A 288358-nucleotide genomic window follows, 5' to 3' on the forward strand; every position below is an offset into this window, starting at 1 on the left:
GTCCTAGGTATTGAACCTGCTTTTCTTGATAGATGAACTTCGTCCTGGCTGGATATTTTGTTGATCTTCTGGGGGAGGGGCCTGTTGTAGTGACTCTCAAGTGTCTTTGCCCGAGGCGGAATTGCACCGCCCTTACTGGGGCTGGACTAATTAATCTGCTCCGGTTCGCTTTTGGGAGCTTTTGTTCCCTGAACGCTTTCCGTAGAGTTCCGGAGGACGGGAATGAAAATGGCGGCCTCCTAGTCTCTGGCCCGGAGGAGCTGAGAGCCCGGGGCCCCACTCCTCAGTGCGCCCCCAGAGGACAGCACCCAATCACTCCCGTATCCCCAGCCTCTAGCTGCGCTCCAAGCTCACCCAGCCCGCGACCAGTTCAAGGTAACCCCGAGCTGAGAGTTCAGTCCTCGGCTCTGTCTCTGCAGCCGGCTTCTCCGTTCTAATACCTGCGAGCTCTCCGACACTCTGACACCCCCGATCCTTCTGTGACCCTGCGGGACCTGGGGCCACGCTGACCCCGCGTGGGCTTCACCCTGGTTTAGCCTCTGGAGCAATGTCCCTCAGTGGAACGGACTTTTAAAAGTCCTGATTTTGTGCTCCGTTGCTCCGCTGCTTGCCGGGAGCCAGCCCCTCCCCCCGCAGTCTGTCTTCCCGTCGCTTTGGATTCACTTCTCTGCCAGTCCTACCTTTCAGAAAGTGGTTGATTTTCTGTTTCTAGAATTGCTGTTCTTCTTCTCTTCGCTCTCCCGTTGGATTTGTAGGTGTTTTCAATGTTTAGATAAGCTAACAAGCTGATCTCCGGCTACCAGATGTAGTCTCAGCCTGCTACTTCTCCGCCATCTTGACTCCTCATGTAGCATTTTTTTAATGTGTTTACTGGCATTTGTATATTTTCTTTGGAGAAGTATCTATTTAAATTCTTTGTCCATTTTTAAGAGATTTTTATTTATTATTTATTTTGAGAAAGAGAGACAGTGTGAGAGGGGAAGGGGCAGAAGGAGAGAATCTTAAGCAGACTTCATGCTGAGCACGGAGCCCTACCTGGGGTGTATGACCCATGAGATCATGACCTGAGCCAAAACCAAGAGTCAGAGGCTTAGCCAACTGAGCCACCCTGGAGCCCCAAGTTCTTCATTCATTTTTAAATTAGGTTGTTTGTATTTTGTTGTTGAGTTGTAGGAGTGCTACATATATATTCTTGATATTAACCCCTTATGTAATATATGATTTACAAATATTTTCTCCAATTCTGTGTGTTGCCTTTTCATTCTGTTGATTGTGTCCTTTGGTGCACCAAACCTTGTACTTAAAAAAAATTTTTTTTTTAAATATTTTGTTTGTTTATTCAAGACAGAGAGAGAGGGAGAGCACAAGTGGGGAGGAGAGTCACAGGGAGAGGGAGAAGCAGACTCTGCTGAGCAGGGAGCCTGATGTGGCACTCAGTCCTAGGACCCCGAGATCATGAGCTAAGGTGAAGGCAGATGCTTAACCAACTGAGCCACCCAGGAGACCTAAAGGTTGGGCTTTTGATGGAGTCTAATTTATCCATTTTTGCTTTCGATGCCTCTCCTTTTGGTGTCATATATAAGAAAACAATGCTAAAGCCAATGCCAAGGAGATTTCCTCCTATGTTTTCCTCTAAGTTTTATATTTCAGCTCTAATGTTTAGATCATGGTTCCATTTTGAATTAATTTTTTTCATGTGATGTAAGGTAAGAGTGCACTTCCTTTTTTTCATGTGGATGCCCAGTTTTCCTAATGCAATTTGTTGAAGCAGTGTGACTTTCATTAGGTCACAGAGCTAGAGAGTAGCAGAGATGGGCCAGAACTTCAGTTCTCTCATTTCCTTAGCTTTTAGGATTTTGCCTGATATTCTTTGTCCGTGCCCCCTTTCTCACCATCTTTGATAACAAGCGCATTGCATTGTTTTAACAGCACAGAGGTGTTACGGAGCGTACATGCTAAAATTATACTTGGGGGCACCTGGGTGGCTCAGTGGGTTAAACCTCTGCCTTTGCCTCAGGTCATGGTCCTGGGGTCCTGGGATCGAGCCCTGCATTGGGCTCTCTGCTTGGTGGGGAGCCTTCTTACCGCCCCCCCACCCCCGCCTGCCTCTCTGCCTACTTGTGATCTCTGCCTGTCAAATAAATAAATAATCTTTTTTAAAAAGTATACTTGCATTTTAAAGGAAGAATTTGTTGTCTCCAATTTCTTTTTTTAGTAAGGAAGCCATACAGTTCTTCCCACCCAACTCGTCATCTAGCTACTCTTCTTTTACAGTCCCACCGAGTCTGGAAAGGTGACCAAATGACAAAGATGTGGCCTCATGGACACCTGTCATTCACACTTTACTTCACATACTTGTCCTTATTAATCATGGTGCTCCTTAAGAACCAGACCTCTTCTCCCAGGGAAAGAAAGAGGGCTTGTTTCATAAAGTGTAAATATTTGAAAATATTATGAAATGATTAGTGTAAGAAGTCCAGACTTAGTTACCTTAATTTCTGAACTACATTCTATCTACTCAGACTCTCTTTGATCATGATTCTAGTTTGATTCACATCTAAACTGCCTTCTATCTCATTTTCTTTGCAAGAGCTGGGATTTAATGTATTCCAGAGGGAAAGATTTAATACATTAAGGAGTAACAATATTTGAAAATCACTTTCGGTCTGTGTTAAACAGGACACATTTCATTCAGTGGAAGCCTGTGCAGCCCCATATATATTGGGTCCCACATGGTCTAGTCTTTTTTTTTTTTTTAAAGATTTTATATATTTATTTGACAGGCAGAGATCACAAGTAGGCAGAGAGGCAGGCAGAGAGAAAGAGGAGGAAGCAGGCTCCCTGTGGAGCAGAGAGCCCAATGCAGGGCTCGATCCCAGGACCCTGAGATCATGACCTGAGCCGAAGGCAGCGGCTTAATCCACTGAGCCACCCAGGCACCCCATGGTCTAGTCTTAACAAGGTGTTACATTTGAAGAAACTGAAACTAATTAAAATCAATTCCAATATTATCAATCATATGGTTATTGATTAATATTAAAGTGGATTCTTGGAGCACCTGGGTGGCTCAGTCTGTTAAACATCCAACTCTTGGTTTGGGCTCAGGTTGAGACTCATGGACAGAGAGATCCAGCCCTGTTTTGGGTTTAGTGCTCAGTGGGAAGTCTGCTTGAGGATTCCTTCCCTCTGTCCCTCCTCCAGCTCCTGCATGCTTGTGTGCTCTCTCTCTCTCTCAAATAAATAAGTAAATAAAACTTAACAAACCCATTAAAACGGATTCAATTCATTTCTATCACATTTCTATCAATCTCTGCCTCTTTCACATACTTGCCCCACGGTGCCCATCTATATCAAATATCTTCCCTAACCTATCCCGTGACCTCTTCTAATTTATTCTCTTCTCTCTCCCCTTCTAGAGTTCTTTTTCCCTCCTCAGATGTTTGCCTCCTCAAAGATTTTACTGGCGTGTCAAAGGGATGGAAATGAGCCCCTCTCATCACTCTTGTCTAGGCCACTGTCATTTCCAGCCCAAATTACTGCATTAACATCTAAACTGGTGTCTATCCTTCTTACACTCTGTCCCTAACACAGAAGCCAGATGATCCTTTAAAATATGTCAGTCTTAACTTCCCCCCATCCTGAATATTTATTTGTTTACTATCTGTTTCCCTTACTAGATCCTAAGCTCCTCCATAGTGGGGAATTTTGTCTGTGTGTTTCCCTGTGGTATCCTCAGTGACCACAACAGTGGGTGGTACACGAGGGGTACACCCCAAATTTGTGTAATGAGAAATGGAGTTGATTAATGAATTTTTTTTGCTTCTTTTGTTTGTGCTGTTTCTTCTGTATAGAATGCTTTCTGCAAGAGTTGGCATGATTTCAGCTTCAGATTACAGAAAAGACAGCATACTTTAGCTTACAGAAGCAAATAGAAACAAATTTTGAATGTGGACAATACAGTATCATTAAGACTTCACAACCAACGGGGAAAACAAATCTTCTGTCTGAAGGAAAACAAATTCCATATTTCTGGCTGCCTTCCTGCCACTACTTGCTATGCCAAAATTCACAAATATATCTATATCTATCTATCCTCCCCCCCCCCAGGAGTTTCTTTTTAATAAAGGGGGATTAAAAGGAGGGAAGTGGCTTAAACAATAAGGAAGTTAATGTGTTAACAGTTATGTTAAGCTCACATAACTGGAGCTACAGAGGTAGCCAAATTCCAGCAGCTGGGTAATGACCTTGAGCTTGCGATGGCTTTGATTTCCCTCTCTGACATCTGGTACTGCTGTGTGGACACCTCGTATCTCATTCTATCTTTCTTCCAGCCATTGGTGCAAGAAAAAGCTCTGCACAGTGCTTTTTGCACCTGGGTTCAGCTGCATAGTGTGCTTTTCATTCTCTGCTCCAGGGATTTTCTGATTTCCCCAATTTTGGGACTCTTGTGGGAACCAACTGGAGGGCCGGCTGGACACTTGTCCTAATCAAACCTGTGAGTGTGAAGAAGTTCATTCCATAGGCAACATTTGACCAATGGTAGGTGAAAAGTGGCAGAAAAATGATTTGCTCTTCCAAATGTCCAATGGTGACATTTCTGAGTTATAGCTTGTAGAATTCCTTGGAGTTTCCCAGCAGAATGAGTATTTGGTTGTCAGCAGTAGTGACCAATTTGCTAATGTGCCCTTGTATTTTCTTTCATTTTCTCCTTGTTTTGTTCTTCAGAGTCTCCCCAATCTTGTTCCCTGGGGTCATTTTAAGTAAACTACCTGTATGCAAATCCCTGCCTCACACTCTACTTTCAGGAGAAAATTAAGCTAAGACACCTCCTACCAGAAAGGACGCAGGAAACGAGCCACTCGGGATGGATTCTGTGACTGGATCCCTCACTGGCCTGATGGTGGTAAGAACCTCATTGTTGGTGGGAAGTAAGAACAGGTAAAACCCTGGTTTAGGAGTGGTTAACTTGAGTTAAGACCTAGCCATTAGGTTAATGTTCATCTTCTTCATGGTTATAAAATGGCTGCCAGTAGGAAGTAGGGCGATTTGTTTCCTCTTTTGATCCAGGAAAGGGATAGAGTAGATTTCTCTTTATGTGATCTCGTGGCCCAGCTTGAAACAATTTTTGTTGCAAAGAAATGCTATCAGTCTTGAGTTTCTGAGTGAATCATGGACCACGGCGCTAGAATCACTTACTGGAATTACTGAAGTGGTGAACTTAGGTCAGTCATGGGCCCCTCATGGGGTTCACATAGTCTCCAAACTTTTCTAAACTTCACAGTTGCTTAGGGAGCCTGGATTGGATGTTAGGGAACAAACTACAACATCCACTACCCCCTTCTCCTAGTCCCCATGATGAACTTGTCCTTCTTCAAGACACTTAGACATCTCCTCTTTTGTGAAGTCTTCTGTGGGGCAGGCTTGTCTTCTCTGCTCTCTATCTGGACATAAATGTGGTAGTGGTCTTGAAAGCATGGGTCTGAAGCCAACTTCCCAGTTGTGTGACCTTGGGAAACTTTGTTGGAACTCTCTGGGTATCAGTATTCTCACAAGTAAAAAGGTACTTACCTCACAGAGTTTTTATGAAGATTAAATAAGTTAGAACATGTAAGTGGCCTGGAATGGTGCCTCGTAAATTGTAAGTACTCAGTAATGTCAGCTATTACTAATATGATTGTACATATAGATATACATATTAATATATTTTATTTTATTTTAAAAAACCTATTTATTTATTTATAGTCTGAGTGAACTGGGGGAGAGGCAGAGGGAGAGAGAAGAGAAATTCCAAGCAGAGTCCCTGATGAGCAGAGAGCTCAAAACAGGGCTCGATCCCAGGACCCATGAGATCATGATCTGAGCCAAAAATCAAGAGTCAGACACTTTAATCAACTGAGCTACCCAGGCATCACTAATATACTTTAAAACATATTTCATCTTTATGTATCTGTTATAGGATTTCACTTCTTATCATCTCTGTGTCTCCATTGTTTGAAGCAAATACATTTCTATTGAATGAAAGATAGTACTGAAGACATGCTACAGAAATATCTGGAAGGGAGAGAGTGCTGTGCAGAGCTGGGAGAGTTAATAGGTGGTTTGGTCAGGTTTATTGGAGAAGGTAGAATCTCAGCAGGAACTTGAAAGATAAGTTGGTGTTTTACAAGGTTGAGGACTGGAAATAGTATGAGGAATTACATGTGTAAAGAAGTAGAAGAGAAAAGAAGTACAAAATATTTGAGGGAATGGACACATTTGGGTAGAATGGAAGTGGTAGGGAGGGAAGTGAGGAGGGATAAAACAGGACAGCTAGGATGGAACCAAAGTGAGGAGAAGCCAAGACTCTCAGTGGAAGAAGAGTGATTTTGTGCAAAGAACCCAAGCTTTGGAACTATGTCATGATTTCACCCTTAACCTCGCCGCATACTGTTTGTGTGGCTTTAGACAAATCACCTGACCATTCTTTTTTTTTTTTTTTTTTAAGATTTTATTTATTTATTTGACAGACAGAGATCATAGGTAGGCAGAGAGGCAGCCAGAGAGAGAGGAGGGGAAGCAGGCTCACTGCTGAGCAGAGAGCCCGATGCGGGGCTCGATCCCAGGACCCTGGAACCATGACCTGGGCCGAAGGCAGAGGCTTTAACCCACTGAGCCACCCAGGTGCCCCTCACCTGACCATTCTAACTTTGTTTTTTGTCTACAAAATAAAAAAAATGTGCATAACTTGCAGTATTCTTAGGAAGATTAGCAAAAATATACATAGAATGTCTTTCAAGTGGTAGGCACCTGGTAAAGGTAGCTGTAAAGTTGATGGTTATCGTGGCAGATAGGGCTAAGGGCTTTTTTTTTTTTTTAAATACAGGGAGAGTGACATTTTAACATCCTTTGATGGTAGCATAATTGAACCATTAAATTTTATAGAGTGATAAAATCCAGGAAATAAACCAACACATCTACCAGACATCTCCAATGAATGGAAATCATGGCCTTCTTTGGCTGACTGGCAGGCAGCAAAAGGTAATGGGACTATTTAAAGTCCTATCATGAGATTATATGGATTTCTTTCTTTCCTCTTTCAGACTTGGATTTATAATTCTTCTTTCAAGCAGACCTTTGCTTTCTGTATAGAATTTTTTTTTTCGCACTATCACGTGACATCTTCCTCTCTAAAAACCAACAACCTGAATCAATTTTTCTTGGTAAGTTCATGTCCTGACTTTTCCTATAGTCAAATCCAAAGTCTCTCCTTGCCAGTACAGGGAGTGGAAAAGAGTCTGATTCTTTGCATCTTAAACCTTTCTCTGGCTAAAACTGTAGCTAAAAGGATTTTATCACTATCACATTATTCTTAGGCAAAGGCCCACAAAGAGCGAGCACTGGGGCTTTCAGAATTTGCTGGTTTCCATGTTGTAACATATGTTATGACTTATCCTTTGTATCCATGAACCAAGAGTTGCCTGCTGGCCTCTACACTGTCATCTGGTATTCTTTGGTTCCTTTCAAAATACAAATTGGTTGTGGACTTTCAAATTTTTGCTCTAATTATCTTAGACTTTGCTGTTCTGATTAAGCGGCGTAGGAGGTCACTGTACACACAATCCAGAAATGAAAACCATAAAATGAAGGTGTTCTCTATGATGCATTTGTATTATTGAAGGGAATTGTCATAATTCAGCATAGTATTCTGTGGGAGGAGGACATGGAAACTTTGAGAGTTGTCCCTTATATTTCCTGAAGAAAATGAGCAAAAAGACTCTAGATTAGGTGAAATTTATCTCTTTGGGTTTGAGAAATAGGAAAAGGTAGATTAGTTTCTATAGAAAATTTTTGGTAAGAGATGTGTCTTGAATTTAAAGTAATTTGTTTACATAGCTGACTCAAAACAAAACTAAAAAGAAGGTTTTTTTTTAATTTTTAAAAAAGATTTTATTTATTTATGTATTTATTATTATTTTTTTATTTGTTTATTTACGGCATAACAGTGTTCATGGTTTTGGCATCACACCCAGTGCTCCATGCAGTACGTGCCCTCCCTCTTACCTACCACCTGATTCCTCAACCCCCACCCCCCGCCCCTTCAAAACCTTCTGGTTGTTTTTCAGAGTCCATAGTCTCTTATGGTTCATCTCCCCTTCCAGTTTCCCTCAACTCCCTCTCCTCTCCATCTCCCCATGTCCTCCATGTTATTTGTTATGCTCCACAAATAAGTGAGACCATATGATACTTGACTCTCTCTGCTTGACTTATTTCGCTCAGCATAATCTCTTCCAGTCCCATCCATGTTGCTACAAAAGTTGGGTATTCATCCTTTTTGATGGAGGCATAATACTCCATTGTGTATATGGACCACATCTTCCTTATCCATTCATCCGTTGAAGGGCATCTTGGTTCTTTCCACAGTTTGGTGACTGTGGCCATTGCTGCAATAAACATTGGGGTACAGATGACCCTTCTTTTCATTACATCTGTATCTTTGGGGTAAATACCCAGCAGGGCAATTGCAGGGTCCTAGGGAAGCTCTATTCTTAATTTCTTCAGGAATCTCCACACTGTTCTCCAAAGTGGCTGCACCAACTTGCATTCCCACCAACAGTGTAAGAGGGTTCCCCTTTCTCCACATCCTCTCCAACACACGTTGTTTCCTGTCTTGCTAATTTTGGCCATTCTAACTGGTGTCAGGTGGTATCTCAATGTGGTTTTAATTTGAATCTCCCTGATGGCTAGTGATGATGAACATTTTTTCATGTGTCTGATAGCCATTTGTATGTCTTCATTGGAGAAGTGTCTGTTCATATCTTCTGCCCATTTTTTGATATGATTATCTGTTTTGTGTGTGTTGAGTTTGAGAAGTTCTTTACAGATCCTGGATATCAACCTTTTGTCTGTACTGTCATTTGCAAATATCTTCTCCTATTCCGTGGGTTGCCTTTTGGTTTTGTTGACTGTTTCCTTTGCTGTGCAGAAGCTTTTGATCTTGATGAAGTCCCAAAAGTTCATTTTCGCTTTTGTTTCCTTTGCCTTTGGAGACATATCTTGAAAGAAATTGCTGTGGCTGATATCGAAGAGGTTACTGCCTATGTTCTCCTCTAGGATTCTGATAGATTCTTATCTCACGTTGAGGTCTTTTATCCATTTCGAGTTTATCTTTGTGTACGGTGTAAGAGAATGGTCGAGTTTCATTCTTCTACATATCGCTGTCCAGTCTTCCCATCACCGTTTATTGAAGAGACTGTCTTTTTCCATTGTATATTTTTTCCTGTTTTGTCAAAGATTATTTCACCATAGAGTTGAGGGGAAAGGTATGTTCTCTTCAGATTTTCAGTTAGAAATCAGAATTAGCATTTCTTTACCCATTAGGAAGGATAATCCCACTCATTGGAGGCAATGTATCATCATGTTGAGTATCAACCATAGTTTTGGAATGAGATAGCTTAAGTTCATCTCCTGGTTTCATTATTTGCAATGATGTGATCTTTGGCAAGTTACCCAAGGTGTCTGAAAATGGCAGAGGGTTAAAGAGTTAGCAAATCAATTTCTACTTTCTATAAGATTTAAAAATATATTCATTTATTTGAGAGAGAGAGAAAGAGCAAGCACAAGGGGGCAGAGAGAGGGCCAGTGGGAGAGGGAGAAGTGGACTCCCTACTGAGAAGGAGCTGGAGGTGGGGCTTGATACCAGGACACTGACACCAAGATCATGACCTGAGCAGAAGGCAGATACTTAATTGACTGAGCAACCCAGTAAGATTTAAAAAGTAATGGTAAGATTTAAAAAGTAATGGTAAACCATTAATCTTGTGCATCAACTAGAAAAAATTTAGAAACCATGTTTTAAAAGATATCTGAGGGGAATAGAAACAAAAAGGATCAAGTGAACTTCCAAAGCTAGAAGTGCTCTTTGTAGGGGAGCTGAGTTTACTTTTTCTTTCCTTATGCAGATTTGCTGACTCTGATCATGGGTTGAGGAACAGGAAGAAGGACTATACTAGGGGTGGAGGAACCAACAGAGATTTAGACTTTTGTATGGTTTGATATGCTGGTTGGAAATTTAGAGAAACCCAAATGTCAGACAGTTTGCCTGATAAGATATTTGTTGAATGCTGAGTTGGGGGATTTATGAAGCTATATGCTAGACTAGAGAGGCAGATGAAATGCTTTTGCAATCTCACAATGCTTATGAGGAAAATTTCCCCTGGATTCAATGTCCTAAAACAAACATGACAGATCTCATCTTTGAGACATATAAAGGCAGAGTGAAACTAATCTAAGTAAAGCTACTACCTAATTCCTTGGAAACTTAATTGCCGAATGGATCAAGGTGATCAACACCTCATGCTATCTAACAGGGAGCAAGATGAACCATTTCTGGAAGAAAAGAAAAAGTTCAGTTTTCAATGATTCCTTTACATACAATAAAAAGTCAGGATACATGCAAAGAGGCAAGAGAATTTTTACTAGTAATCAATAGGAAAGAAAGGAGAAATAGAGCAAATTATCTAAATGTTGAAGTTAGTTGATTTTACTATAAATATCTTAAAGAAAAAAGAGGAAGAAATGAACAAAATGGACAAAAAGAAAACTTTAAAAATGCCTATGCAAAATAATCAAGTTTACTTTTTAAAAATGTAATGTGTAGACTTAAGGACTCATTGGATGGGTTTCACAGCAAATTGGGCACAGCAGAACACAAGTTCAGTGAACTCAGGAATAGTTAATGGAAAATATTCAAGCTAAAGCACAAAGAGGGTTAAAAAAGGAATAGAAATAAATGAAACAAGATGGGATTGGGAGGGAGACAAACCATAAATGACTCTTAATCTCACAAAACAAACTGGGGGTTGCTGGGGGGGAGGTGGGGTTGGGAGAGGGGGAGGGGGTTATGGACATTGGGGAGGGTATGTGTTATCATGAGTGCTGTGAAGTGTGTAAACCTGGCGATTCACAGACCTGTACCCCTGGGGATAAAAATACATTATATGTTTATAAAAAAAAAATTGGAAGGGGAGGCGAACCATAAGAGACTATGGACTCTGAAAAACAACCTGAGGTTTTTGAAGGGTCGGGGGTGGGAGGTTGGGGGAACAGGTGGTGGGTAATAGGGAGGGCATGTATTGCATGGAGCACTGGGTGTTGTGCAAAAACAATGAATACTGTTACGCTGAAAAAAATAAATAAATTTAAATACTGAAAAAAAAGGAATAGAAAAATTTAACATAATAGAAATATAGGACAATAGCTAAATGTTTCATGACGTGTAACATATATGTTCTTTTTCTTTCTTTTAAAATAATTTTTAGAAGGATTTACTTATTTATGTATTTGAGAGAGAGAGAGAGAGAGCGAGCAGGGGGAGGGACAGAAGGAGAGGGAGAGAGAGAGAATCTCAAGCAGACTCTGAGCTGAATGCAAAGCCCGAACTGGGGCTTGATCCCATGGCCCTGAGTTCATGACCTGAGCCGAAGCCAAGAGTCAGACACTCAACTGACTGAGCCATCCAGGTGCTTCTATAATTTTTTTAAATTATCTGTTTATTTGGAGAGAGCACGAGTGGGGGGAGGGGTAGAGGAAGAGGTAGAGAGAGATCCCAAGCAGACTCCATGCTGTGTGTGGCCCCTGAGGCTGGCCCTGACCCAGCAATCATGACCTGAGCCTAAATCAAGAGGCAGCCACCCAACTGACCGAGTCACCTAGGTGCACCCATATGTTCTCTCTCTTGATATAAGAGCATAGGAGAAAGAGAATAGGTCAGAAACAACATTTGAAAAGATAGAAGCTGAGAATTTTCTAAAACCAATAAAAGACATTAACCTACAAATTCAGATGCTCAGAGAACAACAATCAGGATAAATATAAAGAAAAAAAATACATGGGAACATCATAATTAAACTTCTTCTTTTTTTTTAAAGATTTTATTTATTTATTTGACAGAGAGAGATCACAAGTAGGCAGAGAGGCAGGCACAGAGAGTGAGAGGGAAGCAGGCTCCCTGCCGAGCAGAGAGCCCGATGCGGGACTCGATCCCAGGACCCTGAGATCATGACCTGAGCCGAAGGCAGCGGCTTAAACCACTGAGCCACCCAGGCGCCCCCATAATTAAACTTCTGGGAGAAACTATAAAGAGAAAATATTAAAGGTAGTGAAAAGAAAGATTACTTTTGAAGAAGTGATACCAAGACTAACAGAATTTTCAGCTGAAAGTACGGCAGCAGGAAGACAATGAATGACATCCTTAAAATCTTTAAAGAAAAACAGACTTTCATCTTCAAATTCAATACATCGTGAAAAATAACCTTTAAAAATAAAGGTGAAATAAAGACATTTTATGTTATGAAAAGCTGAGAGGATTGTTGGTCTAACAGAACTCCACTAAAAGAAATACTAAAATGTGTGGCTCAGACTGACACAAAAGGGATCTCTAATAGAAGCACAGAACTCCAGGAAGGAATGAAAACAACTGGAATAAGAAAATATGTGGTTATAGACACATAAGAATATCAATGTTTTAAAAGAACAATAATAACAATATCTTGTGAGTTTTCAGATACGGTTGATTTTAAACAGCACAGGTTTGAACTGTATGGATCCCCCTGTAAGCAGTTTTTTGATAAATACAATAGTATTGTAAATGTATTTTCTCTTCCTTATGATTTTCTTAGTTACATTTCCCCCCCAGCTTATGATACTGTAGGAATACAGTATATAATATGTAGAATATAGAATGTATGCATCAATCAACTGTTTATGTTATTGGTAAGGCTTCCTGTCAATGTTAGGTTATTGCTAGTTAGGTTTTGGGGGAGTCAAAAGTGATACATGGATTTTCAACTGTGTAAGGGCCCACGGCCTTAAACCCCGCTGAATATACTACATATACAGTATAATCTATAAAAATATAGTAGTTTGTTACATAGAAATTTGTCCTTTCAAAACTCTACAGCCTGACCAATGCTTGGGACAGCTTTTTTTGGTAAGAACTCTCTTTAGTCCACATTTGTCACCCCACGATAAGAATGTTATGCTAAGGTGGCTCAGTTAGTTAAGCATCTGCCTTTGGATCATTTCATGATCCCAGGATTCTGGGACTGAGCCCCGGCTTCAGGCTCCCTGCTCAGCAAGGAGTTTGCTTCTCCCTCTCCCTCTCCCCTTCCCCTCTGCTTGTGCTCTGTCTCTCACTTTCTCTATCTCAAATGAATAAATAAAATCTTTTTATTTAAAAAAGGCTAGTCAACCACTTTTTATAGCAAATTTTAAAATGTGGTGTCATGCTGATATCTAAGGGTCAAGTGATAAAATGAAATTCAGTAATTGAAAGGATTTATTTGAAATGTATAAGGAGAGAGAGACTGTTGGATCAATTTTCTGTTTCTGCAAGGGAGATGCATAGGTCAGAAAATTTGTTTGGAAAAAGCAGCTGGTCTAACTACTTAAGAGGAAATAAGTCTGTTACTAATCCTAACACTTAAAATTCAGTCACTGTAAAAAAAAAAAAATGAAAACAGGGGTACCTGGGCGGTTCAAACAGTTGAGTGTCTGACTCTTGATTTCAGTTCAGGTCATGATCTCAGGGTTGTGGGATTGAGTTCTGTGTCAGGCTCTTTGCTGACCATGGAGCCTGCTTGAAATTCTTTCTCCCTCTGGAGAGGACTTGTGTGCTCTCACTAAAAAAAATAAAAAATATAGGAAAACAACACAAAGATCAGGGAGAATGAAATAGAATTAAATTTTTGTAAGATTTTTGCATTATTTGGGAAGTGATAAGTTAAAAGGTAAAATGCAATTAGTTAGAGTTGCTCTATAAAACTTCTAGAGTAACTAAGTAAAGTAAAAATACCATAAAGGAAAACAGAAAAGCAAATTGAGTGTGTATATTGATTTACTTAAAAACCTTGATCATTGAGAAAGAAGGTAGAAAAAAGATAAAGAAACAATGAAGGATGGGACAAATAGAAAACACAAACTCCCAAATGCTTGGAAATTATGCCACCTAGCTCTAATAATTCCATGGTCAAAGGAATCACAATAATCATTAGATAATAGTTTGAACAAAAATATATACGAAACATCAAAACTTAACCAAAGCAGTGTTTAGAGGGAGATTTATAGCTTTAAAGGCTATTGAAATTAATTACCCACGTTTCTATTTGAAGAAGGAAAAGTCAGAAAATGAAATCAAATCAAAGGATGAAGGAAATGAAAAGAAATCAGGATTTACTAAAATAAAATGCAATGGAATAAAGTTTACAAAATTTGTTTTTTTTTTTTAAATTTATTTACTTGACAGAGAGAGACCACAAGTAGATAGAGAGGCAGGCAGAGAGAGAGAGAGAGAGAGAGGGAAGCAGGCTCGCCGCCAAGCAGAGAGCCCGATGTGGGACTCGATCCCAGGACCCTGAGATCATGACCTGAGCTGAAGGCAGCGGCTTAACCCACTGAGCCACCCAGGGGCCCACAAAATTTGTTTTTTATTGGTAAGATAATAAAATTGATAAATCCCAGGTAAGGAAAAATGATAATTAAAATTACCAAAATGAGAAATGAAAAATGGGTCATCACCACAGCAAATAAATTTGAAAACTTAAATGAAATGGATAAAGTCCTTGAAAAGTAATAGTTTGGCAAAGCTGATATAAAAAGAGATAGAAAATATGAATAGTTCAATAGCTAATAAAATAATTGAACTTGTAATAAAAATCTTCCCATAATGAACTTCAGGCTCTAATGATTTCACTGGCAAACTTTTTCACACTTTTAAGAAAGAAAGAATACCAATTCATACAAATAATTCCAGAAAATCAAAGTAAGGAAAATTTTCAGCTCATTTTATGAGGCAGCACAACTTTGATATGAAAGGTTGATAGAGACATTATAAGAAAGCAAAATTATAAGTTAACATCTCTAATGAACACAGAAGTTATTTTTAAGAAGATTTATTTATTTGAGAGAGAAAGAGAGAACATGTGTGTGTGAGGGCCAGAGGGAGAGGGAGAGAGAATCTCAAACAGACTCCATACCTAGCGTTTAGCATGGGGCTTGATCTCATGACCAAGAGATCACGGCCCGAACCAAACCCAAAAGTTGGACTCTCAACCAACTGTCTTACACAGAATACTTTTTAATATAAAAATAGTAAACAAAATATCAAATCAAATAAATAAGATTAAAAAATATATATCTTTGCCAATTGAGGTTTGTTTGGGGAATATGTTATTGATTTAGGCTGCAAAAGTCAAACAATGTAGGGGCACCTGCCTGGCTCAGTGGATAGAGCATGTGACATGATCTCAAGGTTGAGTTTGAGCCTCATGTTGGGTATAAAGATTACTTATAAAACAACTGAAGTAATCAATGTAATTATCCATATTAATTGAATAAAAGAGTAAAACTATATGGTCATCTCAATAGATGGAAAAATTTGACCGATTTTTCATTATAAACTATTCAGCAAACTCAAAGAGGAAAGGAGGCTCTTTAATCTGATAAAGATTAAAAAAATAAGCACCCATGGCTAATATCATACTTAATGGTAAGAATGCTTTCCTTATGAAATTAGGAGGAGGATATTGTTGTTCATTATCACCACTTTTATAATTAACACGGTGTTAATTATAATGGTGTTATAATTAACACCATATACAGCAATATGAAGACTTTTCCCCTGAACTTACAAATAAGACAAGGATATCCAGTATTACCACTTTACTTCAACGTTTATTAGAGGTTTTCATAGGAGCAATAAGGCAAGAAAAAGTTTAAATAAGAAATAGAAACGTTGGAAACAAAAGGAAAATTTCTCTTATTCATATATATATCATATGGCTTCACAATCTGAAATAACATACAAACTGTTAAAATTAATAAATGAATTTAGCCAGGATACAAAGATACAGGATATGGAGACAATATATTAAATATTTAATAAATATATTAAAATCAATGTACTTTGATCCTGGATATAAAGTCAACATAAAAATTTTTATTTTGGTATATTAGCAACAAATAATTCGAAAACAAAGTTAAAGTACCAGTTAAATAGAATCAAGAGTGTGAAATACTGAAACATAACACTAACAAAACACGTGCTAGATCTCCTCACTGTAATCTGTAAAGTAACACTGAGACAAAAGAAGGTCTAAACAAATGGCAAGACATATAATGTAAGAGGAGTAGAAGACAACATTGTTAAGGTGTCAATTTTTACCAAATTCATCTATAGATTTAAGGTAATTCTAAAGTCAAAATCCCATTAGGGTATGTGTGTGTGTGTGTGTGTGTGTGTGTGTGTGTACGCGCGCACGCGCGCATGTGCATGCATAGGCATATATGGGTAAATTAGTAAGTTGGTTCTGGGGAGGAGCAAGACGGCAGAGGAGAAGGAGATGAAAATATTATTAGGTTCCAGGAGTTCAGCCTAGATAGTTACCAGACCATTCTGATCACCTACAAACCCAACAGGAGTTTGAAGAGAAGAAGAGCAGTAATTCTAGGAACAGAAAAGTGACCACTTTCTGGAAGGTAGGACATGTGGAGAAGCGAATCCCCGGTGCCGGGAAGATAGACCGCAGGGGGAGGGGCCGGCTCCCGGCAAGTGGTGGAGCCCCCGGAGCACAAAAGTGAGCTTTTAGAAGTCTGCTCCCCTGAAGGACGTGCTCCAGAGGCTAAGCGGGGGTGGAGCCCTCACAGGGACAGTGTGGTCTCAGGACCCATGGGGTCAGAGAAAGACCTGGGGGTGTCCGAGTGTGGTGAAGCTGCCAGGTATCAGAGCAGGGAATCCGGATTTATAGATGGGCTGAGGAGGGGGCTCTCAGGTCGGGGTTACCTTGACCCAGGATCCAAGGCACAGTTGGGTCACTGATCTATGAGCAGGGACCCCACAAGTGTCAGATCCAGGGAAAACCGCTCCTTCCTCCTCCGGGAGCAGTGGCATGGGATCGCGGGGCAGGAATCTGCTGGGTGTGGAGACTCCAATCAGGGCTGTGCGCCAGAGATAGAAATGCTCAGTCACAGGCCGGGTGAGCTCAGAGCGTGACTGGAGACCAGGGAGACAGGAGGGATTGAGCGCTTTTCTCCAAGGCTGCACTGAAGAGGAGGGCCCTGAGCTCTCAGCTCTGCTGGGCGGAGACTGGGTGGCGCCATCTTCATTCCCGGTCTCCAAGCTCTACAGAAAGTGTTCAGGGAACAAAAGCTCCCGAGAGCAAACCCGAGCAGATGACTTAGTCCTGCCACTGGCAAGGGTGGCGCAATTCACCTCAGGCAAGGACACTTGAGAATCACAGCAACAGGGCCCTCCCACAGAAGATCAGCAAGGTCATGATCTCAGGGTCCTGGGATCGAGTCCCACATCGGGCTCTCTGCTCAGCAGGGAGTCGGCTTCCCTCTCTCTCTCTCTGCCTGCCTGTCTGCTACTTGTGATTTCTCTCTGTCAAATAAATAAATAAAATCTTTAAAAAAAAAAAAGATTTATTTAAAAAAAAAAAAAAAAAAAAGAACATCCAGACCAAGTGCACCATTAATGAGAACTACAGAACTTCAGAGGTTGGGGAAAGCAACACATAGAATTCATGTTTTTTTTTTTCCCCCATGACCCTTTAGTCTTTCAAAGCTAAATTTTTAAAATTTTGCTTTTTTCTTATTCTATTTTTAAAAATTTTCCCTCTTTCCTATTTTAATCTTTAAAAAAAGTTTTCTTATCAATACCTTTTTAAAAGTCTTTTAAAATATTCATTGTTATAGTCATATTCTATCCCTTCATTGTATTTAACCTAATTTTTTTTACATATACAGCTTTTTCTCTCTTTAAAATTTTGGGATACAGTTTCTTCTAATAGATAAAAATATACCCTAAATCTAATGCATGGCTTTGTTCTAGTCTCCAGTCTGATGACATTCTTTCCCCTTTTTTTCCTTTTTCAACCAGCTTCTTATCTTATCAATTCTTCTTTCAGAAGCTTTTAAAACTTATATTAGTCTAATTGGTCTAATATATATATTAGACTGGTGAATAGAACAGAGCCACACACTTGATTTTGGTGTATACAAATACATATACATACAGATATGTGTATATGTATATACATATATGTATACGTATTTTATACATACAAAATACATATACCTATAAATAAAATAATATACATAAATAAAATAAATACATAAATAAAAAATAAAATACATACACATATATGTATAAAATACATATACATATGTGTATTTTTTTCTTCTTTATCTTTCCTCCATTTTTCCTCCTTTCTTCTCCCCCCCAGTTTTGGGTCTCTTCTGATTTGGTTAGTGTATATTTTTCTGAGGTCATTGCTACAACTTTAGTATTTTGTTCTCTCATTCATCTATTCTTATATGGATAAAATGACAAGGCAGAAAAACTCACCTCAAAAAACAAGAACAAGATGCAATACTGATAGTTAGGGACCTAATCAATACAGACATTAGTAATATGTCAGAACTAGAGTTCAGAATGATGATTATCAAGATACTAGCTGCACTAGTACTAGCTGGGCTTGAAAAAAGCATGGAAGATACTAAAAAATCACTTTCTGGAGAAATAAAATCCCTTTCTGGAGAAACAAAAGAACTAAAATCTAAAATCTAACCAAGTTGAAATTAAAAAAGCTATTAATGAGGTGCAATAAAAAATGGAGCCTCTAACTGCAGGATAAATGAGGCAGAAGAGAGAATTAGTGACATAGAAAACCAAATGATGGAGAATAAAGAAGCTGAGAAAAAGAGAGACAAATAACTACTGGACCACGAGGGGAGAATTTGAGAGATAAGAGATACTGTAAGATGAAACAATATTAGAATAATTGGGATCCCAGAAGAAGAAAGAAAGAGGGGCAGAAGGTTTATTGGAGCAAATTACAGCAGAGAATTTAATTAATTTGGGGAAAGGAACAAGCATCAAAATCCAGGAGGTAGAGAAAACACCCCCTCAAAATCAATAAAAATAAGTCCACACCTTATCATCTAATAGTAAAACTTAAAAGTGTCAGTGACAGAGAGAAAATCCTGAGCGTAGCTTGGGACAAGTAGTCTGTAACACACAATGGTAGAAATATTATATTGGCAGTAGACCTATCCAAAGAGACCTGGAAGGCCAGAAAGGACTGGCATGATATATTCTGAGCACTAAATGAGAAAAATATGCAGCCAAGAATACTATATCCAGCTAGGCTGTCACTGAAAACAGAAGAGATAAAAAGCTTTTAGGACAACAAAAACTAAAAGAATTTGCAAACACCAAACCAGCCCTACAGGAAATATTGAAAGGAGAGCTCTAAACAAAGAGAGAGCCTAAAAGTAACAGACCAGAAAGGAACAGAGACAATATACAGTAAGAGTCACCTTACAGACAATACAATGGCACTAAATTCATATCTTTCAATAGTTACCCTAAATGTAAATGAGCTAAAGGCACCAATCAAAAGACACAGGGTATCAGAATGGATAAAAAAACAAGACCCATTAATATGCTTTCTACAAGAAACTCATTTTAGACCCAAAGACACCTCCAGATTTAAAGTGAGGGGGTAGAAAACAATTTACCTTGCTAATGGACATCGAAAGAAAGCTAGGGTGGCAATCCTTATATCAGATAAATTAGATTTTAAGCCAAAGACTATAATAAGAGATGAGGAAGGACACTATATCATCCTCAAAGGGTCTGTCCAACAAGAAGATCTAATAATTTTAAATATCTATGCCCTTAACGTGGGAGCAGTCAATTATATAAACCAATTAATAAAAAATGAAAGAAACACATCAATGATAATACAATAACAGTGGGGACTTTAATACCTCCCTCACTGAAATGGACAGATCATCTAAGCAAAAGACCAACTAGGAAATAAAGGTTTTAAATGACACATGGAGGCACCTGGGTGGCTCAGTGGGTTAAGCCTCTGCCTTTGGCTCAGGTCATGATCTCAGGGTCCTGGGATCGAGCTCTGTATTGGGCTCTCTGCTTGGTGGGGAGCCTGCTTTCCCCCACCCCCACCTGCCTCTCTGTCTACTTGTGATCTCTCTCTGTCAAATAAATAAAATCTTAAAAAAAAATAAGTGAATGACACACTGGACCAGGTGGTCATCACACATATAGTCAGAACTTTCCATTCCCAAAGCAATGGAATACATATTCTTCTCTAGTGCACATGGAACATTCTCTAGAATAGATCACATCCCAAGTCACAAATCAGGTCTCAACCAGTACTAAAATATTGGGTCATTCTCTGCATATTTTCAGACCATAGTGCTTTGAAACTAGAACTCAACCACAAGAGGGAAGTTGCAAAGAACTCAAATACATGGAGGCTAAAGAGCATCCTAGTAAAGAATGAATGGGTCAACCAGGAAATTAAAGAAGAGTTAAAAAATCATGGAAACAAATGATAATGAAAACACAATTGTTCAAAATCTGTGGGATGTACCAAAAGCATTCCTGAGAGGAAAGTAGATAGCAATACAAGCCTTTCTCAAGAAACAAGAAAGGTCTCAAATACACAACCTAACCCTACACCTAAAGTTGCTGGAGAAAGAACAGCAAATAAAACCTAAACCAAGCAGCAGAAGAGAAATAATAAAGATTAGAGCAGGAATCAATGAAATAGAAACCAAAAGAACAGTAAAACAGATCAATGAAACTAGGAACTGGTTTTTTGAAAGAATTAATAAAATTGATACACCCCTGGCCAGATTTATCAAAAAGAAAAGAGAAAGGACCCAAATTAATAAAATCATGAATGAAAGAGGAGAGATCACAACCAACACCAAAGAAATACAAACAATTATAAGAACATACTATGAGCAACTATACATCAGCAAATTTGACAACCTGGAAGAAATGGATGCATTCCTAGAGACATAAAAACTACCAAAACTGAACCAGGAAGAAATAGAAAACCTGAACAGCCCCATAACCAGTAAGGAGACTGAAACAGTCATCAAAAATCTCCAAACAAACAAGAGCCCAGGGCCAGATGGCTTCCCAGGGGAATTCTACCAAACATTTAAAGAAGAATTAATACCTATTCTCCTGAGACTGTTCCAAAAAAATAGAAATGGAAGGAAAACTTCCAAACTCATTTTATGAGGCCAGCATCACCTTGATCCCAAAACCAGACAAGGATCCCACCAAAAAAGAGAACTACAGACCAATATCCTTGATGAACACATGCAAAAATTCGCACCAAAATGCTAGCCAATAGGATCTCACAGTACACTAAAAGGATTATTCCCCACGACCAAATGTATTTATTCCTGGGCTACAGGGTTGGTTCAACATCTGCAAATCAACCAATGTGATACAGTACATCAATAAAAGAAAAAACCAGAACCATATGATACTCTCAATAAATGCTGAAAAAGAATTTGACAAAGTACAGCATCCTTTCTTGATCAAAACTTTTCACAGTGTAGGCATAGAGGGTACATACCTCAATATTATCAAATCCATCTATGAAAAACCCACAACAAATATCATTCTCAATGGAGAAAAACTGAGAGCTTTTCCCCTAAGGTCAGGAACATAGCAGAGCTGTCCATTATCACCATTGCTATTCAACATAGTACTAAAAGTACTAGTACATTGAAGTCCTAGCTTCAGCAATCAGACAACAAAAAGAAATAAAAGCCATCTGAGTCAGCAAAGAAGAAGTCAAACCCTCACTCTTTACAGATGATATGATACTTTATGTGGAAAACCCAAAAAACTCCACTCCAAAATTTCTAGAACTCATACAGGAATTCAGTAATGTGTCAGGATATAAAAATCAATGCACAGGGGCCCCTGGGTGGCTCAGTGGGTTAAGCCGCTGCCTTCGGCTCAGGTCATGATCTCAGGGTCCTGGGATCGAGTCCCACATCGGGCTCTCTGCTCAGCAGCGAGCCTGCTTCCCCCTCTCTCTCTCTGCCTGCCTCTCTGTCTACTTGTGATCTCTGTCAAATAAATAAATAAAATCTTTAAAAAAAATCAATGCACAGAAATCAGTTGAATTTCTATACACCAACAGCATGACAGAAGAAAGAGAAATTAAGGAGTCAATCCCATTTACAATTGCACCCAAAACCATAAGATACCTAGGAATAAATGTAGCCAAAGAGGCAAAGAAACTGTAACCAGAAAATTATAAAGTACTCATCAAAGAAATTGAGGAAGACACAAAAAAAATGGAATAACATTCCATCCTCATGGATTGGAAGAACAAATATTGTGAAAATGTCTATGCTGCCTAAAGCAATCTACACATTTAATGCAATTCCTATCAAAATACCATCATTTTTTCAAAGAAATGGAACAAATAATCCTAAAATTTATATGGAACTGGAAAAGTCCCTGAATAGCCAGAGGAATGTTGAAAAAGAAAACCAGGGTCACCTGGATGGCTCAGTGGGTTAAAGCCTCTGACTTTGGCTCGGGTCATGATCCCAGGGTCCTGGGATCGAGCCCCGCATTGGGCTTTCTGCTCGGCAGAGAGCCTGCTTCCCTTCCTCTCTCTCTGCCTCTCTCTCTGCCTGTCTCTGTGCCTACTTGTGATCTCTGTCTGTCAAATAAATAAATAAAATCTTAAAAAAAAAAAAGAAAAAGAAAACCAAAACTAGAGGCATCACAATTCCAGACTTCGAGCTCCATTACAAAGCTGTCATCATTAAGACAGTATGGTAGTGGCACAAAAACAGACACATTGATCAATGGAACAGAATAGATAGTCCAGAAATGGACCCTCAACTATATGGTGAACTAATCTTTGACAAAGCAGGAAAGAAGGTCCAATGGAAAAAAGTCAGTCTCTTCAACAAACGATGTTGGGAAAATCGGACAGCCACATGCAGAAGAATGAAACTGGACAATTTCCTTACACCACACATAAAAATAGACTTAAAATGGAGGAAAGTCCTCAATGTGAGACAGGAGGAGAACAGAGGTAGCAACCTCTGCGACCTCAGCTGCAGCAACTTATTCCTAGAAACATCACCAAAGGCAAGAGAAGCAAGGGTAAAAACGAACTCTTTGGACTTCATCAAGATCAAATACTTTTGCACAGCAAAGGAAACCTTCAACAAAACCAAAAGACAACCGACAGAATGGAGATGATATTTGCAAATGACATATCAGATAAAGGGCTAGTATCCAAAATCTAAAAAGAACTTCTCAAACTCAACAGCCAAGGAACAAATAATCTAATCAAGAAATGGGCAGAAGACATTAAACAGACATTTCTACAACAAAGACATCCAAATGGCCAACAGACACATGACAACGTGCTCAACATCACTCAGCATCAGGGAAATACAAATCAAAACCACAGTGAGATATCACCTCACACCCATCAGAATGGCTAAGATTAACAAGTCAGGAAATGACAGATGTTGGTGAGGATGTGGAGAAAGGGGGACCCTCCTACATTGTTGGTGGGAATGCAAGCTGGTGCAACCACTCTGGAAAACAGCATGGAGGTTCCTCAAAAAGTTGAAAATAGAGCTACCCTCTGATCCAGGAATTGCACTACTGAGTATTTACCCTAAAGATACAAATGTAAGTGATCTGAAGGGACATGTGCACCTGAATGTTTGTAGCAGCAATGTCCACAACAGCCAAATTATGGAAAGAATCCAGTTGTCCTTCAACAGATGAATAGATAAAGAAGAGGTGGTGTGTGTGTGTGTGTGTGTGTGTGTGTGTGTGTGTGTGTGTATATATATATATATATATATATATACATATATATATATACACAATGGAATACTATGCAGCCATCAAAACTCCCGAAATCTTGCTATTTGCAATGATATAGATGGACCTAGAGGGTATTATGCTAAGCGAAATAAGTCAATCAGAGAAAGACAACTGTCACATGATTTCCCTGATATGAGGAATTTGAGAGGCAGAATGGGGGGTTGTGAGGTATAGGGAGGGAAAAAAATGAAACAAGATGGGACCAGGGAGGGAGATGGACCAGAAGAGACTCTTAATCTCAGGAAACAAACTGAGGGCTGCTTGGGGGAGCAAAGGGAGGGATAGGGTGGCTGGGTTATGGACATCGGGGAGGGTGTGTGCTATGGTGAGTGCTGTGAATTGTATAAGACTGATGATTCACAGACTTGTACCCCAGAAGCAAATAATACATTATATGTTTTTTTTTTAAAAGATTTTATTTATTTATTTCACAGACAGAGATCACAAGTAGGCAGAGAGGCAGGCAGAGAGAGGAGGAAGCAGGCTCCCTGCGGAGCAGAGAGCCCAATGCGAGGCTCGATCCCAGGAACCTGGGATCATGACCTGAGCCGAAGGCAGAGGCTTTAACTCACTGAGCCACCCAGGTGCCCCAATACATTATATGTTAATAAATCAATAAGTTGATTCTAAAATGAATGTGGAAAAGCTGGAGACCTAAAGGGGCCAGGACAATCTGGATGAAGAAGAACAAAGTGGGTGAGCAAACATTACCAGATTTCCAGACTTATAATAAAGGTAATCTAATTAAGACAGTCTAGTTGGAGCACATAGAACAATGGAATAGAATGGGGAGTCTAGAAATAGATCCACTCTAGGTGATCATTTGATTTACAACACAGGTGCTTTGTGAGCCAATGGGTAAAAGTGGTCTTTCCCGTAATGTTTCTGGAACATCTGTATATCTATGGAGAAAAAATAAACTTGGACTACTACATCCCACACATGAATAGAAGAGAGACCAAAATATGAAAGGTAAAATGGAAAGGCATTCCAGAAGGAAACATGAGGATAATAAGTGCCTGCGTTGAGTTAGATTGAATTACTTAAACAGGACCCCCCAAATTACATGATTGATATTTTAATCATAAAAGAAAAAATCTGATAAATTGTAGTCTATCAAAATTATGAGAATAAAACCCAAGCCCCAAACTGGGAGAAGATATTCAAACTACATATATCCAATCATGGACTCATATTAAACAAATAGAATGCCTTACAGGTCAGTAAGGAAAAGACAAGGAAACCCATAAATTGGCCAAAAGACTTGAAATGGCATGTCACAAAAGGATATTCAAATGGCCAATAAGTCATTTGAAAAGGTCAACATCATTAGTCAACAAGGAAATGCAAATTAAAACTACAGTGAAATATCACTCCACACCCATGAAAATGGTTAAAATTAAAAATACAATGCCAAATTGTGGCAAAGAAATAGAATATCTGGAATTCTTATACTGCAGGAGGGTCTGTACTGGTATAAGCATTTTGGAAAACTATGAGGTAATATCTACTAACGCAAGGCATATCTACTAAAGCTGTGACCTAGGAGTTCTACTCCTGGTTACATACCCAAGAGAAAAGTGCTTATGTCTATCATACACTTTACTTGACACCAACTTTATTCATAATAGTCCCAAACTGGAAGCAACCCAAATGCTCACCCTCAGGAGAAGGAATAGATAACTTGCCTTATTGTCACATAGAGCAGTACTGTACAGTAAGAAAAAGATTGTCCTACGAATGTATCTAACAGTATGGATGAATCTCAGACGTAATTTTGAGTAAAAGAAGCCAAACCCCAAAATAGCCACAGAATGACTCTATTCATTCGTAGTTCAAGAACAGGCAATACTAAGTGCTGTTGAGAGAGGTGCGATTACCAGTTACACCTGGGAGTGAGCGCTTATTGCTTGGGAAGGCACACAAAGAAACCCCTGGATGTCAGAACTCTTCTATGACTTCATCTGGTTAGAGACAGCACTAATCTATATCGAGCAGATGCCTTATGCCTGTGCCCTTTGCAACAGCAGCCAGTAAGAGACCATGCTTTCCTACAGCGTGCATCCTAGTGAGGACGACAGATGTTAGGCACCTAACTTTAGTAATGTGTCAGGTGCTGTGGCAGAGGATTTGGTGGTGGCTCTAGGCACACAGAACCTAGAGAACTCAGTTATTCTAGGGACTAGGGGAGAATTCCTCAAGGAACAGATGGCTCAGCAGAGAACCTTTAGGCATTAGGGAAAGGAGAGTGGAAGGAAGAGAACATTCCAGGCAAGCGAGAACCCGAATGCAAAGTCCTGGCGGGGAGATGGGGCACGTGCAAGCAACTGACAATTTGGTATTGTCCTACTACAGGGAAGAGGAAGGGGTGGGGGCTCGTGGGAGGGCAGGGCAGTTGGGCAGTGAGCGGCCTGCTCTTTGGTGGCTAAATGAGATGTGTTACAAGAGTTTCAGCTTTTCCAAGGCCACTGGGAAGCCACTGCAGGTAGTAAAGAGTCAAGATGACGTTTGCATCTTTTTTTTTAAAGATTTTATTTATTTATTTGATAGACAGAGATCACAAGTAGGCAGAGAGGCAGGCAGAGAGAGAAGGCGGGGGCGGGGGGGGGGGGGAGCAGGCTCCCAGCTGAGCAAAGAGTCCAATGCAGGGCTCCATCCCAGGACCCTCAGATCATGACCTGAGCTAAAGGCAGAGGCTTAACCTGCTGAGCCACCCACCCCAAGATGACATTTACATCTTAAGAAAGAAGTCCAGGAGGCTGAGCCATGGGAGCTCCTGGGGTAGTCCTGGTGAGAGAGGATGGGGGTCCTGGAGTGGGGCGAGGACCTAGGAGCTAGCCAGCCACGCACTTACTGTAGAGACAGTGACGGGGGAGCTGAAGACCTCCGGGCGGTGGCTTGTGCTGGGTGGGGAAGAGGAAGTCTTTCAGGACTTGCAAGCATTGCAGCACTACTAAGGAAGGAAAGCAGTTCCAGACTCTACATGGGGCCAGGCCCCCTGGGTGATCATTGATTTCACCTCTGAATTTCCAGTGCCATTAGGTTCCTTCTAGAAGGAACTTGCTCCTGAAAAGAGCCTTTCACTTCAGGGTGAACTCTTCTCTGGGTGGATGGGGCATGGCGGTGGGATGGGGGGCGGGTATTGGAAGGAGGGAGACAGGTGGAGGGGTTTGTTGAATGCAGCAAGCCCCGTCGTGTCTAACTCCTTCTTTCCACTCGCCAGACAGGTTTTCTCACTCAGCTCCCTGAGGAGGTATCAAGGACCTAGCGATTTAACCGCACCCGTTATCTGGGATACTTCGGCGATGCAATTAGCAGAGGAGTCCCCTTGCCAGGAGTTTGAGTCCTGTCCTCTGATGCGTTCTAGTGCGGAGCTGGTGAGAGGGGATGTGCAGTCCACAGCGCCCCCTCGCCCCGGGCGGGGTGGAGAGACGAAAGCTAGGTGAAGACCAGAATCAGCCGGGTACCAAACTCGAAACTCCAGGAATAAGTTTAACATCTATCTGTCTACAAAGCCAGACAGCCTGGGGCCCCGCCGGCCTCCTTCCCAGCGAGCTTTCGCATGTACTGCGCCTCGAATCAGGAGGGATTTAGAAGCCCAGAGCTGCCGGCCGCGGATACTGCTAATGCCTAGGCCGGGGGAGAAAGCGGGTTAGGATCAGATCCCGCTGCACACAGGACCCAGGAGCCAACCCGCCCGCGGTGTTCGGAGCGGCGGGGGCGCGCTGCGTGCTGCGCCCGGGCCGCCCGCGGCGGCGGCGTGGGCGCCGTGATGCAGGTGTGACAGCCGCGGACTCCTGCCTCCGCCGGGATCGCCCCAGCGCCGCGGTGGCCGGAGCTGCGGGCCGGGCCGCCAGCGCCGACGCTACTCCGCCGGCACCCGCACCCGCACCCGCACCTACCCCCGCCCCCGCCCGCGGATTTCCCACCCAGGTAGGCGACGCCGTGGCTCGCTCCCGAGCGTGCAGAGCCGGCCGGGCGCGGACCCCGCGCGCTCCAGGGGCCTCCCCAGCTCGCCTGCGGGGCCGAAACGGACAGCTGCTCCCCTTGAACGTTGTTTATAGTAAACGGCCCCAAAGACAGGGGAGAGTCTTGCCAAGCCGGCGCAGAGAAGCAAGGACTTGCCGGCCGCCCGCGGCTGCGCGCTTCTTTGAAGGTGGCATCCCCAAGGGCTGTTTTTTAACCGGGTTGGAACTGTTAGCGCCGTACAGTTCCGCAACTTCGGCTACTGACATTTCTTAAGTCCGTTTCCCTAAGCTTCCTAGCCTAGCTTTTAGTTTCAGTTCCGTCCCTAGGAGATGGGTTTTGCTGGTGGCGGTTTGTTGCCGAAGAGCCGGTGAAAACAGGCTTTACACCTGGTGGCTCTGGACTGGGGCTCGTGTGCATTTCTGCATGTGGAGGGCGCCCTCCGTGGGCGTGGGAGCCGGTTTTTAGGGACCCAGAGAGGATTTGTTTAGAGATGGATTTTAGCGCAAGGAAAAGAACGTGATTTGTTCTGCGGGGATGGGTGAGCAAACGCGTTTGGCCAGGGAGGAGCGAGGCACAGCCGTTTCTTCCGCAGACGGGTGTTAGATATCTCTGCCGTCCCGGGTTTGGCAGCGCTGGGGAAACGCGACCCTTGAACAGCGATCGCAAATGCAAACTAGGTCCTTTTCAAGGTAACTTAATGTCCTTGTCTTGGGCTCTGCTAAGAGCAGCTGGGTGGGGTGGGGTGGGGTGCGGGAGGCGGGTGGGTGGGGGGAGTCCCTGCTTGTTTTCTTAAAGCCTGTTTGGGAGGTAAATGTGGGTGGCTTTGAGGTTCCAGCAGGCAGGTGAGGGGCCAGAGGTGTGGGTAGAGGGGAGAGGTGAGCGTCGCCGCCCGCTCAACCACGGATCTGGACACTGGACCGCTTCTATGTTTCTGCTTCCTGCCCTTTCAAGAAGAGGTGGCTTGTCCTGCTTGCTCTAGGCAACGCAGCAGATTTAGTACAGGCGCATTCTGCATCTTTCCTGAGTCAGCAAATACTCACCCAGCACCTAGTATGTATCAGAGGCTGGATTAGTCCTTGGAGATGCAGAGATGAGGAAAACAAAGTCTAGGTTCACCAGAAGCTCACACCTGGTGGGGGAGAAACACCTGTAATAATCAAGTGTGATGAGTTCAGTCACGCAGGTGTGAGGAGAGGAGGGTTGGGAGTCCTGAGGAGGAAGGAATTAATTGTGCCAGGAGATTATTTTTCAAACGAAGCCCTCACAGATGAGGTATGACATTGATTTCTGTAGGGACTGGGTCACTCTCTTGGTTTTTTGGTCTGTGACTGACCCACATTGCTGTCCAGCCCCATCAGCATCCCAGCCACGGGATGGGCAGAGGTCTCCAAGTCACGACTGGGCTGGCTTTTGCAGTGCATGGCCAGACCCCAGTAGACACACACACAGGAATGTGTCCAATGCAGGTCAGGCTTTTTTTTTTTCTTTTTAGAAAAATTGATTGTTTTCCTAAATTCTAGGACCAAGAATGTTTTGAAGCAGTACTTCACAAAGACAAGGATTCTGGAAAATTCTCAGAGATTTTTCAGAGGAGATGAACTTCTGCCCTCTTGCCCCTTGGGTCCCTGACTTGTCTGTACTTGTCCTGGCCCAGTTCAAAGGGAAAGCTCTGACCTTGATTCCGTCTCAGTGGGTGGGAAGGATAAGGGAAGCCGTTACTACCAATCTGCTGTCTGGGAGATGAAAATCCAACCTAATGGATGTTTCTTCCTGCACAAAAACCACGGTGGGGAATGAAATATGATCGAGCCCTTGCCTGATGCATGTTGGCCAGAGCTGCGTATCACATGCGTTTGGTAACCTAAACCATCATTAAGGTGTTTGAAAAGAAGGCTGGCACCCTGTGAGAAGCCCAGGCTTTGATGGGCAAACAAACCTAGGTGAGTGTTTTGGGCAAGTTAGAGCTTCTCTTTGAGCTTTGCTTTCCTGATCTGTAACATGGAGATAACAATAGCGTTGTTATAAGAATTATGTGGCAGGTGCTTACAAAACATTTGTTCATTGGTGAACGATTTTGGGGCATAAATTGCATGGCACAAAGCCTGTGCTCAAGAAATTGCAGTTCATCTATTGAGTACTTACTGTGTGTCAGTGACTGTTTTATGTGTGGGGAATGCAGAATTGAACGAAAGGAAACCCCTATCCTCAAGGAGCTTAATATGTGCATGTGTTTGTTTGTGTGTGTGTATGTAAACCAACAAATAACTAAGTAATTAGATAGTGAATCAGCCAATGATACATTATAATGGAGAGAAATAAAGCAGGGTAAGAGGAATGAGGAGTGCTGCCAAAGAATGCGGTGAGGATTGTTATTTTTTTATGCAGCCTGGTCAGGGAAGGCTTTGTTGATAAGTGACATTTGATCAGAGCCCTTGTGGAAGTGAGGGAGTGAGCCAGCCAGATGCTGAGAATGAGCATTCTGGGCAGAGTCACAGCACCTGCAAAATCCCTGGAAGAGGAGAGAGGAAAATCAGAAAGGAGGCTAAGGAGGCCGTGGATTAGAGAGGGAGGGGGACAGCAGTAGGACTTGAGGGAGGACGGGTGATGTGACAAGGTCACTGGGGTATTGCCTCTTATGATTTATATGTGTCACTAAGATTTATGTCCTGAATTGGCTGAAATCCTACACTCTATGCTTAGAAAAAGGTTGGTCAGTAGAAGTAGGTTCCTGTGGTCACTCGGAGCATAAGTCAGTGCAGCAAGCTGAAGCATGAATCTTTGCAAGGCGCTGAGAGGCACAGGAATTAGGGAAGCAGTGCAAGACAGTGTGCAGAAATCTTTCATGCAGATCAAGTATTTGTGTTCCTTTTGAACCTGAACATTATGTTTGTTTCCTTTCCCCCACCGTGAAAGAAAGCACCACCTTTAGTGAATATTCCTACAGACATTGTTCTTGTTAGTTATTCTTTGTTTTCTCTGCAAATGGTAAGAGTTTCTATGGTTATGGAAAGGTATTGGAGTTCATTGGAAATATCCTGACCTCCGGCGTCTCATGGAATGCATTTACCTGGTGTCATATGATGAATCTGTTTGAGGGTTCCATCTTGCATGGTTAGGAGGAAGACCACAGGGTGCTCCTCTGCCGTTTTCAGACTTTGTTCCCCTACAGATTTGAGATCTCCATCCCACAGCCATTTGAGGAGCATAGAACTCCTGCAATGTGTTCTATGGACAGAAATGGGGCTGGGGTGTCTGAGAACCTTGTCAAAGTTTCTGTGAGATAAGATGTCATGTGGCTGGGTTGCCACCAGGGTGGCTGGCAGGATTTCCCTCAAAACGCCTCAGAAGTGACACTTACCCTGGTGAATTTCTCTCATCCAAGATCTGGCTTTTAGTTTGGCTGCCTTGCAAACCTGATCTGTCTCTCTGCCACGTCTCTGTGACCTTGCTCACCTGCATGCCACTCTATTGATTTGTAATGGCTGAGACACCATGTGACAGGGTGAATATGTCTTCCTGCAGACTCCCCTTCATGAAGTCTAAGTCATACGGAGGAAGTTTTCCAATGAGCTTGTGCTCAGAACTGAGCAGCTTAGATGATTATCCTAGGGTCTGACCACACACATTAGGGTTGACATTGGCAATGGGACTCCAGGAGAAACCTCCCAGAAAGCAACCATTTATTGTTTTCTCACATGTCTATGGGTTGGCCTGGAAGTCTGCCGATCTGGGTTATGCTTGGTTGATTTCAGCTGGACTTACTCATGTGATTTTGGTCTGGTGATGGAATGGCCAAGGACTGGCTGCTTTAGGATTGCCTCAGCTGCGATGACTGGGCTCTGCTCCGTGGGGTCTCTCATCCCCCAACAGGTGAGCCTAGCATGCTCACATGGTAGTGGCAGGAGTCCGGGTGAGAGTGGAAACCTGCATGACCTCATGTGGCCTAAACTTATAGCAGGTACACTATCATTTCATCCTTGTATGTTGATAGGATGTCATAAGGCCAGAGCAGAGTGAGGGAGCAGGGAATAGACTCCACTTCTTGATGAGAGGAGCTACATAGGCACGTTGCAAAGAGTGTGGATATAGGGAAGGGAAGAATTAGGGATATTTTTGCAATCAATCTACTTTAAATACCTTAATATTTAAAGTACCCTGGCTAAGCCTCCTTTTCTCCTGGACTCTGTTTGAATGGTCAATGCCTGCTACTGGCCCCTTTCCTCTTTCTTTTCTTCCATGTTTCCATGGCTGAACTTTGGGCATATATACCTTTAAGATAATCATTAATTCAGCAGATGTTTTTGGAGTATTTCCATGTGTCAGGTATGTTATAGGCAGGGGACACAGCAATAAAATACAATGTCTATCTTCATGAAACATGAATTCTAGTTGGGGGAGATAAATAATATGGAAATAAATAAATGTGTAATGACAGAACATCAAATGGGGAAGGGGGGTTGGAGGTGCCTGGTTGAGTGGGAGTGGGAGACAGGGTTGAGTGGGTGGTGGCATTTTATGGAAAGTGGTCAGGGTGATATGAAGAAAGTAAAAAGAGTGAGCCAGATGGATATCTGGGTAAGATTGTTTTAGGCAGGGGAAACAAAAATCACAAAGGCCCTGAGGTGACAGAGTACTGGTATGTTTTGAGAACAGCAAGGAGACTCATGGAGAAGGAACTGAGAAGGGTTAACATGGTAGAAGTTGAGATCAGGGAACTAACAGGCAGTTAGGCAATTCATAGTCTTATAGAGCTTTGTATGGATTTTGGCTTTTACTCTAAGCAAGATGAGAAGTTACTGGAGAATTTTGAACACTAGTTGCCAGGATCTGATATATGTATTACAAAGATCAGTTGAGATTTAGACTTTGTAATCAACTTAGAGGGTCAAGAATGAAAACAGGGAGAACAACCGGGAGGCTACTGTGGTTCTTCAGGCAAGAGGTGATGGTGGTTTAGACCAAGGTGGCTAGTGATGATGGTGAGAAGTCAAATTTTGGATATATTTGATGATGGAGAAGACAGGACTTGCTGATTGGTAGATTAAGGTATGAGAGAGAGAAAGGAGTCAAGGATGATTCTACATATTTTGATTTGAGCAACTGGAAGAAGAAGCCCTCTACTGAGATAGAGAAGGAAAAGTCATAGGGTTCAACTAGATGTCCAATGAGAGATGTTGAGTAGATAGTTATATATGTGAATCTAGAGTTGAAGGAAGGGTTCTTAGGGGACACAAATTTGAGGGTCATTAGCATGTTACTTATTTGTCCCTTCAGTAAGCCAATTCACTGCTCTCTCACCAGTGTCCAGAATGTTGCCTGGCACATAGTACGTGCTCAATGAATATTTATTGAATGAATGAATGAATGAATGTATGAAACTGTTTATTCATTGGCGGTGACTATACGTCGTTGCTTCAGTGGATCTTGAAGTGTAACTCCCTGCAGTTATTCCCTTTCTTTCCAAGGTCTTGTGGGAGCCTTATTGTGGATTTCATGGACTAAAAACAGACTTTAAATACAAAGTCTCCAATTGCTTATTTCTTACAGAAAGCAATGTGTGGTGACAAGTAAGAAAGAGAAAGGAGTGGAAGCCAAAAAATAGCTCATACTTTCAAAAAAAGGGAGACAAGATCTTCCAGAGAGAGGTGGCTGAAATTCAGGGGTGTGATGTTCTTTGGTTATTATTATACTGCTCTTAATTTAAGATTAAGCAGGAGCAGGGAAGAGTCTTGAAAAAGGGAGAGATTTATTTAAATCAATTTTGTGCCAAGTGAAAGAGTGTTACCAGCTTGCTTGAAAAATCCCACATCTACAGCATCTTGCATAATGTGTTCCTGTTTATAAAAGGAGTAGTTTTATTGGAAGGGGGGAGGGTTAGAATGACTTCAGTCTCAAATTCTAGGTGCTATCCATTTCCTCCCCATGGTGTGGCTGGATATGTGTAAGGGTGAGTTTTGTTGGCAATGATTCTGAGAGGGAGGGAATGAGAAAAGTAGGTACTTCAGCTGAAAGTGGTTTCCTCTGTGTGTGTGTTTGAGTGTGTATGGGAAAGAGGGAGAGAAAGAGTCTGTCAATAGTTGGGGGGGGGGGGAGAATTGAAGCCCAGAAGGAAGTAAGAGAAAGATAGTAAGTTGGCCTCCATTTTTATGTGTGGGTGGTAAGCCTGACCACATGGGGCATGGGATGGAGCAGTGACATTTGGAATCAGACAGAACTTGGTTTGAACTCAAGACTCATGACTTTCTCTCTGTGTAAACTTGAGCAAGTTATTTAATTTCTCTGAGCCTTGTTTTCCTTAGGTGTAAGATGATGATGATAACGATAATGGTGATGTTGATAATGGTGATGGTGGTGATGATGGTGATGGTGGTGATGATGGTGATGGTGGTGATGGTGGTGATGATGGTGATGGTGGTGATGGTGGAGATGGTGGAGATGATGGTGATGGTGGAGATGATGGTGATGGTGGTGATGGTGGTGATGGTGGTGATGGTGGTGATGGTGGTGATGGTGGAGATGGTGGTGTTGTTGATATTGATGGTGGTGGTGGTGATGATGGTGGTGATGGTGGTGATGATGGTGTTGGTGGTGTGGTGGTGATGGTGGTGATGATGGTGATGGTGGAGATGATGGTGATGGTGGTGTTGTTGATTGTGATGATGGTGGTGGTGATGATGGTGGTGATGGTGGAGATGATGGTGGTGGTGGTGATGATGATGGTGATGGCCGTGTCAGTGATGATAGTGATGACAATGATAGTAATGACATCCAAATGCTCTGCTGTTCCTTTCATGCTTCTGGACTTGGAAATATGTTGGTCAAATGTTGATTAAGTGATCACTGTACCTTTGTGTTCCTAAAGGACTTAAAGATTCTGTGTGAAGAGAGAATTGAGAACCTGTCATTTAATGTTGCTAGTGCTATTGAGAAGATGATTTGCATGGGGCTCATGATATTCAAAGTAAGACAACTGGATAATAATCAGCCTTATGGGCTAGAGATTTTCAAGTACCTCAGTGGGAAGCCAACTGTCTATTCTCTGCAGTAAGCCGACCCCACTGGTTCAGCTCAGTAATATCCCATTGTTTGTTGGAATTCCATGATAAAAATTTCTGAGTCCCTTGGATTATATAAATGTTGAAACTGTCCTCTCAGATGTCTCTGGGCATCGGTTCCACAAAATCTGTCCCGTGGTGTCTTCCACTGGAAAAATCTGTTGTTATCTCTGTTCCAGGCACATAGTAGGCATGCACTAGATATTTATTAGATATGAGAGTGAGTAAATACTATTGAGGTTGTTCCACTGGCTAAGTTCTTCCTCGTAATTCTTCACTGGTCTGGGCAAGAAATGAGAGCATAACTGACAGTGATGAGCTAAGTCTTCAGCACCTAGTAGGTACTCAGATGCTAATGGTGTCTTTTCCCCCAACTTCTCTGCCTTTGCTGCCATTCTGGCCTCTTCTAGATCAAAGATCATACACTCAACTTTCCCTTTGAGGAGTTGGGTGCTATAGGCTGCATCCTTTCTCCCACTTCCATTTTACAGCTGAGAAACCTGAGGCCCAGCAAAAATAAATCACAGAGAAAGGTACCCTTGGAGACATAGAGGAACAACCTCATTTCCTTCTTGTCCATCTCTGCATTGATGCAAGAGAAGGTAATTTTGCCAGACCTCTGGAGCCTTCTCCAATCACAGATGTTGGAGTCTAGAAGCTGGCTGTTTCAGGTGGGGGCGCAGTGCCCTGTCCTGGTTCCGTGCCTACTGCAAATGCCACATAAATTGGCAGGAGCTCTGGGTCCCTCAAACTTACCTAAGCAGGGATAGGTATGAGTTTTCAAGGTCTTCCCATGACCTCGAACCTGCACATGAATCCCTGTCCTTGGATAAATGTGCCATCATTATTCCCAAGTGTGTAAGTTTTGTTTTCATGACTATTTCACAGGCATTTTCCTTTTTAGGTCCAGAGCAAGTCCAAGTCAGTGAAAGGACTTCCTTGAACTACAGGGTCTTAGTGCTACCAAGCTGAAGGGATCTCAGAACGCAGGAATCTCAACTCCTTGGGATACATTCTTTGCTCATCATAGGGGTAGGAGTGGATGTCCTCCTCCTGTGACAAGGGGTGTGCTTAGTCTAGAGAAGAAAATGACTTACTTGTCTATGGTCCTGCAGTAAGTTAATGATGGCAAGAGGGTCAGAGCCCAGTCAGGTTTGCAGTAACAGAAGTTCATCTGAGGGTAGAGACCTGGAGAGAACAGAACAATGGGGCCTGGGTTCCCTTCATGATTATGCTTCAAAGTCCTCTGAAACATCACAACTAGTTTGCCCAGGCAGGTGTGAGCCTGGTTAGATCCCTCCATGTTGCCTCTGAAAAATCCCCTGGGATTTCCCTTGCCAGCCTCCAAAGCCCAGACCCAGTGAGGGCTGCTCTTACTCTGTGTGTAGCCCCTGCTCTCTTGCCATGCCCAGAATCTGACTGTGGCCTCGGATCTGATCTGGGGTGCAGCAGATGGCACAGAGAGAGAGGAGTGGAGCTCAGCTGGCTTGAGGGAGGTTCTGAGGGAGAGTAAATGGCCTTGTGGAGCAGCCTCCTTCGAGCAGAGTGCTGGACCCAGGGATGGGGCTGGAGCGCTCATGGCAAGGGGAGGCACTCCTGATCTTGGCCCTGGAGAACTCAGGGGACTTAGTCCCACTCCTACTCCTATGATGAGGAATGAACACGTTCTAACCATGCTTACTTGAATGTCCATGGGTTAAATGCAGCCACTTGATTTTTTTTTAAGCAAAGCATAAAAATGAATCTTATTAATTTAATTTTATTTCTTTTCAGGGTTCCAGAATTCATTGTTTATGCACCACACCCAGTGTTCCATGCAATACATGCCCTCCATAATACCCACCACCAGGCTCACCCAACACCCACCTCCTTCCCTCCAAAACCCTCAGTTTGTTTCTTAGAGTCCACAGTCTCTCATGGTTCGTCTCCCCCTCCAATTTCCCCCAACTCACTTCTCCTCTCCATCTCCCCATAAGGAAAGGAAAGCTGTTGGAAAGTAATGTAAAGGTGTAGCTTTAAAAAAAATATTATTTTATTAACATATAATATATTATTTGCCCCAGGGGTACGGTTCTGTGAATCATCAGGCTTACACAATTCACAGCACTCACCATAGCCCATACCCTCCCCAATGTCTGTAACCCAGCCACCCTATCCCTACTCCCCTACCCCACAGCAACCCTCAGTTTGTTGTGGGAGATTAAGAGTCTCTTATGGTTTATCTCCCTTCCAATCCCATCTTGTTTCATTTTTTCCTTCCCTATGCCCCACAACCCCCCATTCTGCCTCACATCTTCCTCATATCAGGTAGATCATATGATAATTGTCTTTCTCTGATTGACTTATTTTGCTCAGCATGCTACCCTCTAGTTCCACCCACGTTGTTGCAAATGGCAAGATTTCATTTCTTTTGATGGCTGCACAGTGTTCCATTGTCTATTTATACCACATCTTCTTTATCCATTCATCTGTTGATGGACATCTAGGTTCTTTCCATAGTTTGGCTGTTGTGAACATTGCTGCTGTAAATATTGGGGTACACGTGCCCCTTCAGATCACTTCATTTGTATCTTTAGGGTAAATACCCAGTAGTTCGATTGCTGAGTTGTAGGGTAGCTCTATTTTCAGCTTTTTGAGGAACCTCCATGCTGTTTTCCAGAGTGGCTGCACCAGCTTGCATTCTCACCAACAGTGTAGGAGGGTTCCCGTAAAGGGGTAGCTTAAAAGTCAAAGTGATAGAAGATGAACTCCAGGGGAATTGTCAAAAGCAATATGGAAGCAGGGTGTGTGCTGAGCCAAGTCCTCTCACTCCCCACAATGAGTGACATTTGTTTTCCTCCTTTGGGTGATGCTGGCCAATCTCTGGTGCAGAAGCTGCCCTCACATCACAAGATTGGTGGCCTCCTGTTTCCACAATGACCCAGTGTGTGGGCTTTCAGGGCACCATGCAGGGGCTGTCAGAAGCTGGGTTAGTCCTATGGGGTTTCACAGTCTCCTCTGTGTCATTCCCAGGTCACTGTCCTGTTACTTTCAGCCCATTTCCTGTAGACAATGGAGGCCCCTTCTGGCTGACTCAATCTTCTGGTCGGCTCCTGGATTCTTGAGCTTCTTGGAGATGGTGAAAGGCAAAGAGCCCCAGAGCTGGTCATCTTGGATCCACAGCCTGGCTCTGCTTCTTATGAATGTGAGACCTTGGGCAGGTCATTTAACTGCTCTGTGCCTCAATTTCCTAATCAGTAAAATGGGAATAATGACCTCTTCTGTAGAGTTATGGGGAAGAAGACATAAGTTAACTTGCACAAAGGGCTTAGAATAACACTAGCCTCCTAGGGACACATTCACCCGGGGCAGATAGTATAAATGCCACATCCTGAATCCAAGGTCTGAATCCTAGCTGAAGTCTGTTAATGGCAGCTACCAATCTAGTCTGTCACCCCAGATTCCTTGGAGCATGCTCAGGGCTATGCCCCTCTGCCCTCACCTTGGAGAGATAAAGGACTACTTTGGGCTTGCTGATAAATCTATTCTATTCTCACTTTACAAAGAAATGGAGACAACAGAAAAGGGTAATTTTACAGCAAACAATTTTGTACTAGGTGCTAGGAACACACATGTGCTATTTCTCTAGGAGCTCCCTCTAGCCATCTGATCATGTGACAATAAGGATTACCATTACGCATACACGATTTCATTGCATTTTCAGTCTCTGTGAAGTGGGGCTTATTGTCTCCATTTTATGGTGGAGTAAACTGAGGTTCAGAGAAGTTCAGAGTTTAGCAGCCACTAAAGGGCCAAGTGGATTCAAATGCCAAGTTGCCTTCATGCTCTAGAACATGTTCTTTGCTCTGTGCTGTGGTCCCTCCTCACCCAGTCCATGAAGGCTTGTTAGGTGTGGCCCTGGGCCTCAGCCCACCACCCTGACCTAGCCTCTACTACTTTTGATGCCACACCCACTGTCTTGTAAAGGGAATTTGCAAATATCTTGCTAGCGCCCCATTGGCTTAAACCAGGCACTGGATCCAACCTGCTTCCCAGCCTCCAGATTTGGTTTCCTTCACTCACATGTCTGCCTTACCTGTAGGCTTGTTTGCAAGGTCAGCACTTACCTGGAGGTGGAGATGTTTAACTTCAAAAAGGGTCAAAGTTCAGGTGTCTTTGAGAGTTAATGGGCCCTAACTCAGTGCTCCAGAGGCTCATAACTGAGTTTCTTCTATTTTTTTAAGACCAATGTCCTATCTTCTCTGAGGATGAGTTGAAAGAAGTCTGCTTGTGTTCCTCTGCATAACCTGACTTCATTCATTCTGGACGCTCAGGTTGGGTTGGGACCCGCACCCAAACCATGCTCTTCTGCAGATGTCTTTTTCGTGACTGCGATGTTCTAGGCTTTGTCTCATACTCTTTTCTCTTATTGGAAGGGTAATCTGTTTTCTCCCTCTAGAGCCTTTCCTCCTCTGGAAGCAGGGCCTTTGAGGTTTGTCCCAGGTGCAACATGAGCTTATGCAAACAATCTCCAGGGCCTTTGCCACAGGAAGTGTGGGCCCTGAACCAGTAGCATCGATATCACTTGGGAGCTTCTTAGAAATGTAGAATTTCAGGCCCCACCCCAGACCTGCTGAATCAGAACCTGCACTTTACTGAGATTCCCCCAGGTGATCAGTGTGCACAGGTCACAACATCTCCATGTCACATTTTCCCTGCTTCCGAGCTCACATGGTCACATCTCTGGGCCCCACACCTCTGGCTCATCAGGGAAGCAGGAACATGATTCAGATAGGACCCGAGTTTCCTCTGTTGGCCTCATCCTATAAGGGCTGCAGTGCTTGGGCTCTGCCACTGGGGAGCTCATTAATTAATAACTAGAGCACGAGGTGAGAAGGTGATATCAGAGAGGAATATATCAAGTGAATGTTTTTGGGAGCACAAACTCTAAGCAGTTGCTGTGGCTATATGAGGAAAGCAGACTGGGGACCAGGAAAGGAGTAGATGAAGGGGTACGGCCTCGTTGGGTCCTGAAGGATGGGATGGTTGTCCAGGTGGGTGGTGGGGAGGAGAAAGGGATTCCTGATAACAAAGATCGTTTGCAGAGTCTCAAACAGATGTGCAAGTACTTGGTTGGTTTGGGAACAACAGGAAGCAAGAGGCAGGTGCGGCCAGAGCTTGGAGTGTGAACTGGTTTGGGTCAGGGGTTAGAAGACAGGGAGAGGGGGATGGGGAGGAGAAATTTGTTGGGAAGTAGTGTGGACACCCACTAGAATCTCTTGGGGGGGTGTGTAAATGTTCTCAGGTGTGCCAAGGTGGAAAAAGCCCAGGAACCAGTGAGATATACAGAGGAGCTAATAGTCTTGGCTCCTTGAAATGGTCCTCTGAGCAATGAGATAACTGCTCACTGTTCTGTGCTGCGACCACAAGGCTTGGCTGTGTGTGAACTGAGTGGATCAGAAGTCAGATACGGCCTCGATCACAGACATCCATCCAATTAGAGAAATAGCAGCTTTGGAAACTGTGACTGATATCTTGGAGATGCTTTAAGGTACAGAAAGACCCAGGAGAGTATGGACAGCATTTAAGAAATACAAAAAAGCCTTAGATCACCGTTGTCCAGGACAAATGGAGCAGAAAGTTCTGTGTCTTGTATTTGAAAAATCTGAGCCACTCTCTCTCAGACAGTTGCTTGGATTACAACCCTGATTGCAACTGCCTGATTCCAACCCATAACTGCTCCAAGATTTAATTAGGAGTCCCCCCACTTCCCCTCCTTGCCACCATTTTGAGTGTATTACAACCACATTAGGGATAATCCAGAAAATTGGGAAAAGAAAGGGGAAACCCACCTATAATCCCATCATCTAAGCATTTTGAGTTATTTTCTTTATTTAAAAATAACTATGTTAAATATGCAGTTTTTGAACCCTTCCCCTTCAGCCCCCATGGCAGAGACTGGCGAGCTCTTCATGAAACAAACCTGGTTCCTTGTCGTCTGGTTCGCACAAACTACATCCTCCAGCCTCCTTTGCAAGTGGTTGTGGCCATGTGACACGTCCCTGCCCCATGCACCTCCATATGCTCTTCCAGACCCTTTTCCCAGCCTGCTTGGGGCTGTCTCATGTGCAAGACATAAATCCTGCCTGTATTAAGACAGCGACTGACATCACAGAGCCCATTTGTTACAGTGGTTAGTCTACCTTCACCAATACGGAGCCTGAAACTTCAGTTTGCCATTTCACCCCCAGAGGTTTATGGGACCACATTGTGAGAGATCAAGAGGAGTGTTTCTTGACAACGTGAAGATTGAGACGTTGCCCCCCACCCGCTCACCCAGGGTTAGCCATTGGGTTGCCTGTTTTCTAGGCACCTTTAGTACAGAGAAGGGTATGGGGTTAAATGCAAGTCTTTCCTCTGGTGACTATTCCAGGAGCGTATACACTCTGAAAAGTCTAAAGGTCAATATTCTCCCTTGCCTTCTCTCGTTGTTTCTGACTTGTGCAAGATGATGGGGCTACCTTGTAGAATCCATTTTTTAAAGATATTTTAGGGGGCGCCTGGGTGGCTCCATGGGTTATGCCTCTGCCTTTGGCTCAGGTCATGATCTCAGGGTCCCGTATCGGGCTCTCTGCTGAGTGGGGAGTCTGCTTCCCCCTCTCTCTCTGCCTGTCTCTCTGCCTACTTGTAATCTCTCTCTCTCTGTGTCAAATAAATAAATAAAATCTTAAAAAAAATTTTATTTTGATAGAGCGGTTTTAGGTTCATGGCAGAGGGGAGTGGAAGTTGCAGAGTTTCCATAGGCGTCTGCCCCTCCCCCTGCAGGGTCCCCTCTGGAGTGCAGCAGCCTCCCCCACCAGAGTGGTGTCTGCGTCATCACAACTGATGAACCTACATTCACACGCCATAATCCCTGGCCGTCCATAGTGTACCTTAAGATTCAGTCTTGGTGTGGTACATTCTATGTCCCCCATAATGTTTTTAAAAAGATTTTATTTATTTGAGAGAGGAAGAGAGGAAGCACCAGCAAGGGGAGGGGCAGAGGGACAAGCTGACTACCGCTGAGCAGGGAGCCCAACGCTGGTGGATCTTGGGACTCTGAGATCATGATCTGAGCCAAGTCAGAGCTGAACTAACTGAGCCATCCAGGGGCTCCCTATGTCCCATATAATTTTTAAGCCAAATGGTTTGCTCTGATACTTAAAAAGCTGTATAACTTTGGGCAACGTGTTTAACTTCAGACCTTTGGTTTCTTTATTTGGGAAATGGTCATAGTACAATCTAGTTTCTGGGGTTATCGAGGAGGGTTTATCAAGGAGATAATGATTGTTCCGTGGTGCTTAGCAGAATACACTAGTGCTTAGTACTTAGTTGTGCTTCCCCACTAGACTGGAAACACCCTGAGAACTGGGACCATGTCATCTTGCCTACCACCACAGCTCTGGTGTTTCCCACGGTCCCTGGCACACAGGAGGGGCTCCAACTCACTTGCCAAACTCAGAGCACCTTTAAAAAAGCCTGTATATTTCAAAGCAGAAGTGCTGGGACCCTGGATTACAGAACGAGAAGGGTGTAAGAGGAATGTGGGGAAGCTGTTAACACCTTGACCTTGGGGGGCTGGAGGGTTAATCTATCAGTTTACCAAAGGGGTTAGAGAACAAGAATTTGCAAGAGAAGGTGGGGGTGCTTGCCATTCTGGTGCGTGTGTTTGGGATTGCTCTATATTTGGATGATGATTCTCTCCTCGGAGGGTTAATCCTCTTTGTCTGAGTCATCCAGCCTGGGGATTAACTGCTTTAAACTCCACGCCTCACTGGCCCCGACAATGTGAGCTTTATGTTGCCAAGAGCCAGGGCTTCCTGGGGTCAATTTCTGTTGACCCAGCCCATAAGGCTCCTTTGTGGTTATTTAATTCCAGCCCCTTAATGCTGTGGAGGGAGAGATTGAGGTCCTGACAGGAGAAGTAACTTACTATTTCCTATAGCGGATCCGTGATCCAAACCCCCGTTTCCAGCTTGGCGATCTCTCCTCCACTCTGTCTCCAAGGAAGGGTTCAGGAACAGGAGCTTAACTGAAAGAGTCAGACAGTGGATCAGTGAGAGAGTCCCAGTGCTGATGGAAACTCCGTATTGTTCGAGAGAAGTCTCTGGTCTGTCTGTGCAAAGTCCAGCCTACTTCTTATTTCACAGGTGGGCTGCTTAGAAATCTCCATGGGGCTGAGTCCCTCAACTGTTTTCTGGTTTTGTGTGCTCGGCTCAGGATTCCTATTCTGCGATGAAGGACATCTGCCTGCCCTGCATCCGAGGGGACCTCGCTCTAAGTCGTACATGGAACGTGAGGGAAGGGAGTTTCTCAGAGGAAAACTGAGGACTGTTATAAGAGGAGCCATGGTTGTTGGACAGGCACTCCCCCGACCCTCACACACCCTAGGCTGGCTTCTCTTGCTGACATAAGGATTCCTAAGTATTAGTTTTGTTGGTTAGTGTTATAGACTTGGAAAGCCTGGCTATATTTCCATCTTTCCCTCCTTTTCAAAGGGTTTCCAGCTTCTATAACCATGTCCTAATTGTGCATTTTAAGAATTAAAATATGTACAATTCAAAGTTGGATTCCCCTTCCCCATTAATAATAATAATAATTAATAATAATTTTGAAAATTATTACATAACTGCCAGCTGCTGGGATTATACAAATAACCTGATAATAGCAAAGTGATACGCTGTCCGGTGTTCAAACACCACCACCCAGCAACAAAGCAGCCCCGGGGTGCCGCTTCTCATTCACCCTGCAAACAGAAGCAGCACAAACACGGGCCACCCACTCTCTCCCAGCCTCAGGCGGCAGGCAGTTTGGTCCCCAAATGGATTTTTTACACATCACCTTCCAAGACTCCCTAGGCACAGAAAGAAGGCAGAGTCACATTCTTTGCCAGACCAATTCGTCATCAATATGACTCAACAATGCACTTTCTTTAACCAAACTTTGTACCCCTGGCTGGCAGCAAGGGTGCCTCGGGTCTTCCAACTATAGACAAGCTAGCAATTCAGAGGGCGAGGCTCAGGTCTTCCTCGCCTATCACTAACCCCTGCGCCTGGCTCAGCAGACAGTCATCGATTTATTCAGTTGCCTTTCTTTCTTTCGTTTTTTCTTGCATTCTTTCCTTCTTTCTTTTTTTTTCCAAGATTTTGTTTATTTGGGAGAGAGAGTGTGAGAGGGGAGGAGGTCAGAGGGAGACGTAGACTTCCCACGTCACTGGGAGCCCAATGTGGGACTGGATCCTGGGACTTCATGATCATGACCTGAGCTGAAGGCAGTCGCCTAACCAACTGAGCCACCCAGGCGCCCTTAGCATACATTTCTTGACTGTCCACTGAGCCAGGCGCAGGGGTTAGTGATAGGCGAGGAAGACCTGAGCCTCGCCCTCTGAATTGCTAGCTTGTCTATAGTTGGAAGACCGGAGGCACCCTGGCTGCCAGCCAGGGGTACAAAGTTTGGTTAAAGAAAGTGCATTGCAATGGAATACTATGCAGCCATCAAAAGAAATGAAATCTTGCCATTTGCAACGACGTGGATGGAACTAGAGCGTATCATGCTTAGTGAAATAAGTCAATCGGAGAAAGACAACTATCATATGATCTCCCTGATATGAGGACATGGAGAAGCAACATGGGGGGTTAGGGGGATAGGAGAAGAATAAATGAAACAAGATGGGATTGGGAGGGAGACAAACCATAAATGACTCTTAATCTCACAAAACAAACTGGGGGTTGCTGGGGGGAGGTGGGATTGGGAGAGGGGGAGGGGGCTATGGACATTGGGGAGGGTATATGCTATCTTGAGTGCTGTGAAGTGTGTAAACCTGGCGATTCACAGACCTGTACCCCTGGGGATAAAAATACATTATATGTTTATTAAAAAAAAAATTTGGAAGGGGAGGCGAACCATAAGAGACTATGGACTCTGAAAAACAACCTGAGGGTTTTGAAGGGTCAGGGGTGGGAGGTTGGGGGAACAGGTGGTGGGTAATGGGGAGGGCACATTTTGCATGGAGCACTGGGTGTTGTGCAAAAAGAATGAATACTGTTACGCTGAAAAAATAAATAAAATGGGAAAAAAAAAGAAAGTGCATTGTTGAGTCATATTGATGACGAATTGTTCTGGCAAAGAATGTGACTCTGCCTTTCTGTGCCTAGGGAGTCTTGGAAGGTGATGTGTAAAAAATCCATTTGGGGACCAAACTGCCTGCCGCCTGAGGCTGGGAGAGAGTGGGTGGCCCGTGTTTGTGCTGCTTCTGTTTGCAGGGTGAATGAGAAGCAGCACCCCGGGGCTGCTTTGTTGCTGGGTGGTGGTGTTTGAACACTGGACAGCGTATCACTTTGCTATTATCAGGTTATTTGTATAATCCCAGCAGCTGGCAGTTGTGTAATAATTTTCAAAAGCAAAAGCCTGGAGATATTTTCTTAGAGAGAGAACAAAAATAGGCAGAGAAAGAGGTGTGTTCCACAGTCCCGTGCAGAACGTGGGATTGCTGAGCCTCACAAAGACAGGATTGTTCCTTGGTTAGAATTCCCCATGGGACTTCCCCTCCTCAAAGTTCAGGAAAAGGTCATGCATTCTGGAAGGGAAGTCTGTCTCGTTCTCTTTGCACGCACTGACAGAGCTAGAAAAACTGCCGTGGCCCTGGGGATCTGGTCAGACCAGTGCTGATAGCTGATAGGGAGCTCACAACCAGCCATTGTGTCTTTGAGCCCAAGGTCAGCTGCCAGAATACAGAATCGGAAGCACACAGAGCTACACTCTTCTCTCTTTCTGTTTTATGTCCCATGGTGGTTAGGCTCTGGAGTCAGATTACCATGTTTGCAGCTCATCTGCTTTGCTTGCGAATTGTGTTTCACTGCTCTAGGCCTCCCTTTCCTTCCCTGTAAAATAAAAGCAATATTAATAGTGCTCTATCTCATACAGTTGTTAAAGGAAATAAGTTAAATGAGATAATACAGTATTCAGCATAATGCTGGGCATAGAGCAAGTGTATTAGTCAGCTGTTACTGCATAAGGATAATGCCACGTAACAGACAGCCCCAGGTAGCTCAGTGACTCCCATGGCAAACATTATTTATCTTACTCACGAGTTGGCTTGTCAGCTGGAGTGGCTTACCTTCATGCTGCAGGTCAGGTTTAATCCAGCTATCAGGATGCTACGAGCATCTACCAAGGACATGTTCTTCTTATCGTAAATGATAAAAGAGTATGAGGGATGCCAAACTGTACAAGCACGTTTAAAGCCTCTGTGCATGTTATGTTTGCTAACATTTCATCGGTCCAAGTAAACCATATGGCCAAAAGCCCAACATCAGTGAGGTGGGAAATATACTGCTCCTTCCACAGTGGAAAACACTGCAGTGTTTCATGGTTGAGAATGTAGGTTATGATTAAATGGGGGAGAAGAATTGGGAATAATGATCTGATGTGCCAGCTTTGCAGCTTTGTAACGGGAAGTTGAGTGGGACTTTTCTACCATTCTCGAATGGTCACTCAGAGTGGGAGTCTGAAAATAAGAAGGCTTAAGCACTCTTTTTTTTTTTTTAAACTGAGCCGTGGGAGTGCCTGGCTGACTCAGTCAATGGAATGTGAGACTCTTGATCTTAGGATTGTGAGTTTGAGTTCCACATTCGGTGTAGAGATTAAATAAATAAATAAGTAAATCTTAAAAAAAATACAGTTGGCCACAGATGACTGGAGTCTCTCATGATATTCTGGGAGATATCAAAATTGGCCTTGGAGTCCTCAACCCTAAGCCCAGGGTCTATGTAAGTACAGAGATGGAAGAGGAAGGTAGACTCTTTGGAATGTTGGCCTATAGGAAGTTCTTGGTTGAAAGTGAAAGACTTTTAGGGGTCCCTGGGTGATGAAGTCAGGTAAGTGTCTGACTCTTGGCTTTGACTCAGGTCATGATCTCAGGGTCATGGGATTGAGCCCTGCGTCAGGGTCATGGGATTGAGCCCTGCGTCAGGGTCATGGGATTGAGCCCTACGTCAGGCTCTTTCTCAGTGTGGAGTCTGCTTGGGGTTCTCTCCCTCTCCCTTTCCCTCTGCCCCTCCCACTTATGTTTTCTCTTTCTCCTATGATAAATAAATAAGTCTCAAGAAGAAAAAAAGTGAAAGACTTTTCACTCTCCACAAAATCAGGTGAGGGGAGTTTGAAAGACTCTTGTGGAGATAAGATTTTGCCAGGAGGGTAGACAGGTATTGTGCAACCTGGCTGAGCATGTGCTGACCTGTGAGCCAGCTGCATTCCAATGCCCAGGACTGTTAACAGACTGGAGCAGACTGTGTAGAAGACTTCCTTTGAGGGCTTGATGTGTCAGCTGGTGCCTACTTCTAGTCTGGAAATTTTGGCCAGCAGGAGGCTTTATGGAGTAGCCCATGCTAGAAGGGGAAGATGGATGGTAGCATAGTGCCAAGGGAAGAAAGAACAATTTTCCAGTACGTTCATTAAGGGCTCAGGAAGGTGTAGAAGGTTCCATGGGAGGGAGCAGAAAGCTCAGGGGAGGAGCCGAATCTCCAGAGCTGTCCAAGTAGTAACTGAATCATGAAGCCGAATCCTGCACCAGTGGTATATCGTCCTGAAGAAGTGGCCAGATGCAAGGACGATGGGTGGCTGTGAAGTGGGAACTGGCTGCCCCTCTCTGAGCGGCTTCTCAGTGCTGGCATGGACTGAGGTGAGGCTGAACACTTTTCCCCAAGAAGACTGCATACACAGGAGCCACTGGGGTTAGAGGGGCCAGTGCAAAGCAGAGTAATACCAGGGAGGGACATCTCTCTATCATCATCATCATCATCATCATCATCATCATCATCATTGCTGCTGCTTTTATGATTCGCTCCTATTCTAGTTTGAGCAAACAAAATTAGTTTACTGCCTTTCTCTACTTCTATCCCCTGCTTATAGCTCCTTCAGCTTGGTTTGGAGCCTTACAAATTTTATGTCCTGGCTAATGAGCTCTCTCTGCATGGAGGCAGGGTCTGGGGGTGGGGCACTCTGGCTGATCCGCTTGGGGTTCTTGGCTTTTACTCCTAATCTCCAGCTTTTGTCTGGCCGACAGCAGATGGAATTCTCTGCAGGAGGCTCTGCCAAGTTGCTCCACTTTTGAGAATAAGGGAGGGTCCAAAATACATAAACAAAATTCTGGTGGGGAGCCTATCTTTGCAAGGAGCAAAGGGCTGGCATTTCTGGGGGAACACGCTTTTCCCAACGGTAAGAGCTATCTTTTAAAAGATAAATCTTTCCTCCATTTGATCATCTTTTAGCGTTCAGGGAGAGATTAGTGGCTAAGGGGGATGAGGAAAGGTAAGCTGTGTTGAAGGTTCTCTGTCATTTGAGGTGCAAGTACAAAGTTCTGGCTAGCAATTCATTTGTTCCCATGCTTAGGTTTGGGCTGTTTGATGACCTGCCTAATCTGAGCAAGTACAAATCCCACCTCTGGTTCTGGCTGTTGTAAACTAATGTCATATAAGAAGTCTGACTTGTTTCAAGCCTTGTGTTTGCAAGGAAATTTGAGTTTACCCTTTTCCATCCAGGTAGTCCTTATTTCCTTATACTTACTATATATATCTATATATTTTTCTCTGATCAGAGAAGTGGTACTTGCTATTGGATAAGATTTGGAAAATCATAAGGCTTATACACTGTAAAGCTCTTTATTTGTGCTTCCAGTTCGCAGCTGGCTGCAAAGTTTGTTCTAATTTACCCTACAAGGGCAATGTATGAATATGCCCCCCCCCCCCACCATGCATCCTTTCTTGAAGTATTATCTTTAAAGAGAAAATTCAAACATTGTCGGTTTGTTAATTGAGAAAATATCTTATTTTACTCTCCATTCATTTGATTGCTAATGTGATTCATCACTTTTACTAACTAATTATATTTTCTCTTCTAAGCATTGTCTTCCCATGCCCTATGCCATTTCAGATTGAGTGTTGGTGTTTTCTGTATTTGTCAGTAAGAGCTCTGTGTGTATTACATCAGTGACTTATAATTACTCTAAATGTTTCCCCAGTCTACTTGCCTTTAACTTTGTATTTATGTTGTCTTCTTGCCATGTAGAAATCTAGTTTTATGTACTCATATTTTTAGCTAAGGTCTTTTCCATTTCATGCTTAGGAAGTCCTTTTTTACCCTAAAATCAGAAAAGTATTCATCTAAAAATTTTAACTATTTTTATTATTTTGATTTTATATGTGATGTAGTATTAGTAGTTTGGACTTTATTATGACTTATGGTGTGAGGTAGGGATCTTCTTTATTTTCGTCCACTTACCCATTGTTCATAAGTTCTTTCATACATACTTAATGAATACTTCTCCTTTCCCCAGTGAACGGAAAAGCCACCTTATATTTTGTTCCTTGATCTCTCTGTCTCTGATGCCCAAACTAATGTAATTATTTTAGCTTTATGCTACGTTTTAATATCTAGCAGTACAATTCCCTCCTCATTCTTTTAAAAATGTTTCTTGGCTATTTTCACCCACTTATTCTTCCAGATGAATTGATGAATCATGTTGCCAAGTTAAACAACAATCCTGTTGGAATTTGGATGGAAATTCAATTTAATTTCATTACAAATTACATTTATATTTATGTAGTTACATTACAAATTAATTTGGAAAGAAGTGGCAGTCCAGACATGGTAAGAATATTCACTCAATGTTAATTTCAGTCCCCTTATAAAGCTTTGCATTTTAAAATAATGATAATAAATAATAGAAACTAACCCTTTGGAGAATCTAATATATGTGTGGCTTTGGGTTCTTTAAATTCAGTATCTCATTTAATCCTCCCAATTTACCCAAGATGATTCGGATGGCAAACAACAGAGCTATGGAACCCACTCAGAGCTTTCTGATCCTGAAGCCATAGTTTTAAACCTCTACAATAGAATCCTTTCCTTAAGATTCTGCAAGTTGAAGTGGCAGAGAACTAGTCTATGAACTTACTAATTTTTGCTTTGTCACCTTAGGCAAGTTTTCATCTATTGCTATGGTTTTCAGTCTTGACTATACATCAGAATCAGCTGAAGAGGTTATTTTAAAAAAATCAAGTTCCTAACTGTGAGATAGTTAAGAAAGCCCCAAACTGTAGGGATGGGGGTGGGAAATTGATTTTTTAAAATAAAGTGACCCTGATGTGCAGCCAAAGGTTGTTACCCAGCGATAAAGTACATCTTCACTTATTTTGGTTTCTACCATTTTTATTTTTCTGCTGGTGTCACCCATAATTCTTAGGTACAGTTTTGTTTCTTTGTCTTTCATGCCTATTACATTCTCTCACAATTTGTACCTTTTTATATTTTTTCTTTTACTTTTGAAGACTGACTCCACAGCCCTGCAAACCAAACAGGACACTCCTTGGCTGGAAGGGAAGAGGGAGGAGTTGGTGTAGAAATAGTAGCAAATGAGATCAGAACCTCCCCTCTCTTGAACTAGGTGGATCCTCATCCTAATCAGGGAATTAGATCCTCTTTACCACTCCCTTGCCTTCCATACCCACCTCAAGAAAGTGTCTATTTATGTCAATAATATGTTTTCAAAAAGATTTATTTATTTATTTTAGAGAGAGAGGAGAAGCATGAGCAGGAGGGGAAGAGGGAGAGAGAATCTCAAGCAAGCTCCACACTGAATGCAGAGCCCAATGTAGAGCTCCACCTCACCACCCTGAGATCATGACTTGAGCCAAAACCAAGAGTCAGATGCTTAATTGTGCTACCCAGGTACCCTAATATCAAGAATATTTTTAATGCTATCTTGCCTGTTGACTCCAAAGTCTTACTACAAAGACTGTATTTCCAATATGTACTAAACAGTCCCCGTTTGGTAAACTTCCACTGCATCAAGCCCTATGAACACATGATCTCATTGACATGTGTCCCATTAGGCCAGGGATGCTGTGGATGCAGGTTAAGACGCACATAGATCCTGATTCAGAGTGGGTGTTTATCATCAGTGCCCTCCCTCCTCTCCATTAAGACTTAGGTAGTGATGCTCACAAATGGAGTCCCCAGATATCTGCTCTGGGGACTCCGTCAGGAAAGCAGGAGTGCCTGGGGTTGGTTTTTCTGTCTAAATCATCTTGAATCACTAAGCTTTCTCCAGCTGGTTTAACTCTGCCTCACCCTTATGCATTGTGAGCCATTTGGACCCCGGTCTCCTGTTTGTTCTCTGCCAGCACGCTCGCTGCAGAGTTGGCACTCCCCAGTTCTGGCTCCTTCTCCAGTCTTTCTGCTGCTTCTAGCTGCTTGTTTCCTCTCTCCATGATTTCACAAAACTCGATGTCCCAGTTAAGATATTTTACATCGGGGGCTCGTCTTCCCCAACCTTTCATCTGTTTTCAGTCCTATACTTTCCAAGACATTTATTTAAATAAGAACTTGAGGATGAGACTGTGTGGGTGTGCCATAAAACCATAGAGCCTGCATTGCTTCTTGAGGAATAACCTCAAAAGTCAACATCCATGCAGTAAACACTCATGGGCCCCTGTGTCCACTGTGCTAGTTGTGGAACACAAATGGTGCTGGGAGGGATTTGCTTTTGTTGCATGCCAGTTACTTGCCTACCATTTTCTGAAGAGTAGACCTCCTTACTCTATGCAGCAAATTCCTGCAAAGTAGGAAATCTTTTTTTCTACTGTAATTCACACACCCCAAGTCCCATGGTTGGTGCACGATGGGGTTGTGATCTAGGCTTTTGGACTCCTTGTGCAGTGCTCTTTTCTCTCTACTGGGTCTGTCTTCATGAAGGTCTCCAGACATGAGTGGGGAGAGATGATCTGGGAACAGGTTGGATGTGTAGATAAGCCATCAGCAGGGGGACAAGCCTGACCTCCTCCCCTGCATGTCTCCAAGTTCCCCCCTTACCTGGAAATCACCTGGTACCACGTGGAGAACTGTGGCCCCGAGACATGCTCTGAGGAGGTGCATAGGGAAAGTGGGGGTGCATTGGGTCGCCCTGAAGGTCTCTCCATTGTGAGGTGTTTAGCTCTGGCAGTTTCAGAGAAAATGCTTGATGTCCTTTAGGAAACGATTTGCCCATGGAATCTTGTGCCCCTCATTCTGGGCAGATCATCTTGGGGGGACACTAGGGTGGGCAGACTGTTTTAGATCGTTGGCACTGGTTTGCTTTTCTTTTCTAACCACATTCATTAAATTATCAAAATGTTATTAAGATTTAAATGAAATCTCCCTGCCTCATCTCTCCATCTGTTCTCCCTATTTATTCCCTCAGGGACGTCACGAATCTGTCATTTGGGATTTTACAGCTTCTCATATCTCCAGTGCCCATGCTGTATCTTCCACAGGCTACGAGGCCTGACTCTCTAAGCAGGACTCGGTGTGTGTGTGTGTGTGTGTGTGTGTGTGTGTGTAGGGGTGCTGGGAAGCTAATGGCCCCTCCTTCCTCAGGGATGGAGAACCCTCCTGTGGGTGCCAAGTCCGGCAGCCAGGTGCGGGTGAGAGCACATGGACCCTTCCTGTACAAAACAGAGATTTCCAGGCCCGCAGAGAGATCAGGGGCTTCTGCTGAGTCATCCGCCAATTTCCTGCTGTCCAGAGATGTGGAAATATTTGTTCTTGAGAGGGGAGCTGGTCAGTGGGCTAAGGACTGCCGTGACCAAACTCCGCAGACCAGGCTGCTTGAGCAACAGATCTTTCCTTTCTCACACGGCCCTGGAGGCTGGAGGTCTGACCCCCAGGTGCCAGCAGGTTGGTGTCCTCTGAAACTTCTCTCCTTGCCTTTTTAGATGCCACCCAAGGGCACATGGCTGGGGGGCTCTGCGAGTGTCCTCATCTTTTCTTATGAGAACACCAGTCAGACTGGGTCAGAGGCCACACTTGGGGCCTCCTGGTAACTCAACACCTCTTTAAAGACTCTATCCTTTTTTTTTTTTTAAAGATTTTATTTATTTATTTGACAGAGAGAGAGAAAGAGAGAGAGAGAGCACAAATAGGCAGAGGGGCAGGCAGAGGGAGAGGGAGAAGCAGGCTCTCCACTGAGGAGGGAGCCCAATGTGGAGCTCAGTCCCACGACCTGAGCCACAGGCAGATGCTTACCTGACTTTGAGCCATCCAGGCTCCCCAAGGCCTTTATCTTGACACAGGTCACATTCTGAGTTGCTGGGAGTTGGGACTTCGGCATATGCATTTGGAGGGGACAGTTGAGCCCCACATGGAGAGTGAATGAGTATGGACGTAAACACCTGAGCTTCTGCCTTATGCCAGGCACTGGACTCACAGCTTCCTTTCCTTTTGCTCATTTATTATTGAAAAGTGTCCTGCGGCTCACCCGACAGTGATCCCAGCTGTCCTTGTATAATGATCACAGTGCTGGATTGAATATAGTAATAATGTAATAATTGTAATAATGAATAATAGTAATAATGATAATGACAGATATTTGTTGAGTGCTTCTGATGTTCTAAGTGCTTTAAACATATTACCTATTTAATTGTCATGATACTAAAGGAAACATGTCTGGCACTTTGAAGAGGTGTTGGTCAGCCAAGTTTGCAGAGGAAGAGAAGCTTCCCAGATGGTGGTGTTGACAGGTCCCTTCCAAATACTGCCCAAGATAGAGGCACGTAGCTGAGAGACTCCGGTGGGAGGGTTCCCTTGGCAAGGCTGCTCTCTGCTGTGGGCAGGAGGGCAGCAGGCTCTGAGCTGGAGACCGGAGCGGGGTGACCTATCTGCCTCTGCTTGCCCTGATTCTGTTCTTCAGCGTCCTCCTAGATAGCCTTCCCGTGCGGGTCTGCTGCTGGTCATGCCACGCGGAGGAGCCCGACTTACAGGTAGATCTCTCCTTGGAGATAAGTAACGTGGCATTCTGGTTGAGGCATCCTCGGTCTGGGATGTTTGGGTAATTCAGAGGGACTCATGTTGTAGGTTTGAAGCAACCTGATTTAAGGTGGGAGCCTGATCTCAGGTTAGGATTTTTTGTTTTCCATAGCTGATGTAGCAAACGACCACACGCTTAGTGGCTAAAAACGACACACGTTTAGGGTCTCCCTGTTCTGGAGATCGGGTCTCCAGAAATGGGTCTCACCGGGCTAACATGATGGCATCGGTGGGGCTGCATTCTTTTGGAGGCTCTAGGGGGAAGTCTGTTCCCTTGCCTTTTCCAGTTGTTCAAGGCCAAGTGCATTTCTTGGCTCGTGGCCCCTTTCTCCATCTTCAAAACCAGCAGCTTAGCATTTTCAAAGTTCTCCCTGACTCTGACACCTCTGCCTTCCTCTGTTAGTTACGAGGATCCTTGGGATCCTATAGGGAGTTTACTCAGATAACCCAGGATGGTCTTTCCACCTCAAGATCCTTAACTGAATCCCACCTCCAAGCCCCTTTTGCCACATAAAATAACATCTGCATGGCTCCCAGGGATTAGGCTGTGGAGAGCTTTGGAGTTGGCATTCCTCTGCCTACCACCAGTATCCTTACGGAGGTAACACATACTCCTTTGGGAAAACTCTGGAATGATGGTCTGCTGCTCACCTTAGTTCCCCTGCATACTCTTATTTTTGAAGTTGTCATCCCTTCCTGGTGAGGCATAGAGGAGGGCATCGGTACCCCACATGAACAAGAAGAAAGCTGAGGCTCATGAAAGCTGTGTAGTTTTGTGGGATCGGAACGTATTCTGGTGAGTGGCACTATCCTTTTCCTACACCATGCTTCCTTTCCAATCCACGTTTAACAGACAGGGATGCTGAGATTTATTTCTGTGGAGACAAATAGGTGGAGAAACACAAGAAGGAATGCAGTTTCCCAGCCAGGTGGTGGGAATGTAGAAATAAGGCAGGCAGGGGGAGAGCTGCCGGCAGTGTGCCAGAGATTGCTTTCTGGGTTTCGAAAGCCAACATTCCTCAGGCGCTCATGCCGCTATGCATTTGGCTTTCTCATAAAACTGAATCAACGTATCAGGTTATAATTCACCTCGAAAAGGAAGCAGGGAAATCTCCTATTTCATTAAATTCATCCATCTGTCTGTCCATCCACTCATAAATTCATTCATTTATCCATCCATTCATAAATTCATTCATTCATTCATTCATTCTTTTATCACCCATAGATATCACCCATATCATGCCTTTCCTGTGGTGAGTGCTTTGGGGAATACAGAGACATCTAAGACAGGGTTTTCGTTCTCAAGGAGTTTACAGTTGAACAGTTCAGCCCGGTCATCTGTCTTGTAGGCCACCCAGCGTGGGTGTTGGAATTGCAAGACTTGGACCCAAATCCTAGCTCCATCCCTCCCTAGTGTGTGATGCTGGGCCAGTTGCTTAACCTCTGTGAGCTTGCTTCATTCTTTCCTTCTCTATGATGGGATAATGACTGTAGCTACCTTGGTGGTGGGGTCCTTGTGAGGACTGAATGAATGTCAAGTCTTGGGCTCTGAGCTGGGCTCATGGCAGATGCTTGTGAGACGTTCTCTACCCTTCCTTCCCCTCCGTGCTTAGCTTTACCTTTAGAGAAAAGAGCAAAGTGTGGATGAGCATGGTGGGGAGTGTGGGAGGTAGATTTAAGCATTCTGGGATATAATAAACTAATTTATGGGCAGAGGCCAACCTGGAAACAGATCCTTTGTGTGGCCATTCTAGAATGAGCTCATTACACCATACCCCCCATTTGAGGCTGCTGGGAAGGCATTCTGTTCTCCAAACCCATCCTCAAAGCACTGTCGAGCCAGCTTTTCTTGCATCCTCTGGCAGAAAGGCTCAGTAGGGGCTTAGAAAGCGGATTGTCCACACCTGTCCTGATTTTGGGAAAGGAAAGGTTTTTCTATGGAACAAATAGCCTTTTGGATGAAAAAGAAAGTAAATACTCCAGAGGCATAATAGACATGGAATGGGCCCGAGGCAGCCCAGAGGGGATTCAGGTGCATAGGGAGCTGAGATGCTGGTGAGAAGGTGGGGTGGGTGGCGGGGAAGCAGGAGCTGAATGTTCTGCTGGTCTTGGCATGATGCCTTTATAGGTGGAGTTCAAGCTTTGACTGCAGCATACTGAGGGTGTAGAAACAGTCCTAGGGGTTCACCAGGATTTCCGTGCTAGCTCTGCGGAGCTAAGAAGATTCAGGAAGAGTTCTTTGAGTTTTTCCTTTTTCTCATCATAAGCCTTACTGTGGCATGTATTTTGTGGACCCTAAGGAGACTTAGGAAGAGGTTATGAGTAATGACATTTGGGGCTCTGCACAGAAAAACGTCCCCCAGGCGTGTGTGCAGAGAAAGGGAAAGGCGTACACCTGTGAACACTCCTCTTTCTCAGGTTCATTCCAAGGGCCCAAACCAAACTTGAGATGGTGCAGGAACCACAGCTGCATCCTCCAGGGGCACATTCCACGTCCCGCATGGTGTCTCGCTGAGGTTGTCAGTCCCCTCCCGGGAGCTGTGTCACCCCTCCCACGGCCAGCCAGGCTCAGAGGCTGTTCTCTGAGCAAGTGGGATGGGAGAGCAGGAGGAGGTGTCAGAACGCAAAAGCTGTTCTGTTCTTTCCTTGAAAATGCAATCTGCAGCTTGTAAGCAATGGTTTTTCTGCATGTATCAGAACAAGTGAGTGGACCAGAGAGCAACCCGGGGTCCAGAATCCCCCAGCGCCCTCACCGCCTTGTTGAATATGAGATCCCTGTGTTGTCATGTGCAAGTCTCTGGGCAGGGGTAAAAATCGTCACAGTGGCAGCGGGCTGTGTCACAAATGTTCGACATGTCCTGGGTTAGATACACAGCATGTACAGAAATGAGTCTGTTGCGGGGAGCGGCCCTCAAAATAATTGGAGTCTCACTGGCGAAGTCAATATGCAAGTAGAATAAAATGATGCCTGTGACAAAAGCATAAACAATGCACTGGGTGTGCTAAAGTGGAAGTCAGTTGCCCAGGGTTGAATCAGGGGAGACACGGGGCATCGTGGCTGAGCCAAGCAAGAAGGCAAAACCAGCAAAGTGTTGTATGTTTGGGAAATGCTCAGAGCTGCAACGAGGTCTGGGTGCCCGGATGTGGCTGGAAAGTGGAAAGTAACATGGGGCATCCAGCACAATGAACCTTGTGTGGGTAACAGCTGCCTGGGAGGGCCTTAAAGACTGTCTGGGGAATTTGGTAGGCAGTAGGGAGCCCCGGCTTCTTTGGAGGGAATCTTTTTTTTTTTTTCTCCTGCAGTCTGATCTGGTCTGTGGTTGGAGGAAGTATGATTTTGTGGGTTTTGATCTCTTCCCTGATTAGACTGTGAGCCCTGCTGCTTGCTAATTGCGTGCCCGTGAGTGTGTTTTTCTTCAGCCTTTGCTACATCTTCTGCAGAATGGAGGCAGGAATAGCACCCACAGAGGGGGTTTGAGAGAGTTCATTGTGCCTAACAGTTAGAGCGCGTTGCTCAGTGACCGGGTACTTGGCATAGCTCAGCAGGGAGAGTGCACGTTAATAGAATGACTCTCCACTGTGGGGAGTCCACAGCTCAGGGAAGATGGGGGGCTGCTGTCCTGGGACCATGTGGGCAGTTGTTGTGTGTGCAGGTTGGGGATGCCCCTGCCTACACCCGGAAGGACGACAGGGAGGGGAAAGGAGATGCTGAGGATGAGTCATGACCTTGAGATTGGATGGCTGGGAATCGGCAGGTGTGGGAAGTGGGAGGGCGGACAGAAGGGTGAGGGGTGTTTGATTCTCCGTGGGCACTTCAGGTGCTGGGGGACATCTGGGTGAGCAGGTGTGTGAGCTAATCGCAAATCCAGGGCGAGGCCAAGGTTGAGTTATGTGGTGACGTTGTAGAAGTAGCTGCAGTCTTCCAGGGAGACAGGTAGAGGCAGAAGAGAGGTGTGTGGTGCACAGAACCACAGAAAAAAATTCTGTTTAAGCTGGAGGTGGAGGGTGAGGAACAGAGATCGAGAGAGAGAAGCATTCAGGAACGAAAGAGAAGAGCCAGGAGAGAGCAAAGTGCATGGATCCCAGTGCGAGAGAGGGCTGGCCAGCGAGGGGGCGCAGGAGGAGGGGGGCTTGGAGTAGGTGCCTAGTTGGGCATCAGGGCACGTGGGTGAACCCTGAGGACGTGCTGCCGGTGCATATGTGAGAACAAGACCAGGAGTGAAGACAGGAGGGTGGGGTGCAGGACACAGGCCAGGGAATCCAGACATCGCTCAAGGTATTTGGTGGTGAAAGTGATGCAGGCTGGCTGCGTCTGAGAACCCGGGCGGTCCCACAGGATCAGCCAAGAGGGTCCTTGTCTTCACGCAGGACAGCAATCAAGTGTGAGCTGGGGAAAGTGCAAACCGAATTTATCGAATAGCGTAAGTGACAGAGAACAGCAGATAATGTGTCTGGGAGACTCGGAAAGGAGAGAAGAAGGACCCTCATTGTTGCTTGGGGTAGGGGTTTATGTTAGCCAAGGGTCTAGGGCACGCTCTGCTCCAGGAACCCAGGGTAGGGTTAATCAAGCTCAAGTGTCAGGTGAACAAGAGGGGTTATTCCGTAAGTTACTCAAAGTATCCGTGTGGATGCCCGTGTCAGCTGAGGCTTATTGGAAGCTAATGTTCTAGAACACGTCTGGGATCTGGCTCTTCTCAGATGTTATTAGGGGTTTGGGGCCTAGGACAAAACTCAGAAAATGATTAATTTTCTCACTTCCCCCTTGAGATGGGAACTTCAAGCTTCTTTGGCTTATTCCAAAATGGGGCCTTTGCAGAAACACAGCAGACATGGAACCTTTCTAAAATGGAGCCCCTTCCGCTTCCCTGCCTCAAAAGGAAAGCCAGGATGCAGACCGAGGTGGTGGAAAGGGAGCTGAGAGGAATGTTTTCAGATGGTGTGATATTTGAGCGTCTTTACAGGGGGCGTGTGAGGAGATGGAGCTTAGAGATGCAGGAGGAGGAGGTGGGGGATGGAGCCAAGTCCAGGAACAAATTGGGGGGAGGCAGGGCTGAGCCCGCCATGGGGGAGGTGGGCTTTAGAAGTGGGCAGTCGGGCTGAGGAGGAGGCATGGTGAGGGGGAGAATGGGATGGACGGAGGCAGGGGGCAGTGTGATTGAAGGCAACAGTGTTCACCAACCTGGGGGTGGTTCAGATTTAGGGAGTGGGTTGGGAATCTTGAGGAAGGTTTGGAATGGCCCCCAAGGGACTTACTAGGGGCTCTCCAGCCACTGACAAGGAGGACAGGAGCTCGGGTGATCCAAGCACCTGCCTTGGAGGTTGAGCAGATGAGTCTGTGTGTGTGTGTGTGTGCGTGCACGCGCGCGTGTGTGTGTACGTGTGCATATAGGCACATTATGTGTGTGCACATGTATATGTGTATTTTGTTTGTTTTTTTTTTGCTGTTGCTGGTCTTCTACACCGAGTGTTTGGCAGCATAAGCCATGGGAAAAAGTAAGAATGGATTTCTGCTGGAAACGGTGCCTGTCTGTGGTGCCTCCTGGAACCAGCAGCAGTTCACAGAGTGTCAGTGCACAATGAGGACCGGGAGACTGAAGACTCCTGGGATCTGTCACGTGCCACAGCCTGGGAGACCGCTCCCATCACCCTCATTGGCTCAGTTAATACTTAAAAACCCTGGGAGGAGGGCACCTGGGTGGCTAAGTTGGTTGAGCATCTGACTCTTGGTTTCGGCTCAGGTCATGATCTCAGGGTGGTCGGATCGAGCCCCGTGTCGGGCTCCACATTCAGCACAGAGTCTGGTTGAGATTTTCTCTCTGCCCCTTCTCTTGTTCATGCACACACACATACACACACACACACACTCTCTCTCTCTCAGCTCTCAAACAAATAGATATAAAAAGATCTTCAAAAAATGCCAAACCCTCCGAAGAAGGCTGCATTTTTGTTCACATTTTGCAGGTGGAGACACTGAGGGCCAGAAAAGTTAAGGGACTTGAACACGGTCATATACAGAGTACGCGGTGGACGTAGGAATGCACATCTGTGACCACGGAAGAAGCAGGCATTTTCTCTGACGTCCTGGGCACGCTGTGCAGACTTGGTTTTAGAGCAAATTAGACGTGAAGGGACAGCCTTTGCTGTTGAGTCAGGTATATCCGTAAGCACAGGGCTTTGAGTGTAGAAGAAAAACCAACCCTGTTGCACAGCCGCCCTCCCCTTACACGGCTCCCAGGCAGTATTTATGGGAACTTCTCCTACCCTCTTCTCTCTCTCTCTCTTTTTTCCTTTTTTTGGAGACTGTCTCCTCAAATGCATAGGAATTGACAAATTCTAATGACAGTCTATTTTGGGGGGTGAGTGTTAAATTATTCAGATGCAGGCACAAATAGAATGTCTCCAGCAGCCTCGACTTCCTGCTTGAACTTGCAGATGTCAGTTATTGGAGCCGGGCGTGGGTCCGCAGACGACACCGCGGGCGGCCAGGCGGCAGGGCTTGCGTCTGCGGTCCAGGAGCCTACAACTCCAACAGACCCTCCTTGTTTCTGGTCTCAGGCTGCAGGGTCCTTGGGCAGGATGGCCACTGTGGTGACCAGACCCTGGCTGGAGTCTTTTGGGTGCACGTGGCTGTGACTCCCAGGTATGCCATCCACCAGGTGCTGGAACGGCTGCAGCATGCTTGTGTCGTGACCACAGAATGCAGTTTTGCTTTCCTCTGAGCTCCCGAAGGTCCACATCCGTGCGATCAGGGCTTTGAGCAGGATCTTTGCAAAAGCGAGGCAGGCTGTGATTTAGGACCATGGGAGTCTTCTGTCTCTCCATGTTTCTTGACACCGCTCAGCCTCCTCTCCTCCAGGAGCTTCTGTGCTCCCCCTGATGAGGGTGTTGCTGTACGAGGCTGTTCAGGGCAGCGCTGACCCCAGCCCTCCTTATGGAAATACCTGGAGGGATGGACAGTCCAACAATGGAGACGCGATGTAGGATGATGACTTATTATCCGAAGGAGGACACTTACCAGAGTGAAAAGGGGCAGGGCGCTCTTTCATAAGGCTCCAGAACACCAGGCACAATCAGGCACATGTCCGGAGCCATTGGGCATGATGGCCACTCCGGAAGAATACAGGCTTCGAATGAACTGTCTGCTTAACTTCAAGGGACCTCAGTTTTCTCTTCTGTTAAACTGAAGCCATTTTTCATGATCAGGTGGGACTAATACAGCTCATACACCAGGCACAATTCCTAGCCCACAAGTGTTTAATATATAATAGTTCTTTCTTCTTTTTAGTTTAAAAAAACACAAAGACTCCAGGCGCCTGGGTGGCTCCATCCTTCAAGCATCCGATTTTTGGTTTCGACTCAGGTTATGATCCCAGGGTCATGGAATGAAGCCCCGGGAAAGGGAATCACACTCAGAACAGAGTTTGCTTGAGATTCTCTCCTCTTCTTTCGCCTCTCTCCCTCCTTACATGCATGTGCTCGCTCTCACTCAAACAAATAGATCAAATCTATATTAAAAAAGAACACAGACTCAATTAAAAAACAAAACAAAAAAACCGAAAAGATAAGCAGTGACGAGAAAAACCATCCACACCAAGATCATGCGTAGGTTTCCATCAGATGGGATTGGACTTCACCTGCTTTCAGCCCCTCCCCCACAGCCGGCACTCCTGCTGACCCAGACGGGGTGTTGCTCTTTCCATTAGCCCTTTCCTCTTCTCCCCAGATGTCTCTGGTCTCTATATAGTGGTGTTTCTCAACTTTTTTTTTTTTTCATTGTTAGCTCCCAGGAGGCTTTTTAGACATAACCCCCCACCAATTGCCAACCTTTCTCTCTCGACCATGAAATTTCAATACCACAGTTGTACCATGCGTCTCTATATGTATCGTGACCCTTTGAGGAGCCACTCACCATTGTGATTCCTAAGGTCCCCCTCACCTCACAGAACCAATTTTTGCTCCCTCCAAGAAGGAATGGTCACACCCTTGGGGCCGAGAGCACCCCGTTTGAGAATTTGTGGCATAGAGTATGGTTAACGTCTATCTTCCCACTCCATGTTAGATCCTCCCAATGGCTGTGGTGCCTCTGGGTCGGAGCCCACACAGTGGGGAAGGGAGAGAGCCATGAAAACCAGGAGAGCTAGCTTCTGTTGAGCAAATGCCTCAAGGCACTTTATCACTAACCTTCACAGCAACCCTGCAAGACAATTTTTTTCCCCATGGGTGAGAAAGTTCAAGCCCAGAAAGGGAAAGTCACCCACAGCTGAAGTGACAAATGACAGAAAGAGAATTTAAGGCTGTGTCTGTCAGATAGGAAAATTGAAACCACCAGGCCACACCACCTCTTCCTAAAGGCCAGGGGGAAGGTGATGGCAGAAGGAAATGAGCCTTAGCTGAACTCCTACCATGTGCCTTGGGCTCTCTTAGTGCTTATCTTTGTGAAGTGAGTGTCTCAGTTTTAGAGATGAAAAATGGGTTCACAGTGATTAGTTTGTTAGAGCTCACGTGACCACCACTCATGAAGGCTGGGTTATAACCCACGTCTGCTTGCTCCTAGAACCCCTCTCTCAGATCATCATGGGAGAAGAAGTTCTCTGAACCTCTAGCTTGCAGGGGGGGGGTGACAGAACCCCCATAGTTGTAGCTTCCTCCGATGGCCAGTATTTCATGTGTTCAACTCCTCTTCCCCAACATGCACACTCAATTTTAGGGGGCACGGATAGGAAGACAAACATACAGTATACTGTTTTGAAAACTTTGTAAATATCATGACTATCCACAAGCTATGAGAATCTGGGAATCCCAGATTAAATCACTGGTCCCTGATATGGCAGAGTGACATGTGCTCTTGGGAGATAATATAGCAGGATGGCATTTGGGCAGTCATAAGTGGATGGTGTGGCTTAGGTACAAATGTCAGATCTGGAGGAAGAGAGTGGCCCTATCTAAACCAGTTGCTGGGAGGTTTGATGCATGGTGAATGCATCTGACAATTCTAGGACTCAGTTTCTGGGAGGTGGTCCTCTCTAAGGTCTTTTGGGATGTCTTTGGGGGAGAGAACCTTAATTTACATGTGCTGTTCTCAGCGGGTGGAGCAGCCATGGGAGGGCCCAGTCCCTTTGGGTGCTTTGCCCCAGGTGGAGAACAATGCCGTGGAATAAGGGATTGTGGGGGCAGCATCCCCAAGCCCCTTATGTCTTTCATTTCACCATTGACCTGACAGCCAGGCAGGACTCACCCAGGCTTCCACACCCTGGAGCAAAAGCTCAGGCTCCGTTAGGCAGGCTGCTTTTTTAGTCATCATGTCTGTCTCTCCAGGAGCGGGAAGGCTGCCTCCTTCCCCAGGGAAGGCGGGGGGCGGTGACAGCCAGGGTTGGCTGGCTTTCCTGCTGTGCTGAGAGGCATCTGGAGGCTGGCTCCCTGGGATCCAGAGCTGGCGGTGATGAAACACAGGGAGGGAGCTTTGGCTGGAGAAACAAGGTGGATTTGAGGGGCTGCTCATTCCTGCCCTCCTGGACGCAGGCTGCTTCACCTGACTAGGGTTACAGCAGATTAGTAAAGAAATATCTGGTTCTAAATGAAAAATTAGATCCTGCGCAGAAGACGGTCTGCAGGCAAATCAAAGTGCCTGTGTCTGATTTGTGGGGAATGGAAGTCCCAACTCATAAAGCAGCTGTTGGAATAACTTGGGAAATCAGGCCATTGGCAAACCTCCATTCTCTAGCTTAAAATGAGAGGGATGGGTCAGATAACCTCCACACACCACTTATTTTTTTTTCCTGGTTCTATACATTTTTAAAAAAGATTTTATTTAATTATTTTTTTTAAGAATTTTGTTTATTTGATAGACAGAGATCACAAGTAGGCAGAGAGGCAGGCAGAGAGAGAGAGAGGAGGAAACAGGCTCACTGCCAAGCAGAGAGCCCCATGTGGGACTCGATCCCAGGACCCTGAGATCATGACCTGAGCCGAAGGCAGAGGCTTAACCCACTGAGCCACCCAGGCACCCCTTATTTAATTATTTGACAAAGAGAGAGAAAAAGAGAGAGAGCACAAGCAAGGGGAGCGGCAGAGGGAGAAGCGGACTCCCCGCAGAGCAAGGAGCCTGATGCAGAACTGGATCCCAGGACTCTGGGATCATGACCTGAGCAGAAGGCAGGCACTTAACTGACTGAGCCACCTAGGTGTCCCAGTTCTGTAGATTTTTAAAATGACTTTCTTAAAAACCTGAATATGCCATCGGGATATCCCTCCGGACTCTATTAGTCATCCCAACTAATGAGTGTTTAAGCCATGTTCATATCAGGATCTAGCAACTGAAAATGAGAATGGTATCACAGCCTTTACTTAAAGCCATTACTTGTTTTCTGACTGATTATTAGGTTTACTATGGATCAAGAAGCAGCAAATAACTAGCACGTAGCTAGATGCCAGGCATGAGACGGTGAACACATTACATGTGCATTTACCTTGAGACTCAGAAATCTTACTTGGAAGACACAATTACAAAAGTACAGCAGTGGAAATATGAAGAATATTGACCCAATGTTATTAATTGTAGCTAAGAACATCAGTTGATCTAAACACACCAATTAAGTTTTATTCTGAATACCATGGGTTCATAATGGTACTCTGAATAAAACATCTCGTTGGTCACTTGGGAGGACGCTAGGGAGCCAACTTATTATTTTGAAAACTGGTAGATAAGGGGAAAGAATCAGATGCCTACTTTGCCTTTCCTTTACAAACTGTATCTCAGGACAAGCAAAGAGTAGATATGGGGGAAGTTTCTCTTTATATAAGCATTACAGCTAATAATTGAAGAAATAACTTTATAATTAAGATTTTGGAATCCTGAGTTGTGGGGTCTAGGCAATGATCACCAAGGGAAGAAAGACAGCAAGATTTTATGTGCCTTTAATAGAAGTACCACAACACTGCCTTTGAAATAGCCTTTATACCCTCCCACTCCCCGCAAAGCAAACCTGAAAATAAATAAGTACAGCTGTCCAATAGAAGTTTCTGCGATGATAGAAAAACTGTCTGCACAGCCCAGCGTAGTAGCTACTAGCCATATGTAGGTATTGAGAACTTGAAATAAGACTAGTGTGACTGACGTACTGAATTATTAAAATGTATTGAATTTTAATTAATTTAAATTTAAATAGCTATGTGTGGCTAAGTGTTGCTGCATTGGTCAGCCTGGCTCTAGACTTACCTATAAACTATGGGAGACATAAGGGACAGAAGAACATGTCACATGACACCATAGGAATGCAAACAGCAGAACACGCTCTATAGGAAACTTTATAGGACAAACTATCTGGTCTCATCAACAGATAAGAGATAGTTGGGGGAAAGAAAAGAGATAGTTGGGCGAATGTATAAATTACCAAAGACAAGTGCTATCAACCAGTTATAAGGTATGGGGTTTATCTGAATCATTATTTGAACAAATACTTTAGAAAGATTATGAGATAATTACAAAATTATTTTTGTTTTAGGTGTTATAATCCTAGACTGATTATTTTTAAAAGGAGTCCTATTTTTTTTTTACAGGAGTCCTATTTTTTTTTCAAAGGAGTTCTGTTTTTAAAGAGACACTACTGATATATTTATGGATGATATCGTGTGATATTTGGGACTTAATTTTAAATAGTCTAGTGTGTGTGAAAGGGAAAACTGTGTGGGGTGTAGATGAAAAGATTAGAATGAGCTGGTGATTGTTGAAGTTGGTTGGTGGGTATATAGGAGTTCATCTTACCACTTTCTTTTTTTTTTTAATATTTTTTATTTATTTATTTGACAGAGAGAGAGAGTTAACAAGTAGGCAGAGAAGCAGGCAGAGAGAGGGGGAAGCAGGCTCCCTGCTAAGCAGAGAGTCTGATGTGGGGCTCGATCCCAGGACCCTGAGATATTGACCTGAGCTGAAGGCAGAGGCTTAACCCACTGAGCCACTCAGGTGCCCCCATCTTACCGCTTTCTTTAGGTTGAAAGGTATTTGAAAATTTTCACAATAAAATGTAAAAAACAGAAAGAAGCAAGGGAAACTTCCAAGGATCCTCTCTCCAATGTCAAGTAACATCAGCTAACAGCAATGAGAACCTCACCCTTGAGCTGAAATCAGAACTGGAAGCCAGGGGCAGAGGATGTATGAAGGGTACCCCAAGAGGAAGGCAGGGTCCCCTGAGAGCAAACACCACTATCAATACTGCAATAAGGAGAGTAAGTCTAGGACCAGGGCCAGCCTTGTGGGACAGGAACCAAGACTTCTCCAGCAAGTTGCAACCCCAGCTAAAGTGATCCCAGATCTATAGCATCCTTGGGTCTCAGAGAAAGCAATAGCAAATTCTCTTTGTAGGATGGCATCCTCCATTTTGCCATGTGGGATTCCCATGGATTAAGATCAAGCAAATATGAACAAAGATTAGAATGCATAGCAACCGTCATCTAACCTGGGGCACTTTTGAAGATGAGAGAGTGTGCCAAAATAACTAACACATATAATTTACTGCAAAAGACATAAACCCAGATTGATCTGGAGAAACCAAGGCATATGGCCCCCTGGAAAACAGGAGGGAGGAGGGCAAAATCTCTTCTGTTTCTGGAGTTTGGTGGTAGTGAGAACTTGCATCTCATCCCAGATCATTTGGAAGTTGAGCTCGTGCTCTAGATCAGTGGTTCACACTCAGTGTGGTCCTGGTGGCATCATAGCATCAGCGTCACCTGGAAATCTGTTAGAAATGCAAATTCTTGAGACCTACCCTAGACCTAACAGATCAGGTGGTGGGGCCGAGTTTGGAGCAACTCCTCCATGTGATTTGATGCACCAAGTTTGAAAACCACTGGTGTAGGTGAACATTTTTTTTTTTTTTTAAGATTTCACTCATTCATTTGACAGAGAGAGATCACAAGTAGGCAGAGAGGCAGGCAGAGAGAGAGAGAGGAAGGGAAGCAGACTCCCTGCTGAGCAGAGAGCCCGATGCAGGGCTCGATCCCAGGACCCTGGGATCATGACCTGAGCCGAAAGCAGAGGCTTTAACCACTGGGCCACCCAGGCGCCCCAGGTGTAGGTGAACATTTTAAAACTGATGTTCATCAACTATTAGGAAACATTCCATCAATGTCACCATGCCAATGATATTTTTCTCAAAAGTAATAGCAGATAGGAAAAAACTTAACATTTTCCAAACAGTAAACATTTTAATGGCAACTAGGTATTTCTATAAATAATGTGTAGTAAAAGTCACTTGGCAATTATCCATTAAGAAGGATTTAAAAATAATAAAACTGCCTTTTAGCATTTTATGCAAATATTTTCTTTTTAAAAATTTTTTTATTTATTTAATTTTTTAATAAACATATAATGTATTTTTATCCCCAGGGGTACAGATCTGTGAATCGCCAGGTTTACACACTTCACAGCACTCACCATAGCACATATCCTCCCCAATGTCCATAACCCCCCTCCCCTTCTCCCAACCCCCCCTCCCCACAGCAACCCTCAGTTTGTTTTGTGAGATTAAGAGTCACTTGTGGTTTGTCTCCCTCCCAATCCCATCTTGTTTCATTTATTCTTCTCCTATCCCCCTAACCCCCATGTTGCATCTCCACGTCCTCATATCAGGGAGATCATATGATAGTTGTCTTTCTCTGATTGACTTATTTCACTAAGCATGATACCCTCTAGTTCCATCCACGTCATCGCAAATGGCAAGATTTCATTTCTTTTGATGGCTGCATAGTATTCCATTGTGTATATATACCACATCTTCTTTATCCATTCATCTGTTGATGGACATCTAGGTTCTTTCCATAGTTTGGCTATTGTGGACATTGCTGCTATAAACATTCGGGTGCACGTGCCCTTTCGGATCACTACGTTTGTATCTTTAGGGTAAATACCCAGTAGTGCAATTGCTGGGTCATAGGGTAGTTCTATTTTCAACATTTTGAGGAACCTCCATGCTGTTTTCCAGAGTGGTTGCACCAGCTTGCATTCCCACCAACAGTGTAGGAGGGTTCCCCTTTCTTCGCATCCTCGCCAGCGTCTGTCATTTCCTGACTTGTTAATTTTAGCCATTCTGACTGGTGTGAAGTGATAGCTCATTGTGGTTTTGATTTGTATTTCCCTGATGCCGAGTGATGTGGAGCACTTTTTCATGTGTCTGTTGGTCATCTGGATGTCTTCTTTGCAGAAATGTCTGTTCATGTCCTCTGCCCATTTCTTGATTTTATGCAAATATTTTCTATCCCAAAGGCATGATGACTGTCCCAGTGAAGGACAAAATATCCCCTTCTCAAAGGAAGCTTTAGTTAGATATATGCCTCTCCTGTGTGCCATTTCATGGCTCCTTCCTCCAGGGAGATAGGTTCTCAAACGCTGCTGGCTGGAACTATCTTTAAGTAGCACTAGCTCATTTACATTTGGTTTCACTTAACCTGGGATCTGGGCAGCAACCATTCCTGTCCCTTCTCTTTGATCTGCTCCAGCAAAAGTTGGAGAACATGGCTGATGTTCAGCTTCTCTTTCCCCACTGGCCTTCTGGAACTAACCAGACTGGGCTTGGGGCATGTACCAGATATTTTTGCAGCTTAAACCACCCTCTTCTGCTAAGGGCATCCTTGTGCTTGTCCTGAACAAGGTTTTGGCATGCCTCAGTGACTGTTTATCACCTCTGTATTAAGCATAATAGGATGGACCCCTCATTAATTACAGTCTTGCTGGATGTTAATAAACAGATGGAGAGATAGAAGTCTCCCTGCTTTCTTATGGCCACAGGCACCAAACAGAAACCCGTAGAGCCTCAAATGAACATATGTTAATACTACAGTTCTCCACACTTCCCCCAACTTCTCTTAAAAATAGAGCAATTATTGTGATGGAAGCACTACCAGCACTAGTGGGGGTAAGGATTATACCTAGAACCACACTGTTTCTTAAACCCCACTTCTGGAACTGACCACATTATTTGGGGGATATTTAAAAATGTATAGTCTCTTTTGTACCCTATCTTGAAAGAATTTCCATTAGCAGTTCTGCTAATTTGAGACCTGAGAAACTCCACTTTTGGAAGGTTTCTTAGGGACTTCTGATGCACAGTTTGAGTTTGGAACTGTTGATGTGGATTGGAGCTGTTCTGGCGAGGACTGGAAGTTTTCCCATGTCCTTTGCTGGTGTCATCTATGGTCTTCCACAGAGCGGGACACACTCTTTTCTGGGAAGGCTTGACGTTTTTAGGAGCATCTCTACACTTGGCTTCTCCAGCCTAGTTCCAGTCCAGTGAAGGGTTGAGTCCCTCAGGGTGGCTTGGTCAGGAGCACAAAGAGGTCCCAGCACAGACAAACTAACCCTGGTTCTGCTTCTCACCACTCGGAGAGAATTAGCACATTCTTGTGAGCCTCGCTTTATTTATCTGAACAACAGTAAGAATAATATTTACTTAGAGGGCTCTTACAGGGATTACTTGAGAGAATATAAGTGAAATATTTAGCCAGCAGCCTGGCACATTGTAGGTACTCAATAAATAGGTTTATTTCCCGGGTCCTTGAAGGCTTAGGCCTATAGAGTTGCCTCATAGTGTTTTGTTTGTTTTTCTGGACAGAGCTCACATTTTGGTAACACTTTTCTGCTAAGGGAGATGATAGAAGGTTTCATTCTGAGAGTCAATGCTGTACCTGGAAGACAATGAGTTTAAAAGACTGACACGTTTTGAAGGAAATTGACAGTAAAGAACATAGGGTACCACCCAACAGTGGTTCAGGCTCCTGCAGGCTCCCGAGCAGCCAGTGGAGTAGTACCAAAGGAGTAGAGATAGAAGAGAGCCGGTGGTTTTTGCAGGAATCTTAACGCAGCCCAGATGTTAGCACCAAGCACTCTGACTCTTCAGAGCCAAGTGTGGTTGGCTTACACTGTGGAAAACCCCCAAATTTCCTGCAGGTCTTGGGGGCTCTCATGCCAAGGTCAACTTTGACTTCTTTCCTTTGCTGATTTCTGTCCTTTCCTCTGGCTTGTGTGTCAACTTTCCTTGGTTGCCACAAAATCTCTTCATGTGTAACACGTTTTCCTTAACTTTGGAAAAGTGGGCATGAGCTTATATCATAGAAGGGCAACAACTTAAACTCAAATAGTAAGCATCCATGTTATAAGAACCTTCTTCTTTGTTGCCCCCCCAATCTCATTGTTCTGCCAACGCCCCCTTCTCTTCTATTTTGTGTTCAGCTCGTCCAGTTCATTTCAAATGCAGAATAATTTCACTACCTCCTTTGCTATGATTTCTCTTGGGAACCCATGCTCCTAGGGTTTCTGCTGTCCCAGCAGGCACTGGAAGATATTTTCCTGAGGAAAGAGAATAACTCCCTGGAAGGAATTGTGAAGCTGGCTCTGAAAATGATAATTTCTTTCTTCTCCCCCATCCAACCTAAATATTTAAGCAACAAGATGCTGAGTAAATATAGGCATGATCATGTGGGTGGTGGAGGTGGTGTGAGTAATGGAAAGAGGACTGGATCCAAGATACTTGGAAATAAGACCCCACAACAAAACAAAAAACAAAACTTCTTATGTTTTGCATAAGAGCATAAGAAGAAAAACAAAAGGAAAGGGAAGGAAGGAACCAGCATTTACCGAATGCCAGTCTCTATCTCATGTAATCCCCAAACACCCCTAATTTGATTACACACCTAGGTTTGGGGACTGTTGGAAGAGATTGCCCCAAAAGTATCCTATATCTTCAGATTCTATGACTCCTGTCCTCTGTTAAGAGAGAGAGAGTCAAGGTCTTTCCTATTTTGGATTCTTTAAAGTAGAGTCTTCTGTTCATGTGGGCAGTGACAACTCATCAAACATTATTTCTGTTTCTTTCGTGGGGAAGATATGATACTGAGGGGCCTTTAAAATATCTGGGCTGCACATTCTCTTTGTAATGGAAATGATTATTTGCTCTGGCGGTACTTGCCAATGATGCCAGCAGACCACACACACACACACACACACACACACACACACACACACACTCTTTACTTTGAAGAAGCTGGATCCTGTTAATACACCTGCAGGAATTAGCTAGAGAGATCAAGATGAGATTCGTAGTTGCTATCACGTTTATTTTTAAACACAGAAGGGTAGATACAGGACTGAGGTGTTTTGAGCAATGTAGCATGCTTACATACAGTTTTTCTTGGCATGCTTGAAGCAGAAAAAGAAAAGGTCTCAGGAGAGTCAGTGGTAAATGTCTATTTTCTGGGTCTTGGAGAAGACACTGCTCAATATCTCTCCAGTTCTTGAGTTGAAACTTTCATGGATTTTTAAAAAGCATTGGCTCATTCTTCACCAAATAGATGGATGTTAGTAATAAATAATGAAAAAATATTGAATGATAGGAAAATGACATGCAATTTTCCCTTCCTCTTTGATATAAGCCCTTCTGAATAATTGATACACACATCTTTTCTGGTGGCAAAGGGCCTTTCTTTAAAGGGAGGTATTACGTGGATAAAGTTGAGAGAGACTTTCTGAGTCTGTAGCCAGCTCCAAGGTCTTGGAGGCGTTGGCCACTAAACCTTTCCCTTCTCAACAGAGGGTAATCTCTCAGGTGAAGACAGTGTGGGGTTGTGATGCCATCCTCCTCTTTCCTCACTTTATTCTGTGATGCTGAGTCTTCTTTGGCAGCTGGCCTATTCCTCATTTTTTATTTTTTTTAAACTAGGAAGGCTCTATAATTAACTGGAGCCGATTTCTGCTGTGTTAATTAATGTGTGTATACAGGAGGTTGCTGTTTTCCCTTAAGGTGTGATGGATAGAACTGGTTTTCACGGAAGTCACCGAGAGCTTTAGCAAATGTAGCAATTGCCTTTGGGAAATATTCATATTGGACAGCAAGACACAACCAGTTCTGCTTGATAAAATCTGCCAGGGTCTAGGATATGGAGGGTGGTCCTCAGACTCCTCTAGGGTCTCTGTAGGCATTGGAAGATCATGAGCAGGGTGGAAGAAATCTGTCCACTGAAATCAGTCAGATCCGAATCTAAGTCTTAGTGCCACGCCACAGTGACTGGTCTTCGGTAAGTTGCTTAACCACTTGGGGTCCTGTTTGCTCATTCCATAGGTGGGGCACTGAACATCACTTTTTGTTAGAATTATCTCAGGCAATATTTGGAAAGCTTCTAAGACATGTAACTCAACTCATGAATCTACAAGTTGGTCATGACTGCTTATCCTATCATATTGCCGGCAGTTTGTGAACACACTCTTGTTTCCTTTGGATTTTTGTCTCCACTGCTTACCAAGGATAGGGACTCATTAAAAAAAAACTTTTTAGTTTTATTAACATATGATGTATTATTAGCCCCAGGGGTACAGGTCTGTGAATCGTCAGGCTTACACACTTCACAGCACTCACCATAGCACATACGCTCCCCAATGTCCATAACCCAACCACCCTCTTCCTACCCCCTCTCCCCAGCAACCCTCAGTTTGTTTTGTGAGATTAAGAGTCTCTTATGGTTTGTCTCTCTTCTGATCAGGAATTCATTTTTGAAAGCATGAAAGAAGAATTGGCCTCATTTGGCTAGTAATGTTCACAAGAGTACAGTGGTTGGTGCTGGTGTGGACAAACTTTTGAGCCCTAAACTCTTAACATGTTTCTGTCCATAAAGGAGTTTGCATCCATCACTCAACCTCAGATTATTGGGCTTACTAGTCCACAAAGCTTGCACTGAGCATTGACTTGGCCTTCCTGCAGAGCCCTTCTGGTCTAGGAGTCTTCTGTAGCTACCTGAAACTTCACAGAGACACCAGTGGTCCAGCCCAGGGAGCCCAGATGCACCTGTAACTATATAGAAAGCTAGAAAAACAACGGCTGGGTTTCCAGCCCCAATGGGAGGGAGAACGCAAGGGGAATGGGTCAGGAATGCTGTTGGGTTAGTCTGTCTTAGTCTGAATTCCCTCAGAAGCAGATTCTGACACAAAGATTTGAGTGGTAGTAGTTTGGTTGGTTGGTGGAATCACCCTGACTAGGGAAGTGGGGAAGTGAGTCAAAGAAGAGAAGCCTCATGTATTAGTAAGATCTCGCCAGAGAAACAGAGCCAATAAGTTATATATATAACTTACTGACTGTTTTTTTAATATATATATAATATATATAATTCACACACACAAATATATATTAATATAGGTAAATATTAATATATGTTAATATATAAATATATAACATATAATAAAATACCAATATATTAATTAACATAATATAATAATATATTAATTAATAAAATATATTAATATACATTAATATTTATCTATATTAATATATATATTTGTGTGTGTGTGAATGATTCATTAGTTGTGTGTTTCATATAACGCCCAGTGCTCATCACATCATGTGCCCTCCTTAGTGCCTATCACTCAGTTACCCCATCCCCGCACACTCACCTCCCTTTCTACAAATCTCAGTTTGTTTCCTGGAGTCAAGAGTCTTTCATGTTTCGTCTCCCTCTCTGATTTCTTCCCATTCAGTTTTCCCTCCTTTCCTCTATGATTCTCTGTGCTATTCCTTATATTCCACATATGAATGAAACCATATGATAATTGTCTTTCTCTGATTGACTTACTTCACTTAGCATAATCCCATCTAGTTCCTTCCAGGTCATTGCAAATAGTAGGTATTCATCCTTTCTAATGGCTGAGTAATATTCCATTGTATATATGAACCACATCTTCTTTATCCATTCATCTGTTGAAGGGCATCTCAGCTCCTCCCATAGTTTGGCTTTTGTGGACATTGGTGCTATGAACATGGGGTACAGGTGCCCTTCTTTTCACTACATCTGTATCTTTAGGGTAAATACCCAGTAGTGTAATTGCTAGGTTGCATAGGTAACCCTATTTCTAACTTCTTGAAGAACCTACATACTCTTCCAGAGTAGCTGCACCGGCTTGCATTCCCACCAGCAGTGGAAGAGGGTTCCCTTTTCTCCACATCCTCTGCCAACATCTGTTTTTTCCTGTCTTGTTAATTTTAGCCATTCTGACTGGTGTTGGGTGGTATCTCATTGTGGCTTCAATACGTAATTTCCCTGATGTCAACTGATATTGAGCATTTTTTCATGTGTCTATTGGCATTTGTATGTCTTCTTTGGAGAAGTGTCTGTTCATGTTTTCTGCCCATTTCTTGACTGGATTCTTTGTTTTTTGGGTGTCAAGTTTGAGAAGTTCTTTATAGATCTTGAATACCAGCCATTTATCTGTTATGTCATTTGCAAATATCTTTTCCCATTCTATCAGTTGCCCTTTAGTTTTGCTGAGTTTTATATATATATTTATATATTTATGTTTGTATTTATATATATTTATATATATAAATATATTCCTCCTTCTTCTCCTCCTCCTCCTCCTCCTTTTTTAAAAATTTAAATTCAGTTAGCCCATATATAGATTTAGCCCCAATTTATATTTATATATATATATTTATACATGTGTATATATTATATATAATATATATTTACACATCTATAATATATATGTATATATACATATATAATATATGTTTTTATACATATATAAATATATAAATAAGTATAAATATATATGAAATATATATGTTTATACATATACATCATCTATGTATAAATACATACATATATAATTATACACACGTACATACTACACACACACACACACACACACACACACACATTTATTGAAAGGAATTGGCTCGCATGGAGTCTAGAGACTGAGAAGTCCAAGATTGGCAGTTCAGCTAGCTGGAATCCCAGGAGAGCTGATGGCATAAATTCCAGTCAGTCTGAAGGCAGAGGAAGAAAAATGTCCCAACTCCGAGACAGTCAAGCAGAGAGGAAGAATTCGAGTCAGACTTTTCTCTTCAGGTCTTCAGTGCATTGGACGAGGCCCACCCCATGGAGGAGAGCCGTCGTCTTTATGCAGTCTACTAATTCCAGTGCACTAATTCCAGTCTACTAATTCTGTCTAGAAATACCCTCATAGACACATCCAGAATAATGTTTGACCAAGTGTCTGGGCATCCTGTGGCCCAGCCAAGGTGATACATCAACTTAACCATCACTCTGAAAAGAGGGCATTGTCAAGCTGACTCTTACTGAGGTTCCAGTCCATTGGAGTGACTTTGAGAACAAGAGTAAAATATGCCCTTGGGAGTCATCAGACTTTTACTAGCCCCTGTTTGAGGGCTGCTGGGGGGTCTTAGTCCCTGATGCACTCTTCTCCTTTTCCTCATCCTCTTCTCCTCCTCCTCCTCCTTTTTAAAAAATTTAAATTCAGTTAGCCCATATATAGATTCATCCCACATCAGTAGTTTTTGGTGTAGCGTTCAATGATTCATTAGTTGCATATAATACCCCGTGTTCGTCACTTCAAGTGCCCTCCTTAAGATGGGTGGGGGGATGGGGTAACTGGGTGATGGGCATTAAGGCATTAAGGAGTCCCTGACATTTCTGTCCTGCCCATGAGCTGGCAAACAGGCTTTGGCCAGAGAATGCCTCCAGGCATTGCGGTGCAGGTGCTGACTGTTGGAAGCCTGGATGGTGCTGTAAAGTAGTAAGATGGGGGGATGCGTGCGGGCACCAAGTGTCAGCTCCGTCAACCAACAGTCTGTAGGGTTGGTGAAGCACATGGAAATTCAACAAGCACTGTTTTTTATCTCTAAAAAATTTTAGATTTTTATTTTTTATTGTTTTTTAAAGATTGTATTTATTTATTTGAGAGTGAGAGAGAGAGAGAGTAAGGGAGAGCACAAGAAGTGGGGGAGGGGAGAGGGAGACGGAGTCGCAGACTTCCTGCTGAGCAGGGAGCCAGACTTGGGGCTCAGTCCCAAGACTGTGGGATCATGACCTGAGCCGAAGGCAGACATTTAACGGACTGAGCCACCCAGGCGTCCCTAAAATTTTTTAGATTTTTAGATTGATTCTAAGTCTCCGATGCTTTGACCTCTAGGACTTTATTTCAAAAAAGACACCTGTGCTCCTAAGACATGTTCTCTGGGTACAAACCACTGAAAAGAGAATGAGGATCTTGTAAACAGAAGCTTAAGGGATGGATCTGTTGATGATGTTGGTCACAACCTAAACCCCTGGGAGCTGAGGGCTTTGTCATTCCATCTTGGATTTGGTTTGGAGGCCAAAGGGAGGGTGAATCACAAGACCTTATGCAACCTTCAAATTCAACCTCCAGCAAGATGGTGCTATCTATTGTCCCCAGGAGAGAACACTGAGGTCAGGGAAGGGAGAGGGATTTGCCCAAGTCACACAGCAGGAAAAGTCACACGGTGGCGTCCGCAGCCACCTGAAAATAAAACCGTGCCCTTTCCGTGATACTCAGCTGTTCCCTCAGGAAAATGACCTTTTGAAGTCTCAGCATGAATTAATAATACTATAATTATATGCTTCTACACTTCTTCTGGAGCTGACTCACATGCAGGCCAGTGGCAGAAAGTTGTTTTTCTAAGGGGGGGATAAGTTGCAGTGACCATCTGACCTCCTGTCTCTTCTCCTCTCTCCTTTCTCCTCTTCCCCCCTCCCCTCCCTTCTCTTCCCATCCCCTTCTCTCTCCACTCTCTTTCTGCTTTTAATCAGGTGCACACAGTAGTTCATAGCATATGGTGTCATGTTCCTGAGCTTATCAAAGTAGCACAGGCTGGGCTAACCATACCCTTGACCTATTGATACTTCCTCCTGAGGTATCAGTAGTCAGTGAGTTGCATGATCTCAGACAAATGTAAGTTGCAAAAGAAATTTGGCTTTCTTCCATCCTTCTGTTATTAAGGTTAATGCAGAACGGATGTATGAAGCCCCCTCCTGCTCTGGAACCCCTCCTGCTACACAGCCCCCTGCACAAGGGAGGATCAGGTGCCCATGGTTGTGTCTGCTTTCATGAGCAGAGGGCAGACCCATGCCAGAGAGGGGGACCAATCAGATCATATTTTCTTTCCCGAGGCTGAGAGAGACCAAAATAGTCACATGGTGGTGAACCATCCTGCAAAATGCAGTGCGAGCCCCGGCAATGGGGCAGCAGAGGAGCTCGGAGGGAGCAGAGAGCAGGCAGATGCTTGCCAGGAAGCAGTGATGAGGGAACAGATGGCTCTGTGTGGAAGGAGTTTGGACCGTGCACCCCATCCTTCCCTGGGCTAGACTTTCCTCCCCTGTCTAAAAGAGCCACATGATTGTGCCTGAAGAACTCCACACGTAGCTGGGAGGCGGTGTGGGCTTCTTTTCATCCAGATGATCCCCAGTCAACATGATTTGTGTAAGAGCCTGTGGGCTTTGGCCACAGATGCTGCCTCCTGATGGGCATGGAGCTCTGCCTGTGCAGACGGGAAGCATGGACAGCTAAGCCGGCTTGTGCGAGTTCAAGCCTGTGTGTTTACTCGCAACATTGATCAAGGCCAGAACTCCTGACTGAGACAAAGCAAAACCACAACCATCCAAAAAAAAAAAAAAAAGAACCATGACATTAATGGGTTCCCTAGAGAGGTTGAGTCACATTATTAGGTGGTTTCTATAAAAGAGTTAAATGGCAGTTTTATAATTTTGCTCTGTTATCCCTATGGGTCAAATTGTGATTGATTTGTTTGGTTATCTAAAAAGGTAGACAGAACAAAAATATATGGGAATATACAAGACCGTCATCTGTGGTATTGGCTTATTGCAATGTGTGTGTGTGTGTGTGGGGGGGTCTTCACCGTGGAAGAACCATGCGGCATCTCCCCCAACACAGGAAAGGTAGAACAGTTACAGGATTTTAAGGAAACGGAAAGTTTAGGTGAAATGGAAATAAAGGTTCAAAACAAAGCAGAGATGGTATCAGGATGTCAACATCAGTTCTGGACTGTAAATTGGTCCAGGCTCCTGTTTCCTTGGAAACAACATAGTTAAGATAAATGTGAATGTCTTCCAAAACCCCTTCTCTGAAGCCCTGCTCATGGGCTGGAAATCAGGGCTACGTCTTTGTGTCGGAGTGACTTAGATCCTCCACCAGGCGAAAGTGAAATATTTCATTTTTACCGGTTTAATTTCCAAAGCCAAGTTTCTGGTCGTCTCTGATTTTAGACATCAAGGATTTTCAGGATGTGAGAAAGCCATGGTTAACTCAAAGAAGGTTAAAATGGGCACCGTGTCCTTGGGAGAAATATTGTTTTCTGTTCCTTTACTGCTGGCTTCATTCGTGTGTGTTATCCCAGCCTGAGGAATGGCTGGGCAGATTTTTATTTCTTCAGTCTGAGCTAATCTTTACTTCCTCAAAACTCTGGGACTTTTTGGAGGAGAATGTGGTGGGTAATGGGTCAGCGCTCTTTAATGTTTCCAATACTTGTGAAAACGTGTAGGTATTCTAAATGACAACAAACCGTAGGTGTTTGAAGAGCAGTGAGGTGGGAGTGGCCAGCTGGGCTGGTACAGCAGCTGGGATCCCCCATCCCCCAGTCCCTGCAGGTGGCTACACACAGGGCATTCACCATTCCTCTCTTGTGCCCACCTTCCGGGTGGTCCATATTGGGTGCATCACATACACTGTTAATTAATTTTTAAGAAGCGGAGTCACATGCTCTTAGACAAATGCATGATGAAATGAAGTCTTTCACTGCTACCATGGAAAGAAAAATGGTATCACTTGCATGAATTCAAAGTAACCACAGAAAAGAAATAAGATAATGATCACCATCATTTTTCCCCCTCGATGGGTTGCCTATCAAACTGCCTGAGCTGGAGGCTTGCCTTGCCTTTTTTTAAAAAAACAGAGAAGCTGGTGGTGGTTGGGGTGCGATGCTGGGAAGGATAATAGCAAATATCAGTAAAGTGTTAAATGACATGTTACTCAGAACCAAACCAAGACTTTCTCCATAATATGACCAGAGAGATGGGAGAGGGTTAAAAGGGGAATCTCATACCAGGAGTCAATATGAGGACGTCCCCAAATCATGGTGGTGCCAACAGGGCTGTGTGTCCCACCCTCGGGGAAACAGGCATCGTGCTCTGGGACCACTGGCTGCATAGTTAGAGGCCCAGAGAGGAATCAAGTACCACTACTTCCTAGGTGTGTGACCTTGGAGGCTGGTATCCAGCCTTTCCAAGGCCCAGTTTCCTTATCTGAACAATGGGGTTAGGACCTGCTCTTCCCTCTTGGGATTACTCTGAGGCTCTAATGAGCCAATCCATGGAAAACCATTAGCACCATGTATGGCATAGACTAAATTTTCCATACACGTGAGAGGATGCTGGGACCAGCTTGTGTTGTGTATTTGCCAAACAACCCGTTCTGGGGTAGGTCCTTTCTGGTCAGACCTGGGTCATGTGGGATGTCCATCCAAACTGACATGGGGGAGGTGAAGGGCAAGCTAAGTGCTGAGGGTCCATTCCTATTGTATCAAGGTCATGAGAGTAGGGGTCGGGACAAGGGTCAAATCTGAATAGGTAAGAACCCCATGGAAGGGGGCAATCATCGATCACCTGTTAAGATCATGATAGATGCGAGAGAGGACTCCCAGAACCCAGGCAGGAGGTGCTGAGGGGTGCCTAAAGTTTTGCTGGCCTTCAGATCACCCCCTGTGTGGGCAGGAGGTCCTGATTAAGGGAGATATTGTTTCTTCATCTTCAGTTCCCCTGAGACATTTATTCTAGGGCCCTTGGTCTTGTCCCCAGAACAAGAGCTGTTGGATGTCATGCATTCATCATCTTTTGTATGCCTGCTACATGCTGGGTCCAGTGCTAGGCACCAGGCAGAGTGGTGCAGAAGCATGGTTGGCTAGGAAGGATCCTGGACAGAAGCTGAGTGTTAGAGAGGGACACTGTGCTGGAAGGAGCAGGTGGGATGCAGGACAGAGGCCCAGCCCCACTTGGCTTGTTGAGTCAGGTGAATGGTCTCAGTGTCGGTCCTCACTCTCCTGTTACGGGTTGTATTTTATCCTGAAAAGATATGTTTGCATCCTAAGCCCCAATACCCGGAAAAGAGAACTTATTTGGAAACAGGGTTTTGTAATCAAGTTTCAGAAGAGGTCATATGGATCAGAGTAGACACTAGTCCAGTGACTGGTGACCCCATAAGTAGAGGAAGTTTGAACAGAGACACACACACAAGGCGGATGGCCACGTGAGGGCAGAGGCACAGACTGGAGCATTGCAGGTACAGGTCACCGACCACCAAGAGATGCCAGCAGCCACCCAGAAGCCAGAAGAAGCAAGGAGGACTCCCTTGAAGGCTTTGGAGGGAGTATGACCTTGTAGACAGCCTTGAGTTTGGACTTCTAGTCTCCGGTACCATGACAGAATACATTTCTGTGGTGTTAAGCCACCAGGTTTTGTTGTTGTGATGGCAACCCTGGGAAGCCGCTCCCTCCACTGCTCGCCCAGAGCCAGGGAGTCCTTCCCCCTCACAATGGTATTTACGAAATGAAAGAAAGACTTGTCAGTTGAATTGCACTTCATTGAAATAAGAGGCTTAAAATAATCTGTGCCATTTGACAAAACTAGAAGGATTGGATAACAGGTTTGTTTTCTGTTTTGTTTTTGTTATTTTTGTTTGTTTTGATTTTTTGCTCTCATGTGGTGGTCATTGTTGTAGACAGCTAAAATCCTTGTCTGGGCTTAGTGGAACCTTGCGCATTTTAAGCAGTCCCCTAAACCCATGTGGCCACTCCAGGTTCACGTTACCTCAACTCTGAATGCTCTCTTCCCTCTTTCTAAGAACCAGTAGGGTCCAGATACTGTTCTTTTGCTGATCTCAGATAGACATGAACTTTAAACATGCGAGTTCGGTTGGAGAGGAGCAGGAAGATCAGGTGGAAGGCAAGAATGGAGAAATGCTTAGTGTTCATGTCTTGGGGTCCTTTAGGTCACTTCAGGCTGGAGCTTGAAGGAAAGTGTCTCGGGGGAGCCTGGGAACAATGTCCAAGAGTCTTAGGAAAGGAGAGATCCCACCCAATAAGCTTGCATTCTCTCTGCCAGATTTCAGGGTAAGAGTACAGATGTCTGTCCTTCCTTCCTGGAGTGTAATAGGAGTCCCAGTGTGAACACTTGGGACTACTTGGAGATGGGTTCTCTGGTGTGAAGCCACTTCATGAATGTGTGCAACTAGGGAAGCATTGAGAGACTCGTGACTTCCAGCGTCAGAGACCTGTACCGCCGTTGGCCACCAGGTCCGCAGGCATAGCCTTCCTTTTCCTGATGATCCTCCTTAAGAGCCAATGGGGGGGCCTCCTGGGCTTTTAATTCCCTGGGATGCAACTATGGCAGGAGAGACTACACAAGACACCAATAGCTAAAGGAACCCTGAAGTAGGAGATGGGTGGGAGTATCCGAGCATCAGACAAAGGAAAGCTCAGAAAAATCAAGACTTAGCCCTAAACAACGTGGCTGGTTTGGAGTGGGAACCAGTAGCTGAAGCCAAAGGCAAGGCGTTGGGAGAAATCACAGCAGAATGGGAGCAGGTTAGCGACAGGAAGATAGAAGGGGGGACTGGTGGTAATGGTTCTGGACTGTCTACCCTTGATGGCCATTGGCTTGGCTTGAACATACAGGGGCAGGTACTCATTTCTTGGGAATCTCTAGCTGGGAATCTCTAGTTGAAGGCAAAGTCAGATAGCTGGAGAGTGAAAACCGAAATCCCCCAAGGAGCACCATATAACCTGACTCTCAGATTGCCTGGAAAACCTCCAGGTGTTCCTCCTTTAGCCCATTGTTCTTGGGCATGAGCAGCCCGCTGGTGTATGAGCCACAAGGATGCAGAACTCCCTGCCTCCTTTATGTGGGCTGCTAATTGCCATTTTGTGTTTACATAAAGCACTGGGACAGATGCTTTATTTGGAAACTAAAACCCCACGTAAATAGGTGTGGGCACGAGCCCATCGTTTACTGCCCAGGCTCTCTGACGCTGTGCTCGGCCCCAGCTGCAGAGTCCGTCAACCTGCAGTGTCCGTCAACCTGCAGAGTCCGTCAACCTGCAGTGTCCGTCAACCTGCAGAGTCCGTCAAACTGCAGTGTCCGTCAACCTGCAGTGTCCGTCAACCTGCAGAGTCCGTCAACCTGCAGTGTCCGTCAACCTGCAGAGTCCGTCAACCTGCAGTAAGGGTGCGGTTAATACCCTCTGTGTGTTAAACACTGAAGTCAGGAAGGCAGGTTGGGGATGGGGGAGCTCGGAGAAGTTAGGGACAGGAGGGCAAGATTCAGGCGGGATTTTCTCCTTTTCCTCGATTCCATCCCCATCCTGAAGGAACTGGGTGTGAAATCACTGGATACACAGAGAGTCGATGGTTTCTGTGTGAGTTCATCTCCCTGAAGCAACAAGAAAGAGGCATTAAATCAGAAGAGTGTTCTGGATTGACCATGGGAGACACAGCCATCCTGTTTCCTTTTTCCTTCCCTCCCTTCCCATCCCACACAGGAGGTGATATCAACACTTCTCTCATCTCTCCCTGGCTCCAGGATAATTTTGGCCAAAGTAACCATCTGAAAACACGGTTTTCTTCATGACTCTCTGGATCAAAAATAGAAATAAAGCAGACAGTTTTTGAGGCTCACAATATGCCGGGGGGAGTTCTGTGCCCGTTGCACATTACAGCTCATTTATTTCTCACAACAACACCGTGATGTCGATGCTCTCATCATCTCCCATTTTCAAGAGGAGAGGACTGAGATGTGCAGAGCTTAATGGACTTGGGATAAGTCAGAGCTGACAAGGGGCAGAGGCAGGATTTGACCGGCGATCTGGATGGAGAGTCCGTGATGTTATTGGCTCTGCCTGTAGGATGAATTACAAGTTCACTGGCCTGGCTTTCAGTGTCCTCCACCACCCGGGCCCCATCTGCTGTGTGCCCTGGGTAAGCCCGAGTGCTCTGTGTGCTTTTCTATCTCCACCTGGAGTGTCCTCTCTGATCTGTAGGTGTGCCCAGTTCTGGGAGGGCAGGTGGAGGATTTGTTGGCTTTGGATTCTGAGGATTTGGTCAAAGGTCATTCTGTGACTGACCTCTGCGTGCCCTGGGGTGAGCCAGCGGCCCTCTTCGACCTCCTGTTTTTTCGCTATGAAAGGTGGAGGTTAGACTTCATATTTCTCTGCTCTCTGCAGCTGAGACGTGGTCGCATCACAGTGTGGTCTAGAGGGATGTGGATGAGTGGCTCCTTTATTTGGAACACAGTTTGGGCCTTGTATCCTGCTCCAGTTTCTGTGCATGCATCCCTCTTGGTGTTTCCCAAGAGAGGCTCTGATTTGGTGCGTTTGTCTTCCTCCCATATGGAATCGCCATGGCACAGAGTTTTACACTCAACCTCTTCAGAGGCAGGTGACCCCGTTGACCCTGTGACAGTTGACCCTGTGCTGGCCTGTGTGGCACAGATGCGGTTGATCCCTGGTCCAGATGGCTGTGGTCATCGGAACAGGTCGGCTTCTCCTAACCCATGGGACGGGAGCCTTATGAGTGGGGCGGCGCGTGGTCAGAGTCCCTCTCTGGAGAGATCCCATGTGGGGAAGCAGAAAAGAAGGGTGAGAGGGGTAAAAGCCCAGAAGGGGGCAGTCCAAGTCGTATGCAGTTGTAGATAGGATGCCTACTGTGGGTGTGTTTGTGACTTCCACAGGGCGCCTGGCCATGTGGGTTACTTGGGGAGCTAGCCAATTAAGACCTGGAGAAAGGCGAATTGTTTTCTCTACTTTTAAAAAATTGTATTTCACCTCTTCCTTCCTTCCTTCTTCTCGCTCTCCTTTCCTCCCCTTGCCCCCTCCCTTCCTTCTCCCCTTCCTTCTTCCTTCCTTTTTCTTTTGCAAAGTCACCTCCAGTCTCTAAGCCATGACGGGCTGAGTCAGCCTAGAGGGACACCTTTTCCAACTAGTTGGCCCTTCTGCAAATTTCATCCAAGGTACCCTATAGCCTCTAGGCAGCCCTGGTTGTGACGATGCAGGAGGGAAAGAAAGCGAGGCCCTATGTAGGCGGAGGCCAGCTAGATTCAGGGGTGTGAAAAGGTTTGATTATTACAGATAGAGCCGACAGCCTCAGTGGCTGGTGCGCTGTGGGGAGTGCGGAAGCAGGAGGAGAACTGCAGACACAGTTTGGGGGGGCGGGGTGGCCAAGCATGAGGAGGCTGAGTTAGGGGGCTTGAGCTCTCCCAGTCAGGAGCGCCAGAGTCAGTCGTCAGGAGCTCTGTGAAACCGTAGTCAGCTCGCTTCTTGGCTGCTGCAGGCAGCCCAGCTGCTTTGTCACTTTGGCTCTCTGCTGCTTGGTCAGCCCCCGCACTGCCTCCGCTTCCACCCCCTGCCTCCCAGCTTCCCTGGGTCTGGACTTGGCAGCAGGACTGAGCTCAGCTCTTGGATGTAACGTTCAACTTTTCCCTTCATGATCTGGACAGAGGATCTTGTGTCTGGGAGACTCTCAGCCTTTATCCTGGCTGGCAGACTCAGTTCATGGGAGAATTGTTTTTTGGTGCTTATGCATGATGAACAGTTAGCAATGAAAAACCTACAGTTCTTAAAAAAATTAATTTTTCACATTATAGATAGAAAAGATGGAAAATTCACAATGAATTTCTTGGAATTACATGAATTAACTTCTTTTTAAATCTTTTTTTTTTAAATTTTATTTATTTATTTGACAGAGAGAGATCACATGTAGATAGAGAGGCAGGCAGAGAGAGAGAGGGAAGCAGGCTCCCCGCTGAGCGGAGAGCCCGATGCGGGACTCGATCCCAGGACCCTGGGATCATGACCTGAGCTGAAGGCAGCGGCCTAACCCACTGAGCCACCCAGGTGCCCTTTTTAGATAGATTATAAAAACGTTATTGATTCCGTAGATGTTTTTTTGAGTGCTTACATAGCATCCCGGGAGCTACAATGATGAGTAAAACAGATGAGATGAAAACCCGTCCTGAGCTTGTGGTCTTGTGGGAAGTTCTAAGTTAAAGGGCAATCACGCAAACATGTAATTACACCCTTTGCAAAGCGTTCTCTGCAAATTTGTTGTTGACTTTGTTTGAGAAGGAAGGCAAACAACAAATTTGAGTTTATTTGAGAGATTTATACTGTTTTATCCTACCAACCTGTTAATAATTTCTCAGAAGAGAAGCATAGCTTCCATTTATCGGGACCAAATTTAAAGAGGCAGAAAACGCAATTGGTGACATTATCTTTGGAACAAAATTATTTCCTTCAAGTGCACCTCTAGTTATAAATGGGGAAGATCTAGCTGCACAAAGAAATCCAGATGATTCACTGGATAGTCAGAGGTAGGGCTGAAAATAAAATTTCTAGATATTCAGATGAGTTGTCTACACAATGAAGTTCTGCTCTACTGAAAAGGGAGTTGTTTTAAGCCTGTCACAGTGATTTAACATTGGAAAATCACCTAGCCAAATAATTGCATTAACAAATTCGAGGGAGAAAATAAGGCCAAGTCAATAAATAACAGAAGAACATTTGCTAATATTCTGCAACCATTTCTGACATAATATTGGGAAGTTAGAGTAGAAGAAAACTTCATAAATGGGATAAAGAAACTTATTAAAAACAACAGCAAGCATTGTAGCAAATAACATAAAACATTCCCATTCAAATGTTATATAAATTGGGGATACTTAGCACTGCTACCATTCAATGAAAAATTTAAGCTTCTAATTGATGGAAAGCAACAATAAAGATACGTGACTTAAATTCTGAAAGAGAATGATTTAATTTTTACTACATGTATTTGATATCACTTTGTATCTACAAAAGCTATGAGTCCAAATGATAAACTATTATAACTAATGAGGGAATTTAACTAGAAATAAGGTGTATATGCAAAAATAAATTTTCAATTTACTCCTGTCAAAAATGATTTAGAAAATAAAATGGAAAAAAATGAGTAGCAGAAACTATCAAATATCTAAGGATACATTAAATAAAGAATATAATGGCAGTGTGAAGAAAATTTTAAAGTTTTACAAAAGAACATAAATTTTACCAAAGGAATGATGAAAGGATGTGCCATGTTCTTGGATAGAAGATTGAAATCCTAAAGATAAAAAATCATTCTAAAGCCAGCATAAATATTTAATGCGATATTGATAAGAATCCTTTTGGATTCTTAATATCCTTTTGGAGAGATGGGAAACTGAAAAATGTTTTCTAAGTTTCATATCGAATACTAAATGTGTGGAAATGGATAAGAAATCTTTGAAAAAGAAAAATAACTACCCTCCTAGATATTAAAATATAGCATAATGCTACTGTGTAGAAAACATAAGCAGTAGAATGAAAGAAGAAGTCTAGAAATAGATCCAAGGATAAATGGGAAGTTAGCATGTGATACATGTAGTAATTCAAATCAGTGAGGTTAATACTATTCATTAAATAGTGGTGGAGGGACTGTTACACATTTAGAAAAAATAGATCCCTATAATAAACATTATAATAAAAATAAATTTCATATGGAATAATATGTAAGAGTAGCTCCAAAATGGAAACAATCCACATGGTACCAAGTGTGATTGGATAAACAAAATGCAACTTATTGGTACAGTGGAATACTAGCTACTCAGTCACAAATAGGGTTGAACTCCTGATATATGTAACAACCTGAATTAAGCTCAAAAACATCATGCTAAATAAAAGAAGCTAAACACAAAATACTACATCTTGCGTGATTCTATTGTATGCAATTTCTAGAAAAGGCAAAATCTATGACATCAGCGATTTCCTGGTGGTTGGAAGGGGAGCAAGGATTGAAGACAAACACAAGGGATGTTTTAGGGTGTTTGGTGTGTTCTCACACTGGATTGTGGGGATGGTAGCACAACTACATATATTTACTGCATGTTATCAAGCTGCAGAATTGATATGGGTGATTTTCTGGGATGGAGAAACTGTCCTCAGTAAAGCTATTAAAATGTTATGGGTAAAAAAGGAAAAGTATAAAATACTGGAGGAGCATATTGGAAAATATGGTTTACAACCTTATGGTGGGGAAGGCTTTCTTAAGCAAGTCGTGAAAAACAGAAGCCATGGAGAAAAATGTACAGAATAACAAAAAATTTACAAAAATTATGGTGAAAGGCTTTAAAATGTAAAATGCAAATAATAGATTTAGAGAAAGTATTTACCCTCATTTGTAAAAAACAAAGAGTGACTGCTTCTATTACACAAAACCTCGTAAAAATTAAAAGAGGCAAACAATGTAATCTCAAATTAGCAAGAGATATTCACAGATGGCAATACAAATGGACAATAAAATGAGTAAATTTGTTCAGGTAGCCATGGACATGAAAACTTAAAAGTTACTCACTGGCAAAATTTATAAAATTTAATAATACTTGGTATTATCTACAATGGTGTAAGGAAATGCACAGTCTGTTTTTGGGAATATAAATTAATTCAACAATTTTGGAGATTAACTGGACAATAGCTATTAAAATAAAAAATGTGCATGCCTTTGGTAAAATAATTGCTCTTTTTGTAATTTGTCTTCCAGAAAAAAATATGACAGATATTTCAAGACAGATGCATTAGAATGTTTGTTGGTAGGTTATTTAAACATTACAAGAAAGAGAAACAGGTGCATTTCTATATATAGGGTATATTTGAATGTTTTGCCATATCAACATAATATCAAAACAATGTATTATACAGCCTTTAAAATAAGTAGAAACATTTATCTATATTGACTTGGAATGCTATATGTTGTTATTAGTTTTTTATTGGTATATCACAAATTACCACAAATTTAGGAGCTTTAAATAACACCTACTCAGAAGCCTGGTATGCCTGGGCTCTGTGCTCAAAGTATCTCAAGACTGAAACTGAAGTATCAGCTGAAATGAGTTCTCAATTGGAAATTCTGGGAAAAGTCATCTTCTAGCTTGATTCTTCTTGTTGGCTGAATTTGGTTCCTGTGGTTGTAGGACTGAGGTTCCCATTTCCTTGTTGGTTGTCAACGAGGGACTGCTCTCAGCTCCTGGAGACCCCTTGTGGTTCTTGTCATGCATCACTTTCCATCTTTAAGCCAGAGTAGCATATCAAATCCTCAAGATTTCAATTTCTAACCTCCTCTCTGACCTCTTCACACTGATTTAGAGTGTTCATGTGATGACATCAGGTGCACCTGGATAATCTCCCTATCTTAAGGTGAATTAATTTGGGTCCTTAATTACATCTGCAAAATCAATTTACAGGAATGCTTAGATCCATGTTTGAGTGAATAGTGGGAGAAGGTATGTGTCACTGGGGTCCAGGAATAGTGGGTGCCATCTTAGAATTCTGCCAACACAATGAAAAAGCTACTCTTAGATCAAAAGACTGAGCATGAAGCCATTAAAAATGTTTGTGTTTATATATGGCTAGACATATAGATGGATATGTTTACGTATGTGCAGATTCAGTTTTATATGGAGCTGGAGAGTGGAGAGCCCTTCAAGAACATTCAAGGACACACAGTTCACAGTGATCATTTCTTTCTTTTTTTTTTTTTTAAGATTTTATTTCTTTATTTGACAGACAGAGATCATAAGTAGGCAGAGAGGCAGGCAGAGAGAGAGAGGAGAAAGCAGGCTCCCTGCAGAGCAGAGAGCCCTATGTGGGGCTCGATCCCAAGACCCTGGGATCATGACCTGAGCTGAAGGCAGAGGCTTTAACCCACTGAGCCACCCAGGCACCCTCACAGTGATCATTTCTGAGAGTGGGATTGGATGGCACAGAGGGGACTTTAACTTTTCCTTTGTGTTTTTGCATGTTTTAAATTATGAAATTATGGATGTTTATATAAGGGGTTGTAGTATTTTTTTAAAGAGTGCACAACCTAAGAACTCATTTGAACATGTAAGTTCCCAGACCTCACCTTAGTAGACACATATGAGGGAGGAAAATGGTCCATCTACAGGTCACACTGTCTCTAACTTTTTCCGCTCATAGCCCACAGCATGGTGCTGCTCCCTCCAAAGGTAAAATTAGACAAATCTGGGGAATGAGAAAGCCTCCTAAGGGAAAGTATTCTGTCCCACAGCTCTGGACAGAATGTGCACATTTAGTGAGCACACAACGAACACTGGACTTAAATTATGCAAATGATGGAATGATGAAGCTGAAGAGAGTCATACAAACAGAAGGTTGTGAAAGAGGCAACACCCAGAATGGACCCAGTGGCAAAGCTTTTCCCTATAGAGGAAGTGTGTAGAAAGATAGTGACAGATCATGTTGCCTATTCATGGTTAATTAGGGATGCTTTAAAGTAGCACCCATGGTATAGGTTCTGTTTTGAACAAAGATTCTTTGATGAAGAGAATTGTTAAGAAAGGGACGAGAACACATGGACACCTTGACAAATGGTTCAAGATAAGATCTGGATCAGACGATAAGTGGCCTTGAAAAAATAAGACACTTAAATTGGTAGAGGTTGGAGCTGACAGTGAAGAACCACACAAGAACATTTGAAGACAGGATGAACATGCAAGAGTGTCTCAAAATTTCTAGTCATCCAAGTGTTCCTTTGTCATGTAGCACTGACCACTCCACAAGCAAAACAGTATGGTTATGTGTTCATTATTGAAGACAGTACATAGTTGAGTCTTATTTATTTATTTATTTTAATTAAATTTTTAAATTTTTTTATAAACATATAATGTATTTTTAGCCCCAGGAGTTGAGTCTTTTTTTAAACCCAATTTACAATGTCTTTTCATTGATTGACTTACACCGTGAATGTAATTGTTGATATAGTTGAATTCAGATCTGTTATTTTACTATCATTGTTTTCTGTTTGTTCTCTGGTTTTCTTTGATCCGTCTCTCCTTTCCTGTCTTCTTTTTGGATTTGAATTATTTTAAAATATTTTATTTTATTTATTAATTTTAAAAGATTATTTATTTGTCAGAGAGAGCGCGAGCCCAAGCAGGGGGAGTGGCAGGTGGAGGGAGAGGAAGAAGCAAACTCTCTGCTGAGCAGGGAGCCTGACATGGGGCTCGATCCCAGGACCCTGGGATCATGACCAGAAGGCAGACTATTTAACCAACTGAGCCACCCCGGCACCACTTAAATATTTTATTTTTTTTATTTATTGGCTTTAAAAATTATATCTCTTTGAAGAGTCTCTCTCTCTTTTTTTAAGATTTTATTTATTTATTTATTTGACAGAGATCTCAAGTAGGCAGAGAGGCAGGCAGAGAGAGAGGAGGAAGCAGGTTCCCTGCTGAGCAGAGAGCCCGATGTGGTGGTGCTCGATCCCAGGACCCTGGGATTGTGACCTGAGCCGAAGGCAGAGGCTTTAATCCACTGAGCCATCCAGGTGCCCCAAGAGTCTCTTTTTTTAAATACACATAATTACAGTTTAAATATATTGTAATGAATTACAATGTATGTAATACTTCAGAGATATTGTGGTTTTTGTTTCAGATTGCAAGAAAGTGACTATCACAGGTAAAGTAAGTCAAAATATTTTTTGGTTTCCTAGCACATATAAAAGTTATGTCTATATTACACCATAATCTATTAAATATGCAATAACATTGTGTCTAATAAAACCAATGCATGTACCTTAATTAAAAAATACTTCATTGCTAAAACATGCTAATCACCACTTGAGCTTTTGGCAAGCAGTGAACTGATCACAGATCACCATAGCAAATATAATAATAATGAAAAGGTTATAATATAATAATAATGAAAAGGTTTGAAATATTGTGAGAATTACCAAAACATGACACAGAGACACCAAGCCAACAAATGCTGTTGGAAAAATTGTTCTCTTAGACCTACGCAATGCAGGGCTGTCACATACCTTCAATTTATAAAAAAATGCAGTATCTGTGAAGTGTGATAAAGCAGAGAAAAATGAGATATGCCTGTATTTAACTTCTTAAATAATTTTTTTACCAATTGAAGAGAAATTTAGAACATTTACTTACAAGCATATGGGTTGTAGTTTTCTTGATTATTACATCTTCATACGTTGAAAGTCCCATCAGACAATGTTATAGCTTTTGTTTCCCACAGTCATACATATGTTAAAGAATTGAAGAGGAGAAAAATCGTCTATTATATTTATCTGGATATTTACCAATTTCCGATTTCTTTCTAGTATTATTTCCTGTCCACCTGATAAGTTTCCTGTGGAGTTTCTTTCACATAGAATCTGCTAGCAACAATTCTTTTTTCCTTCTTCTGAAAATGTCTTTATTGTGCCGTCGTCCTTGAAGGATTTTTCGCTGGATATAGAATTTTAGGTGGACACTCTTTTGGCACTTTAACAATATTGTTTCATTGTTTTGTGACCATTGTGCTTTCTGATGAGAAATCTCTAGTAATTTGAATTGTTCTCTTATTTCAGGGTTCTGGATTTCAACACTTTTGACATTTTGGGCTGAGTGATTTTTATGGTGGGGCTGACCTGTGACCTACAGGATTATTAGCATCATCTTCCCTACTAGATAAGAGTAACATCTGACTTCCAGCCTACTAGATGATTGCCACAAACAAAAATGTCTCCAGACATTGCCAAATGTGTCTTCGGAGGCAAAGCCATCTCAGTTGAGAACCACTGTCATGCCTTAGATGTAATGTGAAAGAAAATTCCTTTCTTCCTGCCTCCCCCTCCCTTCCTTTCTTCCTTCCTTCTTCCCTTCCTCTCTCTCCATCCATCCATCCATCCATCCATATTCCTATCTATGTACCTGTCTGTCTGTCAGTCCATCCATCCATCTATCCATCTGGCTTTGGTTATTAGCAGTTTGATTATAATGTTTCTGATCATGGTTTTCTTTGAGCTGATCTTAATTGAGTTTCACTGAATGTCTTAAATCTGCAAATTTATGTCTTACATATTTGGGAAATATTCAGCCATTATTTGTTCAAATATTTTTTTTCCTGCATTAGTCTCTCTCTCCTCTCTTTATGAGACTTCAGTGACATGGATTTTAGACCTTTGGATATTGTTTCCCAGGTCTCTGAAACCCTGTTAATTTTTTTTCAATGTTTGTTCTGCTTTTGTTCACATTGGAAAATTTCTGTTGATCAATCTTCAAGTTCATTGATCTTTCTTGAGTCATCATTCTTCTATTAAACTCGTCTAGGGAATTTTTAATTTCAGTTATTGTATTTTCCAGTTCTAAAATTTCTACTGTTTGTTGTAGTTTCCACATCTTTGCTGAAAATCTCTCTCTTTCCATTTATTTGAGGAGGGGTTGCTGCCACTTCACAGAACATGGTTACAGTAGCTAATTTAGTCTTTGCCTGCTAATGCCAACATCTGGGTCACCTTCAGGCTGGTGTCTATTGACTTTTCCTTGACAGTGGAGAAGATTTTCCAAGTGTTTTGTGGAGTAATATTATTTTATCTTTCCCCCTCCTTTCCCCCTGTGTTGAGTAATTTTAAATTGTATATTAGTTTCTGGTCATTGATATAATAAATTGCCATACAGTTAATGGTTTAAAACCCCACAAATTTATTCTCTTATAGTCCTGGAGATCAGAAGTCTAAAATTAAGGATTTGGCAGGGCTGCATTCCTTCTAGAGGCTTCAAAGAAGGTATTTCTTACCTCTCCGATCTTGAAGAGGCCTCTGTAAACCTTGGCTTATGACTCCTTTGTCTATCTTGAAAATATATCACTCTGACTTCTGGTTTTATCATCATATCTCCAATTTGTTTGGCCCTAATCTTCCTGCTCCTCTGAGATAAGGACCCTTGTGACTACACTGAACCCAACCAGATGGTCTGGGATAATCACCTTCATTTTAAAATCCATAACTTCCTCACGTTTGTGAAATCCCTTTTAACTTATTCATGGGTTCTAGGGATTAGAACATGGAAATCTTTCGGGGAGACATTATTCAGTCTATTACAGATGGCATTGTGTGCATAGTAAATATCATGTTTATGAGACCCTGGGTTCTATTAAAATCTTCTGGAGAATGTGGGATTTTTGTTGTTATTGTTGTTATTATTATTATTATTATTATTATTTTGCCTAAATCACCAACCTTTACTTCTGCAACCATTCAAGCATGTTACAATTTTAAATTATACATGTTTATTTCAGTTCAGATTTTCACAGATTAAAAGATTGCATTTTATTAGAATCAATTTACAGGCAGTCTGTAGCAGGTAACCAATTTGGTAAGGCTCATATTGCATGTCCTGTGTTCTGTAGGCTCTCGTTCCAATGCCAATTTTATTTTTAAAGTGTTTGTATTGCTATTTGGGTGCTGCCCACTCAGGGCTCTGTGGTGTGGGATGATGCATGCTGTCATAGTTCAGTGCTCAGGTTTTGCCTTCCTGCTTTGGGAAATTCTACACAGGGGTGGCTTGAGAGTGAGCCTAGGGATTTCGTCCTTAAATTTAGAGGATAGCATTTGCCAGCCTGTTCCAATTGGCGATTGCTTCCATACTCTTTTGATTGTCCGGCTAAGTGTGGGGCTTCAATCTTTCTGCCTAGTTCCACACTTAATGTGAACTGGTTCACTTAGGGTGAAACAGGAGGACAAAAGAGAGAGAGAAGGAGAAAACAATAGGGTGTCTCCCACACTCTTTGCATCAGAGAGGTTCTTTCCTCTAGTCAGAGAATAGGAATTTTTTCCTCGGAGTTTTTGGTGCCTCTGTGGCTGATGCCGTTCTAACTACTGTAGAAATACAAGTTCATGACTGGGACTTGCTTGGGGCAGAGCCAAGAGAAGTAAACAGAAGGAAAAAGAGGAAAATCCTCTGTCTCATTGGGGGTCCCTTTTCTGGTTTTCTGGCCAAAAAAGAAAAGTTTCTCTCTCTCTCTCTCTCTCTTTTTTCCTGTCTGTGCCTTCCTTGTGTGTAGTTCTGGAGTCCAAGCTGGAGAACTGACTTAAAAAATTAAAACAGGAACTCACTGCTGTATTGGTTGTTCTTTAACTTTAGATTTTCCTCCCCAGCTTGCTTGTTGTTAATTTGCTTTTTACAATTCTCCCAGAGTTGTTTTATCTAGAGTGTCCAGAGAGTTTAGTTGCAACCAGTGGGAGAGAGAGCAGAGTGTACTCATTCCATCTTCCCCGGAACTGGAAGTCCCAGCTAGATTATTAATCATATAAATGACGACATGCCTGTGGCTTTAGATAAGAGAGTAAAATACATCATCAGTCTTGGTCGTGGTGATTCATCTTATCTGCAGGAAGCACTTACACGGAATTCTCCTTGTCATTCCAGGGGCAGAGTGTTGATACTTTTGAAACAACCTCGATAAAGATTTGTTGCTCATTTGATGTCTGTAGGAGGCTACTTTTTCTTTCCGCATATAAACTACTCATCATCAACATCCTCCTCCTCCTAAATATTCTCTTCTTCTTTCTTATCGGTTCCTGAGGGCTCACTGTGTTCCAGGGCTCACGTGAAGGGCTTCGCGTATATCATGTATTATACATCTTTGAAGTAGCCTCATCAGTATATGTTTTCCAGATGTCCTAGGCTTGGGTTTAGGCAATAGTGGCTTCTTTAGGAACCTGGGCTACATCTATTTTATTGTCCTGCACATACTCAGAACTTAGCCCAGTATCTGGCCCACCATAGATGCTCAGTAGATACCTCCCAGTGAATGGATGGATTCAGGACCACCCTTGACCCAAACGCTGCTTTAGAGGCTATTTAAGGAGAATTTAGGAATTTGTACATGCCTCTTTTTCCTTGCTGCAGCTGAGGGGAAAGACCCTTACAGAGAAATATATCTGTTTTACTCTTCATCTTTTTACTCAGTGAATGTGTGCACCAGGCAGCAAGCATTCTGGCTGCTGTGGATACAGTAGGGAAAGGCAGGTGGGACCCCAATGCCATGGACCTTACATTTTAGTACGTGAGATGGACAAGAAACAAGTAGCTGATACGCAAATGAGATAATTTCAGGTGCTGGTAAGTGACATGAAGAAATATGATAGGGTAAGATAGACCCTAGGGTTGTGGGGCAACTTTAGTTAGCGCCCTTGGGATGGGGGTGGGGGTATTCTCTGAGAGATCACGTATGAGCTGAGTTGTGAGAAAGGAAAGGTCAGACATTCATTCATCTGCAGGTCACACACCAGCCTGGAGTTTTGCTTAAAATGCCATTGTTTTCACTGGGAAAATTAGTAGTATACATAAGACTGAAGGAGAAATAGTTAAATTCAGTGGAAGAGAATCGATTATTGTCATATTGTTGAAGGTGTCTTAGAGACCATCTGATGACTTGTGTTCGTTCATTGTTTTTTTTTTTTCCTGATCATCAAAGATTAATTTAAAAAATCACTGATTTAGGGGCGCCTGGGTGGCTCAGTGGGTTAAAAAATCACTGATTTAATTTCTCTCCCTAAGTCTATATTTCTAGTTTCACTCCCCAAAACCAAAACAAACAACAATGACAAAAAAAAACCCAAACCTTAATTAGTTAAGTAGATTTCTCATGGGATTGCAGTTCCAATCAAAGTTTATATATTTATTTATTTTAAGTCACCTCTACATCCAACATGGGGCACAAACTCATCACCCCGAGATCAAGTCTCATGCAGTTCTAGTCAAAAGATGGAAACTTGACTTATGATTATTTTTTTACATTACTTGTGTTGCCTTCTTATAGGTAAATGTGTTGGTTTGTTATAGCTTTATTTATTTATTTTTAATGAAAAAACAAACAAACAAAAAACCAAAAAACCAAACTTTTTTTTTTTTTAAATCATGACCCTGAGATCAAGACCTGAGCTGAGGACCCTTAACTGAGTGAGCCACCCAGGCATCCAGTATGTCAGAGGTTTTTAAAATTAAAAAGAACCTTATAGTAACTTGATTAAAAATACATTAAAAAGAAATCCAACTGTCCTGGCCCATAAGGTCCAAGATTTTCCTCTTATGTTTGCTATTATATTTTCTGAAACCAGAATAGTGCTTGGTACAGAGTAAGTACTTGATACTTGTCAAGGGAATACATGGTTTCCAGCCTAACAGAATAATAAAGCTCTTATTAAAACCAACAAAAGGGGGTGCGTGAGTGGCTCAGTCCATTAAGCCTCTGACTCCTGACTCTTGGTTTTGGCTCAGGTTGTGATCTCAGGGTCATGAGATAGAGTTCCGAGTCAGGATCTGTGTTCAGCAGGGAGTCTGCTTGAAGATTTTCTCCCTCTCTCCCCTTCTCCCTGCTCACACACACACACACACACACACACTCTCTCTCTCTCTCTCAAAATAAATAAATAAATAAATAAATCTTTTAAAAATGTTTAAAAAAATGAAACCAACAAAAGTATATTAGCACTCAGGTTTTTGGGTGGATACTCGACAGTGAAGTTTGAATACTACACACCTTGTAATTAAGAGGTTTGTGAGCTTCCAAATAAATACTGTTCCATCCCCTGTTCATTGTGGACTCACTCTGTGCCAGAAAGTTTTGCACATTTAAATCCTCACAACACTGCCATTTTGCAGATGAGAAAACTGTGGCTGAGAGAGGTCAAGTTCAAGGTCATGCAACTGGTTGGTGTCAGAAAAAGAATCTGGGTCTTAGTAAGTCTGTGCCCTGTGCTCTGAACTGTTGTTCTGTGCAAAAGCAAGAAAACGTGGGGAGCACGGTCTTGAGTTCTCCAGGTCTCTGGAGCTGGGGTGCCTGGGGTTTGAATCAGGGCTCTGCTGTGTGACCTTGGAGAAGGGGCTAGACCTCTCTGTGCCTCAGTTTCATCCTGTCTAAAATGGAGACAAGACTCGTACTCGCATAATAGGTTTGTTAAAATAATTAAATAAGTTTTCATGTAAAACAAATAATGAGTTCATAAAAGTCACTTCCTATTATTATTCTGAGCACAGAGAGTTTGGGTATTTGGTCTTTTGAGCTGGTGCAGAGTGCCAGGCTGGTGGGCTATATGGTCTTGATCATCTGGGCTAGGCTGCCTTTCTGCCGCTGCTCCTGCAGTCTGGCAACAGCCCAGCCCTTGGCAATCCTGCAGTTGGTGTCAGACACTTTACACTTGCCTGGTCTGCTGGTTTGGGTCGTGTGTCAAGCTGGCAGCTCATTTTCCCAGAGCAGTTGGCTGGAATGGGACTCAGAGACTGTGCCTATAGTCATAAAACACACACACCCTGCTAAAATGGTCATCATCTTTCCTCGTGATGCGTATGGATTGCTGTGGCTTTATTGATCAGGCAGCAATCTCTTGTTCTCACGAAAAGCCCTGTGCTTACCCCGCAGAGACCAGTTCCGCTGTTTTGTGCTTTCTTCTCTTTTGGCATTTTGACAAAGTCTGTGAATTAACAATGTTCCAGGGAGTGTTTTGAAGTGGTTGGCTGCTTATGAATCTATTTCACTCTGTGGATCAAAAACCGAGACGACTGGAGATTATTATTGCCTCCTTGATCCACTCCCTCCCCATGCCAGCTGCAGAATCATCTTTCTGGAACACCAATCTGATTGTGTCACTCTTTTGTTTAAAAATCTTTGGTGGTGAGGGAGATTTGGGGGATGATAGAAATATTGGTAGTCATGATTGTGGTGGTGATTACATATCAAAATTCAACAAACTAAATTAACATCACATGGTTAAAATTGGTGCCGTGTACCATATGTAAAGTATACCTCAGTAAAATAAAAGTAACCAGGAGCAGAGAAAAGCTCACATTCCTTTGGTGCTCATTCAGGGCACTCTCCTTCCTGGCCGCAGTGTCTTTCCTGACTCTTCTTGCCACTCTGCTTGCGTGTCCCAACACAGTAGCCACGTACCTTTCCTTGCCTGTCATACCCATACACAAGCCCAAACATTGCATGTGTTATTTCTTCTTCTAGGAAAACTCTTCTCTCTCTTCCCCTCCCTTCCTTTCAAGATCTCCGATGTGCCAGACTCTCTGGATCCCACTGAACAAGTCTATTACTTCCCCTATAGGGCATTTCTGTCCCCACTAAGCCTTCTTTTTCTTTTTTTCTGGCACGTGAGATCTTTAAAACAGAGGGAAAGATGGGAGGCAGCAGCAGATAGGAGGGCCTAGGTATAGACAGGCTCATGTAAATAAGATCCTCAAAGTTTCTCTATTGTGGCTGTTTCCAAGAAGTCTCCTGGCCTCCCTCCAATAAACAGAAGGAGGAGAGCAGAGTGATTAAGAGTTTGGAATCCAAAGACAATCTGTGGAGTTTCCCAGCTCTTCTCTTTACTAACTGTGTGACTTTGTGCAAGCTACTTAACCTCTCTCTACCTTGGTATTGTATCTATAAGATACGGAGGACAATAATGGATTTTTATCCTAGGGGATTAAGTGGATTAATACATGTCCATTTCTAACCACAATATCTGACTTGTAATATAGGCTATATAAGTATTGATATTATTATTCTTGCCCACCAAATATACCAAGATGAGTAAGAGCCCACCTTGAAGGCACAATTTTTTTCCTGGGGACATTCAGACAACCAAATGAACAAGTCAACGCCAAGGTGACACCATATTGTAATAGTTGCTATGAAAGGAACAAAGAGGGTAAGGTGCCAGGGAGTAATTATTTTTGGAGGCAAGAACTTTTTGGCTGGCGTGTTGGGGCCTCTCTGAAGGGAGGATACTCAGCCTTAGTGGTGAGAAGGAGCCCAGCATGCAAAGAACACAGAAAGGAGGGGTATTCCAGGAAGACAGAATGGCGGGTGAAAAAGCCTCATGGTACATGAGCTTGGTGTGTTTGAAGAACAGAAAGGAGCTACTGTGGCTGGAGGCTGGGAGATGGGGTCAAGGACTGGCAGAGGCTTCATTACGCAGGCATGTGCCAGCTCTGGCAAAAGTCTGAATTTGATTTTAACTACGTTGGAAGCTACTGGAGAGTCTTAAGCAGGTCTGATCCTACCAGAACATTGAACACCTTCTGCTGCCAGTGGAAATCAGATCAGGAACATTTGTCTTCTGGGTTATTCCCTGCAAAGGTTCTTCCATGGTGGTATTATGATGCTGTTTCCCCCAGTGGACTGGCCACCCCAGCCTGCCTTGTTCTCAACACTCTCTCAGTCCCCCTCCTCATCCCCCAACCCATCTAAACTGACCCAGACTGTGTCCACACCCTCATGACCTTCCTAAGGGAATGTCCAGCTCAAGTCTGTGGGAAATGTTCCCAATCTCTTCCAAATGACTGAAAGTTCTTTATTTTATTTTAATATTTTATTTTATTTTATCTTATTTAATTTCATTTTATTTTCAGTGTAACAGAATTCATTGTTTATGCACCACACCCAGAGCTCCATGCAATATGTGCCCTCCATTATACCTACCACCAGGCTCACCCAATTTCCCATCCCCCCTCCCCTCCAAAACCCTCAGTTTGTTTCTCAGAGTCCACAGTCTCTCATGGTTTGGCTCCCCCTCCGATTTCCCCCAACTCACTTCTTCTTACTGGAAGTTCTTCAACAGGAAGCCCCATAGAGGAAGTACAGGTAGGCACAGGGGAGTATTTCCAGTAACAATGAAATTAGTCATCATGCAAGCCAGCTGGGGGAAATGTTGAGCAAAAGGACTGTTCTTTGTGGTTCTCTCAGATCTGGCCATGCCTCTGATGTGAGAGCCTCTTTCTCTGGACACCTTCTCAGTATTTTGATGTGGGTTTGCCTTGATCTTACCTGTCTGAGGATTTCCATCTCACCCTTGGGCTCTTGGTTTCGGTGTATGTTGAGAATCACTGCAAAAAGCTCCTCAAACCAAGCTAGCTACTGCCTATGTGAGAAAATACACCCGGTTGTCACCTTCCCTGATCCTTTAGCCATTAGACCCATCTTGATGGCATGGGTCTTCTGATCACTCGTTCGATGGCGCTGGCACGAAACAGATTTTGGAAGAGCCGGTGGATCAATGCAGAGACACAGCCTTCAGCAACTCCAATTCTGATTTGAGCAAATTGCAAATGCAGTTCCCTAGAGCCTGAACGATGGACAGGTCTGTGGTTAAGAAATTGGCTTAAGAGACAGAGAAACCTGGCTTTGAATCTCAGCTTCACTGTTTTTGTGGCTTTAGGCAAGTTACTTACATTTTTTTGTGCTTCAATGAGGTTGATAATTAAGCTTTGTAATTACCAACATAATAGCTCTGCATGTGATAATTATATAAACTGTCTGATAGTGCATAGTAGGTACGCTGTACTTGCGCTCCGTTCCTGGCTGGAAATTGCATATTGAAGGTTGTGTTATCATTTAGTTTAGTGGGCTTTGACTTAAAGCCAAAGATCACATTCTCCCAATAGTTGAAGCCTCCTGCACCATCCCATCCTACCTTCCTTTCCCTTCCCATTCAATAATATTCTCTTAAAAAAGATTTTATTTTTAGGTAATCTCCACACCCAACATGGGGCTTGAATTTACAAGTCTGAGAACAAGAGTCATTTATTCCAATAACTGAGCCAGCCAGTCGCTCCAACAATAGTTTTCATTAATGGGATCCAGCATGTATAAGGCTGCTACTTAGCTCTGGTGGTTTATGCTGCAGGGAATAGCCCATGGCAGGAATTGTAATTTGGGAGCAAATGGAATTTTACTGTAGTGATTATGGAGGAAAAGCTTTTTCTAAAATAGCTCTCCAACTTTGTGACATTTCTATGTAGCTCATTAAATAGGTGGTTCCGGCCTCTCCTGGATGGGCCAGTCTTTCTGCATTGAACCTTCTGAGCCTACTGGCACCCCCAGCATAGGATTCAGCTTGAGTTGTAGACACTGAGTGGAGTGAAGGTAAGGTTCCCTCCAGCTGTCTTGATCTGCAGCAGAGGGAAACACTGCCCATCCTGTAGTTCATAGAAGAAAGAAAAGGTGGATCGCCATGAAGATCTTTGTGTTCATTGCATCAGAGCAGGTGAGCATGGTGATGGGGTAATGTCTCTAAGAGCATGGATGTGGGAAGTCTTCTCTATCAGCCCCTTAGAAGAACACATTTCAGACACATGAGAATGTAGTGAGCTGTCCTGGCATGAATGAATGAAGCAAGTCAGTTGAAGAGTAACTTTCCAACAAACTATTTGCCATATTGAATGTAACACGATCTCCTCCTCTATCTCTCCCACTGGTGAAAGAAAAGTAAAAGTTCTATATCGCTGACGTGTCCTAAGCTGATCTACTGGGTGTTTTAAGGAAAGGAATGAGAACAAACTTTTCCTTATTTCCGAGTAAGAGCTGACATTTTATGAGCATGATCTGGTTTGCTTCTCATTTTATCCCTGTGACAGAGGCGCTACTTACCTCCACTTGATAGATAAGGAATCGATGGTGTAGAAAGGTTAAACCGTTTGCTCAGGGTCGTGTGGCTAAGAAACAAGTCAGGATTCAAAATCTTGTGTTTCTGACTCCTGAGACCACCAATTCCCCCTTTCCTATTGCCAATGGGCACTCTGGCAAGTTGTTTTCATACTCAAAGATTTTGGGGGGCTCTATTTAATGGGACTTTGGGACAGGTCTGCACTAGGTACCTTGCCACAGAGATAAGTGAGATTTATTCTTCAAGGCCCTCTCATGATTTATGAGTTCACAATGTTGTGAGCGTTAAGTATTCCAAATGTTTCATAAACAATGAAGGTGGATACAATTTCTTCTTAACAACACCAGAAATGAAGTTGTCTTTCTTTCTTTCTTTTTTTTTTTGAACCCAGACAATTATTTGGGGGTGTTAAACTACTTGTGAAAATAAGACATGTAGAAATGATGAGCAGATGAAAATGTCAGCATTTTCAAAGGCCAGGAGGAAAATTCAATTTGCGTTCATTCTGTTCTTGGCAAATAGTTTCCTCCCCCTCTGTTTTCTTAACTAATCACAAGTGAATGTGGATCTGGCTTATTTACTTCTTTGATCTGTTTTGCTCATTGACATTCTACGCAGCTTTGGGACTGGGGTTTTCATTTCCTTTGTCATCTTGATGAATGTGTGGGCAGTCACACAGCAAGATGACTGTGTAGGCCAAGACAACAGATTCAACAGTAGAATGTAGTGTATGGGGAGGGACTGATGACTCCTTGCAAACAAGGAAGTAACCTGGGATGGAATCTACCACCATAGGTGTGAAAAGTTCATGGGAGATGTGCCTCAGAGCTTTGACTTGGTTCAAGTCCTAAATCTTAAACTTGATACAAGTGTCCCAAGTGAGGTGGAGAACCCAAGTAGCTGTCTGTATAGTTCCTAGCTAACCAATTTTCATGAAGGGTCAACATGATTATGACAAACATATTTTCTGGTCCATTGCGTGGACTTTCTGCTTGATGTTTCAGTAGTTCACAACAGAAAATCATATTACGGGATCTGGGTCATTCAAGTGAAGGTCAACTTTCCCTATATTTACGTGCGTAATTTAATCCTAATTTGTATGTAGTCAGGATCACATAGTGAGCTTGGCTACCTTTTTTTTTTCTTTTTAAATTTATTTATTTTTTTCAGCGTAACAGTATTCATTGTTTTTACACAACACCCAGTGCTCCATGAATACGTGCCCTCCCTATTACCCACCACCTGTTCCCCCAGCCTCCCACCCCTGACCCTTCAAAACCCTCAGGTTATTTTTCAGAGTCCATAGTCTCTTATGGTTCGCCTCCCCTTCCAATTTTTTTTTATATTTATAGACATATAATGTATTTATTTATTTATTTATTTATTTTTTAATTTATTTTTCAGCATAACAGTATTCATTGTTTTTGCACAACACCCAGTGCTCCATGCAGTACGTGCCCTCCCTATCACCCACCACCTGTTCCCCCAACTTCCCACCCCTGCCCCTTCAAAACCCTCAGGTTGTTTTTCAGAGTCCATAGTCTCTTATGGTTCGCCTCCCCTTCCAATTTTTTTTTTTATAAACATATAATGTATTTTTATCCCCAGGGGTACAGGTCTGTGAATCGCCATGTTTACACACTTCACAGGATGGAACTAGAGGGTATCATGCTTAGTGAAATAAGTCAACCTTTTTTTTTTAAGATTTTATTTATTTATTTGTCAGAGAGAGCACAGCAGGGGAAGTGGAAGGCTGAGGAAGAGGCAGGCTCCCCACTGAGCAGGGAGCCCGATGTGGGATGCAATCCCAGGACTCTGGGATCACGACCTGAGCCAAAGGCAGATACTTCACCCACTGAGCCACCCAGGCATCCCATGACCTTGGCTATTTTTTTAGTTGATTTTAGTCCTCAGACCACCTTCCTTCTTGATCCTAGACTCAGTAAAGTCCTGGTGTTACTTACTGTAAATGGTGCCTTCTCCTTTGATTTTATAGAATTATATATTTGTAATGTCTGTCTCTTCCCTAGAACATGCACTCCATGAGGGCAGGTTCCTTGTTGTAGGAGGAGTCTGGCGCATAGTAGGTGCTCAATAGAGCTGTCAAATGGATAGGGATGAGCAGGTAAAGCAAACTGTAGAGTCCCTAGGATATATAGATAAACGACAATGCTCTGTAACAGTTTCCAAACTTGAAAGTTTTATGTACTTTTGAAGCTGGTTTGTGGTTAACTAATGTCCCATGGAATTGTGGAATTTTCCCATTCACAAGTGGTATTTTTAAAGCTGGATAAGAAAATTAAGAGGGAGTCCTTAAAATGTAAGACCCACAGAGGTGCCCCTCACCTCTGCCATGAGAACAGGCACTTGGAATCGTTCCACTCAGCTGTGACTCAGTGCTGACTCATCTGAGATGCCCCTGGGGTCAGCGGTGTGCGTTTGAGAGATGGCCCATGGGGCCCCTGATTTGGGATCACCAAAGCTGGCTAGCTTCCTAGGGAATCAAGTTCACAAACATGGCCTGAGGAATGTCATCAATCCTGTCATCATCATTGGAACTATATTCAGGTTCATACCATTTCAGACTCCTGAAATGGGAACTTCTAGGTTTTGAGCTTTTTGAGATAGCTTTTATTGCATTATTAATATGTAGGCATGCAGCCAACAAATATTAATTGAGCACTAACTACGTGTCAGCTAGGATGCAAGACACTAGACCACATGCAGGTCTTCAAGCAAAGGAGGTACTCAATCACAGTGACAGTTGGATGGCTGGTCACACATTCACCTCGAGAGATTTCTAAAAAGGAAAGCACTCCCTGCTTGAACGGATCCTTGCTTTAAATTAATTATAGGAAAAACATTCCTCTCCTGTTTCAGACAAGCCATGTTTCTCCTACTTAAATTTATTTTGATGTGTTACCATGTTTTTTTTTTAATTTTTTTATTTTATTATTTTTTTTCTAAAGATTTAATTTATTTATCTGACAGAGAGAGATCACAAGTAGACAGAGAGGCAGGCAGAGAGAGAGAGAGGGAAGCAGGCTCGCCGCCGAGCAGAGAGCCCGATGCGGGACTCGATCCCAGGACCCCGAGATCATGACCCGAGCCGAAGGCAGCGGCCCAACCCACTGAGCCACCCAGGCGCCCCTTTTTTTTTATCGGAAGGCCAGCAATAATGTGGGTCTAGACAGTCTTGAGATATGTATTTCAAAATGAAAGAAGAAAGTACAAAATCCCAAAGGTCTATTCTCATGCCGAGTCTTTTAGACTCACACTCTTTAAAAAAATGCCTGTAACGTAAATATACATATACACATCTTCTGTATGTCTATCATCTATCTGTCTCTAGATATCAACCACAGAGACATATAATCCAATTTGAACTAAAATCTTTCTTATTCCAAGAGACCACATGCCATGAAGTTTCTTCCTTTTTTTTTTTTTTAAAGATTTTTTAAAGATTTTTTAAAGATTTGAAAGAGAAAGAGCATGCTGTGGGGAGGGGCAGAGGGAGAAAGGAATCTTAAGCAGACTCCCCACTGAGCCCGATGTGGAGTTTGGAGCCTTAGGGGGGCTGGATCTCCTGACCCTGAGATCATGACCTAAGCTGAAACTGAGAGTCAGATGCTTAACCGACTGAGCCACCCAGGCACCCCATTTCTTATATTATTTCACAGATAACCCAATTCAGTTTCAAGCATGACTCCCACATGGAAGAAGTGACATGTGACAGCCCCTTTACTCAGAGAAGTGACAGCCTCATTCTGACTGCCAAACCGATAATACCAGTTGTTTATCTAATTTGTTAATTGCGTGAGTCATTATTTGAAGACAATGAACTGAAATAATATTTTTTAAAGAAGCTTTAGAGCAGTGAGGTTTTTTGCATGCATAAAAAAGGAAAGGGAGAAAATAACTACCTAGCTAAAGAAAGTCTCTGATGCTATGGCATTGTTACCCCATGGGTCTGGGACTCTCAGGTTTAACTAGGGTTTGGGTGGGTGTGAGAATATGAAGATATCTAATGAGATTTTACTACTGAAGGAAGAGAGGCTGCATAGACTTCTCCCTTCTTCATATCATTGGGTTGAGCTCTCTATTTTTTTTTAACTTTCAAGCCACTTATTACATTATGTATATAAAAGTGCAATTATATAATTAAGAGCATGGACTCTGTGTTGCATTTCCTGGTTCATAACTGGGCACCACCATGGATTTGCTATACTCTTGGCTAAGTCATTAAATTTCTCTGAGCTTTAGTTTTTCCTCTGAAAAAGGGGGATGATATGGCTCCAAGCAGGAAAGGTTAGAGAATGCTTGTAAAATGCTTAGAAAGATGCCTGGCGTACAGTAAGTTTTCAGTAAGTGCTGCCTATTAATATCTTAATTGGACATCATGAGCTGATGGTAGATATTGTGAGATTTGATGCTGAGGGGCCTGTTATTTCTTGAGGGAACATTGTGGCCTTGGTAATGCTGTCTAAAATGTCCCTTGGAATCTTTCTAAGTTCCCACTATTAAGACCTATACTGCCTTCTGGTTCATCGCCCCTGAACTTTCTCTTCCCCCCATTTCTTTTTTCTTTAGCTTGTTTTTTTCCATTGCTAGTCAGCTGCTTCTTTGTGAGCTTAAAAGTGCTTACTCAAGACTTATCTGCTACTTCAAAGCCATATGTTTCATTTTATCATTGGCATCCAACTTATCTATCTGACCTTCATCACTTTATTCAGAATTCAAGCAGTCAGAAGCAATTGCCCTTCATCTCCTCAAATGTTTGCTTGGAAACGCTAAGTCAAAATGTCACCGCTGCGTCTTAAGATTTCTCAGACTGTTTTGCATACATGTAGTTAAAATATGCATATATATTTGGTGTACTAATGTTAGTAGAATAAAATTATTATGCATTTACTCCAATTAAGATAAATATTTATAAAAATGTATTTCATTTTTAAGGAGGTATGATATTAGAAATGATTCCTTCTTGTCATGGAAACTTTTTTTTTTTTTTTAATTTTAGAGAGGGGTAGGGGGAGGGCCAGAGGGAGAGGGAGAGAGAGACTCTCAAGCAGGTTCCATGCCCAGTGTGGAGTCTGATGCAGGGCTCAATCTCATGACCCAGAGATCATGACCTGAACTAAAATCAAGAGCTGGATGCTTACAGACTTAAGCCCCCCTCAGGTACCCCTGTCATGGAAACTTATTTCTGAACCAGGTGTTCTCCCCATCCAGTTGAATATCAATTTAAAAGCACTTAAGAAAAATACCTCTAAGAACCAAATTTATTTTTCTTTTAAATTCACAAAGATCTGCCATACATTTCTGTTTCATTTTGTTGTTTTCTCTCTTCGCATCTATCTGGCCTTTTGCATGTCATTCCTTTGACATGATACAAGTGGCAATTTCCTTCCTTCCATTTAAATAGTCAGTGGGCACTGCTTGACCTGTAAGATATGCAGCTGTCTGTCTCCCACACACTGATTAATGTCTCGGTCTTATGAATCCAGAGCTCACAGCTCTATCTGAAGATATTTTGTTTTTCCCCAGCAAAGTATGAGAATGAATGAAATGGAATGGAGATGATTCTGTCTTTTATACCCAAGGTCAGTGTCCTTTGAGGCTTCCTGGGAAAAATAGGATGTTTACAAAGGTCAAATTGCTGAACTGGAAAAGTAGTATAAATTGTGATTAGGGTGATGATCATGCCTGGCATTTGTTCAACTTTTACCTTGCACTCATTAAATCATTGAACTCCTTAAATACCCTGTCGGATAGATCTCATTATCTCCTTTCCCCAGCTGAAGGGAGTTAAAACTCAATGGAGTAAAGTAACTTGCCCAAGGTCACGTTGTGGCCTGACTCCAGAATCCACACCCATCATCCCTTTATGAGGCTGACCAGTGTTTTGTCATCAGTGTGCCCTGATAACCCAGTGGGGTCTGGCCAGACCCCTCTGAAGATAGGCTCCTGCCTATCTGAGGCTTTCTCTGGATACCAGATCCTTTTCTCTCTTATCTTAATCATTTATAAATAAGGGATTATTACATTATGATATTTTTCTTCTTTGAACAAGTGTGGGTGTTGGCCCTAAATTTCCTACTTCTTTTCTCCTAACACAATATGGCCTGGCCAATCTGGATATTTATCAATGAGATGTGAAATGAAAAGCTGGGACTGGTTTCCTTTACATCCAGAGCTGGTATCTACAAATCTTTAGGAGACCATTTGACAACACACTGTCATAAACATGTTTTCCTTTAGGTACATAGAACTAATGAGACAATTTAAATTTCTTTATGCTTTGCTGGAAGTGAGATAAAGCACTGAGCAAAAATGATCTGTAAAACACATTAAAGTAGAGCACCGTCATGATAAATATAAAAATCGTTATGCATGGAGTTGGCCAAAGGATTCAAAGCTCAGCTCCACTGCTTGCTCTGTGTATTTTAGCAAGCCACCTGACCTCTCTGAGGCTTGGTTTTCCAATTTTTAAGAGGACATAATGTCATCTACCAGCAGAGTTATTGAACAAGCTATAGAAACGTGAAAAGATTTATGTGTTTAATGAACTATAAAAAATAAGACTCACCTTTCTTAGGCACTTAACTTGGAAGCATGCACAAAAGAAATTTATCTGGAGAACTTGTTTACCTTTTGAAAGCACACATTGTTTTTGCACTAGAAAGAGATGATTGTTTGAGCAAGCTGTATTTTTATAATGAGTGCAGGAGAAGTCCTGAGTCACACACAAAGCATACTGTTAAGAAAAACTGACAGGCATTAACATTTCACAGGCATCCATCTCTGAATATTGCATAAAAAAATCTACTGGCGCTACACTTTGTGACGTATTGTTGGAGGTGAATAATTTATCTAGTGCGACTGCTTGCGGAAATATTTCTCCATATCTGCAAGTGCATTCTTCTAACTTCTCAATAGATATATTGCATAGGCAAAAAAGAATTCTATAATGCTCTTAAGTGTTTCTCAGTAAGAGATGAATTTCAGAATCTCACATTTAATCAATAATTTTCTACTTGACAGCTGAGTGGGAGAACATTCCAACCAGCCTGCTCACCAGCGTCAGAAAACCAGTAGGTAAAGGTCACTGTCCAATGTGCTGAAAACTACTACTGCTTTTGAAATAAGTGGCCTTGCTTTATTTTCTAACATAAAATCCAAATTTAAAAATATTTTTCAGTAATTAAAGTAATTTTTGTGGTTTGTAGGATAACATCTGTCGAATACTGGTTTGGTACCTAGAAGAATAGTGATAACCCTGAAATTATTTGATTCTATGTTCTTTATTACGGCAATAAATTTCTCATGCTGCAAAGATAAGTGGATTTGTGTAATTTTATTGAGTGTAAATTATAACTAATTTAATAATTTTATATTCATTTATTAGGAAGCAGCACTTGGGATTTGTGGGTTTTCATCTGCACAAAACCCTGACTATATTTCTTTTAAGGCTAGTATTTTGAGGCTTAGAGCTTTTGAAGGAAAAATGAACCACATAATTGAAGGTTAAACTAGCTCTGATTCACTATAGTTGGATTTGATTTAAAACTACAATGCCCAAAACGACAAAACCGTAATAATGAAGTTAACTTATATTCATAAGATATCCAAATATCTATGACTAATTACTAAATTACTAAGAAATTTGAGGTTGAAAGTTTAATATGTTGTACTAAGATTACAGATTAGCTTTTATTCAGTTATTTTATTTTATCAATAAATTTTCCTATGCTCACCTGTTTTATTTATTTATTTATTTATTTATTTATTTTTTTAAAGATTTTATCTATTCATTTGACAGACAGAGATCACAAGTAGGCAGAGAGGCAGGCAGAGAGAGAGAGAGGAGGAAGCAGGCTCTCTGCCGAGCAGAGAGCCCAATGTGGGGCTCGATCCCAGGACCCTGAGATCATGACCGGAGCCGAAGGCAGAGGCTTTAACCCACTGAGCCACCCAGGCGCCCCTGCTCACCTGTTTTAAAAGGAATAATTACAGAATCATAAATACAGAGAGCAAACTGACGGTTGCCAGAGAGGAGGATGGTGGGGAGGGGATGAGCGAAGCAGGTGAAGGGGATTAAGAGGTATAGATTCTAGTTATAGAATAAATAAATCATTAAAGTACAGTATAGGGAATACAGTCAATAATATCGTAATAATTTTTCTATGGTGATGAATGGTAGCTATCCTTGCCATGGTAAGCACAGAGTAATGTATAGAACTGCTAATACTATGTTGTACACCTGAAACTAATATAACCTTTTATGTCAAGTATCCTTCAATTTTGAAAAAAGGAGTAAGTAAGTAAGTAAGAATCTTACTTAATTCTATCCCACTTGATAGGCAGTGAGATAGGCAAAGCTCCACCACCTGCCTTCTACAGAGGCCAGTCCAGGTCCCAGGAAGATGTCTGTTGGTCGAGTACGTGCTTTAACGTCTTGAGTCTGGTGAATTTGGAAGCCAAAAGAATGCCTTTTACTTTGAACATGAGTGTGTGCGTTTTAATGGTGAAAGTTATCCAGAGGGTTTTTTTTTTTTTTGAGAAAAAAATTATTTGGAAGCTCTTATTGTTATAACCCACAACTATTATTATAGGTTGCTTTTCTTACTGTCCTCATGACCTAGCTTTTAATATGAAGCCTTTGCTTATCTACATTTTCCTTCTTACCTTAGTTTCTTTCCCCCCCCAATTTTGCCCCCTCCTCTATCCCTTTTGTGGGTCTCATTTAGTTCCTGGCACACTGTCATAACTGGTCTTTGGAAGGATGTCCTGTGTTTTGGAATCTAGGTACTGTCATTCTTTCTTCACCTCCATCCCATTTATCTCCACTCAGAGGCATCCATTCCCAACATGTTTGAGGAGCGCACCTACATATATTCTTACAATATAGTCATAATTTTTAAAAAAAGATTTAATTTATTTGTTTATTTAGAGAACACTAGTGGGAGGGGCAGAGGAAAGGAGAGAATCTCAAGCAGACTCCCTCTTGTGTATGGAACCGGACACAGGGCTCCATCTCTCGACCCTGAGATCATGACCTGAGCTGAAACCAAGAGTCAGCCACTTAACCAACTGAGCCACCCAGGTGCCCCACATTATTTTATTTTTATGTATTTTATATATGTAGATGGCACTGCACCATAGTTTTGTTGTTTCTTCCTTTTTTGCTTGATGCTATTTTTAAAGATCTACCCTTGCTAATAATATATATGTGCTAATGTGTATACATACACATATTTTTTATGTATTTCAATGCTTCTGACTTTATGAAGAAGTCAATTTTCTCCAAATTAACTTCCCAATACAATCTAATTATAAGAAAATCTTCCCTTTATATATAATTTTGCAATCTCATACATGAATATAGTAAATCTCCCCATGCAAAATATAATATATAGTGTTATTTGTTATTTGTTATAGTGTTATTTGGCAGAGTTTTAGATTTTCTCCATAATTGTCTTATACACTTATTTTTTTTTAAAGATTTTATTTATTTATTTGAGAGAGAGAGAGAGAGAATGAGAGGAGAGAGTTCAGTGGGAGAAGCAGACTCCCTGCCGAGCAGGGAGCCTGATGTGGGACTCGATCCGGGGACTCCAGGATCATAACCTGAGCCAAAGGCAGTTGCTTCACCAACTGAGCCACCCAGGCACCCCATCTTATACACTTATTTTTAGAATAACTCCTTAATACTTGTTAGATTTTATGGCTATTGTGTATATTATCTTATTTCATATTATGTTTTATTGTTACTGCTGATAAAGAGACATGTTACTTATTTGAGTATGTTGGTCTTTTATTATCATCAACCTTGGATTATTACATCTACATGAATAATCTACATGAGAGGTCACATCATCAGTAATGCTCATTATGACTTGTTACTCTCAATGTTATCTGTTTTTCTCTTGCTTCATTCTCTTGCCTAATTCCACTGGTGAGGACCTAATAGTATGTTGCACAGTTGTGGTAAATGAGTGTATTATTTTCTTGATCTTAAAGAGACTGCATATAAAGTTTTTATTAAGCATGTTGTTTCCTATAAGTTTTTGGTAATGTATTTATCTATAGTCATAAATACTTAGTGTTTTCTTTTGCACTAAGTTCTGAGAATCTTCAATTTTCCATTTTTGTTTTTTTTTAAGATTTTATTTATTTGAGAGAGAGAGAGAGAGAAGAGGAGGAGGAGTAGGAGCAGAGAGAAGGGGACAAGCAGACTCCACACTGAGCGTGGAACTTGATGTGGGGCTTGATCCTACTACCCTGAGATCATGACCTGAGCTGAAATCAAGAATCAGATGCTTAACTGACTGAGCTACCCAGGTGCCCCCCCCATTTTTATTTTATGTTTCTCCTAGACACAGAATATTTCTTATTTTTCAGACATATGATGTTGATTTCTAATTTTATTGCTTTGAGGTCAGAGACTAATATGTACCAAGCTTCTGTTGTGGTCTGATATGTTGTAAATTTTGCAATATTTCATATGTATCAACAGACCTCTATATCAGAACTTTGTTAGTTTTTCTGTGAAATGACTTTGTGTTGGCCTATATTTTTCTGAGAAGGAAGTATTAAAATCTCTAGCTTCTCTCTGTAGTTTTATCAATGTTACTTCACGTATTTTTTTTATTACTTTTCAGTGTAACAATATTCATTGTTTTTGCACCACACCCAGTGCTCCATGCAATACGTGCCCTCCCTTTCACCCACCACCTGGTTCCCCAACCTTCCACCCCCCACCCCTTCAAAACCCTCAGGTTGTTTTCCAGAGTCCATAGTCTCTCATGGTTCATCTCCCCTTCCAATTTCCCTCAACTCCCTTCTTCTCTCCATGTCCCCATGTCCTCCATGTTCTTTGTTATGCTCCACAAATAAGTGAGACCATATGATACTTGACTCTCTCTGCTTGACTTATTTCGCTCAGCATAATCTCTTCCAGTCCTGTCCATGTTGCTACAAAAGTAGGGTATTCATCCTTTCTGATGGAGGCATAATACTCCATCGTGTATATGGACCACATCTTCCTTATCCACTCATCCGTTGAAGGGCATCTTGGTTCTTTCCACAGTTTGGGGACCGTGGCCATTACTGCTATAAACATTGGGGTACAGATGGCTCTTCTTTTCACTACATCTGTATCTTTGGGGTAAATACCCAGCAGTGCAATTGCAGGGTCATAGGGAAGCTCTATTTTTAATTTCTTGAGGAACCTCCACACTGTTCTCCAAAGTGGCTGCACCAACTTGCATTCCCACCAACAATGTAAGAGGGTTCCCCTTTCTCCACATCCTCTCCAACACACATTGTTTCCTGTCTGCTAATTTTGGCCATTCTAACTGGTGTAAGGTGGTATCTCAATGTGGTTTTTTTTTTTAAAGATTTTATTGATTTATTTGACAGACAAAGATCACAGGCAGGCAGAGAGGCAGCCAGAGAGAGAGGAAGGGAGGCAGGTTCCCTGCTGAGCAGAGAGCCCGATGCGGGGCTTGATCCCAGGACCCTGGGATCATGACCTGAGCAGAAGGCAGAGGCTTTAACCCACTGAGCCACCCAGGCACCCCTCAATGTGGTTTTAATTTTGAATCTCCCTGATGGCTAGTGATGATGAACATTTTTTCATGTGTCTGATAGCCATATGTATATCTTCATTGGAGAAGTGTCTGTTCATATCTTCTGCCCATTTTTTGATATGATTATCTGTTTTCACACATTACTTTTGTGCCCTCCCCCTTTTCTTCTTTTCTGAAGTGAAAAAAAAATGCAAATCTTGTCACTGATTTGTTTTCTGTTAACACATAGTGCTCACTTTGACTCATTTTAACACTTTCTTGGACAACTGTGCTGGTTCGATAGCATGTCCTATTCAGCTCCTGGAGGTGAGTGAGCAGGGGAGAAGGTAGCAGGCTAGAATGGTGTCCTGCAAGACACCTACAGGGAATTTTGGTCATGCCAGCCTGATGCCCTGTTGTAGAGCAGTACCTCAACAAACGTTTGTTGAATCCTGTTGACTTGATGTATATGGTTAACCTCTCATTTTCAATGAAGTAGGGTGAAGTTTGCTCTCCCCTGACACTTTCCAAATTGAATGTTAAAAAGAACAAGAACAAAAGCAACACCAGAGCCAGGGAACCCCCTCAGAAAGACCCAGACTGCCTGTGGTTCCTCCTTTCCCTTTGGAGCAAAGCAGATGGTGGCTCCACTTGCCAGGTCTAAGCTAGAAGAGTCAGATTTGAGCGTGGACCCACACTGTGCATTTTTTAAAATGTTAAGGTCTTTGAAGAATTCCGTATATATGAGAAAAGCTCAAAGACACTTTGCCGGCACAGAATGAAAGTAGTGATCATCTCAAGTTGCTTCACATCCTACTTCTGGAAAGCACTCAGCTTTTGTAGCTGTCCATTTATACTAACATGAGGACTAATTCTCAAGTGAAATCCTTGTACAGTGACCCCAAAAGAGTTCACTGGGATAGATTTAAGTGGAATGAATATGCTTATGCACTCAGAGACAGCAAGCCAGAAAAATATTTTGGTTTCCTCCCCATTATAGCACGTTTAAGTATATCAGACCTAGATTACAACCTTGAGGACTCACCAAGTTTCCCCCTCCTTTTATAGTGGAAATGTGGGAATTGCAAGCCTGTGTTTGGGTTAGCTAACTAATCATTAGGGTATAGATGAGTCAGAGAGCTTTCTTTCTCATAGGAACCTGTCCAGGGCACTGGGTACTTGAATGGATGGCTGGTTCTGGACAGGCTTGTATTTGCACTGAGTCAGCTGAGATCAGTTGAAGTCATTTTCTCTTTTCTTTCTTTCTTTCTTTCTTTCTTTCTTTCTTTCTTTTTTTCTTTCTTTCTTTCTTTTTATTTGTCAGGGAGCAAGAGAGAGCACACAAGCAGTGACTACAGAGGGAAAATCAGGTTCCCTGATTTGGGACTCCATCCTAGGGTTATGACTTCAGCCAAAGGCAGATGCTTAACTGTCTGAGCCACCCAGCCATCCTGAGGGCAGTTTCAATTAGTGTCCTGTACTAGGGGAGCTAGTATAGAGAGAAGTCCTGGAAAGAGAATACCATGTTCCTGTTAAGCAGAAATGGTATAGAGAAGCAGGGAGCTCTGACTCCATCACCTGAGGGACAATGAACAGAGCAATCTGCATGGCACAAGAAGGCTTGATTTCCCCCCTTCTGTTCTGCCTTATAAAAGTGTGGCCCTCGGCCAGTGTACACATGTCTCTGGGCCTCATGAGCTTCAGTTCCTCTTTTGATAAAGTTGGGATAATGCTTTCAGGCAGCTGAGTTGCTGCCAGTTTGGGGTGATTGAGAGTAATGTCATTAGGAAACACCTCAAGGACACACCCAGAAATAACATTTAATCTGGGCACCCCATAACCTGCTCCAGTTGACACAGAAAATGAACTTTCACTCCCTTCTAGGGTGCTGGGCAGGTTAAATGCAACAGTACAGATAAAGCATAGCACAATGTCTGATTCCTGATGGTCACCTGCTGTAGCTGCCTTCACTGGGTTATGGATGTGGATATTGTTACCTAGGTACCTTTTCTGTCAGCATTGGGATCTGATGGCCCAGGGGAGGGTTGGTGTTCTGCAGTTCTATTCTATTAGAGCTAGAACAAAATATGTCTCTCTCTTTAAAAAAAAATCTGCAGGCACAGAAAACATCCATACAAGGGAAACTGTTTAAGTGCTTTCGACTTCGTGCTCATAATAATTTATTAAAGATCTGCTACTAAAGTGTCTTCTTTCAAAAATAAATCAATAGTTCACACGTAGGCCAAGATACTAAATCTCTTCTTCTTGCTAGAAATTAGTCGTGGAAAGAAAAATCCCATTCAATGTATTTGTGAAACATTTATTCACTCTCCTATGTCCCGGGTGTGGCATGAACATAAAATGATGCAGAAAGCATCAGTCTAGAGGATGTATATAATTCTATATAAAGAATTAAAGCATGCAAATAAGATGCTGTAAGTGCTTTTGCCTCACAGAGTTACATGGAAATGCTGGGAGGGACATGTTCTATCTAGGTGGGTTTTGGCCAAAGCTTTGGAGAGGAAGAGATATTTGAATGGGGTTTAATAGGCTAATTGGACACCTCTTGGATATGTGGGACCCTGTGGAGTAGAGGGAGGCATGGACTAGGAGACGGGTTGTGGAATGTGGCTACAGATGAGGCAAGTAGCTGAGGTTAGTTTTAAGACCCTTCATGCCAAATTAGGGAATTTAGTTTTGATTCTGCAGCCAAAGGAGGATGTTGTAAAGTCATATACACTTGGCACATACAACTTGGAGAAACACCAGAGACAGAGAGGAAGGAAAATTGGCAAAGTTATGAACTATCCTCTATTTATATATCAAGCAAAACTTTTTTTCCCCCTGCTGAACAAGATGTTACCTATTGAAGTTTGTCCAGATGACATTGCACTAGAATAAGGGCTATGCCATTTGGGACTATTAATGAGTAAAAGTGTCTTCATGGGGTAAGTCTAAAGAAAAGGCACAGGAGGGGAGCCCTGGGATTCTAGCCAAGTACAGGGTCAGGCAGGTAATACGACAATGATTATTTTTTACATAGCACCAGTGACATGCCCAGCTCTAACACTCAGCCCTACTGCACCAGACCATTGAGATCTAATCCCAGGGTTATGGGATCTTGCCCTTCTTCTGCTCAGCCTGTCGGCCCATAGATACTGGTCTTAGATGGTAGCAAATGAGAAAGGCCTATATGCCCTGTTCCTGAACGATACAGAAGTGAGGCTGGCCTTATCATACTTCTTCCCAGAGAGTTAATATCAGTTAACATGAAAGAATGTTCTCATCATAGTTTTTAATAGCAAAAAACAAAACAAAACAAAAGCTTGCCTTAGAGGAGAACAGCTCATTAAAGAGAAGTGTACAGGGGAATATGATATGGCAGTTAAAATAAATTAATTAGGGGCACCTGGATGGCTCAGTTTGTTGAGCGACTGCTTTCAGCTCAGGTCATGATCCTGGAGTCCTGGGATCGGGTCCCACGTCGGGCTCCCAGCTCCATGGGGAGTCTGCTTCTCCCTCTGACCTTCTCCCATCTCATGCTCTCTCTCATTCTCTCTCTCAAATAAATAAAGAAAATCTTCAAAAAAATAAATTAATTAGAACAACATATATGCTAAATAAATGTAATAAAAATCTCTAAAATATAACGGGCTGAAAAGCAAGGATACTTACAAATAGGATATGATTTAGAGAAAGCTTAAAACACATCTAAAACATATTGGACACAGACATTAATATGTAGGAAGATATAAAAACTGCTGAATCTCTGGAAGGAGGTGAGAGGGACAAGATGGGAGGGGTCTACACAGGGGGCTTCAGCTTTATCTGTAGTGCTTCTTCTGTTTTGAAAATAAAGCCAATGAGGTAAATGTTAAGTGATATAAAGCTGGGCAGTGGGTTCGTTATATTACATTCTCTTCCTGTTTCTGAAGGGAAAGAGAAATTTCATAATACAAGTAAATTTTAGAAGGACAAGGTTTAATCAGGGCGCCAAGGCCAATTTAAACAAAGACATTACTTTTGGCATTGAAAGAATATTTGAATTGCTTTTTCTTCCCAGTGGCAGGTTTTGGTTTTTATCCGTGATGCATGAGTGTGAGTGTTTAAGGGTCTGTTAATTGGAAGTGGCACATTTGTCCAACTGGAGTATTATGTTCATACCAGAAACCTGAAAGCATATTTTCTTTAAAAGAAAGGCAGGGTATGTTACCTTAATGAGAGAAGGACTCGTGCTTCTACACTCTAGAGCTAGAGTGGGAAAGCAAGAATCTGGCTGTGGTGATCTTGCCCTAGGGGAGTGGCTGGAGATCTTAATTCTAATTTTCAAAGCTGGAGTCTGACCCAGGTTAGTGTGCACATGGCCTGAGCTGGTAGAGGGAGCAAAAGGAGAAAGGATTCTATGTGGAGATTTCTCTCTAGGGCTGTCACCTTCTTCATGTGTATTTAAAGTGGGAAACAGCACATTATAACATATAATTTCTATTTTGAATATAAGTACTTTTTCTGTTATGTAAACTACAGAAAATTAAACTCAACAAATCTTAGGGAAAGAACTTTCAGGAAATAATATGACTCTTTTTTTTAAGATTTTATTTATTTATTTATTTGGCAGAGATCACAGGTAGGCAGAGAGGCAGGCAGAGAGAGAGGAGGAAGCAGGCTCCCTGCTGAGCAGAGAGCCTGATGCGGGGCTTGATCCCAGGACCCTGAGGTCATGACCTGAGCCGAAGGCAGAGGCTTAACCCACTGAGCCACCCAGGTGCCCAGTAGTCTGACTCTTAACTGCAGCCATCTGTCCTTGGGGGGAAGAATGAGGATTTGGGAATGAATGGCCATGAAATTTGTTGGAAGAGGGTGGAGCATGTTCAGAGGACAAGAATCTTGGTGGTGATGATGGTGGGGGGGAAGTGGTGGAGTGGTTTGACAAGCAAAGTGTGCTCTTCTTCACTGAGATTCCCCCACTTGGAATTGGGGTGAGTGGGTTGTAGTTCTGTTTGTTAAATGCTGCTGTCATAAACCAGGATGCCTCCGGGGAGATGTTAAGCCCTCAAGTGTTTCAGGGCAAAGTAAATTCTTCAAGAGTCCCTGTTGTAGGCAGTGGTGTTCCTTGTCTGTTTCTAAGCCTGCTCTTGTTGAATCTGGACCACAGGCAGTATGGGCTGAGAGGAATCCACTGAGGGATGCAGATTTCAGTGCCAAGGTAGGGTGTCAGCTAAGCCAGGTAATGGAGCAGAGGTCCAGTGTAAGTTTCTGGACATGCGCAATGGGGATGAGGGCTTGGGGGGTTATTCTGGGTAAAGGCTATTAATTTCAGGCCCACTTGCTGATGAGGAAGTAGCTTTGAGTTATTGAGGAGGAAAAATATTCTTTTCCTCTGTCCATCTTAGGTTCGTTGGCCAGGGCCCTGTCAAACTGACCAAAGATGGATGAACAAGAGAAACAAACTGAGGCTCTGGAACAAGTGTAGTGTTCATACCCAGAGGCATGCTTAGCAATGAGGAACTCAAAGGGGTGGGTCGAACTCCGGCCTATATAGCATCATAAGCAAGAGATCAATACATTTTGAGAAAAGCAACAGGACAAAAGAGAAAGACTTTGAGTTTCTAGGGTGGCATATTGAGGGAAGGAATATATAGGGGAAGCTAATGGAAGGAAAGGACTTATTAGTAAGATTTGTGATGTAGACTCCTTCCATGCTGCCTTAGGCTGATAAGTGTCTAGAATTGTCTGGTGATGAAATTCTGTCCTTACTGGTAGAGAGGAAAGAGGGGACACCTTTACAAGTTTAAGGTCCGCTTTCAGGCAAATAGGAGAGAGCAGAGACCTTTTCTTATATCTGCTTCTTCTCAATCGTCTTCAACTAATTATTCAGTAATGAATATGCTAAAGTAGTATATTTGGGGATATCACATTCTGCTGCCCTTCAGAATGTATTGTGGCAGCTGGGTGATTAGGTGTGCTTCTCACTGACTGGGGACAAGATGGGGCTGGGCCTGAGTGCTGAGGGGCTTCAGATGTGTGGGCCAGCTAGGGAGGCAAGTCTGATAGCTTACAGACTGGCTTTCTTCTGAACTGTTGCCACTGGTTAGGACTTTCCATATTTCTGTAGCTGAGGTGCATTCAAAAGTCCAGGAACTGCCTTGCTCCTACACAGGTTCAGGCCTTTCCTATTGCTTATGTTCTGATATTTGATAATGTGCAGAGAGGTAAGGTTTCTGCTGAGGGAATCAGATGCTTTATTTTTGTGTCTGGTCTTTGTGGCCCATTTCACTGAGATCCAGGCCGAATTGCTCTGTCAGAGTCAAGCTTTTGACCTTTAAAATGCTATTTCTAGAGTTGATAAGAATGGTGAGATACAAAGAGTGTAGGGATAATTATTGAGCTGTTTGGTCTTAAAACCTGTTCAAATATACAGGTTCTCCCCATTACTTGAAAGTAGAGCATTCCCATGAAATCCTTCATGGGCCAAAATGATGTAAAACAAAGAAGCAATTACCATTAATTTATACAGAAAAGTTTTTGAGCATTCCCTGGCCCCGAAAATAAACTCTTTTAGGCTTTTCAGATGCCTTAGGACACATATTCCTAACAGATGCACAAAATAAATTGAGATAAAACCCAGCTGCTCACAGACAGTTCAAAGCTCTGGCGTTCGGTGCTTAGGTGCTGAGTGTAGTTCTGGGGAAAGATGTAGGCGGGGGTTGGGCACTCTTGCTGCTTGGGGTACATGCTGCCTGTAGAGTGGCTTGCTGCAAAACAATCCCAGAATGCTATTTTCACAAAAGCAAGGATCTTCTCTGGGTTTCTTTCAGTTAGCAAAAACAGGTAGACCTTTCTTAAAAGCAAAGTGGCACAAGGTGATCTTTCTAAAAGAGGGGATACCTGCAGTTAGAATAGAGGCAAATGTCAGCTACTGTTGATGACTTTTTGAATAGAGATGCCTGGGTGATAAGGGAAGAAACTTCAGAGGTGCTGGTGGGGGCCATTAGTGGCTGCTGGAAACTCCAAGGTGTCAATGGTGGCTTTCACATGGTCATTGGTGGCAAACCTGGCCAACTCATTAAAGCAAGATGCACGAGAAGGTCCAATGGACTGGACTAGAGTTGATTTATTTTCCATAAATAGATTGAAAGCCATTCTCATTTTCTTTAGATGTATCACCAATTCTGAGCATCATGGAGAAGGATTAATACAAGTATCATAAAATAAATATTTTATATTAGCTATAGTTTTGGGGAAATGGACATGCTGGCCTCTCTGTTTCGAATGCTCCTTCACAACCCCACCCTGTGTCCATCTGACCACCCCCTATTCATCTTTCAAAGTCAAGCTCGGTTTTCATTTCTGGGAAGCAAGTCTTCACACACAGTGAATCTGCCTTCCTGGGCACCATCTTGTATTGGATTGGGCTCAGGGCATGCTACCCTCCCAAAATGGCACGTTGGCATGTAGAATATTTTAAGCTGAAGGAGTTTGGGAAAATGACAAAAACAGGAAGGAGTTTGAGAAAATGACAAAAATTGGCCTGCCTTTCTTTGCCCTTCTTCCCTGAAATGTCATAAAACCTGCATTTGAGAAGTATCCTCCCTATACCCAAAGGAAAGGAGCATCTTTATCTTTGAAAACAAAGGAAGTCCAAGAAGAATCACAACAAATAAGCCTTACTAAGTTCCCACCAGTTTATTACTAGCATAAATATATCCAGTTATAAGTATTTGTTTCCTTACAAATGATCTTGTGTCACGTGAAATGTGTATTAAATAAATGTGTAGGCTTTTCTCCTGTTAATATGCCACTTGAATTTTCAGAGGGTCCCCAGCCAGGGACCCTAAGAGGGTTGAGGAAAGCTCTTTCTTCCCATACATACTGCATACGAGTCTTCAAATTTGACATCAGTTGAGAAGACAGTTTTATTTTTTTTATTTTTATTTTTTTTTTATATTTTATTTATTTGACAGAGAGAAATCACAAGTAGGCAGAGAGGCAGGCAGAGAGAGAGGAGGAAGCAGGCTCCCCACAGAGCAGAGAGCCCAATGTGGGGCTCGATCCCAGGACCCTGGGACCATGACCTGAGCCGAAGGCAGAGGCTCTAACCCACTGAGCCACCCAGGTGCCCCGATAGTTTTATTTTTAAACACTAGTATTGTGCTTATTGCTTGAGAACTGTTGTTCTAAGCACTTCTATGTATATTTATTCCTTTAAGTCTCATAGTGACCACGTGAGGTAAGTATAAATATTCTCCCTGTTTTACAGATGAGAGTAATGAAGCCCAGAGAGGTATAATATCTTGCCCAAGGTCACATAGCTCATAGTGGTAGAGTTGAGATTCAACTCTGGGTAGTCTTCCTATGGAATCTGTGTTCATAACCAGCATTCCACACCACCTCTCCCTAAATACTACAGCCCAATAACAGCTACCTTGCATCCATCTGGATTTCCTGATCCTGCCTCATCTTCAGCCAAAGCTGGTCTTCCCACCTTTTTTTTTTTTTCCTCATCTCTGTTCATGGCTGCTCTATCCTCGGAATTGCTCACACCCACAAACCCTCGACTCCTTGATGCTTCTCTTGCTGTCACAACTGCATCTGATTCATCTGCAAATCTGGATGGCTTTACCTTCAGCATCAAGCCAGATCGGGCAGTTCCTAACACTTCCATTGTGGCTGTGCTAGGCGAAAGCCACTGCCATTGCTGGTCTGGATGATGACAGGACACTCTTCCTGTTAGCGTCCCTGCTTCCTTCCTCGTTTCCCCCACCCCTGGCCTATTCCCAACACAGCAGCAGCCAGGGCGATCCTTTTGAAATCTGTCAGATCGTGTCACAACTCTGTTCAATATCTTTCATTGTTCGTGACTTTACATTTGCACCCTTTCCTTGAAATACTCTTTAAATATCTACACGGCTCACTCCCCTCCTTACTTCCCGTTTCTACTCAAATGTCAACTCACCAGAGAGGACTTCCCTCACCTTCCTACATAAAATAGCTTCATGGTTACTGCTCTAGGTTCCGTCCCCCTTAGCCTGATTTCTTTTTATGCACATCACTCATATTACATTTACGTTTACTTGTTTATTTGCGTACTTCTTGCTGCTCTCGCTAGAATGTCAGCTCTAAGGAGGCAGAGACTTTGACACTCGTGCTGCATGCTGTATCTGCAGAGCCGAGAAGAGCACTTAACACATAGTAGATGCTCAATAAATGTTTATAGGGACAACAAAGAGCATTAATGAATGAGGTAACTACTTATTCTGTGCTAGTCACTATAAGGGTGTTTATAGACATCACCACTTTTAATCTTTCACAAGCCCTCTGAGTCCCCCCTAGGTGACTCTGGAAAAATTATTTACCGCCATTTAGCTCAGTTTCTTTGTCTTGGAAATGAGCATAATAATATTACTTGCTTCTAAGAGTTAAGCACATATAAGTCCCGAGAATAGTGGTTGGCATACAGTTCCTGCCCCAGGTGGGTTCCCTGAGAAACAGAGAGGGCGGGGTTAGCATGCAGCATTTGTGTTTTGGGGAGCAGCACTGAAAGGAGTGGAGAAAAACACAGGAGTAGCCAGAGGGAGGAGGTCTTCACAGTCTCATTACGCCTGGGAGTGCAGGAGCTGGAAGGACCCAGTAGAACTGGCTTGCATTGGGGCAAGTGTGCCTGGCCTTTGTTTCTCACATCACTAAGTCATTGGCTTCAGGCTTCTCTGGAAGGGGGCATGGCCTTGCACAAGGCCATTCTGTAGAGTAGACTGAGAGCCACCCACACTCCCAACGGCTGGGGCATGAGTGCTGCCATCTTAGATGTGTGTGAAGATCTGGGTGCAGCATGCCAGTACCCCCTCCAGTCAGCTTCAGTAAATGCTCGAGATCACACCTTCTTACTGCATTGCCTTAACCTGGCAACCACTTCCCTGCTAAGGACCTCTGTTATTCTAAGGCTTATGAAGCGCGGGGCACATGCCACCCTTTGAGGGTCTCAGCTTGCCTGCAAAGATTTAGGATTCGATCTACAAGCCTTTCTGCCTATAGACTTCCCCAAGTGGGGACCTTGCCCAGATGCCCCATTACTTAGGACAAGGCTGAGATGTCAGCGGGTTCTACCTCATCCCCTGAGCTCAGGTGATTTAGAGCAAAACAGGGTGAGTCTTTTGAGTCGTCTAGGTTCTGCAGGCTTGTGTGTGGTACCACTTAAAGGAAATCCCCCACCATCTGGAATTCTACCATTAGAGTTCCCTGATGTATTGAAACATTTAATAAAACATCAAGAGTGTCCTGTTGAAATGCAAATAACTCTGTGAAAGTTAAAGACTTCAGCCTTCATGATGAAATACCTTTATATCTCTATTCAAAAACACTGTTAAATATTCCATTTTAAAGTATTCCAAATACAGTAGTCTTGTTCTCCTTTAGCTTGAACCAGAACAAGATTATGCTTTTAGTGAAAACAGTCTTAATTTCTTCATTTGAGCATTTTCTTTGAGGGGAGTAGGGGTCTGGTAGAACCAGGGCTTTAGGCTAGAGAAGTGGAGTCTAGTGTGAGATGTGTTTTGGAAGGTGATGAACTTCTGCTAAGTTCCTTACTCTCTGTGAAACTTCTTGCCCCCTTGGTGGAAGGGGTTCTATCTAGATATGCAGCCCAACACTAGCCCTGTGAGGTTATTTAATTCAGTGCCTCAGACCTACTAACAATATTTCAAGTTCCCAGTGGCCCATGGGGGTTAGTGGCTGCTGAGATGGGTGATGTAGAAAAGTTGGGGTTTTGAGCTAACAGCCAAGAGGGAATTCTTAAGACATCTTTGGTGCAAAAGGTAGTTTTTTTAAAGTATGGGGACAGGACCCATGGGCGGAAAGAGCTGCACTGGGGTTGTGACAGTTGAATATACTTTCAAATTGGGAGAGGGATGGGGAAGGGACAAGCCTCCAAGAAATTTTGGAAAGAAGGTTTCCAGGATCCTGAGGGGGCTAGCTAGCTATGGTTAGGAAAAGGTAATTTATTACTCTTTAGCAAAAACTCAGTCATGAGACCATTTAGATGTATATCAGTGGACCATATGCTTGGAAGATGATTGTTAACATGTATCTTGAGGGGTAGAGATAAAGGAAGTTCCCAAAGGAAGTTTTATATGTTAAAGTAGACTTACAGGATACTTGGGGGAGGGGTGGGATAAAGTTAAGCTAAGATTGCCTTTTGTCCTTAGCAAAGTGTCCACATGGAGGGACCTGAGCTCCCAGAGGAAGGCCATTCTCTATCTGTTTCAAGGACTTGTCAACAGACTATAGGCAGTAAGGAACTTTAATTTTTTCTTTTGCCCATTTCCTACATCAGTGGGCAGCACAGAAAGTTCTGCTGGACAAATGCATGAAGATAATTCCTTCATTTCTTGTGAATTTCTAACATTTTTTAGTGTTAAGTAAGGGTGTTTATTTACATGGAAAATTAACCCCCATTTGTGATGTAGGTTGAGAGCTGGCAATTATGGATGATACTTACTGGGATTTATACACATGTACTGATACTTGTTTATCTATCTATTTACTTTATTCTAACCTTCACCACTACCCTAGGAGCCTGTTTTTTGTTTTTTTTTTTTTTAATTTGGAATATTAAGTAAACCACATGTCATATGTGGGGCTTGAACTCATGACAGTATGATCAAGAGTTGCATGCTCTACCAACTGAGCCAGCTAGGGGCCCTCTTATGAACCTGTTTTATTCATCCATCCATCCATCCAACCATCCATCCATCCATTCATATTTATGAAAGAGTGCTTGAGGAGGGGTTGGGGAGGGGCCGAGGGAGGGGGAAACTCTCAAGCAGGCTCCCACTGAGCCTGATGCAGGGCTCTATCCCAGGACCTGAGCTGAAATCGAGAGTCAGACGCTCAACCGACTGAACCACCCAGGTGCCCCAAATCTGTTTTTAACAGAGGGGCAAACTGACATTAAGGGGGTCAAGTAACTTGCAGAGCTGAACTTGGATTCAAACCCTGTTGATCGAATGCTGAAATAGGAGCCCCAGTTTTTGTAAGTATTTGCTGGAGTTTCCCAATTCAGAGTGCTTTAGAAAGAAGTTCTATGATTCTTTATTGTTACATTTTCTCTTCTCCCTCTTTTGTATCCTCTCCTTCTACCTCTTCTTTTAGAAGGCTTTATTTATTGTTACAATGCACATGATTCTCCTTTCTAGAGGTAACTACTGCGAATATGTTGCCCTGAAAGTTCACCATTCCCGCAGGTTCTCTGAGCCTGTAGCCATATGTATGCTGTTTCTGCATACGGAGGCTGCACTGATCCACAGGGTCTGCTCTTCAGAGGCCTGGTGATGGCTCCTGTTTTGAATTTCAATTCGTAAAAGTCAGAAACCCCTTCAGGAATTTCTTTGTGTTATAATCTGATTGAAAGCTTTCAGGAGGACTTCAGGAAGGCTGTCCATCTGGGGACATCGTGCACGACTCGTGCTGCGAAGCTAATAGTTGCACAATTGCTTTGAGTGCATGGGAGTGAGGTGGAGGGGACCATGACTTCTCAGGATGATAATGGGGTTGTCTTCCGATTTGTGAACTGATATGTTCATGAAGTTATAAATGTTAGACCTGCTTAGTAGCTGTTATCTTTCCTGTGGATTTGATTGTACTGTAAAGAGAGCAAGTTTAAAGTCAGGATTGTCCAGAGGAGGGAAAATGGGTCCTCGGGTCAATCGAGAAGTTTGAAAGGCTGATGCTCTGATGTTAGGATCCCTTATTTTGCTGCATCACCCCAAATAGGAAAGAAGATTATGACCCAGCTCTGGGGATGTGTGTCTTCTGGAGAGGCCCAGGAGAGCGCGAAGGGGGAAATTTGTTTGAGCAGTTCTCTTGAAAACATTTGTCTGCTGCAAATTCTAGATCGTGGGGCTGAGGAATACATTTGGGGAGAACATCCTGTGTCAAGAGCCAATAGTTGCCTCCATGGGGCATCTTTCTAGTCTCTGTATCTGAAAGTGGCCTGTGTGCTGCCCACCAGGGAAGTGATTTTTTTCCAGTTCATGAAAACAAAGGACCAATTTTTTAGGAGCATGTTTATCAAGTCTGTGTGGTCAGCTTGACATCAATAGACAAGCTGAGGTCTCCAAGCCCAGAGGAAGCAGCTGTCACTTTTCTGGATGAAGTAGAAACTGACCAGCTGCTGGTTTCCAATTCTCCCAGCAGAGACCACTCCGATTCTGCAAAAAGTCCTGTGCCTGTCCTTCTATTTATATGCACCACAGCTTGCAAATTACCTCCCTTTCCTTAGATCTCTAGGGGCAATCATTACTGTGTGGTTTATGATGAAGAAGAAAGTGTTCTTTTCCCCTTTGAAAGGAAAACAACACCGAGTAAGCTGACTTCAGGGGTGAAAGTTTCCAAAGATCATTTTGCTAATGACAGGCACATATTCACAGAACATAGAAAGACATCCTGTATTTGGTTTCAAGGCTCCTGATGATAACAGCGGGCTGCTCTGGAGGTGAACCTGGGATGAGGCCTGAGGAGGAGCCATCCTTCATGGGATATGTTGTAGTTGCAGTGATGAGCCATCTGTTTCTGGGATGATTCTTTTTTTTTTTTTTTTTTTTTTAATGGGTAGGATGATTCCAGTAGGTCTGTAGGAGCCCATGAAAATATCCCTGCCGGTCTTCTCAAAATTCATCTTCTTCCCTCCTTGTGTATGACAGCCCTCTCTGTAATAAGGCAATTTAGGCATAGGAGGACAGTGAAGACACATCTTTCAAAAAAATGCTTACCCTGTCAACCCAGATTGTCTCCTACCTGGCCCTCCCTTTGATCCTCAGGATGCCAGGGCATATCTTTCTTAGAGTTCATTTTCTTCTCAAGGGCATTTAAAAGGATGCTGTGATGGGTTACTTGGGTTGCCATGGCCCTGGGCTTCAGTTGGGCAGGTGTCCAATCTGCTCTGTGTTTTTCTTTTGTAATATTATACTCACTGAGGGCCTATCGATGCAAAGCCCTGCCACCTGCTACCTAGGAGACAAAGATGGCCCCTGACTTCAAGGTGCTTACAGTCTAGGCCGTTAGCTGCAAGAGTTCGTGATGGGGACAGTACCACTTTTGGTGACTTAAGCAGAGTTCTTAAAAATGTTGACATTATTGGAAAACTGTCCCTGCCAAATTTGTAGGAGTAATTTCAACAGTAAAGCCGAACAGTGGAAAAGGGTGTGTTGAAGAATTGTATCCCCCAATTAGCTAGTCAGACAAGTAATATGTGATATTCTGTGATAACGTGGGGGAGCCTGCGAACCTCTGCAGAGGCCATGAGGTACAGCGCTGCCTCTCTCCAGGTTTGTGACCTTGAGCAGTGCTCTTGGCTTCTCTGAGCTCCTATTTCCCAAACCCCCCTCCCAGGTCTCTGTGAGGATTATATGAGATTAAGTGAGAAAACTCCCGACATACACTACAAGCTCATTAAAGGGTTTCTTCCTTTCCCCTGTCCTTTCCCTGTTACTCTAGGATTTGGAGCAGAGCCCAGAACTGTACAAAACGCTAGGCTCTAGCACTAAATATGTTTGCAATCCTGGCAACATTTTAGCCCTTTCTAATTACAAAGTTTATACTTTGCCAAAGCTGAATTAGGGGTGAGGATGGAGAGAAGGGGGGGCTAATTATAGAGACTAAATACACTGGAGTGGGGGCAGGGGAGGGAAGGAGAACCAGAGGGCCAATCACACCCAGAAGCTGAGTAATTCCGGGATAATGAGGAGATGCAGACAGGAATTCGGACCTACCGAGGTAATTTAAAAAAATACTTCAGGGAAATACACGAGACTGATAAGCGCCTGATGAGCTAGCTATGAGCCTCTACTTACGGTTTCCCCAAAGTGAGAAGTATGGGGAGGTTTCTGGAGCTGAGAGAGCTGCAGGCTGATGGGGACCAGGGTGGAACCATAACTAGGCAGCAGGGACCAGGAGACCCTGGCCAAGCAGTGTGGGGTAAGACCAGGGCGGGGGTGGGGGGCAGCCACTGAGGGTGAGAACTGTAGGCAGTCCTAGAGGAGAGAGCTTTTCCAGAGCTGGGTAATTGCAAGGCTAGAAAGTAGCAAAACCCTCGTTAGTTTAAAAAAAAAAAAAGCATGCAGAAGGACTAAGAGGAAAGCACGGGTGAATCAGGATACCAGGACACCAGGAAGTGTTCCCTCAACCATGGCCCTCTGACTTGCCTTTGGGGCAAGTTGGGAAGGTCTTGGATCCTCCTTGATATCACCTACATCAGTTTGTTTATCTGTTGGTCTTTATGTTCCTCCCAGATCTAGACCTACTAAGTTTTTTAAAGATCCAGAATTTCAACCACTGTCTCCTCCTGGGCCAACACGTTTGTTTCATGCCAGTTCTGTATTTTACTTTTGGGGGTATACTTCCAAAGTTTCTAACAAACTGCAAGATGGGGACTATCTTATGGGTGAAGAAAGGACTCTATCCTTACAGAAAGCCTGTTGTTTTTAGATCTAGTAACAGTTTCTATCAACTAGGATGTGAGGACCATGAGGACAGGAGCTGGTTATATTCTCCTTGGAGTTCAGAGCACCTCCCATGTAATAGGAGCCCTGCCCCCCGCCCCCCAATTTTCATGAAATAGTGAACAACTGTCATGATGACAAATCAGTAAGGTTAGTCCCTTAGCGAGGAGCTGCCGGAAAGGGTGAAAATGCAGCTGGAGAGGCGGAGTAGGTGTTTCATGAGGGTCCTTCAAGGCCAAATAAAGGACAGGATTTTGAAGGTTTTGAGAAGCCCCTTAGGAGATTATAGTCAGGCTGTGTGGAGGTGGGCTGACGGCATTGAGGAAATCCATTTGAGTGATGAGCTAAGGCAGTGCCAGTGGGATGGAGCACAGGGCATGTCTCTGGACCTTGTTTGTTCAGCATAGGGTCAAAAGTTAAAAGCGAGTTGGGTCAGCTGGCAAAATCTGCAGGCCACACAAGAAGGGGATCTCGGGCTTTCTTTGAAGATGGCCATGGTAGTCTTCAAAGATATATTCAATTCTTTTCCTGGCGGAGTCCTCTAAACTATTTGTTCCTTCTCTTCAAGCCAGTCTTTCAACCAGGAGAATTGTTTTTGAGTCGCATCTATTTGGGGAAGGACAAAAATGTGTCTGAAAAGCCCAGCAGGTTCTCATATCTCTTCTTGCTCTGGGAGATTGAAGTCCAGCAGCAACGTGACCTACCTAGAAATGATCCCTTAGGTAACCCCGTGCTGCGTTCTGAGTCTCCCAGTGGATCTGTGTAGCACAGGGGTTCCATTTTGATGGCTCTTTTCTTTCCAAAGGAAGTATTACTTCGCAGAAAACCCCAAACCAACAAAACAACCCCCCCCCCCAAAACTCACCTCCTTTCCTATCCCTTCCTCTGGCCTAGGCTAAAATGTGTCGGTTCCAGGTTTGCTCCTAGAACACTGAGGCATCAATTAGTTGAGCACCATCTGTTATCACTCAAGGACCTTCCCAGTCTGGCCCTAACTTCATTTCCGCCTTTACCCCCCACCATCCTCCCCAGGGCCCCCTGAGTTCCCTCTTGACTCATTAGCTTCCCTGGAAGCACATCATTAGATAATTTGGCATCACTGAAGGAGAACAGAATATGCTGCTCCAAAAGATGTCACCTTGGCCCACTGATTATTTTGAATTGAGCTTACTTAACAAATTGTTGGTGTGAGAAGGATCCTCAGATCATCTTTTGTTCCTCTTAAAGCAGGAAATAAATCCTCCTCGTGAAAAGTATCCTCCTTGTACCAGGAGGGTTGAAGACATCGTTATCACCAGACTTAGGAATTTAGGGCCAAGAGGGCTGCATGAAGAATACTTGTCATTTCTTAACTAGTTTATTACCCCAAGTCCAAAAGCCCTTCATCTGGTCAATTCTTCTTTTTTTTTAATATTTTATTTATTTATTTAAGAGAGAGAGATCACAAGTAGTCAGAGAGAAAGGCAGAGAGAAAAGGGGAAGCAAGCTCCTCGCTGAGCAGAGAGCCCGATGCGGGGCTCGATCCCAGGACCCTGAGATCATGACCAGAGCCAAAGGCAGAGGCTTAACCCACTGAGCCACCCAGGTGCCCCCATCTGGTCAATTCTTTAGAAATGTATTGTTTCTTTGTCTAAAAGGTATAAAAGCTGTCTGCCTTGGTCACTTGAATATTTTTTTTTTTTTGCTCCTGTCCATCCAAAATAGAATTGTTTTTCCTATTAATCTGACTTATGTTGATTGTTAGGCAAGCCAAAGAATCTGGAAGGCAAGAATGGAAAGATTTTCCACCCTTGCATTATCCAAATTTTCAAGATTCACTGTATAAATTTGTCAGTCTGAGCATGTACCTGGGCAGCTACCTTCCTAAGTGAACACACAGGGATATGTTCAGTTGTTGGTGTACAGTGCATACTCTTTGTTGAGTGTACTTGATTGTAAGGTAAAGTGGAATTGTAGAGAAATGTTCTGGTAGAGAATAGGGCAGGCCAGATCCTAAGGACCTGGGCTGGGAATTCTGAGTTTTCTGGCAGGCAGGTCCTCCCAGTGGTAGTCAATATATTCCTGTGCACATTTCAGGTTTCTTTGCTAGCACTGTTTCCAGGAGAGGAAGGGATCAGGAGAGGAATTAAGGGTATGGGGGAGGAAGCTTAGTATAGGTTGAGAGTTTGAATCTGGACTCTTGAACTTACTGGCTATGTGAGCTTGGCAAGTGCCTGGACCTCTCTGAGGCTCAGTTTTCTCTTCTATGGAGTAGAGAAATAAGGATATCTATCTTGCTGTGTTGTGAAGTTCAATGAGATGATACATTTTTAATACTCAAGTGAGAAAGTGTTGCTTTCTTTCTACTTGGAAGGCAGCGTTTTCTGTCTGGGTGGTATTTGCCAGCTTTCCATCAATCATGCACGATTCTCCTCGAGACTTTTTACCATATCATTGGCAAAGATCAAACATCACTATACTTCCATTTAATTTTAAAAAGTAAACTCATTCTTACTAACAGAATACATTTGTTTAGGAAGGGGACTGTATCACTCCTGTAACCATAGGATAACTATAAAAACAAACACAATGAAAACAACACAGTGCTATGTTACTGATGTTCAGCCAGATACTGTTTACTTTGTTGCAAAAGGGGGATTTCATGAGTTAGCAGGTAGGTAGCAGACCTATGCTGGTCCCCCAAAGATTTTGATGTCCTTGACCATCAAAAGGGATTGAAAGAACAGTGAATAAATACAATCACCCTTTCTCTATGTGATTCAATGCTACTTAATGCTTAATGCTTGAACACCTTATGAAATCATGTCAGTTCCCACAAAAGAGAGCATCTTCTGCTTTGGGAAATGCCGGCCTTGAGCATCAGTCATTTGGAAGCACAATATTAGCCCATGACCACAGGGATGTGGGTCAGGGTCAGGATCTCCAGAGAAGGGAGCTGCCACGGGGTAGTGGGGAGAGGTGGTCAAGACCCTAGCCTGGGGGTGAGGGGTGGAGGTGGGGATTCAGGGCAGGGCAGACCTGCCGCAGAGTGGAGTGCTAAAAATCCAGGGGGTCTCACCTCGAAGGCTGCAGGTTTGCTGCTCAAGTGGGGTGACGGGAAGCCTCTGATTGTTCTCGTGGCTCTGTAATGCATTGCTGCAGAGGTGAGGGAATATGTAGAAATGCAGGTCTGGGTTCTGGGCCTTTATACAATTATAGCTATTTTTATAGAGCTCTTACCAAGGTTTCTGAACATATTAACTCATTTAATTCTCATAACAACCCGATGAATAAAAATCTGAATTCTTTTCATTTCACACATGAAGAAACTGCAGCCTAAAGGTTAAATAACTTGCTCTCATTTTCTGAGGTTGTAAGCAGCAGAGCTGGTATTGGTAAATGTATGCAGTGGGCAAGAATTTGTTTTATAACATTACCCAAGGCAAGAAAGAGCATTAAAAGTGTGTTTTCTTTCTTTCTTTCTTTCAAATCAAATCACAGCAGTGGTAGTAAGGTGGCCATCATCAGTCTTTGTTAGCGCTCCCTTCTCTGCTCCTGTGGACCACTTAAGTCGTCTCACAAACAGTGAGGTCACCTGGATCTTAGCCTGTGGCTGTGGCCACTGTGGTTTTCCTTGCTCTTCCTGCTACTCAGGACTGCCACAGGGGTAAGCTTTGTGCCCTCTGCTAAGTAGTTCCGGTCTAGATGAATGCAGTGCACCACTCAACAAGTTCTGATTCTGTTTACAGACTGTACGCCCAGCTGGGACCTGTGTTGCAGATCCCAGGGCTGCAGGATTAATAGTCTTCATAGATTCCCCCAGTTCTCCCCCATCCTGCAAGAGGGACTGGAGTCCATCTCTTCTCTGGAAACTCAGTCCCTTCTACTCAGAGTTTCCCTCCACCAGAGTTTGGAAACCCCCTCTACAAGTCAAAACACCAGCCCCTCTTCCTCTTCCCTTCCAGCTTAGCTCCTGAGTCGGTCTAATTGTCTGAAGACTTGGTTAAAGGTGTCTTTGGACTTGCCCTTTAATCAACACACACAAACACACACGCACACGCAAATATTACCTGTTTCCTGTAGAAAGAAGAATGTAGGGTAGATCTTCTTGACCTTGAGTTAGCACAAAATTGCCCAGAGAACTTGCTAATAGAACAGATTTCTGTCCCCTTTTTGTTTCAAAGGATTTGGGATGGGGCCCAGGAAGCTGGTATTTAACTGGAACGAAACGATTTTGCTGCAAGTGATTTGAGAACCACACCGTGGGAATCATCGACCTGCCTTTAGCACACAGAAGAGCCAAGAGGGAGAAAATTAGCATTTCAGGGAGTACTAGGCAAACATTAACACCTTGACAAATCAACCTGTGTAATATAAATACATATTTGCCATATATAATATTATGGAAACTATTGGTATAATGATAAGAATATATGATTTGCTTGGCAATTTCAACTACTCTTATGGTGTGATCATTTTTTTCTGAATAAGGCCTTCAAAAAACATAATTTTTATAACACCACAATCTTTAACTGTGCAACATTATGCTAACATTTATTTACCTATTCCCTGTTTTTTAATATATGTTTGTTTTCCAGGTTTGATGTTCTAAGTAATGCTTTGATCAACATACGTCTCCATATGTTATTCTCTTGCCTTTGTGTTTTAAAATGAAGAATGATTCTGAACATCCCTAGTACTTTCAAGGATTTAGTATTGCTTTGAAATACTTTGTTGTTTTCCTCTCACTGAAAGATCAGGTGTTTTGGTCTGTGTTTAATAATCAATTGTTTCTCATACCCTGGGAACAAGCTTTCTGTTTTAACACAATGGAATTAGCTAAGAAGGGAGAGCAGTGTACATTCCATGTCATACTAATGAGCAAATGCAGCTATAAGGGGGACAGGGACAGTGATTCTGGGGAGCCTCAGAGAACACTGTCTCCCAATACCAGCCAGAAAAGTCTTAGTATTTGCAGCCCATGGGTAACCTAACCTATAATCATCAAGCAATGTGTTTCAAGGAGTACTGCAGGTGGTTAAAACATGGTCAGGAAGTTGATAACAAATAACTCAAGCCTTCCTGAGAACCCCTGCACCACACCATTTCAGCTGGGAGCTTGGTGGCTGTAGAAGGCCAGTTAGGGAAGCAAAGGAATGAATAGGTCCTTGTGAAAGGTGGCGTCTTCAGGACATCAGCTGGGCTGATTTTTTTTTTTAAACAGATATAAACCAGTTGGTCTATTTACAGAAAGTGTAAGGGCAGTCTGGCCCATGGGCCATTTTAGACTTGCTTTCAGCCTGACATAGAATAAATACTAACCTTTAATGAGCAAACATTTCCAAAGACCTTCTGTGGTTAAACATCCATGTCTGGTGTTGGAGATGCAAAAATAGGTTAAAAAAACAAACAAACAAACCCCCAAACCCAGTGCATTATCTATCCTAGAATTGCTTACAACCTCCTGGCAGAGAGACACATAAGCAATTACAATAAAATTTGATAATAGAGATATCATGAGACCTCTTGAAGTAATTCTAAATGTTTAAGTATAAAGAGCCATCAAATTGCCAAAAATGGCTTATCAGTTCATAAATGTTGCTTTTAATTTAAAAAAGATACTATTCCTAGATATTAAAATAATAACAATTGTGTTTTAAATATTACTCTGATGATTCAAAGCATTGTCACAGGTACTGGAAAGGACCTGAAGAAGTCACCTAGTACAGCCTCTCTTTTTGGGGTCCTCAGAAAGTGAGTGACTCATTCAAGGTTCCCCAGTGATTTGATGGTAGAGATAGGACTATAATTCAGGTCCCCGTTCCAGTGGTGCAGTGATCTTTCTCTTCCACAGCCTACAGGATTTTATTCTGAGTCCCCCTGCCCTCTCTTAGTACTCATTTTTGGTATGACCGACACAATTTGTATGGAAACTTAAGGAAGAAGTGCCTCAAATGCGAACTGACACATTGGACATCTCATTAGTACCCACTGAAGTTTGTTGACTTCCCTATTCATGTAAAATAGAATTATAGCAAGCTTCTCAAGGGTCTAACAACCTTCTCAAAGGTATAACTCAAGTACTCAAGTTATACCTTTTTTAAAAATTAAATTTATTTATTTATTTTCAGCATAACAGTACTCATTGTTTTTGCACCACACCCAGTGCTCCATGCAATACGTGCCCTCTCTATTACCCTCCACCTGGTTCCCCAACCTCCCACCCACAACCCCTTCAAAAACCTCAGGTGATTTTCCAGAGTCCATAGTCTCTCATGGTTCATCTCCCCTTCCAATTTCCCACAACTCCCTTCTCCTCTCCATGTCCCCATGTCCTCCATGTTCTTTGTTATGCTCCACAAATAAGTGAGACCATATGATACTTGACTCTCTCTGCTTGACTTATTTCGCTCAGCATAATCTCTTCCAGTCCCGTCCATGTTGCTACAAAAGTAGGGTATTCATCCTTTCTGATGGAGGCATAATACTCCATCATGTGTATGGACCACATCTTCCTTATCCATTCGTCCGTTGAAGGGCATCTTGGTTCTTTCCACAGTTTGGTGACTGTGGCCATTGCTGCAATAAACATTGGGGTACAGATGGCCCTTCTTTTCACTACATCTGTATCTTTGGGGTAAATACCCAGCAGTGCAATTGCAGGGTCATAGAGAAGCTCTATTTTTAATTTCTTGAGGAACCTCCACACTTTTCTCCAAAGTGGCTGCACCAACTTGCATTCCCACCAACACACGTTGTTTCCTGTCTTGCTAATTTTGGCCATTCAAATTATACCTTCGTATGCCTCAGTTCCCCCTAAACTCCTGCCCAATAGTTCCAAGGGTGCACAAGTCTAGTTCATGTGTTGGTGTACTAGTCCTTCTGGTCCAGGTTATCCGACATTTTCTTCTGCCTTGATTCACTGGGGTGAATCTCCCTTCAAGGCCAGTTGTAACTGAGGGTACAGCTGCTGTTGAGGGGGCCAACGAGAGTTCCCAGCTTTCTAGGGGTGGGTGTGAGTACACTAGTGTCTTTGCTAAGGGGACCATCTTCTCTTATTGCTTGTGCTAAAGTTGCTATATTCCAGGCTCTTAATACATCACCAAGATTTGACTGAATTTGGTGAAAAATCCGAGTTTTCCCTTCCTTCAGTTGTGACTCACTGGGCTGTGACCAGGTTGTGCTCTCCAGTTCTCTCTTCCAATAGGATGCTCTTAGCCCCACATGCAAATAGTCTTTGGGATGCTCACCAAGTGGGCTCTCAAGACATGAGAAAAATCCTGGGATGAAGAGACCTTAGGCTTGAGGCATAAAATCAGTACCTAACTGGAAAAGCCTGGATTCCATGGATGTTAACACAAGTTCCAAGGGAGAATGAGGCTGTGATCATGGGAAACACTGATTTCAACCCGTGAAGTAGATTTATTTTGGTGGGGGAAAGAACAGCAGCTTTCTTCTGAGGTAGAACGTATGTAACATTAATCCACTCATGAGTGTAGGAATCAATGATTTTTTTTTTTAGCAAATTTATGAAGCTGTCCAACCGTCATAATCCAATTTTGAATTGGATTGAATTGAACCAAATAATTGAACCAATTGAACCAAAATAATCCAATTTTGAAACATTCCTGTCATTCCCCCCAACCCACATTTCCTTAAGTTTACTTACAGTCAATCCCCATTCCCACCCAGAGACTTTCTGTCTCTGTGGATTTGCCTGTTCTGGACATTTCATGTAAGAGGAGTCCTATAATAGGGGGCCTTTGGCATTTGGCTTCTTTGACTTGGCGTATTGTTTTTGAGACTCATGCATGAATTAGGTATCAGTACTTTGTGCCTTCTTTTTGCTGGTGATTATCCCATTGCCTGGCTATATCCCATTTTGTGAAGGACACTTGTATTATTCCCAGTTTGGGACTGTTATAAATTATATTATCAGCCTTCTTGTATTAGTCTTTGGGTGGACTTCTTTTTTTAATTTTGCTCGGGCAGATACTTAGGATGGGATGGCTGGCATATTTTGTAAGCGCATGTCTAACAATTTAAGAAACTGCCACACTGCTTTCCGAAGGAGTTGAGTTCTTCATCCCCAGCACCTATGGATGAGGGCTACAGTTCAGTATGCCCCATCACCCCCCTTGCTATTGTCTGTCTGTGGGTTGGAGCTGTTCTGATGGGTACGGGGTGCTGCTCACTGTGGTGTTAAGTCAGTATCTATTCAGGTCTTTCACAGACTGGAACCTAGGAATGTTCAGTTTGAATCTCCAGAAGAGAATAGTGAACAGGATATTCCATGTTTCCTCAACTTATTTGCTCCTGGAACTCTCTCTCTTCCCCCTACGCCTCCCGAAATGAGCTTATGAAGGCCCTAACGTTCTAGAGCACCCATTTCGGGAAGCATTACATCATTCCATTCTGATATGATTTTTAACTTTGTTCTCTGTGATATTTAATTACACACAAGGGTGTACCACACAGGGATGCTGAGTCGAACAGCACAGACTCAGAGGTTCAGAGAATGTGAGAGGTGAGAGAAGAGGCTGAGGACGTTCGGGCTGGCATGCGTCAGAGAGGGAGGTTTTCATGAGGAATGAAATGCCAGTTCGTTTTTCTCTGTACTTGGTTCCCCGGCGCGGCCCAGATGGACCCCTACATCTCAAGCTGAGCTGGGCTCACGTCGAGATGCTGGCTACACTTTAATTGTCAACGCTCCGTCAGATAACGATCATGATGACAGCAACAACGATGATAATCAGATCAAATTTACATTAGTCACATCTGTGCCGGGCACCAGGCTAAGCATTCTTCATGGATTATCTCACATGGGTGCTTTTATTACAACTGCTTTACAGATAAGGAAATTGAGGCCCAGGGTGGTAAAGAGCTTGTGCTCAGGTCATAGGGTGTGGCAGAGTTGGGACTTGAACTGGGGCCCTCTGATGCCCGAGTTTGTGCTCTTGGGCCCCCTACTCTGTGTCCCACCACCCCACCCAAAAAGGCAATCTGAAAGAAGTCTGGAAACAGATTTTCATTTTGGTTATACAGCACCTGGAGGATTCCAGAAAGATTTCCAGTCTAGAGTTTGCCCTCCAAGCATCACCACTGTCCCAGTCTCCTCACCTTCTCCTTGTCCGCTAGGAGGAAATGCACCATCTGTTCTCCTGTGGGAGTCTCCTCGTGTCCGTCCTTTTCTTCCAGTGCCACAGCCACTACCTTTGTCCTGGCCTCATCTCACCTCCAGATGTTCACCCTCCCCAACATGAAATTTCCCATTGTTCCCAGGTTTTCTCTTAAAAACCAGGTCACCTATTCCCACCAGGGAGATCTTTCTAGATCCCTGCTCTGTGTGACAGGCTGCTCTGCCCACTTCAACAACTGTCGTGGCTCCCTTTGCTCAGAGGAAGACTCCCAGTCCCTGAGCAGGGCATTCAGACCGACTGCTCTTCATGGCTCCATTCTATTCCCTCTAAGTCTCCCTTCTTGTTTCGACTGCTGTAGGCAGGTGTCTCACTGCTGTCCAAACAAGCTAAGTCATGTTCTCTCCATAGCTTTGCTGATCCTTGGTCTCCAGTGCACAGTGGCCTCCTCTCCTTCTGGTTTCTCTGAGCCCTGTTCTGCTCTTGACAGTCCCTAGCCTCTAGGATGCTGTTCCAGCACATTCCATAATGACCCGTCCCTCTTCTGAACCCCTGGGAGAGCCTACAATTCTGATGTCTTCAGCATCAGTCTTGTTTACTGTGAAATGAGTTCTTAATAATAGCCCTTGCCTCATAGGGTTGAATAAAAAAACAAGATGCATGTGATACCTCTTAGCCTAGTACCTGGGAGAAAGCCACAAGGCAAGTTTTCAATAAATAAAAGATGCTATTATTAATAAATAAAAGATACTATTATTAATAATTAAGATTGTCATTTTTATTACTGCATGCATGACTCTTCCATGAGGAACTGATGTCTTAAGAATGGGGCTCAGGTCATGTTGTACCTATCACATTGCCTGAAACACCAGAGATCCTGGGGGACATTCATGCAGGATGAGCGCACAAATCCTAACCTGAGGGTCAGAGGCTTGATACCACTCTTGGCTCTCAGGGAACGGGGCGTGTGACCTTGTCTATTTGGAGTCCATTCTCTTCCTGTTGTACCCCCTAAGTACTCCCTAAGGTTCTCCGTGAACATGCTTCAAATCCAATCCCTGATGGTTGTTTTTCTGTGTTAACTTGGATACCTTTTTTAATCCTTCCTAACCCTCAGTTTTCTGCATCTATAAAATGGTTTTGGTTCATGATTGGCTGTGAGGATACACAGTTATTGCTTTTCAGTCAATAGTTGCTCTCATGCTTATTCTCTTATTGCTGGTTAGAGGATAAACACTTGGCTTGTTAATGTTGTTGAGTTAGTTCATTTCCTGGGGCTGCCTTAACCAAGTACAACAATGTGGGTGGCTTAAACAAAGAAATCCACCATCTCATGGTTCTGAAGGCTAGAAATCTGCAGTCGGGGTTGGTTCCTTTGGAGGGCAATAAGGGACACTTCTCGTCTAGCTTTGGGTAGCCTCAGGCATTAGTTTTGTAGATGGTGCTCTCCCCAAGTCATGTTGTCTTCCCTCTCTTCAGATAGGTGTCTGAGTCCAAATTTCCACTTTTTATAAGGTCACCAGTCATCCTGAATTAGAGCCCACCCTAATGATCTCATATTAACTCAATTACTTCTAGAAGGACCATATTTCCAAATAAGGTCATATTCTGAGATACTGGGGGGTTAGCACTAACTTGGCATTTCTCAATGGAAGAGAAAACAACCCCACAACACCCGATGGTGAGTCCTCCTTACTCAACTGCCCTCGCCATCTGCAGCAGCTCATTTCACTGGATCAGATGAGTAGAATTAGCTTCGACAGAGATCTCCTTCTTTCCACAAAGTCAGTCCCAGGACCTCTGCCCCTTATGACATTTTCCACATACACTTTTAGAATTGCAAATCTATCATTTCTGGTTCATGACATTCTTTGCAGAGCCCCCAGAATGGAAATAACACACCAGATCTCAGGCAGTTGGCATTCTTTCCCTGTTGTTTTTTTTTTTATAGCACTCTGCAAAACTCTCATGCTGTTTACATGTGATTTATATTCCTCCTGTGGTTCCTAAATGGATATAATAAAAACATCTTTAGAATATTAATCTGACATGGTTCAGGCCAGCATGGTCCAATACAATTTTATTTACTGGGGATGGTAAAAAATCTGAAACGATAAAGTGAGAATCAGTCCTTAGTAAATCTGTCTTGCTGGCTCTTATGACATCGTTCCTGGGAAAGCTGTCCATTGGAGTCCTTGGGATGTTTGTGGAAAATGTAGGTTTCAGGTCCCACCCACCATTCTGCAAGTTCTAAGTCTTTGGAGGAGGGGTCCTGGGATTTGCATTTCTAATAAGTCCCTCAAATCCCTGTGGTCCTGGCCTACCCTACCTTTGAGAACCACTGGTCTCCAGCACCACCCAGAAGAAATGTGTTTTGTTTTTGTGTCGCATGAGTTCCAGAGCTAGAGTCCGTCCAGGGCTGAAGATGAGGAGAGCCAGGCAGGTAGGCATGGGGCACGGGGATGAGTGTGTCCCATCAGTTGTGGGGTGGCATCTTCGTGTGGATTTCAGATGGGACAGGGAGGCCTATGAAGGTTGAAGGCACATATGCACAACAGCAGGTGAGTTGAGCTGGGGCGGCCCGCTGTGAAGGGGTCCAGCAGCCAGGGAGAGCTGAAGTGGGGTCAGGTGTCTGGGAGGGGCCTTGCTTCCACTCCTGAGGGCCACGCAGGGAGCAGCTGGGTCTCCGTGTCCCTCCTGGGAAGCTATGTGAAAACTCAGACCCTCGAGCTTGAACCAGCCCCTCTGCATGCTCTGGGAATCTGCATTCTAAAGCTCTCCAGGTGATCTAATGTGACAGTCCTTCTGAACAGTATTTGGGAAGCACAGGGACCATGGAAAGAACTTTGGGACTTTGGGAATCAGTGGGTCTTGTGTTGAGTCCTCACTGTTTGATCTTGACCTAACTCCAGATGAGCTACGGTTTCTTTATCCATAAAACGAAAGTACAAATAGTTTCTTATTGTTGTTCTGATCGTTGTGACGATTAGGGAGGAGGAACATGACACATTGAGCACAATTTCTGGCACACAGTAGGCTTCATGTAGTGGTGACTCCAAACCTTGTGAGAACTGAGATTCAAAGGATGTGATTGGGACAAAGGGTGCCAGTCGCTGGGCATGAGAATCAGCAGGTGGTCTCGGGGATTGGCCTTGGCTCTGATAATACTGGGTCCTGGTTTCTACAGTTGGAACTAGGAAAATAAAAGAGCAATAATCATGTCAGGGCTAAAATAATATTTCCCACGCAGGTCTGATGCTCTTGCAAGCATTTTACGAACAACCTTATGAGTCAGTTACTATTGTTATCCCCATTTTACAGATGAGAAAGCAGAGCCTCAGAGAGAAGTAAGCATGGTCACACAGCCCTGATGTAGCAGCATCAAGCTCTCCAGCTCTGGGTCTTCAATAGCTTTTCCTCCCTAGCTAAGCCAAGGACGAGATCAGAGGGGCCATTGAACCAAAGTGCTGAGTCTCACAGTGAGCCAGGCCTTTGGAGAAATGGTCTTGGAGGTTTGCCACCGCATTCTAGATACAGCCACCTCATAACAAAGTCAGAAAAGCTGGCATTTTTCTAACAGAAGCTGAGCTGTAATAAACATGCCCTGTTGCCACAGGCTTCATAAATTCTAACAGAAAATCCTGTAACACAATATTGTCTTGTGTTGAGAATCCCTTGCCCACTTTCTGTTTCTTCTTTTCTTAAGAGTTGACCCCTTTCATAGGTTACTCAGCACCTTCCTGGACCTCTTTGTCCACGATTGTTTCTCCCCTTCTCCTTTGTCTCACTGATTCAGTCCTTATTCATTTGATATGAATCCAACTGTCTAATCAAAATTTCCTCCACCTAGCACCTGAAGCACTGGCATTTGTAAACATATTTGTTTCATTCTGAGAGTATTTTCAGAATTTCCGTTTTTTTGTGACACTCCTCTCTCCCTTTTCTGTACTCCCAGGGCATAACCTTCAATAGCAGAACAAATCAGGCCTGCTAGCAAGCTACCAAGTCCTGTGGGCTCCTTGTCAAGGAAAACAGCTGGCCCCATTTCTAATCAACATCTCCCCATAAAACTCTGCTGGGTCACTGAAGGAGACCAGACCAGAATTTGGAACTTTCCAAAGACTTCCAATAGATATTGAACGCAAAAAGATACTTACATTGTCTGTGCATCAGTCTGCTCTGTTTGGGAGACAAGGGGGAGAATCGCCCAAGAAGTCACGCAGACAGATTCTACTTTTAACACCTCTGTACATATAATGGATGATGGTTATCGAAACAACCCAAACCTCTACCACGGTGCAAGAGATATAGCTCGAGAGGCGACCCGGCAGTCCCGGACCCAAGGGATGGATGACTACAAGTATCAGGACAACTATGAGGGGTATGCTGCCAGTGATGGCTATTACCGTGGCAACGAGTCCAACCCAGAGGAGGACGCACAGAGTGATGTTACCGAAGGCCATGATGAAGACGATGAGATCTATGAGGGCGAGTACCAGGGCATCCCTCACCCAGATGATGTCAAGACCAAGCAAGCCAAGATGGCGCCCTCCAGGGCAGATGGCCTTCGGGGCCAGCCTGACCTGATGGCGGAGAGGATGGAGGATGAGGAGCAGTTGGCCCACCAGTACGAGAACATCATTGATGAGTGCGGCCATGGGCGTTTCCAGTGGATCCTTTTTTTTGTCTTGGGTTTGGCTCTGATGGCTGATGGAGTGGAGGTGTTCGTGGTGAGTTTTGTCCTGCCCAGTGCAGAGAAGGACATGTGTCTGTCCAGTTCCAAAAAAGGAATGCTTGGTAAGTAAAAATTTCCAAAGATCATTCTCTTTGTGGCATTAAATTATGAAGGGGAAAGAGCAGTAAAATTTGTATAGCACCTGTCACTATTGGGCACCTTCAGTCTGTCACAATGTCCTTGCAAACCTCTCACTTTACCTCCATTTGTCTTGAAGGCATTTTTATCTCAGAGAAAATTAATTGGCTCAAGTTTACGCAGCTAACAAGTATAAGAACTTGGATCCTTGCTCAAGTCTCTCTAACTCTAAAGTTCTTAGTTCTTTTTCCAAATCTTATTGCCTTTTTGAAGGTGAAATCTCTCTCATCTTCATATTAAACCACCTTCCATATCCAAATGACAGATACATTTTGTGAGTGGTAGGCCAGAAGTCCTCTTCCTCCCAGCTCTCTCTGTAGAATCTGGTGGCATCTGTTCCTAGTTTCTCTTGTAGGCAAGTGTTAGTGGGCAGAGTGCCCACGTACCTTGGGGAGGCACTCTGGGTTGAGCTTACCCCCAGATCCCCTGCAGGCCATCGGGAACCACGCTGTGAAGCACAGATGGATCCCACAGGATGAAGGACCAGCCCTACAAATCAGTAATGAGACTGGCACCGTGAGAGCCAAGCCTCAGATATTAGGGCCTGAGACAAAGAGGATTTTGTGAAGTTAGAGGGAAGATGGGCACCAGTGGTATGGTGTAGAAGAGATTTACCATAATACAAACAAGGATTTGTCTTGGTCATTCAATGCCTTGGAAACAAACCCATTCTCTAGATGTAAAGTCCATGCAATTGATTACTTAGCAAACATACAATTATTGAGAACTTACTATGAGTCATGTTCTTAAGAATCCTCAAGAATTCAAAACCTTTCTAGCAACTTATTTCAGTCATACAACAAATATTTATTATGTGTATACTGTGTGCCAGTCTCTGTGCTCAGTCCTCAGGGAGAAAATATTGAACCAGATAGACATAGTTCTGGCCTCTCAAGGGACTTACACATAGCAGGACAAGTAGGCATTAGCAGACACAAAGAGTTATTTCATTACTGTAGCAATAAGTGCTACGAAATTCCTTGTAGGAGTCTCTTCCCTAGGACTCACTTTAAAGAAAGGTTTGGCAGGGGTGCCTGGGTAATGCAGTCAGAAGCATCCAACTCTTGGTTACCACTCCGGTCCTGATCTCAGGGTCCAGATCCCAGGGTTGTGAGATCTTTAGGTTTCATGCTCAGCCTGCAGTCTGCTTCAGATTCTCTCTCCCTCTCCCTCTGCCCCTCTCACTCGTGCTAAAATTTCCCACTAAATAAATAAATCTTTAAAAAAAAGCAATTGTTGGCAAACATTTTCTATAAAGGCTGAGAGAGTAAATATTTCAGGCTTTGCAGATCCAAATAGTCTCTGTTATCGAGTCTGTGTTGGTAGCACAGAAGCAGCCATAGACAATACACAAACACATAGGCCTAACTGTGTTCCAATAAAACTTTATTTATGAAAAAGACAAAGGGCCAGATTTAGCCTATGGGCTATAGTTTGCCAGCCCTGATTTAAAGCCGCTCTGAATAAGATTGGAATATGAAATAAACACCTGCAATAGAGAGTTATTCCTGGAAGCTTTTAAAAATTTGTTTAATACACTTAGGTGTAACTAAGGGGCCATTTACAATGATGAAACTGTGTCATATATGACCAGTAGGGAACTGAAAGAGATCGAGTATGTACAAATAGTAGGAATGACTTAAGGAGCAAAGCTATCACCCAAAGCTTTTAAATACCATTAGAATTTTAGTTGCTTTTTTAAATTGTATTTTTATTTAAAAAATTCTGCTATGTGCTTTTAAGTTTGAATCCTCTTTTTTTGGGGGGGGGGTAAGGGCAAAAAAAACAAAACAAACTCAAGCCCCGAACCAAACCATACTGTCCCCAGTTGATCTAAACATTTGCAAGCCCTTAATTTGCTTTGCGATATTCTCAACGGACACCCTGGGTCCCTGTTAGGCCAAGTTGGCTATGTCAGTAACGATTTCATGCCCTCTTGGTCTCTCTGCCACCCCGCTGCTTGGCAACCTCATTAACAGAGCTGTGGTATGGTTGGAGCTCCTGATGGCTCCCAGGGCAAATGCTGGGAGTCAAGGGAATGTGGTCCTAATCTGGAGAGCTTGTATTTGTGCAATTTTTCTTTCGGGGGTTGCCAAGAAGACTCTATGACTCAGCTGAAGAGCAGGCAGGCTGCCTGAGCAGAGATGGACTTCCTATGTACTTATGCCCCCCCCGCCACCCCGGTGTGGTCAAGGAAATGGATCCAGGGCTGTAGATGATGGGAAGGTCTCCAGGGGCCAGCACTCTCACACACTGCTTCATTTGACATTCAGGGTCACCATAGTGATTAGAGGAGTTTCACCCCATTTGTACATGTCAGGAAATAAGCTCAGAGATCTATACTCTAGGTTACACAGTAATTGCTAGAGCTCGGATTTCAACCCAGGTTTGTCTGATTTCAAAGTCTTTGATTTCAACCCAGGTTTGTCTGATTTCAAAGTCTTTGCTCATTCTACTCCACCATCCTGCCTTTCTCTCCTACACGGTCTTGGAAAAGAGGTCGTGCCATGGGGCAGGCCTTCTTTCCATGTCATCAAGCACCATGTAGATTGTTGAGAGGACCATAGGTTACTTCCAACAGAGAGGTGGCGTGGTGTGAGAAATGATGCTGTGGGCACTGGAGTCTGGCCAGTAGGCTTTGGCCACTGACTATGTCATTGATCAGTTAGTGACCTTGGGCAAGTCATAAATTCTCTGAGTTTCCCATAGATGGAAAAAGGGGAAAGCATTTGTGTGTGTGTGTGTGTGTGTGAGGACTGAATGAGATAAAGCTGGTAAAGCAGCCAGCTCTGCACAAAGCCTAGACAACTCTTAGGTCTTGCTATTTTGTATCTTGACATTCTCCTTCCCCGCATTTGTGACAAGTTATAGTTGCAGTGACGAAATGGAGCTCCATGCACCCTGGAGCTGGGCAGCCTGGGTTTGAGTCCTTGCTCTGCTAATTCTTAGGAGGGTGATTTGAGAAAAGTGGTTTAGTTTCTCTGTGCCTTGGTTTCCTTGTCTACAAAATGGAGAAGACAACGGGATTTACTTTATAGAGTATTGGGAGGATTCAATGAGTTCTATGCATTGAACTTGTCTAAAACAGGGCTTGCATGTAATTGATGCTCAAGATATCTTCGTTGTTGTTATTATTATTATTATTATCATTTATTATATGGTTGTTATTGTACTAAACTGATAGCTTGATGATGATAAACCACCTAAATTCAGAGCTAGATCTTCTCAGTTGATGACATTGCACATTTTTTCAGGCCAAATTATTTTTTGCAGGCTTTTAAGGTCAAGCGGCCTTTTGTTGGTTGGTGACAAGGCTTCCTCCCTTCTGTGCTAGCCTAGTTCTTTGTCTTTTTCCCTTCCCTCTGTGTGTGTGTGTGTGTGCATGTGCATGCTTGTGTGTGTTTATGACTTAATTATTTTAGAGCAGTTTTAGGTTCACAGCCCAATTGAGAGGAGGGTACTGAGATGTCCTGCATGGCTCTGCTCCTACACATACCTAGTCTCCCCCCATTACCAGTATAGCCCCCCCTACCAGAGTGATACATTTGTTATAATTGTTTAACCTATGTGGACACATCATTGTCACCCAAAACTTGTACTTGACTTTCAATTTAGGGCTCACTCTTGGTGTTATGCAGTCAATGCATTTGGATGAATGCACAGTGACATGTGTCCATTATTATAGTATCGTGCAAGGTAGTTTCATCGTCCTTAAAAACCCTCCGTACTCTACCCATTCAGCCTTTTCCCAACTCCAATACCTGGAGACCACTGATTTTTTTTTTTTAAAGATTTATTTATTTATTTATTTATTTGACAGAGATCACAAGGAGGCAGAGAGGCAGGCAGAAAGAGGGGGAAGTAGGCTCCCTGCTGAGCAGAAAGCCTGATGTGGGGCTCGCTCTCAGGATCCTGAGATCATGACCTGAGCCGAAGGCAGAGGCTTTAACCCACTGAGCCACCCAGGCGTCCCTGATTTTTTTTTTAATTGTTTCCATAAGGTGGTGCCTTTTCCAGAATATTCTATAGTCAGATCATACAGTATGTAGCCTTTTCACAGTGATTTCTTTCCATTAGTAATGTGCATTTAAATTTGTTTCATGTCCTTTCATGGATTGATAGCTCATGTCTTTTTAGTACTGATTATGATCCCACTGTCAGGATGTGCCGCAGTTTTGGGATCCATTTATTTTATCCACTCACCTACTGAAGGGTATCTTGGTTGCTTCCAAGTTTTGGCAACTAGAATAAAACTGCTATAAACATCTACATGCAGATTTTTGTGTGGACATAGGTTTTCAACTCCTTTGGATAAATGCCAAGGAGTGTGATTGCTGGATCATATGATGAGAATATGTCTGGTTTTGTTAGAAACTGCCAAACTGTCTTCCAAAGTGACTGTACCACTTTGATTCCCACCAACAAGGAATGAGACCTCCTGTCGCTCCACGCCCTGGCCAGCATCGGGCACTGCTGGTGTTCCGGTTTGGGGCCATTCTTGTAGATGTGTCTCCTTGTTGTTTTAATTTGCCTTTCCTGAGGACACACCATGTGGAACATCTTTTCACACGCTTGTTTACCAAATACGCATCTTCTTCTGTGAGTGTCTGTTAAGGTGATTGGCCCATTTTTAAAATGAGGTTGTTTCTTTATTGTTGAGTTTTAAGGGTTCTTTGCATGTTTTAGATAACAGTCCCGTATCAAGATGTGTCTTCTGCAAATATTTTCTCCCAATCTGTGACTTGTCTTATTCTCTTCTTGACTCTCTCCTGAGCTTTTAGAAAGATGAGAGTTGAGCTCCTTCAAGTGCTGCATTTTAGTGGGTCACTCATCTAGAACTGTCTCACTTGGGGAAGAAAAAGTCTGTGAAAATGTGAGCATTGAAGGTTCTGCTCTGTTTGGTGTCAAGTGGTCGTTTTCCTTCAAGACAAGGAGAATGCATTCATTTGTTAATGAAAATCTTCTTTGGGGCGCCTGGTTGGCTCAGTGGGTTAAGGCCTCTGCCTTTGGCTCAGGTCATGATCTCAGGGTCCTGGAATTGAACCCCGCATCAGGTTTTCTGCTCGGTGGGGAGCCTGCTTCCTCCTCCCTCCCCCCTCTCTCTCTCTGCCTGCCTCTCTGCCTACTTGTGATCTCTGTCAAATAAATAAACAAAATCTTAAAAAAAAAAAGAAAATCTTCCTTCATTATTATTTTTAAAACTACTGAATATTATCACATGCCTGGGATTCCCTCTGGTCGATGGCCACACAAAGCAGGCGAGTCATAGCACTGAGTGAACTTTGTTCTTTCGTATATGTGTGCTGACTTATTAGCATTATTATGTGAAGGGTGTCTTGGTAGTTTATTATCAAACAAGAAGGAAAACTTTGCATACTACTTTTTGGGCTTAAGAAGTATTTTTCATGGAAGAAAACTACTTTGTTTTCAAAACCACAACTTCCTTATGAACAATATATCAAAGAAAATCAATGCAAGGCCAGGGCTTTCAGTAACTCCTTGTTTTCAGAATGTGGTTCAGAACATTTCGAGGATAGATGAGTCTATCAAGGCCTGTCTGCACGCGGCAGGACAGAGCAAAATGCTTTTATTTTTTTGACGTCCACTTAAAAAAGTTAAAAATTAGGGAGGGGGCAGATATGCAATACTTAATGTCCAACTGTACCGCATATATAATCAAATTTTTTTTTTTTTGCTGTTTTACATTCTGCTTTTTTAAAATTCAATTAGCCAACATAGAGTCCATCCTTAGTTTTTGGTGTAGTGTTCCATGATTCATTAGTTGCATATAACACCCAGTGCACTGCTTTTTTTTAATGCACGTGTAGTTGACACAGATCAATGAGTTTTATTCTAAAGGCAGAACTGGAGCTCACACAAGAGATATGAAATATAAAACAGCACAGGGGAACTTGAAATGCCACGTCCAATATTATCCCTCTGGCCCAAATACAAAGAAAACAAAGACCGTGTAAAGACTGGAGCCTGATACCAGGCTGCTCTGAAATCTTTCTCTGAGATTCCATGCTCTTATGTGGTTGACAAATGAATTCACATTTCTTTTTAATGCCCTTCCGGCTCACATGGAGGTATTTTCCAGTTATAGGTAAAAAATCATCCAAAGGAATGACGTTAAAGGTAGGTAGTTCAGGATTGTGTTTGGTGTTTTCAAAGCACCCGCTTGTTGGCATCTCAGTCCCTTGTTCCCTTGCATTTAGTACTGATGACACAGGGCAAACCAATGGCATCCTCCTTTGCCTGCATTGGGTGCACTGACGCCAACGTTTCTCTACAATTGCAAAAATACTCCTTAAGCTGGTGGATTTGCGGTGGGCTCTTCCCAGCTTCCTGCTGACTAAAAGAAAGAGAGTCCCAGGGAAATTACAACAGGAATGAATGCGGGAAATTCTCAAGTAAAATAAGACGTACTTATTACAGATGGAGGGGAAGTTGCAGGGTTGGGCATGGGCTCAATATGTGAGTAGCCCAATCCCTGTAAAAGTATATAAAGCCTTTGATATCAGGGGTCCTATCAAGGGGTGCCTGGCATGGATCTTTCACAGAATCGTCATGGACTTTGTTCTGGCTGTATATTGCTGTGCATCAAACAAACAAACAAACAGACAGACAGACAAACATATATTCCTTGTAGAAACAAAACCTTCACACGATTTTCTTTGCTAACGAACCCGCCATCTGGGCAGACATCTGGCCTCTGCTCTACTTGGCATTACCTGGGGCAACCAGAAGATGGAGCTGGAATCTTCTGAAGGGGCGGCTGGTGCCAACTGAAGGCTGTTTGTGTTATATGGTCTCTCTACACCAACATGGCGGCTTTTAGACAGCTAGATTTCATACTTGTTGGCTCAGGGTGGCCAAGGTGCCTATTCTGAGAGAGAAAGGCAAGCAAAAGCTATCCATTTAAGTTTTTTATTTAAATTCTCATTATTTAACATACAGTGTAGTTGAGTTTCAGGTGTGTGATACGGTGATTCAACACTTCCATGTGACACCCAGTGCTCATGAAGACAAGCGCGCTCCTTCATGCCCGACCCCTGTTTCAGCCATCCTCCCACCCGCCGCCATTCTGGTCACCGTGGGTGTGTGCTCTAGAGTTAAGAGTCTGATTCTTGGTTTGCCTCTTTCTGTCTTCTCTTTTTTCCCCTTTCCTCATTTTTTTCCCTTAAATTCCACGTATGAGTGAAATCATGTGGTTATTTGTCTTTCTCTGACTGACTCACTTCACTTAGTTTAATACTCTCTAGATCCATCCATGTCGTTGCAAATGACAAAATTTCATTCTTTTTATGGCTGAGTAATATTCCTGTGTGTGTCTGTCACTGATTCAAAGGGATACCTGTGCCCCAGTGTTTATATATCAGCATTATCTACAATAGCCAAATTATGGAAGCAGCCCAATTGTCCCCTGATTGACGAATGGATAAAGAAGATGTGAGATATATAGTTACACACACACACACACACACATACAACACACACGCACGTGCACTCACACACACACATACATACATATATACATACATTTGTGTGTATCTATCTATCCGTATTGGTTTTTTTGTGACAAAGTCTGAGAAGGTAGGCAGTGTTACTTCCTCTGCATTCTATTTCTTGAGGCTGTCATAAAGCCCTTCTCCATTTCAAGAGGGAGGGGAAATAGATCCTATCTCCTGATTGGGGACTAAGAAAGTTCTGGAGATCAGGGAGCAGGAGGGACCAGAAATATTGCTGAGCCATATTATGCGGTACAGTCAGCGAGTGACTGTGTTTTTTAAAAAGATTTATTTATTTATTTGAGAGAGAGAGAGAACATGGGGGGAGGGTCAGAGGAAGAAGCAGACTCCCTGCTGAGCAGGGATTCTGATGTGGAACTCAATCCCAGGACCCTGGATCATGACCTGACCCAAAGTCAGATGCTTACCCAACTGAGCCACCCAGGTGCCCCAGCAACTTCCTGTTTTAAACCAGTCCTCTGGGTGGTCCCTCTCAACAGTACACATGTTTGCCATTTAGGGGCTAGATAATTCTTTGCTCTGGAGCCCTGTCCTGGGCATTCAAGGCTATTAGCAGGATCCCAGGCCTTGACCCCATCAGATGCCTAAAGGACCCAGCTCCCACTCACGACAACTGAAAGTATATCCAGATGTTGCCAAGGGTCCCCCAGGGAGGGGTGCATGGGGTGGGTGGCGGTGAGGGAATTGGCTCCAGCGGAGAACCACTTCTAGATGAGCATTCTCAGCCCTGGCTACCCCTGAGGTCACCTGAGGAGCTGTTACACAGACAGACCCTGCTCGAGAATAATTAGGTCAGAATCTCTGTGGGTAGGGTGTGGGTGCAGGCATTTGCTAACAGCTCCCTGGTGATTCCGGGTGCATCCAGGTTCCGGAACTAGGCATTTTACAGACTCTCAGAGGTAGTGGGAGCTGCTGAGAGGTCAGGGTTTTTGCTTATTGTTCTCGGTAGAAACTGTCCCTGAAAGGCTTCCTTCTTGTGTTTGTGGTGATAGCTGGGATGTTCACCTGCACCTTAGTCGGCATGAAAAAACGGGGTTGCACCCGAAAATCACGTTTCCTTTCGCACAGTGCTTTACAGATCTTTTCTTTTTAAGATTTTTATTTTTTAAATTTATTTTATTTATTTACTTTAGTATTTATTTATTTGACAGAGATCACAAGTAGGCAGAGAGGCAGGCAGGGAGAGAGGGAGGGAAGCAGGCTCCCCGCAGAGCAGAGAGCCCGATGTGGAGCTCGATCCCAGGACTCTGGGATCATGACCTGAGCCGAAGGCAGAGGCTTTAATCCACTGAGCCACTCAGGCACCCCATTGTGCTTTACAAATCTTTAGTGGTGTTCATGGATACTCTGAATTTTAAATGACCCCGTGAGATGGCCAGAACGATAATCCCCCATTTACATGATGAGCAAAATGATGTTGGAGATGCGTGCTGGCCCACTGTTCAGTTCCTAAAACCATTTTCCTCTCTTGCTTGTCAATCATTGCCACTCATCTTCACCAGGGGCTACTCTCCAGTGATGAGGCTGGGTAGTTATTTTCTCTGGCACAGGTGTATCCAGAGCCAAAGGAGAACCAGTGCTTAAAATTCAGTTATTTCCCAGTGCCTGGTACAACCTCTGTTACCTTTCTTCTCATCTGAAAGCCAGTCATAATAATTATATTGCCCCCACCAAGGGCTATAATCTGATAATATAACTTCCCTTGCAACCATTCTGGACTAGGCATTTTATGTATGACATTTCTCATCCTTAGAGCAACCTGCAAGGAAAGCATTGTTTTCAGCTTTTTACAGTTGGGAAGAGTTAGACTCCAAGAGGTTGAAGTAACTTGTCAAAAGTAGTTAGTAATGGGGCGCCTGGGTGGCTCAGTGGGTTAAAGCCTCTGCCTTCAGCTCAGATCATGATCTCAGGGTCCTGGGATCGAGCCCTACATCGGGCTCTCTGCTCAGCAGGGAGCCTGCTTCCCTTCCTCTCTCTCTGCCTGCCTCTATGCCTGCTTGTGATCTCTGTCAAAAAAAAAAAAAAAGTAGTTAGTAATACTACCACTACTACTAACTACTCAAATCCTATCTAGGACTTGAGACCAGTGATTAGGTCTGACTTCAAAGTCTATTGCTTCTCCTTTCCTTTGCTGTCCCATCCATGGAAGTTGGTTCTAGGTGCCTGTTAACCTTAAAAAATCCTTTTAAATGAGATACATCATTCCAGTACGATGCAAGCTTGGGACTCCCCAGGAGTGCTGGAGTGAGGTACACAGTCTCTCTCTGTAGGTGAGAGCAGGATGTAGTCCACATACCAATCAGCTGTACCAGAAAGGTAGGTGCGGACTTTTGGGGGATTCACAGCAGTCCCTGAGGCATAGTCCATCAGCCCAAATAGGCTGTTCAGAGAGTGAAGAGCCATGCTGCCCTCCTGTATTAGGTCATGGAAAGGTTCCCAAGGAATGATCTTTCACCCTGTAGAGACCAGAGCGGCAGAGGAGAAAAGAATTCCCCCATATCTGCACTGCCAAGGTCATGTCCGATGTGGAGTTCATAACTGCTCAACTAAAATGGTCCTTTGTAGGGACGCCTGGGTGGCTCAGTGGGTTAAAACGGTCCTTTGTAGGCCAGTGGTTGTAAAAATCCTTCTTTATTTATAAATCATGGGCGGCACAAGCCCAGATGAGCTGCTTTTCATTTTGCAGAGCATTGTTTCAGTTTCCAGAAAAAGTCTCAAATAGTAGCCCGGCAGGGATGAGGGAAGGGAGAGTCAGATAGGTGGGATGGTAATCACCTCTGACATGCCCCATGGGGTCCACTGAACAGACGGAACGTGGACACTTTCCACTCCATGGGAGTAGCTGGGCTGCTCGAATGTGCCGAGTGAGCATTTTCTGTTTCACTGCTGGAGTTTTTGCTGACTCAGAGTCTGCCAGGGATACACAGGAATTGACCCAGAGAAGTTTTATCCTCTCCTTGGCCCCTCTGCCTCACCTCTCTTGGGTCCCAGAAGGGGAAGAGTTATCCTTGAAAGGAGATATGATGACAAATGATAAGGCATAAGCCATTAATTATAACACTATGGAGTCATCTAATATTAGAAGTGAAAGGGATAAAGGAAAACTCCTAGCATGCCCTTCGTCTCTAACCAAAAGAAACTGAGTCCCGAGAGCAAGGGAGTTGGTCAAGGTCAGACACTCAGAGAGTGGGGCCTGGGACCCCTGACATCTGGCACAGAGCTCTTTGCTCTATACCAGGTTGTCTTGTCTTTCGCTCTTAAGGAAGACTATATAAATCAATCAGATGATCTTTTATCTATGGTTTCTTTTTTAGGAGGCAGTATGTGTCTTGGATGCATTCAGTTGCTGACAACAATGACTTTGAATCCTAGAGATGTTTATTATTTACTTATCAAGAATTCCCAAATTAGGTGGTTCTAGGGATGGGTCAGTGGTTCACCAATGTCAATGCATAAGGCCCGGCATCTCTGTCATTCTCCTTCCCTTTCCCTCATGGTCACAAGGTGATCACTGTAGCTCTAAGTGCTCCATCCTCCCATACTGGCTTTCCAAGCAGAAAGTAAGAGACGGTGGCAAATCAAAAGAAATGAAATCATGCCATTTGCGATGACGTGGATGGAACTAGAGCGTATCATGCTTAGTGAAATAAGTCAATCGGAGAAAGACAACTATCATATGATCTCCCTGATATGAGGACATGGAGAAGCAACATGGGGGGGTAGGGGGATAGGAGAAGAGTAAATGAAACAAGATGGGATTGGGAGGGAGACAAACCATAAATGACTCTTAATCTCACAAAACAAACTGGGGGTTGCTGGGGGGAGGTGGGATTGGGAGAGGGGGAGGGGGCTATGGACATTGGGGAGGGGAGGCGAACCATAAGAGACTATGGACTCTGAAAAACAACCTGAGGGTTTTGAAGGGTCAGGGGTGGGAGGTTGGGGCAACCTGAGGGTTTTGAAGGGTCAGGGGTGGGAGGTTGGGGGAACAGGTGGTGGGTAATGGGGAGGGCACGTTTTGCATGGAGCACTGGGTGTTGTGCAAAAAGAATGAATACTGTTACACTGAAAAAATAAATAAAATGAAAAAAGAGACGGTGGCAAAACCAGTGCTTTTTCTGCTTTTATTAGGCACAAAAATATTGCCCAGAAAGTTCTGACAAATATCCCCATATGTCTTATTTCTCTCCCTGAATAAATCACTGGTGAGAGGAATTGGATGAAGATGGCCATCTTAAATTAACTACGATCGACTCCCTAGGGTTGAGTATGTACATAGGGGAGCAATTTCTCTAAGCATATTTTAATACCCAAAGGCCCCTTCTTCTGTCTCCAGCTCACTCTGTGGAGTTCTCCAGCCCTACTGATGTTCAGCCTTGAGGACACCTTCTAGTTTTTTTGGTGTCTGCCCCTCTTCCCCCACTGGTCCTTCCCAGTCTCTGCCATTGGCTTCTCTTCATCTTTCTGACCCTTAAACACTGGAACATTTCAGTACTCGGTCCTGGGATCTCTTCTCTGTGGACCTTTCTTTGGGGGTTCTGGTCATCCCTGCTTTAAATACCATCCATTCTCTTGACTCTACTTTTAAACACATCCAGAATCCAGCCACTTCTCACCCCTCTTGCTGCTACCTACCACCCCGGGCCCATGCTGTCAGCATCGCTCACTTGGAATATATGTCATGGCCTTCTAACTGGACTGATTTCCGCCTTTGAAAGGAGAATCACTATGAATGGATGATCAGAGAAGGCCTCTCGCAGCCTGGGGCTGGAGTATGAGAAGAAGTCACCCATGTGAAGATATGAATAAAGAACATACTAAGTGGAACAACAACAAAAAAAACAGTGTGAAAACTCCTCGGTGAGAGAGAGCATTGGGGCACCTGGATGGCTCAGTTGGTTAAGCGGCTGCCTTCGGCTCAGGTCATGATGCCAGGGTCCTGGGATCGAGTTCTGCGTTGGGATCCCTGCTCAGTGGAGTCTGCTTCTCCCTCTCCCTCTGCCTGCCATTCTGCCTACTTGTGCTCTCTGTCTCTCTGTCAAATAAATAAATAAAATCTTAAAAAAAAAAAAGCATCAAATAGCACTACCCGGGGGGGTAATTGATACCTAATAAAAAGGCAAATGCCAAATTAAGGCAAGTTGTCATAGGAATAGAAAAATGAAGAGATCTGAACCATGAGAAACATTTTATTTTAATGAAAATATAAATATTCACATCCTAACATTCTACTAAAACCTGTATAGCTCTCTTGCCATACAGGCTTCTCAAACACTGGAGGAAAATAATTGCTTTGCCGCTAAAGTGCTTTTTTTTTCTTTCCTTTTTTATTGTGTTATGTTAGTCGCCATGCAGTGCATCATTAGTTTTTGAGGTAGAGTTCCAAGATTCATATTTACGTTTAACACCAGTGCTCTGTTCAATACATGCTCTTCTTAATACTTACCACCAGGCTCACCCAGCCCCCAGCCCCCTCCCTTCCAAAACCCTCAGTTTGTTTCTTGGAGTCCACAGTCTCTTGTGGTTCATCTCCCCCTCTGATTTCACCCCCTTCACTTTTTCTTTCCTTCTTCTAATGTCCTCCATGTTATTCCTTATGCTCCACAAGTAAGTGGAACCGTATGATAACTGACTTTCTCTGCTTAACTTATTTCACTCAGCATAATCTCCTCTAGTCCCATCCATGTTGATGCAAGAGTTGTGTATTCATCCTTTCTGATGGCTGAGTAATATTCCATTGTTTATATGGACCATATCTTCTTTATCCATTTGTCTTTTGAAGGGCTTCTGGGCTCTTTCCACAATTTGGCTATTGTGGACATTGCTGCTATGAACATTGGGGTACAGATGGCCTTCTTTTCACTGCATCTGTGTCTTTGGGGTAAATTCCCAGTAGTGCAATTGCAGGGTCATCGGGAAGCTCTATTTTTAATTTCTTAAGGAATTTCCACACTGTTTTCCAAAGTGGCTGCACCAACTTGCATTCCCACCAACAGTGTAAGAGGGTTCCCCTTTCTCTACATCGTCTCCAACACATGTTGTTTGCTTTCTTGTTAATTTTGTCCTTTCTAACTGGTGTAAGGTGGTATCTCAATGTGGTTTTGATTTGAATCTCCCTGATGGCTAATAAAGATGAACATTTTTAAATGTGTCTGTTAGCCATTTGTATGTCTTCACTGGAGAAGTGTCTGTTCATGTCTTCTGCCCATTTTTTGACTTGACTGTTTTTTGGGTGTTGAGTTTGAGAAGTTCTTTATAGATCTTGGATATCAGCCCTTTGTGCTGCTAAAGTGTTTTATAAAGTAAAGAATTTTATTTAGAAATCCATATTTTTCTGCTTTTTGAAATCCTTGAAACAGCATCTATATTCCATAACATAGCAGTTGGCTAACATTGGATATGGCTGCTCCCTTTAGATGGGCATGTTTTCCTTACTAGGTATGCCTGGCTGTCTATCCTCACTTCCTGACCTGGCCCCTGGAGGCTTATGATTTTGCAATCCTTGAGTCAGGTGGTGAATATTTCATCATTTCAGATATTTGAGAGGATTCACAAGTCTCCACTGAGTATAGTCACATAAGGCCTTTATTTAAAGCAAAGGATGCAGGAAGATCATATGGACAAGCACTGGGAATTTAAGAAACATTCAGGCACTCTCTCCAGGGTCCTCCTTATTCCCATATGGACCTGCCTCCATACTGAATCACCAAGATCTGTTCAAGACATCTTCACTCTGTGAGAACTCAAGGCTGAAATTCCTCCAGGGGCTGTCATGTCCCTTTGGTCTTGTGATCAAGCCGGGATGACCAATCAGTTATACCACTGAAAACCATCAGTAAACAAACTGGTTCAAGGGGTTGCCAGGGGAGTTTCAGACTTAAAAGAGCTTGTCACAAATACCATTGCCCCTATCTTGCCCAAAAGTCAGAACCACATATCCAGGTGTTCCCAGAGATGAAGATAGACCTTTTCCAGGCTGGCTGCAAATCAACTCTATTCTAACATAGAAGATAATGTCCTTTGAAGACAAGGTGGCCCACTTTGGTGCAGAGTGATTGTACCAAAAATGGCAACTAAGTTCTGGAAGATCGTGGGTTGACTTTGGCCAATAACCAACTGCATGGTTTTCTGATCCCTTGGTGTGACACTCAGCCCTACTCTTATCCCACTAGTCATCTGCCTCTTCTAAGACAGCCAAGCTCACTCATCACCCTCTTTCCATGTATCAGCTTGCCAGAGTTCTTGCTACTTCCCTTCTCTGGCCCTTGCCCTGATCCACCACTCCCCATTTCCCTACCTCTTTATTTCCATTAGATTGTGAGCTTTTTGAAAGCAGAGGGCTAGGATTTATTTATGTTTATACCCCTATTCCAGGTTCCCTGACATGTAGAGAATGGGACTTAATAAATTTCCTTGCAAAGACTTGGGTTTCCTCTCCTGATCTTATCATCTATTCCTTTCTCAGTTTCTGACTCTTGGCTGTTCTCCATAACTGGCTTTATTATGATTCTCCTGGACTGATCCACCCTCTAGAAATGACCACAGTGGTAGCCCTGACTTGGTCTTTAATGGAATGGCTGAGGGATTGTTGAGTCTTACTGGGTCATAATCACATCTGAGATGTGCACAGTACCAGGACAGCTGTCAGAGATGTCATACCTCTAAAGCCAAGTGGCTTTATCCCAGGTGACACCCTCTATCACCTGCCTCACCTCCTCTCACCCACCTGCTGCCTCACCCACCTGCTGTGGGAGGTACATGAAGGGAAGCTTTGCTTTTCTAAGAGATCTCTAGTGTGGTAGTATGTGAACAAGGCAATTTCAAGATTCTCACAGTATTCTCAGGAAATGCTTCTTGATGCTTCTTGTTTCCATGTGAGAGAAGATTGAGGGAAGTACCAGGTACCACTTTGCCCTAGGGCTAGTGGACAGAAACCTTACTAATGACCTGAATCCTTTCTCTGCCTTTGTTCCCACCATGGCTGTGGGCCTGTCTTCCACTCACCAAAGACATGGCTGGGGATCTGAGGCCTGGCCTCCTTACAGGCTCATGGGTTGGCCCAGAATATTGCCTTGTGGCTTAAGCTTGGTCACACAGCACTGGGATGGTGAAGTCTCGAGGCTGCCTTGTAGGGTCTTTATTTCCCATATGTATGGTTGAAGAGAGAACCCCTTCCTGATTTAAGGTCCTACCCTTACACAATGTTGCTAAAGCAAGGGGCTTCTGTTCCTCAGACTCCCCAGTTTGTCTGCAGACTTCCATCTTTGGACCTGTTGGTCTTACACAGAACCTAGAATTTCCAGAAGGGGTAATTCTACTCTACTCACAGGGCTGTGGCTTCTCCTGATTTGAAGGTCAGATGTGAGTGAGTGTGATGTATCTTCTGCCAGAGTGACGAATGTCTTATCCAACCCAAGTGTCCCTGAATAGTCCGGTGTATTTTCTCTTGGGGGTTACTCTGTAATCTGGGTCATTGATGAGTCACTCACCTGCAAGCCTGGATTTCTTCCATCAGATGTCAGAAAGCTTAGATATTTAAAAAAATTTTTTTTAAGATTTTATTTATTTATTTGACAGACAGAGATCACAAGTAGGCAGAGAGGCAGGCAGAGAGAGAGAGAGAGGAAGAGAAGCAGGCTCCCTGCAGAGCAGAGAGCCTGATGCAGGGCTCAATCCCAGGACCCCGGGGTCATGACCTGAGCCAAAGGCAGAGGCTTTAACCCTCTGAGCCACCCAGGTGCCCCTTAGATATTTTATATAATAATTATGGTCAGAGAGGAAAACTCTCAATCTCAATTTCCTCATCTGTTAAATTGAGATATTAATCCTCTCTCACACTGTTGGAATGGCAATTACAATTATTACTGTTAAATTGAGATATTAATCCTCTCGCACACTGTTGGAATGGCAATTACAATTATTACCTATGTCAGCTACTCTATAAATACTTAGCATGTAGTAGACCCAAACAGATACCAGTTCCTTTGTCCCTTCCTTTCTCCTCTGCACGTTTGTTTCTTTTTTTTTTTTTTTTTATTTGTTTATTTGACAGATCACAGGTAGGCAGAGAGTCAGGCAGAGAGAGAGAGGAAGAGGCAGGCTCCCCGTTGAGCAGAGAGCCCGATGTGGGGCTCGATCCCAGGACCCCGGGATCATGACCTGAGCCGAAGGCAGAGGCTTTAACCACTGAGCCACCCAGGTGCCCCTGCACGTTTGTTTCTAAATAAATATGTTATACGAGATTTGGGGAAGAGTTCCACCTTTCAATAGTTTAGGAAAGTTAACCTGCTTCCAAAGATTCATTCACTTGAGCTTATTAGACACATAAAGTACTAGAAAGTCCAATATCATGATTGCCAGATTGGTTTTTACTTGACAAGTTATTAAAGCCAAACCTTTTCTGTGCCAAGTATCTGGATCCAAAAGAAAGTGTTTATTCATCCCAGAAGTTTCCAAGCATCCACATGTCGTACACACACAGCACTCGGCTGACTTCACCTAATGCGTCTGATCACACGGAGGTGTGCAGTTGGATAACCTGATGGTTTTCCGTTACTCAATACCCAAGTGAGACTTCACTAGGGGATTCCTGTATACGTTAAACCTTTAGCACATTAACCTCCCAGGCCCTAGTCCAAGAAAAGATTGCCCTTTAAAAAGGTATATTTGGGGGGAGCCTGGGTGGCTCAGTGGGTTAAAGCCTCTGCCTTGGGCTCAGGTCATGATCCAGTCCTGAGATCCAGTCCCACATCGGGCTCTCTGTTCAGCAGGGAGCCTGCTTCCCTTCCGCTCTCTGCCTGCCTCTCTGTCTTCTTGTAATCCCTGTCTGTCAAATAAATAAATAAAATCTTCTAAAAAAAGGTATATTTGGCTGAGTAATAAAGAAATGTAATGGAGATAGTTCATTTGGGAGGTACTGATTTTGATCCCTACAAAGCACAGTCCAATAAATGAGTGGTTGTAGGGAAAGAGAGCTTAGAATCCTCCCAGGATAATTAATGCATTTAATTTCTATGTATTCAAGCAAAAAAAAAAAAGTTAGAAATGGCTTCTTTGTCTTTGGTTAATTGTGTACTTCATCCTGTTGCCTCTGATGCAAAACGTAAATGCTTTGCGTTTACACGAAAAGCATCTCTAGAGATCGCAAGAGGTCGATATGTATATATGAGCTCTTGGGAAAGAACCCTGGCATCGTGTTTCATGGGCCACAAGCTCACTGAGCCCTTTTGACCTCATGATTTCATTTCTTGGAATCAATTCCGAGCAAATGACCAGCAAGGCAGACAAGGACACAAAGGACTCAAAGATGTCCCTTGTGGAGTTATTTATCAAATGGAAAAACTTCCAATACAGATTAGTCTCAACTAGGTAAACAGAATATGCCCCAAAGTAGACAGGTAGAAACACAAAGACCAACACAGGCAGTCACAACACCTTGGGGTGGACAGTTTTTGTGTTCACTTTTCTACTTTTTAAAATTTTTCAGATTTTTCTAAAGTGATTTTGAATTCTTATATTTATTTCTCGAATGAATTTTAATGGTGTGCTTACCGTGTGCCAGCCTCTGAGCTGGATGCTAGAGACACAGAGAGAATTTCAGTCGAACAAAACCAACACAGTCCCTTCCTCCAGGAGTCTGCGGTCTGAGGGATTGGAACGATGTTGCTATATAATAGCAAACAGGCATATATGCTAGGAAGGAAGGAACAGTATGTTGCTGAAGGACCAGCAGGGAGGACAGAATTTCCTTTGGAACAGGGGTTCTGGAAACTATGGCTTGTTTTTGTACATTTTTAAAGGATTGTAAAAAAAAAAGAGGAAGAAAAAGAAGATGATTTCGCAGAGACCATAGCATATCTGCGAAGTAAACTATTGACAAGTGAACTGTGTTTTCTCTGCCTCTTTAACAGAAGAAATTGGTGGAGTCCTAATTTGGAACATCAGGGATGCCTCTCGAAGGAGATGACAATCTGGCAGCTTAAGTATGAGTCATGAATAAGGAAAAAATAAAAAACAATTCCCAGGGAAGTTTTATTAGAGGAAACTTGAAAAATGTTTTCGTTAAAAAAAACACAAAACGCTTTGCATTGGAACCTGGCTCTTGCTTCAGGTACCGAGAGAGGGAGGTGTTTTAAAGGGCATGCTGCTATAAATAAGGTTCTTCTGCTAGTCTCTGTCCTTTCATATATGGTTCATTTGGTTTTAAAATACCACCAACTTATTTTCATTTTTCTAATCCTGTGGCTTTCTGAGGTCTCAGCCGGTTCTCTGCAGCCCTGCTCATAACCACAGTAGCAACTTTTTTTTAAAAAGATTTTATTTATTTGATATATATAGAGAAATCACAAGTAGGCAGAGAGGCAAGTAGAGAGAGAGGGGGAAGCAGGCTCCCTGCTGAGCAGAGAGACCGATGTGGGGCTCGATCCCAGGACCCTGAGATCATGACCTGAGCCGAAAGCAGAGGCTTAACCCACTGAGCCACCCAGGCGCCCCCACAGTAGCAACTTTTATTAATTGTGCATTTACTTTGTGCCGGCCATCCTGCTAGGTACTTTCAATCAGCTGTAATCCCATGTCAGCCTAACAACTCTGCAAGACCAGCACTATCACCTGACTTTTACGAAGAAGGAGCAATGATCAGGGATGCTGAACAGGCTGCACGTGGTCTTGCTGTGGGTAAATCCCGGAGCCAGGACTCACGGCTGGATCATCTTGCTTTCAAGACTGGGCTCTTCCTCTGTGTGGGTTCCTCCTCCCTCCACGAAGGCATATTTCATTTCCTCTGCGGTGTTATCACGGATTAAAAGCCCTTCTCACCCTCCCACATCCACCTCCTTCATCGCCCTCCTCCCCTACTTTGCAAGTAACAATTTTCGTTTTTAATTCCCTTAAAAAGCTCGTGTATTGGGGGGGCATTTCCTTAATATGCCAGCAAGGTTGTGGAGTGGAACTGAAGAATGATAGGGTTTCCAGTTTTCTAGCTAGTCCCTTATCTGCTTCGTGCTAAAGTAATTCTTGATAACTCCATTGCATTTCAATTATCCAAATTTATTGTCTTAATTTCCTCTGCTAAAGACAGATTTTAAATGAGTTTAATAGAACAGCCATTTCAGAGGCATTGTTAATTTTATATATCTCTTCTCTGTGGATCTGCCCTTCCTCCTCCCCTTCTTCCTCGTCAGAGCCTGCCAACAAGGGCAGAGGAGAAAAAACTTCCTCCCTCAGCTGTCCCAGGCTGCAGGCCCTGTGAATTAAACTGACAAAAGACAGATTAACAAGAGAAAAACAGTTTATAAGCACAGGAGTCATTCAAAGGGAGGGTTAAGACTTTGGTCTTACCAACTTCATGAAGAGCAGCACAAGTGTAGGGAAAGAAGGAGATGAAGGAAAAGGCTGGTAGGATTCCCTGAGTGGCAAACAGGGCAAACTCACAGAAGTCAAGGTTGTTTAGGAAGGACTGTTCTGTGGATCTCTCTTGGTGCTGTCTCTGGGTTGGTAAGTGCCTGGCAGTGATTAAAAGCCTAAGCCTGCTTTTAGGCAAATATGCAGGAGGGTGGAGAGCTTTCCTTTGGGGTCTGCTGTTTCTCAACCGTCTTCAGCTCAAAATAATCCTTAGACCAAAGCAGTACGTTTGGGGAGTGGGGGGGACGGGGGAGGCATATTCTGATCCCCAGCAATGGCATTTTGAAGAACTCTTACTGTTCTTTCTAGTTCTTCCTCTGCCTTGGACAGTAGCACCAGGCTCGGGGCCAGGAGCCCAGAAGCACGGTGCCAGTAGCTCCTGAGCCAGGAGGGAATTTCCAGGAGAGTCTCTGCCCTGATCTGGGGCTCGGCATCCTCAGCTAGTAAAGCGAAGGAGTTGGGTTCAATATCCAATCTCTATGTTGCATCAGTTTGCTGACGTGTCTGCCTCGGTCAGGGCGCAGTCAGGAGACACAACTCATAACTAGTTATTGGAACAGAGAGAATTTAATATAAAAAATGATGAGTGGGGTGAGCGCACCGTGTTTATAAAGTACAATGAGATAGGGAGGCAAGCAAGCAGCAGCTGCCGCCTGGGACTGGGGGAATGAAGGGAAGAGAATGGAATTATCATACCTCAAAAGCCCAGAGAAGGGAGCTCAGGGAGCTGTAACTCAGATCTCTAGAGAGGGGACCCTCGCTGCTTGGTGTTGGTGTGGAAGAGGAGGGGAGGACAGGATGTGGTTGCTTCTGCTAATTGGATCCAGCTGCTCCCGTGTGGCACGCCATTGCTGCTGCCTGGTGATCAAGGCGGGGCTGGAATTCGTGGGAACAGAAAGCACAGGTCCAGCTTTTCAGCCTCTCTGTCTCTCTCTCTCTCTCTCTCTCTCTCTCTCTCTAGTGCCCCCTATTGGCAAGGCCCAGCAGCGCCTGGTGGGCAATGCACAGGTGTTCGCGGACAAACTAGGGGCTGGAAGGGTGGTTTCGGGGCTGAGTGATGATAGTTTAGTAACTGACACAGTGTTCGTGGCCAAGATTGCAAACTGGTGGTCTAGGAGCTACTTTTGGCCCCTGACCACGTATAATCCCTTGACATGTCTCCCGTGGCATCCACGATAGTTTGAATCAAACCCGTGTGTCTGGGTTTACTTTTAAACTCCGAACATGTGCTTCCTGCGAAATCCACACAAAGTCATTGCTCATGATTTATATTTTTAAAAGACAGATGAGTAGGAAGGCAGCTTGGAAATGATCTAGTCACCAGTTTACACATGTGATGGTAAGGCCCTTAGAGGGTGTGAGAATTTTCTCCCAAATCTCACAACCAGTGAAGGAGATTTGGGGGTTCTACGGCTGGGATTCTCGTCACTGCCCCTTACTGTGCTTCGAGGAAGATGCGTGTGCTATGGCCTCCCGTTGTGCAGAGTGTGGTCCAGGATCAGCAACACCAGCCTTGTTAGAAATGCAGAATCTTGGGGCGCCTGGGTGGCTCAGTCTGTTAGGTGACTGCTTTCGGCTCAGGTCATGATCTCAGGGTCTTGGGATCGAGCCTCATGTTGGGCTCCCTGCTCAGCTGGGAGTCTGCTTCTCCCTCTCACTCTGCCTCTCTGCCTGCCTCATTCTCTCTCTGACTTGTACTGTCTCTCAAATAAATAAATAAAATCTTTAAAAAAAAAGAAAAGAAAAAAGAAATGCAGAATCTCAGGGGTGCCTGCTTAGCTCAGTCAGTTGAGCATCTGACTTTTGATTTTGGCTCAAGTCATGATGTCAGCGGGCTCTACACCGGGTACAGAGCCTGCTTAATATTCTCTTTCTCTCTCTCTCTCTGCACCGCCCCTACCCTGGCTTGCATGTATTCTGCCTCTCTAACTGAAAAAAAGAAATGCAGACTCTCAGGCCCCACACCAGACTTGCTGAATCAAAATATGATTTTAACGAGATCCTCCCATGATTTATGTGTGTGCAGTAACATTTGAGAAGTGCTAAGGATAGTTTTATTGAGAAAAGGAAACTAAACTTTAATGGGCTGCTAGTGTTTTTCTCTGGAGTGGACCAGGGTAAGGAGTGTGCAGATGGTTCTCAGCCAATCTCCTGACCACTCCTCTGATTTCTCATCTCCCTTCCTCCCAATCTATTGGCCCCCACACATGATGCAGACGGCCACGTGCACACATAACTACATGTGAGTGCATCCAAAGATACATATGTGTTCTCTCTCTCTCACAAACACACACACACACACACACACACACACACACACACACACACACCCATGAGCCAATTATGAGGTGGTTTCCGGTCTACTCTTCTCCGGGCCTCACCAGATTCCCCCACATGCACTCTGCTCTACTCACACTGAACTACTTGGGCGCCACTGCCCAAACATATCAGGTGTTCTTTTTGCCTCTCTGTCTTTTGCACCTGCTGCCTGCCCCTGCCTGGGATGCACTGCCCCCCCCCCCACGCCCCCACCAAGATGGAAACTTGACCAGCTTCTCTGTGTCCTCCACCCACAGCTCAATGACTTCTTTTGGAAGCTTTCCCACATTGAGCAAAGTGTATCCAGGCTGTGTTCCTTCTCTGTGTTTATATAATGCCCAGCACATGCCTTTATTGGAACATTCTTTCTCGCCAGGAGATGATCATATAACGTATTGTTTAATGCCTTGAAAGGAAGGAACCAGGCCCCACTTAGCAAGCCATTCTGGGGATGATCACACAAGGAAAGATTAAACTTAATACAGAGCCAAGAGATCTGTCTGGTGCTTATCTATAAAGAACAGTAAAGCATAGTAGTTAACGCATCAGCTCTGAGGTTGGAATTCCCAGATCAAAATCTTGGTACTCCCACTAGTATGTGACCTTGGGGAACCACGTTGACTCTCTGTGAAGCAGTTTCTTCCTTTATCAAGCAGGAACACTAGTATCTACTGGGTTGTTGCGAGCATTAAGTGGGACCAACAGTGCCTGTGAGATGCTTCAAGGGAGCCGGGCTAATGGCGGGTGCACACTCTGTGTGTGCTACCGTGGTGCTATGATGTGATATAGTAGACTCTCACGATCTCTTGCCATATTACTCACCCGTTTAAAGCCCCCGTAACATTTGCTTTGTAATTTGGGCAAGACGCTCCCTCCCTTCCTCCCTTCCTTTCTTCCTTTCAACATCTATTTCTTTATCCGAAATGTTATTGACCATGTATCATGAGAGTATCGTTCTTTAAGATAAATGGGGTATCGGGAATTCTTGACAAGGAGTTGAGCTGAGGCCAACAAAGTTTGGAAGCTGAACAGACCTAACTTGGAAAGAAATGTTCCCTCTCTGCTCTGGTCTAAAAGTCTAAATTCCCAAGTACACGTGCTTATGTGAAATCCTACTTTATGTTGGGTTGGTGGTGACATCCCTATGGTCCATCTAAAATGGGGAAAAGGACAGGGCATCTCAGATACGAGGCTCCTGACTATGGCCATCATGGTAAGTGGGTTGCCAAGTCAGAGGAAGTAGAATCCAGTTCTTCCCTAGGGAGGACATGGTTAGGTGTGGATAGAGTTTGGGTCTTTTCCAATTGGTTGGGGTATCAGATGCTAATCAGAAACCAACGTGGAGATCAGGATCTCAGGACCAGGCACAAAGCCAGTCGTGTGGACTGGAACCACCAGGTAAAAGTAACAGGGAGGCTGCAGCCTGACCCTCACTCAGGCTTATGTGGTGGGCATGGGTCATGGCAGCAGAAGGTGGATGGATATAGCCCCCATCAATGAGTAAGGCAGTCCTGCTGGACATGACTCACAATGGCTAAGAACGGAGCATGATTAAGACTGCAGGGAACTAGGGGCACCTGGGTGGCTCAGTGGGTTAAAGCCTCTGCCTTCGGCTCAGGTCATGATCCCAGGGTCCTGGGTTCAAGCCTCGCATCGGGCTCTCTGCTCAGCAGGGAGTCTGCTTCCCACTCGCCACCCCCCCCCGCCACCTGCCTCTCTGCCTACTTGTGATCTCTGTCTGTCAAGTAAATGAATAAAATCTTAAAAAAAAAAAAGACTGCAGGGAACTAGATGGTGGAGACCGTTTGTTGGTCAGGGCTGGATCGGAGATAGACTCATAGTCTAGCAGGGCACACTGACCCACGCATTATTACGACAGCATGACACATAGTATGAGTTATATTTGCAAGTCTTGACTCATCTTCTAAAACACAAGTGTTAGTGACCTAATACCTAGTGGGAAATTGCTCACCACGTTTTCTGAGCTGGGAGACTCGTGAAATAGTGAGGAGGGGGGACCCTCACACTATTACTTCTCTGTGGGTCCTCCAAGGATGCAGAGAAATGGCAGAACCAGGAGCATGGGCTCACCAGTTTCCCCTAGACATCCCCATGGTTGACTGTTTTCAGGTCTTTGCCCGAATATCCCTCTCAGAGAGGGCTCCCTGAACCCTTCTTTAAAATTGCTACCTCCTACCCTGGTTCTTCCTATTTCTCTCCTTTATATTATTTTTATCTAGAACTCTTATCAGTCACCCACTAACTGTATATTTTACTCATTTATTTATTATCTCTTTCCCCCAACTGGAATGTAAGCTCTCTGAAGCCAGGGATTTTCATGTGTTTGGACCCCCTGTAACCCCAGCAACTAAAAAAATGCTTACTTAGTAATAGACATTTAATAGATACTTTGTAGACTCCTAGACATATTCCATGAAGTAAAAGCATAGATAGAAATGTAAAAGGAAATAGTATCTTCCATAGCATAAGGCTAAGAGTTACAACCCAGTTGAGTGAAGAAAATCTTTGTGAAGACCATTGACAACACCAAAGTTATACTTTCTTTTCATCTCATAGAATCAGACGATAAAAGAAGGAACTCTGTCATGGGGAAGATAAAACAGAGCATAGTCAAATCTTTCCTTTAGGGGACCAGCTTCAAGTTCATTAACCAGCTAATTGAAGCTCTTTGCTTTATGTTGGCCCTTTTGGACACACATCTGCATAAATAAAGCATCGGCAGGTCCAGAGGCTTCCTTTCTGAGAAAGACAGTGTTTGTTCAGTTTGCAGTTAAGGCTGGGGAAAGGATTCTTCCATAATTTGTATTCAGTTATTTTCTCCTGGTGAAGGATGGTCTGCAAAGTTTCCTTCACAGGTATATTAAATCATGTATTCACTTAGCACCATTGCTGATAATTAGTAAAAGCTCAATATTTAGCAGGAAGGAGTTGTCCGTGTGCTTCTGGAGATGGGCCATGTCTGTGAGGGTGCTGACTTTCACTGGAACACCATAAACATGACAACAACAATATATGATACCTTAAATGAACTGTTCTTATTATTAGAAGGCAAGTATACGTTGCATATGTTAAAGAAAGGAAGGCTCATTGCTAGTCTCTTCTGTACTCCCCTAAGGAAGCTGAATATAGGTTATAGTGTGGAGGAGGTCTCTTTTGGGAGTAACAAAATAACCAGGCTTGTTGGTAATTGCTGTTTTACGCTCGTACTTTTTTCTTCCTTCCTATGTTTCTTACATCCCTTTGGCCATTTTTTTTCCTGGAAATTCTTTCTTTAAACTTATCCCTGCAGGTAAGGATTTTTATAACACAAACACTCTTTTTTGCTTAAAAATAAAATGACCACACTGCCTTCTGCAAATTATGCCTGTAAAGACCCATCTTCAAGAAAGGTGCATCAGACTGAGCTGTGGTTGATTTATTTTAGCATGTGAGCATATGTATCAATCTGTGAGGCTATTTTTTTTGGAGAAAATTCTTAAGAATTTGAATTTGTACAGCACTTCCAATTTGCCACGAACATCTGTTGGAGTCCACCTTTTATGTCTGGGACACGGAATTTCTAGAATGCATAAAAATAGGCATCGGGTTTTCTAGCACATTGCGTGGTTTCTAATGTCTTGTCTCTCCTTTTCTTCCTCTCTTCTCTCCCTTCACCCCACTCCTGCAGGGCTGATAGTCTACCTAGGAATGATGGCCGGGGCCTTCGTCCTGGGGGGCCTGGCTGATAAGCTGGGGAGGAAGAGAGTCCTCAGCATGTCTCTGGCCCTCAACGCCTCCTTCGCCTCTCTTTCCTCCTTCGTGCAGGGATACGGAGCCTTCCTCTTCTGCCGACTCCTCTCAGGCATAGGGTACGTACATGTAGGGCTTTGCTGGACCCTGGCATACCAGGGTTCCATGCACCCTGCTACTCGAGCTCTGAGTGGTACTTCCAGAAAGCCTTGGACTAAGTTTTGTGTTTGACTTCAAAGATATTATATCAAGGTTAAACCTTAGAAAACGGGTGTAAAGTCAGCGTATAAGGTCAAATAAACCTGACCCTGCCTTGGCTGGTCTTTCAAATTCACAAGGGTGGGGTATAAGGCAATGAGGCTTCTGCTATGATCATTTTTAGCATATGACTCTATTCATTCCTTTTGGCATTTTCTTTATGCAGGATTGGGGGTGCCCTGCCCATTGTTTTTGCCTATTTTTCTGAATTCTTATCTCGGGAGAAGCGAGGAGAACACCTTAGTTGGCTGGGCATCTTCTGGATGACAGGGGGTATCTACGCGTCTGCCATGGCCTGGACCATCATTCCACACTATGGTGAGTGCCAAGCCTTCGCAGAGCCCAGCGGCCCTTGTTACTATGGTACCTGCCTCCAACAACATTTCCCTGTCCTTAGCATCATTCCCCATACTCACACACGGTTCCCTTATGACTTCGATGTTTCTATAGAACTTCCAACCCTGGAGACACCTCACTAATTTCAATACACACGTCTCTCTGGAAATAATACAATCTGTTCTTCCTCCCTCCTTCTCTCTCCATTCCTTTCTTCTTTTCCTCCTTTTTCTTAAAAAAAGATTTTATTTATTTATTTGACAGAGATCACAAGTAGGCAGAGAGGCAGAGAGAGAAAGAGGAGGAAGCAGGCTCCCTGCTGAGCAGAGAGCCTGATGCAGGGCTCGATCCCAGGACCCTGAGATCATGATCTGAGCCGAAGGCAGAGACTTTAACCCGCTGAGCCACCCAGGCCCCCGTCTTCTTTTCTTTCTTTTATTTGAAAGAATGTTGATCTTTATCTCCCCAGCCCTCCTCCCCCAGTCAAGTTAGGCAGTTATGCTTCAGGGACCCCATCTAATAGATGACGTAAAAGAAACCAAGAGATGTTGATGACTTCGTCAAGGTCACATCCCTGGCATGACCTTGAATCTTGATGGTCTGCCTGCACCCTGCCCCCATGCAGAGCTCTCGTATACTTTCCACTCTAGAGCCTGCTGTCACTCTTATTTGGCCGCAGAAGTGGAGGAGCCCTTACAGACAAGGTCTTGGATTCAGCCGGGACAATTTTATTAGCCTGGGTAATTGCAAAAACTGGATTTTCTGGACAGAGACCTGGCAATGTTTACTTTCACAATTGGTTTTGTTAAGAGTAAAGTAGGGAGAAGGCAGCAGTTTTGAATTTGATTATGTCTTTTGAGCATCCTGGGCAATAAATGCACATCAGCATCCTTCAAAATTTTTTTCGGTAAACCAACGATTATGGGTGTAGGCTTTGTTCTCATTTAGAATCCTGCAGACAACTGCCCTGAAGCTAACCAGTGCTTCTCTACCCATGGAACTCCTTGGTGTCCTTGCTTGAAATCTTATCCTCTTTGTGTATTCTGAGGTGATGGAGTCTCCATCACCTTTAAGAAGAGGTTTTGGTGTAGACAATGCCTACTCTGTGAGTTAATGTGACGCTGGGTGCATTTATGCGGGTAATCTGACAAACCCTGAAATCTCAGTGGTTTAACACAATCAAAGTTTCCCCACTTATAAAGCAGGGTGAATGTTTTGATCTGCAGGTGGCTTTGCTCCATCAGTAATATTGGGGTTCGGACTCCTTCCTCCGTGTGACTAAAGTCTCTGCTTGGAAAAAGACCATAGGCAGTTGTACATGGGAGGTTCTGAAGAACAGGCTGCCAAGTGGACCCTGTCCTCTCTACTTACAACCCGCTGGCCCCAAATCTGTAACATGATCACCCCTACTGCCAAGGACCCTTGGCGATGTAAACTTGCTGTGTGCAAGAAAGTAGAGGAAATGGATTTGGGAAAAGTAATCTCTGCCCTGTCTAGTCTTTGAGAACCCACTGTGTTTTATACAAGTAATAGAGAGGAAATAAGAATAGGAATAATATAGAAATAACTAATAATAGAATATAGAAGTATAGAAATAGAGAAAGAATAATAATAGAAATAAACAGCTGAAGCATTTTCCAGATAATCCTGTCACCAAAAGCAGTTCTCCATCATTTTAGATACAAAATCATTTTACCCCTAACATCATTTCTGCACTCTGCCCTTCACCCAAGGGCACACTTTACACACACAGTACCCTCCATGTATCGTGCTGTTGGTTATATGGGTCAGAGGAATCGCTTATCCTCCCCTAATTCTTGCTATATTATTTACAACTGTTAACTGGCCCCAATGAGTGAGTGCTAAGAAACTATTTCCACATTTAAATTAAGTGCATAAAAAATATTTTGGGGGTGTGCGGGGGACAAATAAAATCTTAGTGAAAGCGGAGTCAAAATAGTGGTGCTGTGTGACTGGGGACAAGTCACTGCATCTTGTCTGGCGTGAAGAGGGAAGGAAGAAAAATGTGGAGCTCATGCCAGCCGTCATGCCCGGTAATTCCTGGGATGCAAAGGGGAGTGCTGAGAATACGTTTAAAACAAGTCTGGCACTCGAGCTAGCTTCCTTTCCTGCAGCATCAACAATGTCAGCGGCCTATTTGCAGACTGCTTGCTCCCCAGGGGAAACTTGCCCTCACGTGGGACCAGCGAGCTGCTCACTGGCTCAGCGTAGGTCATATGCCCAACTCAACTAATCGCTACACCCCAGAGGATGCTGGGTCCAGACTGGTTTGGTGTCTGGGTACTTCCTTCCTCAAATCCTGCATGGATTGGGGTGGGGGAGGTCTGTCCCACCCAGGTCGCGTGTCTGCCAGATGGTGGAGGCCACTGGGTGCCGGGTGTTATGACAGGGGCCACAATAGTCCCTACCTGCTGCATCACGTTTTCACTTTGCTTTGCACACACAAGCACACACCCATGTCTGGGGTATGGCTACCAAGAAAGCGATACAAAGATTCAGGTTGGAAGCGTGTTGGCCAAGACTGAATGGGATGCCCATGGCAGAAGGGTCACATGGCTGGTCGCTGGCCGCTGCTGGCTGACATCAGGGCTTATGATTCAATATTTTACCCCAAAGAGATAGGATGTTTCTCCTGTTTGCATGTGAAATCTGTGACTTTTATGCACCTCCTGTTTTCAAAAAGGTTTATTTGTTTATTTATCTGACAGAGAGCACAAGCAGGCAGAGAGGCAGGCAGAGAGAGAGGGGGGAGCAGGCTCCCCGCCAAGCAGAGAGCCCGATGCGGGACTCGATCCCAGGACCTTGGGATCATGACCTGAGCCAAAGGCAGAGACTTTAACCCACTGAGCCACCCAGGCACCCCTTTTATGTCCCTTTAAAGAGTGAAGCCTCTTGGGCAATTAGGCTTCATTCAAACAAGCACTAGCTGGACAGGGAGGAGGGATCCACCCAAGAAACATGATAGACTAGAATCACAATGTAACAGGAGTGATTATTTACTTTAAGCCTCATTTTACCAGGACCAGATGTTTCGTCCAGACTGAACCAGACATTTGATAATATTTCTCAATGTGCCCAAGACATTAATGTTCTAACACCCCTCCACTCAGCAGGGACAAATGCCAGGGTAACTACAGAAAGGGGAGTGGTGTTTGTGTACGGCTTACGCAACCCATTTAATTGCTTTTGCAGGGATGAAATGATGGGAGGTCTTGGCACCGGGAATTTGGGTGACGGAGTCATTGAGAAAGAAAATTACAAAAGTCAGAATGTTTTCCTGGGAGCTCATGGTCACAGCCCAGAAAAAAATTGGATATATTATGGAAGATTAATGCTTATTGTGTTCAGCACCACAGCTGTTTGTGAAATCCTGACAGAGAAAAGTAGGGCAAGCTAAAAGATCAGTGAACAGAACCACCCCTGTCTCCAAATTAATAGTTGTTCCATATATTTGGGAGCAGTGCACTGTTGAATTTTATTTAATTTAAGGTCCCAAAGCCTACCTCATGAATGCAATAAATGCAGATTATTAAGATCACCATAAAAACCACAGAGGCATGAGGGAATAATGTATTTGGGATAATTTACCCATATTACCATAAAGAAAAAATTGTCTTAGGCAGCATACTTTATAAACATACCCACTTCTTCTCTCTTTTCCTCATTATCCACCTGAGTTTGACTGCTATGTAGTTTTGATCAACTTGACTTCTAATTCTCCCACAGTAGCTTTTGGACATGGGCGGGGAAATGTGTACATAGTACTACGGTTTTTTCTTCCTCTGTAGAGTGCTGCTGTCAGGAGAAAGGAAAGGTTTTTTTTTTCATTCAAATGAAAACCAACAGACCCCAGGGAGAGCATGCTGTGCAAAAAGAGGTTTGATTCTGGTTGAGAAAGTCGGGTGATGTGTGTATCGTGTGGCCAAATGTATCATGGTGGCTTCAGTCCCACGTTTCCCTACCCGAGTGGGCCCTTGAGTTGCACAGACTAGGAGATACCAGCAGAAACAGCTGGCGAGTAGGGCAAGTTGAAATGTAATGGGCTAAGAGTCAAGGGCAAGTAGAGGAACTTGAAACACAAAGAGAGGAATAGAGCGTTCAAGACATTCATTGCTCACCACCCAGCTGGCCCCATGGTATATGTTTACATCTAGACACACCCCATTTTATTGTGCTTCGCAGATAGTAAATGGAATAGAGATTTTCATGTCGCAACAATGATTACCCTCTGAACTTTAGAAATCGATGCATTCATTTATACAGTTTTGTCTTAAAAAAAAAAATGCTGTTGGCATTGTCTTTGGAGCTACTTGGAGTGGCATGAGAAAACCAAGTCATTGTATAACCTGGAATGATTTGATCATTTATTTGTTTATTTGTAAATGATTTTATTTTATTATTTTTTAAATTAACATATAATGTATTATTAGCCCCAGGGGTACAGGTCTGTGAATCGCCAGGTTTACACACTTCACAGCACTCACCATAGCACATACTCTCCCCAATGTCCATAACCCCACCACCCTCTCCCTACCCCGCTTCCCCTGGCAACCCTCAGTTTGTTTTGTGAGATTAAGAGTCTCTTATGGTTTGTCTCCCTCCTGATCCCATCTTGTTTCATTTATTCTTAAAAAATTTTATTTTTATTTATTTATTTACTTAGAGAGTATGAGTGGGGGGAAGGGCAAAAGGAGAGGAAGAGAGAATCTCAAACAGACTCTGTACTGAGCGTGGAGCCCCATGTGGGGCTTGATCTCACAACCCTGAGATCATGATCTGAGCCAAAATCAAGAGTCAGATGTTTCACTGACTGAGCCATCCAGGCATTCTATAACCTTGGACTTTTTTTTAAAACAATTATTTTGTTCATCTTTGCTGATACTCATCTATTTTAGTCAACAACTTTGGCACTGAATATCATGTAGCTGTTTCTAAGCAAATCAAATCTACCCTCAAAGCAGAGGAATTATTATTGGCTGTTAAAAGGTTTTGCACTTAGCAAATCTGTGAGGTGGTGTTACCTGCCATTTACAGCTGTGAAAACCCACCAGCACAGTAATGGTGTGAGAGAGCCAGGATTTGTACTCTGATCCCCGGAACTGTGAAAATCTAGGCTCTTTCTGCTATGCTACCCATTCCTTAAAAGAGGGAATTTGTGACCCATGAGGGTATTTGAAATAATGTTTTGCAGATCCAGAGGCAATTTCTAAAAATGTATTTTAGAAATGCTTTCAAGGGGTAGCCTAGGTGGTTCAGTCAGCTAAGCATCTGCCTTCCACTCTGGTCATCATCCCAGGGTCCTGGGATCGAGTCCTGCACTGGGCTCCCTGCTCAGCGGAGAATCTGACTCTCTCCCTCCGTCTTTCCACCACACGTCCCCTGCCACTTATGCTTGCTTTCTCTTACACTCTGTCTCTCTCAAATAAATAAAATCTTTAAAAAAAATGCTTTCAATGACAAATGCTAATTAGGAGCTAATCCTCTCTTCATTTCCATGATGATAGAATTCATTTGAATTTAGAAGCTCTGTCTTTTTAAAATAAAAAAAAATTTAATATAGCATACCTCAGAGATACAATGGGTTTGGCTTCAGACTACTGCAATAAAGCAACTATCAGATGAATTATTTGGTTTCTCAGTGCATCTAAACGTTATGTTTATACCAAACGGGAGTCTAGTAAGTGTGCAATAAGATTACATCTAAAAAAATGTACATACCTTAATTAAAAAAATACTTTACTGCTAAAAAATGCTAACCATCACCTGAGCCTTTGGCAGGTAGTAATCACTGATCACAGATCACCATAACAAATGCAATAATGCAAAAGTCTGAAATATTTTGAGAATTATCAAAATGTAACGAAGAGGCACAAAGTACCACAAACCTTCAATTTGTAAAAACTGCAAAATCTGCAAAGCACAATCAATTGAGGTACACCTATATTATGACTGATAGCACTTTTCAGAGTGTGGTCTCGAACCCTTGGCCTTAGAATCACCTGGAGCTGGTATTGCCCTTTAACGTGGGAAGAGGGAACCCCGCGGTCCTAAGGCCCTGATCTGGCTTTCCTTCCTAGAAGGCAAGAGGTCCCTGAGGTACGATCACCCTCCTTTCCATCCAGATCATGCTCTGGGTACTCAGAACCCAAGAATTCCGCTACACTCTAGGAATCGTGACCAGGACACCTATTCTCACTGCGGTGGAGTGTGATGGGTTCACATGTGTGAGCACGAGGCCCCTCACTCAGTGGGAGGGGCCAGAAGAAGAAATGAAGGGGTCTCAAAAGGATAGGTCACGACCTGGCCTTCCAGATCCTTATTTGTCAAGACAAGGGGATAGAACATTCGTTATTAACAGTTCGTTAGCTTGAGTTTCAGTGGCTATAGAGAAATAGGGGACGCCACCCAAGGCCCTATAAATGTCAGGCCTGGCCAGCCCTGGGGGGTTGTTGAGACGCACATTCCCATGTCTGTTCCAGACTTCTGCCTCAGAAGCTTTGGGACCAGTCAGGGGTTTGCATTTTAACTTGCTCCGTGGGTGAGGCTCTTGTGCCCTCCTTTGAGAGCTGGTGCTTTAAGGTCACTCTAAGGTCATGTCAGAAATCCTCTGACTGTTCTCCACAGGCTGGGGCTTCAGCATGGGCACCAATTACCACTACCACAGCTGGAGAGTGTTTGTCATCATCTGTGCGCTGCCCTGCACCGTGTCCCTGGTGGCTCTGAAGTTCATGCCAGAGAGCCCGAGGTTCCTGCTGGAGGTGAGTCCGTAACCCCTGTCCCCACCCTGTGTGAGACCAATAGCCCTTTGGCTGCCCCCCACTCCAGATTGCATGTTGCACACCACCCCCACGTCAGCCCGCCTGGACCATCGTTACGTCTGGCTTTAGTGCCGTCTGTGATGACTGCACGGCCTGGATTCACAGACTGTCAGAGGCGGGGGGGGACCTCCTGAGGCTGCTTCCTGCATCCCCTCTCTCCAGAAGATCTTCAAAGCTGTGGGATGTTTTCTCAAGTTGCTACAGTGAGATCTGTGGGAAAATGCACATTGCCCCCAAGCCCATCAGGACTCTTGACTATCCTGGACCCCACCCCCCCCCCAACGGGAAAGCTGCTCCTGATGTCTTGGAAGAAGAGTCTTTGTGTTTGCAGGGGTCAGACCAGGCCGGGCTCACAGAGGAGCCACAGGACTCAAAGTCTCCTACACCTCCAATTCCGAGTCCACTCATATGTCTCCTTCTAGATCTTTCTATAGAGTGATCATCCTTGTCAAATTCCCTTGTGTCCCATTGTCAGGAACAGACACCACTCACAAATTTACCCTTTGTGGTGTATGAGTTTTCTAGGGCTGCTGAGACAAAAGATTTTGTTACAAACAGAGTAGCTTCAAGGAACAGAAATTGCATCACAGTTCTGGAGACTGGATGTCCAAAATCAGGGTGTCTGCAGGGCTGCGTTCCCTCTGAAGTCTGTAGGGGAGTCCTCCCTTGCCTCTTCCAGCTTCCAGTGCTTTGTTGGGACTCACTTGACTTCCTGCCTGTGTCATCTCATGCACTGTCCTGCCGTGTCTCCGATTCACATGCTGGCTCCTTGTAAGGACACCAGTCGAACTAGATTAGGGGCCCACCCCACTCCAGGATGACCTCATCTTAATGACATCTATGGCAACCATGTGTCTAAACAGAGTCCTATTCTGAGGTCTCTGGGGCCGTGTGGACACGATTCAATCCGTAACATGTTGCTTCTTTGCTTTCTCTGGTCAGGGAGGAACATGGATCCCACCCAGCAGTCACTCGACCTTACAACAAGCCGTGTTGTACTGTGGAATGGGAATAGTGTGTATACACCTCAGAGGCATTACCTTAGTATCCTTCCAAGATGGGCTGGGGACAGAGACTTGTCCCAATCCTTTCCAAGCCCTGGATGGCAGTGTGTCCAAGTCTAATCACCTCACACTTAGGGTTGGACGCCCCCTGTAGGGTTTCCACCCCTTGTCAGTAAAGGATTTCTTAGGCCTCTTTCCTTGCTTTCACCAGATGGGCAAACATGACGAAGCCTGGATGATTCTCAAGCATGTCCACGACACCAACATGAGGGCAAAGGGGACCCCTGAGAAGGTGTTCACGGTGAGTGTGTGGCACCCATGCCAACAGGAGGGGGTCTCCCCTCTTTACTCTTTTAGCTTGCTAAAAATGAATTTTATTATATTATTATGATACTATATTAATTTGACAAAGAGAACTTACCAAAGGGAGAATAATACCCCTGACATTCCTATTATTGTGTCCCAATTATTTGTTCATGTTGATAGATATCCTTGTTACCACTAATTGTTCAAAAAAAAAAAACACTGAAAGAAAAAACTAGCTGTGTTTATATGGGGATAAGGATATGTACATGTATTTACATCTATCTATCTATCTTTAGATAGGGCAGGGCAGGAGGGGCAGAGGGAGAGAGAGAGAATCTTAAGCAGGCTTCACGCTTAACACATGGGCTTCATCCTATGACCCTGTGATCCTGACCTGAGCCAAAATCAAGAGCCATTCACTTAACCAACTGAACCAACCAGACACCCCTCCATCTTTTTTTTTTTTAATTTTTATTTATTTCTTATTTTTTATAAACATATAATGTATTTTTATCCCCAGGGGTACAGGTCTATGAATCGCCAGGTTTACACACTTCACAGCACTCACGATAGCACATACCCTCCCCCATGTCCATAACCCCCCTCCCCCTCTCCCAACCCCCCCCCCCCCCCAGCAACCCTCAGTTTGTTTTGTGAGATTAAGAGTGACTTATGGTTTGTCTCCCTCCCAATCCCATCTTGTTTCATTTTCCTTCTCCTATCCCCCTAACCCCCCATGTTGCATCTCCATGTCCTCTTATCAGGGAGATCATATGATAGTTGTCTTTCTCCGATTGACTTATTTCACTAAGCATGATACCCTCTAGTTCCATCCACGTCGTCACAAATGGCAAGATTTCATTTCTTTGGGTCCTCCATCTATTTTTTTAAAAAGAGTATTCATTCACATTCTGTATGTTGTCTCGTGGCATTCCTAATTATCTTTTTAACCAACATTAATGTTGGGAATGTTAATATAGTCTTCCTAAATATGTCCCAAATGCTGGAAATTTATTTACCCTGTCTTATTTACCTTGTTCCCATAAATATTGTCACAGTGAACATTTTCACACACATAGTTCCTTTCCCTTCATGTTCTCTGTTCTCTTGAGAGTTCTATCTCAAGATAGACTCCTAGAAATAAAATGAGTGGCTGAAAATCTCCATTATTTATATAGCTTTTGAGTTATATTGCCAGATTAGATGATTGCATCTCAATAAGGTTGTGCCCGTCTACTGTGCGACAGGCAACAGGATAGCCATTTTTCTCCTCCACCCTTGACAGCATTCGTGCTTAGCCTGAATTTTGTTTCTTCCTAGTTTCAATAGTGCAAAACTAGTGAGCGGGGATTTCCATGATGTCCTGTTAGGTACCAGGATCTGCGCTCCCCCGACCACACTCTGTGGCCAGGGAGGAAGGCCTGCCCCGGTGGGTGCCTGTTTTGGATAACGTTCCTTCAGGCTGACTTCAAATCCATTTCCACTAGGAAGCCCTCCTGGGTTAACCTTTACTCTTACTCTGATTCACTGCTTTTGCAGCTTTGGCCTCTGCCATTGACTCTGGACAGCATACTCGTCCTTGTTCACTGCTGCTTAGAAGCCCTGATTCTCAGGCAGAACCATGTGGCAGGACCGCGTAGCTAAGCATCTGCATCCTGGAGCCTGACAGTCTGGGCCTAAATCCCAGTTTTGATACTTTCTAGCTGTGTGACTTTAGGCAGGGTACTCCCTTTGCCTCAGTTTCTCTATTGGGAACAGAAGGATAATAATCTCTGTAAGTATGGTTCTGGTAAGGATTCAGTGGTCTGCCTTGAAGCAGTGGCTGCATTGATGTTAACTATCATTCAAAAACATTATGACACAGGGGTGTCTGGGTGGCTCAGTCGGTTAAGCATCTGCCTTTGGCTCAGGTTGTAATCTGAGGGTCCTGGGATCAAGACCCACATCGGGCTTCCTGCTCAGTGGGGAGTCAGCTTCTCCCTCCCTCTACTGCTCCCCCTGCTTGTGCTCTCTCTCTCTCTTTGTGTCAAATAAATACACAAAATCTTTTTAAAAATTACATGACATATTTTTTCTTAAATTAACTCAAGCAATACATTTTGTTGCTGTTCAATGGCCTACTTCCCTCAATTCCAGTGCTCCTAAAAATATCTAAAACATGGGACCAGTGCTTTCATCACAAACATTTATTAAGAAGCATAACTAACAGAAATAGTCCTGATGAAAGATGTTAGTTAAGGATGTAGATGGTTCTCCCAAGTTCCTCTCCCCACTGCTGTCTGTGGTGGGTTATAAGGCTGCAGCTGGACTGCAGGTGTGGATGTCAGATGTTAGCGGGGCTCCCCCGCCCAGGACCTGGGTGCACTTGGCTCAGTCCTGCCCCACCCACCGTCTCGTCACACTGCTCTCCGAGCTCCTGCTTATTCCCGAGAGGCGTCTGCATGGTCTTCTGTCTCTGCCTCGAGCCTCTGAATCCACATCAGCTGGATTGGATTGTGTGCCACATCAACGTGGTGTGAAACACACACAGACACAAAGATGCATACACACACCCTCACAGACACACACGCATCATACAGACACACATGTACACACACATCACACACAAACACACATCACACACACATGTATAGAGACATACACATGCACATAGACACACACATCATACAGACACATAGATACATAAACATACAAACATAGACACATGTATACAGACATATACATGTGCATAGACACACACCCATCATTTGACACACAGACACATGTATACAGACGTACACATGCACACAGACACACAGAAACATGAACACATGCATATACACACACATATGATACAGACACAAAGAGACAAACACACATATACAGACATACAGGCACACAGAGACAGACACAGACATGTGTACACAGACCTACACGTGTGCACACACACACATTATACAGACACATAGAGACATAAACACACACAGACACACAGATACATGTACACAGACCTACACATGTGTACACACACACACCATACAGATGCATAGAGACACACAGCCACGTAGACACACACATACAGACACATGTATACAGATATACACATGTACACAGACACACATCATACAGACAGACACATATCATACACACAGACACAAAAAGACACATGTATACAGACCTACACATGCACACACAGACACACACATCATATAGACACATAGAGACATAGACGCACACACACAGACACACAGACACATTATACAGACATTCACATGTGCACAGACACACAGAGACATAAACACACACATATGCACACATCATACAGACACATAGACACCCAGACACACAGACATCATATGGACACATAGAGACATAAACGCATACACAGAGACACACACATCACACAGACACACAGATATATGTATACAGACATACACATGTGCATAGATATATAGACACACATCACACAGACACACAGAGACATAAATACACACATATTCACATGGACACACACACATCATACAGACACATAGAGACAGAAACACACACATACAGATACACACATCATACATATAGACACATATATAAGACAGACACATGTATACAGATATACACATGTGCACAGACACACAGAAACACAGACACACCTCACTCATACCAAGTATTTGCCAGTTTAATAACCTCCATGATAATTTGAGAAACTTCCTTCTGCCCCATCCACCCTCTTTTCCTCCTCCTTTTTCGCCTTCCCTCTCTTTCCCCTGTTCTCCCCCTGGAATATGGCAAATTCTCCTTGGCTCACGCAAGACTCACACACTGGTCCTCCCTGGCGTTCCCTGACCCATCAAGCAGTCTGTTAGTGTATTTATTCCAAGCAAACCCACAGCTCCGCTGAGAGTCCTGATGAATGACAGCTCTCCACCTCATTTGTAAGCCTGTTCCTGCTTGCCCAGGTGACTGTAAGCTCTTTCTGGTCTTCGTCTTACCCCGGTGGCCTGTGCAGCATCTCATACCCAGTGGCTTCCCTGACTCTTGCTTCTGGAAGAACCACTTCTAAATCAACCATGTGAGCTTGCCAGACTGGGAGTCCCTTTAAGAGAAGTGATCCCACATTCTCTCCTCACAATGGGTTTATTCTTAAGCAGCCTAATTTTGAAGAATGAGATCTGAGTGAGGAAATCAACAGAGCCTCCAGTTTCCAAAGGGGGAAGCTTAGCCTCTCACTTGAGCATCAGAGCCCTTCTCCTCCAGGATGGCTGTGCATCCCCAGGAAGTCAGAGATTCCAGATCCCAGAGCTGGAATGTGAACAGTGGGTGGGCACTCTCTCTTACCCCACCCTGCGGGCTAGCCATGCGTCCTCACCTCTGCTTTTAGTAGTTTTCAACTCATGGGAAGGAGAATCAGAATGGTTGTGGCTTCGGCATTCCCTGCTGATGTGGTGATCATATTAATTGGGTAGAAGTGGATGACTGGTTGGGCCAGGGATGAAAAAAGAAAGAAACAACCAGAAAATGTTGACGGGTTAGAGAGCAGAGGCAATTGGGAGTGAACTCCTTCCTGATGGGGTTAACTGCTTGGCTCCAGAATGCTCCCTGCAGCAAATAATGTCCTTTTTTTTTTTTTTTTTTAAAAGATTTTATTTATTTATTTGACAGAAATCACAAGTAGACAGAGAGGCAGGCAGAGAGAGAGGGGGAAGCAGGCTCCCTGCTGAGCAGAGAGCCCAACTGGGGGCTTGATCCCAGGACCCTGAGATCATGACCCTACCCGAAGGCAGAGGCTTAACCCACTGAGCCACCCAGGCGCCCCAAATAATGCACTTTTGATTGTACTTGGAGATCAACAAAGGCTAAGGTCCTCACCTTCACCTTCGAGCCGCTGGGGTTCAGGACCCCTACCCTGAAATACGGCCCCTTGTCCTACTGAATATCTGAAGCCGAAGGAGTTTGAGAAAGTGCCAGAAGTAGGAAGATCACTCTGCCCTTTCCCCACTCACCCTTCTTAGGTCAAATATGCACACATATCATATGTACAGACACACAGACACATGTATACAGACACGCACACATGCACACACAGATCTCCTGTGTGAAGTGACTGTCCCTGTACCAGGAGGGAAGAAGACGTTCTGATCACCAGAGATGGGGGAGGGTCAAGGAGGCTGCAAAGCAAACCTTGTTAAATCAATTCTTTCTTCCTAGTTACTTCTTCACCATTTACTACCCTAAGCCCACACCCCTTTGTCATGTTAATTCTTCACAAACTCATTGTTTCGTGGCCTCAAAGGTATAAGAGTTTTCTGCCCTGGTCACATCTTCAGGCTTTCATTCTCTTTGGAAGCCTCCCTTGTCTGTGTTAAAATTCGATGAAATGTGTAGGCTTTTCTCCTGTTGATCTGTTTGTCAGTTACATTTTCAGACGCAGCCTGAGATGCTTAGAGGAGCTGGGAAAATGTCTTCCTCCCCTCCGAAGCCCTAGGTTTCAGCCATCGCATTGGCCAGCGGCTTCACAGGCTTCTGATCTGCCACCTGGCAGGTGTCCCCAGTAAAACGTTCTGCAGGGCTGGGGTGAGCACAGGCCATATTTTGATATAGACCCCATCAAAAACAGTATCTTAGTTAATTTAGAGTAACTTTGCTTGAGGCTGTCCATTCACCCACTCCCAAATCCCTAGGGAATAGAACGTTTTTTTTTTTTCCCCCTAGGAGTGCCAAAAGGAAAAACACTGCACTTGAGTGGATATCTTAATGCTTTTGAGTATGATTTTTGACGTGCTTCCTGATTTGATGTCAGCCTTGCCCTGTGGCCTCTTTTGACTGCAACCAAGGCTCCTGGGCTCCCTGGAGGTGTTTGACAGCAGGAAGTCCAGCTCCAACCAAGAGTTCTGTTGCAGAGCCTGTGTGTTCACTCCCCTGCGTCCTTGTCAGAGCCCAGGCAGAGAGATTTGCGAAGGAGACACACCTGCGGAGGGTAGGACGGGTCCAGGAGGCTCTCAGCATGCTCTCGTATGTCCAGTTTCAGGAAGAACATGGATGCTTTTATCAGACTCTCACAGGGGGCACCAGACCTCCCCAAAGTTTAGGAATTACTGTTTTTACGGTTTAGAAGAGCACAGCCGTGTCATCCTAGACCTCACGCTCAGAGTTCATCAGTCTGTTGTCCACACCCAAGGGCTGTTTTTTTCCCTTGTGCATTGCCAGCCTTATCTGTGTATCTTTTTTTGGTTCCTCCCCTTCCTTCCTTCTCAGATGGCAGAAGAAAGCGATGGAGATGCTTGTAGGACTAACACTTTTTTTCCCTAGACAAAAGTTCATTGGAAGGGGTGATGGAAATTCTGATTTTTTTTTTCTTTTTTTGAGTGTGCTCCCCCATTTTCCTCTGAGTAAATCTGCAAGCATGGATCTTGCTAACTTGGCTCACCATCTCCTTAATGTGATGGTTAGTTATAGAATCCAGTGGTTGCTTTAAACGCTAGGTAACTTGACAATCACTGTCTTGGTGAGTCAGGATTTCAAATTGGGGCTCTCTGCTGATACTGGACAAGTCAATGCTTTCTGGGGCCCTTTAGGTGGGGAGCTGAGTTGGATAACCCTATCCCCACTCCCCATTTCTTTGATTTCCATTAGAAAAGCCAGAGACAGCAAGGAGGACATGATTTCTCCTATTCTGGTGTGTTTTAAAAATATCTTAGGTAGTAGGGCACCTGCTTGGCTCAGTGGGTGAAGTGGCTGACCCTTGATTTCAGCTCAGGTCACAATCTCAGGGTCCTGGGATTGAGCCCTGCTTCAAGCTCCATGCTCAGCAGGGAGTTTGCGTGAGGATTCTCTCTGCCCTCTCCTTCTGCCCCTCCCCCTGCTTGTGTGCATGTTCTCTCTCTCTCACTCTCTCTCTAAAATATATAAATCTTTAGGAAAAAAAAAAAATCTTAAGTAGCAACCTCCTCCCCTGAAACATACACACGGTTGCTTGCATGGGTTCTAGACTTCTGCGATGTTAATCGTTAATACCTATTAAGGACAGACTTGTGAATTTTAAGGTGGGGTAAACTCTACTATGGGCAAATCAGATATACATGGTAATTCAGCATATTTTCACTGACGAATATAAATTTCTCAAAAGCATCATCTAGTGAAAAGATGGATTCATCTTGTCTGCAGGGGGATATATCCCCCTGAGAAAGAGTCCCTAAGAGAGGCCATGTACATCTTTGGTTAAGAATCACAGGATTAGAGGGTCATCCAAGGCTCCTGTAGCCTTTGATATGTGACATAAAATGAGTTACATTAATTAAACATTGAAAAGCCTGATACAGAGTGGGGTTATGATTCTCTAGACCATCTTTGCTTTGCAGGTTTCCCACATCAAAACTCCCAAGCAAATGGATGAATTCATTGAGATCCAAAGTTCAACAGGAACTTGGTACCAGCGCTGGCTGGTCAGGTTCAGCACCACTTTCAAGCAGGTATGATTTGGAACATGTGGGAGATGAGAGGGAGGACATCTGGAACCCTGTAACTTCGGTGGATGAAGGATAAAGACCATGAACACCCCCATCAACCCAAGGCAGTGTGATGGGGAGGGAGTGCCCTGGATGGAACGTTTGGGACACAGTTGTGCCTGTTTCTCATCCACCATGTTGCTTGAGCCAATGTCACCATGACTTATCTAAACCTTAGTTTCTTTTCTTTGCTCTTCTTTCCCAAGGCAGAGATTTTGAACACTGGTGAAATGTCTACTCTTAGTAAACACCCTTCTCTCTAGCATCTTCTCTTTACATAATCTGTAGGAAGAAAGGAATGAGTGAAGTAGATGGCCCTTTGGGGGTGTGTTGGTGGTTTCTGAGAAAGTGTCCATGAAGGCAAGGCCATATCTCTGGAGAAGGGCCTCCTGTAGCCAACTCAGCTGTCAAGCACCGAGGCAGCCGATGAATGGTTAAATGGTTGTTAAGTGTTGAGAATATCACCCATTCCCACCGGCAAGGAGCAGAGCTCACTACTCAAGGTTACCCCATGTCCTGAAATCCCAACTCATTGTCCTTTTGATGATGTATGCTTGTGTTCCCAGGGAAGATGCTCCAGAACTATTATGTTAGAGGCAGAGGCCAGGCAGTAAGAAGAGAAGAGGCTTTGTTATTTGAACAGATTTGCTTTCTCTGGGAGATCATCGTTGTCCATTCTCTCTTGGGGTCCTAGGAAATTTATCAGAAAATCCTAGAAATGAGCTCTTTCAAGTCACAAGCCTCTTGATTTAATAACTCTTCTGCGTGTGGGTTACAGGTCTGGGATAATGCCCTCTACTGTGTGATGGGGCCCTACAGGATGAACACGCTGATTCTGGCTGTGGTCTGGTTCACCATGGCTTTAAGGTAAATTCCATCATAACCACTTTAACTTCCCTAAGCCTCCAGCGCCTCCTCTATAAACCAAAGATTACAATTAGTTCTAACTCTTAGACTCTAGATGCTTTTGGCTGCACGTAAAAGACAGCCCACTCTCATGGCTTCTACAACAAGGATGCGTCTTGTCTTTAACAAGAATCCCATAGAGAGGCAGTCTCCACGAGGGGTTTCAGCCCCAGGCTCCATCTCCTGGTGGCTGCCAGATGCCTGTGCACTTCTTGGCATCCCGTCAATGTGGGAAAATGTCCCAAGGAGGAAGAGGCTGCCTCTCTCTGAGCTTCTTGTAACAGCAAGGAAAACTCCCAGGAGCTCCCCCCGCACAAACCCTGCAGCCTTTCTCTCTATTACCCAGATGTGTGTCACTCCCCTAGTGCCAAACTTCCTGGCGAAGGGGATGGGATTTCCCAGCGATTGCAGACTAATCAGGGTTTGTGTCTGGGCTAAAGATACTGTTAGCTTTCCTGAGGTTTGATACACGAACAAAATCTAGTTTCCAAGGAACGAGTAGGGAACGAGTGCTGAGTGGGCAGCTGTCAGTGGCACTGTGGCTACGGGATAAAACAGTGGGACTCTGTGGCACTATGCCCTACGATAAGGAAGATAGAGTGTGACGGGAATGGTGATTAGCTGGCTCTTCTCTTCAGTGGTAGAAGAGTCATTTCATGCACCTCCAAATATCATGACCCTCTTTCTGCCGCTTAAGTCACTGAAAGCGTGATAAGACTATTTACTGTATAAAGGAAGTGCTTGTATTAATTTCTGGCACTAAGTAGGTACTCAATTAATTGCTATTATCAGTGAGGAACTGTCAATGAGATTTAAAACTTTCATCGGTGAACTTGCCTGGTTCATCAACACCTGTGCCCAAAGGCATCAAAATGGGGTCTAATGACCTCTTTGACTCATGGAGGAACATGGGGAGACCTAATTTCTTTCGGTACCTGTTCATGGAAACCCAAAAGGGTAAAGTGAAGAGGAAGCTGGACCCCCTCCCCCCCACTTATTCAAAGTGAGGAGGGAACGTTTCAGAAGCCAAAGATGGTGGACACTAGGATTCAATTCACTGAGAATTCTCAAATATGTCTTGTTCATACTTACTTATAGCTGATTTAATTTTGTTGACTAGGTAATACATTTTAAATGTTGAAACAACCGAGAAATACATGTACATAGCTTTCTGTAGTGTAGCACCACACTGTCTTCAAACAGGGCCTTATTGCCAGACTCTTGGGAAGTCTTCATTGTTCTATTTTGAACAATACATTTTGAACAATGAATAATTGTGTTTGTAGGCAACTTTGTACTTGAGGGAGCTGATCAATGGGATGGGTTTCTAGAAATGGGATTATTGAGTCAAAGGGGGTAAATCCAACAGTGATTTTTTTTTTTTTTGACAATGCCTTCTCTTCCATGTGGTATTATACAATTTTTCCTGCAGTGTATGAGAGCATCTGTTCACCTATTACCCAGTAGTTGAGAATGATAATAGTGTGGCTTTCATTTGCACTTTTCCTATTATGAGTGGGATGGAGCAGCTTTTTTAAATGTTTAGTGGCCAGGTTTTTTTTTTTTTTTTTAAAGATTTTATTTATTTATTTGACAGAGAGAGAGATCACAAGTAGGTAGAGAGGCAGGCAGAGAGAGAGGAGGAAGCAGGCTCCCTGTGGAGCAGAGAGCCCGATGCGGGGCTAGATCCCAGGACCCTGAGATCATGACCCAAGCCGAAGGCAGCGGCCTAATCCACTGAGCCACCCAGGAGCCCCCAGGTTTTTTTTTTTTTTTTTTAAGATTTTATTATTTATTTGACAGAGGGATCACAAGTAGGCAGAGAGGCAGGCAGAGAGAGAGGAAGGGAAGCAGGCTCCCTGCTGAGCAGAGAGCCTGACACGGGGCTCGATCCCAGGACCCTGGGATCATGACCCGAGCTGAAGGCAGAGGCTTTAACCCACTGAGCCACCCAGGCACCCCACTGGCCAGTTTTTTGAGTTGATGATCCTGAGTCCATCAGGTATAAAGTCATATCATCTGCAGGTGGAGGTAGTTTTGCTTCTTGCTTTGCAATTTTGTATCCCTGCAATTTTGTATCTCTTTCTCCTGTCTAACTGAGTTAGGTAAGCCCTACAATGTGATGGTAAAGAGTAGTCCTGAAAATAGGTGTCTGGGTCTTGTCCCTGACATGAGTGAAGATGCCCCTACTCTCCACATGAAGTGAGATCTGTATTTTCTTACATGTTAAGGAAGTGCACACCAATTCCCAATCTGTTGTTGTTGTTTTTTTTTTTAATCAGAAATGAATTTTTTCTTTAATCAAATGCCTTTTCAGAGTCTACGGAGATGGTCATGATTTTTTCCCTTAGATCTGTTCATATGAGGAGTGATAGTATGGCACATAGTAATTGTCTTAATTTCTAATAATGAACCATATTCGTACATTTTAAAATGAGCTAGATTTACGTCACATTAGGGATGCAGACTTTGATCACGAAAGAATTGCCTATTGCTGCTTGAATATTCTGTCTTCTCCCTTACAGCTACTACGGACTGACAGTTTGGTTCCCTGATATGATCCGGTATTTTCAAGATGAAGCATACAAGTCCAAAATGAAGGTGTTTCTTGGTGAGCACGTGTACGGCGCCTCCATCAACTTCACCATGGAGAATCAGATTCACCAACGTGGGAAACTTGTGAATGACAAGTAAGTGAGAGACCACGTGCTTTCCCCAGATTGGGGTGGTGGCCTGTGAGGACCGTTCTTGGGAGAGGAGCCAATGGAAAGAGAATTCAGTATGGCAGGTGAATGAGCTCCAAGGCTCTTATAGTACCTCAGAGACACAGCGAGGCCTAGTGGCCTCCAGTCATCTTTAGTCATCTGACTAGATCTTATTCCTCCAAGGACAGAGACTTTTGACTGAGGAGAGGCAGTCACACCAATTTTCCTGAGGCCTCACACCTTTCATGGAGATGTACACAGGGCTGTGGCCCCCTACGGCTGCCTGCCTAGAAAGAGGGCCCAGAGGGTTGAGAACCCCATACTAATCTACTACCTGATTTTTGAGCTTTTTCTGTGATCTTAGGAAGCTTGTCTAGAAGCAAATCCAGAGGATAATACGACAATACCTTATATTACTCTTTGACCTACTATTACCTCCAAGGGTTGGTCAGCATGGCCATTGCCATCAAGAGTGTTGTCCCTTAGGGGAGAAATGAATGGTGTGTTGGAAGAATCCTGCCCACATCTTTGTGGGGCTGCCTCCTCAGTCCCTTTCACTTCTCTTCCTATTCCTCAGACCGATGAGATGGGCAGTCAGTCCCCGCACTGGCCTTCAAGAATGCCCCTTTAAGGCTGCGCTCTGCGGGACTCCCTGCCCCCACCTGTGGGTCAGGACACACATTAAAGTTGATCCCAGGCCACATTATTCACTAAGCTGAACATTTATTCCCGTTTCCCTTCTTGACTGTACTTAGCAAGTTCATCAGGTCAGCTGCATGGTGACATCAGAAATACCAGGGCCCAGACCGTTCAGTGTCAATGATACAAACTACCCCATATTTACCACCTCTTTACAAGAATTAACACCGAGAATTCTCCCCTGCAGTGCATGGTCTTCCATGACCCCTGTGCTCGCCTATGTGTTTGAGTGAGGTGGCCTGGCCCGTGACTGTCAACCACATTAGGAGAGGAGCCTATGTCTGGGTGAAGTCCAAGAGGGTAGGAGGATGTCTCTTGCAGGCTAGTCCACGTCGCTCATGCAGGCCACACCCGAGCAAACACTCACTGTTATTTAGGATGAGAAAGTGTGAGAGGAAAGGGGGAATGTTATTTCTATAAATATGAGATCTTTGGGGAGGAAGGTTAGGACAAGCATGAGTGGACAAGGAATTTGGGCTTTTAGATTATATAAATATATATATATATATTTAATGCAAAACCCAGTCACAAACATCTACACAGTCATATGCTTGCACATACATATAGCCTCTGTGTAGACACTTTGGTCACCAAACTCTACTGAGAGTGGCCACTCCAGGGATGGCCGCTCGAGCTAGCAGGGGTGGGTGGGCGGTACCCTGGGATTTCTCACTCTCGAAGGATCTTCGGTTTAAGTGGGGAGATCTTGTGTTGACATTGCCAATGATGAAATGTTGCCCAAAGAACACTTCGGAAATGCTGAAAATGAAGGGACATTATGGATGGTCAGATGTCACCCATGAAATGACACCATTCTCTGCAGAGATGGATTCAGTAAAAGAGACCTCATTTATGAAGTTTCCAACGTTCGTTGATTCTCTCATGTGGTGTTAGTAATAAGGATCATAGAATGACATTGATCATGAGGCTCATAATCATAACCATGGCAGCCAACATTGTCAAGCATTTTTAGGTGTGAGCAGGTACTTTAAGCATCCTCATAGACTGTGTCATTTAATCCTCCCCAAAATGAAGGAGGCCTCCAGGAGGTAAGACATATGTTTTCCTGTTGTGCAGGGAGGGAAGTAGAAGCTCAGAGAGGCTGAGTAACTTGCCCAAATCACACAGCTAATGTAAATACAAATGTCTCTCCCGGGGTGCCTGGGTGGCTCAGTGGGTTAAGCCTCTGCCTTCAGCTCAGGTCATGATCCCAGCATCCTGGGATGAGCCCCTCATCAGGCTCCCTGCTCAGCGGGGTGTCTGCTTCTTCCTCTCTCTCTCCTTCCCCCCTGCTCATGCTCTCTCTCTCAAATAAATAAATAAAACCCTTAAAAAAATCATTTAAAAAGTTCATTGCAATGCCAGTGCCCTTATGGTTTGCAACAGGCTGGTTTTGTAGTTCTTAGATTTAGCTACATAAAAAATGGGAACTTCTGATCCACTCTGTTCTTTTAACTTTTCTCAGCCTCTGGAAGCTTTCATCAAGCTTCTGGGTGGGAGTGAGGAGGAAGCAAGTAGCCTTGAAACCGGTGGTCTCCTGTGGACCCAGGACCTCACCCCCAACCCCTGGGGCCATACAGTTATTGCCAAGGGTCTGGGAATGCACAGGCTTGCCAAGGCTTGTCTGAGAGTGGATGTGACTATTCTGCATGCACGGATATGCCGCCATGTTTCTGTATTTCAAGAGCATGTGGTTGTTTTTGTGTAATTATTCAAATATACATTCCTTCAGAAGTTGCAGTGAGTTAATTTTAACTTGTCATTTATATGGTTTCTTTGTTTTGTTTTGGAGAGAGGGAGAGAGCAGGGAGAGGGGCAGAGAGAGAATCCTAACCAGACTCCATGCCCGGCGTGGAGCCGAACTGGGGACTTGATCTCACAATCCCGAGGTCAGGCGCTGAGCCAAAATCAAGAATCAGAGGCTTAACAGACTGAGCCACCCAGGTGCCTCTCACTGTTTTTAAACTAATGGGTCTTAAAAGCACAACCACTATCACGTGAAACCCATCACTTAACCCCCAGCAAATTGAATAAAAGGTTGTTTTTCTCCTTGGAAGATTAGGAACCTTGAAACTTAGCTAAGGAATGAAGGAACCTGAGTTTCTTTTCTTGGATCATGCTGCCACCTGCTGATCATGGGCCAGAAAGCACCTCATCTTCAAAAACCTTAGCCTGCCTTGGAGAGTTCACTTGGGGGGGGCGGGGGGGGGGGGCATGTCTCCCGATGGGCTCCGTATTCCTCCTCTGATGTTATCCACACTTTGCTAATTTAAAATTTAAATAGAAATTATTTACCTTATTGGCTGTCACACATGGGGGACAATGACTTTGGTGTAGGTAGGGCTTCAGATTTCTCCCACAGGGTTTGTGGATAGAAGAGAACCTGCTGAAACCGAAACAGTATCCTGCTGTAAGACAATCCATTTGGCCCCGAGAAGAAATGAAAGTACACAGATTTGTTTGGGCCTCTTCCCCAGGCACCATCCGCAGCCCTCCTGGTGCATCCAATGGGACCAGGTGGCTCTGAGAACTTGTAAGTTTTTGGAAAATGCAAGAAAGACAAGAGAAAAAGTTCATATTCTAAATGCTGAGCCAAAATGTCAGGCCAGGCTTCTCATACGTTAGCTGAAAGCAGGATAGTTATTGTTGTTGTTGTTTTGTCTGAGAACATGTGTAAACTAATTAATTAATTACCCTCTCTGCTTGGGGAGACATTTCTGCTTGGCAAGCTAACCTCTGTGAGGGTTAGGACAGGGGAAGAGTGTGAGACAAGGCAATCAGGGGGAAAAAATAGGACCTGCCTCATGAGTTCTCTTGGAAGGTCAGGGGATTGAACCCTGAAATGAGGGTGATTTAGCAGAAAAGAGAAGAAGGTTGATTTCATGCATCACACTGAGGCATCACCCACACTGTTCAAAGCTCCTTTCAGCGAGGCAGAAATAAGAATTTTTTCCACCTCCCATGGGTCTGTTTCAGGGCAGTGAAGTCCCATGAAGCCACCACGGGTGGGAAACGTGTAAATGCATTTTCCAGCTTCCAGGCCTGGGGAAGTAGCTTGAGGGGCTGGATTTCAAGCCTCGACGGGTCAGAGACTCGCAGAGCATCTCTGACTTGCGTAAGTCTCCGGTTCCACATCGGAAAGCTGTCATATTGGTAGATAACATGCTTCATGCTTCAGAGTTGATCAAATCTCTCATTTAATCTAGGCCCTGCAAAGATCTTTGTGGAGACTCTTCCGGGATATTTTATAACCTCTCTGGTTACTGAAAATTGGCTTGCTTTCTCCCCATCAAACATTTACTCAGGTTATTGCAAATAAATAGAAATCCTATTCATTGGGGGATGTTTATTCGGTATCTAAGCTCTTTCATTAGTCCCAGCAGCCCCCCCTTTGTTGTTGTGTACGATCTCATCCTCTGCAAATAAACGTTGTTTCGTCTCCTTTCTTCTCTCTCTCTCTTTTTTTTATTCCACTGTGAAGTACATCAAATATGCAGAGAATAGAGAATAATGGAAACAACGTGCTTCAGAGCAGCTGGCTTTATAAAATCAAAAGCTGTGCTATATTTACTTCAGATTTTAAAATAGATTAAACATTACTCGCTTGGGGAGCCTCGATGGGATTCCTCTCCCTCCCAAAGCATAATGACCACCACTGTTAATAAACCTGGTGTTTTACACTGATGGGTGTTTTTATACTTTTCTCGTGTGTCTATGTTGACAAACATGGTACAGTACTTTTTACATGGTTTGGAGTTTAGATAAATATACTATGTTGTATACATAAATGTATATTATACTATAGATTTTGCAACTTGTTTTTTTGTATAGAATTAGGAGGTTTTGGGGTGCCTGGGTAGCTCAGTGGGTTAAGCCTCTGGCTTCAGCTGAGGTCATGATCTCAGGATCCTGGGATCAAGCCCCACATCGGGCTCCCTGCTCAGCGGGGAGCCTGCTTCCCCTTCTCTCTCTCTTTCTGTGTCAAATAAATAAATAAAATCTTTTTAAAAAGTAGGGTTTTTTAAAAAATTTTTATTTATTTATTTGAGAGAGAGTGAGAGCGAGGGAGAGCATGAGGGGGGCAGGGGCAGAGAGAGAAGCAGCCTTCCCGCTGAGCAGGGAGTCTGATGAGGGACTCGATCCCAGGACCCCAGGATCATGACCTGAGCTAAAGGGAGATACTTAACCAACTGAGTCACCCAGGTGCCCCTAAAAGTAAGGTTTTGAAGACTCTGCACTGGTTATCATAGCTATATAATTCAATTTCATTAATTTAAATGTCGTTATGTGAGTGTTCCCTAATGTGTTTGTCTGTTCTTCTTTTGATGGACATTGATGTCATTGACAATTTTTGGCGGTTACACGCAATACTGCGATAAATGTTTTTATGGGGGAATTTGTCTAGCCTGAGAGCTAGAGGTGGAATTGCTGGATGGAAGGATATGAGCGTCTTCAGCTTCTGTGCCACAGTGGTCTCCATGAGCCTTGTACTGACTATGCTTCCCACTGGGCAGGATCAGAGGGCCTGGCTCTCTACAATGGGGCCCATTCTTAGTCTGTGAGATGGAGGAGTGGGACATGGTATCTCTTTGTCCTTTAACTTGTATTTCCCCGGTCCTTGTGAGACTGAGTATCTCCTCCTATGTTTCTTGGCCCTTCAGGTTTCTTCTTCTGTACCTGTTCATGGGCTTTGTTTATCTTATTTATTGGATAATCATTTTCACATGAATTTGAATAATATCTTCATATGTTTGGGCTGTAACAACAAAATACCCCAGAGTGAGAGATATTTTTTTCTCCTAGTTCTTGAGGCTGCAAGTCCAAGATCAAGTCACAGGTAGATTCCAGATCTGGTGAGGACACTCTTCCTGGTTCATAGACGGCCATCTCTTGCTCTCTGCTTACGTGGAGAAATGCAGGAAGGTTGTTTCTGGGGCCCCTTTTATAAGGGCATTAATCCCATTCATGACCCTTATGACCTAACTCCTCCTAATATGATCACACTGAGGATTAGGTTACAACATAACGGATTTTTTTTTAAAATTTAATTTTATTTTTTTGACAGATAGAGATCACAAGTAGGGAGAGAGGTAGGCAGAGAGAGAGAGAGGAGGAAGCAGGCTCCCCGCCAAGCAGAGAGCCCGATGCGGGGCTCGATCCCAGGACCCTGGGATCATGACCTGAGCGAAAGGCAGAGGCTTTAACCCACTGAGCCACCCAGGCGCCCCCAACATAACGGATTTTGAGAGGGACACAATCATTCAGTCTGTAGTACGAGTTCTTTAAACTTCTATGTAAAAGACAAGCGTCCATGATAATGTTTGAAAATTTCCTGTGGTTTTTTTTTTTTTATCAAAATAAACTTTTAATTTTGGAACAGTTTTAGTTTCACAGAAAGATTGCAAAGATTGTGCAGAGAGCTTCTGTATACGCTGCGCCTTGTTTGTTCCATTATAACATCTTATATGACGAAGGCACGTTGATTACATGCTAAACCAATATCAGGACATATCAGGAAAGTCCATACTCCACTTGGATTTCCTTTTTTTTTTTTTTTAAGATTTTATTTATTTGAGAGGGGGAGAGAGAGAGAGAGCACAAGCAGGGTGGCGGGGCAGAGGGAGAGGGAGAAGCAGACTCCCAGCTGAGTGGAGAGCCCCACGCCGGGCTCTATCCCAGGAACCCCCCCCTCTCCCACTCAGATTTCCTTTTGCCCACTGTTCTTTCTCTGTCCCAGCATCACACCCAGGCCCCCAATCACATTTTAGCAATCGTGCCTCTTCAGGCTCCCCTTGGCTCTCTGACTAGCTTGTGGCTCACTTAAGGAACACTTTCTTGAGCAGATACTGTATATTTTAAAGCACGGTTTGTTACCTTTCCCTTTCGGGGTGTGCCTTTTGGCTCTTATTTAAGAAATCCTTCATGTTTAAGGTCATAAAATCATCATCTATTTGTTTCTCTTTTCTAAAGCTTCTTTTCACATTCAAGGCCTTAATTTACCTGGTTGGGGTCTCTGTCTATGGGAGAGGAATTCTTTGATATTGCTCACCCGTGTGAATAACCAACTGTTTCTGCATGTGTAAAATTCCCCATCTTTCCCTGTTGGTATGCTGTCACACTGCTATGGTAAGTCAGGGTTCCTCGTGTGTATCACCATGTTTCTGGGCTCTCGCTTGGCTCCATGGTTCTGTTTGTCTCTCCCTTTACCATACGGACTCCATTGCTATGAACTTTATTGTTTTGTTGTGTTTCCAGGAGGACTAGGTCTTTCTCCTCATTCTTAACATTTTTCTTGGCTGGTTTTGCCCCTGTGCTTTTTCAGACGAATTTTAAGATCGAGTTCTAAAATCGTATTAAAAACAGCTGGTTGGGATTTCGATTGGAATGATATAAAATGTCTGGCTTCCTTGAGGAACATCTTTTGAATATAGGGTCTCCCAATTGCTGTGTATCGTATTTCTCTCTGTTGAATTAGGCACTCTTTGATGTCCTTCCATCATGGTTTATAATATTCTCTATCAGGTTCCCATCTGGGGGAGTCTGGGTGGCTCAATCGGTTAAGGGTCCAACTCTTGATTTCGGTTTAGGTCTCATCTCAGGGTTGTGAGCTCAAGTCCCGAGTTGGGCTACATGTTGGCTGTGGAGCTTACTTAAAAAAAAAAAAAAAAAATCAATCTTGTATGTATTTCGTGAGGCTTTTCCCTGATGCCTTATTGCTCTGGTACTGTTGTGGGTGGGACATTCACCTTCTCTTCTTTCTCCTCCTCCTCCCTCTCCTCTCTTGCTTCTTTCTACTTTCGTTGCTTCCTCTTCCTCCTTTTTCCTTTATACATGATTTTTTGGGATCTAATACATTCGCCCCACTCTTCATTCATTTTGATAGCTTCTTGGTAGATTGGCTTGGGTTCTGTACGTGGCAGACACACTGACAAAAATCAATGACAGTCTTAACCTCCACCTTTCTTACCCCTATAATTGTGTTCTCTTCTCATTGCGTTGCGTTGATCAGGACCTCCAGTTCGCTGATGGATAGGAGCAGTGCTAATGGGTATCTTGACATCAGTGGGTGCTTCTGGTGTTTCCCTCTTAAGTATGGCATCTGCTCTATGTTTTTGAATCATAGTCTTTAGAAAGTTAAGGAAATTCTCTTCTCTTTTGAGTATACTGAGATTATTTTTTTATCATGAAAGTATATTGAAGCTGTCAAATGTTTTTCTGCATCTATTATGATAACTATGTGGTTTTCTCTTTGGACCTACTAACGTGATACAGTGAAATAATAGTTTTTCTGGGTTTTGACCCTATGTGATTCCTGGGATATATCTTACTAATTCACTGTTTATTTTTCAAGGCAATATATTGACAAATTTGATTTGCTAGTGTATTATGTAAGATTAAGTGAACTTGGTATATATTTACAATACTTTTTATAATATTTATTATATATTTACAATATTATAATAAAATATATTTATAATAATACAAATATTCTTTGTTCAAAGTTTAGTTTATCTGATGTTATCAGATAAATACTGAATCTCTAGTATTTTTTGGATTGTGTTTACTATTTCCATTATTTCTTTTAATTTATTATGTTTTGAGAGTTAAGTAGGGTTCTTGTAGATAGCATATAATTGGGATCTGCTGTTTCTATCATCTTGCTAGCTATTTTCTCTTTCTTCTCTTCTATTCTTTTTTTTAAAACATTTTACTGCTCTATTTCGGATTATTTTCATAATTCTATCTTACTTTCACTATTGGCTCATTATTTGCTCATCATACACAGAAACAAAGAATCAACAAACTAATAGTGATTACTTATGGATGGACACTATGGGTGACTGTTTTCTTCTTTTGAAAAATCTTCACTGCCTCCATCCCCCATAGATCTGTAAAGAATATTCGCCAATAAAATTATCATGGACTTATAAAAAAAATTTCAGTGATTATCTTGAGCTTACAATATAATTTTTTCTTTATTTTTTATTTTTATTTTTATTTATGTATTTATGTATTTTTATTTTTTATATTTACTTTATTTTATTATATTTTATTTATTTTTTATTTAAAAATATTATTTTTTATTTTTTATTATTTTAATTTTTATTATTTTTTAATTTTTCTTTAATTAGTCTATCTTCAAATAATATAGTAACGTCACGTGTAGTGTGAGAGCTTTACAGTAGAACGCGCTCATTTTCTCTCATGTTTTATGCTATTGTCATGCATTTTATTTTTACAAATGCTATAATAACATAATATATTGTTACTATTTTCGCTTCAGACACTCAATAAGCTTTTAAAGTGATTTAAACAAGAAAAAAATGTCTTTTAGATATATCTGTAATTTAACCATTTCTAGAGGTCTTCATTTCTCTATGAAGATCCAAGTTTCAAATGTAAATAGAGATTATATTCCTTGGGCTTGAGAAACTTTACTATTTTTAGCGCAATTATGGTGGCAATAAATTTTGTCAATGTTTGTCTTTAAAACATTCTTCATTTTTTGCAGGAAATTTTTGCTGGTACAGAATTCTGGGTTGGCAGTTTTTTTCTTTCAGAAATGTGAATATTTCACTCAAGTGTCTTTAGCTTTCATAATTTCTGATGAGAAGTCTGCTAAATTCTTAAATTTGTTTTTCTCAATGTAATGTGACTTTTCCCTCTTGTTCCCTTCCAAATTTTCCCTTTATATTTGTTTGAATATAATGTACTTAGGTGTACCTTCTTCCTCTTCTCCTCCTCTTCTTGAGGTTCTATGAGCTTCTTAGAGTTGTGGTTTCACCTATTTCATTAATTTAGAAAATGTTGGGCCATTATCTCTTCAAATATCTATTTTTAAAAAAGATTTATTTATTCAATTGAAGGAGAGAGAGAGTCCACACGTGAGCAGGGGGAGGGGTAGAGGGAGAGGGAGAGAGCAAAACTCAAGCAGACTCCATGCTGAGCACAGAGCATGGTGCAGGGCTTGATCGCATGACCCCGAGATCAAAAATCAAAGATCAAAATCAAGAGTTGGCCATTTAACCAAATGAGCTACACAGGCACCCCTTCAGATATGTCTTATGCCAAATTTTCTTTATCTTTTCGTTCTTAAATTCCAATCACAGTTAAGTTTGATTGTCTGATAGTTTCCCAAAGTCTTTGGAGTCTCTTTTCTGGGGTTTCCCTTTTATTTTTCTCCTTATGTTCTTGTTTTGGAAACTTCTCTTGTCTATGCTAAGTAATTCCTTCCTTAAAAATGATGATTCTACTCATGAGTCCATCAAAGGTATTCTTAATCTGCTTTACTGCTTTAAGAAATTTCTAGTATTTCTTTTTGACTGTTTCCAATAGTTTGCATCTGTGTGCTGGAACTGTCCATCATGCCTGCATGTTATCCAGTTTTGCCATTAAGGCTTTAATGTGCTAATGATAGTTATATTAAATTACTGAATAGTTCCAGCAATGATGTAATACCTACTTCTGTTTTGGGTTTTTTTTTAAAAGATTTTATTTATTTATTTGACTGAGAGAGACACAGTGAGAGAGGGAACACAAGCAGGGGGAGTGGGACAGGGAGAAGCAGACTGTCCGGCGACCTGGGAGCCTGATGGGGGGCTTGATCCCAAGACCCTGGGATCATGACCTGAGCTGAAAGCAAATGCTTAATGACTGAGACACCCAGGTGCCCCTCTACTTCTGTTTTTTAAATATAACTTTGAAATAATATTGTTTCACTCTTGCTTCTTTGTGTGTCTTATAATTTTTGGTTGAAAGTCAGATATGAAGGATAGTAGAGACCTTTTAGGAATGGGTACATCTCTTTTGGTAAGTGCTTACAGGGTGTGGGAGTGTTGAGTCAATCCAGTCAGTGTTTGAACTTTTGGGGGGGGGACATAGCTATTATTACTTAGAAATTTGTTGGGACTTCCTTTTTATTGAAGTATAATTTATGACTTTTATGTAGTAAAATTCACCCTTTTAATAGTATAGTTCTTTGAGTTTGCCAAGGGCATACAGTCATGTAGCCACCCAAATCCAGATACCATTACTCCCCAGATTTCCTCACACCACTTTGTGGTCAGTCCTTCCTGAACCCCCAGTCCCTGGCAACCAATGCTCTTCTCCCTGTGGCATAAATAGACTGTAATATGAAGCTTTTTAATCCCATTTTTTCCACTTAGCATTATGTACTTAGATCTGTCCATGTTTTTGCACATTTAACAGTTTACTTTATGGCAGAATACTCTTCCAGGGTATAAATGTAGTCATGCATTTTTCTCCACTTACCAGTTGAAGGAAGGATTTTAGCATCTTTAAATTAATGTCTCATCTAGGATGTTTACAACCATATTTGTATATGAAGTTGTTCTATTTTTTCCTCTTGTAAATTAATAATTGCTTTTCTCTTTATTATATCTCTCTTATACTCAATTCTACTTTTATAATTCTGCTTAAGATTTTATTCCCAAAGGCTGTACATGGGCTGGGATCTTTGTAATACAGACCGGATGCTATCTTGTGATTTCAGTACTTGGGTAACTTGGAGTGTAAAGGAAAAAGAAGGAAGGAGGTCGGGCTTACTGGCAGATTCACTGAGACATGAGAGTGTATGTTCTTAGAGAGTCTGTGGGATTGACATTGGTACCAGTATGTCCATAAATACTTCTTATTCTCCTTGAAATAAAATTTTTCATCATTTGGAGGGGCACCTGGGTGGCTTAGTGGGTTAAAGCCTCTGCTTTCAGCTCAGATCATGATCCCAGGGTTCTGGGATCGAGTCCCACATCGGGCTCTCTGCTCAGCAGGGAGCCTGCTTCCCCTCCAACCCCCCTCTGCCTGCCTCTCTGCCTACTTGTAATCTTTGTCTGTCAAATAAATTAACAAATTTTTTTTTTCATCATTTGGAGAGGAAAGAGGACCATATCCTAGATCCACTATTTTATTTCTTTTCAGGCAACACAGTTAAGGCACGCCTCATTTATAGAACCATATAGAGCTAGAAAAACCACCTCCTCAATACCCTACTTTCAAGATTTTTAAATGCCAACCTAGAGAGGAGGAAAGAGTTGCCTGAGATCTCTGAAAGCTGAACTCCACTCATCGGTTTACGGAGAGTGGTACCAGAGATGGGGGGGAGGCCTAATGACAAAACTGGAGAATTTTACAAGTTGTATGGAGCATTCACTTTTCTCCTCTCTTTAAGGAAGCTAGGTTCAAGCATATATTTTCTGAAGCAAATGATCCTCTTCTTTATGCTCTGCTTTACCTTGGGTTAAGACCTGACATGAGAGACACGAGAGACTAGAATTCTAGTTCTTCACTTGATCTTAGCTGAAGTCCGAGAAGCAATTAGAATCCCAGCTCTTCTCCAAACCTTTCTATTTCATTTTACTGTAGCTGGAAGGCTTATGATAGTAGGGTATATGTATGGAAGCTTTGGAGAATTGTACCCTTTGTTTATTTTCTACCCAAAAGGTGATTTAATTTATCTGAAAGAGAGCTCTCTAGTTTTCAGGAAAGGCAATTAAAGGGTGTAGGTAATACGCCTCCATGTCTTTGCACATTCTGTTCCCTCTGCCTGGACTGCACTTCCTCTATGTCTTTGCTTGGAAAGCTCCTACTGGTCCTTCAGGATAGATCACCTCATGCTTTTCCCAACTGGATCACAAGTGCCCCGTTTCAAGTGATCTTAAAACATACCTCCATCTTGATAATTATCACACTAAATTTTAATGATCAGTTTTGTTATTTATCTTTCATTAGGCAGAGCTTCTTGAGATTGCCATCAAGTAAGACACAGTGACCAAACAGATAAAATTTTTGGCATAGTTTACCATTTGGTGGACTAACCATTGGGACTAAGGGTAACTGAAATAAAGTGTTTGTGTAATAATCCTGCCATAGATTCTGCATTGCCAATGGTCCTGTTTTCTTACAGGACAAGTTCCAGAAGACACTTGCTCTAACATTTCTTGCAGCCTTTGAGCTCTCCTGAATGAAGAAGCTCAGACCAGTTCAGTATATAAATTAGAGATAGGAGATGGTTTATATAAAGATTCATAAAATATGCCTTGGTCCTTTCTCCTTTTATCTCTTTCTTTATAACTTTGGCTTTTTATAACTCACTTGGAGATACATTTTAAGGTCTGCTTACGTCAGGCCTTTTATGATTTATGGCTCTGCTCCCTCAACTACCCCTGGCAGAACATTAAACTATATCTGAGGGCCACATCAGCAACCTATTGCTATATTAAAGAGAAGGATATATTTAAAAAGGCAAAACCTGAGACAGCCTCCAGGAATAGCTTTCCTGAGAAAACAAATCAAGCATACAAATTACCTTAATTTTGAAATCAAAAACATCTTCCTGTAGCACAAGTCTTAGCAATATCCATGGAAATCTGAAGAGTGCAGTGGTAGCCTTTGGAGGCCCCTGTTTATAAGTCTAGCAAATCTGACCCTATGAAAAATTCTGTAAAATAATTTGGCTTCTCTAGACCAATGGCATCTGCCTCTGGTGGTTCTGGTTCAAGGGGTCTAGGAATATAGGAAACTTCATCTTTTATAACAACCTTTGGTTTTATTCTGATGCAAGTGTTCTTGGGACTTCTCTTTGAGAAGCCCTTGATTAGGTGTTCTTACTGGGTGGGGGTGTCTTTTTGCAGAAGCTCATGACAGGTGACTCTAGAGCAGGGTTGTTAGCAGAATACAGTATAGCATGAAGGGAAAGGAGACCTGGTCATCATCTGTGGTCATGGATTGAATCATATGGTGGCTCTGAAGAGGACAATGACCCTCAGCAGCCTGTACCACCTCTATCAAGGTGACTCCCACTATATTGTTGTCTGTTGGCTTGCTGGGTTTCTGCCCCCTCCCCCCCAATTAGATTTAAGGGCAGGGACCATGTCTTTCTTCTCTGTATGCGTAGCCCCTGGTACCATATACCTAAGTTTTGCTGAAGACTGAGTATATGCATAAATGAATAGACAAATGAATGAGTTGTAATTCTTCACAAAGGGAAACAGATCCAAGGCTTCTAGCCTAAAAGTTTGGCCAAGCTTGGGAAAGGTCCTGCAGAGGATGATGTTAATGTCTGTCAGTATATGGTTTTGAATGTAATATTCTTTTTTCCTATTACGTTCATGTAGGAGATGGAGCAGAACAGTGGCTCCCAAATGTGCCTGCACCTCATAGTCACTAGGTGCTTCCATCCTCGTTTTGTTTTTCAGTGAAAAAGTAGTATGTACGCTTGGTATAAAGGGAAAATGAAGCTTATCCCATTGAAACTTCCCAGGGCCACACATCTACCAGTTTCTTGTGTAACTCTTGGGTATATTCTATTCATTTGGAGGCATATGGTACATCTACTTTTTTACATGAATGGGCACAGCTTGCATTTTATTTTTTTCAGTTAACAATATACCTTGAAGTTTGTTCCATATTCAGGCATTTACCTAAAAACTGTACCAGCCACATGGTATTTCACTGTGTGGGCATCTCTCTCTCTGTCTACCTACCCACCCATCATCTGTCTAGTAATCAATTCTATTATAAGAAATGTTGCATCAAGCATCAGTGAATGTATTTCTTTGAATGCATGAGCAAGTATAGATAGGGTCAGTTCTTAGAGGTGGTATTTCTAGGTCAATGCTATTGCACACACAAAATTTTGCAAAAATTGTTCTCCAAAGAGGCTTCACCAATTATATTCTACCCTCTGTGTGAATGAAAGTGCTTATCGCTCCAAATCTTGGGGAAGGTTTTTTTTTTAAGGTTTTATTTATTTATTTGATAGACAGAGATCAGAAGTAGGCAGAGAGGCAGGCAGAGAGAGAGGAGGAAGCAGGCTCCCCGCTGAGCAGAGAGCCCGATGCAGGGCTCGATCCCAGGACACTGAGACCATGACCTGAGCTGAAGGCAGAGGCTTAACCCACTGAGCCAACCAGGTGCCCCAGGGAAGTTTTTAAAATGAAGATTCTCAGCCCCTCACAAATCTATTGCTTCCAAGCCTACTAGGAGGAGCTGAGGGACCTGCATTTTTAAACAAGATTTTATTTACTTGAGAAAGAGAGAGAAAGTGCATGCGCAAGCTGGAGTGGGGACAAAGGAAGAGGGAGAAGCAGACTCCCTGCTGAGCAGGGAGCCTTAGGTGGGGCTCCATCCCAGGACCCCAAGATCATGACCTAAGCCAAAGGCAGATGGTTAACCGACTGAGCCACCCAGGAGCTCCAGACCTGTACATTTTTAAAGTAGCATAAAGTGTTACGTGATCAGTATTTTCATTTCACAGTAGCTTGTCCATATCTCGATGAGTCTGAGGCAGAAGGTCCATGACTACATTTGGGAATCACCGAGCTGCTGCTTCGTACCCCCTGCGTCTACCCAGATCAGATAAGTTTCCACACTCCTGGTCTCCTTCCTCCTTTATAAACACCAGCTAAGGAATAGGAAACTAACCTTGGAAAGTAATGTTTCAGCACACTTTCGTTTGAAGTTCTCCTTTTCCTGCCCTTCTGTGCTTTCCATTTTGGTCTCAAGGTTTCTCTTAGGACCAATCACTCAGGGACTAATGTCTTTCCCACAGGTTCACAAAGATGTACTTTAAACATGTACTCTTCGAGGACACGTTCTTTGACGAGTGCTATTTTGAAGATGTTACATCTACTGATACCTATTTCAAAAACTGCACCATTGAATCGACCGTCTTCTACAACACAGGTGAGAACATGGGCGGTGTGGGTGCACGATATCAAGGGTGGACTGGCCTTATTTAAGAAGCAAAGTGCTCATGTACACCTGAATGTTTATAGCAGCAATGTCTACAATAGCCAAACTATGGAAAGAACCTAGATGTCCATCAAGAGATGAATGGATAAAGAAGATGTGGTATATACACAATGGAATACTATGCAGCCATCAAAAGAAATGAAATCTTGCCATTTGCGACGACGTGGATGGAACTAGAGGGTATTATGCTGAGTGAAATAAGTCAGTCAGAGAAAGACAATTATCATATGATCTCCCTGATATGAGGAAGTGGGGATGCAATATGGGGGGCTTGGGGATAGGAGAAGAATAAATGAAACAAGATGGGATCGGGGGGGAGACAAACCATAAGAGACTCTAAATCTCACAAAACAAACTGAGGGTTGCTGGGGGGAGGGGGGGGAGGGAGGGGGTAGTGGGGTTATGGACATTGGAAAAGGTATGTGCTATGGTGAGTGCTGTGAAGTGTGTAAACCTGGTGATTCACAGACCTGTACCCCTGGGGCTAATAATACATTATATGTTTATAAAAAATTTAAAAATTAGAAAAAAAGGAGCAAAGTGCTCAGTCATAAGCTTTAGGAATAGGAAGATACACATGGACATGGTTACTGAGCATCAGGTTGGAGAAATGGGTTCTAGTCCGAGGCATGGCTCGGATTAGTTGCACTATCTTTACCAATGTAATTTGCGTGTGTTATCATATGTGAAGTGGAAACAAAAGTTCTGGGTGAGTGCTCTGATCCCAAGCATCTCCGATGCCGTATGCTGCAGGTCTTCGGTGGGAAGCATTTCAGAAGCCAACATTTCAGGAACGCGGCATTTTATGCATGGAGCGCTTTCTCAAAGACCTGACGTAATTTGAATCTTGCAAAATTCAAGGTTCATGTTCTCACAATAATAAGGCAGAGGGAAAATTGTATCTTTTCAAGCTTTGTGCATAAAGTGAGATGAGAAGCATATTTTCAAATCACACCATTTCGGACTTCCATGATTAAAAAATTTTCACAAAACCTCGCCACTCTATCATTCCTCATTACTATTACTACTCTCCTCATAGGTTAATAACATACCAAGGGGAGTTGAGATATAAGGAAACTATCTCAGCTTTACCAGGGGCTTCATCTACATTGTCTCCAATGTAGACAATGTACAATACACATTGTACAATGTACAATGTAGACAATGGAGAAATGTACAATTACTCCCATTTTATAGCTGAGGAAACCCAGGCTTAAGCCCTTGCCCAAGGTCACAGCTAGCAAGCTGAGGGAGCGTGGATTCATTCCTGAGTTGTTTGGTTCTGAGGTCTGTGATCTGTCCACTGAACTCCGTGCATCATGCCAATATTACTGCTTTCTCCTGACCCTCAGCACCATGGCTGATGCAAGAATATCTTTTTCTTCCATGAGGTCAGCCTCAAAATGTTTACTCTCTGGCCTCAAAATATCCCTCCAGCTCTAAGTGATCCATTAGGAGATGTACCTTTGTAATTTTTTTTTTTAGCCTCAACTTAAACAGGCATATACATTGCCTGTTTGTCATTAAAACCCAATGCATCTTTTAGTTTCTCCTTTCAAGTTTTAATGATGCCTCTTTGCATACGCTCACGTGGGGACTTTTGCAAACACCTGTACTCATGAAATGTCAGTGCTGGGAAGTGATGGAGAGAATCAGGTGTACTTTTATAATTTTATAGGAGGAGGTTATGGAAGGTTAAAGAGGGTCAGCTGCAGAGCCAGGTCCCAAAACCCAGATTTTCCTAGAGTTTCCTTAGGCACTCATTCTGCTTGGACAGTGGGTGTTAGAAGGGGTCAGAAGACTTGGGAACTAGTTCCAAAGCAAATGGTTTATATTTTTTTAAGACTTGATTTTTTCGGAGATGTTTAAGGTTTAAAATAAAATTAGAAAAATTAGCCCTGTCTCCCCCATTAACAACATCCCCTCACGAGAGTGGTGTTATTTGTTACCATCCATGAACCCACACAGACACCTCATAATCATCCCAGGTCCAAAGTTTACAGGAGGATTCGCTGTTGGTGTTGGACATTTTTGGGCTTGGACAAATGTATAATGACATATATCCACCGTTATCATACCATATAGAGTATTTTCACTGCCCTAAAAATCCTTTATGCTCTCCATATTCATCTCTCTGGCTCCCCACCCTGGAATCTACTGAACAAATGGTTTTAAATTTTATTTTTAATTTAATATAACTTAATTTTAATTGTTTAATTTAAAAAATATTTTATTTGTTTATTTTAGAGTGGGGTGGGGGAGCACAAGTGTGTAGAGAGAGTGAGAGAGAATCCCAAGCAGATAGCCCTTGGGTATGGAGACTGACATGGAGCTCAATCCCAGGATCCCGAGATCATGACCTGAGCTGAAATCAAGAGTCGGACGCTCAACTGACTGAGCCACCCAGGCGCCCCACAGATGTTTTTCACTTTGAAGAGTGTTCAGGTTTCTGCATGGGTTCTGGAATGGTTTCACCTCAAACCAGACCCAATTCTTGTGTCTTCTGCTTCCTGTAAGTTGGGTCGTCTCGGAAGAATGGCCCAGCCTTGGTGGACCCATGGTGTCATCTCACTGATAGAAACAGGATGGTTTTGGGGCACCTGGGTGGCTCAGTTGGTTGAGCCTCTGCCTTCGGCTCAGGTCATGATCCCAGGGTCCTGGGATCCAGGCCCACATTGGGCTCCGTGCTCAGCAAAGAACCTGTTTCTCCTTCTCCTACTGCCTGCTGCTCCCTCTGCTTATGCTCTCTTTCTGTCGCTATCTCTCTCTCTGTCAAGTGAATAAATAAAATCTTTAAAAAAAAGAAATTAAAAAAGAAAGAAACAGGACGGTTTCCTGGTTGAAAGATGATGTATTTAGGTGTGCATCTCCATGAGCATTCACTTCATGTCCCTTTGCTTATGGGAAGTTGAAGTAGTCATTACCTTGTTAGGGTTTTCTCTCTCCATCCATATCTGACCACACATCAGCGGGACTTTGAGATTGTCTAATTGCCGGAGGCGTGGGGCAGCCTGCCCTCGGAAGGCGCGTGACTCCATCCCTGCCTCTGCCCTGTCTCTCCCCAGCCCCTGCTCACTGTACATGAACCCCGCTATCCTTCTCTCCCCAGACCTCTACAAGCATAAGTTCATCAACTGCCGGTTTATCAACACGACATTTCTGGCGCCGAAGGAGGGCTGCCACATGGACTTTGAGCAGGATAATGACTTCCTGATTTACCTTGTCAGCTTCCTTGGCAGTCTGTCTGTCCTGCCTGGCAACATCATTTCTGCCCTGCTCATGGATAGAGTTGGAAGGCTCAAGATGATCGGTGAGTAGTTAGGGATGCTGCATCTCCTCCAACAGGTGAGGATCGTGGCTTCCAAAATGTATTAAAGGAGAGGATTTTTTCTTTTTCTTAAATAAGTCTTGTACTGGAAACCAAACAGGTAAGATGGGATATGCTAGTTGGAGAGCCCGGGAGGCAGGCAAGGCTCCAAAACCCCCGGACTCCACGGATGTAGTTTGAGACCTATGGTCCAGGTCAGGGATTCCTTTTCATTTCCCAACTGAGCGATTCTGGGATAGTCACTTATAATATTAGCACTTCAGTAGGGATATTAAATATACCCATTCTACCCGCTTTGTAAGATTATTGTTAAAAAATGCTCTTCAGTGAACATTGGTTCATCTGATGGGTTTTTAATAGATTGCATTGCTTATGATGATTTCACAGTGATGACACTTAGGCTTTGGAGGTGCACAGACTCACGTCCAAGTCCTATCAGCTCGAGGCTATCCGACTTGGGACATGTTCCTTTACTTCTCCAGGCTTCAGCTTCCATATCTGTACCTGTAACTAGCTGGTCGAGTTTTGTGAGGCTTGAGCATAATGTAGCCACAGCATCTTACAGTGCTTGGTGCCTATAGGTTCTCAAAAATGGTAGAAGCTTTCACGTATGACTTGCTTCACTGCATCAGGATCCACAGAAGTTTGCTACAGAAACACATGCTGTGCGTGGAACATAAGAAACAAAACGTATACACCCAGGGCCAGGGAAAATATGTATTGGAATATATAAATTGTCAGGCCAGCATGGGGACGAGAACAACACACTAATACACATGCCGTGAAGGGTCTGTTCTGGGATGTAGCCGATCAGGAAAATTAATACCAACTCCCTAGCAGGGAAGCTCAAAGGGGAATAAAATAAATCACATAGTCGTTTTGTCAGAGAAGAGCAAATTAATCAGAGCTCGGCAAAGGGAGCTCTTGCCAGTGTGGGGCTCCTGGAGTATTATTATTGTAAAAGTAGCACGAATATTCAGAACGGGGAGCACAAGAAATTCTGCCTGTGGTGACATTGGCATCACAGTCCCAGACAGAACTGTCTCCCGGGTCAGAGGTAAGGCGCTGGTTAGACCTGAAACCCCTGAAGGAAGGGCAGCGTTGACGCAGTCCTCAATGCCTGAGTTTTTCAGCCCACTTATCCCCTGTGCAAGACCAGCAGCTCCGAGTTAGGTGGCCATCTCCACCAACATTTGCTTTACGAGTCTGCACACCTTCCTTTCCTTCTCTGAGCTTCTGTTTCCGATTGTGAAAGTAATACCAACCTTTGCTCAAATGTGGTAAGGTGTGTGAGAGTAGATGGGTGATGTTTCTGCCATTCTGCCCCTGACCTTTCCAGTCCCAGATTGAATAGCGAATACTGTGGTTGAGCCCTGGGGGTAGCCCAGGACATCCTTGGGAAGGATGGTGATGAGGGGTGGGGTGGACGCACATGTGCAGGGGTGTAGCCTGCCCCCCGGAACAGCCACATATTCCCCCATAGAGGCAGAGTTTAGGCTGGGCAGGGGGAGGGGTCAGGGCAGCCGGAGAGCGGACATCCCCTTCGTGGCCATTGCAGCCGGTCTTGACTTCATGAATGTGTCCCAGATCAGAACTGATTTCTGTCATGTTCCCCAAACTGGACAGCTGGAACTACTATTTCTCATTCTTTGTAGCCTACTCTTTTATTAATAGACATTAATTTTGTAATTTTGTATTAATTTTGTATTTTGTAATTTTGTATTAATTTTGTATTAATTTTGTATTTTGTAATTTTGTATTTTGGTTCTGAGCTGCACTGTTAAAAGCACAGACAGTTCTTTCTTCCTTCTTTAGTAGAAGGTCTAGCACAAGGCAGACCAACGGTGATATTCTTAGTACACGGCTCATACTAGATGCTCAATAAATATCTCAATGGGATGTAGGTGACCTGTTTTGAAATAGTCTTTCCACGAATGAAAAGAACTATTTCCTCAGACAAATTCCTCTTGAATCTGCCAGGGCATAAAATGTACTCTGCTGTGCTATTTCCAGGGCAGAAGTCATGTCTTGTTAACAACAAAGTAGAAGTTTTCCGGATGAGGCTGTTCTCATTTATTGACTCAATAAGCGGTAATATATGCAGGACTTATTCTCTGCCAGGCTGTGTGTGTGGCAGACAACGAGAAGGCAGCAGTAACTGAGACAGACAGCATCCTCATGCTCACAGAGCAAATGATCTATTGGGAGAGACAGACATAAACTAGAAATTTCATTGAACAAACACTTATAAAGCATGGATTATAGGTCAGTTTCCTGCCAAGCATTTTGTAAATATTAATATATTTAACACTCTATAACCCGGTGAGGTAGGTACTATTTTTTGTCAACATTTTACAGAGAGGGAAAGTGAGGCAGCACAGGGAGTTTAGGAGACTTGCTCAAGGTCACACAGGGGAAGTTGGGACTTGAACTCAGGCCTCTCCATCACAAGGGAAATGAGAATTAACAGAGTGGAAGTGCAGTGGGTCACAGGGATCTATGGTAGGATTACCTAATGTAGTTGAGAGGTCAGTTCTCTGACTGTCCCTTGATTTATTCGATGGTAAGGTTTTGTATTCAGTAAACTTTTGTCAACCTTTATTGTAAGCTAGACACCATGGTTGGGCAATTTGAGGGAAGCATGCATTTAGGTGATATAGGTCCCAAGGCACTTGTGGCCCCACAGATGTTTATCTCCTTCTTAGCTGTTAGGAAAGATGTTACCAGGTGACCTGCTTGCAGCCCTGCCCCCTCCCAGAATCAGCAGAACTCAGGCAACAGTTACCATGTCCCAGCTCACCAGCAGGGTTTGACATCAGTGTTCGCAACTCTAGGTCTGAGATTCTAGCCGGAGGCGTCCCCACCAGGGAGGTCCTTGTGGGTGAGGCCAGGCCACCAACATGGCTTCCTGTCAACGGGTCCCCCAGGGTCCTGATGCCTGGGAAGGACCCTTGGTCTGTTTCCCAGCTGGTTGTTTGGAAAGCTGCTTGCTTTCTTTCTTCTGACTAGTCCCACTGCATTTCCAGCCATAGTCCTGGTCCACGCCCTGCATCCATTCCACATTCCCCAAGCTCTTCTGGGCTGGATGGAATGGATTTGGGCAGCATTTGACATGGCCTTCTTTCAATGAGAACTTTTATCATGAGCTGTATCAGTCAGAGTGCTGGTGGGGAAAAGAATCCACCCTAGATAGTGCTAGTGAAGAGACTTTATGCATGGGATGTGGCTTTTAGAGTCGGTGGGGGGGGCAGTGCAGAGGCACCCAGATGCTAGTGAAACTGGCAGCAGGTACTGCCTCTAGGATTGCAGGGAGAAGATAGCACTCACGGAGCCCAAGGAGAGCTGGAACCATGGAGGCAGAGGCTCCTGGAAGGAACTGTAGTCCTGGGGTGGGGATGCAGCCATCGCCAAAAAGGGGCTTAGAGATAGGCTGGGAATCAGGAAGAAATACTCCAACCCCTATCCGCTCCCAGCTGACCAGGGAGCCACAGGTATGCAGTCCTTGGGGGTTAGCTTCTCAGGGCACAGGGCAAGGCTGAGAAGGTAGATCAGATGTTTGGGGTGGAGATGGGATAAATGGAGAATGAACTGCAGCACATTTACAGTTCTGTTCTCAATAGCACGTAAGCTCCATGAGGATTTTTTGATATTGATCTATTTCAGGCACCCAGAATAGTGTCTGGGACATAACAGATTCTCAAGGAATGCCTCCTCGGCCTCCTCCCCAGTAATTCTGGGCTGGGCAGCACCACAGAGTGAGGATTTTAAAATCCTTCCAGGAGGCTAACCCTGGTGACATGACCTGTGCAGAAGGCTCTAATCCCACAGCTGGACGACCTGTGGGGAGCCATGTTTTCTCCATGTAGAAATGGGCCTGTGACTTGATGGAACCTGTTATTTCAGGTGCATCTGTGGAGATGGGAGAGGGGAAGGGCCTCTGGGTGACAGTCTTATCTAAGACATGGTTTTTTGGTTTTTTTTCTGCCCTTGTCCTGCCCCTGTAGGTGGCTCCATGCTGATCTCAGCGGTCTGCTGCTTCTTCCTGTTTTTTGGCAACAGCGAGTCTGCGATGATTGGCTGGCAGTGCCTGTTCTGTGGGACCAGCATTGCCGCCTGGAATGCTCTGGATGTGATCACGGTGGAGCTGTATCCCACCAACCAGAGGTCAGTTCTTCCCTGGGGTTCCCTCTGCGACTTGTTCGGACTTCTCTGGCCAGAAGTCTACCCATTCCAACATCCTCCCCCACAGCCACCTTGGTCTTCTGGTGTTTCATGGACAAAGCAGTCATCTCTTTGTTGAGTTTCTCCTGGATAGGTATGGAGGTGAGCAGGCTAAAGCCTGATGGGGTGGGGAGAGGGTCTAGATACAAAGGACAAGTATAAACCATGTTTGGTAGAGAGGAATGAGGGGGACACCATAGGTACCATGCACTCCAAAGAGAGGTGAGAACAGGCCTCTAATGGGAGAGAGGGCAAAAAGGTGAAGAACTAGATAAGCAAAGGGTGGCAGAGAGGCAAGGGCAGATAAAGGTGAGGATGAGGCCTGATGGTCTAGGGCATTTACAGACAATGTGGTAGGAGTGCCCAGCACTTACTTGTATTTTTGTACAAGCCATATGGAAGAGGTTTGGTTGAAAGGCATTGGGTCAAAGCCATTATGTAGCAGTTATCCCTCCGTATGGAGAGGGAGCTGTGAATTTTAAGGATGGCAGGTTAAGTGGCCCTATGGTCAAAAGGCATGTGGAGTGGTGTGGAAGGCAGGTAAATGAAATTCTGCAAAAAAATCGTAATGATATTCCCCAAATTAGTGACAGAGGTATTAGAATATGGAGAGCTATAGCAAATCACAGCGTTCCATATTTGGTGCCCCTCTCCCCTGAACCAAGAGTTTCTAAGTTTAACAAAAAATAAGAGGATGAAAATTATCATTATTTCCATGGTATATGCTTTTACATCTAGGAAACTCAAGACAATGAACTAAAGAGACTGCTAGAAACAGTAAAATAATTTGATATGGTGGTCAATAATAAAACTAACTTAACATGTGGGATTTAAAAATGTATCTAAAACTTTAAAAGTAAAATTGAATTCCATTTAGTAATAGCAGAAATCATAAACTAGGAATATAAGAATATAAGAAATAATAAGAAAAATGAAACACTTATGTGAAGAAAACCATAAAGCTTTACTGAAAGATGAAACAGAAGTCTTTTATATATATGTCAAGATATACTTTATGAAATTCTAAGAAGATTTATTCTTACACAAATTTCAAATCTTCTTTTGTTTCTTTCTGACTTCAATGATTCCACTCAGAATTCAATGAGATTTTTTTCCTTCCCTCTGGAAACTTGGGACAACTTTGGGAATTTCATGTAGAGAAATACACATGTGAAAATACCCAAGAAAATTTTGAAAACAAAAAGATTGGGATTGGGGGCTAGTTATATATAAAGCACTTAAAAATGTAAAAAAAAATTAATGTACAAAAATGTAAACAAATTCTTAATAAACCTGTGATAAGAAAAAGAAATACTTTGCTTCAGTTGAAGAGAGATAGGGCTGGGAGTATAGTCTATGTATACAGATGGAATCAAGAAAGGACAGATGATTAGTGGCAGTTACCACTGAGGGGACACCTGGCTGGCTTAGTCAGTAGAATATGTGACTCTTGATCACTGGGGTAGTGAGTTTGAGTTCCATGTTGGAGGTAGAGATTTCTAAAAAAAAAAAATAATAAATGAACTTTAAAAAAAATAATAGTTGCTCATCAGAAGTGTAATTGGGGGATAATAATTAGGATTAGGTTTTCCCATGGGTGACAGAAATCTCAAATAACTGCAACCTTGGGAAGGTAGGCATTTCCTTTTTGTCTCCTGTAGAAGTCCAGAGCAGGCACTACAGACTCTTTTCATCTTGTTGTTCGCCCTTTCATGAGCTCTGCCATGGGCCAAGATGAGACCATCTACATTTTTGGAAGTGGGATGGAAGGAAGAAAAATGGAAGAGAAGAGAGCAAAAAGTACCACTCATGACATCTCTCAAGGAAATTTCTCAGGAGCTGCCATTTGCATTTACATCCCATTGGCTAAAAACAGTCACATGGCCAGACTCTGAAGCAAGGGAATCTGGGAAATGTAGTCTACATTTGAAAAGAAAAAGAAACAAGTGTGAAGGAAATACTCCAGAATGTGAATAGTGGTGATTGTCTTTCAGTGGTGGGGTTATATATCTTTGCATCTTTATGTTATTCTGTATTTCCAAATTTGATTAAAATGAGAATGTTTGACTTTTATGTTTAGGGACAGAAGTTTCCTCCCACACCTTCACTATACATTCCCTCACAAGAAGGGAAAGAGAGGACCCAGTCCTGCTCACCCAAGGAGGTCTGGTTCATCTTTTAGAACGATTTACTTTCTCCTTCTTTTACAGGGCAACAGCCTTTGGCATCCTTAATGGATTATGCAAATTTGGTGCCATCCTGGGAAACACCATCTTTTCTTCTTTTGTTGGGATAACCCAAGTTATCCCCATTCTTCTGGCCGCTGCGTCTCTTGTTGGGGGTGGCCTGATTGCTCTTCGGCTGCCAGAGACCCGAGAACAGGTCCTGATGTGAACAACCTCTGGGGAAAGAAGATGTTGGAAGACCTTACCCAGGAACCTTGAATGCACCCATGCTTTCTGTCTATCATTGTCCAGAAGACACTGTCCAGAGGACACAGGAGGAGAAGTTGATTTTGTGACTCCTAGTTTAGGACCCGTCAATATGTTTGTAACTCAGGTGACTGAATTGGGGGTGTCCTGAATCACCTTCAGAATCCCAGAGCTGTGTTCTTGGCTTTGGGTCTCCCCAGCCCAAAGCAGGGGAAGAAGGATCACAACTTCTAGTGGGAGCACATGCTGAGCAAGGAATGTGTCTTCCCCCTACAGAGGTGAAAGGACTTATTTGCATTTCAAAATGAATTTGAGGGTGGGAAACATTTAAGTTCCTCCTGGATAAAGTTCCTCAGAGCCTGGTGACCTAACAAACGGACTTGCCAGGAAGTTAGAGTCACAAATATTGGGCTTGAACTACAGGATACTTATATTTTTGCATTTAAAGGTATCACCGAGCCTATGTTCCGTTTGAAAATTGATACAATAACACTGAATATACTCTAATATAGAAAACCAAATATTTGAGCAATATCTATAGAAATCTGCTCTCCCCTCAACCAAGTGTCCTAAATTTTCCATGACAATTAGGTGGTAAATTTAAGGATGCTATTTATTCCTGTTTTGATCTATTCAAAGAAACATAATGCGATAGGTATTCTGTAAACTAACTTTGTACATAACTATATCTGGGTTTAATTTGCAGAAATGGTACCTGCAAATATTTGCCAGTGTTTTAGCCATATTTTGGGAGGAGCCGCTGTTTGGGGTCCCAGGAAATTGGGTCTGATTGAATGAAATGCAAGCACAATATCTGATAGCCATTTAACTTGCTGTCAGGAGGATGCACTCTGCCAACTCACGTTGTACAGTTCATTTAACCCAGGCACTTTTCTTCGTGTAGGTGGAGTCGTTACTTTTCTCTCTTACACAGATCACTTGTGAATCAAGCTCACCACTGTGGGTACCAGCATTAGATGTTGCTGCTCCCCCAGAAACAACAGAAGGATTCCGGGTCTCTGGGGTTCTCTGTATAGGCAAGAATAAAACACAGTGGACACGATGAGTGATTGAGGAAGGGATGGGGAAGTGTAGTCACAGTTCTCCAAAGTGTACATTCTTTCTATTTCTTTTAGCTGTAAAACATGATCTGTATTTGTTATCCTGGTCAGTTCCCACGAGAAGTGTATGCTATGTGTCTTGGTTCAGGACCTTTGGAAACAGATGTCATTGGCATGGAAATTAGGGCATGCAGTGGATGTCAAGTATGTTTCTCTTCCGTGCTCCAAGTAAATTCTTTTCTGAGATGTTTGGAACATGAGTGGGGGTGGGGTGCTGTGGGGTGGGGAAACCCAGGAAAAGTGCTTTGGGAAGGGTCAGCAATAGGCTGAAGTCTTGACAACACAGCAAAGGAAGGTTTCGTGCACTGGAACGATCTAGAATGGAAGGACAGTGGGCTACGAGCTCTTGTCCCTGAAGGTGGACTGGCTGAGGCCAAGTGAGCATCAGTTTGTAAGAACTCGTGCTTCAGGCTGGTTTGCAGTGTTCTCAGTGCTGTCAAGCTCCACACGTTCCCTACCAGACATCCCCCAAAACTGAAGCGAGATAATGATGACCCCGTGGAGTATTTTCTCAGTCTTGGGGAGACACTTTGGTCCCAGGACAGCTTCAGGCCCTCTTGTGGTTGTTTTCTGGAATAACGGGTATACAGGAGGAAAGAGTAAATTGTACACCTTTCCACCTTGGATCTGAGGTCAGTTTTCATGGTTAAAATGTTGACTTTGCTTCTCTTGTCTCCTACCTCTTTATTCACTCTCTTTTTCTTTACAGGGAAGGAAGACATGTCATCTCTAATTTGACACCCTGATCCCCGTAAATATATAAATATACTATTGTGTATTAACGTTTCTCTCAGCGTTTTATAGGAGTTACCTAACATAAAGCCTCCATCAATAATGAGAGGCCCATTGTAACATAGCTGTAACATACTTTCCGCGTTCTGGCCATATGAAATACAGTGGCTCGGTTCATTCAAGGGAAGTGTGTAAACAGAGACGGCCGCATCCCTTGTAACGTTATTTTTCAACGGGATGATACCATGTAATGAGCAGCTACCACTGAAGAAATTTACAAAGCAGTTAGAGTCTGCATTTGTAGTGAAGAGGAATCTTGTAAATCTCATGTCCGATTAATTTTTGAGTGTTGAGGTGGCTGCCGTAATTCAGGGGTCGATTCCATTTGGTTTTCAAGCTCTAACTTCTGCGTGACCTTTATGGCTCCTTAAACCCACCACCTACCCTACCAAGGGTGGTTCCAGTCTCATCCATCACATCGGCCTTTGTAAAGGGTGCAGCCAGGCTCTGCAGCCTTTCTCCGCCTGTGGAGGATTGCCTGACGCTGATACCTGGCCACTTCTTAAATGCTCTCATGCCTGCTGAGATCAATGTTCCTTTAAAAAATAGTCTCCGTGACAAGTCATTGGGGGATAACGTACAGCATTCCTGGCCAGTCACTTCTTTTTCATTTCATGTTCTACCCTGATAGACTCCCGATGGCATCCTTGTGGCATGGAAGGTTGAGGTTCTCCTTCGTGAGGCAAAGCTGTTCACAGTTCATGATGTATTTTATGATGCCCGTTTGGGGAGCCGTTACTTTTAACAGCCTCAACTGTGTTGTGTCGTCTCTTGATGCTAATTTCTGACCTTCTGTTTTATTGGACATACTTAGTGAAAGCGATGTGCCTGTTTGTGAAGTTTAGAGCACATGCACCTGAGGTCATGTGACAAATAACCACATTCCCAGGGTCCCCCTGCTACCTTGTATTAGCTCGGTAAAAATAATAATAAAAATAATTATAAACAAACCTTTAAGAACTGAGGCTAGAGGTTATTTCCAGATGCTAAGGTGTCTTCTGGATTCCTAAGTGGATTGGATCAGTTGCGGTTGACCTGTAGAAAACCATTTCTTTCACCTTATTTTGCATATGGGGACCTTGAGAGAGCAAATGATGATGTGACCAAGGAGACACGTAGCACTTGGAGCGGGTTACGAGGCCTGCAGCGATGCTCTCTATAATTCTGGAGTAAACTCACAATCCGTGATCTCCTAACTGCAGGACCTCCCATTGAGTCTCTGAGGAATGGGATGGCGAGAAAAACATTTATCCTCCATTCCCAGAGGCCATTCATAGACAACTCACTTGATTGTCTCGCCTGGAATAAGTGGAAGGATCATCGTATGAAAAGATTGGTATTTATTAATTCATCTAGTCACTGATTCATTCAGGTATTCAATAAATCCTCACTGAGCCCATATTGTGTGCCAGGCTCCATGCTAAGCCCTGGGATCCACTGGTGAAAACCCTGGTCACAGTTCCTGCCTCCTCCTCCTCCTTACGGCAAGTGGGCAGGATGGTTATTAAGTTGGCCATAAAAACAGTGTGCGACGATCTTATCATCGGTAAAATATACATTCTGCTTGTAAGAAGGTTCTCATTTCCCTACCAGCCAACTGTGGATTTCTGAATCTCATTGTTTTCTTTCTTGTTTCTCTTTTCCTCCAAGAGTGTACTCATTTCTTATCTTCATAAACCAGGTAGAGGAAAAGACACCTGAACTCGTTTTCCCCAGAAAGTACTCAGTTTTTACTTCACTGACTTTGCAGAGGGTTGTACATGGAAGAAGGGCTGAGGGCCTGGAACACAAGCAGGGCATTGAGTAGTGAGCAAGGCTCCCCAGAGTCCCAGGAAAGGGGTTTCCACTTTCACGGTTGGCTCATCTAGGGGGCATCTGAACCAACACTGACCCAGTCTTTGGGGTTTGGTTGGGATTTGGTTGGATAACATATAGCTGAAAACCTCAACCAGCAGGCTTACAGTACATTCATAATAAGTTAAAGTTTTATTTCTCTCCCGTATTAAGGAAATCTGGAGGAAAGAAAGCCATAGCTAGTATGGCTGCTTTGTGATTGGATTCTTGGGAACAGACTCCTGCCTTTAGGCTTCCTCAATTTTTAGTGCACTTTTTCCATGAGGCTGCCTCAGGGACTGGGATGGCAATTTTCCTGCTGGTCCTCACATCCACAGTTCAGGCAGGAAGCAAAAGAACGGACAAAGGGCAAAAGGGTGGCACCTCCCAGCTAAGCCCTCTTCCCTTGAAACTGTCCTCTTAGACCTTCTTTCCAGTTCCTGCCATATGAATATCATCGACCTTAAATGACTGGAAAATATGTCATTAACCTGGGAACATTGCCATCCTTCCTCCAAATCGAGGATCCTAGCGTTAAGGGAGGAGGAGAAAAAGGATAGGGAGGCTGATGCTTCTTGAATTTTAGTGTGTTTCAGAATCACCTGGAGGGGCATTCAAACTCACACTGCTGGGCTTCACCCCAGCTGGGGTGAGAACAGAGAACACGCGTTTCTAACAACTCCCAGGTGATGTCGATGATGTCCGTCCTTGGGCCATATTTTTTTTTTAAAGATTTTATTTATTTATTTGACAGAAAGAGATCACAAGTAGACAGAGAGGCAGGCAGAGAGAGAGAGAGGGAAGCAGGCTCCCTGCTGAGCAGAGAGCCCGATGCAGGACTCGATCCCAGGACCCTGAGATCATGACCTGAGCCGAAGGCAGCGGCTTAACCCACTGAGCCACCCAGGCACCCCCTTGGGCCATATTTTGAGCAGCATTGACAGCCTGCCAATTTGATTTGTTGGGGAAACTCTATTACCCTGATCGCTTAAATCCAGCCCAAACTGAAACTCACAAACCTAGCAGCTCATGAAAAATGATCGCCATCTTTCTAAAGTTCAGAGACAGTCGCCTAGTGGCAGTGCATCAGTAACTGAAGAACATCAATAAAACTACCCCCTTCCTTAGAAACGGCTTGGTTTCACTCAGGCCTTGAACTTACGAGCCCATGTCTATTTGTAGCCCTCTAATAATTTCCTAGGGTCACCAGATGGTGGACATAGTTTCACCTGGGGCTGATGAGCTGTTTTTCCTGTTTCCATGATGTAATGATTTTTACAGATGTAAATATATTTGTGGCATATTGTAATCCATTAGACCTTATATTGGTTCTCTTTGCTACTAGCTTTCTCCAATCTAGGGGTGCACGGGAAGTAATAAAGACATACACCTAGGTGTGACCCTGACCTGCTGATGGTCAACTTGAACTTGGTTTGGAAATATTTCTTGAAAAAGGTGAAGAGATTTCTCCTTTAAGTAAGAGAAAGACAGATTGGGATAAATTTCTTTACTTAGACCTCATTCAACATGTATTTGCAGAATGGGTCCCATGGGTCGTGTGGTCACAGGTTTCTATCTTTAAGTGGTCCCCTCTTCCTTGACCCCATCCAATGCTTTGTGCTTCTGTGGGTTGCTGTGCTGTGTTCAGACATAGTCCTAGGAATATTTTGGAAATAAATCCTTTGGCATTTGAGGCAAGCCTAAAGCACATTTTATTTAATTTGGAGCAGTATGGGAGGAAATTTATATGCATGGTTTTGGCGACAGCAATGAAGTTCCTAAAAAGATTAATGATGAAATGAAACAGAGACTAGAGCTATCCACAAAGGTTAACTGAAGAAATAAAAGTTACGTCATTGCTAATTACAGAATGAAGAGGGGCTCTCCTTAGCAGGACTGTTAGTATACCTTCTGGAAATTTTGAGCCAGGAGCTGAGTCCCTGTCACCTCAACTGAAACACATACTTAGCTGTCTGTGCACCTCTGGTCCTGCTGGCTTAAATGATTTTTAAAATTTCAGAGATGATAAATATCTATTCCTTCAGAAAAGGACTGTCCTCTACTCAAGTTAATGTGGCTGCCACATTTGATAATTTTGTTGTGTAAGGGTGTGGGGGCATCTGTTACATCAGTGACTGTCGCTCAAACCTCCATCCCATCCTCCACTTCTTATATACAATATATAATCTCAGTTACTCCAACTTCTCAAAATCAGCCTGTGTGATTTCATTAGGACACGAACAAAAGACCCATAAATATGTCTTTGCAGGGAACTCAGACTTTGAACTATATCACAAAAGACTGCTTTCAAAAATGCTCAGAAAAACAAGTAGTAAGCTAAAGATGGACACATTAGAAGTGACTCTTATTTATTAATGTGTTTCTCCCAAAAAATTACAAAGAAAATTCCATCAATCTCAAAAATACTTGAAAGTGATAAAACTGAACTTTAAAACATGTTTTATGATACAACTTTCTTTTCAGAGCTATCAGTCTGAGTCAAGAAAAACCAAGGTGAACAAGTGTTTGGAGTGGGTCACTGATCTTGATTTGCTGGTCTTCATACTAATGATTTTCATAGGGACAATTTACAAAAACCTACAGTCTATATATTTTACAGTGGAAAAAATCTATAAGCCAAATATTTTTTAAAAGATGAGTTTATTTGTTTATTTGGGAGAGCGAGAGAGAGAAAATGAGCGGGAGGGGCAGAAGGAGAGAGAGAGAGAATCCCAAGCAGACTCCATACTGAGCACAGACCCGGACTTGGGGCTTGACCTCATGACTCTGAGATCATGACCTGAGCGGAAACCAAGAGTCAAACGCTCAACCGAATGCATCACCCAGGTACCCCAAAGATTTGCCAACAGAATATAGATTGTCCGTTGCTGAGATGCGTGTTAGAACTCAGGCTGTTACAAGTGAAGCCTACAAAGGGTATTGATGTGTATCTAAAACATTTAACACATCATTTTGAAAGATAGCTCTCAACATTTTATTTTATTTTTAAGATTTTATTTATTTATTTGACAGAGATCACAAGTAGAGAGGCAGGCAGAGAGAGAGAGAGGGAAGCTGGCTCCCTGCTGAGCAGAGAGCCCGATGCGGGACTCGATCCCAGGACCCCGAGATCATGACCTGAGCCGAAGGCAGTGGCTTAACCCACTGAGCCACCCAGGCGCCCCGCTCTCAACATTTTAAAGTTACATTTTGGGGAAGAGGATTTGTCAACTCTGCTACATTTCGAATGGGGTCACACATTAAAGTAGCTGATCTGTCCATTTCTGGCTTCAGGAATGGAGGAGTATATGAGGTTATTTCTCTGCATGAGATTTGGCCCCCGCTTTTTGTTCCATCTGAATCCAGGAGGTCCCCAAACCTGAAGGACGAAGGGAGTGTCTGTATCTTTTGTTATCCCTTCTCTGTTCTTGATGTGATGGGTGACGCACATCCAGCGGACTGAGGTATTAGGAAGTTTCCTGCTGCATCTTTCCATACCGATTTGTGCTTATGAATCCTTTTTCTATTTCAAAGTAGTAGGTTATATTTGGAAAGTCCAAGCCCCAAAGAACAATGATGCAGGATTAAGACTTTTTATTCCCTGGTGGGGTAAAGGGGCCTAAGAGACACGCCATTTTGGGGGAGAGGTCAAAATGTTCAGATGTGGGTGACTCTTCGTGGTCTTCCTGAATGTTTGGCCAGCGGTTTTCAGCCACTGCTACAACTGTGGCTATTTCAGTCCCTTGACTGGATGGGACACTTTTTCTAGTCTGTCAGGCATAGAGGTTAGGCCCTGATGTCTGCCATGGCAATTAGCTCCTGGAGCAAGGGTGTCTGGGAGAAAGTTAAAGGCAATCTCGCTAGGTATTCTTGTAATACCTAGTCTCTGCAAAGTGCTCTAAGATCTGTAAAGAATACTTTGTGGTATAGAAGGCATTCCTAATACCATTGCTGTTGATGAAAAATGCTGACACACAGCCAGTGGAGGAAGGGGGTTTCTTTGGAAGCCTGCCGTCTTTCTGCAGACCACCTTCAAGCTGAGATGATAAAAAGTCAGGTGTCTTTCACAGACCTGTGTCATACTGACCTGTCCTCTACCTGTGGCCACGAGGAGAACAGAGCCACGAGCTATGAACCATGAAAAAGAAATGTGCATTTGATGGGCGGAGGGACCCATTACCAAGGGTTGCGGTGACTTGATGATGGGCTGGATAAACCGCTGCCATATGTCCATCCAGAGCTGTTGGGATACGTCTGTCCGCAGTCCCATGTGTGGAGAACGCGTCCACGGAATGACTGAGCTCACACTGCGAGTGCGGAGTGACCAGAGCCATTTTTGTTTCCCTGTTTTTCACGCTCTAGTTTCCCTGTGTCTTTAAGTGTTTTCCATCTGACCGTCCCTGGAAAGTGGAATTGCTCTGATGGCCTAAGCGTTTTTGTCCTTCAGTGTATTAAAAGAGTAGAAACATTTGATTTGGTGATTGGTGATGAAAATGTTAACCTCTACTACTCTGTGATCCACATATTAGCAAGTCCTTCTTGAGGACTTACTGTATGACAAGGCATGTGATAAAGATTATCTCCTTTAATTGTCATAATAACCTAATGAGGTAAATGGTTTTTTTTTTCCCCCCTGAGAAATGGGGAACCTGAAATGTAGAAAGGCAGAGTAACTCGCCAAAGGCCAAAGAGCTATTATGAGGTGAGGCCAAGGACTGGTGCCTCATCACTGGGCATAGAGTGTAATCGTCCCCCTGAATTGCTCCCAAAGAAGCCTGGAGGTAGACTAGTCATTGACTACAGATGTTTCCAAATGACCAGGACACAATTAACCAAATTAGATGCCATCTTAAGTTGAGAGAATGCCACAGAACGGTGATTATTTAATAGACACTCCTTGCTTAAATGATGAATGGACAGATGAAGAATCATGGTAGTTAGATGGTGAGAAGCAGTTAAGTGTCACATTTAAAATATTTAATCCCTGGATAGATTCAAACACTGACCTGATACTGCGCCCATAGCTCTGGGCCAGGGTCTTGGAGGTCCCTTGCTTTGCCAAGCATCAAAGCATTATTGGATGGTGGGACCTCCGGAGGTGGTGTCCAAGGGAGAGTCCTTGTTCTGGGGCGGTGGTGGGAATATGGGAGGCATAAGGTAGTAGCTTTTTCTATCCAGTATAGAAGTATTTCAGTATTTTAAGAAGTGTGGAAGTACCAGTGTGGATTGGCTGCGTAGAAACCTTGGGGGCTGCAACTGGTCAACCCCTGTGTGGCTTCTCTTTCTTGGTGGTGTTTTCCAAGGGCTTCCTAGGGCTGCTGAGACTTGCCATTAATTTAAAACTTTGAGGTTGGATTCAAATTCTACCATGGACACTGTTTGCTTGATTCCTACAACACTAGAGGGCAGTAACTACCTTGAAGATGCAAAACAGTTTTGTATTGCAGGGCTGGTTAGCCTTTCGTCCCAGTCTCTGTCAAGTGGAATGAGACCGCTTTTGCAAAACCGTGCCTATTTCCCCTCTTTTCTTTAAGTTGCATCCAAATGTAGAGATGATTCTAGAACACATTTGCTGGGGAGCCCAGGGTACTCTTCAACCATGTGGAATGTACTCCAGCCTAACATAGAAAGACCTTCCTAATCTTGGTGGGGGGATTGTCTAGATCAGGTTTAGCAAACATTTATTAAATGCCCATGCAGACACACCTACCAGCATCCTAGCAGACCGCTGGTATTTAACCCATGCTTATTTAACGAGTCCTTCCCCGTTTACTATTGCTGGGCGATTTCATATGGGCAAAACCTCAGGGTGTGCCTGGGAACTTGTGAAGATGAGGTGTTATAAATGAGAATGCAGAAGTGAGTGGTGTTTTCTATATTCAAAATGTGTCTACTCAAAGATGGAGCTCTTTCTCGTATGGGAGGTGGCCTTGATGTTAACCATATTTAAAAACATGTAGCCACTGACCTAAATGAGCTCATGAGAACAAATCTTTCCAGCACAACTGATCCGTGGAAAGGTGGTCAGCTGCATTAGGAGAAGCTCAGTTTGGAAGCCCAGAGGTTCTTGGCTCTGCTCCTAATGTGCATGATCGAGGGGAAAGGTTGTGAGGTCTTGGGTAGCTTGCTTAATCCTAATTTCCTCATCTTTAAGATAGAAGACATGGAGAAATGGGTGGGAGGCCCCTCCAAGTTTTGACTTTCTACAGTAAGAACAATATCCCCTAGGGAAGGCTTACAAAACAAAACAGAGATAGAATTATAAAAAAAGGGTTTTTTTTAAAGATTTTACTCATTTATTTGACAACAGAGATCACAAGCAGGCAGAGAGGCAGGCAGAGGTGGGGGGAGAAGCAGGATCCCCACTAAGCAGAGAGCCTCATGCAGGGCTCGATCCTAGGACCCTGAGACCTTGACCCAAGCTGAAGGCAGAGGCTTTAACCCACTGAGACACTCTGGCATCCCCAGAGATAGAATTTTTGAGTGTGATTCTTGGTAGGATGCAAGGAAGAAGATGCATGTGTGTTTCATCTTGAGATTCTTGACAGGATATAGTTTGTGGCTTTTGCTGAAGGAAAAATGGGTAGGTGAACTGTCAGTGTAATGTGGAGGGAAATCTGAACTCTGGGCTCAGGGCTAACTTAAAGAAAAAAAGAAAAATGGGGGCACCTGGGTGGCTCAGTGGGTTAAAGCCTCTGCCTTCAGCTCAGGTCATGAACTCAGGGTCCTGGGATTGAGCCTGGCATCGGGCTCTCTGCTCAGCGGGGAGCCTGCTTCCCTTCCTCTCTCTCTGCCTGCCTCTCTGCCTACTTTTGATCTCTCTCTGTCAGATAAATGAATAAAAATCTTTAAAAAAAAGGAAAAAAGAAAAATGAAGTTTCTATGGAGAAGATTTATGTTCAGATGTTTACTGAGATATTTACAAAATAGCGACAGGAAGCTTCATTTAGCTATAACATGAAAACTATAAAAGTAGATCATCAGAGAAGCCAGAAATTGAGAGAGAGAGAAAGATGTGTAGCTAGAAATTCCCAGGGTTCGATTCCTGGTTCTCTCATTTACTAGATGGGTAAGCTTGGGCAAGTGAGAGACCTCTCTGAGCCTCCTTTTTCTCATCCAATGTCTGTAAGTGTTAGTTGCTTCCTTCTTTTGCCTTCCTTCCCTCGAATTTGTGGTTCTAAGGGGGAAAAAAGTGGTTCCTGTTTCATCTATTCAGTACAAATAATTCTCTGAAGCCAACGGATAGAAAGAGTACCAGTAAGTGTGTAGAAAAATTGTAGAACACTAAGTCTGGCCTGAAGAAACCATGCCATTTGCAGAATGTTCCACAGCTAGAGATGAACACACAGAGAAAGGAGACCAGAAAAGACAGATGGGTGAAGGCTCTGGAAATGTGTCTGAGCGTGAGTCCTGGTGTATATCATGAAAGGGACATTCCTGGCTTCAGTCTGCACAGCAGAGTCCTTTTTGGCTGGAGAAAACAGAGACAGTTGTGTGTACCATGCCTGGGGGAAAGAAGAGTGGGGAAGACAATGCTGTCTCAGAGATGGGTCACTGGCTACTTCCTGGACTTCTGTGGGAGCCCCGGGGGTGGGGGACAAGGACAGGGAAGCTGTGGGACTGGGAGAAGCAACCCTAGCAATGGTGCTATGGGGACAGCATTGTGGAGGGCTGTCCATCAAAGTGGGGAATCAAAGCTGGCAGATGAACTTGAGAAAAGCACTTATCTGCAAACATATGGCACCTCTTCCAGAAATAACCAGGTGGACTTCCAGAAATAAGCAGGTGAAACTCTTAATGTGATTGAAATCCTAAATTAACAGCCTGGAGGAAATTTTAAGACACATAGTCAATTACTGTAAATGTGACCCACTTTAGAGGAAACTTAGAGACCTAGGCCATGTGCCATGTGAAGAATGACAGAGGGAAGTTCAGGTTTCCTACATAGAAAACAGGTGTAAGAAGACAGAGTGAAGTTTAGCAGAAACTGATGTCTCTTCCAAAACTCTGGTGTTATGGTCTCATCGAGTCCAAATGTAATGCTGGAGACCGAGATACAATAGAATGTTCCAGAATCATGTTTTCATGATTTGATCATACGTATTTCCTTTTTTTTTTCTCTTTGGTCTGCCATATTTATATTAAAGAAAATCAACTTCATGATTTTGTTGAAGGGATTTTGGCAAGCAAGAAAATGGACTAGCCACAATTTACATAATCTTGCTTAAAAATCAGTATTGCATGTGCATGAAGTTCTCGGGTGTAATTTTCACTGCATAGAGGACTTTCCCCCAGGAAAACTAGCCTGAAGGAGAGAGGATCAAGAGGATAGACAGAGAGAATGAATTAGGTGATGGGCATAGAAAAGCACAGAAAGCAAGGAGAAGGCCAGGACATGGATTGAGGCCAGGTCATGGATCGAGGCCAGGTCAGAAGGGACAGCAGGTGGTGCACACAGAAGCAAAAAAGAGGTCATTGTGAGAAATTCTAGGAAGACAGAAGGAGAGCAGGTTCAGAAATTCTGATTCCTCCAACCGGGGGAAACTGAAAAGGTGCAGAATCACAGATTATAGGCTTAGGTCATCACCGTGCATCCCAACAAATGAGAGGGAGACCAGATTTGTGTCTGAGGCTGCAGACAGTTTCCAATGGGTGAACATCCAGCACAGTAGAGTAGTTGGAGAAAATTCTAAAGAGGGAAGTGGGGATCTGCATCCCTGGATCAGGGATGGACAGTCAGATCTTTAATAGCCCATGCCCAAGGAATGACCAAGGGTTTCAGAATGGTGTCTGCCTATCCTCTGCCCTCATCGTGACTCCTCTGATGGGGTGATGGTATACCTCTGGAGTGCCACTTTGAATCCTCTTGGCTTTGCCTCATTTCAGTTAATGATGCTATGGCAATCAATTCACGTAGGCTTTCCTGCAGTTTCCTTCAGGTGTGACCTGGCCATACCTTCCTCAGATCCCTGCTGTGGACCTCCTGCTTGCTGCCTCTGGCATTTCTGACATCACAGCACTGCACACCCAAAGAACTGCTTAGTACTCATGAATGCCCCGCTCTGAAGTAGAGGGGGGTCCGTGCCCTGCAGGGGAAGCCCTGCGCCATCGGGGGACAGAAACTGAGGATAAATACTTTGCCCTTTCTGGCCCCAGGAGGATGATTCAGAGACACATTTCATGACTTCTCAGATGATCCTGTGTGAGTAAGCCACCCAGGAGTGAGAGCCAGTTAGAGAATGCAAATACTGCGCTCTCTCTCTCTCTCTTTTTAAGGATTTTATTTGTCTCAGAGAGACAGACAGAGAGAGAGAAAGAGAGAGAGAAGAGAGGGAGGAGCAGGGGGATAGGGAGAGAGAGACTCTCAAGCAGACGCCCTTCTGAGCATGGAGCCCATTGCCCATTGCAGGGCTCGATCCCACAACCCCGAGATCATGATCTGAGCTGAAATCAAGAGCTGGACACTCAATCAACTGAACCACCCAGGTGTCCCTGCAGATGCCTCTTTGTGTCAGTTTCCTTAGTTTCCTTTCCCTTCCGCGTTCCTCCATCCTGCTCGCTGCAATCATTCTCCCAAATAAAGGACTCTGACATCTACCTTTGTCTTGGGCTCTACTCCAAGCTAACGCAGGCTAGGAAAATAATAAACTGAGTGAGAAGGAAATAAGGATCATCCCCCTGGGAAGGATTCTTATACACAACCTATCATTGTGGAGAACAGGGGTAGGAAGGGTGTCAGGACAAACAGTGAGGATACTTTCCCCCTCCAAAGCAGAGGGCAAAGAGAACATGCTTAGGGCAGGTTTCTCCCTGGCTACGGGCACTCCTTTTTTCAGTCTCCCTGATCTTCAGATCTCATTTCCCATAAAACACAGACTTTCAGACTTAAAATCCTATACACGTTTCTCCAGACCAAAGACTCTCAGTTTCCCCTGGGCTTAGTTTTAAGACATGGTTTCCAGATCTTTACATGGGCTTGGTCTGTAGCCCATGAATGCAGATCTATTCATCAATGTTCCCCTGAAATCGGTCTCCTGAGCACCGGACCTCGCACCAGCTGTGGCCTGACTAAAGCAATTGCAGGGGAATTCTTGCCTCTTGTCTTGGAGATTTAGTTCTTGGTCAAATAATTGGGACGCAGATCGCTGAATGCAGATCTTGGCTTTCAGAGAATTCAATTACAGTGTTGGGAGCACTAATTACCTGCTTTAAAAACCAACATTATTAGCCAAGAATAATTATTACGGCAAGGAAAGTAAAAACAATCAGGAAGGGGCATATCTTTAAAGCCACCTTCCATTTCAGCTCTCCTCCTAGCAGAGCGGGGAATGCACAAATCCCCCATTCTCCTCCTATTAAAAAGGAAATCCTCAACAGCAAGCAATCTGCTACTAAATTCCATTTATATATATTTTTTTACCTTTGGTGCGAATAGTAATTAGACACAGTGACAAAAAAAACAGCATGTGGTGGTTCATACAACTTTTGGTATTTGTTATTTTAAACTCATTTTCAGGATATAAATGAGTTTGGAGTTTGAGTTGTGGTTGGTGGGTAAAGCATGTCCAGGGTGTGCGTGTGTTTGTGTGGGGGGGGGTGTGGGGGGGTATCATAGTGAGGCTTCGTGGTTACCATGACTACACCGCGAAACTCCCCTGGCAACTTGGACAGTGTATGGGCCAAAGGAGGGTTTGAAAAACCGTACAAATGAAATCAGAGGGGGTTACAAGTTCCCAAATTGGAAAACTGTATTTCCTTAAATATCGCTACCATCTGGGCACATTCTCTTTTAAGATTCTGTACTCCAGATGCATTTTTGTCAAACAAAGCAGAGTTATCTTTAGTCATATAACATGGAAGGAGCATGACTGAACGTAAGAATTTTAAGGAAATCTGGGAATTGGCTTCACAGTGATGCTGGATTGAACTGGCATTGCTGCGTCTCCGTGCTACATAAATGAATCCCCCCCCAAGGGGAGCAACCTTGTTGAACGAGGGGGCACGATGATTCTCGTTATCCTCCCCTAGCCTGCACCCGCCTCATCTCTTCTGGGTCTACCTGGGCTCCCAAGCAGGCCACGACTCTGGGGAGACATAACAAAAGGACGGAGGATGAGGATAAGCTTCTGCCTGGGGCCTCAGGTTCTATACCTGCAAATAATCAGGTTTGGGGTAAAAAGTCTTCTAGATCTTTTGCTTGTCCCTTTACATTTTCATTAATTACAAATGTATAAGGTCAGTTGATTGAACAGAGATGTTTAGAACGACAGCATAGGGACCTCCGCTGATCCACTCACTAGTAAAACTTGTGAAAGTGTTTTAAAAACCCAACCATTAAGAACCTTTGGGGAGGGTTCTATGGTCAAACAGCAAGTGAAAAGAAAAACATCTTTTTGAAAGAGAAACCTATGAAAATTTGGTAAGAAAGGGCAGAGTTTGTAGCGTTTGAATCAAGATCACTTCCTTTCTCACCATTCCTGCTCAGCAAACAGGAAACTCTAGTCCAGCTAAGATCCAGGTGAGTGGGCGTGGGAGGTAGGGACTCCCTTCTTCTGGCCAGACCCCACCTGTGGGGCAAAGTTCTTCCTCCGGCGCTGTGTGCTGTCAGTTCTGGGGTTGCCTTGGCCAGAGCTTATGAGGTGCTGGTTCCATACCAGGAAAGGCAAGTCAAGGAGACTTCAGGCTGGTACCTCCCTCTCAACCCCAGCCAGGTGCGTAGTACACACAACCAAGTGTCACTCTTAGCCAAGCTTGCCCTCCTCCTTATCACCAGCTCCAGAGAAGTCACTCAGAGATTTGCCCAGGGGATAAACGGAGCCTGGGACAGATAACTCCTAATCTCTTCAGTCCCGTGTGGAGAAGTTCAAACTTAGGGACGCTGTTGAGGGCAGAGGATGTTGTGGTGAAAGGTAATTAATTGGCGGGAGACTCATGGATTTAATGAAGATGCAGCACGAACTGTAGGCAGGCCAGTTTTTAGGAGAGAACCGGGGGAATAAAGACAGCTGGGAGGAGTCCTTCCGGGGTCACAACAAATGTCAGACCCAAACTCACAGAAACTGTTCCTCCAAAGGAGCCACAATTTGATTCAAGTAGCAGATAGGGCACTTCATGCCCTGGGGCATTGTTGAAAACAACTGACAAGGAGTAGAAACAGCTGGACAAAGTGAGGGGAAGAGGGCAAGAGAGCCCAACCAATACCTTCATTATTCTGGCATGACTCCAAGATTCCCCAAATCTGCACTTCCTTGAGGAGCAACACCAGAGGCTTGACAGTGAGTGTGTGTTTTGGGCATGAGGAGGGGGGTGTGGAATAGACTTCACTAAAATCCAGCAGACACCAAAAAAATAATCAAATAACAAAACAAGCCTTGAAGGGGACACCAGTGCCCAAAGTTGCTACAATGTATAATCTCAAATAACCAGTTACGAAAGTTATGAGGCCTATAAAGAAATGGGAAAGTATGACTTACACACCAGGGGGAAAAAAGAAGACAATAGAAACTGCTTGTGGGAGAGACCAGGTATTGGATTTAGTGACCAAAGACTTCAAAGTAGCCTTTGTCCTGTATGTTTACAGAATTGAAGGAAACCATCATTAAAGAAGTAAAGGAAGGCACGATGGCAATGTCATATCAAATAGAGAATATTTGCAAAGAAATAGAAATTATACAGCTAAGTGGAAATTCTGGAGTTGAAAAATACATAATGAATAAAAATTTACAACGGGGGCTCAACAGTTGACTTGACATGGCAGAAACAAGAATTACCAAACTTGCAGATTCATAGGGACTGTGCAAGATGAGAAATAGACAGAAAAAAGAAGGAACAAAAATGAAGAACATCTCAGAGACACGTGGGAGACCAGCAAGTATACCAATGTATGCATAATGGACATACCAGGAAAGGAGAGAGAGAAAGGGGGAGAAAATTGTTCAAAGAAATAATGGGGGCACCTGGGTGGCTCAGTGGGTTAAAGTCTCTGCCTTCAGCTCAGGTCATGATTCCAGGGTCCTGGGATCGAGCCCCAAATTGGGCTTTCTGCTCAGCGGGGAACCTGTTTCCCCCTCTCTCTGCCTGCCTCTCTGCCTACTTGTGATCTCTCTCTGTCAAATAAATAAATAAAAAATCTTAAAAAAAAAAAAAAAGAGAAATGATGGCTTGGGGCACCTGCATTGATCAGTCCCTGTATTGGGCTCTATGCCCAATACATACACAATGTGGAGTCCACTTGAGATTCTCTCTCTTCCTCTTCCTCTGAATCTTCCCACCCCGGCTCATGCTCTCTCTCTGTCTCTCAAATAAATAAATAAACTAAATATTTTAAAAATATAATGGCTTAGAAGTTGTGTACGATTGTCATAGCAAGTGTAGCAATACGATGTGTAAAGTAAATGATGCTAATCTTTCACTCACAGCTGTGTTCCCTACCCACCCCCAGGCAACCGGTGCAACTCGTTGGTGTGTATCCTTCCATACCTTTCTCTAACTCATGCAGACATAAGCAAATATATGTTATTTAGCTTTTTATTTTATTTTTAATTATTTTTTATTAAAATGTATTATTTTCCCCCAAAGGTACAGGTTTGTGAATCATCAGGCTTACACAATTCACAGCACTCATCATAGCACATACCCTCCCCAATGTCTATTGCCCAACCATCCTATCACTACTCCCCTCCCCCACAGCAACCCTCAGTTTGTTTCCTGAGATTAAGAGTCTCTTATGGTTTGTCTCCCTCCTTATCCTATCTTATTTCATTTTTTCCCTCTCTACCCCCCCCACAACCCCCTTGCCCTGCCTCTCAAATTCCTCATATCAGAGAGATCATATGGTAATTGTCTTTCACTGATTGACTTACTTCGCTCAGCATGATACCCTCTAGTTCCATCCATGTCATTGCAAATGGCAAGATTTCATTTCTTTTGATGACTGCATCATATTCCATTGTATGTATATATGTATGTATATACATATATATGTATACATATATGTGTGTATGTGTGTGTGTATATATATTGTTTATAGAAATGCAACTGATTTCTGTGCATTGATTTTATATCCTGACACATTACTGAATTTCTATATGAGTTCTAGCAATTTTGGAGTGGAATCTTTTGGGTTTTCCACATAAAGAATCATATCATCTGCAAAGAGTGAGAGTTTGACATCTTTGCTGATTTGGATGGCTTTTATTTTGTTGTTGTTGTTGCCTGATTGCTGAAGCTATGACTTCTAGTCCTATGTTGAAGAGCAGTGGTGATAGTGGACATCCCTCCTGTGTTCCTCACCTTAGCAGAAAAGCTCCCAGTTTTTCCCCATTGATAATGATATTTGCTGTGGGTTTTTCCTAATGGCTTTGATAATATTGAGGTATGTACCCTCTATGCCTACACTGTAAAGAGTTTTGATCAAGAAAGTATGCTGTACTTTGTCAAATTCTTTTTCAGCATCTATTGAGAGTATCATATGGTTCTTGTTCTTTCTTTTATTAATGTATTGTATCACATTGATTGATTTTCAGATGTTGAACCAACTCTGTAGCCCAGGAATAAATCCCATTTGGTCGTGGTGAATAGTCCTTTTAATGTACTGTTGGATCCTATTGGCTAGTGTTTTGGTGAGAATTTTTACATCTGTGTTCATCAAGGATATTGGTCTGTAATTCTCCTTTTTGATGGAGTTTTTGTCTGGTTTTGGGATCAAGTTAATGCTGGCCTCATAAAATGAGTTTGGAAGTTTTCCTTCCATTTCTATTTTTTGGGAACAGTTTCAGGAGAATAGGTATTAATTCTTCTTTAAATGCTTGATAGAATTCCCCTGGGAAGCCGTCTGGCCCTGGGCTCTTGTTTATTGGGAGATTTTTGATGACTGCTTCTCTTTACTGGTTATGGGTCTGTTCAGGTTTTCTATTTCTTCCTGGTTCAGTTTTGGTAGTTTTTACGTCTCTAGGAATGCATCCGTTTCTTCCATATTGTCAAGTTTGCTGGCGAATAGTTGCTTATAATATATCTTATAATTGTTTGTATTTCTTCGGTGATTGCTCCTCTTTCATTCGTGATTTTATTAATGTGGGTCCTTTCTCTTTTCTTTTTGATAATTCTGGCCAGGAGTTTATCAATCTTATTAATTCTTTCAAAGAACCAGCTCCTAGTTTCATTGATTTGTTCTATTGTTCTTCTGAGTTCTAATTCCTTGATTTCTGCTCTGATCTTTATTGTTTCTCTTCTCCTGCTGGGTTTAGGCTTTCTTTGATGTTCTCCCTGCAGCTCCTTTAGGTGTAGTGTCATGTTATCTACTTGAGACCTTTCTTATTCCTTGAGAAACTTTCCTCCCAGCATCATCTTTGCTGTGTCCCAATGATTTTGAGCAGTTGTGTTTTCATTTTCATTTGTTTCCATGATTTTTTAACTCTTCTTTAATTTCCTGGTTGACCCACTCATTCTTTAGTAGGATGCTCTTTAGCTTCCATGTTTTTGAGTACTTTCCAGCTTTCCTCTTGTGATTGAGTTCTAGTTTCAGAGCATTGTGGTATGAAAACTTGCAGGGAATGATCCCAATATTTTGGTACTGGTTGACACCTGATTTGTGACACAGGATGTGATCTATTCTGGAGAATGTTCCATGTACACTAGAGAAGAATGTGTGTTCTGTTGTTTTGGGAGTGTTCTAAATATATCTGTGATGTCCATCTGGTCCAGTGTGTCATTTAAAGCCTTTATTTCCTTATTGGTCTTTTGCTTAAATGATCTGTCCATTTCAGTGAGGAGGATGTTAAAGACCCCTACTATTATTGTATTATTCTTGATGTATTTCTTTGATTTTGTTATTAATTGGTTTATATAATTGGCTGCTCCCATGTTAGGGGCATAGATATTTAAAGTTGTTAGATCTTGTTGGACAGACCCTTTAAGTATGATATAGTGCCCTTCCTCATATCTTATTATAGTCTTTATCTTAAAATCTAATTTATCTGATACAGGAGTTGCCACCCAAGCTTTCTTTGATGTCCATTAGCATGGTAATGCTAATGGACCACCCCCTCACTTTAAATCTGGAGGTGTCTTTAGGTCTAAAAGGAGTTTGTTGCAGACAGCATATCAATGGTCTTGCTTTTTTATTCATTCTGATACCCTGTGTCTTTTGATTGGGGCATTTAACCCATTTACATTCAGGGAAACTATTGAAAAACATGCATTTAATGCCACTGTATTGCCTGTAAGGTACTGTTACTGGATATTGTCTCTGTTCCTTTCTGGTCTGTTACTTTTAGGTTCTCTTTTAGCTTAGAGGACCCCTTTCAATGTTTCCTGTAGGGCTGGTTTGTTGTTTGCAAATCCTCTTAATTTTTGTTTGTCCTAGAAGCTTTTTATCTCTCCTTCTATTTTCAGTGACAACCCAGCTGGATATAGTATTCTTGGCTGCATATTTTTCTCATTTAATGCTCTGAATATATCATGCCAGTTCTTTCTGGCCTGCCAGGTCTCTGTGGATAGGTCTGTTGCCAATCTAATATTTCTACCATTCTGTTTCAGACCTCTTGTCCCGAGCTGCTTTCAGGATTTTCTCTTTGCCACTGAGACCTGTAAGTTTTACTATTAGATGACATGGTGTGGCCCTCTGTTTATTGATTTTGAGGGGGGTTCTCTGTGCCTGCTGGATTTTTATGCTTGTTCCCTTTACCACATTAGGGAAATTCTCTGCTATAATTTGCTCCAATATATCTTCTGCCCCCTGCCCTTTCTTATTCTTCTGGGATCCCAATTATTCTAATATTGTTTTGTCGTATAGTATCATTTATCTCTCGAATTCTCCCCTCGTGGTCCAGTAGCTGTTTGTCTTTCTTTTGCTCAGCTTCTTTATTCTCTGTCATTTGGTCTTCTATATCACTAATTCTCTCTTCTGCCTCATTTATCCTAGCAGTAAAAGCCTCCATTTTTTATTGCACTCATTAATAGCTTTTGTTATTTCAACTAGGTTAGATTTTAGTTCCTTTGTTTCTCCAGAAAGATATTTTATTTCTCTAAAAAGGGATTCTCCAATATCTTCCATGCTTTTTTTCAGCCCAGCTAGCACCTTGATTATTGTCATTCTGAACTCCAGTTCTGACATCTTACTAATGTCCTTATTGATTAGGTCCCTAACTGTTGGTACTTCCTCTTGTTCTTTTGTGTGTGTGTGTGTGTGTGTGTGTGTGGTGAATTTTTCCACTTTATCATTTATCCGGGTAAGAATAGATGAATGAGAGAACAAAATACTAAAAGGGTAGCAATGACTCCACAAAAATATACACTAACCAAATCAGAAGAGACCCAAAAACAAGGGGAGAAGAAAGGGGGAAAAAGAGAAAACAATATATATATATATATTTGTTTTCTTTTTTTCTTTTTATGCACACACACACACACACACACACACACACATACATTAGACTGGCAAATAGAACAGAGCCACACACTTGATTTTGGGTGTATTTTGGTCAGTTAGAAGAAACTACCTCCCAAAATTTTGAAGAAAGAAAAACTTATGTATATATAAAAATAAGTGTAAACATGATGAAGGGATGGAATATGACTGTGAAGATGAACATTTAAAAAGATTCTAAAAAAGGAATTGATAAGATAAGCAGTTGGTTGAAAAAAGAAAAAAAAGAGAAGGAAAGAACGTGATCAGGCTGGAGACTAGAATAAAATTCCGTGCTAGATTTGGAATATATTTTGTTCTATTAGAAGAAATTCTAGAAAGAAAAAAAAGAGAAGGAAAGAACGTGATCAGGCTGGAGACTAGAATAAAATTCCGTGCTAGATTTGGAATATATTTTGTTCTATTAGAAGAAATTCTATCCTAAAATTTTAAAGGAAAAAAAAAACCCTATATATACACAAGAAATAAGGTTAAGGAGAATGAAGGGATAAAATGTGACTATAACAATGAAAATTTAAAAAAAATTTAAAAGGTATTGTTAAGATAAAATAGTCAAAAACATTAAAATAAAAAAGAGGAAAAATTTGAAAAATAGAATAAGAAACAGAATTTAAAACTTAACTTTGAAAGACTAAAGGGTCATGGGAAAAGAGCCATGAATTCCATGTGCTGCTTTCCCCTAGTTCTGAATTTCCACAGTTCTCATTGGTACTTGAACTTGGTCTTGGCTGGATGTTCTTGCTGATCTTCTGTGGGAGGGCCCTGTTGCTGTGATTCTCAAGTGTCTTTGCCCGAGGCGAATTGCGCTGCCCTTGCCCAGGGCCAGGTTAAGTCATCTGCTTGGTTCGCCCTTGGAGCTTTTGTTCCCTGAGCCTTTCCGTAGAGCTCTGGAGGGCAGGAATGAAGATGGCGCTGCCCAGTCTCTGCCCAGAGGAGCCGAAAGCTCGGGGCCTCATTTCTCAGTGTGGCCTTGGAGAAAAGCGCTCAATCCCTCCTGTCTTCCTTCTTTCTTTCTTCTTTCTTCTCTGGCCGTGCTCCGAGCTCACCCGTCCTGTGACCGAGTGTTTCTATGTCTGGCGCATGGCCCCGTTTGGAGCCTCCAAATCCAGCAGATTCCTGCCACAGACTCCGGAAGGAGGAAGGTGAGTCTCCCCGGATCTGCCCCTTGTGGGGTCCCCGCTTGAAGAGCAGTGGCCCGACTCTTCCTCAGATCATGGTTAAAGGTAACCCCGAGCTGAGAGCTCACTCCTTGGTTCCATCTCTGCAGCTGGCTTCCCTGCTCCAGCACTTGCGAGCTCTGCCACACTCAGACACGCCTGATCCTTTTGTGACCCTGTGGGTCCTGAGACTACACTGTCCCCGCAAGGGCTCCATTCCCACTCAGCCCCTGGAGCAACGTCCCTCAGGGGAGCAGACTTCTGAAAGTTCCGATTTTGTGCTCTGCAGCTCCACCGCTTGCCTGGAGCCAGCCCCTCCCCCGCAGTCTCTCTTCCCATGAATCGCCTTGGATTCACTTCTCCGCACGTCTTACCTTCCAGAAAGTGGTTATTTTCTGTTCCTAGAATTGCTGCTCTTCTTCTCTTTGATCTCCTGTTGAGTTTGTAGGTGTTCAGAATGGCTTGATAACTCCCTAGCTGAATTTATAGGACCTGATGCTATCTCGATCTCTTACTCCTCCACTATCTTGCTCCTTTCCCCATTTAGCTTTTTAAATACATAAAACAGAGGAATAATATTACATTGTTTGGATGTACCACAATTTACTTAGTTAATTCCCTATTTAACCATTTCCCTGCTATATCTTTAACAACTCTGATTCTGTTTATGTAATAGCAGACATTACTATGTAAAATTTATTCCCAACCACATCTAGTCCAATTTTAGAAGTTCAGGGAAATACTTGTGCTGGAACGGGTTTAATAGAATTCGTTGTCATGAATATTTAAGCATGGGAGGTCATAGTGGGAAAAGAGAAAGATGACAAAGATGAACTCGTTCATTATTCCATTTGGTTCAGCCCAATTTCCCATATATCAAGTGTGATTTTAGTAGAAGTTTAGGCTGTGTGCTAGTATGGCACAGAGCAAAGACTATGGATTTGGAGTGCGTGGCTGAGTTTAAATTCTGATTAAGTCATCATTTCAGTTGACAAAGGCCACAGTAATGCTAAATCATAACCAATCATGAAATCTCAGTAGTGGGCAACGGTAAGGACTAATTTAGCTCACGTGTCTGTAGGCCAATATGAGAGCTGGGTGTTAGGGGGGTGGACTGACCAAGGCTTGGCTCAGCTGGGGTGTTCTGCTTCATCTGTATGCTTAGAACCAGAAAATTAGGCTGGTGAAGGCAGAGATGCAAGAAACAAGCCCAACTATGAAAACACTTTAGCAGCCTCTGTTTGCATCCACCAGCCAGAACAAGTCATGCAGGGGGACCCAGAGTCAAGGGGCATTAACATTCCATGACAATGGGAATGGATGTATGGTCCTGTTATTGCAGTTCGAGTAAATGTTTAGAACCAGTCCTCTGTCTGTTGTAGTCATTTGACTAGCAAGTTATTTTGTGTTATCTGGAGGAAGGAGATAATAGTTCATACCTTGTAATTTTGTTTCAAGCATTAATTGCAATATTGTATGTATATCCCTTAACATGTAGTACATAAGCAATGGCTATTAGCCTCCTTACTTTACAAAAGCTATCATGGAACTTATGACTCCTATGTTCAAAATCTTATACAGTGTTGATCAAATGAAAACATTTAAAAAGAGTGTATGCCATAAATTAAAAAATTCTTTTTGAACATACTAGTACACATTAGTACACATATTAGTTCACATTACCTATTAAATACACTTGCATAGCTACTTTTGCAGAGTTGTATCCACAGTCTTTGAGACACTCTGAATTTTTCTGTTTTAAATATTCTTACATCAAAGCATCGTTTTACACTCCTTACACTCTTTTCCTTATAATCCCCTTTGGAGGCTGTGTGATAGCTTACCATTCCACTGGACCATATGCGGTAAACTATTTCATGAAGAGGTTTTGCAGCCTGTAGCCTGAACATCAGTTACCTGGGCTGGTGTCTTGTTGGTTTCAGAGACTTGGCACCTGCTGAGTGATGGCAGGGAAGGTCTCAGGGCACAGAGGTTCTTGAGGTCCTATAAATCCTCTCTTCCCTGAGAAGACAAGCAAGTGTGCAGGAAAAGTAATAAAGTCCTCAATGTTATATTAGTTTGACTGTGCCCAAGGGAGGAAAAACAAAGCCATCTGCAGGTGCTGTCAATGACAATGACACATGGTGCCCGGCTGCAGCCCTACCGTGTTGATTTTGTGGTCTAAGAGATTTTAGGACTGTATCTGTAGGACTGTGTCTGTGTGGCTTTGCAAATCCGACAAAGGAGCCATATTGTCTCATTTGTTAAATCGAAAAGCAGTAAGTGAAATGGACCTAGAATTGGTTGAACAAGGGAATAGCTAAATAAGTGTTATGAGCAGCAGGTGAACCCCATTCCCTGGGCACGTTTAGTCCAATTAGGCAGTAAGTCTCTGGTCTTTTGGGGAGGAGGGGAGGGTTCATGTGGCAAGCCACTATTGCTAAGACTAGTTTCTTCACTAGCCCCCAGAGGCTCCATGTCCGATTAGGGACTCAGTTTAGGCAGGAAAAGGGACTTCTTTTGTTTAGGGTTTTTGACAAACATTTTTGTATGAGCTGCCCAGGGTCTTATAGACGTGAGACCGGCTCCTTGTGTGTCCTACCCTCTACTGTATCATAACCAGCTCTCTGAAGGTAATTACACCTTGTTTCAGGTCTGCCTGGGAAATTCAGAGGATGCCCTAGTAGTCACCATATTTTTCACAAGCATCTTTCAATTTCCCTGTGAAGCATTTCTTCTGGTTTTGTGCCTTGATTTACATGTCCAGCATATGGATCCCTGTGTCAATGGATAAATGACATGATGATTATCTAATAGTATAAAGTATTATACAAATGTGGTCAGTATTGGCACACCTGAGTGGCTCAGTCAGTTAATGATTTGCCTTCAACTTGGGTCATGATCTCAGGGTCCTGGGATCAAGCTCTGTTTTGGGCTCTCTGCTCAGCAAGGAGTCTACCTCTCCCTTTCCCTCTGCCCCCTATCCCCACTCATGCTCTCTCTCTTTCTCTCAAATAAAAAAAATCTTTAAGTGTGGCCATTATTATCTTAAGACTTTAATGAACATTAATTAAATGAAATAGTGCATTCAATATTCTAAGCATAGAAGGACACTGAATTGTAGACATAATCACTATTACTGTAAGATGTTCAAGTTTTATCTTCTTTTGGATAGGTTGCCTGAGTGTTAACAGGGGCCTCCAGCAGATAAAGCCTGATCTGCCTCTTCTCTGAGTTGCTTGACAGAGAAAGTCATCTGAGGTCACTTAAGTTTGGGAAATGCTGCATGGTTCTCTCTCTCTCTCTCTGTGTCTAATACATATTCAAACCATAGAGATAATTTGTCTGAAAAACACACATTGGAAACATTTTCCCATAACCTGTGGAATGCGAGTAGAAATTTCAGATGGGGGAGAATCATCAGGGGAAGTAGAATTCTGATCTCTTTTCAAACAATGCTAATTCAGAAGCTGCCCTTTTCACCTCCAGGGAAAATGAAGGGGATTTATTAACATCTCCTCTGTGCCAGGCATTGATCTTGGCACTTTGGATACATTACTGCTAATAAAAATATGCTAATAGCTACCATTTATTGACCACCTAGAATGTGCCAAGCATTTCATATAAGTGAGTGATCTTTACCATCCTTCACATTTTTTGCCGAGTACGTAGTATCATCCCTGGGGGATGGGGGTTCCCAGGGCAAGATTGGGGAGCTGAGGCTCCAGCACAGTCTTGAAGGCTTTGAAGCTTCTCTTTGTGAAACCCTGATGGGAGAATTTGGCATTTCTAGAAGCCCTTTAGGAAGACCAGGGAAGAAAAGAGGAAAAGAAGTCCTCATAAAGCAGATGTTCATGTTCATTTTACAATTTAGAAAATGTCTCCCCATGCAGTTTCCCATTCGATTACAAGTGCACCAGATCTGGGCCCATCCTCCCTTTCTAGCCTCCATGTGCACAGGGCTCCCTGCCTTCCCTGAGCGCCCATCCTGTTCCTCCAGACAGTATCAATCGTGCCGTCTTCTTTATGCCACAGGAGTTTGTTCAAGATTATTGCAGTTACCACATTGAATCATAATTGTTGGTTGAAAGAATGAACGTGAAAGCATATAACAGTTCTCTTAGGCCTTTATGCTTTCTTGCTTTTTGTTTTTGAGTTTCTGAATGATGATTGTGAAGCTTGGAGAGATTCAGTGACTTGTCCAAGGTCATTTAAGTGGTCAGTAGTGGAGCTGGGGGTTCAGCCTTGAGTTTAGGAACTAGGGATGCCGACCCAGAAGAACTGCAGGGATGAGTTAGAGTTTCATAGACTCTTTTACCCAGTCTCTTTCCTGAAGGAGTATGACTTTAAAGGCAGGATTGATGAGCTTAACATGAGAACTCTTATAAGACAGGTGAATTTAAAAAGTAGCTATAACTTCCTATTTATATGCATCTTAGTGTTGATAACCACCCCCTGTTCTAGCCACTGCAACAATTCATATCAAGAGGGCCACATGATCATGACATATTTTTTTCCTAACTAGTTGAGATAAGTAAGTGTGTCTTCTGGAGGTCTTTAAATTGAGTGAAAGTTCCTGCTACAGAATCTCTTATGATCACTCTCTCCCCCCGCCTCCACTCAAGTACTTTCCTGAGACTGACCACCCCTTTCTCTCTTCTCTTTTGTTATGGTATGAAATTTTGGGCTTATATACCTTGCAAAAGGACAATTAAAAAAACTAATTGGAAAAAAAAAAACCAATTGGGGCAACTGGTTGGCTCACTTGGAAGGGCATGCAAGTCTTGATCTCAGGTCATGAGTTTGAATCCGATGGTGGGTGTAAAGATTAATTAAATAGATAAAAACTTAAAAAAAAACAACAACAACAAAAAAAATCAAGTGGTGCCTGGGTGGCTCAGTGGGTTAAAGCCTCTGCCTTCGGCTCAGGTCATGATCTCAGGGTCCTGGGATCGAGCCGCATCAGGCTCTCTGCTCGGCGGGGAGCCTGCTTCCCCCCCCCCCCCCCCCCCGCCTGCCTCTCTGCCTACTTGTGATCTCTGTCTGTCAAATAAATAAATAAAATCTTTTTAAAAAATCAAGTGAGGTCAAACTTTTGCAGGCAGTGATCCAAGAAATGAACAAATACTGTTTTTCACAATGGAAGCTAATGGCTAATATTGCCTAGTTCTTATTTACAGGCCACAAGACTGCCAGCAGGATCCCAACCTAGGAGGCTTTGGTTAGGCAAAAGTTTTGCTACTCCTGTCTTCTTGAAATATTCACTCTGCCGGCTGGTTTAAGTTTCAGACTTCAGTCGGATGGGGCACTAAGATAGACCATAGCAACTAAAGGAGGTGGGCTGCCTGGTTTCCCTTTTTAAATCTGGTGTCTAAAGCCATATTAGCAACAGTCATATTAATTATTGCCGTGACTCAAATGGTAAGTTTTCCTGACCTTTTTTTTTTTTTTTTTGTAACTTTATTGTGGAGATAAGGAGGAAACCATTAAACCCAGATTATGGTTTGTCAATTCTAGAAAGTGCCTGTTAGAGCAATATTTTACACTCTTCTGGACAGTGGAGAACATAACATAACCTCGGTTTGTGAAGGGATGACATGGTCACTCTTGGGAACAGCTCCAAGCCTGGCCCCAGGATCTTCCTCCTCCAGCAGCACTAACCCTGGGGGCTTGTCTTCTGATTGCCTGGTTGGGATTGTGGAAATATGGCTTAAGACTTCTTGAGAAGATACAAAAAGAAGCTTTGTCTTTTTTTACTCATCTTTCTTTTTTCCTTATCTTAGGCTCCTTTTTCTGAGATCATGGTTGTCCATCGGGGTCTGGCACCCACATGTGAGAGGGTAGAGTCCTTGAATGTGCAGCACTCACTGGTGGCTGAATTATCACTATCCTGAAGCCAGAGGCTCAGAGCTGAACTGGAGAACCAGCCAGCTTGTACCTGGGCTAATCTGCTTCTTTCGTTATTCTTCTTACTGACTGCGGGCCTTATGAAAGCTTTAGATTTTTACCTTCTGTAATTTCACTAAACCCCCTTTTTTTTTCTTTTTCGAGAACTGAACATCTTGGGTATTACATCTCAGATGAAGACTTTTATGGCTCTATCTTTTTAAAGTAAAAATAAAACCTAAGTAACTACAGAATTCTGGGTATAGCCTCAATTACACCTACCTGAACCATGACCTTTGAGAGTAGTTGCCTTGGGTGGACACACTATTATTTAGGGTTATTCAGGTACAAATGGAAGAAAGTCACTCTAGCTAAATTAGACAAAAGAGGGATTTATTTCAAGGATACTGGGATGTCTCACAGAACCTGGGGACACAAATATGACCAGTTTCTGGGATCAGAAACACAGATGCTCTCAGAATTCAATTTCTATTTCTTTTATCTCTGATTTTCTCTCCCTCCTTTCCTTTCTCCCTTCCTCCTTTCTTTCCTTCCTCCCTCCCTCCCTTCCTTTATTGATGGAGAGAAGGGCTGAGGTACAGAGGAAGACAGGGAGAGAGAATCTTAAACAGGGTCCACACTCAGTGCTCACAGAACCCAACATGGGGCTGGATTTCACAATCCTGAGATCACAACCTGAGCCAAAAATCAAGAGTTAAACACTTACCCAACTGTGCCACCCAGGTGCCCTTTTATTCTCTCTATGTAAAAGTTTCTTTCTTCCCCTTTTTTATGTGTAAGTGGTCCCTCCATTTCTTTAGGCTCCGTTATGAAAAAGTAGAATATAAATCCAGCCTGTGTACCCCATCCTACAGTAACCCACCCAAGGACTGACTTTTTTTTCTTAATTCTAGTTTGCAAGGTTCCCATGCCAGCCCTTTGGTTGTCTTAACTCAGAAGAGGTGCCTGAGTCTAGGAGCTCTTCTGGTACCCAGCTGAATGGAGTTGTCAGATGGTGGTAGGTGATTGCCAGAAGAAGGGCAAAGATGTTGGGAAAATGAAAAATAAGCATGAAAACCAGCAACTTGTCAATGTATTTGTGTGAGCAAACACTGAATTCATTGGTTCTGCTAAGTCAGGTCAATCCATTTTCCTAGGAAGTGAGCAGTTGTGGGTTTTTAACTCTATGAGCTATATGCCTCTATTATTAATTGAATTTACTTCCTTCAAGAAATCAATTCCTTTATAAGATAACCATTTATTCAAACATATCTATTCACAGTGTCCTTTTCCTTAAGAAGATTACAATAATAGCAAATACATACAGGGCTCACCTTGCCCTCTGCACTGATCTGTGTCCTGTACATGGACGCGTGCACACTCATTCTGGTCCCCACAACAACCGTATGAAGAAACTGACACACAGAGAGTTTAAAGAATTTGTCCAGGGTCAAGAGATAATTAGTGGTGGAGCTTGGAATGCAAGTATATAATCAAACAGGGGAGAGAAGATACATTCAAATTAATAAAGAATAATGCAACAAAGAATGCCATTTTTAATTTTTAAATTTTAAACTTAATTTTAACTTAATTTTTAAGCAAATTTGTAGAGATTTAAGAACCACATGGAGCCAGTATCATTACTCTGCATTGATTTCCACACACATCAATGTTTTCTGAGCTATCTATAAGGTGCCAGTTGATTAGGGAAGGCTATTTTTATAATTAGGAACTTGCTTTTGGGCTAAGCATCTCTACTTACTTGAATGTGAATTTGCTGTAGTCGTAAAATAAGAGAATCAGAGAGATCATCTAGGCTTGTTTAACCTGCTCATTTTACAGAAGGGGAAAAACAAAAATAACAACAACAAAACAATAACAACAAAAACCTTGAGGTCCAGAATGCTTAGAGCCCAGGTCCTAGCTTTTAGAATACATTGGAATGTTGTATTATTTTATTTTTTATTGCATTATGTCAATATCTACTTCATTTCAGCTTTCTCATTTCAAGGCAGATATAATGACATTTTTATTTCTGCCAAAAACAGAGGTTGTAGAGGATAAAATGAACGTAAATTGAAAAACATTGTTACAGATTAAAATGTTACAGAATCTTCAATGCTGTTATCATCACCATTGATTTTAGCATAAGACCTAGCCTCCTGTATGTTGGATAGGCTTCAGCCAGAGATTGTAATGCTCCGAGGGTCCTTAGAGGTCATTTCTTGGAGCCCTCATTTGACAGATGAGGACACAGAGGCCCAGGGAGACCTCTGTGACTTGCAGAAGGTCATATACAATAAAAAATATTCTTCAATATCAGACTTCTGTAAGGATGAACATCTTGTGGAGCAGCTCCCTTGAAATGCCTGCACAAAATCAAGCTGAGGTTGTTGTCTATTTCACATATAATTTCCCCTCTGGTATTTGACATTACAAACGAAAGCACAAGGCCAGATGCTTAATTGCTTCTAAATGGAGACTGGGAAATGATAAGCAACTTTTTGCCGTCTTTTCTTTGGGTCATTGTGTCTTCTCCAAAGTCATTGTATTTTTGTTGTTTGTTAGCTGATTTCCAAACTGGGAATTATGAAAACAGTCTTTTAAGGCATTAGAATGACTTATGGCAAACTATAACATAGCATTTCTAGATTTTTTAGGCATTGTACTCTACCTTACATTTCCATTTGGTATGCAATTAAATGACCATAACTGGCAAATTTCTTGTCAACTCTTAGCACAACAGAAAGCTGTACATGGAAATAAAAAGACCATTCCTAGCCAGATACTCCTTGGCAGTCTGATTTTTTTCTCCTTCTTTAACAAGTAGAGTTTATTCTTCTCAAATAATAAGTGGCATTTAGGAGCATTGCAGAAAAATTTGAAAATATTTTAAAACATAGGAAGAGGAAAAAAATATCCATGATCTCACCATTCACAGAAATGCATTTCATACCATTTTTTTTTCATTTTTATGGTGATAAAAGTCTATAAAACATATGTGTATAGGTTAATATATAGTAATAAAGTTTAATGAATATTACTAAATCAAGCATTTGTTTAACACCAATACCCATCATTTAGGTCAGGAAATACAATATTATAAACACCCCAGAAAATACCTCCATGGTTTTTGTGATTGCAACTTCCTCCCTTCCTTTTGGATAATCAGTGTAATTTTTTAGCTTCTCTGTATAGTTTTACTATCTTTGCAGGTGTACCTAAACTATACATTAATTGCAACATCTGTTACAATGGCTGAACCAATACTGATACATTATTATTAACTAAAGTCCATAGTTTCCTCAGGTTTTCTAAGTTTTCATCTAATGTCCTTCTTCTGTTCCAGAATCCATTCTATGACAACACATTACATTTCGTTGTCATGCATACATGTCATACATACATGTCAGTCTGAGGAGACTCCTCTTGGCTGTGACAATTTTTTATACCTTTTTTTAAAAAGTTTTTATTCATTTATTTATTTTAGAAAGAGAGAGTGAGCAGGGGGGCGGAGCAGAGGGGCAGAGATCTCGGGCAGACTTTGCACTGAGCGTGGAACCTGATGCAGGGCTCCATCTCAGGATCCTGACCTTACAAACTGAGCTGAAGCCAAGAGTGGGATGCTCAACTGACTGAGCTACCCAGGTGCCCCTAGACTTTCCTTGTTTTTGATGACTTAACAGTTTTGAGGAGTCCTGGTGAGGTATTTTGTAGGACATCCCTCTATCAGAAATTTTATTGATGTTTTTCTCATGATTAGATTGGGGCTGTGGGTTTTGAAGAGGAAGATTACAGAGACAAAGTGATACCGTCATCATGTCATCTACAAAAAGGTGTATACCCCTCAGGTGACTTGTGACTATTGATGTTGACCTTGGTTACCTGACTAAAGAAGTATTCATCATTCCCTCACTGTAAAGTTACTCTTTTCCCCTTCTTTTCACGTTGACTTCTTTGGAAGAAACATAGTATGGGCAGTTCACACTTAAACAGTGGGAAGGTATAGTCCCCCCTCCTTCATGGTTGAGTAGCTACAGCCATTATTTGGATTCCTTCTGCACAAATTTTTCTCTTATTTTCCATGGGTATTTGTTTTGTATTTTGGACTGTAATACAATACTACTTTATGGCTCAAAGTATGGCATCTTTGGCCATTGGTAACACTTTCAGTTGTCTCCTTGACATAATCTTATCAGCTTGTGTGTGTGTGTGTGTGTGTGTGTGTGTGTGTGTGTGTGTGTGTGTTTGAACACTTCCTTACTTTCTGGCAATACAGGATATTCCAGGTTCATCCTATGTATATCCCTTGCTGATACTAGAATTGACCGTGTCTCCAAACAGCCCTGGTTCATTTTAATGGAGAATGATATTAGGAATGAAAATCAGGGCTCTCTGTGTGCTTACTGCTACTGGAGTATCATTTCTTTTACTTCCTCTTAGCTGGCAGAGCAAAGAAATATGTGTGTGTAGTTAGCCAGTGTACACATATCTCTAAATATTGCTATTATGTAAACATATGTATCTATATTAAGCTAAACGTGAATTCTTATTCGTGCCTCCAAGTTTTACGCATAACCGCATGGATCATTCTAGCTTCTTCCCCTGCTTATCTGTCGACTCAGACTCCAATAGTGAGAAACCTGACTCCCAGTATCCATCCATTTACTTAACTGTTCAACTGCTGTTTATATGCATAGAAGTATCAAATTGTTAATTTAGATATTCTATTTTCATTCTGTTATTTTTCCATGACTATGTTAGTAGTTACCATAGAAATCACAACATGCACACCTAACTTATTAAAAATTAAAATTTAATAAAATTCTTTCCCCTCTTCCTTGATAGATCTTAGAATACTTCAACAGTTTTGCCTATCCTTACCTTATTGTTATATGGTATTTTAACACTCCAGGGTTATGCTTTTGTGGATTATGCATATGCATATATGTACGACATTATTTATATGCCTATATGTGACCAGACATTATTTGGTGTGCACTTACCTACATATTTATCACTTTTTTGGCTCTTCATTCCCTCTGACACATCAGCTTTCCATCTGGGATCCCTTTCCTTTTGTTTGAATTACATCCTTTGTCAGTGAGATGTTTGATCATGAATTTGGTTTTGGAGTATTTGAAGAGTGTTTACTTCACCCTCATTCTCCAAAGATCATTTTGGTGAGGGTAGAATTTTAGGCTTGTAATAATTTTCTTTTAGCACATGGGCATTTCATTGTTACTGTTGAAGTCACTTACCTATCCCTTCCTTCCTTCTTTCCTTTCTCTCTTTCTTTCTTTTTTCCTTCCTTCCATCCATCCATCCATCCATCCTTCTTCGTTTTTGTCACTTTGTCTTTCGTCACAGTTTGGCTATGTTGCATATAGATAGTAATTTATTTTTATTTATCCTGCTTCGGTATTCTGAGCCTGAATCTGTGGGTTAGTTCCATTCATCAATTCTGAAAAAGTCTCCGATCTTAGCTCTTCAAATACTGCCTCTGTCCCATTTTCTTTCCTCCCCTTCTGAGACTACAATCGCCAGTCTCTCTGTGTCTGCTTCTATCTCTGTGTTGTATGTGCCTGTAGGGTTTGAATGCTTGCATTCCTCCCAAATTCATATGTTGAAATCCTAACCCCAACATGGTGGTATTAAGAGGTGGGGCCTTTGGGAGATGATTAGGTAACTCATGAGAGCAAGTCCTGATTGGGATCAGTGCCCTTATAAAAGAGATTCTGAGGATTAACTCACCCTTTCTGCATGTGAGGACACAGCAAAAAGTTGCCATCTACGAACCAGAAAGTAGGCCCTCAACAGACACTGGATCTGCTGGTACCATGACTTTGGACTCCCAGACTCCAAAACTGTGAGAAATAAATTTCAGTTGTTTATGAGCTGCCCCTTCTGTGGTATTCTGTTACAATAGCCCCAATAACAGACTCTAGCAAAATGTCATCTTCTTTCCTAGTCTCCCTTCAGTTATGTCTAATCTGCTGTCCAATACCACTACTGAGCTCTTAATTCCTTTTACTGTGTATTTTATATCCAGAAGTTCTGTTTGGTCTTTTTTTCCAGACATACTGTATCACTTCTTCTAGTTTTCTGTTGCCAGTGAATATTTTCAAGCTTGCTTTTTGTTTCTGTAGATGTAATGGTCATGGTTATTTTATAATCAGCGTGTAATTCTGCTGTCTATTCCTTCTGTTGGTTTTCTTTCATGTCGTCTTGCTTCCTTGTACAGCTGGTTATCTTTGCCAACTTCCTGGTCATCGCACTTGAGAAATATTTGTTCAGATTCCCTGAGGTCAAAGGTAAGTGTGTCTTCCTCCAGAGTGCCTTAGTAGCCTGAGGCTTCCTGGCCTGTGCTAAGCTATGCATGTCTGTGGTATGGGAGGATAGCAGATGGTTTGATCTGGTTTGCCCCTATCCTTAAGGGTCATGCTTACTGTGAGAAAGAACTCCTGTAATAATCCCAACCTTGGGAAGGCTTTGGGCCTTCTTCTGCCTTCTTGTTTAGCAAAGCCTTAGGACCCGGGTCTAAGCAGTTTGTATTGACAAATATCCTTATAGCAAATGCTCTAGTCATTTCACTTATTCATTGCATATTCTGTATACTGATTTTTTTCTCTTAACATTATAGTATAATTATTTTCCACATACTCTGTATCATGATATTTATCTTTTAACAATATAATGTAATTTTCTAAATGTTATCAAAAACTGCTTTTTAAAAAAAATCTTCAGATGGGGGCGCCCGGGTGGCTCAGTGGGTTAAAGCCTCTGCCTTTGGCTCAGGTCATGATCCCAGGGTCCTGGGATCGAGCCCCGCATCGGGCTCTCTGCTCAGCAGGGAGCCTGCTTCCTCCTCTCTCTCTGCCTGCCTCTTTGCCTGCTTGTGATTGCTGTCTGTCAAATAAATAAATAAAATCTTTAAAAAAAAATCTTCAGATGATTTCAGCCATATAAAGAACTCAAGCAAATTGTTTTAACAAAATTGTCTGTTACCAGTAAATTATGGTTACCTCTTAGTTTTTTTATAACAGAGAAGTAAAAATATTAGAAGTCGCAACATGATAGTCTAACACTAGAGAACTGAAGACTGAATTTGATCATGTATCAGGTGAATAACAACAACAGCAACAACAATAAAAACCCAACAGTATGTCAATTCCAAGTAAAGGTAGTGAAGAAGAGAAGTAGAGGGAAAGTGTTAAGATCTGCCTGTGGCAATAGCTAGGTTTTGATTTCTGGACCCCTCTTCGCTGTTTCAGCTAGGGACTTGTACTTACTTTCTCTTGCATGCCGAAAGCTAGCCACCACCAGGGAATAATTCCTGTTCTAATAAGAAACATGAAAGCCCCTGGATGACCCTCCTTCAGTCTGGAAGGAGTGTAAATTGCTACAGCTATTCTGAAGGCCAATCCAACAATATTTAGTGCGATTAAATAATCATTTTCCCTATAACTCAACAACTTCATTTCTGAGTAGTGTATCTTGAGACCCTCTCGCACAGGTGGGTGAGGAGAATCTCCGAGAATATGTGTAGCATAAAGAGCTGGGGGCAGTGCCCCGTCCATCCCTAGAAGAATGAGTGTGTAAAGTACAACATGTGTATTGGTGAATGCCATGTAGCAGCCAGAAGGAGTGAAACAGATCTACAAATAGGAACGTCTCAAATACATAATGTTCAATGAAAAATAGTAGGAAATAGAATGAGATCACAGAATGAGATCTGTTGGTGCTAACAAACCAGCTCAAACTTACCAGCTTGTAATGGCTGTTCATTAGCTCACAAGGCTGGGAGTCCCCATTTTGCGTGGGGATGCGCGGGGCATTTCTGCCAATCTTCCCTGGGCTCGTTCATCCCCCTGCAGCTGGCTGGCAATTGGAACAATTGTTATAAGGTTGTCTAAGATGGCTTCACCTGCCCTTCTGGACATTGATATTGGCTCCTTCTGTCTGAGAGGGCCCCATTCATGTTTGCAACAACTTGTAGCAGGAGACGTGCCAGCAGCAAGAGAGGTCAAGCCCCAAAGCACATAGTGTTATTAAGCCTTTGCTTGATCATGTTTGCTCATGGCCCATTACCCAGCGCAAGTTATGTGCCAAAGCTGGAGTCACTGGAGAAGAGAGTTCATGAGAGTGTGGACCCAAGGAGGTGTGTGTGTGGTCACTGGCGGCCAGAACTGCCATAATCCACCACAATAAAACAATGATTACTACAGGCTGAATTGTGTTTCCCCCAAATTCATCTGTTGAAGACTTACCACCAGGACCTCGGTAGGTAACCATCTTTAGAGCTAAAGACTCAGAAAAAGGTAATTAAGTTAAAATGAACTTTTTAGGCTGGGCCTCAATACAATCTGACTGAGGTTCTTAAAGAAGGAGAAATGTAGAGATCGGGCATATGCTCACGCAGAGAAAAGACCACGCGAGGACACAGCAAAAGGCAGCCATCTATAAACCAGTCAGAGGACTGAGAAGAAAGCAACCCTGCCGACACCTTGAGCATGGGCTTGAGTCTCTGGAATTGTGAGCAACATCTGTTGGAGAAGCCGCCACGTCTATGGTATTTTGTCATGGCAGCCCAAGTTAAAACGGTGGTATTCATGTCACTGTAAAGCCCTATTTGTACTTTGCATAAATAAACATATGCAGATTGGAAGTCCGTACCCTACATCCCAGAGTGTGGTGTCCGCATGGGAAAGAGAATGGTACTGGGGCAAGAAAGAAGCTGGAAGACAATCTGGAAAGAGTGCCACGCATGGATGGATGAATGACAGTGTGCCACATATTTCAGAAGGTGATCAATTCAATGGTCTTGAAATCAATCCATGATTTCTTTCGGCCTGAGCTTGGAAAAACGGGATCAAGTCAAATAAAAACAGTCTCTCTTGTGTGAGGCAGCATGGACTTTTGTAGCAGGGATAAGACCATTTTTAAAGCCCAATATTACTGAATTCGATAACATGATAGGTTCTGTTATATCACTGGTTCTTTCACATGAGGTAACATTGCTCTTGTTGCACAGAGAACTTCAACAAGGTGCCCGCAGGTGCACCAGGAGGAGTGGTGGGCAGGGGGTTGATCTCCGATCCGTGTGATTTCCACCCTGAGCCTCGGCAGCCCCCATCTGATCATCCGTCTCTTAGCATCTGTGTCCCCTCAGCTCCTTCGGCCGTTTCCCTGCGTCTGTCGGGCTCCTTCCTTGCTCTCGGGTGCTTGTCTTGTTTCTGAGTCACTGGTCTCCTCATGTCACCTGCCTCGCTCCTCTCTGCTGTCGGTTGCGCCTGATTTATAGGCTAGCTCTGTCCTGGTGCAGATCTGGTCCCCAACACACTTCCACCTTGCCAGGGTGGCTCCAGCGTTTCATTTCCAAGGCCAGGGGGCCGGAGCGAGAAAGAACACAGCCAGCAATAGATAGAAAGAGGCATCCGTCGGGTCAGGCTTTAACTCCCGCCATTGTGGTTGCGGGCACTTTGACATAAGGATGACCAGATCCCATCTTCAGAGATTCTGACAGAACTGCAGTGTAGACTTGGCAACAAACACTTAGAAACCTTCTCAATAATGTAGTCAAGGTTGAGAATTACTGTTTGGAAGTTCAAATTTTAGTGCTAAATGGATAGGTTTTTATTGTTACTATTCTTATTTTAAGATTTATTTATTTACTTAACAGAGGTTGGGGAAGAGGGAGAGAGAGAATCTCAAGCAGACTTCATGTGAGGCACAGATCCCAGTGTGGGGCTTGATCTCATGACCCTGAGATCATGACCTGAACCACAGTCTAGAGCTGGATGCTTAACTGACTGAGCCACCCAGATGCCCCTGTTTTTATTATTTTTAATAGATAATAATTAATTTTTTATTTTTTATTATTATCCCATTTTATTTTTTAGTTTACTGAGTTATAATTGACAAAACCATAAGATATTGAAAGTGTACAAAGTGATGGTTTGATCTATGTATACATTGTCACAAGAGTCCTCCCTCTGAGTTAATTAACACATCCATTACCTCAAATATTTACCCATTCCCCCCTTTTTCGGTAAGAACGCTAAAATTTTAGTAAATTTCCATGATACAATATGGTGTTATCAACTATAGTCACTATGTTCTTCATTAGATCCTCAGGCATTATGTATCTTATGATTGAAAATTTGTACCCTTTTACCAACCTCTCCCTATCTATCACCTTGTAATGGCTAGGGAGAGCAGATTGTTAAGCACTGAAGACTTTTCCAAGGTGGCTGTGGTAGCTTGAAATTAGCCATGGGGAGAGTGTTTATGCCACCAAAACTGGCAAAGATGACAAATCAGGGCTTGTTCTTTGGAGAGCTGGTTTATCAGAACACCGGTAGATAGAATGTGCTTGGGCTATAAAAATTCATGTACGTCAAAGGTCTGAACACGGTATGATGGAGTGCAGGTGTCCATGTGTCAGAGACGTGAGCACACATCAAATGTTTTACAACTTTTGAGCTCAGTGATGAAGGGAAAATTATTTTGTCTGGCAAGAGCTTTGATTTTCCTAGCTCTTAAGTAGAAATGATAATGCCTACCTCACAGAAATGCTGTAAGGATGGAAACTCATGTGCGAAAGAATTTAGCATTGTATACAAAATAGGTGCCTGAAAAATCTCAGTTGAATATGCCCAAGGAGCGAAGTCTACCTAATACACCCATCCATTATGCTTTCAGAAAATGCAAATGATAGTCCTACTTACAAATGTCTAGTATATGCCCGATACTCTATTTTTTCATGCATTAGTCTCCTTCACTTACAACAATCTTTCGTGGTGAGTGCTGTGCTTTGCCATCATTTTAAAGATGACTAAATTCCCAGAGTTATTATTTTTTTTATAGGGTGTGTCTTTGTTGGGTTTCAAAGCCACTCTTTTTTTTTTTAATTTTATTTATTAATTTGACAGAGATCACAAGTAGGCAGAGAGGCAGGCAGAGAGAGAGGAGGAAGCAGGCTCCCTGCTGAGCAGAGAGCCCGAAGTGGGGCTTGATCCCAGGACCCTGAGATCATGACCTGAGCCGAAGGCAGGGGCTTTAAACCATTGAGCCACCCAGGCGCCCCCAGAGCCACTCCCCTTAACAGTTCTGTGCTACTGGGAAAGGGCGGCGAATGCTACATGATGATAATGCATGCAATAAACATGATCACGTGTGGTAAGTGTGTCTGCCTCCTTCAAAGAGGCACGAGGTCATCTGGAAAGCAGCGCCCTTTGCATCAATTAACATGGAATCACAGCTTTGTGAAACCCCTCAGGGGCTGCCTGAGATCTCCACCAGAAAATGTGCCATAAATTGTGGTCATATTTTACACAGTACCACATCTTTCTTCAGTCCTGTGGGGGTTCGCATCTTACTGGAAGAGGTTCTTACCATCCTCAGATAAAGCAGCCCGAAGCCCCATTCTCATTCCACAATCCCATTCACAAACCTTGATACAATGGTAGTGATAACTGCCTGCCACTTGAACAGGTATCCCTGTCATCTGCCGAGCCTGGGCCAGTTCTCTTAAAGAATATAAAGTGAAGTCACTCATTTATTTCATCCTGGTCTCCTGGCTTAATCAAGTCTGCTGTCTCTGGGCCATTAGAAGATCTCAATTTCTTCATCTATTTGCACTTCAACTGGTATTTCAAATTGGGGCAAAGATAATTTGTTGTCTTCTGGAATTTTCCCTCCTGGGTGGTGTCCTGCAGAACGGAGGCAAAGAATGAAGTTTCCTCCTTTGTTTTCATGGAAAAGAAACCTCAAAAACAGATTTTGTTTCTCTGTAATTTATTTTTTAATTCAGTTGCTACCTTTAATCCCCTTAGAGAACAAGCAGCTTCCTCTCCCCTACTCTCCCCTCCTCTCCTCCCCATTCCTTGCTCCTTCCCTTCCTCCCACCTTCTCTCTCTCTCTTTTTTTTCTCTCACTTTTATACAGTGACTTCTCCATAGATCATGTTAAGCATAATTTCACCTCTGAGAAGTTGCCAAAACAATACTCTGAATCTTTAGAGAATGAAACACCCAGAATAATCTGCTTCTACAGCAGAGTTGATCAGATTTTGAGAGGAAATTCAAAGTCTTGATTTGAAAGTTTCACCTTCGGATAGTTTGCATTAGCTCCCAATTAGGGACCCATATTCTTAAATCACACCTTATACGTATAACCCTCGAGATTGTTGGAGATCTTTCTTTGGTGTCTCTTTCTGAGTGTGTGTGCATGTGTGTGCACTGGTGTGTATGTGCATTTTGTGTGCACAGATGCACCTGTGGGGAGGTTCTGAAGACTAACTTAAAATGGTTGAGAAGGGCTTGAAGAACTACAGGCTGATTCCAAGTGGAGCCATATTTTAGGAAGATTTTGTAAAGAGATCTGTACACCCCACTCTAATTAGAGAAGGAAGCAGACCCTGAAATTCTCCAACGACAGAAGGATAAATGTGAGCTTTGGTGTGGGGTGAGCGTGTGACTGGGGGTATGCAGGAGTGGGTGGGAGTGTTTGTCATTCCTCAAAGATAACACCACGTCTCTTTGCCTGAGGCTTCCTTTGTCTTTGCTATAGGCTGTTTCACATGCGAATTCATGGCATGTGAGGAATAACCCAGGATTTGACTCTTTTTTTTCCCATTAACAAGTTTCATTATAATAAAAACTGAGCTAAGAGTCTGGGCATTAAATAATCTAGAATGCTGGCTTTTTTTTTTTTTTAATCTTTATTGCCTGTGCAAATCCAGACAAATTCTTAACCTCATGAGCCTCAGCCTTCAATTGGAAAATAGAATTGCTCAGTATCTACCTATAGAGGTTAAATGAGATAATGCCTAGAAAGCCCTTTGTACAAGTTGCAGGCACAGAATAAGGGCTCAATAAGTGTGAGTTATTTGAACTGTTTTTATCTGCTCATTTCATTAGTATATATCAGATTTCTTTACGTCTTTGCTCAAACATCTTTTCTGAGAGCTTTTTCCTGATCTTTCAAGGTACAGCTTAGGCCAAGTTTCATGTCTCTGTTGAAGCTCAAAACATGTCTCTGTTGAAGCTTTGTAATTTATCTGGTCTTTTTCACCTGCCACTTCCAGTGCGCTAAATCCTCTCGACCAAAGGGAATGTTGCGAATATTGTTCGTCTTGGCATATGACTAACAAGTACCTAGCCCAGTATGTGTAATTATTGTCTCTGTTTATTCATCCGATATTTACTGAGTGCCTGTTGTGTGCCAGATATGCTAGGAGCTAGGCATGCAGTGGTATGCAGCCCCTATCTTCAGGAAGCTCACAAGCTAGTGAAGAATATGGGTAAAGAGGAAAATAACACAGGGGCGCCTGGTGGCTTAGTCAGTTAAGCATCTGCCTTTGGCTCAGGTTGTGATCTTGTGATCCCAGGATGGAGCCCCGTGTCAGTCCCTCTGCTCAGCAGGGAGCCTGCTTCTCTCCCCCTGCTCCTCCACCCGGCTCATGCTCTCTCTCTCATTCACTCTGTCTCCAATAAATAAATAACAATCTTTAAAAAAGAGTAAATTAATACATATTGTGGTGAAAAGGGAAGTTCAGCTGCACTTTTTATACTTAGGAGAGGTTAGAGAAGGCTTTCTGGAGGTGGAGGTGGGATACATAGGAGAATTCGGGGGTCTGGTTTTAGGTTCCTCCAAAAGCAGAACCCAAGAAAAGGACTACTTTATTTGGAAGTTGATCACAGGAGGCAGGACTGAGAGATGAGGGAGAATGCAAGAGGGAAGGAAGAAAAGCCAAGACATGTGCAAGACGGAAGGGGTACTGCTCTGGTGAATAGGAGGTAGAGAACACTGTACAAATTCCCTTTGAAGGGCCAGACATGGGACATTTATTTATCAGCCCAGTCTTCTGTTGGTTGAGGGTTATCTCCAGAGACAGGAACTCTCTCCACTTTCTGGTTCCATACAAAGGCCGAGGCAGCTTCTTTGACTTCGGAAAGAATCTTAAGGCAGAAAGTCAAGAAAGGTGTGTGGGAGGTGGGAGGGGGCAGTGGGAACTGTCCAGCAGAGTTTTAGCTGAAATCACATCAAAGGTAACTGCACAATGATGCAGGGAACCTTGGTCATCTACTCAGTGGGGTGAAAAAGAATGCCTTGCCCTAAACCTCATGGGGCATTTGCCAGGGCTCAAGACCTCTTAAGAGCTATGAACACCACTTTAGAAGTTCCTGAAGTTCCCCACAGTTGCATATCATCAGGCTCAGTCTGCCTGCTTTCTGTAGCCACCCAACAATTGTAGTTGAGAAATAAACCACTGTTTTTTTTTTTTAAAGATTTTATTTATTTGACAGACAGAGATCACAAGTAGGCAGAGAGGCAGGCAGAGAGAGAGGAGGAAGCAGACTCCCCACTGAACAGAGAGCCCGATGTGCAGCTCGATCCCAGGACCCTGGAATCATGACCTGAGCCGAAGGCAGAGGCTTTAACCCACTGAGCCACCCAGGTGCCTCACCACTGTTTTTTTTTTTTTTTTTTTAATGTGTAATGTATTCATTGGGTCTGATTCAATTTTTTTTCAGAATAAATTCTAGCATTTTTTGAAACTAAATCTTGTTTTATATTCTATCAAAGCCTGATTTATCTCTCCCCCTTTGCATGCCTTGTCAAATCATCAACCCCCTAAGGAAGCAGCTGATGTTGTTTCCTGAAAAACTAACCACTCTTCTCTTAGCAGGAGGATAAGTAGGCTAAGGGAAGGGGAAGAAAAGAATGCATATCGATTCCCACGGCATGTACAATATTCGAAAAATAATGCAATGGCCACAGTTTCCTCTTGGGGGTGTGGTGGGGAGACAGCGTGACTCTGAAAATCCCTAATGGTAAGATTCAGAAAAGGTTAGGCATCGTCTTTAGCTCCCCCTCAAAAAATGATTATTTTTGAGAGAATGGCTACCACTTTACATACGAACCTTCTCTTCAAACGACAATCTCCATAAAGATAATGATTCTTTTGTACAGTGGGAAATGCATGTGCTTTAGAGGCAGAAATAGCTGGGTCCAAATTCTGGCTCTGCTGAATGCAAAGTCTGTGACCTCAGGATGAACATTTATTCTTTCTCAGACTCTATTTCCTTATCCTCAAGGGAGAGAAATAATACTTCTTTCACAGTTTTCTCTTCCAAAAATTAAATGAAGTGGTATCTGTCAACTGAGTAAAGAGTCAATATTCAACCATGTTAGTTCCTTCCCTATTTCCTTAGCCCAAGGGCCATGAAGCAGTGTCAGGTTACCAGTGCGGCCAGAGACCCACATTCTTCAGGGGGCTGTCTCTCCCATGCATTACAGTCATCATTGTTGAGTTTCCAGAGCTATGAGAAGCAGACATGAATTAATTGTATTTACTTATTGGATTTTTCAATTATTTACCTAATTAGACTTATTTTATTTATCACTCACTTATTAGATTTTTCTCGATCAAGCTTTCCATGGATATCCTCTTCTAAATAAACAGAAATAAGGATTATTTGGAACAGACTTTTCTAAGGGTCATCCAAAAGGAAAAGGAACCGAGAAGATGGGCATGCAGTTAATGGAAGAGGAAAACCTAATGGTCAATAAACACATGAGAAGATCCTCAATCTTAATTATGTATTTGAAAATAAATATTAGGGGATGTCATTTCAAATCCATCCACCAGCAAAAACATAGGAGATACACAATGCTAAGAGATGGTGAGGTGGGAGAGCAGTGGATACCCTCCTGTTCCCCTGGTGGTTGTGCAACTGAGTGGAGCTACTTTGGAGAGTGACTTGGCAATATGGAGCGAAGTTGCAAGTACACACACCCGGTGACCAAGTGATGCCGCTGTAGGTCCATCCTTCAGAGCAGCTGTCACGTGTGTCCATAGAGAAGTGTGAGCATGGTTGCTAACAGCACAAGTAAGGGAGGGGGTAATCTAAATGACCAGCAGTGGGGGCTTCTGGGTGGTTCAGTTGTTCAAGCTCCCTACTCTTGATTTTAGCTCAGGTCTTGAACTCTTGGGTCATGAGTTCAAGCCTTGCACTGGGCTCTATGCTGGGTGTGGAGCCTACTTAAAGAAAAAATAGATAAAAATAAAATAGATGTCCAGCAATAAGCCTGGATTAGAAATAGTGCTTCCCTAAGCTAGAATGCTATGATGATGTTATACGATGAGTTAAACGACATGGACGGGCATGAAAATATCTCCAAGATGTACTGTTTCACTAAAAATGTATCACAGTGGTGCACCTGGGTGGCTCAGCCCATCAAGCAGTCGACTCTTGATTTCAGCTCAGGTAATGATCTCAGGGTGGTGAGATGGAACCCCATGGAGGGCTCCCTGCTGAGTGTGTTTATGATCACAATAATGAAAAGTTGAAAACAAGTTAAATACACACCAGCAGGGGAAGCGATGGCAGCTAGATCAAACTGAAGGAGTTGTATCCATCTGGGTGAATATTAAATGCAGAAGGAAGTATGTGTATCTTTTAAAAGTTAAATGCATGCAAAACTATAGAAGGTATTAATTAGTAGTACAGTAGACCCTTGTACAATGCATGGGTTAGGGACACTGACACCTTGCAGTCAAAAATTCGTGAATAACTTAGGACTCCCTAAAAATCTTAACTAGTAGCCCACTGTTGACCAAAAGCCTTACTGATAACTTGAACACTCCATTAACAGATATTTTATGTTTCATGTATCATATACTGGGTTCTTACAAGAAAGTAAGCTAGAGAAAAGAAAATATTAAGAAAGTCATAAGGAAAAGAAAAATACATGTATAGTACTGTGTGCATATTTATTGAAAAGAAAATCTGCCTGTAGGCAGACCGAGCTGGGTGGGCTGGAAAGGGGCAGTGGCAGGTGGCAGGGGGCGTGGGATGAAGATTTTCCTTAGTCTGAAGGTCTCGGTTCAGTGGGCAGCTGGGGGCGGCCCTGCAGGAGGCTACAGGGCATGAAGGCACAATGCAGCTGTCTCCTCTGCCTGGAGGTGCACCCCCTGCCGGACGGCCATGGACAGCTGTGGCCATTTGTGAGTGAGCTGGCCTCCAGGAAGCCAGGGGGCTGGCTTGCAGGGAGGGGCATAAGCCTAATCCAGGAGTGATCGGGGCCCTGGCCACTTTTGCGCCGCCAAGCATGGGGCATGGGAGGAGAGAGGACAGGAGAGCTGAGGCTGCTGGGCTCCCTGCACAGTATGACCCCTGTCTTCTGGACAGGTTGCTGTGCTTCAGCCCAGTGTCCTGGCCTCCACCCCTGTGTTTGACGCTGCCACTCCTTCTGCATGGGGAGAGGGATGCTATAGTGCTGACTGGTACAGCCCCATGGGTGCTAATGACCTTGAGCGCCCCCACCCCCCGGAATGCTCAGAAGGCAGCAGGAATAACCTCCCTTGCCTTCCATTTTGTTCCGTGGACACTGGGGTGGGCAGTTGTGAATAAATGTCTGGTGGCTTTTGCTGTCATTTCTTTTTTCTTTTTTGAAGATTTTTATGTATTTATTTGACAGAGAGAGACACACCATGAGAGAGGCAACACAAGTAGGGGGAGTAGGAGAGGGAGAAGCAGGCTTCCTGCTGAGCAGGGAGCCTGTTGAGGTGCTCGATCCCAGGACCCTGGAACCATGAACTGAGCCAAAGGCAGATGCTTAACGACTGAGCCCCCCAGGCCCCCCTTTTGCTGTCCCATTTCTTAAAACAAAACAAAACAAAACAAAAAAACCCAACTTCCCATAAGTTGGACAACTTCCCTGCTGTTCAAAACCATGTTGTTCAAGGGTCAACTGTATATACCTATGTAACTGAAGTATGGATGCATATGTGGGGAAAGTAGTAACTAAATGAGGAGTGTCATGGGAGCAAGCAATGGGTAAGGACAGGGCTGTTTTATGTATCTGAAATATACCAAATGACTAATAGAAAATAAGGGTCTTAATGGAGGGAACATTGCCTCTACTAATTTAAATAGCATTTTTAAATTAAAAAAAAAATAATAACAGCAACACAACAACTGTCACGTTTCCTTTCCATTGGCTATAAGATCTAGGCAGGAAATGCCTGAGCTGTATTTCTACACTTTGGACATTTCCGAGTTCATGAGGTGAGCTCAGTATCTCTGTCCCTGTTTCAGTCCTGGGCAAGATGCAGAGACAAGACGAGGAAACAGGATAAGCCTGTCTGGAGACTGAAGCCCTCACCAGATATCGGCACATGCCACTCCCCTCTCTGCTCTATACACTCATTTTCCCTTTGCCTCCCTCTGCAACTCCCAACCTCCCCATGGCTCCTTGGGCTCCATAGTCTTTCCTGAAGACTAGGAAACCAACACAATTTTCATCATATTCAGCCCCTGTGAACATTGCTGAATGGCACCCAATTCTTTGAAATTTTATTGCAGTCCTTGTCAGTGTGATGAATGAGCCTTCTTACCGTGTGCTTTGTTTTAAGCTGCTGTGGATCCCAACTCTTGTCTCCATGGTTGGGAAAAGAGGGGGGAGAAATGCATTTGCTTTATGGGACTGTTCACAGTTCTTCATAAAACGTCCAGCTGAAGAAAGATATTTTTAATGGACAGAGACTTTCTCCTACCCTGTGTGGAATCTGTACCACTCCTGGAATTAATCCTGATACGGGAAGTTTTCTTCTTATCTTCAGGGATTTCTTCCCACTGGGGGGAAAAAAGGCAGAATGGCAGACAGGACACCAGATAGGGAGTGCTTTTTGCTTCCTTGACAGCCTAAAACATCCTGATGGTTCTGGATGCGTCCCACTCTGTTGATCTCCTGCCCATGGCTGAACACATGTCGAAGCTGAAAGCAGGATGACCACGTATGTGGGTGCAGGAGGGACCCTGCATTGTTAACCCACTCCCCAGGAGGGTCCAATCCAGCACCAGAATTTTTATTTCACCTTCAGAATAAGGCACTATTTTAAGCATAGGATTCTAGGTGCGCCTCTCTTGAGATTTTTAAAAAATTTTTATTTTTTAAATTTCTTTTCCGTGTTCCAGAATTCATTGTTTATGCACCACACCCAGTGCTCCATGCAATATGTGCCCTCCTTAATACCCACCACCAGACTCACCCAAACCCCCATACCCCACCCCTCAAAACCCTCAGATTGTTTCTCAGAGTCCACAGTCTCTCATGGTTCATCTCCCCCACCAATCTATTGAGATTTAAAAGGCATGGTTCGGGTTTGGTGAATTTTCTTTGTCTTCAAAGACAGAGAATGCAGGAATCCAGATGGGGAGGTTGGTTTTGGATGGGGCTGAACAGAGCTCTCCAGGCTCCTGGTCCCCACTGGGGAGATGGAGTAGTGTTCCAGGTTCTGGACACTTCTTCAGGCTCGTGCAATTTTGTTTGCATATGAAAGCTGAGAGGAAAGCTATCAGGAAGAACGAAAACCCTGCTGAGTGTGAGTTATCAGCTTGCTTGATGAAGTGGTCCTGCTGGGGAATTAGTTTAACTCTGTGAGGTCTGGCTTTTCACATGCAGGACTCTGGCTTTATAATTCAATCAGCTGCTTAAACATCTAGAATAAAATGGAGAGCAGAACAGCCAGAAAAAAAAAAACACAAAAAATTTAAAAACCCACTTCTACTAATAAATGCATCATAATGCTAGTGCACTGAGTGGATTTTTCCATTCGCCCTTTAAATACACATGGACATTTTGTGTTCATAGGAAGGCTGTGCTGTGCTCAGGGCAGAAGAATTTAGCCAGGGGAATTGAGGGCAAGATGGTTGCTTTTGCAGCCTGAGCCTCTTCCTTGAACAATGATCTAAAAATCAACTTTAAAGTAGGAGCAGAACTGTGACTAGAGGTTTGCCATTCGTGACTGACGTTCCGCTACTGTGGATCCTTCTGGGCGTGCCAGCTGGTTTCTGATCAATTGAGTGTCCAGTCTAATTTGTCAGTTACGATTTCATGCAGCTTGTTAAGCATTATTAACTATCGCCATGATTCCATTGTTTTGTGGATATATCATTGTTTATTTGATTGGTTCCATATTGATTGACGCTGAATTATTTTCCTCCCAATGTGTTTGCCATGACAAATGTTCCTCCAGTAAATACTGTACGTATGACATTTCGCACATGAGCGAGAGTAGTGGTAGGGCAAATCACTGAGCTTCTTCATCAAGTGGTGTGTGCGTTTTTCATTTGGAAACGCTGCTAAATTGTTCTCCGTGGTGACTGCCCAAAAGTCATGAGGTGAGAGGAGCAGATGGCGGTTATGATATGTGTCTGTGTGTAGCAGACCCTTTTGTTGTTGCTCGTCACATCTTGGTGGATCCACCTCTGGTAGCAGCTGTGGCTTGAGTTAGAGAGTCGTGCATCTGCTTGTGTGGCGGCCACTGCTTCCCACCTGCGGGGCACCAAGACTCTTTCCACTTTCTGCTGCAGGGCATTCTTCCAGGCAGCTGGGACTGGGGTTGGAGGCAGTCAGCACCTCTCACAGTGGCCCTATCCAATATGGGATGGGAGGCAGGGGATACATGCCCCAGTGCTCAGTTGCAGGGAGCTGTGTGGACTCTCCAGGGCTCCCTACAGAGCCCAACCCAGCTGTCCTGCACAGGGACATTGGAAATGCACATTTCTTGGTCTTCCCTCCTACCTGCCTTCCTCCTTCCATTCCCTTGTGTGTGTATTTAGGCTTCTCCTTCCGGATTCCTTACTCAGGCTCTGTTGATAGAAAAATCCCAGGGATGACTGGGTGGCTAGTCAGTTGAGCATCTGTCTTCAGCTCAGGTCATGATCTCAGGATCCTAGGATTGAGTCTTGCATCGCGCTCCTTGCTCAGTGGGGAGCCTGCTTCTCCCTCTGTGTGCCACTCTCCCCCCCACCCTGCTTGTGTGTGTGCTCTCTCTTTTTCACAAATAAGTAAGTAAACGCTTTAAAAGAAGAGAAAACACAAATAAGACACTGTGTAAGGGACTATTCACTTCGTGGAATGCAAATAAATGAGCTATTACTGTGTTTAGAATTTCTGCTGGATGCATAACAAAGCAACTGGCAAATCCATTCTGTTTCCTTGTCCTGCAAACTCTGCTTCAAATGTCCCTAGGACCCAACACCTTGCCTGTCATTAGCTAACATTCACTATTCCGGGAAGAAAATGTTAATTTTTGGGATAATAAAAGAGACATTTTTCTCCCTTTCATAGGCTCCTGGCTTGATTGAGGACAGCTTGGGGGAGTGGGGGAAAGACACCATGTGTAATGAGTCAGAAGAAATATTTAATTCTTTAATTTAATAGAGCTTCTTGGTTAATCCCTCACTTGCTTCTCTTTCAAGCACTCTTATTATCACCACATGATCTAAACTCTGGAGTTCATCCTTGTATGTCAATAAATGACATAGACAGGACAAGTGGGCCTTGTCACAGCTGTGATGGAATTAGGAAAGAGTAAAGTTGCATATTTCCTGGAACATTGTACAATGGGAATCCACTGGGCTGAAGGCTGTCTGCTCTGAGACCAAAAAAATAGAAATTCCTAGAATCCCTAGTGTTAATATGTCCCCGAAACCCTTGTGATTCCTTGGCAAGGAAATGGATAGGTTAGTACTAAGTTCAAATCTAAATTAATGGCAAACAAACAAACAAATGGGGTTCCTGGGTGCCTCAGTTGGTTAAGCTCCCAACTCTTGAGATCTGTCGGGTCAGGTCATGATCTTAGGGACTTGAGATGGAGCCCCACACTCAGCAGTGAATCTGTTGGAGATTCTCTCTCTTCCTCTCCCTCTGCCCCTCCCTCCATTCTCTCTGTTTGTCGGAAAATAAACAAACGAATAAAAGGGCAGGAGAGGAAGGTCAGAGATTTGGCATGCTCTTCCCAGACTTTCCTGGGATAAGAATTTGGGGTTCAAACTTAAGCATTCAGTCTTTTTCATAATATTAGACTTTGTTTTCTTAAATTATTAGCACAAATTTATTTTGCCTTCAAAGCAGAAGAATGGAAAAGAATGGAGAGAAAAAAGTTAGGGAGAAGGAACAGAAAGAGGAATAAGACCGGAAGTCAAGCAATTACAAACCGGGAGAACGGAAAACGTATGTAAAGGCTGGTTCCATGTTTTCTTTCTTTCTTCTACATTTTCTTAGGTTTTCTTCCATAGGAGGAAGACACATGCTAGAAGATACTGGAGAAGTCCTTTGGAAAGTGGAAACACCCTGGTCATGATGATTTTAACAAACTTTATCCAGGAAAGCTGAGGTCAATACTCCCAGAGGTAAGATCAGTTTCGGCACTGGGGGAGAGTCATGGAGATGAGGACACGCTCTCAGACTAGGAAGCCTTCCGCCCATTCCTAACCTGTTCTTGCTTTGGCAGCAGAGCTTTGGTCCAAGACCACAGGTAAACAGCCCCACTGTGACTTTGGGGGAAAGCTCTTGTCCTACCAGCTGTTACTGCCTGCTGGTGGAGACCCTGCTTCGATAGGGGGCATGAGTTAAGCAGGAGTTTCTCATCACATCAAGGATGCATTATCTTGTGTGCTGGTGTGTAAGACTGTGTGTTTGTGTTTGCTTCAGAGATTTTTGAGGACACGCCTACAATCTAATGTCAGATATAATCATGCTGGATGGTTTGCCTGTGATTTTGCATCATCTTCATGTCAACTTCCGTCTCACAGTGTGGGTGCTGGAAGGAGACACGTTTCAGTTTCCCAGAGAGACTTCTGGTTGGGCACGAAGGAGTGAGCCAACCAACTGGAGTCATCGTTCGTCTTTAAAGACAAAGGAGAAAGGACCCTGGAGAAAGCAAGACCATACCATGTGCTCTGGTTATTCTTGTGTCCCTTACAGTTCCCTTTGAGGGATGTAGTAACTAAAGACAGTTGAGTTAGGGCAGGATTCCTGGGGAAGGAGGAGAGCGTGACTGGGCTCTAAGGAGGATACCTAACACTTGCACAGTGTGCTCACGGATTTTCACAAGTATTATTTTGTCTGCTCGTCTCAACAGTCCTCTAGAGTAACTAGGATTAGCCCCATTTTACACGTGAGGACACAGGATCAGAAAGGTTTATTGGCTTCCCTGAATTCCCAGAGCACATAGGTGGCCTGGGTGCAGACTCTGGCTTCATGATGCCAACCAAGTGAGAAGGCCATCGGACCAGCGTCACCCTCCCCACATGGCTTCGGGTCTAAGTGGAAGCAGGAGACAAGGATTAGTAAGAAACTATAACCACATCCAGAACTAGTCTGAACTTCCAGCACGCTGCTCACAAATAAAGCTTACACGTACTCTACTGAATGCTTTCGTATAACTGAAACAACCTGAGTGAGAGGGCTTATAGTCTGCTCAGTAATGACAAGACTCTTCCCTTCTCTTCTCTGCCCCATGCTCTCTCAGATTCTGTGTTCTGACTGGTGCTGCATCTCTTCTTTCTACCAAAGATTCAATTGATATGAGAAGGTAGGTTCATTTATAACAGGGACTCTGCCTATGGAGACAGGGAAGGGAACATCATCCCAGTTCTTGGGGAAACAGGGGGCACAGATCCATCCTCTATAAGAGTATGGGAAAGATTGACTCTGAATATGCATTTATTGTGCTCAACATAGAGACAGGACAGTCGGTATTCTTAGTTATAACTCTTACTTGTCCAATTTTAAACCAGCTGTGATTACAAGTACGTCACTAGGTCTCAACCTTGACAGCTCATGGCTGACACACCCGCACCAGCTCCCAGCTTCAACGAACACAATTCCTGAAAGGTCTGGTGCCAGGGTGTTAGACGGCCCACGTCTTTCTCTTTCTCAAAATTCGTCTCTGCTTTCTTCCCCAGGACCACTGACATAGTTAAGATAAACTAATATAAAAATGCAAAGTATTCTTGCCTCAGAAGTGCTCTAAGTGTCAAGTACTAATGCCAGGCTTGTCTCAGCAACATCATCCCAACCTCAAAGCCAAATATCTGCTCGTTCAGGCCCAGCCCTCCCCTGAGAAGCAATAGAGTTAAGCCCCATGCCCCTGTCTCTGGGCCCAATCAGTCCTGGAAGAGAACCTCCCCACTGTGATCCCTGGAGGCAGACGGTGCTTAATTGATTCTAATGAACACAGAACCATCAGCCCGGCTCATCCCTGAGATGTGGCCCAGGGGGTTAACCTCCCATCTCCTGGTTAATCGGTTTCCTCCCCAGGCTGAATTAAGCCTCAATTTTTATTTTTGATTGAATCTGTCTTTGCTGACAGATGTTTTCTGGGCAACCCGGAAAGTCCTCAGCATGTGATAATGTGATGAGGCCATAATGAATCCATAACTCTTCTGCTGGAATTTTTTTCTGGAGGCTTTAAGATATCAGGGCTGCGGGACGCCTGGGTGGATCAGTGGGTTAAAGCCTCGGCCTTCAGCTCAGGTCATGATCCCAGGGTCCTGGGATCGAGTCCCGCATCGGGCTCTCTGCTCAGCGGGGAGCCTGCTTCCTCCCCTCTCTCTGCCTGCCTCTTTGCGTCCTTGTGATCTCTGTCTGTCAAATAAATAAATAAAATCTTAAAAAAAAAAAAAGATATCAGGGCTGCTCTGTCACAAGGGCAGTTGCTGGGCTGGCGAACCACTGACTTGGTAGCTCTGTGGAACTGTTGCTGCTCTGAGCATATCCTGCTCCTTCTCAGAGGCAAGATGGGGGCTGCGGGACAAGGGTAGGTCATCTTGGATTTAAATCTTAGCATGGCCACTTCTCAGCATAGCTCATCTTGCTGTGGAGATCATATTAACAACAGCAAGAATCGTAACTAATAGCTATGGTTCTTCTATATCCTCATTACTCAGATGTGGCCTTCAGACCAGCAGCACAAGCATCTCCTGGACGTTTGCTTGAAATACAGACTCTCAGGCCATACTCGGGAATCTGCATTTAACTGAAATCTCTACATAAATCGTATACTCTTGAAAGTTTGTGAAGCACCTGTAATTCGCTTATCTGTTTCTCATTATAGTACTGAACATTTCTGGAAGGTGTTTCCAGCCCTTCTTCTTTCTCACTTCCATTGCAAAGACTTGGTGACGTTTTCTCCCCATCCGGAAGCTAGGCCACGTAGCCATCCTCTGATAGGCCGGCATCTTGTTCCCTTTCTCTTGGCAGGTATCTTCGATTTTCCCAGGACAGAGAGGGGATGAATTCAGGATTTTCATCCTTTTTTTTCCCTTTTCTCAGGAGAGCTGCATAAATGATCTCATCTCTGGAGGACTAGACTAGAGGTTTCACAATTTATTTGCTTTGGAAAAAGAAGGGGTTCTGATTCATAAATACATTTTTTAAAAGGATGAGCATGGGGGCACCTGGGTGGCTCAGTGGGTTAAAGCTTCTGCTTTCGGCTCAGGTCATGATCCCAGGGTCCTGGGATCGAGCCCCACGTCGGGCTCTCTGCTCCGTGGAGAGCTTGCTTCCTCCTCTCTCTCTGCCTGCCTCTCTGCCTAGTTGTGATTTCTCTCGGTCGAATAAATAAAATATAAAAAAAAAAATAAAAAAAAAAAAGGATGAGCATGTTTATTGTTAACAACCAGTTTCTATGCTTTTGGTTTCTCAGTAATAAGGATGATAAATCACAGAGGACAGGAGCATGGTAGAAGTATTTAAAAAGGAGAGAAGCATGGGATCAGCACTGAATAAACAAGAATATATTTAAGTACCATGATCCTATCATTTCAGGATCCAATTTTTCAACAGATGTAACTGAGATCTTATTACACGTTCCTCTGAGGACAGATCAGATAAAGAGTACGTGGCACCCAGACTGCCTTTTCAACCTTATCTCGGGCTTTAGACTGGGTATACCATCAGGAAATTGCTTGGGGACAAGATGGAAAGCTTCTGGGGCATCTAGCTGGGTGAAGGCCATGGAGAATCAGATTACCGAAGCAGCATCTTTCATCTGATTAATGTCCCTGAGAGGGACTTGAGGAAACTACTGAAAAATGGATTTGTGGCTACATTTTAGGGAGAAAATCCTGGAGAAGAGAGAAGAAGGTGCACATACCTCAGAGAAACTGCTGTCCACAATGGAAAGCATATTAGTGCTTTATAGGTGCATAGCAAACTACTTCAAAACTAAGTGATTTGAACAGCAGTATACATTTATTATCTCACACAACTTCTGTGTGTCAGGAATTCAGGAGCCATCGATTAGGCTCGGTCGATCCAGCTTAGGGTGTCTTAGGAGGTCATGGTCAAGATATTGGCAGGCGCTGCCGTCCTTTAAATGGCTTGAAAGGGGCGGGAAGATCCATTTCCAGAAAGATTCAGTCACACAGCTGGAAAGTTGGTGCTGCCTCTTGGCAGGATGAGGACTTCTCCAAATGGCTTTCAACATGGCAGCTGGTTTTCCTCAGAGCAGATGATCCACGAACGTGAGACACAAATCGCCACGTCTTTTATGACCTAGCATCAGAAACCACATGTTGTCCTTTCCTCCATATCCTATTGGTTCTACAAGTCAGCCCTCTTCAGTGTGGGAGGAGATGATACAGGAGTATAAATGAGAGTCAACAGAGATCACTGGCAGACATCTTTGAGGCTGGTTACCACAGAAGATAAAGTGTAACTATTTAGGGACCCAAGGGGAAGTGTCCCGCCTGGATTCCTAACTTTCTCCTGAATTGTGTTCCTTTAGGTCATTTGTAATTTCTTAGTCTCCGTTTCTTAATCTCTGAATAGATGATCTAGAAGAGATGCTAGACTAGATGACCTCAAGCCTTGGGATGCTAGAGGCTCTTCAAATGATGGAAAGGTCAGAGCTCTGACAGTCTGAGGACATCTTCAAATTGCAGTCCTCTGGCACTTGCTGGAAGACCTAAGGCAAGTCACTTGCTGCTCTGAAGAAGGGATTTCTGCTCTCAAGTGGGGACAGGTCTGAGGGTTAAAACAGATCATGGATGTGGAGGTGTCTTGTAAATCAAAGGTCCGCCCATGTGTAAGGTGGTGTCTTATCTCCTCACGAGGAAGTTGAAGTAGCGGCGCCCAGAAGGCAGTTTCATTACCATATGCAAAATAAAGTCACCCGTGCTCTGCAGTGCATTATGCGCCCTCCAAACAGGTTCTTCTGACTGCCTAGGTTGTGAGCTTTTGAGTTATGCCAGGTGGTGACTATAATTGAAACTAAAATCCTTATTATTTCACATATGTATTTTACAGTTTATAAATAGCTTTTACTGACATTATGTTACCGGGGTCTTGCTTTTTTATGGCATGGTAAAATAACTTGTTTATGAAAGCGCTTTTTAAGCCAGTAATCTTAGGAAATGTGAAGGTAGTCATGATCCCACCAGGGTCCTGGGATCAAGCCCCAAATCAGGATCCCTGCTCAGTAGGAAGCCTCCTTCTCCCTCTCCCACTCCCCCTGCTTGTGTCCCCTCTCTCACTATCTCTCTGTCAAATAAATAAATAATCTTTAAAAAAAAAAAAAAGAAATGTGAAGGTATACCATTCGTGCCGGTTGTTATTTTTATGACTGATTATCATCCTCTCTCATGAAGTAGATTAAGTCAGCCAGTTAGGTCCTATCTTTATTTTTCTATCACATGAGAAATTTGAGTCTTAGAAAAGTTAAGTCGCTTATCTAAGGTCACAGAGCTACTTAGAATGAATCTGCGGAGAGATGTCTTATGTCTATAATTATATTTTATTTTTAAGAATCCTGTTCTAAACTAATAAGATTAAAAAGACCACAAAAGGAATCATAATTATTATTACTATTAAATTCTATAAACACAAGTTATATTTTTCATGCCAAGTGCTGGAGTCAAAAGGAGGAAGAGACTGGTTTTGGCTCACTTGCTGGTGGACATGGTGGGTATGGGCAGGCTAGACGTACAGATAAGTCATTTCAAGGTAGTATGTGATATATCTCTTTGTAGAAGTTTTTAAAAAGTATGTGATTGGGGGAAAATTGATGAACAAAAGAGTCTTCTGATTGAGGATATGAAAAAAGGGGAGTGGTATTTTGGGTGGACTTTGAAGGTAATAAGGGATTGCTACATAGATGAAGGTGAAAGGCATTGTGGCAGAGTGGGGAGCTTGGCAGCAGGACTCTTGTTTCAGAAGTGAGGGAGAGGTGGTGGCTAGACTTGAATAGGCTTATAGGCATATCACAACTATTTTGGACTTTGTTCCATAAATGGTAGAGAACCATTAGCACATTAAAATCTTTATTTTCCTCATTATAAAAGTATATACATGGCTTTTGAACAGGGTGATGGCATGAAGAGGGCTATGAAAAATGTGTTTTAAAAAAGGGCAAGAGGGGCACCTGGATGGCTCAGTGGGTTAAAGCCTCTGTCTTCAGCTCAGGTCATGATCCCAGGGTCCTGGGATCGAGCCCCGCATCAGGCTCTCTGCTCAGCAATCAGTGTGCTTTCCTCTCTCTCTTCCTGCCTCTCTGCCTACTTGTGATCTCTATCTGTCAAATAAACATCAAAAAAAAAATAAAAATAAAAAAATAAAAAAAATAAAAAAGGGCAAGAATGAAGGCAGTAAGTTCATAGCTGATGAAGTAGATCAGGTCAGGGTGGAAGGGAGTTTTGTCTTGACCTGTACTTGGGGATAAATGAATTTGTACCTTTTAAGCAGTAATGTGTCATAGCTCAGGGGTCAAAGAAGCATTTTTCATAAAGGGCTAGATTGTAAATATTTTCGGCTTTTCTGGCCATATGGTCTCTATGGCAAATACTCAACTATGCAGTTATAGCAGGAAAGCAGCCACAGACGATATGTAAATGATTGCATATGGCTGTGTTCCAATAAAACTTTATTTATGGACGCTGAATTTGAATTTTATTTTATTTTCACATAATTTCATAGAATTTTCACATGTCATGAAATATTATTCTTCTCTCAAATTTTTTTCAACCGTGTAAAAATGTGGAAGCCATTCTTGGCTCATGGGCCTTCCAAAAACAGGTGATGGGACACATCTCACCCATAGGCCATAGTCTGATCATGCTGTAGTAGCTTCTTGAAATTCCGTCACCATCGTTACCTGTGTGGCCTTGGAAAATGCATGCACACTGGTCATAGTAAACACAAACTTCACAGAGCAGCCTTCTGCTTCCTGATAGTCTCCTCCAGGTCACATTTGGTGTTGAAACGCCCTCACACATAGTAGAACTGAAACGAGCAAGGGGAGCAAGCATGTCCATTCAGACCATCTTGCCCTCAGGCTCCCGAGCTTCTGTGGGCAGGTAGGGGGACTCCTTGAATTCCTGACTCAGACTTTATTCATCTGTCTCTGCACTGGTCATCCCAGGCTGGGGGGCTTGTGGCTGCGGTCAGGCTGGTCCGTGAAGTAGCTTGGCTCAGAAGACACAACAACATACATGCCATTTTAGATGGTGATGGGAGAGCTGGGATGCGGAGGCATGTGGGTCCGGCATATTAGGTCGAGCAACTTAAGATCTAATCTTGTTTGGGGGAAATGTGTGTTCAAGTCCTCTGCCCCATTTTTAAATCAGATGATCTGTTTTGATGCCATTGAGTTGTAGGAGGTCCTTATGTATTTGGGATAGTAATTCCTTCTTGTGGTTTGAAAATATTTTCTCTCGTTCTGCAGTTTGCCATTTCACTCTGTTGATTGCTTCTTTGGCTGTGCAGAAGCTGTTTAGTTTGATGGAGTCCCACTTGTCTAATTTGGGATTTATTTCATATACATTAGATGTCAAATCCAAATCCAAAAAACCATTGCCAAGCCCAATGTCATGGAGCTTTCCCCCTATATGTTCCTCTAGGAGTTTTATAGTCTTGGGTCTTATGTTTAAATCCTTGATCCAATATATTTTTGTCCATTAATGTTAATATGTACTCATAGAAGTGTACAGAGTATATTATCTCATTGATGATCCTTATAGTCATATTTTGTACATGAGAAGAAGCAATATCAAAGTTCTGGTTAGAATCACTGAACTATTGGTGGCAGACGTTGGGACTTACCCCAGATCATTTGACTCCAAATTCTATTAATGTTCCCTCACCAGCCCCAGTCTTTTAATATTTGGTACATTTTTTAAAAAGATTTATTTATTAGAGAGAGAGAGAGAGAAAGCAAGAGCACATGAGCAGGAGGGGCAGAGAGAGAAGAAGAGAGACTCTCAAGCAGATTCTCAGCTGAGCATGGAGCCCAACTCCAGGCTCGATCTCACAAACCTAAGATCATGACCTGAGCCGAAACCAAGAGTTGGACTCTTCTCCACCTGCACCACTGAGGTGCCCCATTATTTCGTATATTTTGAATGGGGTTGAGGGAGGCATGAGGAGAGAAGGGAGAATTGAATGGCGCAACCAAGAGTCTGCCTTCTTCCAAACAAGACGTGGCAGAGATGTATTCATTCTTCTAAGGAGAGAGACCAGCTTTCTTGGTCTATTTTTACTCCCTGACTGCCCCTTCCTTCCTCCCCACACTTGTCTCTCTCCCTGTCCCTCTTGCTACCTACTACCTGCAAATTCAAGCAATTATTACTATGTCCAGGCTAAGAGACATAAAAGCGAATGATATCTTAGCAGATAGGATCTTAAAACACCATAAACCAAGTATTTGAACTTCAGTAACGGGTGGCCAATGCAGGTTCTGTTTTTCATCAGTTATATTTTTGGCAGAGGGAAGGACAGAACTAAAGGGACTATTTATATATATTTTTTCAGTCTGCTATAAGGACCCCCCTGGTCTGCCTTTGTTTAGCATGGTGAAGCAAGAAACTAGGAGCAAACATGGACATTCTCTAGTTTCATTCCTTCTCCTATATAATCAGGTACGTCAATTCAAGGGCCATCAGAGAGCATTTACATGTATGATTCTCTTCCAGGCTTTGTGACAGGATGGAAAGCTTTCTGAATGAATGATCTGGGTCCCCACTTTAAGTTGGCTAGACTAAGAATGGTACCCTTGAAGCCATAGCTGCTGGTTATATTTTCTCAGGTTGTACAGCATTGAGTTATTTCCTTCCTACCTTCTTTTTGTCTTCAGCCACATCTGATACATACAGTCTAATTACACACCTTTCATCCTCCCTATGCAACATGGAGCTTGGGCCCCACTGCTTTCCCATGAGCATGCTTTGGTGGGGGTGGTCCTGTCTGCTGTCTGTTGTTTACTCCTCAACCAGTTTCGCATGGGGGTTGGCTCTTCTTCACATCTCTAGACTCATCGCAAAGCATTTATAAGTAGTCTATGGGGTGCCTGGGTGGCTCAGTGGGTTAAAGCCTCTGCCTTCAGCTCGGGTCATGATCCCAGGGTCCTGGGATTGAGTCCCATATTGGGCTCTCTGCTTGGCAGGGAGCCTGCTTCCCTTCCTCTCTCTCTGCCTGCCTCTCTGCCTGCTTGTGATCTGTCTGTCAAGTAAATAAATAAAATCTTAAAAAATATATATAAGTAGTCTATGATGTAGGGAAGATGTCAGGGTTCGAAGCCAAGAGCCTAGAAAGAATTTTTGAGATGTCTTTGGTGCAAAGCAGTGGTTTTATTAAAGCATGAGGACAGGACCCATGGGCAGAAAGAGCTGCACTTGGTCATGAGGAGTGGCCCATTATATACCTTCAAGTTGGGAGGGGGTTAGGGAGAGCATAAGTCTCTATGGAATTTTGGAGGCAAGACTTCTAGAACCTTGAGGGGGCTAACTATTATTGGGAAAATGTCATTTATTATCCTCTAATAAAACCTCAGTCATGAGATCCTTCAGATGTATATCAACAGGCCATATGCTTGGAGGATGATTGCCAACACGTATCTTGTGGGGTTTAGAGAGAAAGGAGATTTCTAAAGGAATTTTTATATGGTAAAGTAGGCTTACAGGATCCAGAAAGGGAGTTTCCAGCTAGGATTGCCTTTTGCCCTTAGCAAAGTGTCAACACCGAGGCAGTTGAGTCCCTAGAGGAATGTTACTCTGCCTGTTTCAAGGACTTGTCAATAGGCTGTAGGTAGTAAGGAAATTTAATAATTTTTCTTTTGCCTTTGTTTCCAACGTCAGTCTAGATCTTCACGATGATTCTGAAGATAGAAAGAAGAGGGAGGTACACTGTGCACTCTGGAGCAAATTTCTCAAATCCCTGTGGACATAGTCTTTTTTCCAGCCCTTCTCTCTTGTTACCTCCTCCCTCCCCAACCCCCTTTCTCTGATGTTACCTCCATATCTCTATTCTTTGGTCCTTCCTTCTTCTGAATCATCTTCTGGGTCTTTTAACCTCTCAGCCCCGTGGGAGGAGCCATTTGGATCCACCATGCTTCTACTTTCAAGATCTCCAGATACCAGGATCTTCCTTCCTTAGAGAGCTGTGGGGGATATTAATGACAAAAATTTGTTCTGTCGTATTTAGAAGACTCGATTTCCTTTCTTCGTTTTATCATTCACAAGCTGTGTGATATTATGCAAAATACTTTACATCTTGGAACTAGTTTCCTTTCTATAGAATGAAACTCACATCTGTTCTGCTCTCTGGAAGATCGTCAAAATATAAAATCATCATGCAAATATGTGTGGAGTACCGGCCATGTCCCAGGCACCATGCTGAATGCTTTAGGCATGTGGTTCCGCTTACCTGATGATGTTGGGACAAGTATGACCCCCATTTCAGAGACAAATTGAATAGCTGAGCTACTGAGTAACTTGCCCAAGGTTTTCTAGCTTGTAAGAAGCAGAGCCAAGATCAAAATTTGAGATATGAACCTCAGTGCAGAAAAGGTGCTATTACAGAGACTCTATGGTAGTACCTGGCCCAGGTAAGGGCTCATGCCTATTTGCTTACCGAATCAAGGAACTAGATGACATGCTTTTCTGGTAGGATGATGGGAGGTATTGTGTGAATTTCCAAAAAAAATTAGGATAATGTGAAATTACTTACTTTATTAGCTTTATGGATATTTGACTCTGCTATGCATGAAGGATGTCTCGTAGAGGCATGCTGGTCTAGTATAGTGGCTGTACAAAGAGACCAGGATTTAGGAAATGAAATTTTCTAAGCCTTCCCTTTTCATCTGTACTTCTTATAATTCTGATTTATAAAAGCACCCTTGTTACAAGTTGCTGTAAAGGTTCAATGAAACCATGCAGGAGAAATGTTTAACATATGGCTTGGCATATACTAATCACTCAACTCATCTTGTCTGTTAATGACAGCCATAATAATAGTGAACTAATGATGAATTGCTAAAATACCAGCATGAAATTTCAAATGAGTTTCGATTTTGTACTGCACTTCTGCATAGTGGCTGCATGATTTTTAGGGTCTCTATTGAGTGGTTTGACATTGGCGGGGGGTGTTTAAATGGGAAGCCAGAAGACTTGTGTTTACATCACTTCTACAACTTCCATGTTTTATGAGCAGGAGCAAGTTACTTTTTCTAAATTAATCTCATTGATAAAAGTAAGAATGAAAACACCTGCCCTTCCTCCCTCCCCCTCCAGTGTGAGGTTCCCCTGATGCAGTGTTCACAGTGGGGCTTTATGGACTCTAAAGTGCCCTGTCCATGGGTTTTTTTTTTTTCTCCCTTCCATTTGAGAGCAGTGCTTTTCAGTTTCTTTTAAATGACCCAGCACTACAGCCTTGTTTAATAAACACGTGTGTGCTAGAGCATTTGGCTAATACCGGGAACTGTGTTTGCCATCCATGTTTTCCCTTGAATGGCAAAGTGAGCCATTGTGAGCTAAACTCTAGCAGTGACATTTACAATGATAAGTTTATAAGAGCAATTGCTACCTTGCCTGTTTTGCTAGTGTGGCATAATAGAGACTACTTAAGATGATTTGATCAGTAAACCGACAGTTTTTTTTTTAATTTTTTTTTTAATTTTATTTATTTGACAGACAGAGATCTCAAGTAGTTGGAGAGGCAGGCAGAGAGAGAGAGAGAGAGGAGGAAGCAGGCTTCCCGCTGAGCAGAAAGCCCGATGTGGGGCTTGATCCCAGGACCCTGGGACCATGACCTGAGCCGAAGGCAGAGGCTTAACCCACTGAGCCACCCAGGTGCCCCGTAAACTGACAGTTTGAAGGAAGGGTCAGAAAGGAGAGTGAAAAGAAACAAATGTCCGAGATCCTGAATTTGCAACCAGATTAAGAATAGCCTTTGAGAATATGTACCATTTATTTCAGGGTGTGCTTAACACCAGTCACTTTCTAAGAACCTTCTCTAAATGCTTCTGATAGCTGCGTGATTTACGTTGGCAATACTGTGATATATAAGAAATCTATTTTCAGTCATTCAAATAATCAAAATATATTCCTTGTGTATCTGGTCCTTCTCTAGGGTTTTTGGCTTATAGTTCCTAAAACGCTTGAAATTTCCCATGATAAGGGTTCTGGAGGTGTCTTTTGTTATGTTCATGAGGTGACTTTTGGAAAGCTCTTAGGTAACCAAAGCATGGGTGGCTAGTTGCCTGGAGAACCAAAGCCTGTGACTATAAGGGCTGGAACTTTCAGTTCTACCCCTAGACTGCAGGGGAAGGCAGGGAGCCTGGAGGTTGAATCAGACAATGGCCAATGACTTATTAACCAGTCATGACTATATAATCAAGCCTCCATAAAACCCCAAAGAGGCTGGATTGGGAGAGTTTCCAAGTTGGTGAACATGGAGGGGTTGGTGAGAGTGGTACCCTGGGGAGGGCATGGAAACTCTGCACGCTTTCTTCATACCTGGCGTGATGCAACTCTTCACATGCTGTTGATCCATATCCCTGACCACATCTTTACATGAACTGTAAACCTAAGTAAGTGGTGTTTCTCTGAGTTCTGTGAACCACTCTAGCACATTCACTGAACCTGAGTAGGAGGTCGTTGGAACCTCTAGTCTGTAGCCAGTGGGTCAAAAGCACAAGTAAGCCTGGGGCTTGTGACTGGCATCTGAAGTGGGGGAGGGGCGGTCACCCTTGACCCCGTAGAGTCTGATGCTATCCATGGTAGATAGTGTCAGAATTGAGGCAAAGCCTTGGATTCCCTTCTGGAGTCTGAGAATTGCTTGGTGTTGTATGTGTAAGGGGACTCAAACCCCAACCCCCCTAATGTTGGATTGGGTAAGAACACCTAAAAGAAGGTATTACTATCCTTATTTTGTAGGTGAGGAAACTGAGGTTCAGAGGTGTAGGTCGCCAGTCAGGTCCCCCCTTGAATTCTGCCTTTCAGAGTATGGAACTACCGCCTATCCAGTTTTATATGCCAAAGTACTCTGAGTCAGCTTTGATGTACCCCTTCCTCTCAATTTTCAGATCCAATTTATCATGAAGGCTTAAATGATTTTAGTTCTTAAATATCCCCTAGATTCCGTTCACTCCTTTTGTCCATGTCGTCACTAGCTCTTGCACAAATCACGACTCTGGACTTCTACCCATGTTCCGGTGTCCATGCTGCCCTCTGGTCTGTTTGTGCTTGGGTCTGAGCATGTCCTACATCCCCCATAGCCCTCAGAATGAGGGCAAACCTCCTAACCAATGCCACAGGTGCCTCTTCATTTCTCGGACCTCTCCACGTGTTCCTCCTCTCTGTTCCATGCTATGCACATTCCATCTCTCAGACCAGACATGGCCCATCCCAGTGCTGCGCCTTGCCCAGAATGCTGGCTCTCCCTCACTTCCCCACTGACCCTTCTGATCCCTGCTCCAGCTACCTTTCCTAAGGGAAGTCTTCTGTGACCTTTGTAACAAGGACAGACCTTCCAGGTAGATGCCCTTGTGGTCCCAGGGACTGACCTTCTCAACACTTGTAACAGTTGCATTAATTTGGGTAACAGGTGTGTTGGTGCCTGGTGATGCCTCCAAGCTGTAAAGTCAGGAAGGCAGGGATGGTATCTGAGTTCCTAGAGTCTAGTGTGCTCAGCGAGATATTGTTGAGTTTTTTAGTGACTTGGGCAAGGTATAGATCTGGGATTTAAACTCATTTCTTTCTGACTCTAAAGACTTTGCTCTTAATACCATTCACTTTTGGGTAGTGCTGTTCCAGCAGGAGGACTGGTAAGTGCCCTTTATAGTAAGATCAAACATATTTTGGTTCTATCAGATAAAGTTAGATAAAAATGGATTATTAAGAACAGATTTGATAAGCAGAACTTCCCGCCCAAGGTTTGAGGATTTTGCATCAAAGGGAAATGTAATGAAAATGGATCAACCTGGGCTGATCGGAGCAGGAGGGTGAAGAAGAGTGGCTTCCTCTTTACGCCTCTGGACCTTGCCTCTCCTTCATTCTGGCTGGACTCCACACTGTAAGTAGAGTAAGATAATGATGAATTATCTCTTTTGGACTGTGTGTATTGGCTTATGTATGAGTGAAGCAAAGTCTTTGAACCAATGAAGTCACGTAATTGAAGAATTTGCAGAAAACTGCCAGAGTGCATTGGTGCTTTGTCCCAGGCACCCCTTCCTGAGGCCACATTATCTTGAACTTGCTTCCATATATCCCCGTCACTGTAGGCTATGGGATGGAGGGGAGGCAGGGAGAGGCCAGTACATAGCTCCTCGTTTCAGTTCTGCTACACACCAGCAGACTGAGTTTGATCAACCTCCTTAACCTGTCTGGGCCCCAGTTTCCTCATCTGAAAAATCAGAGTGCCTAAGCAGGCCTGAGTTCCTTTCAGATCAACACTCTTCCCACTGTTGAAATACTTATGGAAGCCACTGTTCTCTTGTTCTCTCTGGTGGACGTTGTGACTTCTATATTACAAAGGTGACATCTCCAACCTAAATGACCCCTCAAGGATATTAAATCTTTAGTCATTTCCACCTGGTAAGTGCAAAGGCTGAAGGAAAGAGCTAGCCATCAGTAGCTCGGTAGATGGCTAATTAATTCAGTGGGATAGGATCCGTGCAAACACGTGCTTATACATCCATAATTTGCCTTTCATTTTCCTTTGCAACTTAGAAGAAAGTGAATAATTTCCAATGAGCCTCTCATTTGAACATATTGAAAAAACATGTCATTAGCAAAAGGAGCATTTAGTAGCTCGATTACCGTATTGCTCCAAGTATGTGGGCCAGTTATTTTTCAGTTGGGGGTAATTAGCTGAGCAGAAAGATGCAAAGTCTTGAGACACCCAAATCCTTGTATGTCTTATATGGGTGTTGAGATAGCAGAGTGGGAATGGTAGGGAGGATGAGGCCATTAAACAACAAGGTAACAGGTCAGCTGCATTTCCTGTGACTATTCAGAAGCTGCTAAAGGAATGGAAATAAAGCTATCATGGAAATGTGTCTGGAGGGTCTCATTAACCCAAGAAAAGTGCAAAAGAGAAAAGGCTAAACCTGATGTAAATTTAAAAATTTAGTATTTCAGGGGCGCCTGGGTGGCTCAGTGGGTTGGGCCTCTGCCTTCGGCTCGGGTCGTGGTCTCAGGGTCCTGGGATCGGGCCCCGCATTGGGCTCTCTGCTCGGTGGGGAGCCTGCTTCCTCCCCTTTCTGCCTGCTGCTCTGCCTACTTGTAATATCTCTCTCTCTTTCTCTCTCTCTGTTAAATAAATAAATAAAATCTTTTTAAAAAAATTAGTATTTCATTTGCCTCTCTGCACTGATCCCTTCTTCCTACCATGTTCGCTTTTTCTTTCTTCTTGCCTGCAGCCGCACTGGCTTATCAACTCTAAAGGAGGTGACCTTGGTGAGATGCTTCAATTTTCTGCATTTTCCATTTGTACACTTTGGGGCAATAATCCTGGATTTTCACACCTTGAGTCATTGCTGTTCAGATCCCCTAAGATAATTGGTTACACTGTACTTTGAAAAACTCATCACCTAAACACATAGGGTGGACAACCTCTGACAAGCAAGGGCAGCTGCTTCCTGGGGTTTGGCTGCCATAACGGGATGGACAGGAGAGTAGTGTCAGAGGAGAGGGTAGTAGAATTTTCCTGGATTCTTTTTTTTCTCCAGAAAGAAAACATCGCTCTTCTATTTGAAGCCGCCTCTCTGCACAGGTGTGTGGAAATCCTAAGGTGGTCAGAGCTTCGCACTGATTCTAGAGCAGGGCTTCAAGATTGCTGGGGCAGTGTGGTCATTTTCTATTACTGATTTTAGTCCACAGGCTGGTCAAGGCCCCTCCTAATGTGCAAGAATCTTGTTGACAGTGGGAGTTGGAAGGCAGGGATCACATCTTTCTTTCCCTTTAGGCTGGGCAGTCCCAGGAGGGCAATGTGAAACATTTAATTGGAACATATATCAGTGGTAATAAGGAATCCATCTCTTAAAGTCTTCCTAGGAGAGTTCCTGACGATTTATAAGAGACAGAGCATTGATTAAATGACTCATGCTTCCTTCTCCATGGAGACAACTCAGGTCACTGGGCCACTTAAGACCTTATGTTCCCCCTTTGCCAATAACCCCCACTCTTGGAATTTATTTAGGGGATAGCTCATGCTATTTAATTCAATATTTTGATTAGCAGAGCTAACATTCATGGAATATCAATATAAATTGCACTATCATACCAGACTTCATTTAAAAATTATCTGGCTCTAATTCAATTCTTCTTTAAGAACAGATTTTTTTTTAAATTAATTTATTTATTTTTTCAGCGTAACAGTGTTCATTGTTTTTGCACAACACCCAGTGCTCCATGCAATACGTGCCCTCCCTATTACCCACCACCTGGTTCCCCCCCCCCGCCCCTTCAAAACCCTCGGGTTGTTTTTTCAGAGTCCATAGTCTCTTATGGTTCACCTCCCCTTCCAATTTTTTTTTTATAAACATATAATGTATTTTTATCCTCAGGGGTACAGGTTTGTGAATCACCAGGTTTACACACTTCACAGCACTCACGATAGCACATACCCTCCCCCATGTCCATAACCCCCTCCCCCTCTCCCAACTCCACCTCCCCCCAGCAACCCCCAGTTTGTTTTGTGAGATTAAGAGTCATTTATGGTTTGTCTCCCTCCCAATCCCATCTTGTTTCATTTATTCTTTTCCTATCCCCCTAACCCCCCATGTTGCATCTCCATGTCCTCAGTTTTTTGTTTTTTTTTTATTTGACAGATAGAGATCACAAGTAGGGAGAGAGGCGGGCAGAGAGAGAGAGAGAGAGGAGGAAGTAGGCTCCCTGCCAAGCAGAGAGCCCAATGCGGGGCTCGATTCCAGGACCCTGGGATCATGACCTGAGCGAAAGGCAGAGGCTTTAACCCACTGAGCCACCCAGGTGCCCCCCCCTTTTTTTTTTTAATAACTTAGTTTATCATTAGGGCCATGAACATTTTACAATGTTGGAAAAATTAGTTGAATTTCTTTTCATTTAAAACTTCTAGCCGTGAGGCACCTGGTAGCTTAGTTGGCTGGGTAACTGGCTTTTGATTTCAGCTCAGGTCATGATCTTGGGTCATGAGATGGAGCCCCATGTGGGACTCTGCTCAGTGGGCAGTCTACTTGAGATTCTCTTGCTCCCTCTTCCTCTGTCCCTCCCCCACATGCTCTCTCTCTTTCTCTCAAATAAATAAATAAATCTTAAAAATAAATAAGACCTCTAGCCTTTCATGTAAGCCAACTTTCACAAATACTATAATTTCCCACTATAGAAAAATTGGTATTCAGAGAAAAGTATGAGCAAAAAGCCACCCATCACCCAGACTTCAAAGATTAACAACTGTTAATAGTGTAGTCTACTTCTGGTTCTTTTTGCTGCACCTGTATTTCATAGTTTCATCATATGTCACAGAAATTGTATATATTAACTTTAAAATAACCCACTTTTATTGTTATAAATGAAATACATGTTTCATATATACAAATAGAACACATAGAAAATATAAAAAGGAAAATTAAGGTCACTTAGACTCTTAAGATTTAGAAACAATCCTTAAAATTTTGGTGTATTTTCTCAGAATATTCTTTCCTATATCTTTAGTCTTTTTTCTTCCTATTAAATTCTTCAAAAATACAGAAAAGATAGAAACTAACGCAATTGACATTCATGTATCCATCCTCAAAGTCTCAAAAATATGGATATTTTTCTACATAGATTTCAGATTCTTTTATTTGTCTTTTGTGATTCAGTGCCCCCCCCCCTTTTTTTGGGCAAAATAAAACATTGCAGATACAGCTGATGCTTCCTGTGCTCATTTTTATCTTTCCAAGATTGATCCATATTGAAATGGGTAGCTCTAGTCTATTTAATTTCCCTGCTGACTAATATTCTACCATATGGACATAGCACACCATAAGTACTACGGTATTGCCATCTGTACTCCTGCGTGGGTCTCTTAAAAAGAATCTCTTACGTATGTGGCATTGCTAATGTGTGGGGCAGGCTTGTCTCCAACCTTACCAGGCATCGACAAACTGTTTAAAGCAATTGTAATAATTTGTATTCCTGGAAGTGACGTTGGACAGCTCATTTTGGTTTTGGCTTTACTCAGTGTTATTATTAGACTTTAACGTTTTTGCTTCTCTTGAAGAGTGTAGAATGTCTTCCTTTGTTGTATGTTACTTTTACCTTATTATGGATGATACAAGTTACCTTTATTTCTAAGTCACAACTGGTATGGATCTGCTTTTCGATTTAACTCATTGATTGAGCACTATGTCAAGTGCAAGATTTCTTGAAGTTGGTATGCAGGGCTGCTGCCAAATCTGGCTGCCCAGATCTACCTTCTCCAACCCTATGCCATCAGCATCAATATTGCTGTCTTCTGGTTCTAGAGTTCTCCTTCTCCAGAGTCTGGGAAGGTTCTAGCTATAGAAATGAGCTGCGGTAAAAAGAAGGATTCTATTAAAGCAATTTTGTTGGCTTTTTACCTACTACTAGTCATGCCGACCATAAATATACTTAAAAAATTACACAGGCTATAGATGACACCATGCAAGATCGGAACATATTAAAACTACAAATCCTCTTCCATTCCTCTCCCCTTTGCCCAATAAATAACCGCTTTAGAGAACCTGTGCTTTTTCCTTCCTAGTTGTTAATGTACAAACGTGATGAATATTCTTGAACATGTCTCTTGGGCTCATGTAATTTTGTAACTTAATGTTATCCATCAACATCTGTGCAGTGTTCTGTAATGTGGGATAATAATAGAATAACTAACCTCATTCTTCTAGTGATAGGCATTTAGCCTGCTTTTAGTTTTCCATTATTGTAAACAACTTGGTGGAAAATATTACTGTAAATGTCTTTGGACATCCGTATAAGAATTGCCTCAAGAGACATTTCTAGAAGTCCTATTTACATGCCAATTTTAAAAAATTTTGTGATGATTCAATGACTTCTAAGTCAGTTTTGGACAGAGTTCCTAGATTTTGTGGGCTTTATGTTTTGTGAAAAATGGCAGAAGTCATAGTAACTACCTGATAGGGTAGTTTTGGGGATTGAATGAGATAATCTGTATAAAGTCCATACACAGAGCTTGGACCATAGTAGAGGTTTAATTAATGTCAACTTTTTTCTCACCTCTTTCTCAGCTGGCAAAAGGAAATGTGAAAAAAAAAAAAAGGAAATGAAATACATTTCCACTCATATCAGACTTTGGTCTAGAGCTGGCATTGTTCTCAAATATCTCTAACAGGTTCCCATGGAAAGAAAAAAATATTTTTCATCCAGAATGTAACAGGAAGCGTAACAGAGGGAAAACCCTTCAATCCTCTGTGTTGAAAGCTATCATGCTGACATATTTCTCAAATGTAAAGTGAGGCATTAAGGCAGTTCTCAATGATTCTTGCTCTCTCACTTTCAGCTTCCACTGCTTTTATTTTCTCACCTGGGAATAACTGTAGTGATTGTAACAATTACAAAAAATAAAAATAACAGTATACAAAATTTCTCAAATGCATTGGATCTAGTAAGGAACAGTCAGAAATGGCTTATTTCTTCCCTCACCCTTCCGAGTTGCTCTGGGATTGATTCTTACCCATCCATTGGAACAAGTCTTTGACATCCCATGTTTTTTCTGAACAATTATAGGGTTTAAGGAATCCTGTCCCATTTAATTGCAAAATTTAAAAATCTCATCCAAATTAAAACTTATCTTCTCTTGCATATTTTAATGCATAGCATAATCAATGGGAAATGATGAAAGGAGACATATCTAAAATTCAATGGATAATTTAAAATGGTATCATAAAAAATATTTAAGTATTCCAAAAGAAGTCAGAGAACCAGGGAACAGGGGAAAAAGCTGGGAGGACAAACAGAAAACAAAATACCAAAACAAACAAAAAGCAAATGGTGGACCTAACTCCAATCACATCAATCACCAGTAAATCAATATTTAATAACATTAACTGTTAATGAATTACACACTCCAATTAATATGTCAAGATTACCAGAATTGATTAAAAAAACCCAAGACCCAATGCTATGCTGTCTATAAGAGATTCACTTTAAATATAAAAATACAGATAGTTTTAAATAAACATGTTGTAAAAATACACTCTAAAAATGAAGTGATGGAAGTCCGAAGTAGCTATATTAATATGAAATAAAGTGTGTTGCAAGTCAAGAAAAAGAAGGACCTTTCATGATAGTAAAAGAGTCAATTCATCAGGAAGACATAGACATTAAAGAAAAGTAAGTACCTTGGGATGAGTATATGTAAGTATATGAGTATATATGTAAGTGATGAATCACTAAATTCTATGCCTCAAATCAATTTTACCATATATGTTAACTAACTAGAATTTAAATAAAAAACTTGAAAAAAAGATAAAAAGAAAGTACCTACTAACAGAGCCTCAATCTACATGAGGCAGTAATAGACAATGCACAAAGTTTATTGGTGATTTTAATACCTATCCCTGAACCAATCAATCCATCCACTAGAGAAAACTTAGTGAAGACACAGTTGATCAGAACTACTCTATCAACCAACCTGAATGAACTTGTAGAAGACTATACACACCAACCACAGAATACACATACTTTTCCAAGTGCATATGGTATTCACCAGCCTAGATCATAGTTTGGGTCATAAAAAAAGATGCAATCGTTTAAATCAAATTGAAACCATCCACGTAGGTTCCCAGACCACAATAAAATTAAAATAGAAATTAACAATAAGATATCTAGGAAAGTCTCAACTATTTGGAGTGAAATATAATCCATAGGTCACAGAAAAAAAAATCACAGGAGGATATAGAAAACATTGTAACCTGAATGATAATAAATAGAACGTATCAACATTTGTAAAATACAGCCATAGTAGGCCTTACAGGGAACTTTATAGCTATATGTGCTTATAATAGAAAAAGGGGAAAGTCTAAAATTAATGACCTGAAGAAGACAGGCGGAACAAAAAAGGCAAGGAAAACCCGAAGAAAATAGTATGAAGGAAATTATAAAAATAAAAGTGCAGAGGCCGGACAAATGAAAACAGAAAAGAAAGAAAATTAACAAAGCAATTGTTTTGTAACAAGGCAATTGGCTCTTTGAAAAGATTGAAATTAGTAACCCACTAGTTACACTGATCATACAAAAAACGGGAGAAAACACTAATTCTCCATATCAGAAGTGAAAGAGGGATTATCACTACAGATCCTTTGGACTCAAGGAGGATAAGAGTATTCTGAACAAGTTTAGATGATGAGGCTCCACCTTTCCACTCCAGCTGCTGCTCATTTCCCTGCCTGCCTGCCATCGCCAAGGATCATCCGTCCTTTGGTGCAGAAAAAAAAGCAAGTAGCAGTGGTCAGGAGAAACACGGCCCTGAAGCAGATTTCCAGTACCACGTGCTTTGGAGGATTACAGAACGTTTTTGAACGTGACAGTGTTGAACTGATCTGCAAAGTGAAATTTGCTATCTACTTACCACCTGAGGCAGAAACTGGAAAATGTCCTGCACTGCATGGCTATCTGGTTTAACTTGCATGGAACAAAATTTTATATCAAAGTCTGGTTATCATCAAGCTGCCGCTGAACATGGCCTCGTCGTCCTTTGTCCAGATGACAGCCCTCCTGGCTGCAGTATTATAGGAGAGGACATGAGCTGGGACTTTGGCACTGGTGTTGGGTTTTGAAGTAGATGCCACTGAAAATCCCTGGAAAACTAACTATAGAATGTACTCTTATGTAACTACAGAGCTTCCCCAACTCATAAATGCCAATTTTGCCATGGACCCCCTAAAGGAGATCTATTTTTGGCCACGCTAGGGGAGGCCACAGAGCTCTGATATGGGCTTTGAAGAATCCTGGAAAGTCCAAATCCGTGTCAACATTTGCTCCAATTTGCAACTCAGCGCTCTGTCTTTGGTGGGGAAAAAAAGTCTTTAGCGGATATTTGAGAACAGATCAAAGTAAATGGAAGGCTGATGATGCTACCCATCTTTTTTTTTTTTTTTTTTTTTTGACAGACAGAGATCACAAGTAGGCAGAGAGGCAGGAAGAGAGAGAGAGAGGGAAGCAGGCTCCCTGCCGAGCAGAGAGCCCGATGCGGGACTCGATCCCAGGACCCCGAGATCATGACCTGAGCCGAAGGCGGAGGCTTAACCCACTGAACCACCCAGGCGTCCTGATGCTACCCATCTTGTGAAGTCCTACCCAGATGTTCAGCTGGACATACTAATTGATCAGGAAAAGTGACCAGTGGCCTACAGATGGACAATTACTACCTGATAACTTCTTAGCTGTCAGTACAGAAAAGAAAGTCCCAATTGTTTTCAGATTACAAGAGGGTGATGATCATAGCTACTGCTTAATTGCAGCCTTTATTATTGAGCACATCAGGCATCATGCAAAATACCTGAATGCATGAAAAACTTCAGATAAGAGAATTTCTTCAGGATTATACCATGGTAATAAACAGAACTGCGGGGAGAAAGGATTTCAAAGACACTGGATTTCATCGTGCTAAAAATGCATCATTCCGTAGTTGAATCACTTTCTGAATAAATATATAAAACCTGAAAAAAAGAGATTATTATGACCAACTTTAAGGTGGCAGTTCAACAACGTGGATGAAATAAACACAATTTTTGAAAATACACCTTGTAACGACTGATACAGGATCTACCAGAAATATTGATATAAACTTCTGCTAGTCAAAGGATCCATTAAGACAATGAATATGCAAGCCACAGACTGGGAAGAAATATTTATAAACCCATTTTCTGACAGAGGATGAGGTTTGAGGGTGTGGGAGGATTTTTTATAACCTGACAATGAAAAAATAAAACAACAATGGCAACAACAACAAAAACCACCTTCTAGAAGAAGAAAAGTTTTCAGGAGACACTTTACAAGGATGATACACAAGTGAGAACAAATGTTCCACATCATTACTCATCAAAGAAATAACAAATTAAGGGGCACCTGGGTGGCTCAATTGTTAAGCAGCTGCCTTTGGCTCAGGTCCTGGTCTCAGGGTCCTGGGATTGAGCCCCACATCGGGCTCCCTGCTCAGTGGGAATACTGCTTCTGCCTCTCCCACTCCCCTTGCTTGTGTTCCCTCTCTTGCTGTATCTCTCTCTGTCAAAAAATAAATAAAATCTTAAAGAAAAAAGAAATATAAATTAAACCACAACAAGATACCACTACACGCCCACCAAATGGTTGTTTGGAAAGATGAAATAATCATGTTGGCAAGAATGTGGAGCAGCTGAAATTCTCTCATATTGCTGGTGGGAATATAAAGTACGATCACATTAGAAAGTTTCTGGAATTTCCTTATAAAAGTAAACATATACTTACCCTGTAAATCCAGTCACTTCACTGTAAGTATCTACTCAATGCAAGTGTATATTTAAAAAGAGAAAGAAGACTTGTAGAAGAGTATAATAGTTTTATTCATACAGCCCAAAACTGGACACAGTCCTCCAGTCCATAAACGTGAGAATGCATAAGCAAAGTATCATAATCTGTCACCAGAACAAGCAAAAGAACTGTTGATATGTATAGCAATAGTGTTGACTATCAAAAATATTTTGCTGAAATGAGGAGTCATTACTATGTTTTTTTTATTTTTTAGCTTTTTAAACTTTTTTTTCATTTTACTTTCTTTTCAGTGTTCCTGAATTCATTGTTTATGCACCACACCCAGTGCTCCATGCAATATGTGCCCTCCTTAATACCCACCACCAGGCCCACCCAAACCCCCACCCCCCTCCTTTCCAAAGCCCTCAGTTTGTTTCTCAGAGTCCACAGTCTCTCATGGTTTGTCTTCCCCTCTGATTTCCCCAACCCACTTCTCTCCATCTTCCCGTGTCCTCCGTGTTATTCCTTCTGCTCCACAAGTCAGTGAAACTGACCATTCTCTCACATCATACACAAAGATAAATACTCAAAATGGACAAAAGACCTCAACTTGAGACAGGAATCTATCAAAATCCTGGAGGAGAACATAGGCAGTAACCTCTTCAACATCGGCCACAGCAACTTCTTTCAAGATATGTCTCCAAAGGCAAAGAAAACAAAAGTGAAAATGAACTTTTAGGACTTCATCGAGATCAAAAGCTTCTGCACAGCAAAGGAAGCAGTCAACAAAACAAAGAGGCAGCCCACAGAATGGGAGAAGATATTCGCAAATGACAGTAGAGACAAAGGGCTGATATCAAAGATCTATAAAGAACTTCTCAAACTATATTTTTAATTTACATGGAATTCTAAAATTTGGCTAACCCAATCTATGCTTGAAAAAAAATCTAAAAGTGGGAGGGGATTGACTGAGAGAAAACATGAAGGGGACTTTGGGGGTTTACAGTAATGTCCTTTATTTGATAAGAGTTTTGGGTTATACATATGCATTTGTCAAAACTCAACAAACACATACCTAAGATTTGTGATTTCATCCTATGTAAAACTGTACCAAACCCTAGTTAATGCATGCTGAGGTATTAGGAGATGTATATTGATGTCTACTTTGAAATGCATGAAACTAAGAGGGAGTAATGGATGGATAGATATGTGAGAAAGATAGATGGTGGGTCTACAGGGGTTCACAATAAACTTTTTTCAACTGAATGTCTGAATATTTTCACAAGAAAATATTTTCACAAGAAAATATTGGCCAAAAATCCTCTCCATCCCTGTCTTTGTGACAGCCTCAAGAAATCTGTAGTGGGAAGGGGGAGGAAGGCAGTGTGTTTGGTATCTGTTTGTCCAGTCATATACCTTCCTAGTAGTGGCTTCTGGCCCTTGTAGGGTTGACTAAGAGGAGGAGAGAGAGGAGAAGCCAGGGGGGTCTTATT

General features: G+C 43.0%; 1 protein-coding gene and 1 pseudogene across 3 annotated transcripts; both read left to right on the forward strand.

Moving 5' to 3' along the window:
• Positions 1-27788: 27788 nt before the first annotated feature.
• On the forward strand, positions 27789-213103 carry SV2B (synaptic vesicle glycoprotein 2B). Of its 3 annotated transcripts, XM_046010100.1 has the most exons (14): positions 27789-28401; positions 31465-31582; positions 140899-141740; positions 167758-167938; positions 168244-168395; positions 175059-175192; positions 176468-176557; positions 183894-184004; positions 184819-184907; positions 187472-187636; positions 202920-203053; positions 206232-206432; positions 210455-210614; positions 212882-213103. In XM_046010100.1, exons 3-14 carry the CDS (start codon positions 141200-141202, stop codon positions 213063-213065), a joined length of 2142 nt encoding a protein of 713 aa, XP_045866056.1. In that variant the 5' UTR covers positions 27789-28401; positions 31465-31582; positions 140899-141199; the 3' UTR covers positions 213066-213103. The 3 variants fall into 3 exon arrangements, with proteins under 3 accessions (XP_045866056.1, XP_045866055.1, XP_045866057.1); XM_046010099.1 differs by lacking the exon at positions 31465-31582; XM_046010101.1 differs by lacking the exons at positions 27789-28401; positions 31465-31582 and adding an exon at positions 140181-140193.
• Positions 213104-284759: 71656 nt separating this feature from the next.
• LOC123943248 lies at positions 284760-285927 on the forward strand (annotated as a pseudogene).
• Positions 285928-288358: the final 2431 nt, after the last annotated feature.

Source organism: Meles meles, chromosome 6 (assembly GCF_922984935.1).
Source record: "Meles meles chromosome 6, mMelMel3.1 paternal haplotype, whole genome shotgun sequence".
NCBI classification, from domain to species: domain Eukaryota; kingdom Metazoa; phylum Chordata; class Mammalia; order Carnivora; family Mustelidae; genus Meles; species Meles meles.

Excerpts from the sequence above, each read along its gene's own strand:
- SV2B (XM_046010100.1), top strand. The coding sequence starts at position 141,200 with ATGGATGATGGTTATCGAAACAACCCAAACCTCTACCACGGTGCAAGA. Across the intron at positions 184,908-187,471 it reads TGGTTCACCATGGCTTTAAG|CTACTACGGACTGACAGTTT; the intron begins GTAAATTCCATC and ends TCTCCCTTACAG. Across the intron at positions 210,615-212,881 it reads CTGTATCCCACCAACCAGAG|GGCAACAGCCTTTGGCATCC; the intron begins GTCAGTTCTTCC and ends CTTCTTTTACAG.